The 246254-nt window shown below is 47.6% G+C and overlaps 2 protein-coding genes across 7 annotated transcripts; one reads left to right on the plus strand and one right to left on the minus strand.

Annotated features, from left to right (window-relative positions):
* The first annotated feature begins 58309 nt into the window (after window positions 1-58309).
* ZNF618 (zinc finger protein 618) lies at window positions 58310-220680 on the plus strand. Of its 6 annotated transcripts, XM_037399201.1 has the most exons (18): window positions 59553-59600; window positions 124876-124919; window positions 141539-141795; window positions 145587-145682; window positions 148470-148547; window positions 155331-155369; window positions 169820-169903; window positions 175078-175167; window positions 176554-176589; window positions 177353-177430; window positions 178460-178549; window positions 185980-186168; window positions 189701-189784; window positions 190911-190967; window positions 197936-197980; window positions 205239-205316; window positions 210371-210472; window positions 211556-220680. In XM_037399201.1, the coding sequence occupies exons 3-18, from the start codon at window positions 141627-141629 to the stop codon at window positions 213067-213069; spliced, it is 2829 nt and encodes a 942-aa protein (XP_037255098.1). In that variant the 5' UTR covers window positions 59553-59600; window positions 124876-124919; window positions 141539-141626; the 3' UTR covers window positions 213070-220680. The 6 variants fall into 6 exon arrangements, with proteins under 6 accessions (XP_037255093.1, XP_037255094.1, XP_037255096.1 ...); XM_037399196.1 differs by lacking the exons at window positions 59553-59600; window positions 176554-176589 and adding an exon at window positions 58310-58774; XM_037399197.1 differs by lacking the exons at window positions 59553-59600; window positions 169820-169903 and adding an exon at window positions 58310-58774.
* Window positions 220681-223247: 2567 nt separating this feature from the next.
* LOC119153542 (cholesterol 7-desaturase-like) lies at window positions 223248-237779 on the minus strand (the record flags this gene model as incomplete). Its single annotated transcript, XM_037400138.1, has 8 exons — window positions 223248-224899; window positions 226294-226470; window positions 227881-228000; window positions 228247-228372; window positions 229847-230025; window positions 232578-232766; window positions 236961-237154; window positions 237592-237779. Coding segments are annotated over 8 exons (1335 nt in total), but the record flags the coding sequence as incomplete, so codon positions are not given.
* Window positions 237780-246254: the final 8475 nt, after the last annotated feature.

Genomic DNA, 246254 nt, shown 5'->3' on the forward strand with positions numbered 1-246254 from the left:
TGAAAGTTGAGGAGATGGGTTGGATAATGGCCCTAAGCTGTGCATGAGCTCCAGTGGAGGTGTCCTCACATATGGATCAGTGCCACAGAAACCTGGGCTGCACCAGACAGATCTCCTCCGGTACTGAAGCCCGCGACCCCACCTTGTTAGGCTGATCTCCAAGGATCAGGGAGGGTAATATCCCCCAGGGAAGGAACAGATGTGGAGTGCAAGCACATAGTGTCAAGCAAAGAAACACCAAAGTCTGGGAAAAGCTGTCCAAGCCAGGGCCAGTTTTGGTGTGGGCTGTATGGCTTCAGATTTAGGACTTCTGGGCTGTAGCAAGGTGTTTGCCTCATGTCAGGAGAAGGGTCCTCTCCGTCGTCCCTCTGCTCTGCAGGTTTCTCAGAATTTCTGCTTATGGGTGATCACAACTTTGGGTGTTTCTGGAGTGCCACCTTTCCCTTGAGCTCTGCCCGTCTGCCCTGTTCACTCAGAGAGATGCTGGAGTTTGACGATGGGCAGATGATTCCTGTCTACCCTGATTTGCTTTGGCAGCTTTCACTTAATTAGGTCCTCATTACAGTGTCTTTGTCCAGACAGCACCTTAGCACCATGCACTTCAGAATCCTCTCCTGACTCACAGGTAATGGGTTTTTTAACCTTTAAGTAAACATTTTTCTATATATGAAGAAAAAAGGTAGGGAGGGAAATGACTTTTGAAGCAGAATCGAGGGCGCAGAGTGGGAAGAGGAGCGTGCTAAGCAGATTTTGCCACCAGGCTTTCCAGAAAGTGAAACTTTCCTCTGAGACCATCACTTGGCAGCCAGACTAAACGTGCCGGGAAGCCCAGGAAGGAAGAAATCAAGAGGGAGAAGCATTAACATGGCAAATAAAAAGGTCTCAAAGCAAATTCAGATCCTGCTGATCCTGACTTTTGCCTTGAAGTTTCTACCCTGCTCCCCTCTTCATTGGCATGGGTGCTTCTGATCAAACCTAAGGGTTATGTCTTTGGTGGCTGCTCTGCTCCTCTGGGTTTTTTTTGGCTTGCTAGAAGTAGCAGGGAAGTGACCCCAGCAGCTCCAAACCCCAATGCCCCTCTGCAGCTCTGGCAGCATCTTCTCCCTTCTGCTTCTGGGCTACAGAAGGACATTTTGGCAGCCCAGGGCAAACAGCATAAGTAGGATTCAGGGATGCAGATGGGTTGGATGGGTTGGAAGTATTAAGAGTGAATTAGAAACACAGTCAATTCTAGTTAAAGTGTGTGTCTGTTTTAGATGGGTACCAAAGCTTTTTGAGACCTCAGATACAAAGGGAAATTCAAGAAATTAGAAGCCAGGAATGTGAAGTATGTGCAGTGTCAGGCAGAATGGTATTCCATACCCTGGACACTTGATGATGCAGTTTGAGATGAGGGTGCAATGCGGTGTTTACTCTGGCAAGAGAGAGGAGGGTGGGAGGCAGAATGAAGGATCTCTCGGAGGTGCCAGGGGGGTGGCAGCGTCACTGTTTCCAGACTGCGCTGTAGAAGATGTGCAAACACAGACTACTAGCTGGAAACCCCCATGATGGGAGCTGACCTGCTCCTTGCAGCACAGGGTGTCAGTTCTGTTCATCAGGTGATCCGATGCCTGAGAAGTTGAGCAATTCCCAAAGTTTCCCGTTTCACTGGCTGTGCTAGCCCAGACCTGGCTGTTCGCTGCACCGCACCAGCGATAGCTTTCCCTTCCGCAACCAGCAGCGAGTTTTGATGCTGCTGTCGTGTCAGCATCAGGCTGACAGCAACGTGATAGCTGCCTTCAGAGAAAACTGGCTGCATCAAGTCATTAAAGACTAACCCAGCTGGAATTTGGCTGTTTGTTATTCCTGTATCTTTGCAAGCGTGTGCCCCACTCTGGCAAAGGTCTGTGTGTCCCCCTGTCCCCTCTGCAGGCAGAGCCAGCCGGCACAGCTGAGCACCAGCGCGATTTCTCCTTAACCAGAGCAAAACCGGGCAGCTCTTGGAAAATGACTTATTTCGGAGGGAGAGCGCAGAAGCCCAGTGACTCACCCTGCGATGTTGTGCATGTGAATTGGAACACAAAAGAGCAGATGCTGAGGCACAGCGAGGCCTGGGCATCTGGGAGGGAAGCACGGAATGAGCAGGGTGCCATCCCCCCATGAGCATCCCATCACCCTGACTGTGAATGGGGGGCACCACATCCCTGTGGGTCAGGGGCAAAATCTGGTTACTGCCAGTCCTTCCCATGGGAGCACAAGGAGCAGATCACCCCGGCTGATCTTCCTTTGGGTGCTGCTTGTCCCCAGATCAGGCAAAAAAAAAGGAAGCTAGATCTATTTTGATAAAGTGCAGTTTTGGCACTGTGAAGGACCGGCAGTGCCTTCCACGCCACGTGCTGTCTGTGGTCATCTTCACCTTCACTCTGCTGTGGGCACAACTGAATTGTCCAAACTAACACAGACTTCATGATCACTAATTGCATTGTGGTAATCAGACGTGTTTTGCCTTTCCTACAAACCTGCTATCTCTATTTGCCTGCCTGTTTGCCTTTTTCATATTAAAGTGTTTAGCGTTGTGCTTTCTAATTCTTGCCACTTTCAGAAAATAGATTAATATACAAAACAACATCATAAGCAGCAGGGATCTGATAAACTCAATTGGCTAAATGACTGATGGCAGCATTTGTTCCTAAATCGGAAATCATTATGTATGGTACAGGATTAAATGAGTACTGGCATTCAATGGTATGTTGGCTATGCGTGAGTGCAAACGTACATACGTGTGTGCGTCTGTGTATATAAGCACTTGCGGGTGTTTTTTTAAATCAGCTTGGCATGCAAATATATATTTCTGCTGAAATTATGTTCTGTCAAAGTAGAAACAGATGTATTGAAAATATAAATACAGGGCTCAATAAATATTTTATGATCGAGTATTTCAAAAATGCCATCTTTAAAAACATGAAAATTCAGCCTCAGGAAGACCAAAATATTTAATAACACTCCAGAAATTCTTAAAAGGGAATCTCTTTCTATCAGATTTCTTCTAAATAGAAGAATGAATTTCCAGGTGCTGTGAGCTATATTTATTTTAATCAAAATCAGTCACTCACTTAAAGGAGAGAATAATCAGTGAGGTCATTATTAAGTGAGATAACAACTTCTGAATGAATGCTCTCATTAATCTAATTATAAAATGGAATAGTATCTTACTAATCAGGCTGTTAACTGAATCACTGGAAATGTAAGGCTGTAATCACAGTTATTTGAACCACGCCAGGCTCCCGACACCCATGCTGTGGGAAAAGAGCAGGCAGCGCGCTCGCCACAGCGTGCCGGGACAGCCACCCCCCTTGCACAGGTGCGCACTGGTGATGCACATACCTGCTGGTGGGATATTACCGTTTTCACAGAGCTGAAGGCCATTTACAAATTGCCCCCAAACCCTGTTATTATGAAATCTGCATGCGGCAGCGCTCAGCATGGGGGGCAAGGGCTGTATCTGGGGGACGCACAGCGGATCAGGCTCACGATCCCTTCTGAACCCCTGCCTCCTGCTTTACCTCCACTGCTACCCCATCGCACATGGAGCAAGACCCCGCAATCATTCCCAAGCACCGGGGATCACCGAGACCTCCAGCAAGACCCATGTCTGCTCTGCAGAGGAGGGTTTCTGGCTGGGAGGTTGTTGGAAAAGGCAACATTTTGGGGAAGAAGCATGCTGAGCTGGGCACAGGCGGGTGAGGAGGGCTCCTCTCTGCAAAACCCAGTGCGGGATTTACAGCCAGGGCTCCTGCCACCCGTGCATCTGCTTAACCAGGATGCACCTTTTTAGACGGAAACACCTGGTTTTGATATTAGGACTTCAAAGACCTTGGTGATCTTCATAGCACACACTAGGCACGTTCAGATCCTGCAGCACTCAGCTCCACCTACCCCAGTACCCTTTGCTTTTCTTTTATGTCATCTTCCCATTTTCTGTGTATGTTATGCATTTAGTTAATTTGGGAGGAGTTTGCCATGATGCAGGTGAGCTGTCCCCATGGCCTGCCCTCCCCAGGGACACCCAAACCCACCCTCCTGCACCTTAGCCAGATTCCCCCTGTCCATCATTGTCAGAAACTGGAGAGTCCTGGAGGTGGGGTGGGCTGGGCAGGCAGGCAGCGGGTTCTCAGGGGCTTGGACCCCGTGTCTCCTGCAGGTCACAGGCAGTTTCCTTCACCACCTTTTCTCTGTAAGTTGGTCATTGCTGGTCATTTACCAGTGTCAGCGCTCCTGGTCCACTTCACGAGAGGCTGAGGATGTATCGGTAAGAGCAAGCGTGCACAGGTCAGGTGTTGACCTACCCTTGAGGCACGCTGGTGGGGCACGTTGAGCCTTTCTCAGCCCGAACCGCCAAAAGAACTTGTGTGTCCCACTGTTGAAAGCAGCCTGGTCAATCCTGACCTGGCTGGTGAGTCTTCTTGCAAATTGCTGGCACCTCTGGCTTTTGAGGGTGCAAACAAGTTTCTGTGAAAGTCTTCGTGTTTCAGCTCCAAGCCCTTCATCCAGCAGGCATTGCTCCTCTCCTCAGCTCCTCCCTTTGCTGCTTGCAAGGTAGGAGAGTCTGGAGCAGAAAATGCTGCCAGTGCATCTCACCCTGATCCCAGTCATCCAGTAACTCCAAGGTGGTGGCTCTCCGCGACTGCTCTGCTCACAAGGGAGAGCTAAAAATTCTGCATCTCTAACTGATGCCAGGCGAATGAGGAATGCTTGCTTGTTTTAAAACACAGCCTAACAAATATATACGGTAGAGCCTGATGAAAAGCTAAAATGACATACCCCTGAGTGAGCTTTCCAAACAGCATAACAGGTTTTTAAATAGTTGAGAAGAAAGATAACATTGTACAGATTGTGTAAAATGTATGCGGCTGTACCACTGCACCAGCAAGGAATGCATTTCAAGGGGAAAAAAGGTTTATTTCTTGCCTAGGTGTTTTCATAAATGCCACCTAATATCTTTTTGCATTTTTAGTTCCTAAATTCCTTTAAATTCTGACATAATCACTTATTTCCTTGGAGAAAAAAAAAAAAAAAAAAAAGAGAAAATATTTTCCTGCTACTTATTAACGCCTGCTAAGAATTTTCACAGTTATTAGTAAAAACACTGTACTTTATTTCACTTCAGCAGATACAAGAGCCAAGTGATGTCCTACCAGACATGTTTTGAAATTCCCAGTAAAAATGCTTTGCCACAAACGATATGGAAAGTGCAGTTCATTACAACACTCACTCTGTCTTCTCTTTTCCTTATAAATGTTCTACAGTCAGGTGCATTCAGATTTTGAAAAATGAAATAAATTTAAGTTTAAATTAAGTAAGAAAGGTTACTTGGAACCTGTTTCAGGAAAAGTCTTCCTAAAAAAGGCAGGTCAGGTTCCCTGGGTTATGGGAAGAAGGTCCTTGGAGAAGTGGAGAATGTGAGGAAGGAAGTGCAGGGTTAGGCTGAGGGACCGGGAAGTTGCACTGAGGTACGGCTTGTTTTCTGCTGCAACAATAGATATCATTATTCTATATTTTCTTAGATGAATAGTAAAAATCACTCGAGTGGTTCAAAATAAGTTCTTGGTTTTGAGACCAACCAGGACCAGACACACCAGAGGAAAGTAAAAGATGCCTTTGCTGGAGGATACACGTTAGCAGATGGAAGATGCATGATGGAGCAGCAGACCTGGTCCTGTCCTTAGAGCCCATCCTGTCTCAGGTCCCTGTACCACTCCCAAGCTCTTGTCCGAACTTTCCATTAAGGGGAAATTTTCAACTCTTCATGGTAGCTCCGCGTTCCAAATTTCATGCATCACACCATACTTGAACAACATCTTGATTATGACTTCAATGGAGGATGAATTTGCTGAGTGACTTAGGGAATTTTCATGAGCACTTGGAAAGTCGTATGCCTGAGTTGAGAAAGTGAGCATCTAGTGTCACGCTCCTGTGGTACTGCATCAATGTACATCACTCTCTAATGTTGAAGTCACTGTCCTCCAGGCATTTCTACAGGAGATCAAAACTACAGCTCAGGAACACTGGGTGAAGTTTGGGAACACTGAAATTCAAGATATGAAACTATGACAGGGGAGCATTAGCCAAGATGTAAGCCTGATTGCCCAAATCAGTGCTAATACATATCTAGAGATTTCTAAGTGCAGGTTTCTCTTGCCAAACTATGCCCCAGAGCCGGCTGCAAACTCGAATGTTTCCATGGAAAATATCCAGAGGCAATGGTCCAAAACCCAGACTGATTTCATTTGGCTTGTTGAGGGAATGGACTTCCAGGCTGCGGTGGTTTCCTACTTGCAATAGCTGGAGATGGTTTTAGTCTTATTACAGTCATTTGCCACAATCGCCTCTGCTCTTTGGGAATCAGTTCCATTTGTGGATTAATGCATAACACAGTATCTGAGGGTAGAAATGTCATCACCTGTAATGAGTTGGAAGGTTTCACTCGAAGCAACCTGACATGAATCGTCATCAAGGTGCCTTACGAATATTCCCCTCCATATGATGGTGAGGCTGAACAGATCATACAAAAGTTGAAGATGCCTCAGAAGGGATTGCTGAGGCTTGGTGGGCTCTCTGTCGCTCATCAGGCCAGTCTTTTTCTGGCTATTGGAGTGAATCGAGTTCATCTGCTCATAGGTTGATAGCTGCAGTGTCACAACTCTCGTCTATCTCAGTCCTGACACAAATAGGATGCTTTTTAGTGTATTTGTCACTGTGTCCTTTGTGTTCCCCGGCACTGGAGCACTCATGTTTGAAGGAAACTATGGATTTAGGATCAAGTAGATTCCTTCACCAGCTAGCATTGCCTCCACGGCTGTTTTGTTAAGGTCTAAACTGAGGAAGGCAAACCCCAAAGCTGTTACACTGGTCAGGGGAGAGCATCCTCGGTCAGCACTGCTCTGGAGGAGCATCCAGCTGTGCTCTTTGAGGACATACTCTGAGGACACCACACAAAACAGCCCTTCCTACAATATTTTAGTGAGTGCTTTGTAAGCAGAGGGACGGCATATGATACTAACTCCCTTGGTACCACTGAAGAAGCTTAGCTCCCGCGTGACACCACACAGAACTACCATTCCCCTTGGACATGGAGGCACCGTCCATGTCCCAGTCCCTGAAGCGGATTGCTCCAGTGCCAAGGAGTGTCCCCCAGTAACATCAGCACCCGGCCACCCAGCCCTCTGTACCCTCAGCCCTGTGACCAATGGCTCTGGCCCCACTGAAGAGCCCCATCCTGCACCTTAGCTTATGCCCCTTCACTACACCTCTCCCCTGCCCCAAACCACCTCCACCTATGGACACCACCCCCCACCCCCCCTGATCAGTGCTCCTGGCCTTCCTCTCTCCCCTCATCTCTAGTGCATGCCTCGTGCCCCAGACCCCCACAGAGATGCCCCCTGCCTGTCCTGCCCACCCTGCCACCCTTGCAGCAGCACCTGCATATGCATCACCCTTCTCCCACCCCACGTCCCCCTGCCGCAGCCCTCCCCACTGCAGCAATGCCCTGGCTCCTGCTCTGCGGGGTGTGTGGGTGTGTGTCTGTGGGTGTGTGTGCACCCAGCAGTGGGCTGCACCACAGGGACTGAGGGAAACCATGATGGGGCTGGGAGCCTGCATCCCCAGGCAGGGATGCTCCATCTGCAATGGGCAGGCATTGCAGCACTGCTACCATAGAAAAAGTTCTGCAGAAGGCACCAAAAAGGCACTCAGGGCCAAATCCTGCCGTGTTTGCTGCCACCGGCTCAGCTGCCTGACTGGGGTGGGTGCATGTCTGCCAGATGAAAGGTGAAGCACTTAAGATAAAGAAGAAAATCCACCATTATTAAACATTCCCTTCCACCATTTACCAAATCACATAATACTGATACTCTCACTATTTCGCCTCAGGAAAGGTACGGTGGGTTAAAATTAACAGTGATTCTATATTCGTCGCAAGCTCCTAATTAACCAGGCTGGGCCGTACTGCTCCAGTCAGATAATTCCCCAATATTTAGCCATTAGTTCTTTCCAATTTGGCCTGCTGCTGCTTCTGGCAAGTTTTGTCTCATAAACAATTACACTGAATGCCAGATGTCCCAGTAGACTGCTCGACTTTCACTGGCGGCTGTCTCATCAGGCCAGTTCTGTTGGAGCTGGGGAGACAGTTTGACATTTGACATCCGTGTGTGTATAAAGCTAAGGGTCAGCCAGAATCCCAGCAAGGACTTTTAATTACAGCAGCCTCACGGGCTGAACACACACATTGTATCACAGCGATTTTCTGACAAGCTAGTGCCCACGTTTCGTGCTCTGAGGAGACCCACTGCTCATCCAAGCTCCCCCCATCCTTTCTTCAGCTTGAGTTTGATGGGCACAGGAGAAGGATGTGGAGGCCGTGACCTGGATAGGGGGGCACAGGGCAGAGCATGTATCAGTATAAAGCTGATATTTTACTCTGCAGAGAAAAATGAAATAAAAATGCAGAAAACAGAGGCTCAGGCAGACTTTTCAGCTATCCTATGTGCAAGAGCCCTTGAGGAGCTGCAGGTCTTTTCCCTGCAGACCCCCAGCAGAACCATGCAGAGGGTCATCTTGTGGGCAAGATTTCCACCTTTAGCACAGGATGTCCCCGGTCCAGCTCCATGTGCAGTGGGGCTGAAACCAGAGCTCTGGAGACTCCCGTGTGGGGTCACCTGAGTGGGGGACAATAGTGGTGGATGACACCTTCCAAATTTCATGACACTGCCCCAGACAGGTGGATTTTGCTAAGAGTCTGGGACTTGTCCCATGGCCAGCTCACCCCACAGTGGGGATGCAAAGAGGCACTGGGGTTGGTGGGATCCTCCTCTTTGCCCTCCCCCAGGAATGCCCACCCTCCTTTGGGCTCTGTCTGGGTTCAGGGATCTCCATCAGCGCAGGGCTGGGATGCTGTGCTTGGCCACATTTCTCCAGACCTGCCTTGGTGGACCAGGGTATGCAGCTGAAGGTTTTACCACAGCAACACAGGAGATGGTGGGCCAAATAACTGCTGGATTGTTTATTTTAAGGCAAACTTCACTAAAGCGTTGTGTATTACATGAAGAAACTTTTATAGCTGAAAAGGCTTGATTCACATTAATGCAGAGGAGAACAGTTGCCAGCTGAAATTCCCTGGAAGAGTGTCTCTTGAGATTCAGAAGAGAAGCAAAGAAATGTGCATTTTAATATAATATTCTTTCAGATTCCCACATAAAATGCTGCATGTTTTTACGCTCAATGTGGCAGCTTACTTTTATTTTAAAATAAACAAGTGCAGGTTTAATGGAAGGGCACTTGTTGACAGACACATTAATTTCTCACCGGAGAAACAGAGAAGAAGCACGGGTAAATTCCTGAGACGAGTGTATTTTGAGATAAAAGGCTAATGATGTTCTGTATTCCTGAATTGCTGAGATGAATTGATTAAGGTGGAATAGTTCAAGCTGGCTCTAGGCAAGTAGTGTGGTGGCACCGATAGGTACCAGCTGTGGAGATGCAGGGGTGGCACACAGAAGAATCAAATTCTTATGAGACAGGGTTTGACTGTGATACTTTGCTGCGATTTTTAAGCAAGTTGAGAAACAGAGGAGCTTTTCTGCTCTGTTGTCATTGCTAAAATACTCCACCGGTGTCCAACCCTGTCCTGGATCATTCTCCCAGCAAACAGAAGTAACTAACACTGGGTCCTAATCACGAGCATCTCATAATTTAGGTCTTATTCTCACTCTTTGTTATTTGCAGAAAAACAGCGAGCCCCTTGAAATGGCGTCAAATGCACTTCTGAGAAAAGTTAGGTACACCTCTGTGGTCCTTCCGAGTGACTGTCCTTTTTCTGCTTCTTAAATCAGGTTCTTCTTGGAAAGCACCGAAGGGAAATGATGTTTCTTGCTCCTGGTGCTGGAGCTGTTCCAGTACAAGCAGAGAGGTTGGGCACCCTCCATCAGAGCCCGCGTCGCTCTCTGGCAGGTGAGGTGCAGCTTACAACACACTGCTTCAGGCTGGAGCACCCCAGGGGTTCCTGCCCATGACAGGCAACACAACTTCTCCACAACTCTTTTATCAACAGGGACTGATACAGCCTTGCATTTCGATTTTACTAGCAGTGACAGTCACTAATAAATCACTTTATTTTGAATTATTTTAGTTCAAACAAATGGGGAGCTCACTTTATTATCTGCAAATAAAGCTTTTGATTTCACAGGACAGAGGATAATAAGCCAAATGAACTAAGATGACTGTCCTGAGCAGCTCAGGGACACAAATGAGGAAGCAGTGGGAATGTGTTGAAATCAAATATGCAAAAGTGTCTGGCATGAGCTTCCAAAGCAATTGGAAAAACCCTGGAGGACTGGGCTTCAGGTTTAACACAATTAATAACTTCATCCAAAAGTCTGTTAGGACCAAACAGAGAGGCCACAAGGGCAGGAAGAAAGAACTGAGCAGCAAATAAACCCACGTCTTGCATCTCAGAAAGTGTAGAAAAGAAGTGAGAATTGGTAAAAGTCAAGCTGAGTTAAAACTGAATTGAAGCACATTGTAAAGGACCCATTCGTGTTATGAATGAAAAGAGAAAAAAGATGGGGGGTTGCTGATCAGTAACAGTGAAGATTAAAGACCTTCTGGATATAGCCCCAAAGCTACATCTACATTTTGTGTCAGTCCTCACTAATGAAGAAGGCGCTGAATGCAGCCGCAGCAGCGGGATGCTGCAGAGAACCCGGGTTTGGAGACGGAGCCCAGCGCATCCGCGGAGGAGCGACTCAATGCATCAGGGACAGGGGGCCTGATAACCTCAGCCTCAGACATCTAAAAATAACCAGAACGTCAAATTGCAGGTCCAGTAATGATTATTTCAAATAAATCTACTAAGTTGAGAGTGGCACTGGAGGAACAAAGAGGAGGCAGGGGAGTTCCCAGGGCAAAGGGAAAGAGAGACCTGGCACCTACCAGCCGGCTCGTTTGATCCCTGCGGTATCTCAGCTGTTAGAGCCAATTTGGACAGAGAAGAATTAAAGATGTGGGATAAATGAAAAGAGGTTAGAGCTCAACATGGTTTTATTAAGCTAGATGGTGCAAGACTAACCTGATAACTTTGAATAAAAAAGTGGGTTTCTCAGTAAAGAGATGTGGTACCTCTGACCACTCACACCAGAGGAAAGCTTTTGATCCTACACCGTATCGGAAAAGATAATCTAAACTGCAGTAAGGGACAACCAGGACCAGTCTGAAGAGGTACTTGGGAGACACGTTAGGGCAAAGCTGCAAGGGCTGGCTGGAAGGAAGCCACTAGGGAAATTATTTCCAATTAAAATGTATTTATTATCTTTGTTAACAAATAGCACAAGAACCGGCATTGATGTGACTGTGCTAAAGGCAAATGTGAGGGTGGGATGGTTCCAAGAGAAGCCAGCTGGTTTATCTAATTTTTTCACTGGAGGATAATGTTTTTGCTTGCACTAACTCTGTTTTTCTGTTCTTTCTCATAAAAAATGCTTTGTACATCCTTACTAGACTATTCAGCACGTTCCTAGGCCAGATCCTGCTCTTTCTGTGTTGTCTTCAGCTCTTCCCTGAAGAGTCATGGTAGGACCTCTTCAAAAAGATCCAAAGCCTTTACATACGTATCCCGCCTGGGCAGTCTTCCATACACTCGTTTTGAGACCACCTTGACACAGTCATCACAGCAGCTGCGTTTTGTGAATCTCCTTACGTGAGGCTGATGCATTTGTTTAGCAAACCAAATGCAGTATTTATTAATAGTACCATGAGAAAAAGTTGAGCACACCTTTTAGTGCTTGTCTCCGTGTGAAAAATCACATTGCTGCAGAAGTTGCCTTCTCACTGAAAATTCACCTGGATGGAAAAATAAAGTTGGCCAGTTCTATTTCCGAGTCTGTCATGTTCAGCCTCTGGATATCAGCTGCAAATATTTTGACTTCTAAATATCTCCCTTGATAGCTCAGCCAGCTGCAGTGCAGTTAAACAACCACCTCCCTTGATATATCAAGGGTGCTGGGTTTTTTCAAGCTGGGCAGAATCCATCCCACATTCATTGCTCATTGCTTGGTTTCATGGCCCTGATGTTATGGCAGAGTCCTGGTGGTGGAATTTCTTATGAACACCTCTCTAGCTCACCCGCTCTGGCTGCTGGAGCATTAATTTCTGCAAAGGGGTGAGTTAATCAAATCCCTGGACATCCTTGTGCCCAGTACAGGGGCCAAATTCAGCACTGCCCTTGGTAGCTGTTGCTGCATCCCTTGGAGGGGGGGGTCACCCAGGGCACTTACTGCCTACCAGGGGTAGATCTCTCCCTGGGCATCACTGGTTTCTTTACTTCAACATTTTCACCAGGAATCCTGGCTGCTTGCAGGTTTTTGAGAAAAAAAAAATAATAAAAATGTCATTCTGTTTTACCCTAGGATCGTTATATCCCAAACTTTCTGTTAGTGCTGGCCCTCTGAAAACCTTTGCCCAATCCAGGAGCAGCTCCCATTGCTCAGGTACCAGCTCCTTCATGCAGTGGCAGGATTAAGGAGAGGGCACCTGGAAAAAAGCCTCTGATGTCAAGGGCACAGACGGCAGGGCAGCCACCAGCAATGAGGACTGGCACCGCAGCGGTGAACTGGCCGCAGTACCTATCTTTGCCCCTGTTTTGTCTCTGTGAATATTCTCTTCTTATTAAAACAGGGAGAAATAATTAATTAACCAATTAATTAAACTTTCTTTGCTTTTATTCCAGTTCAACTTGCAATTCAAAACTGGCATAGTAGCTAAGATAACAGTAATTAGGAAGGCAGTCAGGTATATACTGGGATTTCCAGATGAACTTTGTGACTTAGGGAAAAAAATGAAAACTTTATCTGAGCTGTTTCATTCTTCTTATGGCTTAAGCAGCACGGAAGTACCTGGCTCGCTGGAGGAGGCAGAACAGAGCGGGGACCGTAGCTACCCCTCTGCAGAGAGGCTCGGCAGAGCATGGATGGTCAGGAAAACATCTGATACAGCTGATAGACACGTCTGTATTCCTGCCTGGTTTAACCCAGTGGGCAGCTAAAGACCCCCCAGCCGCTTGTCCCCCCCGCAGCAGGTACCCAGAGCATCCCAGCAGCAGACCCGTGCATCACCCGCACCCTCTCAGTGTCCTGTCAGTCTCAGCTGGGCTACGTGAGGCTGAATTTTACCCTCAACATTTTTCTTTGACACTTAATGGGTTCCATAAACAAATTTCAATGACTGTTGCTGCCATGTGCATTTTAAACATTGTTGATGTCTCTATAGCTGGAGCAATGAAGGATTCTTCCCTGCCCCCCCCAACAGTTCCATGGTAGGTGAAAGTTCCTGCCATGTCTGGTGATAATGATCTTACGTCTGTCACAACTCTGATATGCTCAGAGCCTACTCGCTGACTAATGTCAAAATATCCATTTCTGTGCTTTTCGCATGCTTGAAAACTTTCCAGAATGCTATCATCAGTAATTATTTTTTTTACCTTTATATTTATGCAACATGTTATAGTGACTTTAAAATTGAAATGAAGATGGAGTTAAGCACATCGGACACTGTATAATGTATTCACTCATCTGCATTTTAGAATTCAGAAAGCAACAAATGAGCATTTATTTTTACTACAAGAGGAGCTGGCAGAGCTGCTTTACCCTTTGGGTTGCCTGACAGCTCAGTTTTAAAACAACGTTTTGAATTGCTTCAAACCTTGCCAGATCTTGAGCTTTTTGTCTGAAAAGTTCCAAGTTGAGTTCCTGTCTCAGACTGATGCTTTTATATATACTTTTCTGGAAACTGGATCTCAAACAGGTCAATTATTTCTTTGGATGCAATTAAGGGAAATATATTGCTAGGCTAATGTTTAAAAGCTCTTAAAGTTGTTTTGTTGAATAGCTCTAATACCTTCCTGGTCTGGAGCAATGTTTGGAGGTTGGGAGGGATGGCAGTCTGGCTAGGTATGTGTTTCATTGTTCCTGTGGACAAGAGCCAGATTTATATGTATTATGGACCACCGGAAAGAAAAAAAATCTTATTTTTAATAAGCTGATGAAGGTGCTGCTAAACTGCAAGTCCACCTGCACCGTACGTGCTGTCTGCAGAGCTGCGGTGGAGGTCTGTGGCTGCAAATCTTGTCTCCAGGTGCAGTGGTGAGCACAGACATCCCCCCCCTGCATCCCTGTGGTCCCCATCAGAGGGTGGGACCACAGGGATGCAGAGGCTTGAGGCAGCGGGGACACAGCCGGGATGTGAACCCGCAGGGAGGACAAACGCATGTGGCTCCTCCATGAGGCTCACTGTGTTCCCAGGGTACACAGGACAGGAGTGCCCTGAAAAATAAAAGTGAATGATCACATAATAGGGGTCTCCTGCAAATGGATGGGGAAGACCAGCAGGTTTTCACTCCTGTTGCCCCAAAATACTCTTTGCTAGGGATTTTTGAATGGGAGCACTATTCACCAATCCCCAGTACCTCCAGGGCTCTGGTCCAGGAATAAAGGAGAGGATTTTTTGCTGGAAGCTGCTGGTTTTGCTGCTAAAGCTCCATCCTATTCTTTTCTTGTTGTCATGCAGTGATGGCTTGGCCTTCCCTGGTTGAGGCCAGTTGGGCTGGGCAATCACAGGTGCCCCCCCAGCTCCTCGAGCCAGGAGGCAGGAGCAGACACAAGCTGGAGGGTGCAGCCGGTGGCTCGGGTGCTTGCTGCCACCGTGCTGCCACCTTGCAGGGTAGGCACAGAGACCCTCAGAGACCACCTGCTGGGTCCTCACTGACCTCCCTGCGAAGGGGGAAACCTTCCTTAGCAAGGCAAAGCTGATTGAAACAGTGAAGGGCTTCCTTAGGGTGAGGAGAGGGGGTACAGGGGGGGGATGGCTGGGCTGGAGAGTGGTGTGCTGTGGAAGTTGTGGGAATTGCTGGGGTCACTGCCAAAAAGTGTGGATTCCTCTTCCCAGGATCCTGCAGGCGAGCAGGGAGCTGCTGGCAGGGCAGGGAGCGGGGACAGTGCCGGGGCTGTGGCAGGGCATGAAGGCTGCCCTTGATGGCTTTGCTTGGGGGTGAAATGCAACTCCCACGTGTTTCCTGCAACGGCGTTCATTTTTATTTAAAACCGACAAAACCACTAATTAGAATTTTCTTTCTGCATTTGGCTTTGGAAAAAAAAATTAAAAATGTATAAGCCCCTCTGTACTGCGTATGTATATTTTATTGCTATATAATTGGGATCTTCATTAGTTCCCTGGGTGGTGAAGTGACAGGCTTTTCATGTGATACAGACACTAATGCATTGCGATACAGTTCTTTTTTGGGGTTTTTTTTCCAAGATGCTTCTTCCTAAACACATGCAACACTCCCTAATAAGGACTTATGTACCTTTTGGGGGAGTGCTATCCACTGTAGCATCACTGAAAGACAAGACTCTGATTGCAGCAGAAGTGAGGGCGGGGGGGGGGGGCGACATTTGGAGATGGAGAAAGTATTAATTATGTTAATCCCAAACCCCAGGGTATAATTGCTGCTGCTCTCAAACAAAATGTTACTTTTATCTAAATTACTAAAGTGGGAAAAGTGCAATCCGGTTTAATTTAGCACTGCTGCTCCCGAGCAGGCGTGCAGAGCCGGGCTGCAGCGGGGAGGGCGCAGCGGGGGCTCTCAGCATGATGCTCCCCTTGCTCCAGGAACGGAGATTTTCCCCAGCCCGGAGATGCTGAGCCAGCTCTACCAGAGACAGGAGTAAACTCTTAGGAGGAATGGCACTGACCCTCTGGGGGAGAGTCCCAGCCCTCTTCTTTTTCCCTTTTTTGCCAGAATTCAAGACCCTTGTTCCCTGAGGAAGGTTTTCCCCTGCAAGGTGCTGAGACCAGCTTTCAACCAGGCAGGTTCCATGTTTCTCCCGGTGGCTCATGTCTTTTAGAGGCTGGACACTGACTGATGATTTCCCTGTTCTGAGGCAAAGAAAAAGTATATATATGCGGCCCAGAAGCGCATATTTTTAGGCAGAGGGCAGCCAAAATTTCACATCACCCCCACAGGGACCTTGACAGGCTGTCCAGCCCAGACTCGGGGCGTCAAGTCCCTGGATGCCGCAGCACCTCCCTGCTTGGGGTGTGCTGGTCATCCCACTTCATCTCCCCTCTCCACTTCTTCCTTCAGCCCAGCTCACCAGGCTGTTGCCTCTCCACCCTCCTGGCCCAGGTCTGGTCCTAATGGAGCTGAGATCCAGTTCTAACAGACTGCTGGGAATGTCAGAGACTGTTCACTGGGTGCCATTTAGATGCTGCCAAGAGCCACAGATGACTAATTCACCATGCAAGAATCTGACCATTTATTTATTATTTCAAGTGGGTTTCAGTTTGGCAGGTTTCTGGTGTCCTAACACATCACATTTTTTCCAATTCGTTGTGACAAGCTCTTATAAGACACAATATGCTTGTGCAAGACACACCGCTTTCCTGAGCGGACCTGACTTTGTGCTCACCAGGGTGAAACAGCCCAGTAGAAGGAGTTTCCAATGCAACAAACAGCGTGAGGGATGGAGAAGAAAGCCAAGTGACTGTGCAGGCACTGCCAAGGGCTGGTCCTATCCTCAAAGCACGTGTCAGTGACGCTTGTTTAGCGATTCATGATAAGCTCATTAGAACGTGGAGTTACTGGAAAAAAAAAAAACTCCACACCAAGAAGTACGCTCATGTCACCGTTGAATTTGATGTGACACCACATATACATTTTAAAAAGTGCATTTTTTAATTTTAAAAAATTGTTGACAAATACGTGTCCCAGTTTTTCAAAAGACTGATCGTCTCTTTAGTTCTCTAAACAGAATAAATATCAGCTTTTTCCTTTGTTGTCAGAAATTCTAGTTCACCGCTGTCCACTACTGTAATTAGTGCTTCTGTTAAAATACCTGGTTGAGAACCCCCACGCTGTGGAAGTCACCAAACTCCCATCAGGATGTAACAAGGATGGAAGAAGGGACATCCTGGGACAGATCCATCCCCCTCATTACCCATCCCTGCCAATGGCCACCACAGGATGCTCAGAAAAAACAGGACAAACACGGAGCTGCGCTTCCCTGGTGAGCATCCCAGCTTCCAGCCAAGCGTAGCTCAGGGATTTTTTGCTGAACCTTGTTCTGCATCACTGTTTCAGCCAACATCCTTCTCGTCCATAAATCGGGTTCCCTGTTTCCTGAACCTATTTGTACATAAGCCATCGTGTTATGAAGTGTTATGCATTGTCAGGGGATCTTGCCTTTGCTGGTTTTAAACTTCTTTCCTGATAACTTGAGATGCTGATTGCAGTGCTTTGTGTTTGGGAAAATAGGCAATAACTGTTCTTTACTCACTGTTGCTATGTCCTTCATGATTTTGTAGGGCTTTGTCCCCCACAGTCTCTCTCTTCCCTATGCTACCATCCAAGCTGAGGTGCACCAGTCTTCTAATATCTTCTGCTACGAGAGTTATTCTAAATCTCTAGTTATCCTTCTTGCCCATCTCTAAAGCTCTTCTAGTTTGCCAAAAAAATTTCGGGGCAGTTGCAATAGGAATATACATCACATTAAAAACATGATCATTCCATGGATTTATATATGCAGTAAGTCGTTTTCTGCTTATTCCCAATGTTTTCTTTGTTTCCTAACATTTCCTTTATGAGCACTACCAGGGATTGTGCTGACGTTCTCAAGAACTCTCTATAAAGATTAAATCTTTATACATCTTTGTACTGCATTTTTATGCATCTTTCTTGGCATGACACGTGCACATACCTTGTATTACTATTTCCCTACCCTCCCGAAAAGGCTGGTCATACCCACACTGACCATTGCAAATTATCCTGGGCTGCCCCAAACGCCCTGTAGTGCCTCTGCAAATTGCTCCGTACGGCGTGAGTTGGCTGGGAAAAACCAAGCCAGAGGCCAGGCTAAAAGCTTAGCTGTATAATGCTGTTAATTAGTGACTACCACAACCCAGGAAGGTTCCCTGGCGCTGTTTCATCTACTGTTGTAGGCAGATTCCCCCAGCTCCAGCGTTACTCTCTTGAGACATAAAAGTTTTATTCCTGCATTTTTTCCATGTCATTGAAGTGGCCATTATACACATAAGGACCTTTCCTTTTATCTCATGACTGGGGAAACTTTATTGAAAAGCTTTTTGGAAATCCAAGGCTACATCTGTTCTCGCCTCCAGGATCTAGAAGCGCTCTGTTGGTCAGTTTTGGAATACGTTTTGTTCTGCATCATATGCCTGCTTATTTTGCTCTTTATTCAGTGTCTTCCAGCTTTCCTTGTGAAAAATCAGGCTTCCCATTTCACAGCTTTCCATATTTCTCCTTCAACTCTTTTGAATAAATTGGCAAGAAATTATCCACCTTCTAATTTCTGGTGCCTAGGTAGACAGAAGTGACAGATTTCCCAGCACAGATATTAGACCAGAATTTCATTTTTTTCATTCCTTCACAGCTCTTTGGAAAACAGCATCTGGTCTTAATGAATTTTTATTATTCAATTCTAAATTTCAAGCCTCAAATATAAACTAGTTCTTTATACTCATCCCTTGTAATGAAAATTTCCCATGTATGAACATTACTAAATTCCTCTGTTTATTTAACTTTCCTGCTGTGCCCTTTCTTCCACGGTTTTCCCACTGATTTCTGACCTTCCATGAGCTGTACTAGCTCTGTAGTATATACTTACCTTCTAATGCTTGGAAAAAAATAATTATCATTAATTTCTTTGTCTTTAGCAAGTTCTTTCCTAAACACATTTTTGGCCCATGTTAATATGGTTTTACTTTAAGTAGCCAGAGTTTATTTTCCTCATTTGAAAGATATCCTTTTAGTTCTAGTTGCTTCTTTTATGCTGCTGGATAACCACGGCCAGAATTATTTCTGGCCATTTAAAGATTTCTAATAATGTTCCAGAGCTTCTAATACAATGCCCTTTGAAAGTATCCCCACAACTTTCAATCATTTTCCCCTTGTAGCCATTCCCTTTAAATTCCCTTTTAACTAGTCTCCTCATTTTTTTTGTAGTTTCCCTTTAAACGTTATCAGAGTGATTTCTGGTCGTGTCCCCCCCGCCTCCTGTAGAGCATTGAGCTTCAGTCTATTATGGCCCGTCGCACGGAGCCACCGTTTGATGGTGAGACCTTGAACCAGGTCTCCTGGACTGCTCCACACTAAATCAAATGTTGCTTCTCCTCTTTCCTATTCTCCAAAGAAACAGTCCCTTACGCTGCCTGAAAATGTAGTCTCAGCACCACACCTCTTTGTAGCAATCACTGATCACCATGGGGGTGATGGAACTCTACTCTCATTTTTGTGTTTTCAGCCCTCAGAGACCAACACTACTCAGTGCCTGATGACCCCAGGCACCATGGTGGAGTTGTTGCCTACCCTTAGAGTAAAGCGTACGGCACCGTGCCGTTCCTTCCCATGTACGCTTGAAGTTTCAGACCATGGGAATTGCGTGCTACTTATTGATACAGTGAACTTCTTTACCTTATCAACCTTTAAGATCTCCCTAGTGTCTCTTCTCCACCGATGCCAGTTACTCTGTTGTTACTACATAAATTACACCCTAGTATGAACATCCCACCGATTACTATCACTCTGCCAGGTAGCTAGAAGGCCTGTTAAGTCAATACCTTCCTTTAGAATTGACTCCTCAGTTCACCTATCTTAATTTTTAAAATTCTAGTATTCAAATAGATACATGTAATTATTTGGTATTGGTTCAGATGATGGTTTTTTTTAACCATAGTCTTAAACACCATCTCCAACCAAGGTCTGTTTTGGCTGTGTGGGAACATGCTTCTCCTGGGCATGTTCCATTAATATAAAACATATATAAAAAAAAAAATACCAAAAATGTATCCACTTTCTAGCAGGTCCAGGTCCTGATCCCATACACATTTTTTTCATATATGCCTTGAGACTTCTACTCCATCTGCTGCATACTTGGTTCTGAGAGCATCTCGGAAATTATACTGTTGAGATCTTGGTACATAATATACTCATTAGCAAATTAAGGTTTGTGTCTAAAACTTATCTCCCGTTCCCCCTTGGGATGATGGTGCTCACACAGACCAGACTTCAGTCAGCACCTGGAGCCGAACTAGACACTTTATGAGGTCCACACCTTCGTGGCTCGCCCTGTGGTTCTCCCAGAGCAGCCATCCAAACATCCAACACTGGTATCTTCCCCACTGCATCCTCCTTCTGGGACATGACATCCTACAGCCAACGTTTTGTGGCATCCATTGGGCAGATGTCCCTCATCTTTTGGATGTGCATGTCTCTCAGATAGTACAGAACAGCCTCTCACAGGCAGAACACAATACGGTCTCCCAGACAGGACAGAAATCCAAATCTAACTGGAAAAGGGAAAATGTGTGGTCTGCTTGGGCTGGATTTGTTAAAAGTTATCCGGAAGGAATGTGACAAACCAAAGCTAACCCCCCTGAACCACTAGCTGCAGCTTTCTCCAAAGCACTGGGTGAGATTGCTTGACAATTTGGGTGTCCTGCCAATGTTTTCTTCCAGCAAAAGATCATTTAGAAACTGAGCCTAACCACTACAGAAAACTGCTATTTCTAACAGTTTTGTGAAGATCAGAACCCTAGCCAGTCTCACTAGGGAAAATATCCTTTTCTTGTATCTCCATTTTCAATATTAGGAAGTGAACTATTGGGTTACCTGTACCAAACCACCAAGGAGTGGAAGAAATCAAGTCTGGAGACCAAGTACCAGAAACTGGTCTGTATACAACAGCTGACTGACTCCTGATACTGGGACCACAGGAGAATTGGATGCAATGGTGATGGTGGAGGAATTAGATTCCCAGGGAGGTGGAAAAGTAGGAAATTATGCCCTCATGTGATAAAACACTAAGATTTAAAGAGAAAATTTTCATGAGTGAGGATATATACATACAAAATGCTTGCTCGAGCATGCCGTCAGGAATGTAAATGGTCAAAAACCTGAGCAGGTGGGAGGTTGCCTCTGAAAATGTCTGGCTTGGTTAAAGCAATCTAATACACGTGCTGCCCTGACCTTCCTGCTGCCACCCGCGGTCCATCGCAATAGCTGGGTCTGGTGGTTAAACACCACGATGCATTACAGGCTTGCCACAGAAATGGGCAAAGCTTGTGGTAGCTCCCTAAAGCAGCTGGAGCGACACACGATTAGCCACTTATTCCATTACTGCTGGGTTTCTTTTTCTCTCAGAAATTAACTCTGAACAGTTTGTTTTGTATAATGTGCTCTGTTGTTACAAACGTACCAATCACAGGAATGCATCTCTACCCATTGATGGCTTTTGAACTATCCACAGTGGTATTTTTCTTCTGCTCATTATTTATGGTGAATAAGCCATCACGTTAAGTCACCTGGTATTTTTTTGGCTCTGTGAGAGGGCAACTGAGATGTTTATAGGTACGTTGAGGGATAGCAGAGTATTTTCAAGCTGGCCAAGCCACCACGTGCAGAATAAATACCAGCACATGTGTACTGCAAAGGGAGTCACAACAGCATTGCTGCTTGTTGCTAAAGAAATTGGAAATACACTGAATATCTCGCAGCACAACAACAAAGAGAGCATCCTGCATACAGCTTCAGCAATAAAAGCCTTTTTTTTTTTTTTTTTTTTTAATAGCAGACAATTTTAACATTAACTAGTGTGGAATTCAAAGGGGTCACCAAAGGGAAATATGAATGGGATTGAGGCTGGATCTCCAGTTTGTGTGAATAAGCATGGTTCAGTCCGTGGCTGCACCACTGGATGGAGGATGGTTTATGTACCTGGGACTTGGCCTTGGGAGGGGACATTTCATCTTCCTGCAGAGTTCAGGGAGACATTCAACATCAGAGGACCACCAAATGCTTCTGGGTGGAAGAGGATGAGCCCCTGCAGGCCTGACAGCAACATCTGTCAGTGCAGAGGGAAGGTCTGATCCAGAGAAAGAACGAAAAATGAGGTACCAGCGGCAGGGAGAGCATCCGTGCTACACAATTTGTCTCAGATGCTGAACTGCATTACTCCAAGTGAGACCCTGGGCTGGCAGCTCTTCAGCCACCCCCATAAGCCCTGTGGACTCAAATGTGATATTAAGACATCCTTCATTAGAAGCAGTCCCTTTACCCTTGGCACATCCAGGTGGCAAAGCAATTTTCCACAGCAGTTTTTGGCCAGGAGGTCCCATGGCCTTGTGGAGACCCATCCTCCACTATGGGAAAGGGCTTCACCCCTGCAAAAAGGCAAATCCTTGATGCTTGGGTAGAGCACACCTTCCAAAAAAAAGAAGCCCGAGCCTGAACAGAAGCTCTCAGGAGACACAGAACACTCACCCCTCTCAGGACTTTGTGCCAGTGTTTAATCACCTCCATTGTTAAAACCTGGTGGCTTATTTAGTCTGAATTTCTCCAGCTTCAGCTCTCAGCCATTAGCTCTTATTATCCCTTTCTCCATTAAATTAAAGAGCCCTTTAGTACCTGGTATTTTCTCCCCATGAAGGTACTTACACGCTAATCAAGTCACCTCTCGCTCTTCCTTTCTACAATCTAAACAGAATGTGCTTTTTAAAAATCATTCACTGTAGGGCACATTCTCCCATCCTCAAATTATTTTTATGGCTCTTTTCTGAACCTTCTCCAGTTCCTGTATCCTTTTACAAGCACGCACATCAGATCGGTGCCTCATAATCCAGGTTTGATGCAAGCACTTGCACGGGGGGGGGGGGGGAGGGAGGAATCTCTCCCTGCTCTTACTCACCCCTGTGTTAACACACACCAGGCTACATTAAATCTTCAAGCACTAGCAACTTACCTTTGCTGACTTGCCCACAGGAGCCTTCAATCCGTTTCTAGAGCCACTCTTTTCCAGAAGGACCTATTTTACCTTTAGATAGGTCACCCTGCACTTGGCTTCACATTAATACCTGTGAATGGGCCCAGGGGATCCCAATCACTCAATTAGCAGCCTTGTCAGGAGCATTGCAAACATCTGCTGCATCCAGGCAAAGTGCCTCTCAAACCAGCTTCCAGTTCCAGCAAAAGAGGAAATCGGGCTTGTTTGATGGGATCTAATTGCTATAAACCCATGTGGACCAACATTTGTCGATTTTCTAGGTGTTCAGTCTGTAGTGGAAACAATATTTTGCCCAGGACCCCTGCCAGGCTCACTTGCTTTGAAATAACTCGTTAGCCTGCTGCCCCAGCTTGAATATCAGCTCATCACTACTGCAACAGCGATTAAAAATCAGCATCAGAGCAAAAGAAATCTCATTCAAGCTGCTATTTTAGGATGCTGAAGTATAAAGTGAGAGATACACCAATGTTAAAATGTTCAGATCTAAGAGGTTGCTTATATTAATTAATTATTAATTAATAGTATTAATGCTGCTTAATACTACCCTGACACACTAAGGGACAGAAAAACCCATCTGTGTGCCTTAACGTGCACTTGTGCAGGGGGATTCCGTGCCCACTCATGCCATCTAAGTGCCATTTCGCCATTCAAATGCAGATTCAGTTTGGGTGTCTGGGAAGGAAAACTGCCAACTGGAATCTTTCTGTATTTCATTTAGTAATTCTTAATTATAAAACAAGGCTGACGTGACCAAGTGCATGATAGAGTGTGTCAGAGGCTCACATGAAGGTGATGATGGTGGGGCTGAGACTATGAAATGAGTTGCTGGTTCTCAGCTGAGCAGCTCCAGGAGAACAGGGTTTTCATGCAGCGCTACCTGCTCGGAGTCTCTTCAGGCTTCTCTCTCTCTTCAAAAGAAAAAAAAAAAAAGGTGTATGTATGAAAAGCATTTGTAATTATCATACAGTGCAGCACATTAGCACAGATATAGCTACAGTCCTGTCACTTTGTAGTGATAATAGTATATTGTTGGTATTGTGTTTCTCCTACAGTGACAGCACTGAAGGAACACTAACGCTTGGCAGCCCAGATGCAAAGACACAGCATTATTTTACTACAAGTATGGGGGTAAATACAACAGATTTATGGCATGTACAATGTACACTGTTGGATTAGAGCACAACATAGCCCTTCCTCATGCCACAAGTAAGGCTGGGGGAAGTAAAGTGAATATTTCATGTATTACAGATCCCAGTTACTGCAGAATTACACAGCAGGGTGAGGTCTGTATTGACTGTGCACTCAAATCACAAAATAAATGTGTGTCGTGCGGCAGTGCTGACATGAAAGACCCATGGAGGTGGCTGGACAGGAGAAAGGACTGTCACTGTGGGGAAGGAGAATAAACCCAGACTGACAAAATCTCAGCCCCAGGTGCCAAGCAGACCCCACCGGCTCTGAGCTCCTCTTGGGTTGGGAGGGTGTGAAGACACCCCAGGTTCCCTTTTCCCTCTGCTCTGCCCTTCACTGGACCCTCTCCGTGCTTCTCTGCCTCTGCCTGTCCTTCTGCAGTTGCTGTTGCTGGGTCATCCATCAGAAAGTGGAGAGGACCCCGCTGCCAGCCTGGGAGCTTCCCAGGCTCAGAAAGGAGCCTTCAGGGATCTTCCAGGGCAGCCAGTTTGGGATGCTGAGTTCCCATCCCAGTGCTTACCTTTAAACAGGCTCTGAGGTCTTTACAGGCTGGTGACAGCACCATCTGTGCAAAGCGTCTGCCTTAACTCCTGCTTTTACTGAAATGGCCTATACTGAAGGCAAAGCAGCTCCACACGAATGTGTGTAAGGCTGCAATAATACAACTCTAATGAGTTACCTGCTGTGCCCACCAGACAACAGGAGAGCCCACGGGCAGCGCCTTATCTTGCAGCAGTGCTGGATATACCATGCTGTCTTACCACCTGCATCCTCAGGACTGACAGCAATCACGGGCTGAAGGAGAGAATCAAAAGACTGACCCCTTGCAAAGTGGGAACATGGCTGCTGGAAAGAGCAAGCCCCAGCATGGCTCAGCATCGCTCACTGGTCCCCAGCCCCAGGCTGGGCAAGCACCTGCAAGAGCATTGCTAACGAGTTACCCCCTGGAGCAGCTCAGGAGGCAGAACCCTGACATGAACAGCCGGCAAAGGAACCTCAGTTTGCATTTTCCCAGGCTTTCCTTGCTTCTGTTAGCAACCAGGTAAAATCCCAACAGTCCTGAGGAAACTCCTCATGCCTACCTGGATCCATCCAGACATTTGCAAGGCTGTGGCTGCCATGCCCCATCCGCCCGTTCTGCCAAGTAACTGAGAAACACCAACCACATGTTTTTACAACAGTTTCTAGAGACTTACAGGGAGGTTCAGCTGTATCTGACACAAATTTTCTGTAGCACACAGACCTGGATCTTCAGCCTAGCGTTCAACTTTCCACCTCCTTCAGCCTATTTCTACACTTTCAGCTGCAGGCAAGGTCACCAGGACTTGTTTCATGGGCAGGGAATCACTATTTTCTCCTGACACTTGATGCCATTGGCACTATTTTTGTAACACTCCCAGAGGAAACCCACCTGGGAGCAGAGACAGAGCCCAGAAAATATCAGTCCAAGAGGTTTTCGGCTGTGTCCAGCTACAAGGCTTGGTAATAGGAGGTTGGAAATGCAAGGTGTCGGTGGCCTGGTTGCACTCGGCGATGGTCTTGCTTTCTCTGTACTCCATGGACTCTAATACCTATGTTTTGCTGATGTAGGGTGACACAAAAGCTACAGCATGTCTAAGAAGAGCAGAAAGAGTTGAAGAAATGTCAGACAGCTGCTCTGGCCAGCTTTTACTCAGTCTCTGATGCCTCTAAGAAAAACCTCACATAAGCATCACTGATGACACTTGGGTCTTCACTCTGCTGACTGTGCATTTCCCTTCAGCCTTGCCTGGTACCTCCAGCTGCCTGACAGCTCCATGGGCCATTGGCTACAGCAAAGGAAGGGAGCACAAGACATTTGTAAATTATATGGCTCTTTGAGATTAGGTGAACTCTGTCCTCCTGTTCCCTCCGAGCCAGGATCATCTCTCTGCACCTCACCTGCAAGGTGCACCATAAGCTCCTCTGAATTGCTTTTTCACACGAGTTTTCCTTCCCCGAGGAGCACGTGAGGATGCCTTTTTAAGATCTAGGTAAAATAAGGTGGCTTGGCATCCTCACCATCCCATTGTAAGCACTGCATTTTTCAGCGGCAAATTAAGAAGATTGATTGATCAAGTTCTGGCATTTTCCAGCTGCTTTGTCACACAGGGTCACTTCTTTGGCACCCTCGTGCTAAGCCTTCCTGAGACACAGCTGCCAGGAAATTCATTATTTAACAAGGGAGTTTCAAAGCAAGGTCCGGGGTTCCCTGCACCATGGCCTCCGACAGATTTTCCAGCCAGCTGGTGACATTTTCCTCCTGCAGCTCCTGCAGCTCGGCTCAGGAGAGCTGCAAAGGGAAAAATACCAGGCAGCTTTCCTGGCGTGGGCTGCCTGAACCACCACAACCTGCTCCAGGTTTAAAGATTTGGGGAGGACTGAAGAAATGGAGAAATGGAGGTGCTCCACGCTGGCCTTGCAGGTGTCCATCCTTCACAGTGACACAGAAGAGCACCGCAGTTCCTTCACTACTTCTTTCAGCCGGAGCCTGGTGACCTCTGCATATGTTAAGGGTAAACATTAAGCAAAGAAGGCTCAGATGTACCTACTCAGTGGTCTAGAGCTGCTTGACACTGTTCTAGGTACCAGGGCAGGAGGGGGGGACATGACACAACAAACAGATTTTCTATTGCTATCGCCATCAGACGATGGACTCGCACATTTGGGGGATGTCCCACAGACCTTGCCCACCAGTGTCACCCCTTGCTGTTGGAAACTCTGGTGTCTTTTGAAGGATGCACCCACTGACTCACTTTGCCAGGCTGAGGGAGATCAGGTCTGCACGTGTGCCACATCAGCGTGCAGTGCAGGTGAAACCAGCACGTTCCCAGCACATGTGGGTGTACGAGTTATGAAGGTGGCCAAGCACCCCTGGGCCATCCTGACCCATTCCAGATGTGTCCTAGCAGCTCTTGCAAGCTTGATGTCCCCCAGCTGTTTCATGGCTCCCCCTAATCATCGTCAACGCAGCATCTCATTTCTCCCTGCCAAGCCGTGGCACCATAGTTCTGCGTGGCCAAGGAGACCCCAACTCAAATTAACATCTGGTTCAGAATGACAGCTCTTTGATGCTTCCCTCCATGTTTCCTTGCAACTTTTCCCTCCAGAAAGCTGAGGCAATTGCAGCTGAGCTGTTCCAGGCTACGTTTTCCCTAGCCCTAGACTGCTGGCATGGGTGTTAATTGGCCCATATTCGGTCTAACTGCTTGGTGCCTTTGTGGAGGGGGAAGTCAATGGAGGTGCACAGCCTTCTGAGGTCAGCCCCTCACCCCCAAGTCTCCCTGTGGAATTTGGGGATCCTGAACACACAAATCTGAGGAGCACATTTCCTCCCACCCAGGCTTCAGCGCCGGCGATGCTCTTGGCTGCTCCATCCTCCTCTCCACGGGTCGTCGGGTGAATGTCCCCTTTGGGGCTTGTCTGTGCTTGGACTTGTGCCCATCTAGCATGAGGTGTCATGTCAAAGTGACTCAGTCAACCCAAGGAAGGGTGCAGCATGCACTCTCTTTTCTGGATCAGCCAGGTCTCTTTCAGCTTGCCTAAGATAATGAGGAAGGAGCTTAAGCTCATTTGAAACAGATCACTGCAATCACACTAACCATGCCTTCGCATTGCTTGAATACGTGTAACTGGACTGGTTTAACTGTACATGGTGGCAGCCACCTAAAACCTCCTAAGTGAGAATTTTTTTCTCCAAATGTTCCAAAGCAGAGAAAAATGAGGAAAGCAACACATCTCGGTGACCTTCAGGCAGATGTATACCCTGTAAGTAGTCTGTAGTCCAGAAGAGACTGTATACTGAGCCATAGAATTATGGTGTCACATGTTGTGCCCCTATAATTAAAGTGTTTCCATTGTAAACTCAATTTTTAGGGGTTTATAACTTTTCTTAAGAGAGTGAACAGCAATGACCTGTTTCTGCATTCTAAGCAGGTTTTAAGGTCATTATGTGAGTGTTAACGTTCCATTACAGTATATTGTAATGAAATGAGTCTTTCAGAGTAAAAGCATTTCACAGTATTGGCAAAAATGAGCATATTCATCTTAATTTTCGCATCTACTTAATTTCAGGAGCTTTTATAATTAAATGTTTGGTTGCATTGGCAAATAGAGGAAGCAAATCCTTGTCATCATGAAAACAATCCTATTCCATCTGCATGCTCTGCTGGGGAGGAATGAAAATGGCTTTACATGGAACTTCTCCTTAAAAAGCCAAATGATGATTTTTCCATACCAGAGGGCGTTATTTTCTCAGTGTAGTCAAAGGCACTGGATCCTGTTCCCCACCTGGTCTCCAGAGATCACCTGCTTGAGAACGAGCACTTTCCAAGGTAATCGCACATTTCCCTGCACTGCTGGATAGAGTTCTACTCCAGCACCGAGAGTGGCCAAACACTGCCAGGACACTGCAGTTTTAAGAAGTTAAAACAGCTGTAAGGAGGTGGTGGGTGAGCAACAGAGTGGTGGTCATGGGGGTCAAGCAGTGTCCTGCTCTTTACAGCCACACAGGGGAACCAGGGCACACAAAATCTTCTGCTTCACATGGGAAGTGTGTATGAGCCACCACACACACACCACCCTTCCCACAGGCAGGTGACCACCTTCTCTAGGCAAGAAAGCTGCCCAAGTGACCACAAAATACATTGAGAAGGGTTTGGTTCACAGTCATTACTCGTTACCTTTTGGAGGATTCCCACTGGGATCATGGCTCAGGTGCATGGCTGCAGGCCAATTCGGAACAGTGCTCAAGAAGTTTAGCTTCTCTTAGATGTATGATCCTACCTGCACTCATAGTCACAACTTTCCTTTAGGAAACCACCACTCCAGAGTGAGAAAAGTGGACTGTTCCCAGAGATACAGGTCCTGCAACATGGTCACCCACCTGCGACTGGTGAGCCCACAAGTGGAAATGATATCCCACTGGGGTGCTCCTCTGTCCAAAAGTTGTTCTCATGTTGGACAGGTGAGAGACAATGAGAATGATTCAAAGGCTGGAAAATAGTGTTACAATTAGAGATAACCACTCAACCTTTTTTATCAGTCTGAAAGATGCAACTCAGATTTCAAGTTCTTCCACAAGGAGAGGAGCTCAAATGGTGGGTGATTCTTGGGCAGAGTAGGAAAGGCAGACTGACAGTAGAAACTGAAGGTAAGACGTGTTCAGGCCAGAAATAAAGTGCGATTTTTAATAATGAGGTAACTGATCATGGAAACAGCATTCCTGGGGACACTGGATTTTTCATCACTTGGAGCCCTTAAATCAAGTCTTGCCGTCTTTTCAGAGGCATTAAATAGAAGTTATGGGTTTGAAGTACAAATCTTTGGCCTCTGCTAAGCAAAAGGTCCAACCAGCAGTTGCAATGAGCCTTTATGGCCTGAAGTTCATGAATCCCTGCCTTTCAGCAGCTTTTTCAGTCCCATGATGAGAATAGTCACATCTTTCAAATCAGACATCTGAGAGAAGCTAAACTTCTTAGGCACTGTCCTGCATGGCTCTGCTAATAATTAGGGATGGAAGTAGCTGAACTGAAGGATTTGTAGGCACAGATCCAGTTCACGAGAGCACTGCAGCATGGGTTTCTTCAGAAAAATGTCCCTGAATGTGCTACAGCAAGCTCCAGTCCCCACCTACAACAGAGAATACACGCTCCCGGGTGCTCCCTGGGGAAGGGATGGAATGTGAGCTGCCCTCATCCTCCTGCTGCAGTGGGGCCAACACTCAGGGTAGTGGAGATGGCTTAAAAATCATGGATAGGGAATGAGGAACACGAGAGAAAGTGACAGAAAAAAAGGTTTGAGTGGTGTCGGATCTGGGCTGTAGTTTGTTGAACTGGATGATGAGTTCTCCTTGCCCATGTTCAAGAACCTGCACCCACAGCCTCCAAGGAACGGGGAGCCTTTCATACAGGAATGAGCTGAAAACCTGGGTCCAAGGAGGCTTTTAGTGTTGGTAAATCTGCCTGGGAAACATCAGGGAGGGAGAGGAGTCTTTTGAACTGTGAGTCCACGGTGGCACAAGAACAGATGCATTGGCCACAGGTTAGTGGAGGCTGTAACCCAGAAGGGTTCAAGTCCCCAGAGAACTGGGGTTTGGGTGGGACAGGCAAGAAGCAAAACCCAACTGATTTCCAGATGGGAAGGAAAACATTTATGAGCAGGACTGTCATGAACATGATACAGCACTCACGCTGAGGGACACATGCTTAAGATCATTCTATTTTGTATTCTTCATTCCTAAATTTCCCAGTCCCCATCCACAGAGAGAAATACCCCACAAAGCAAAGGATTTCCAACTTCAATACAGCACAACAGCAGAACAGGTCTACCAGCAAGGGAGAATCAAGAGACACAGCTCTTCAAAACCTAATGGTGTTAAGAGTTGGGTGGGGGGTGGGAAGAAAAAAGAGGAAACTGTACCTGAAGCCAGCTATTTTCACACTTCTGCCAAAAAAACAACTGGTACGCACCGTCAGAGCCAGGTCCAGGAGGTACCTGCTCCTGACAGAGCTGCCACCAACCTGCCCTTCCAGGGTGGTCACCCTGCAGCAATGCTCCCCTTGCAACCTGAACCTAGGGACCTGCTGTCAATGCTACTCATTTGTTTGATGCCACCATCCCAGCTCTGTCTCTGTTTCTCATACACACCTATACGGGCACATGGGAAATGTAAGGGAGATGATGACAGGACATGCATTCCGACATCTTTAGAGTAGCCAGTTTTACTTGTTTCACCAAGAAAAGCTTAGAATATTTTGACATGTCTTCAAGATAGAGCACTTCCTGAAAAATGAAGCAGTTTATTGACAGAGATCAGCTGGAAGCAGGGAGAGAAATGCTGTTTTGCCAGTGAGTAAGAAAAAAATGCGTTAGGCTGGGATGAAATCACTGAACAAATCTTCTTTTCACCTCCCATTCTACAGCCCCCGTGTTTGTGCCACTGAGGTCACAGCAAGGATTTGCAGGACAAGGGTTAGCAAGTAGCTTGAGGGAATTAGGATTTTTTCCGAAGAAAGTGAAGGGAAAGCTATTCCTGAGCCCCCTGCCCCACTGCCTGCCATGGCCCCACACTCCCCCCTTGGGCACCTTTGCTCTCAGCTGGGGGCCAGCTGGGTGCTATTGCAACCAGGTGGGAACACATCTCCCCCCTTGGGAAGGGACCCCCTTGTTCCCTGGGCAAAGAGCAGAGAAAGAAGGGTTTGTAGTGGAACGCAGGGGACTCGTGGGTGCCGGGGGGCTGTCTCAGGGTACAGTCCCGCCTGGTTCTGTAACAGCTCCCACCAGTGCCCTGGGTTCGGATGGGGAGCGGTGAGGACCACAGTCTCCTTTCAGGCCCTTATCAGAGTTCACATGGTTAACTGAAATATTTCTGCTCCTACCGCTTTAATTCATTCAGTGTAGTTCAGAAGCGTCTGATAATAAGACCTAATTTATAATTAGGCTTTATCAGTAATCAGTTAATTTATAGAACCCTAATTCTCACGAAGGTATTTCAGAAGCTTTGCTTATTACATTGTGGAGCTAATGCCCATAGACAACCAAATCACAACGATAGGATGGAAACAAATTTCAGGGTAATCCTGCTCCATAACTGCTTTAGTTATTTACTTCAAATTTCATGCAGTGGGTGTAATACTGTGTATCATTTATGCAAGCAGCCAGGGACAAGGCTACTTCATTCAAACATGCCGGGAATAACGTATCCATAACAGGTAACCTTCCCGGTGCGTTTAGCCAGCTGCTATCTCCTGGGGATTTCCAGAGGCCTGACACGTTCTGAGAAGCAAGTCCCACACAAGGGAAGGGAAGATGCTTGTGGGGAGGGATGCAGCCAGGGCTGGATAGTGAAAGACATCACCTCCAAGTCTGAATAGACAGCCCATGAAGACCACAAAAAGCTTCTCGTAGGCTTGAGGTCTGATGGCTCCAGTGCTGCCAGTCAGGATCAGAGTCAGTTCCCAAGAATTCCCAACTGCTGGGATATTTCTAGTGGAGCTGATTCCCTAGATGGTTATTTCTCCATTCTGGCTCTTTAGGATGCATCCCCAAATTGTTCCAGCCTTTCCTGCAAACCCATCTTCACCCATCAGGTCTCTCCATGCTTTCGGACCTTTCCACAACTCTGACTCCTGGTTTCTCACCCGGGCACCACGTTGCTCTCACATTGTTCCCACCAAAGCACTGAGAAAAAAGCAAGATGAACCCCTCTCTCTCTCCCTCTCTAGGCCCTTTCCGATCATGTTGCTTGTTTCTCTTGCAAATGAAGCGCAATCCACTAACATTCTTGCCATGCTTGCTTTCAGAGAATTGATAACTATTTTAAGACCAAGGCCAGACCATAATAAGCCCAGGTTGTTGCCTTGCAGTGCAACGCTCTCCTCAGCTGACTGTCATTTCTCCAGCACTTAAGCCTTCTGAGAGCTCCCAGCCAACCAGTTTCAATTAAATTTCAATTAACATATCTGAGCAAAACGTTATACGCTATGAAGTTGCCAGGAGGTCTGGATTAAAGTACAAACACGAGCATCTCACCCCTGAGGCATCCGCTCCTGGGACTGTGTGGCCATACGACAGTCTCACTTTACTCTAAAAGACGTGGCTGTTCCCCAGGGCGGCCAGTGCCATGGCTGGGAGGGCAGAGCTGGTGGGATCCAAAAGGAGCCACCATCCCACCAGGGACCTCCTGGCCTGCAGAAGTCCTGGGCCACTGTGTTGGGTGATGCTGCCCATGATGCACAGCACGGCTGTTGCAGAGCCCTGTGTGGACGGCGAGCCGTGGTCCGCATTTTCCAATACATCCGTTTAGCTCCTGACTTCCCTTTGGTTTCGCCTTGTGAGTGCCTCACTCATCATTTGTCTTTGTTTTACTGAAACTCCCTATGGGAAGAGAGATTTTATGAAGTCGTTCAGGGTCTCAGCTCCAGCAGCTGTGAGTCACCATCCCTTTCACCTTTGTTCCGTGGGGGCTGCTTTCCCTGGTGCCCTTCTCCTGCCCCATCGGCTCATGGGACATTGCTATTCCCCATACATGTGATGGCAGCGCAGTTGGCTGGGTTTTTCCTCCCAGTCCCTACCTTCTCCCTCAGAACTCCACCATCCCTTGCTCAGATCCCTCCCCAGTCCCCTTCTAGGACATGTTTTCTTTTACCCTCAAACCTCTGAGCCACCTTTCCTGATGCCACATCAGCCAATCCTCCTTCCTTGTAATTGCAGAGGAGCTGCAGTCTGTTGTGCTTTAATTAAAGTGTATTAGTAGTGGCATGTTATTGATTTACTATACATTTGCATTAGCTGAGTACTTTACACTCTTATCTGATGGGCAGAGGATTGATACGGTGCACTGAGCCTCCCTCGGTGAATTACAAACGGAGATGCATAAAGCCCACCTGGGTAGATCTGCAGAGTGCCGACTGTTTGGCAGTAGCTCCTGTTATTGCCAGCCACAAACCCAGACGTAAAGGCATGAAGCTTGAAAAACAGTTTTATTTAGACTGGCAGCACTTTGCAATCAAAATCTTTCACATTTCACGCTTCTGTCTTTATTTCCCTGCTTGCAGCAAAGAAAAATGCTTTGGCTCGTGCCCCTTCACACTGGGTGGGAGCTGCCCGGCACAGTAAAACACACAGAAAATCTCAGCAAGTTCATCCCTTCAGAGCAGGCTCACGGTGTAGAAGCTGCGCTATCAAGGTTCATGCCTTGTGGTTTTGTGACTAAGGATACTCTCCAGGTCTGCAGGGAGACCTGGTTTTGTCCCCACCAGGATGAAAAGGCATCTCCTGTGGTCCGGTGTGTCGCTCCACCAGCAGCACAGCTGAGCCGCAGCTGTCCTGGTGCCATGAGAACCTTTGCCGAGCTGGGGGTGTTTCAGGTAATATCTCTTCTTGCCTGGTGGATGTCTCCTCTCTTCTCCATCACATGCCACACTCGGCAGCCAATTTATGTTGCAAAGACAGGAAGGGGCCGTGGCACATCGCAGTGAGCCCAGTGCACCGCACCCCACACAGATGAGACAAATTTGGCAAGAGAAAGTGTAGAAGCTGGTCATTCTGCTGGGATTTCAGCTCACAGATGGGCGAGGGCATGCCACTGTGGGTGGGGGTCAGGGTACCAGAAGGGCTCTGTAAAGCTGCACTTCACAACTTCTCCTTGGTGTCATGGTCACCTGCAGTACTGAGCCACGTAGAATATCCTGGCCACCAAGGGATGCGTCTGTTGTGCTGGTATGCACAGCCTCAGGGGAAGGCATGGTGGGGAGGCAGTTGGCCGCCTGGCTGGGGGGGCTGGCTGCTCCAGAGGGGCAGGAGATGCCCTGGCTGCCACAGGTTCCACCAGCACCTCAGTGGCTCTGGTTTCCAGAGCTGGCCAAGCTGGACTTTACTCCCAAAGGGTCTGCACCAGGTTTCCAGTCCCACATGCCCTGAGCATGCGGCAGCAGAGGGGAATCATGCTGACACCCACCCCAGAAAGGCCCTTCTGCCCCATAGCAGGGTCTTCTTGACATCTGTAACATCCTGACCTCTGCACAGGCACTACCAGCTCCTGTGTGCCAGGTTCTGCCCGGCACTTACACATCACCTGCTCCAGGTTGAGTCTTTCCCCTCAGTCTCTGCCCATGGCATCTTGGTGACAGCTTTCAGGAGAATTGAGCAGGGATCTGAGCCAAGCAGCATCACACGGTCATGGTCACACACAGGTCTTGCAGCCCAGCAGAGCCGTTTCTCGGGTCTCTGACTGCTTTGCTGCAGAGGTTGCGTATTTTGCAGGAGCTGCAGCTACAAGAGGTGCGCTGGCTCCTCTGCCACGTCTAACACACCGGCTCAGCCGAGCTGTTGCTCAGACCCAGCAACACTATGAGGATGTCTGCAAGCACCAACGGTGAAACCACATCTTGCATGTGCAGAGCCTGGAATTCCCCGTACTCAGGCTAGCAAAGGTGCTTCCCCGAAAAGTACCCTTACCCAGAGTGATGACCTCTCTTGTTAATGTTAGAACTGGTTTAAATTTGTGTCCTTAAAAGCACATTTACCAAGATCCAAAAGTGTCATAGAGATGTATAATTTCAATAGATATTTGAGGTTTAATTTGCTGAAATACTTGAAGAAAGGCATAACTTATTTTTCTGTACAAATTTACTACTAAGAATCCCTGCACAAGATTTTTTCATCCATTGGAAAGTTCTTTCTTCATTTTCTTTTTAGAAGGACTACTCGTTTACGGGTTTATTTTATACAAGATGCAATGCAGCATTCATTCATAAAATACACCTTATGAAACAGAGCATTGACTAAATAAAAAGCTAAAGTAACAATACTCAAGAAATGTGCTAAATTTCTTTTTGCCAGACATTTTTGTACTTTTAAAATATTGAAAGGCACACTGCAGGGGAGATTTATTTTTCTGTCCTGTTCTAGTTACCATGCTTCCCCATACACTGAAGCACTCACATTTCATCTTAGATGGTATGCTTCAATTTTAAGAAATAAAATTTCTTAAATTTTATTTAAGAGAGGAAATGCAATGATTTGCTCTGCACCTGAGCACTGCTAGGAGCTCTCACCTGATGCTTGTGAACCAGTGTAGCCACGTCCCTCCCGGGGCCACCTGCGAGCTGTTGGGGTTTCTGCATGGAGCAGCCTTCCATCAGGTCTGTACGTCCTGCCCCCAGCTGGTCTGGGACCACTTTTCCGCTCTGAGGGTCAAAATCTTGGCATCAATTCTTCCAGTGACAGCAACCAATTCTTGCTGCTCCGGCATGACTGGCATTGGTAGGAATTGCAAAGCCTCTGAGCTCCCCATCAGACCCGGCTCACCCCCCGGTGTATCTTTTTTGCAGTGTGACACACACACACACACCCCCCGAGGTGGTCCAGGGGGGCTGGGGCAGGCACAGGGGATGTGTGCCACATCATCCCAGCCCTGTGCCAACATACCACCCCAGATTTCAATGCCATTTCACTATGCCAGAGCTGAACAGAAGAGGAGCTGGTGATGCTCATTGTACCATTCATTACCAAGGATTTTTTTATTCCTCGTTAGATGGTCAGGGAGAGCATTAGGACAAAATACAAAACAGCAACAGCGAAGCCAGCCGCAGGACACATCCCCGCATCAGTGTCTCCAGCAAGTCCCAATAAGAATTTTGTCTCACAGGAAGGTCTGCACCTCCCAGCCCAGTGCAAAGGACAAACTCCTGGGGAAGGACCGTGCCAGTGGGCTGCAGCTGTGTACGTTGCCTGAGAGTAGCCTGGAAAAGGAGCCAAACACTCAGCCCGTGTCTACACGAGCTCACAGCCCAGTACAGGGCTGGACCCTACACTGGCTGAATGATGTCTGATGCCCTGGTCCCAGCTGACCTTGCAAGCGTGGAGAACGACCGTCTATTAAGCTCCTTACCCATGGATGGCACGGCCATGATTGACATGCCTCACAGCACAGGACACTTGACCTCAGACCCAAGGAGGGCTCCCAAAACCAGTGTGGGAACAACCTCAGCTTGTCTAGATTCAAGGCACAGAGGGTTTGTGGCTGGTCTGGAGGCAAACACCAGCTCTCCAGCTAGCACTCTGTGCACCGGCACAGCGCTCCTGCTTCTGGCCAGGTTGCTCTGAGCGTGCTGTTCCCTTCGAGGGAGAAGCTGAACATTCGACAGCTTTAAAACACCAGGGTTTCAGAGGCACCTTCTGCCTTGGGGGAACAATTTAGCAGCAGAAGCGAACCCCACCCCACTGGAAAATCCCAACACACATTGGGAAGTCCCATATAACAGGTTATCTGCAAAAAAAGCTTGTGGATCTGCCCGTGCAATGGCACGGTGGAGAGTCCGCTCTGCTCCCTGGCCCAGCGGGCACCCTGCCCACCGCAGGGCAGCCTCCTGCCCGCACACAGCCACGGCATTTCCACGCTCACCCTCTGCCAGTGCAGCCTCCTGAGCTGCTGCCTGCTCCCTGTGACATGGCTGAAGTCCTGGCTAGCTCCGTTTTCCCAGTAGGAAGGAGACAAGAGATGGTGCCCAGCCAATACCACTCCATGATCGGTCCCACAGCCTCTCCTGCCACATGAGCTTCAGGACTAAATACTTTCTGCCACCCACAAACATGTCCTGCTGCACTCAGGTAGACCTTTGAGATCTGTAATATCTCCTGCTTGCCCAGCTAGGGCTTGCTCGCATCCCTTGGGCATCTCATCTCCATCCAGCTTGGGCATCTCATCCTTGCAGTCCCCTCTTGCTGCCCCAGCCAACTGCACTCCTCACTCTTACTCCAAGGTTTGTCAGTGCAGGGTCTGACTCCACCTAGTTTGCAGCGGTATCAATTGAGTGACAATCTTCAAATGCTCAGACAGTTGTAAATAAACAAATCTTCAGGGTAATTCAAAAGAAAACTGAAATGAGAGAGAGTTGGCCTATATTAATCTCAACTAGTTCTCAGCAAAAATGTATGCAAAAAGCACATTTCCATACGGAGGCTGTTTCATTAGTTGACAAAGATGAGCTGAATAACTCTGTCACTGTTCTTCACTATGGATGTGGCAGCTATTTTAAGTGCCTGGGAGTTCAGAGTTGCCTGCTCCTGCACCTTTGTTTAAATTGATTTGCAATGGTGCTTTGTTGACTTCACTGCATAAAGAAGCTCAAAGAAAATAAACATGTTAGACTCTCTTTAGAAGATCCAAAACAAGCATCAGCCAAACTGTGAGCATTATCCGTCCTACCACCTGGAGAAAACTTCAGCCTGGGTTTGCATCTAACTCATATTCTCATTTCACTCATGTTCATTGTCGCAGAAGCCCCGTCAGCTCTGTGGGTGCAGACACCACACACCACTGCCCCCAGTGAAGCCCAGTCTGCGGAGCGTCATGCCCAGAAAATACATCACTTGGGCTTTCAAGGGACACAAAAACAGGCTTGGAAAAGCACCCAGGTGGAAACTCTGCTGGAATACCGGCTTGCTCTGACATGTCAGCCCACACTTACCTTTCTGGTTGTCATTGCACTGCTGAGATTTCTGCCTCGCGCTGCTTTATAAGGTGCTGATCTGCCCAGTAAACCCTCTGATCTGATCACTGCCCTCTACTCTGTGATCCCATTCAGAGCTACTCCCTGCCTTAGTTTTAATCCCTGCCTTTCACAGGCCATGTGCCACAAATGTTCTAGCTAAAGCAACTATTTCAGCCTCCATGAGAACATTCCGTCTTCACAAACTTCTCCTCTTGGAATGAATCTGTTTTATGGAAAGTTGGAGGGAAATCAATCTGGCCACATTTGCATCAGGAGAGAAGGGGAAAAGCATACTGTTTTCCTACCTTGGGGAAAAAAAAAAACCAACCCAACCAAAAAACCCCCCAAACTAAATTTTTCGCACGACGCAAACAGCTCTAAAATCCTGAAAGTCTGCATTCTGCCTAACTCACCGCAGCAGGGGGTGCCAGCCAGCGCAGGACAGCAAAGGAGCAGAGATCTACAGGAGGAAGAAGAAACATGAGGCTGAGTTGTTTTGACATCATTTGTTGGCCGTTGATGTGATAAATCACAAAAAGAAAAGAAGACACTGTTGAACAGACAAAGAAACCTTTACAGGTTCCACTTTCCTTCCAGTTCCATAGTTTCTACAGTTAATTCATCCATGTACATCCCTATCTACCTTTATTCCAAATGGTTTAACGGATTGGTTGTTCTACCTGGATGCAAGTAAGCCTTCTCCCAGCAAACCAAATAAAAATACGATACTCCCAGTCCCTTCTCCAGTGTCAGAGGGAAGAAAGCAGGGAGGGATTCGGAGAAGGCTCCCCTGGGGTACGACCATTCGGAGGCATGCCAGGGAAGCTCTTGTTGTACAACATCTGGCTGGACCAGCAGACCAGGACTGGGAGGAGATGGAAGATCTGCGCAAGGGTCTTTCTCACTTCCTTGCTCTTTGTGTGCTTTTCCCACGTGTTTTCACTGCAACCAGCAGTCTCGTATTCCAGGCGTCCCACAAAACCCATGTATCCTCGTGACTTATTGCAGCAGAGACAAGCTTGTGACAAGCCAACATCAAGCTTTCTTCAAGAAGGTGCTTCTCTGAAGAGATGTTTTATTCCAACTTAATAATATCCACTGAAGTCACGGGGAACAACATTTTTCTTGATGGTTTAAGATGAAGACTCACTCCCTCCATATTTTCTGTTCTGTTTTCCCGTGGTTATTAAATACAGCTATTCTCCTCTCACTGCCTCCAGGATGCTGGTGGTGTTTTGCCAACACAATTAGATCTGAGTAGGAAATGAAGGAAGACTTCAAGACTTCACAAATTTTCCCACCCTAATCAGGCCAACCCAACACTTTATAGTGTGTTGTGTGAAGTCCTGCAAAAATCCCTCACCTCTCCCGTGTCTGCTAAACGCTCCATTTCAACCAGGCGGAACAAGGGCAACCTGTCAAGGGATGCAAAGGGGCACAATTATGTCTCTGGCCACGAGGTTTGTCCAAACTACGAGCTGATTCTTGGTGTGACTCAGGGCTTGGAGAGCTGAGTGGAGGCCTCCCCTGCAGCACAGATTGTGCAAACCAAAGGCAAGGTGGATGTGGTCACGGCGAGCTGCCCCGCCACACCATCGTACCCTGGGAGCCATGGGATCATCCCCTCTCAGATGGGATCAATCTGGTTGACAATCCCTTGCATGAGATCTTCCGCTGGGAAAGGAGGCTGTGATCTACACCAGAATCAAAACCAGAAAAGAGTTTCTGCCTTAGATCCTACACATCCTAGTTTCTCCCTGTTTCCATTGGGCTGGTACCAGTGAGCTGTTGGACTAACATTTCCAGAAATGAGCCCGTCTTGAGCAAAAAGGACCAAGAAAGAGAGAGCTCAACCCCTTTCTTAAACAGTTTGTTCCAGTGATTCATTGCCCTCATTGCTAAAATTTGTGCCCAGTTTCTAATGCAAATTTAACTGACTTCAGCTGTTGGTGATGGTTCTTTTCATGCACATCTCTATTAAACTGAACATCTCTTTAACACCTGATATTACCCACATGCACACACCGATACAGAAGGTCTGGACACACTATAAATGACGCAGCTCAATTTTCCTTTTGATAAATCCCAAATGGCTACAACCAAGGTCAAATACTTGACTTACCTCACAGAACAGACTTAGAGCACACCAAATGGTGCCCTGTTAAATGAAATTAAACCAGAAGACGTGCCCCAGAAACACTTGGTGCTCTCCAGCCACTGACGTGCACAGGACCATGCTAGAGACAGTCTGAACCACCCCCACCAAACACACCCAGCATAGATGCTGGCTGCTCCGTGCCACCATTTCACTCTACACACCTGCTCACACTGAGCTGCACAAGTTGTTGGTGTCACAGTGCACCACTCTCCAGACAGAGAGAAAATAGCTCCAGTTTGTTCGGGCAGAGTCTCTTACAGAATGGTTTAAAAGGTTGGCAAACATGGAGTGTGCCACAGGGAGAGAGGAGATGGAAAACCTCTAGGTAGGACTTTCTGGCTGGTGGATAGATGGCTGAAAATGGCAGTGTCTTCAAGTGGCTTTTTCAAGTTTTACCTTCTGGAGAGGGTGAAGGTCCTGTCTATGTGGCCATGACAAGATTGTAAGACTTCTGGAAAAACAGTCTTCCTCTGGTCTTTTCCCTTTTCAAATGGTGTGTTCCTATAGGCATCATCTTCTTCATCAGGTGTTTCCTGGCCACCCCATCAGCAGCCATGGGAGAGGTTGCTACAGAAGGGACTGAGGGACTGTCCCTGTCTGTGGGTAAGCACTGATGTGGTTTCCTGCAAGCAAGCGCAGATGATGATGGAAAGGGTGCTGTGGTGTGTGGAGGTGGAGAGGGATTCAGGGGAACCACCAAGGGGACAAAGCTTCAGCTGTCCCAAATCACGAGACCGGTGACTTGGGATACAAGCTAACATCGGTGTGCCCACACGGCAGTGTCTGTCTAGCTCATCTTTGTCACAAAAAGGTACGATTTTGATTTTGCTTGGACCAGTTTCTAATTGGCTAAAAATAAACAGAGGAAACTTGGTCCGTATTTAAAGAAAGTATCTGCAGGCAGACTTTTACCATTTAAAGATGTCGTCTCTAAACCACGCAACGGTCTATGTGACTGGGTTTCATCAGCCTGGCACAGTTCAAAACCTTTTGGTATGTGCTCTGTTTGGAAAAAAATAAATGGTTCATGAAATGTGGTGCTCCAGCTGAGATATAAGTAAACACAGACCTGCCAAATTACTGCAGCTTAATGTGTTACTGCTCATCAGCCGAGCTACGGGAGCTGGCCTCGTGTGTACCTGCTTTGAAGTGTAATGTACTCACGTAAGCCACCCTCAGAGGCTTTAGGTGGGGATTCTTGTTTGGGCAAAGCTTCACAATGGCTGGTGCCGGAATTGTCAAGAATTAGGTGGTTGCTTTGCTAATATTTTCCTCCTGTCCTTGCCTCCAGTTGAGCCTCTACTTCATAGACTAGCTCTAAACAACATCCCTGAGCTTTTATCTGCAGGTGACAAACAGAGGCATACAAACTGGATTGGCAGGAACACAAAGAAGGCTTTCATCTCATCATTGCACGAGGCACTTACAGTAACTTCTCAAGGAAAAAAGAGATTATGCATCAACATTGTGAGCATAAAGACAATTTAAAAGGGATGTTAAGAAACTTCATGTCAGGAAAATATAGAACATCTGCAAACAGACGAGCATTCAGTAATAAGCTACGTCAACAATCTTGGAGGAAAGAGACCGTTTTCGTGCAGTGACAAGCCCATAGAATATCCCGAAGGGGATTTTAACAGGCTAAAGTGCTCCTTGTGGTCAGAAAAATCAGTTGGCTGCATGCCACGGTTAGGGTTGTTTGGCAGGGTTTGTTTCACCTGCTCCAAGCTCTTTGCTGCCTGTCTCTGCCACGTCTCGCAGCTAGATTCGCTCCGGCTGCAAGGTGGGGTGAAGGTCTGGCCCGAGACTGGGAGAGACAACTGTCCCAGAAGATTTTGGGACTTGACATCTGCACTATCAGTTGGTTCCGTTTCTGGTATTTTGCCACCATGCTTGGCAGGTCCGGGGTGTCAGCGAGGGGTGAAAGAAGCGGCAGGATGGCTGCAGGCTGTACGATGCTCTCTTCTGGGTGATGCTGTGACCAGTGGTGCTGTGCAGGAACACACAGAGTAAGTGTTATTATTGCAACAATCCAGGATGACAGGTAAGACTCAACCACTAAATAACAAGCTGGCTTAACTTGTTATTAGTCTATGAATTAATGGATAACTCATGGTAATACATGTTTATTCCCAGTCGTCAGTAAACACTACTTACACTTCTGCAGCTGATGCTTTGGAGGTGCTTCCATCCACCAGGAAAGCATTGAGCTGAATTCATGTGCCAGCACAAACACTGCCAGACCTGCCAGGGGACATGGTGCCTGGCTTTCCCCGCCTGTCTTTACCTCTTCAGGGCTCTGTGCTCTTGCCTCTGCCAGCTGGATACAGCACGTGTACCAGCTGGTGGGATTTCTAACTTCTCTGAGATGTGCCTCCACCTAAACTTGTCTTCTGCTGCGTTAACAGTCAACAGAGAGCTGGCTCGGAGGTTCACTGTGGTCCAGGCTGTCATCACTCGGCCTCCTGAGACATCCCGAGGTGAGCCATGCCCCATGACAACCATGTGCAAGTTGAAAGTGGTCCCTTGGGTGGAGTCAGCCAAAGAGCTGTTGCTTTTGCAATGTCACCTGTTCGTGATGCACTTTTTCAAACACCTCCCTACTACTGTGCTGTGCCGGGATGCCAGCCAGGGCAGGCTGCCCTGCGCTTTCTCCAGCTGCGCTTTTAATACAGGGCAGAAAAATGTCCTGACAAATGAGAACCTGGGGAATCTGGTGGATTTTCACCTGTGCTATGTACAGTGTTTTACCTCTAAAGCTTGAAGCCAGCACGTGGGCACTGTCACTGCTCCTTTGGTTTTAAGATGAAACAATGTGATATTTGGGTCTCAGCACCATCTGGAGCCTGTCCCACCCAAGTGCCTGCCTGCAGCCCTGAGGAAGGTAGTTAATTCCAAGGTATATCCTGCTCTTTGACATTCCCGTTGAATGAGGCAGTCAGGGTGCTCCTGCCACTCACAGCCCCGGCGTTCTGTGGAGTGGGCACCTACCACAGCATCGCGAAATCCGCTCTGAAGCCCAGGTGATAAATTTCAAGCGCTGGTTGTTGTGAGAGCTTTTGAGTAGTACGTGCCTTTATTTCTGCAGAAGAAACTGAGCTACTCCAAGTGCAGACCCTGCCACCTCCAGCCACTTGTTGTTCCCTGTTTGTTCCTCCCAGTGGATTTGGGAGTGCTCCCACTGCCCCTGCATCCGCTCCATGGGCAGGAGAAGTAGCTGGGGAAGTGGCCACATCTTTCACCACTTCAGCCGTTTGGAAGTGAGCTCGTACCTTGCAAGGAGGACAGGGAGAGCTGGAGGAGCAGGGGGGGAGTACGACTACACAAGCCATCTGAGCACAAGCTGCTTCCCGCGTGAGTTGGCTCAGCAGAAAGCAATATTTCGACTGCAATGTTTTAAACTGCAGTGGGCATGAAGGGTGTGAATTATCTGACTCGCAGCAGATGCCTGGTGCTGTTTTAAGCACCTAGATGTTTGGCAGTGATTCCTCTCGGCTACCCCAAACACCAGCAAGATGTTGCTTCTGTGAGTGACTGCGTTTAGCACACTCTGCGCAGAAAGATGTCTACGCCGTCTGCCACGGGCTGGCTCACCGCATACAGCCCAGGGTGAGACTGGCTGAGATTCACCTCCTCAAGATGTTTTCCAGTCCCTGCTGACTTTCCAGCCACCTACAGCTATTTGTCAAAATAGCTGTTTCTCCCCGGATCTGTTTTTCAACTTAAGGGGTGCCTTTCTATGAGCTCAGGCTGCCAAAAAGCGATCTGCTCCCTGGACCAGGCAGGCTTGTGTCTTCCCAAGGATGCCCAGCTCACCAAGAAGGCAGGAGCCATGCTTGTGCCCTCTGCGGTGTGAGACACCAGCCGATCACCCCCATCCAGCCCCAGCTGTGGCACGGAGCTGGGCTGTGGCAAGGAGGTATGCTCGGCTCACAGTGACAGCAAAGCTGGACGTTTGATTTTGGCACGCTCTGATGATGAGGCCACCTTCCTGCCATGGTACCTGCTGCTGCTGGCCTGGGGCTTGTCTTGTGCGGGAGCCCTGGAAGATGCATCAAAGGTCTTCTGGCAGGAATGGCTTATGGCAGGCACAAGGGAGGAGGAGGAGTGCATACACAACAGGAGACTGCATTTTCTTGTGTCTGTGAAGAGATTTACTGACTTTTGACCACCCTGTGGGCATCTTTTACATGTAAATGGCTGCTGGTGCCCCCATGAAGCCCTGTTTGGTCTACATGGGAACCTAGGCATCTGAAAGCCTTTTGTGGAGCAGCTGGTCGATACATCTGGACCACAAACAGGCATCTAGTTTGGAAAAGTCACCTCTATCTACTTGGAGAAATTCCACCCAATGTAGTTACATACATGGGCACTGAAACATGGATGTTTAAACTTCTTCCCCTATCTCAATTGTCTGCGGTTCTTCCTTTCTAGGCTGAAATGAAACAGATGAATCACAGAGTCATAGAGTCATAGAAATATTTAGGTTGGAAAAGACCTTTAAGATCACCACGCCCAACTGTTAACCCAGCACTGCTCAGCCCACCACTAAAGCACCGCATCTATGTATCTTTTAAACACCTCCAGGGATGGTGACTCCATCACCTCCCTGGACAGCCTATTGCAATGCTTGGCAACCCTTTCAGTGAAGAATTTTTTCCTAATACCCGATCTAAACCTCCCCTGGTACAACTTGAGGCTGTTCCCTCTTGTCCTGTCGCTTGTTACCTGGGGGAAGAGACCGACCCCCCCTGCCTACAGCCCCTGTCAGGGAGCTGCAGAGAGCCAGAAGGTCTCCCTTGAGCATCCTTTATTCCAGACTAAACAACACCAGTTCCCTCAGCTGCTCCTCATAAGACTTAAGTACATGGTCCTTCCTCCCATCAATTGCCTTTTCCAAGTTTTGACTGAATTTCTACTTAATGAATCCAGCTTTGTCATTTAGGGGATGTTCCGGCAATAAGATATGACAAGGTGTGAATTATAGTACAATAATTCATGCCTGGAGCATTGTCAGGCACAAGGCTGAAAGCTGAGTGCCATCCATGCAACTCAGCGTGAATTATTGCACCATAATTCAAGCCCTGAGGAAACAATAAGGGACTAGCCAGAGACTATCAATATGAAGAAGAAAAAAAAAGGTTTAAATCTAATAATTTTATTTGGGTTGCTGGATTAAAAGGAAAAATTATGCTCTTTGCAACGTTCCTTTCTGTCCATCCCCATGTCTTCTTTGCAGAGAAGTCAAACTCAAAAAAAAAAAAAAAAAAAAGCCCAGCTTAATGTGCAATGGGAGGGAGGACCGTCAGGGCTCCTCGAGGGGAGAGCAGCTGGCAGCTGGCAGCTACCTGCTCATTTTTCCCCCTTCCCTGCTTTAAATATTCAACACCTGTCAGTGGATCCTAAAGCACTTTACAAACTTAGCACCAAGTATGAACACGGATGGCTTCGCCTGCCAGGGCAACCAGGCAGAGCTCAAAGGAGGCTTCGGCGGGCACCAGGGGCAGCGTGTTATACCGGGTGGGACCTGAAGCAGAGGGGTGGTCACACATGACAGCATGTCCACTGCTGAACCTGCAGATGAGCTTCCCCTTCACCCAGGCAGAAAAACCCACAGCAGAAAGTGGGCTAACAATTTGCAGCAGCAAAAGGGATGCCACAACACAGCCTCTACCTTACATCAACCGTTGGGCCTTTTCCATATTTTTACTGCTTTTGATGCCCAGTATGCTATGCAGCAGGGACTAGAAAAGGTTAGCTGAGCATTTTAAAGGCTGGTTTTGCAGTTTTCATGTAGTCAGTCCTACAGAAGGTCACATTTGTGAAATATATATCTATTTTTTTTTTAATCAGAGAGCAGCCCTCAGCTTTATTCAGCCCTTCCTAGAAACATGCTGCAGTTCAAAAATAAACTAGCTGATCTTCCAGGGCTCTGTGAGAAGTGGTATGCCTCCAGGAGTCCCAAAAACCAACTCTGTTTTGCAGTAGACATGATCCAGCTTGCCCCTGTTTTGGGGCTACAAATCCAAATGCCCTAAGATTTCCTCCAAGGGTTTCTTCTGTTGAACAAAGAGTCAAGTCCTCACCCTGCACGATGTGCTTCTCTCCATATATCTCTTGATTTCTTTGCAGGGGTGCCTTCAATCCATCCTCTGCAACGACAGCCCTGGGGCAGCCCCCTACAAGAGGAACCCCCTTCTTCCCAGAGCTGGCCACCTCTGAAACCAGGGCACCTGGGGATTCAGGGTTGGCTGCTGGTGGAGGTGGACCTAAGGTGAAAGACAAGTTAAGGTTATCCAGGGCAAATTTTAGGACATTATTTGTACCTCAGTTGCCCACTCAGTATAGATCTCATTTTGAACTGTCTCCAGGTTAATTGATTGCTGTTTCAGACAGTTATTGATTTTCATATAATTATTCTAATTCTTTTTTCATCTAGCTATCTTTCTGTCCCTCTGCTCAGGCAGTTTGACACCGTCTTGAAAATATTTCCTTGCAGACTCCCACACAAGAGGCTGATCTTTAGTGTTTCCATTCGACAGCGAGACACCGAGAGCAAGGCTGGAGGAGACACTCGCTGCTTACTGTGCCCCGGGAAGGGACATGGGACACACCGTGATGTCTACCAGCAACGGAGCGGGGGATGACCCCACACCCCCTGCCACAGGGCTGCTGAGGCAAAACACGGCGTTTGCCATGAGTGGAAGTGGGTGACATGCTCACACCAGCTCTTTGGGTGCCCAGGACTGATACTCTGTGTGTTGGTTTCCACTGGCCTGGGGAGGAGGCACCTTCTGGGAGCTGGAGAGCCTGGATGAGCTCGGCTGCTCCTCACCAATTTTCCTGCGTGTGTCCCTGTCCACAGCAGCATGGAAAACTTCAACAGATTCACCCCAGCCTTCCAGACTGCAGGAGATGCCAGCTCTGCTCCAGCCCTGGTTCTGCTGGTAACAAAGGACTCCCTGTGAAACTGAGTATTACTCTTACAGATTTATTTACCATTTCACTTACAACACCATTAAATACACCAAATGGGAACAGGGCTTCTTTCCCAAGATGTACACAGATATAAGATGCAAGTCTATATCTGTATCTATATCTATATCTGTATCTATATCTATATCAGATATAAGATGCAAGACTAAAGACAGCCAGTCTTTTTTCCATCTAAAACTAACCAAGAGGAAATAATAATGGATGGGAATACAATGACAATGTTGATTTAAAAGTCAGTTGTATTCAATAAGCTTAATTTTTTAAATCGCCAGTTTTCACTACACTTCTCAAAATTTTGAATTACCTTAATTGATCAAAATTGTTTCAAGACATTTTTATGACTTAATACATTATGGGTGGGCTGGATGGGATTATTCAGGTGGGAACACAGTTTTGAAGCTCTTCCATTCATGCCCACATATCTGTGCTTGCCCGGCATTGCATGACGAGGCGGATGGATGTGTTGGAGGTTTTTGTGAAGGGATGGAGGATCTTCTCCATAAGAAGAAATTCCAGGGGTCATGAGTGTATTGAAGCAAGATAGGAAAAAATATAAACAGAAGAATTAGTTATGGTATCTTCACTGGCCATAAATTGGAGAAAATGGCAATTCTGACCCTTTTGATAAGCAGTACCATGTGCGCGGTGCGATGTCTTAGCTAACATCCCGGGAAAAGGCTGGTTGTGGGCTGGTACGTGCCATCCTACCCCATCCCAGGTGCACCTATCTGGAGGGTATCAAAAGAAAACTTGCCCTTTCCTGCAGGATGTTACTGTGGGAGGTGAATGCTGGAGACCTCCTGCAGGCAGTAATAAAACAACAGTGGCATCTCTAAAAATTATATATGATAATTTTCTAACACAAAAGGGATGGCACCTAACATGAGGTAATTCTATTTTAGATCTTATTATGATGGATAAAGATGAATTGATCACTGAACTAGAAATCGGTGGTTGCCTAGAGACCGGTGATCATGACCTGATTACATTAATTATGGGATAATAAAAGACAGTCCCAACCAGTAATATATACCTGGTGCTTCTCCCTGGATCTGTGAAGCTGAATAAAGAGACGAGTGAAACTCGCTGGGAAGAAAAATACAAGTGTAAGTAAATGAGTGAAAAATTAAAAGTTCCCACTAAGAGTTCACAACCTGGCTAAAAAGTTATATTTCCACTATAATTTTAAAAGAACGGTGTTTGAATTTTAGGTTTTTCTATGTGAAAATGAAAGCAGCAATTAGAAAAAGAAACAGAATATGAAGAATGGGGAAAAAGGAAAAACTAGTAATCAAGATAATTCAACATTTCTGAGTGGTAGAAAATTGGCAAGGGAAGCCAAATGCATTAAAGAAAAATCTAGCTGATGAGTTATAGATAATAGGAACTGTTATTATCAACAAGAAAAAGACCCTTAATTGTAAAAAAGATGATAAAATGATAAAATTAGATGATAAAATTAATAACAGTGACACTGAGAAGATCCAAAAAATGTCAGAGTGTCATTATCTTGGTCAAGCAGCTCATAAGCTCCTCCGGGCATTGGAAGAGGCTTAAATTTAGAGAGTCTGTAAAAGACCTTTTCCTCGGAGGGCTTTAGGGCAGCGTTGTAAATGGTACATAGCATCCTGCACGGACCGTCTGAAATGTGGTATTTCCCACCCTTTGGTCATGGTTGTGAACCATGCCACAGATTCCCGTTTTTCCTGAGCTTGTCCTCTGCCATTGTACTTCCAGTATTTAAAAACCGCGTCTTTAAAAAATCATGGCAAATTGCCCCCTCTTACTTTGTATAAATTTTATCTGGGGACAGCTGCTGGCTTGTGGCCTGCTGTTGCAGAACGTTTTCTAAAAAGCAGACAAAATCGTGATTATTTTTAATCTAAACCCGAGGTTATTTGTATAACCACCACTATCAGACTAGCTGAACCCCTGGCAGTCTCTGATATATTTATCCTTGCAAGGAGCAATGAAGTAGAGAACACGATTAGTGTAGGGGTCTGCTACAGTTACACGCACAAACCGCGGGTTTCCCCACGAGCAGGGTGGGTCCCACTCCCAGGGAAGCCACCACCGTGTCACCACCAGCACTTTGCCCGTGCTGAAGCATCAACCTGAGCGTGTAAGCAGGTTTTCCACCCTGTACTCACCCCCCTGTGCTACTACAGCCATGGACAGCTGCGTCCCTGAGCTACACCAGCTCCCACGCCCCAGTACTACAGGTAGGGATGGAGGGAGGTGGGGTACAGGGCCTTTACAGGTGCTTGTAATGGTGTTCCTACACAGACCCAGCATGAGACAGCAGCCCCATGGCACACAGGGAGCTTGCAAACTGGTTGGAACTGGATCCAATCCATTAGCAAACATGTTGCTGTTCCCTGATGTTGATGGTACCCTTGTCCTGCTGCAAAATGAGTGCAGAGAAGGTGGATCCTGCATCAACAGAGAGCCGCAAAACTCCTTTGGATTTAAAATTTTACTACTGTCTTATTTATTATTTGCATTTCTGCAGGATCAGGAGGTCCCCCTTGGGAGCAAGGCTTCCTTGCCAGCCTTTTGCAAATGTCAGATAAGATGCTCCCTGTCTCTAAGACCCCCAGTCTCTCCAGCAAGTGGCAAAGGAGAAAAGAAAACTGCTTCAGAAAGCAGTTGCATTTAGTAAAATCTAAAGTTGCTCATTTTTGCCGAGCTGTTCAGCGCTCTGGATAATCCAAATTAATCCAAAGCATTTCAGAGCACGTTCCAATTCCACTTGCTGCAGGTGGAGCTGGTAGCAATGCTGCAGATGGGGCTCCTGCTCCTGCTTGGAAGGAGGTTTTTCAAACCAGCACCTTTGGGACCTTCATGCTCTTGGTGCTTCCCCAAAGACATCAGATATGGCCCTGGCTTTTCAGCAAGCACCGAGACATGCTGGTTCCCACTTGAGCACACGGATCTGATGCTCGCCATGTGGAGTCGGACCTTTCACAGAATCATGGAATCATTTAAGTTGGAAAAAAATGTTAAGAACTTCAAGTCCAACTGTAGCACCCTCCACTGCCGAGCCCACCACTAATACATGTCCCTAAAAGCCTTAGTCAGTCTTTTACAGACCCCTGGCAGGGGACCCAGTACAGGTGGGGGGGCAGAGATGCTGAGACCGAAGCTTCCTGGCCACGAGCCAGCATGCTCCCTGCAAACACGCTATGCTGGCATGTCATCCTCGGCGGGCTAAGCCAGGCATGGAGGCTTGTAAATATATATAGATATATTTTAAAAATATAAATATATGTATATATAAGTAGAAAAAAAAAATATATATGAAAATATATAAATATTTAAACATAGAGTTTCGGAACTAGGGTTCATAGGAGAGCCCACACCCCTTGGGTACCGCAGACCCGCAGACCCTTAAGGGATGCAAACTCAGCATCCCAAGGCCAAGGTCCCGCTTCGGCTGGGAGGCTGCAGCTGGGTGCCAGCCCTCGATTCGTACCGCAGCCCCTACGGAGGGCCCAGAGCCACTGCCCACCACCCCACCTGCGGCTGCCAACCCCCAGCACCCTCCCCTGGGCAGTGCCTGCCTGGCTCTGCGATGGAAAGTACAGGTTTCCAGAATGCCAGAAAGGTAATTTAAATGTTAAAACATTTGTGATTGCATAAATTGCATGTATTATTCCATTTGAATTGTAGTGGGATTAATCTGACCTTAATAGAATACTGCTAATAATTTATATTATTATCTTTAATAATATTAATTCTACTTAATTTTTTTTCCATTTACTTTGTTCATTTAAGGGCAGCTCCATTGAGCTCTGGAGCATTTAGCTCTTGGTGTGCGGCAGTCACTTATCATTTGCACAAGTGGGGATTCCACTAGGCAATTTTCAGAGAAATAAAGATCATCTTTCAGTGAAAGGAACTTAAAAAAAATTATAGTATTAAATGAGTAGGTATTAATGTGTCATATTTAGAATATAAAACAACCCATAATCTGTTCTGAGGCCTCTTCCACCTAAACATATACTTTTTCCCTTCTGGAGGGATCTTTTATTCGGCTGTTTAACTTATTAGGCACCACCATTCTAACTGTTAAAATAAAATTGTTAAGATCATAATGTCAGGGAAATAAAAACCTTGGCAGTGTGATAGTGCCTTCTGAGCAGAGCATCACAGTTTGTTGGTGATGAATCGGAATTGCGCATTTCATTAGAATTTATATCACAAGCCAAGGGATGAAGCATTATTTCATTAAGTATCTTGAAATTTCACCAACCTAATGAAGCTGTCAAAATTCTATTAATAAAGCACTGGAAATATTTATTTGTTTGTTTGTTAGTATGCATTTGCCATTATTTAATGGCGTATTTGCAATTTGTTAATTTACGAGCAGAGGCTCAGCGGTGCAGCAGGAGGGCGAGTGCCGAGGGCTGGGAGAGGGGCTGGCGGAGAGGGGCTCCTGGCTCGGCGGGGGGACTGGGGGGTCCCTTATGGCCGAGGACATCCCGAGGATGGGGCTGCCAGCCCTGCTGCATGGGGAGGGACGACAATCCCTAACTGCGACAGAGTGCCAGAGCGCAGGCGCTCAGGGAAGGGATGGGACTTGCTTTATTGACACCGATGCTGCTGGGGCACCCAGCGCGGTGTGGTGAAACACACGGCACGGCACTGCTGTGTTTCTAAAAAGCATTTTTAAATGTGTCCTTTTCTGACTCAGTCGATTTTACCATTTTTTGTTCCTCATTCACCTCTGAGGGGTAGAAAACTTCAGCGAGAACTGAGCGACATTAGTGATAATTACCATTAAAGAAATCTCAAGTTTTACTGAGTGCCACCCGGCGAGGATCTGCAATTTTCTGCCAGTTGCACAACAGGACTGGGCACAGCCCTGACTTAGCCCAGGTGGGTCAGCAGCTGTGGCAGGATTATGAATGACAGTGTGTTACATTTGGGTCAGGCTTTTTGTCTTAACTAAGCCCATGGAAGTTTACGGGCGGTTTTTGGAAGTGATGCTGTCTGCAGCGGTGCAGCACAAAGGGTTTTACTGGCGTGCGTCTGGGATGGACACATTACTCACACGTGGTGAAGCTGTGAGTGGATGGTTTGAAGCACCCCCAGTGAGTGCTAATAAAACTAATTATACCAGTTCAGTCATGTATTTAGCATAGTCTATTTATGAGGGTAAAAAATAAGTCAGAAAATCTTCCACTTCTTCGGCCTCTCATCCCATGGACCATGTGCAATGTACTGAAGGTGTTGTGATGAATTTAAAGGACAGCTTATGTTTGTTATTCAAATGAACACTTATGGCCTGACTCTCCCATGTGTCTGGCTGCTTCATGTTGCTCCAGAGCAGCTGCAAAGCTCCAGAGCTCACTGCTCCACGGAGCTTCACGCCGGTGGAGCAGCACAAGCACCCCAGCAAACACCCCAGGGTTGGGCTGGCACTTGTGACCCTGCTATCGGGGACCACGGGAGCTGGAAGGGAGGTGAATCCTTATGGGAAATGGAAGGAAAACCTTGCAAACCAACCTCGCTTAATAAACTTTCAGTTAAGAAGCACAATCTCGTAAGAGACCATTCATTGTAAAATAGATTGTCCAAGTGAAATTTATATATAAGATTTCAGTGAGTATTAATTATGCAGGAAGGTTGCAGGGTTTGCATTATTCTGTTAATAGGATCTTCAGAAAAAAAAAAAAAAAGACAGGTCTGACACAATGCATTAGATTTGTTAGAGGACCGATTTTTAATTAGTTTTAACTGATAAGTTAATTAATGTATTTGCAAATACATACCCAGGACATATATTCCATACTCAAAAAGTAGACGCTGGGATTTTGCAGGGCATACTCTCTAACAAGGAGATTGTGCGCCTGCCTGAAGTGCAAAATTCAACATAGCCATAACCATGGATCCCTAAATAGTGATTTCCATAATTACACAATTAAAGCAGAAAGGCTCAGTTTAAGGCATGCAAATATTCTTAATTCCGCTCTGCCGTGGCACTGTAAGGAAGAGACAGACGAATCTGATTATGGGCCCAGCAAGCTACAATTCCTCTCTAATACGCAGACGAGTGTTGCGTGCTATGGCAGCGCAGAGTTAGGATTTCCTCCGTGAACCGCCTGCGCTCCTCTTAAGTGCAACTTTAACTTTCTATTTCTTCCATTTATACTACTTAGCATGGGGATAACTACAAATCACTTTAATCTAATTTACCCCAAAATAGTGATGATACATCTCTCAGTATAAACTCCTTCTTAACATAACATCTCTCTAGGAATATCAATACCACATACGATTTTTCAATTAAAGCAGAAACTCAACCTTTTCTGTCTGAGGAACGTTTTGTTATCTTTTTCTAAGCTTACAGCACCTGATGTGTGGATAAAAAATCCGTCTTCTGGGGATTTTCAGCTAAATCTATTATTTAAATCCCATTTATTAAGGGTCTTTGCCTCAGTGTCTGAATTTTCTTGGACACCTTTTTCCTGCCAAATGCAATCCTTGGCATAACGCACACCCTGAGCCAATATCCCCCCCATCCCAAGCCCTGCTGGGCGTGTGGTCGGCATGCACGTGCCAACCCCGAGCATCTCCTGGGGTTATCAGCCAGGCTGACAGCATCTAGGGGCTGCATCCATGCAACGCTCTCCTCCAGCCCAGCATCTACTTCCCGGACCAGGCAGAGTTGCCCAAGCTGTGCTCGCAGCCTGAGCACCCAGATGTTGCCTCCGGTGCAGCCACCGGGGGGGCAGGGGGGGCTTCAAGCATCCTCCTCTTCCTCCCACGAAGGCAGGTGGCCAAGCGCGTTCAGCTGCCACCTCATCTGATGGACCCACAAGTGGCACCTCTGCTCTAGCGACCAAGGCAGGGCAGATTCCCACACTGGGAGGAGACTGTTGTGTTATTTGTTGGAGGCAGAAGAAAGCTCTTCGTTGTAGCAATAAACCTCTCACCGTCAGCAGAAACATGTTGGATGGTCATTAAAGAGTGGGTAAGAGGTGTTCCATGGCTTGGGATTTTACTGCTTTGCATTTTGCTCTGGAGAGTGTCGTGCTTATACAATCTTAATGCTATTCAATCCAAAGGTTTGTCTTTATATAGGTAAAATACGCGCTCATATGCTTATAAATGCTCCCACACCCTTGCATTTGCTCCTGAAATTCTGCCGCATCCTGAGACGCGCACGGCTCTGACCTCTTCACAAAACCAGCCAGAACAGGGGCAGCAAAGCACCGCACGCAGCCAAAATCACGCTGGCGGCTCTGCACTCACAGGCTGTGGCTTTCAGCAGTGTTTCCCCAGAAGAAGGGTTTATCATCATCCCCCAGCAGAGCTCACCCTAACGACCCATCCGCTACAGATTCTGAAGAAGCTTAGATGCAAAGGAAGAACTTGTTAAACATCCTGCAGGGAAAAGTATTGTACCTAAACCCGTACGGTTTGGGCGCTCCTGTTCCACACAGGTGGTTATTCCTTGCATTGTCGGTATCAATGTCAGCAGCACCAGCGTGCGTCAGACACAAAATCACTGTAGATCCTTTGGTGGGACCTGTAGGCACTGCCAGCGAGCGCTCAGAGCGCAGGGACAAAATGGGATCGCAGCTAGGAAAGGAAGGAGCAGTTCAGTGGTGACAAGGACAAACACAGCCCAATGCTTCCTTTGATGTAACTGTGGGCAAACATTTCTGATGAGCTTTAATGCCTCAGAGAGAAGCAAATAGACAGTGCCAGGGTCAGGAAAAGTGAAGTGGGGATATTTTTTTCCCCGCCATGGTTTCACAAATATCTCTATCTTTGCAGATCGTGGTGATTACAAATAGTCCTTTTGCCATTTCCTGACTGTGGTTTGCTGCCTGCCTTATTTATGGCAGTGCATGAGAAGCGTGCAGCACTTCACCCCGGCACGGGGCTCAGCTTCCGCGGCTCGGACCCAGAGTCCAAACTGCAGAGCAGGCACTGAAACAGGGGGATCCCCCACACCCCATCAGGATAACCTTTGGCGCAGATGAGCGAGCACTGTGATGGGATTAAGGGGGTCGTGAGCTCTAGATTGACTTGAGCAGACCACTATCAATAATTTCCTCCAGCAGACTATCGAGCACGTACCCCGCAAAGAGGCTCCTCGCTGGAAACAGCGCAAGTGCCTTACACACAGCCCTCATCACCCCGCCGGACTTCGTCTCCAGCAATTCTGCTGCACTTTTGTGAAATGGAGTTGCAGTTATGGGCTGTAACACCTCTTCCAGGGGCTAAGTGGCATCTCCTCCAGCATGTTCACCCCACAGCCTGCTCCTGTTACCGATACCCTTAACGCAATAGCTCACACCCAAGTCCACGCCGCAGCATGCGAGCTCCCAGGGTGGGTGCTCCATTGCTTCACGAGAGATGCTGTGCGGGCTGTGACACTTGTACAGAATAGAAACTGTGCCGCCTGCCTGAAAAACACACTAACTCCTGCAAACACACCAGAAGATCAAGCTGGCAGAACCAGCCCTTGTGTCTATGTGCGTTATGACAACCTTTCATCATATTATCACATCGTTCTGTTGCAGCTGGGACCCTACCTCCTGCAGCCCACGGGAGGTGGGTTCCTACCAGGAAACTACTCCTGGTTCCTACTGGGATAGCGTTCCTGGTCTGCAATGATTGCAGCGCTTCTTCCCTGGGAACGGGGAGGCATCGCTGCTGCCCCTTTATACACGTAGGGAAAAAGAGAGAAGTCACGGCGTCACCTGCGGCAAGGCCAGTGCCACGCAGACGTCGAGGTCCCGGGAAGAATTCACAGCACCACCGTGCCCTCTGCCCGCAGGCACTGGGAACCAGGCTAAGAAAAGAGATCGATCTTTTTCTGGGAAGTCAGTTTTGAAATGCAGCGGGGAGAGCTCCTGGCTCGAACGGGCCCGTCAGTAGTTGTCACTCAATGCAGGTCTGAGGGCACTAAGAAGGTAAGGGTGTGGGTTTTCAGGCTCTGGTCACCGATTGTGGGGAAGTCTTAGTGAAACAAAGCTAAAACTGGGTGCTGGTCAGGACAGGAGAGCCCATGGAATGCTACCGGAGTGGTGGGCTGGCACGGCCGAAACTGTGCCTAACGCACTCAAGAAAAGGCCACCTCATCAGGAGGGGCTTCACCCAAGTGATGCGACAGAGACCTCATCCTGCCAGGATTAAAACATCCTTGGAATTCCTTAGACCTAATCAACAGAGATGTCCTAACCCCAAATGACTTGTAGAAATGTGGCATTACACCTTGCCCTGACGAGGAGAGCTGGCTGTCCTTCAGGCAGAAGGGACCACCACACGATGGAATTTGTTCTGCATCAACGGCATGAAGCCCGTTCAGCAGAAACACACGCTGGTTTTGGAGGGCTGGTTTCCCAAAGCCGAGACTCACCAGCAGCCAAATCCCCCAGGAGGTGGGTCTGACTGCAAACTGGCGAGTTTCTCCCCAGGGCGCCCAGCCCACCACCCAGCACAACGGCTCTGGCAGCCGCACAGCTGGAGTAGATGGCAGGGCTGGTTTCAAAATACATGTGGAAAAGAAGCCCCAAGTTGGGGTTCCTTGGCAGTTTCTCGGCGGCTGCTTGATTCTTGCATCCATTCTGGGCCCATGGTCAGGAGAAATGGGAGGTTTGGGCTGAGGAAGCTTGGAGAGCTCAAATCTGAAGACCCCAGAGGAGGGCAGAGGGATGTTTGCCCACGCGAATGTGGATGTGGGATGGCAGGAGGCTCTCCCACAGTACGGGCATTCCGACCGGGACCAAAGTCGGGTTAGGCTGGAAGCCAGTCCCGGTTTCACTTCCCAGCAGTGGAGGTGACGAAGGGTTGGCCAAGCCACCATGAGCTGCGATGGATGAAGACGCTTAGAAGTACGCCATGATGCTCGAGACGGGCCCCAAGACAGCGCGGCACACGGCATGGTGAGCTCTTCCCTGAGGACGGAGGGCAGGCAGCAGGCTTCCCGAGGGCTGCTGAGGAGATCTCCACACACCTCCTCAACCTGCAAACTCCATGTCAAAATAATGGGGTTTTTTTTCCCCAAAACCCTTCCTCAACCTGTACGGTTTGTTAACCACGCTGCTTTGCTTTAGGCTGCTCCACAGGGATTCCTCCTTGACGCCGACACTGGGTGGGAGAAAAGCCTCCGGGGTGGTTTTTGCCTCCTGACATCCCATGTCCCTCCCAAGCCCATTGGGAAAATGTCTTCCCTTGCCCAACATCTCCAGCGATTCCCCTGCCCCTTTGTTTTTATTTAGCTCCGTAATTACGTTATCTGGCTGTACAGCATTTTGCAATGAAATCTGCACGAAAGATATAGAGAAAAATAAATTTGTGCTATCTTTGAAGCTATCTTTCGTCTGGGCAAGGAGAACAAAATCAGCACTTGACTGACTCTGGGCGAATTTCTACCTTCGTGGAGCTCTTGGGAAAGAGGATTTTCATGGGCCGGGGCAGGGAAATCCACGAGTTCAGATGATTTTATTAATACTATTAATAACTACTTTTGGCAGCGCTTCACAAGGGAGAGGAGCACCAGGTACGCACGAGATGTAATTATGTTTATAGTTAACGCCGTGTGTTTTCCAGGGGAAGAAAAGTGCTGCTTTTTGACGGTTGTTTTTTTTTTTTAATTCTTTTTGGAAGGAAAAAGTTTGCCGGGTGGCAGCGAGCGGGGCGGCCGAGGTGCAGCCCTTTGCGGAGGGGGTCGGTGTAGGGGTCCCCCGCGTTTTGCACGGTGCTGAAACGGCCCCAGACACGGGGGGGGGGGGGGGGCGCACTCGGGACCCCAACACCGGCAGCTGCGGGGCGACGGGCAGCGGCGACACGGCCAGGCCCTTCTACCGGTGCCCGGTGCCGGCCGCCCCCCAGCGCGGGGCTGGGGGCACTCGGGGGGACGCACCCCCCACACACACCGCGGGGGGCAGGCGGGGGGCGCGCCCCCCCCCCCTCAGCTCCGCGCCGCCCGCGCAGGGCCACCCCACGGGGGGCGCGGCGGCCCCACGGCGCGGAGCAGCGGCCCCGCGGCCGGCGGGCGGCGGTGGCCGGCGCGGGGCCGGGCCGGGCCGGGCCGGGCGGGGGCGGAGGGCAGCGGGGCCGGCGCGGCTCCCGCGCTGGGCCAGACTCAGCCCCTTTCTCCCGCCGCCGCTGGCTGCGAGCGCGCTGCGGCTGGAGCTGCCCCCAGAGCGGCTCGTGATGGCGGCGGCGGCGGCGCGGGCTCGGCAGCGGGAGGCGCCCGCCCAGCCCTGCGCGCCGCGCCGCTAGCGGCAGCGCCCGTGCCCGCGGCGGCCGCCCCGGCCCATGCCCCCGGGGGGAAGGGGGGCTGCAGCAGCCCGGCGAGCCGCCCACCCGCGCAGCGGGGGCATCGCCCCCACTCGCCGCTCCTGGGAGGGCGGAAAGGAGGCAGCGGCGGCGGCGGCGGCGGCATTGTGCGCGGCGGATCGCAGGCCCCGGCGGCGCGGGGCTCGCCTGCCTCCTGCCCCAGCCTCATGAACCAGCCGGACGGCTCCGCTCCGGCGGCGGCGGCGGCGGCGGCGGCGACGGGAGCGCAGGTACGCGGCGGCCGGGCGGCGTGTCCCCCGGGGGGAGGCGGAGGGAGCGGGGAGGCAGGAGGGAGGGCGGCAGCCGCCCCGTCGCGGAGCCCCGCCGGCGGCGCTTTGGCGCAGTGCGCGGGGGGCGCCGCCGGGACGCGGCTCTTCCCCCCCCACCCCCCCCGGCCCGGCCCGCCGCGGCCCGCTCCGGCCCCGCCGCCCGCCGCGCACCGGGGCGGAAAACAAAGCGGCGCCCAGCAGCCATGTCGGCGGGGACGAGCTGCCGCCCGCGGCCCGGCCCGGCCCGGCGCCCGCACCCCGGCCCGCCCGCTGCCCCCGGCCCGGCCGCGCGGGCCCGCCGCGCTGCCTCCCGCCCGCGCCCCTCCTCGGGGCTTTTCCCTTTTTTTTTTTTTTCCCCTTAATTTTTTTTCCTCTTCCCTTCTCTTAATTTTCCTCCCGAACGGTAGGGTGGTTTTTTTTTTTTTTTTTCCATTAAAACGACGCCACCTAGAGGAGACTATTTCGTAAATAAAAAAAAAAAAATTAAAATTGAGGGGAAAAAAAAAAAAAGAGGAAATATTCTGCTATTTCTTATTTTTCCACAAAGTTGGGGCGGGCCGGGCCGGGTCCGTCCCCCCCCCGTCCCCCCCCCCCTCGGGCGCGCCCGGCTCGCCCCTTAAATCTCATTTTTATCCCTGTGGAGGCAAATCCTGGCTGATATGTAAATGAAAATTAAGCTGGAATTTGAATGAATTCAGGTTCCCCCCCCCCCCGCCCCCCTTTTTCTGGAGGAGCAGGAGCCTGGGAGCCGCCGAGTGCTGGGGGATGAAAGTAACGCAAGTTTGAGGTGGGCACCGCGGGATGAGCCGCAATAAGTGATTAGTTGGGGAAAGTGGGAGAATTGCTGTTCCGGAGCAATTAGGAATTGTACTTCATTGTAATTTTGAACTTGTGCAGCACGCCGTGCCAAAACTGATTTTTTTTTTTTTTATTAATGCTGCAGTGCTTAAAGTTATTTGTTTCCAATGAGGAGTTTTGCAGGAAAAATTAGAGCGCAAGAAAATTTGCTGTGGACACACCCAAATTTTTTTTTTTTTTGGTGATTTTTGGATTTCATGCAAAACTGCTCTTAAACAATGAGGTTCTAAACACGGTCCAGGAAAACACGAGGACAAGCAAAATTCAGTCGAATGTCAGTTTTATTTTTGAATTTCTTGGCTTTTCTGATGGTTTCTCCTGGCATAGTTAAAACATAGTTTCCAGCATTTAATTTCCTACTTCTTTTGTAAAGAGAAAAATTTCCATAGTAGGGCTGTTAGTTTTTTTTTTTTTTCCTCTCCTTCTTTTTTTAAACACACACAGGCTGTAGCAACTCCAGCTACTGTGGATCATGTAAATCTAGTATTTACACAGGTTTATTATAAGGTCCGCCATGATATTATGAATATGCATAATTAACAATATTGGGAAAAATAATTGCAAATTTAGTGATTTTGATTTTTATTTTTTTGGTAACCAGTAAACCTAAAGTGCCTTTAAAGGGCTCAGCCATGATCTTTTTCACAATTTCAAAATCCTTTTTCTCCTTGACTCTTGCTCGAAAGCCTTCCTGGAGTTGGAATTGAAAATCTTATTTTTCCTAATTTTTTAAATTTTTATTTTTAACTATGCTGTGACATGCCTATTATTTTGCTGTTACGGGGTGCCTGGGAGTTCTGGACTGTGCACACACTGGTTTATTATTGTAGGGTTGCCCTTGAATACTGGGGGCTTGGTATTGATCTTTTAAAAAAATAAATAACAAAAGAGCACTGAAACATGCATTGTTTCAAGAAAAAAGCAATATAGGAGGGATGCGTGGCCTTTCCACCCAAAATGGGGGAGGGAGAGGAAGGGAAAGATTAGGTCAACATTGAGTTTTACCAACCTTGACACAGTCTCTCTAAAATGGGGACAAAATAGCAAGATGGCTGGCTCCACAGCTGCAGCAGGTTTTTTTTTTTTTTTTTTTTTTTTTAAAAAAAAAAAAAGGCATTTTTAAATTTTGAACTCAGAAGTGACTTTTCTGGTGCTGCTGGGCACCCAGCCGCAAATGGTGAAATCCAAGCGCTTTAAAAAAAAATAATAAAAAAATTTCAATCCAGAATGAATTTTTAAATCTGAATCTCAAACCCCCTGAAAAGTTTTTTTTCTTTCTTTTTTTTTTTTTTTTTCCTTTCCCTATTTTAATTTTTATTTCACTGTAACTTGATATTTGCTGGCAATTAGGCAGGAGGGGCTGGTGAATTTGGGCTATTTTTTGCTGTCTTCCCCTTTATTTGTTTCACATTTCGGGTTGTTCGGGGGGGGGGGGGGGGGGGGGGGGCGGTGGAAAAAATTTGCAAAGCAGGACAACTCTTGGTGGAGGAAAAAATCTTCCGAAATGTCAACTTCGTATATTTTATTTTTGCATTTATTCCCCCCCCCTCCCCAAAAAGGACCCACCCTCTTCCTGAATCTCTTTTTTAGCAAATAATGAAGCAAGTACCCGGGGGACAGAGCAGCAGTGGTGCAGCTAGAGCGGGGTGGCACATATGGGTAAAAATTATGCACAATGCTCTAAATTGGATTAAACAATCCCGGAGAATATTTTATTCATGGTTTCATCCAGGAAGCTTTAACGTGGTGGCTTTTCCATATTCTTAGACTCCAAGAATTCCCTTCCTTGAGCTGCACCCCATAACTTTCACTTACTCTGTGATTATACCCAAAGAAACTGTTTAGCTGCAATTTTTTTTTTTTTTAAGGTTCCATTCATTTTTTTCCAAAAGGAGATCTTTTGATGCTGTTTTTTCTCTGCCCAGCCCCACACCCTCACCTCGGGATCTGGGGAGCAGCGCTGAGTCTGTGCTTTGGGATTTGGGGTGGGGGTTTAACATTGGTGGGTGCTGCATTTTAATTACGAATAATGGCATATATTCCATTTTGGGTCACGATGACAACATTTTTACAGTTATATCTTTAAAGTTTATCACGCTATCCTGAAACAGAGGAATTGTAACTTGAAAGGCACCTAGTTATATATCTTTTTTTAACCTCTTTTCAGCTGTTGTGGGAATAAGTGGATTTTCTGTCGGCATTTGAAACGGGTTTGTGTGTTGCACATCTCCTCTGCAGAGAGGAAAATGCAATGCCATAGTACTGGGCTGCAACTTGTGGGGATGCTGTCATACCGTAGGTGTGCGCGTACCGCAACCTTTACAATCTTTTAACTCTGTGTATATCAGTTTCTTTTAAACAACGGCTTCCATTATACGTTCCGCCGGTGATGAAAAGCTACGCTTGAGGTTATAATGGATTTCTGAATCTAACCTTTCTGTGTGCTGGTGTCCTTCCAGCAGAAACCTCCTCCTGCTTGAAAAATTTTTTGTAATTTTTCATTGCGGTCTGCTTTCAGGGAGGATTTTTTATTTTTTATTTTTTTTTCCTTCCTCTGGAAAGTTGATCAATATTTATCATTTTTAAAATTGCTGTTTGGCAGCCTGGAAGGGGGAGGGGGAGGAAGGGAGCCCAGCAGAGCAATACCAACAGATTTCTTGTGACATAACTGAAATGTATTTTTAAAAAAAGAAAAATTTTGAGTACCTCATTCTCAGTGAGGATGAAAATATGTCTGTTTTCATCCCTGGATGAAAATAGACATAATATTATTAAAGTAGTAGATAATATTTACACAAGCGCCATATAAAACCGTACGATGCTATTCGCATAACTCTGGAATAATTTAAATATATATCACTGCCATAATGCAATGCCGTGAATAGTTCAGTTCACGGGTGCGGTCACGTGGCCCTGGTGATGCACAGTCAAGTTTGCAATTATGCAAGTGCGGTAGTGAAATTGGTGTTCTAAACATTAGATTATTTTTTTTTATTTTATTTTATGGGGGTGGGGTTTGAAACCTGCTGTAAGGCTCATGGTGATACGGATTTGTGCCCACTTTGGATGCTGAGCTTGTTGAAGGATTCAGACCTTCCCCACCGTGATGTGGTGGGGCTCAGTGCCTGGTGCTGGTCCTGGTGGCTCCCCACGGCACAGCTCCCCACAGCACAGCCCCCCGGGGGCCACGCTGGCTCCGGGTGGGTGAGCGGTGTGGGCAGTCACACCTTCCGTGGTGCCCGGCGTTGCAAGTCAAGCCACCAGTGGTCTCATCTTGAGCGTCATGGGCATCAGTGGGATTTTGGGACCGGTGTGGAGCAGGTGTTACCCCGTTACCCACATAGGGCAGCGCGTGGTCGCCCTGCCCGGCAGTGTCGGTGGGATCACACATGTGCACAAAGCGCGTTGCACGTGCAGAAGGGCGTGCGGAGCTGCTGGTGCTGCGCAGGGCGCTGTGGGTTGCTCCCGTTTGCGCTCAGAGCCACCTGGGCGATTAGTCACGAGCTGATCACGCTGCAGGCTGGAAAACGGACAGGGTTAGTCCCACAGCCGTGGGGAGCAGCCCACGGATGTAAATTTTGTCTGAGGTGCTGTTTGGCAGGATTAGGCCCTATTTGTGCATAATGTGCCAAGTGGAGGCTGGAAGGGGAGGGCAGGGGGAAGAGGTGCCTGGGCAGGGGTTGCGAGCGTGGCCGGAGGTTGCGGTTGCTGTTTGGGAAGGGACAGGAGTCCATGGCACCAGGAGGTAATTATTTCTTGTCATTTTTAAGTTTATGAGCATCTAGCGTTATGTATATTTAGAATTTTGCATTTGTGGCTTCAATTTGGCTATACCGTGTTTTCTGGGGAAGAAGTTTCTAATTTTTAAAGGTTTCTTTATGGATTAATTGCTAGTCATCTGCCTCCTTTCTGCTTTTGTTTGGTTCCTTGAATGTCTCTTGATTATTTTGTACTGTGTGATGCCAATTTAGTGGTTAACTAGTATGCAAACTACATCTGGACGTGTTGACTTTGCATTAACAATCATTGATTTGTCTGGAGCAAGGGAATAGAAATGAATGATGCTGTTTACCATGGATAGTATATGAAAAATAACCATTTGCGATGTGTCTTTCATCAGTGGCACATGGCTCTGGTGCGACTTGTCACAGCAGCTCTGCCTTGTTGGTGGTTGTGTGAGAGCTGAAATTTTGAGCTGCGGCAGCGGGAAGAGGCACCCGGGAAGGCAGCGGCATGTGGTGTACGTTGAAGGGGTTGACTGCGTGCCTGGCGTGGGAGAGGCATGGCACGCGGCTCCCAGTTATCTTGGTTAGCTCTGGTGGCACTGGGAGCGGAGTAAAGCTTGTGGCTGAGAAAGAGAGTGGAAAGAAATTAATATCTGTAATATATATAACAAATATGTAATACACAACACATGTAATATATATGGAGAGAGAGCTTTTCACTTGGGAACCTAAGAGGATGCAAAATCTGATACTTGTAAATAGTAAGTAGCAGGATGAGTTGCTGGGTGGCCTCGGCAACGTGCAGTGGCACGGTCGGCTCTGGATGGAGCAGGGTCTGGTGCCTCCTGTCCCCGCCTGGTCTTAGGGGGCTGCACAAGCAGATGCTGCATATTCAGGTGGGTCATGGGATGCAGAAATTGCCACGTGCTTACGTCTTTGGAGGAAGGGAGAGGCTGGCGGAGATGCTCTTTCAGTGGAGCAGGTCCCTTCCCAAGCCATGTGCCTGCTGGAGACATCAAAGCTGCCATGCTTCAACCCTTGGACACGGTGCTTGCAAAGACAGGGTTGATTTCCTTTGGTTGACATTGGGTATTTTAGACCTTGAATCTATGTCCCCATCGGCCAGGGCCTTATTTGCTGTCCTCTGCTGAGTGCTCTCATTGCTGTTGGCAGGACTTTGGTGGCAGGTGAAGTTGAGCGTGACTGTTGGTCTTCCTTTGGGGCTGGGGTTAGCAGTCGGGGCTCTTCCCACACAGAAAGGGCTTTGCTGGCTAAAGCGATGGACACGGGTGGTCTCCTGTAAGGTGGGTTTTGTACACCAAAGCTACTGAGTGTGTAAATTGCACATGGAGGTGCTGGGCAAGCTGCATGATGGCTTTTCGGAGTTGCTTGGGTTTTATTTATTTGAGTGTTTGTTGCTCCCAAAGTGAGCAATGCAAGATGTAGCAGAAAAGAGAGGTTAAGTAGAAAAAGTCCTCCTCCGTACTCTTTCAAAGTGCAACTGTGAAGAGGTTTCTTGTCCAGGGAGGTGAATTTGGGGAAGGACACAGCACAGAGGGTGCACGTTGTGTAGAAGAGATGTTAGCAGATGAGACTGTGTACCTTTCCTCAAGCCACCTCAGTACTCCTGTAGAAGAGTTTTTGTGCCCTACTTTTTTTTTTTTTTTTTCTTTTTTTTTTTTGACAGTTGGATGGCAGTTAGCTCAGGGTCATTGCCTGGTCTGTGGGTGCCTGTGCCAGCATGCTGGCAGCCTTTGCTCAGGCTGGGATGCTGCTGCGTGAGGCAGCTTGGGGAGCGGAGGCGGTGTAGGGGGGGCACAGGGCGCGTTGTGCCTCCTCTGGGGAGCTGGAACCAGTGTAGCCCCCCGTGTTTGTGCCGCCGTGGGTGTGGATGGGCCCAGGTGACTCTTGGACGAGCTCAGGGCAGAGCTGCAGGCTCGTGCCAGGTGGTGAGGCTTGGGGCTGATGGAGTGGTGCTGCCTCCGGGGGGGCTGGAGACCCTGCGGCTGGTTTGGGGTGAAATTACAGAGCTCTGGGTCAGCCTGGCAGGGCTGTCCCCATGCCAAGGGCCAGTGACATGGCTGTGCGTGATGCTTTTTGGTGGTGGGACCGGCATCACCATACCAATTCCTCTGCTGGGATGGCTTTTCTTGGGAGTCCTTCTCCTCTGCCTTTGTTTCTCTCACCTGTATTGCCAAGGCACTCTCCAGCGTGCACTTGGAAAGGTGTAGCTGGCGTACTCTATACCTGCAAAGATCTAATTATATAGGCAAGGCCTTCCTTGCTTGTAATTTGCAGCACTGCTGTCCGTTTCGCCTCTATATTTGGCTGGCATAATGTGGAGAACAAGGCTGGAAGTGGAAAAGTGGCGACTGGAGATGCTGCCTGCGCTGGTAATGGGCTGATGTGGGGAGGCTGGGGGCTGCTGGGGCTGCTGTTATATGTGAGGGATCAACATATGTGTATGTATTTATGCATATGGATGTGCCTGAGAGACTCATCGATGGAGAGCGTGGATCTCTGGCGAGTCTGGGATGCTGCCTGGGCTGTTGGGGCCACGCCGGCGAGGCGCTTGGCAGCACTTAGGTCAGGGAACATGGGGCTCACTGAGCCACCAGTATCCTTGGTACTGGTTTAGAAATCAGGGATGTTATCATGCATGGTTCAACATCTCCGCAGCTGATAGAAATGGAAAGCGCCGTGTTTGTCAGAGTGGTCCATCAGTGGCCACGTGTGGTCACGCCCCGGCACCACTGTGTCTCCAGGGTCTTCAGGTTTTAATACTCGTTATCATTTCATTTTACTAGATACACTTAGGCAACAATTTTGAAAGTTAATTTTTTACTTTGAGTGGGTGTAGGTATCCTTCCCTGCCTGGAAATAGCAGCAGGAGTGAGTTTTCAGAAGTTGGGTGTGCTTGTGTTGAAGGCCCGTCATTTAGGTTCTGCTTCCAGTATGCCGAGAACAATTTTAGTACAAGTATTTAATTGCTTTAGACCTATTTTTAGAAGTATTTAGAAGTATTAAACCTCAGTTTTCAAAATTGTGACCAAAGCTGACAGCTCTGCCAGTGCGGGAGAGCCGGGAGGGGAACCTGGAGGAAAACCCAATGTGACGTGGGTTGACCCCAGTGGGAGCAGAGCGTGGTCGTGGTCCCTGGTCAGGGCTCGGGGGGCTGCGTACCCCTTGGGGTCCACGCTTGGAGGTGAGCTGTCTGCACGGTGGTGAGTTTTTATTGCTGTTCTAATGACGTGGCTACATGGGGGGAGAATGAATGAAACCCTCTTTCAGCAGATCTGTACAGGTCCATGTATTAAGCCTGCAGAGTGTTGGATCTAGTTTGGAAACAGCTGAGAGCATCCTGGTGGACAGCGTGCAGGTGGCAGTAGGTCCCTAGCTTGAAACTCAAGAACAGCTACTGCTTTCTGGGTGTAAATTTGTCACTTGAGGTCTGATGTGCTTTAGTCCATGGGCTGCAGATCCTGAGCCTTTACCTGCATTTGTCATATTGGTAATTTTTAAGGTGGGAAGGGAAGGCTGTAAGGGCACAAGGTAATTATTTGCTGGAAACAAAATACATTTTTGGATTTCTCTATGCATTTTTGAAACCTGTGCAGGGAGACACAGCTAGATTTGGATCGGTCTGGTAGCAGATGGCATCTGAAAATCCCCCTGGGAATCAGCAGGATTTCTCTTTGCAGTCAGGTGATGCTGTCGACAGGGATCTCGAGATGCTCAGGTGCATCCTTGGGACGACAGCGGTGGCAGCAACACGGGGGGACGGGGTGGGACCCCCAGTCAGTGGCCCTGGGGTTGCCAGGTTGGTGGTGGGCTGGAGCTGGTGGGACTGGTGTGGGCTGGCAGGGCTGGAGATGAACTTTGCCAGCGAAGGAATTAATAACTGAACACCAGGATGGACTGTTCCTGGGTGTGTTTTGGCTCTGTCATGCTTCGGCTGCTTCGGGGCATGTGGCTTCGGCTATCTGGTTATGGGTAATACCGCTGAGGCATACTACATACTAACTCCGAGGGAGGGATATTTTTACCTTCTTATCTGTCTTGTTTTAGAGGCCTATAAATTTGGCTGGTTGGTGATAACAGCAGTTCGAATTAGCGTTTGTCCTTAATCAGGTTTGTTAGGATGCTGCCAGCGAGACAGCCTTGGAGGGGGACCCGCTCTGCCACGAGCTGGGGAGGACACTGCGCAAGAAATAAAAAATGTAAATGTATCCAAATAAATTGCAGTAGGTGGAGAGAGAATGAATATATCCGGAAGCAAGTTTGCAAGGTCCAGGTTGCCTCGCATGTGGTCTGACAGCAGTGATGCAGTTCTGGCTTGTGGAAGCAGCTCACAGGCGTCAGAGGGACGTAGGCGTGAGCCCACTGGAGCATCCTCCGTGGAAACAGGGATGCCATTCATAAATGAGAGCAAACACCCCAAACCCGAGAAAAATAAGAGGCCCTTTTCTGGAACCTTGCATGTCTTTAATTTTTTAATTTTTATTTTTTTTTTACACCTGTACTCTTTAATTGGTTTAGTTGCTAAAAAGTAGATTGGCTGAATACTCCATTTGCTTTTGGTTTCTGATAACGTGGAGGAGATGGCAGTCACGTTGTGAGTGTTTGCCTGACGCGTACATGTTTGTGCTTCCCTCATTTCTTGGAGAGTTCTTTGGCCTTCCTACTCCAGTATAAACAGCGTTTGTGATTGTAGTTCATTATGTGATATTTTAAATGTATAAAATGAAATGTTCCTGTCTACTCCAAGCAGACATATGTCTACGTTTTACAAATTAACCTAATTAAATATATATGTAGAAATTCATGATACTCAGCTCCTAGCATAAGGTATGCAATTAGCATCCATGAAACCAGGAAGGAATTTTCCATTTGTATCTTAACTTTTCCTCATAGGATGTGTGGTTTGGTTTATTTTATTTATTTTTTCTATCTTCAGTGCTTTAATTTTTGTTCTGCTTAGGAATTCACTTAGGGACCAGTCCTGCAGGGATTTAGGCTTGTGGTTGAATTTCCCCACGAGTAGCTTTGACTGAAGTCAGTAAATTGGTACCTAATTCCTGTGCTTCAGCCTATCCCTCCGACTCTGCAGGACAGGAGGATTTAATTTTGTTAAGAGAATATCATCATGAGCAAAATATCATTCTGGAGGAAAAATGGCATTAGAATATTTACATTTTTCAAGCCTCTTCCTTCCTCTCACCCAAAAATAGCAAAAAAAAATTATCTGTCTGTCCTCTGGATTTATGTATTTTCAAGTGTTTGGCCAATGTTGTTTCCAAAACACACCTTCCTCTACCTTTAACTCTCTCTATGGCAAGAGAGCCCTTGCGCAACAAATAAAGGAATATATTCCTTGTAGTACTTGCTTTCATTTAGAAATATTCTGGCACCAGGAATAACACGTTTTAGTTTCATTTCTGCCAAAGTGTTGGGTTTTTTTTCCCCCTAATATTTAAAGTTTGATCACGTTGTCATAGTTTGTTACATAAATAATTATTTGGCCTGTTTTGCATATCAATAGTTGAACCCATTTTATTCACAAAAAGCCTTTTTTCCCCCCATAAACATCCCCACTGTTCCATCCCAGAAGGTACTTTCTTAGCAAAACCAACGAAATAAATGACGTTCCCAGCTCAGCTATTTTAATGATCCCACAAACCCAAAAAAGCAGTAGGAAATTTTTCAAAAGCAAACTGCAGAAACATTTTTTTTTGGGATGTCATAACTTTTAAACTTTTGATCTAATTATTTTTGTTAGATTTTTTCCGAGTAGATGCCACGGCGAGCTGTAAATTTGAAGAATTTGGGGCTGCTTTTTCTTTCTGGAGATAGTTCAGGGCTTTCAGAGGTGGCCCAAGGCTGACTCAAAGAGCATCCCCCAGCGAAGCTGAGGACCCAGCAAACACGCTGGCTCCGTTACTAATTTCTGCATAAGAACTATTAATAATTCTGTGTGGGGAAGGCGAGATGTTGGATGGTAACCATTTTTCCCCTCTTGGACACCTCTGCAAATCCATCTTCCAGTATTTTCCTTTGACTTTCTGCATTGCTGTGTTTCCCCATCTCTGTATTCCAGGGCAGAGGAAATTTTGCTCTAAGCCACTTCTCCCAGCCTGTCCCTTTGCACGAGCTCTGTGCTGTCTCGGGGTGAGTCCTTGGCTTCTCCTACCCTCCCTGGATGCCTCTGTGCCCTCTTCCTTATGGGAAACACCTTTTTACATGAGGTGCTCAAGCCGTCAGCAGCTTGGATTCCCAGTTCTCCGTCACCACGTGTTGAGTGGTGACCAACTACATAAATGAAAAGAAAACGGTGTTGCAGACGCTTTTTCTGGGTTTCCTTGCGAGCCTGCAGCCTTTACAGCAAGCTCTGCAGGGCAAGAACTGCCTTATCCCCCCTGTCCTCTATAATTCCAGGTATGGGACAGACAATTTACTAATAATAGCTTTATTTGCCACTCTGGCAGGTATAGCATCCAGCTGTTTATTTCTCACCTCTGCTTCACAGTGCTGTGCCCACCCTTTGGAGGCTCCTCGTATCTTGTCCCCAGGACGTGCTGCAGCGCCTCGTGGTGTGGGTTTTCAGTAGCCTGGCGTTGCGGACCGTCGAGGCAATGATTCGGATAATTGCAGCGTCTGCAATTTATTTAGGCAAATAGTGTGAAAAAATATTTGCTTTGCCTTGCTTGTTGGGTTTATATTTGGGGTTTAGCTTTGTGCTTTGGGAGGCAGCGACCCGCCGTCCTGCGTGCCCCTTCTCCCTGCCCATCCTTGGGGTGCTGCTCCTTGGGGCTGTTTGTGGACACCCTGTACACGCCACAGGAATGTCTCTCGCTGGATTGCCCTGGCTGCCCTCCCTTGCTGCCTTTCTTCCCATTTTATTTCTGCAGTCGCTTTCAAGGTGGGATCACCAGAACAATGCATGGAGCTATGGATGCAGCTTTATGCACTGGCATATTTTCTGTTTCTTTACTCATAATTAGTTGTTGCCTTGCTGGCTACCATCGAACACGCGCTTGCGCTGCTGGAGAAGTGCCCTCAGTGTCTCCTCGATTGCTTTTGTGAATGCTAATGTCTAATTTAGATACCTTGATTTTGTGTTATGCCGTCATTTTTCCTCCGGTGTATTACTTTCTCCAAATCTTAACTTAGTGCACAGAGCAGATGTCTGCGGGACCCCACTGTGATAACGAACTATTTCTGCCCTTTATTTTCCATCTTTTAATCAGTTGTTAATCAATGAGATGACTTCTTGGTTCATCCTGTGCATATGAAAGTATTGTGAGTGTACTTGCTGTAAGAGCCTTCGCAGAGGAAACTTGGCTATGGGATTTTGGGAGTGTGGGTGTGTGACACCCTCTTCTGCTTGCACCTTGGCTCTGGCCGATGGTCCTCGGGGCTTGGTGAGTTGGGACCGTCTACAGAAGCTGTATTGATTCCTTTTGTGGTTCTTTTATCTGTGTGAACCCTGGTTTTATTTTTGTGGCTTTAATTACTGTTTATACTATTTTTTTTCTGCTAGGAAAATGAAGTTCTGCAGTTCGTAGTTCTTTGGGTCTTTTCTGTAGCTCTTCTGAAACAGTAGGATCCCATGTGTTACTTTCTGGTTCTCAGGTACAGAGGTGGATCCTGGTGTTTTTGTGGCAGCTAGGTAATTCTAATAGCTTAATGCCTTTCAGTTTTGGATGGATACTGTCTGGCCCTGTAGTTGGTTGGGTTGTTGGTTTTTTTTTTCCTGTTAATTTTGCTAGGCTGATACACATCTTTTTCTGGTGACCCTGCAGTTTGAGGCAGATGCTCAGCTCATTCCTGATGAAGGAAGACTCCAGGAGGGGAATTGCTGAGCCCTGTCACAAGTGAACGCTGGTGCAAAGAAGTTGGATTTTTATCCTGTGGTTTTATTTTTCTTCAGTGCTTGATTTATACTACAGTCTGGCAGACTTGTGTCTCAAAATCCTTTTCTGGATTGGCTTTTTACGGCTTAAGCCTAGCTTCCTTGGGTTTACATTCTTGTAATTTTGATTTCTTTCTGAGGATGTCTTTTTCTTTCTAATGGCCTTTTTCACTCTGCTGTTAAACTGTGCTTATTTGTTTAACAAGTCCCCTTTGGTAGGTGATAACCATCTTCTCCAAGTTCTGCTCCTCACCTGCAAGCCCTTTTAGCTGCTCCATTAACACTCTCTTTCAGCACATTTTCCCATTTAAGTGCCCTGTTCTTCAGTTAAGTATTATTGTAATGAGTCTTTCCTGTGTGGCTTTTTGTGTTCTGGAGACTTTTGGGTTTAGCTGCGAGGTGAGGGGCCTCAGATGGGTCCAGCCCCAGAAGCTGGAGGAGCAGCAGGGCTGAGGTGGGTTGAGGGGCTCCATCGCTGGCAGCGCTGGGTTTGCTCCTGCTTGTGCCAAGGCTGGGTGTCCACGGGGAGCGGAGCAGGACACTGGGACAGCTGCACAACCCGATGTGCCTTGGCTGGGGACAGGGTGCAGGGAGGGCTCCTGGGGGGACCTAGAGCATCATGTCTGCACTGAACTTTCTCATTTGCCAGTCTGTCTGGGATTAATTGAATTCTCCTGTCACTGGAGTTGTGTTTTCAGCCTTGGCAGAGATATGCAGCCTCTCTGGTATTCCTTGACGTTTCAAGCATCCTTCTGTGCTCACCGATGCTGTAGCTCTTACTCTGCCTTTCTCAGATGGGCTTCCAGTCCATGAAGGTTCTCTGCTACCTACTGACCTAAAATCACCTCCAATTTGTTGGGCTGCACTTTGGTTCTCTGTCAACACAGCTCCATCAGTCCTGTGTAATTTGGAGTGGACTGTAATGCCTTGAGTCTTTTGTTTCCTACCTGTATTTTTACAGAGTTTTTCAGGGATACAGTACATTTGTGACCGCGGCAATAAAAAATGCTTCACTTAAACTGAATGTTCTCCTACCCTTGTTTTATTTTTCTTGGGCTTTAGTTTCAACTGGCCTGTATACACTGACATCTGTTTTCATTTTGGTTTTGGCGGCGTCTGGCTTTCTTCTAGGGGCTCTGCCTGCTTTGGTGGAAGCCCCCCTCAGCTTACACCTTGCAGCCCCTCTGAACCTGCCCGGTCCTCGTGGGATTTCACAGAAGGGCGTCATCTGGCCTTTGAGTTTTACTTTTTCATCATCCGCTGTTCTCTATGTCATTCACAGGTGCTTTTTAGGAAAGGATGGTCTCTGCCATGAAATGAGAACCATTGTCTGGGTTTAAAATCACCTTGTGCTAGGACCCTGAGCTGCCCTCTCCTGCCTCCTCTTCTGCTGGTATCCTCCTGCGCGGGCAGCGCTGTGCTGGGGAGAATTAAAAAAGAAGAAAAGGAGAAAAAAAAAAAAAAAGGGAGGGGAATAATAGAAGGAAGAGATGACAGTTATCCTTGAGTTAAAGTTATCAAGTGCAGAAAATTGATAAAGGAAGTTAAAAACACAAGGGAAAAAATCTCTGGCTGTCAGTGCAAGGAACAGTAAGAAAGTATTTGTATTAGGAACAAAAGAAATTCTAATAATGGTTTGTGTAGACTTATCACGGCTGAGGAGAGGTAAAATGCATAATAAAGCAGAAAAACTAGACATGTTTAATAAATATTGCTGTTCCCTGTTTGAAAGGAAGAGGTGCGATACACTTACAGCCCATGTGCCGACAGGCTTCCCGGTCCAGCAGTTGCTGGGGTGGGTGTTGAGCAGAGGCTGAGCTGGTTTTCCAGCCAGCACGTGCGGATGATGTTCACTGGGGACACCCACAAGGTCTCCCTATTGGGTTTCCATCTTTTTTTTTTTTTTTTCTCTCCTGGAAGACTTGGATATAGTGAGAATATTCCAGAAAAATTGGCGAGTGCTGCTGTTGTACTGTTGGAGCCTGACATCAGTCTGGCTGCAAACCGGTGCACAAAACCTAGGGGAGGAGATGATGGGAATATCAAACAGAATTTGGTCTTTAGCAGGAGTGCTAGAGGATGTGCTGTTTGCTGAGCTGGCAAAATGGCTCTTTTGGTGTCGTGCGCCTTCTGGTAGCATCAAGCTGGTGTGAAACAGGTTGTGAATGGGGTCTTGGGTGGCCACCTGCATTGGCAGTGGTACCTGGGGTCTAGCTTCGCAGTGCTGGGGGCTCATGGTTGTGCTTGCAGGTGGCCAAAAGGTTGGTGGGAATGGGGAAATGGGGGAGTGTAGCTGTTCGAAGGGGTTTATATTATTGGTTAATCTCCATCGGATGAACTTTATTTGATATGGTGAATCATAGGATTCATGCATCCGGAGGTGGGAGTGCTTTTGGGATGGGGAGACCAGAGGAGGAGCAGAGGTACCAGGCCAGGCTTTGGGGTGAGAAAGGGATGGCTGCTGCAGCATCAGCGGTGGTGCTGGGCCTGTGGGAATGGGGCAGTGCAAACTGTTGGTGTGCAGAGCAAGAGGGCTGTGTGAGAACAGCTATTCTGTCTTCTCCTGTTGCTTATGCTTTACTGCAATATCCCCATTTTCAGTTCTCTCATTTTTTTAAGAGATTTTGAAAAGTTGGAGAAGACACAGGCCATGTGAGCGGAATGAAGCGGTTTGAGGAGTCAAAGGAAATACTCATTGCTGTTTGTTCCTGAGCATCTGGGGACATGCACCGTATTTTGGGAAGCTCTCCCTGACAATAAGTCTGGGGGAGGAAAAAAAACCCCACTAACTTGTTGGTTTTTATCTTCATGGAGCCAATTCTCCATGGGTTTAAAAGAAAGAAGTTTAAAAAAAAAAAGAGCAGGTACCAGAGCCCTTCATTTTAGCAAACTGCATAGCAAGAAACAATACCTGGAAGCTGGATCCAAACATTCAGATGACAAAATGAAGACACAAAAATATTTTTAAGAGTAGGAGGTGGAAATTTTGAACAGCAGGGGAGATTAGCTATTAGAACAAGCTACCAAGGGAAACTGTGGACGCTGCATATCTTGATGCTGTTTCTTATTCTCTGCATCTATGGAATATGTGTTTCAGAGTTTTCTGGCACAGCTTAGCCATTAGATGGGAGAATTGCTGTTATGTTATAAAGAATGGCTATTCTGTGGTCTAAACAAAAGATCTCACTTTCTGTCTGTCTCTTTTGGTATCCTGTTTCCCAGTGTCCAGTAGCAGATGGTTGGGGAAGGATTATAAGGAACAGAGGAAATATTGAGTGAGCCTCCCTTTAATATACTCTCCCCCTCCTGCCGAATGGACCCTAAATTACTCTCACTTCCAAACCCTAAGGGATGCTCCAAAACGTCCTCCGCCAACATCGGACCATTGCACATGTGCACACACCCTGGCATAAGCCCTTCTATGAAGCCAAAGTACTTGCAACTGGTTTTTTTCTCCCCCTAGTAGAGATATAACTAATGAAATTCATAGGTAATCTCCTGTAACATTGAGCACAAAAGGCTATTTGTTTACTTTTTCAGGCAGGAAATGATAACGAATAAGGTAGTTAGGGAACACATGGGACGCAGTCATTAATAATCTGCTTAATATTCCTAATGCAAAAGCGACAGGCAAAGCAGTGGAGTGTCCTTAAAGCAATATATAGGAATATGGAGTTTTCTCGGGGTGCTTCGTGGTCTAGAGGAGACTTTGTTCCCTCTCACAGATGCAAGGGAAACATATTGTAGAAAAAATGGGAGGTATTTACAGGCTGCTGTAGAGATCAGAGAGGAAATTTCCCCTGGTTAACTCTGAAATCAGGCAAAAAGCAGCAACTGAGCTGAGGTGGCTAAGTGAAGATGTAAACAGTATTAGAAGCAGTAAGCAGCAGGCTTTTAAAAAGTATAAACAGTCTGGTAAGGAGGAGGATAGGAAGATCTATTAAAATAAGCAGAAGGCAGTTAAAAGGATAATTAGGAAGGCAAAAAGAAATAGAGAAGATCTAATTGCTAAGAATATTTTGACTTCAAAGGGTTCTTTAGATATATTCTGAGCAGACAGAAGCTAGCAGAGGAAGCTTGTCCACTGAAGATGATGATAGCAATTGGAGGCAGGAGATACGGGAATAGCAGATTTGGAAATGAGCTATTTAATGCCTCTTGTAGGTGTTTTATGCCTCTGGTAGGTGCTAGGCATACCTGCGTCCAGGACCCAGTTTGCGTCATGTGCTGGGGAGCTCCATGATCAGCAGAGGGAGTTGCAAAACACTTGGGCACGTTCATTTTGTGCGGCTATTGTTTTTAAAGTAAGAGGTATGTGCAGCTTGCCAAGAAGCTTGAAGTCTTCTCGTCACACAGTGAAAATGCCTTCTTGCTGCACTCACCTGCTAAGTGCAGAGGTGACCTCATGCTGCAGACAGTCGTGAAGGATTAGCTTCTTCTTACAGCCTTCAAGACTGTCAGGTACATACATATACACATATGTGTGTGTGTATGCATATATTTGTATAATGTTGTGTGAGTGTGTACGTAGAAGTATTTTGCACGGAAACACAAAGCTTGTCATCTGGAAGCGGATTTTACTGGTAAAAATGAGTATTTTGGTGTATGGGTGTTTGCTGTGTGCTTCTCCTCAAAAATCCCCCTCCCCGTAAGTTCAACAGGCATGTAAATCGGAAAAGAAGGTAATGCTACAAATTCTGGCTAGAAATTCATGGGTCTTGTGCATAAAAACCTGGGGACAATTTATGCACTTACTCGGTTAGCTCACTAGACTTAGATTTTCTAGCTTTGATCAGAGTTGCTTTTCTCAGCACGCTGCCCTTGCAGTGGAGCTGGAGTGTTACGAACTCCTTTGTATATGTAATTAAAAGCCATCTTCTATCTTGGTATCACACTGGTTAATGTTTCATTTAGGAGAATGCGTAGAGTTTAACAGGCTGGGAAAGTCAATGATTCTTCTGGTGGCTGATGCAGGGGCAGATGGGTCTGTGGGCTCCTCATCACCTGCGTACCCTGAGTAGGATTAGCAATGCCAGAAGATCCTGTGTTGTTCTGGGTTGTGTGTTTATGAAGGTGGATTCCATGTGTTATAATGCTAGATAAGTTGTCACAGCCTGTGGTAGGGAGGCTGTCCCAGCGGTGGACACCTCCTGTTCGGTCCACCAACATGTCCCATCACTAGCTGGTCAAAGACATTTATGGTGTCCAGGGTTGGAATTCCTGCTTTTCACCCAGCTGCCACCATAATCTGAATTTCAACAAATTTGGGAGGAAATTAGTGATGTTTCAAGCAGCTGCAGCGTGTGGCTCTTCGGTTATATTCCTGGGGTGCTGTGGTTGCACGGGCAGTGCCTCGCCAATAGACTTGAGTTTCCATGTCAGCGAGTGCCGGATGCCTGGTGTCACATCTTGACTGGAGGGTGGAATTCGCCTTGTCGGGAATGTGACCAGATCTATTGTTTGTAGATTATGGCTTGTCCCTTAAAACATTACAACATTTACGCAGAGCATTGCAGACTCGCAGCCTTGCCTATGTCTGTTTAGCTTGGGGTTGCCAACTCCATCTGCTTCAATGAGGTGTCCAGCTGTGCACGGCGTTGATGCTGCTCTCTGCACAGCTCATGCTCCGTGTCCTTGTCCCAGAGAGGCCCTCGGGCCTCCTGGTTGCTGTTCCCTTGCACAACCCTTCCTTTTGTTGCAGGCATGGAGTAGCAAGACCCTTCCTCGGCATAAATGAGCTGGTGGGGTGGGAGAGCGGCAGCAGCACCCTGGATTCGCTCGGGTGTAACCAGCAGATAAATAGTTAGTGCGTTTTGTGACGGCAGCAGGACGGTATCCTTTACACTGTTAAGTTTCTAATGGAGTGGAGAAATGTCCTAAATTTTGAATATTTAAGTTTTCAAATAGGATTTGAGAGGTTTCATATTGAACGTTATTAGCCCAGATAAGGAATTATAGTCTTCTGAGTGAAAGAATTCCTCGTATAGGGCAGGAGCTTGGCATTCATATTGGGCAAGTTCCAACAGGTCCCGGAGTGGATGTTTTCCATGTGCCCACACGGATTTAATATTAAACCCCTTTATTTTCACCTGCATTAAGTGCTAATGAGAGCAGGGTGTCTTCTGGGCTGAATGGGAAATAAAGCAAGGCAGGAGCGCGCCACATCTGTGGTTCTGCTCTGCTTTCCTCTTTTCCTTAAATCTGATATCCTTCAAATTTATATTTCATTCGACCAAATTATGATCAGAGGAAAATGGTAATTTGATTCAAGGGGAGAAAAGTTAAATTAAAGTCAAAAACCAATATGTGGGAGATATTTGTGCAAAAGTAATGTAGATCTTGAGGAAAAGCTTTTGTAAATCAGCAGATGTAATCAGTGGTGAAGGAAGTTGTGTGTTGTACTGGAAAAGAAAAGGAATGCTACAGAATCCTGGAGCCACCAGCCCAGACAAAGAGATGAAAGCAAGAGATCCTGGTGGAGGGAATGGTTTGATAATGAGACGTGATTTCGGCACCAAGCTTTTCTTGTGCTGGAGCTGGTGCTGGCACCGCTGCTGTTTTCAAATCCCAGCCCACTTTGGAGAGTAAAGTGAATATATTGCTTGTGAGCGTGCCTGCAGCGGAGGACCTGCTCTGGTTCCAGCTTCTTTGAGTGTGTTCACGTGGTGCAAACTCAGTATCGGTAACTTGTGTGGATGGAGGAAGAGAAGACCTTGCGGTTAGGGTTCAGATGTGAGAGGACATGCAAGTACCCAACCTCAAGTTCCAGTGTCTCATGTAGGTTGTTAGACCTAGGTTGCGCTGCAGGAAAATCGGAAATACATCCTGTGAGTACTGAAAACTTGCAATTTTGGCAGACCTGGTCTTGAATTCCTTGTTGGCCCTGCAGTGATCCTGGGGATAGCTTGCTGTCTCCACCCAGGGCTGACTCCTGCAGCTATCAAACTGATGGTGCCCAGTCATCACATTATTTTCTGAGAACAGAAAGAGTGGCCAGGAGGTGATGGTTATAATTTACGCACTGGCTTAGGCTGGTACAAGAGCAAACCAGAAGATGCATCCCTGGAGCTCAGGTCCTGGCTGAGCAGAGGTAGTTGCGTAGACCTTCTGCCTGTAGGAGTAGTCACGGTGGCTGAGTCCAAGATGTTGCCTAAGGTGCCCTCCATGAATTGTTCCGTCTCTTTTGTTGGTGAGAGATTTTCCAACAGTCCTGTCCTTCAGAGACATTTGCATTTTGAGGTCTTGCTGGTTTTGATCCACCTCAGTTACTGGATTTGTAGTGATATCTTAGTCATAAAAATAAGAAATTCTGTTCTCTCCATTTCTAGAGAGTAATCCTTTTTTTTTTTTTTTCTTTCACCAGTTCTTCCATGAAAGGATTGTTGGGAGCCTTTAAAGGCTGGATAATGTAATTTTCAGTAAAATTTTTACTCCAGTGAGCTTTCACTAATTGACCTGTTCACATCAACTCCGACAAACCCAAGTGCCAGACTAACTGCCCACAGTCTCGTGCATTGCTCGGTGCGGCAAGCACTGCGTGGTAGCAGCCATCAGCACCGCGCTGTGCTGCGTTCGCGATTTCTGACCTCCAGCGAACAGCTGATGCGTCCTCTGGAGATCCTCCTGCCATGCCTCTGGCTACGCTCTTGTGTCTTTTGGCATCCATCGGCAGGACCGTGGCTTTGGCCGGTGCTTCAGCCTCGTTCCCTGCTTGGCCGCTGCTGCCGGAGCAGTGCGATGACATGGTGTCGGACTCCCAGCTCCAACCCCTTGACTCGTTGGCTTGACGTACCTTTGCGGCTGCCTGCTGCATGCATGTTCAGAAGCAGCCAGGATTTCCTTTAAAAATAGCTATGCACTTTTTATGAGGAGTGTTTTCCAAGTGCAGTCTGAAGGCAGAGCAGCACGTTGTAGTCTCCTGAAGTTTGCCGGCAGCGTTGCTGAACAACTCGAAGTGTGAGCTCCCTTAGCCCTCGTTTGTCGGATGTTAATGACACCGCTAGTCATCCTGTGGAGGGGAGGAGTGGGTAGCAAGCGGAGCCTGCAGGATGGGGAAGGGAGCCTGGCCAAGAGCATGCTGTTGCCAAAAGACGGAGGTGCTGGTCCGCTGCCTTCTGTCCACGCTCTTCTGCTGCCTGTCTCGTGGGCTAGTGTTTGCTGGAGCCTTCTGTGAGTTGATTTATCTCCCTAATGCAGGAAAAGCACATTAAAAAAAAAAAAAAAAAAGCTATGGAGGGGGGAGAAAGGCAAGGCTTTCTGCCAGGTTGGTGAGTAAACTGGCTTATGGAGTGGATCAGGGAATGGGGAGCATGCACAGGGAGAGGAGGAGGATGGGTGGGAGGAGGAAGGCACCACACTGTACCATTAGACCAGCTACAGAAGGTCTTGCCTCTGGTGTGGTGTTAAGGGGCTGAGGACTGTGACATTAAAAATAAGGAGAGGACTGAAGTTCAGCAGTGGTGTGGATGTGAAGGGAGAAGTCCCCTTCAGCAGCTCCCTTTCAGCAGCTCACGTGGACGTGGGTGAACCTGCTGTAACGCAGCTGGCGGGCTTGCAGTGACCTGGGTGGAGATGTCACCGCAGCGTTGTTCAGCCAAAAGCCAATGGTTTGTGTCTTAATTACCTACTTTTTTGGCTGCTTCTGCTGTCCTTGGACTCGCTGTCTCTCTAGGTGTGGAGCTGCTGGTGCCTGCTGCCATTAGGGGATGGCTGCCCTGCCTGCAGCCTGTCCCAGCCACCACGGCCATGGTGCAGAGCAGAGGGCTCAGCTCCATCCCTGCCACGTGCTTTAAGGCATGGCATGGTTCAGGCTTGGCACTGGCTCTGGAGTTGTCATCCCTCCATGGTCACAACATCAGTGTCTGACACTGTTTTCTGGCACAACTCGATAGCCGTGGGTCTTTGGCTTGTGTGGCATCAGCTCCTCAGCATCGCTGGCTTAGGTTAGGTCTCCTGGAGCCGAGCGCTGTAGAGTCACACAGTGTCTAGTCTGGTTACAAATGGTTGAAGAATAAGCCGTTCCCAAGGTTGCCAGAGCGACGGGCAGGAGCAGGACCTGGTTTATGAGCCCTGGAGCAGTGCCACATCCCTGGGTCGCGGTGCCACCCTGCTGGACCCCGCCTCCACGGGGCTTGGACCAGGCTCCGTGCAAGTTCCCGTCACGCCACAGGGTCCAGGGGCAAAAACACCTCCAAGCAACACAGTCACCCTTCCAGCTGCTGCTAGGCTTCCACTGGAATTTTACTGCATTCACTGTATTTTATGCCTGCAGGCTTCACTGCAGAGTCTGGTAAGCTGCTGTGTTGCAGTCAGCCAGCTGTAACCATGCCGTGGTGGTTGGAGTCCTTGTTTTCCAAGAAGATGGCGGAAGTCGAATGAAGAATTTTGTTTTAGCTTGTGCTATATAAAAATATACGTGTCTCAGTATCTTCCTTCTCCCTGCTGTCATTGATGTGCCAGGTCTTGCCCTGAGCTCCTTTGAAGCCCCAGGGCAGTACTAGAAGACTCTGAGAAGGCACATGGAAACCCTTGGGCTCGCTTCCCATCGCCCTTCCCAGCCCTCTGCCCTCTCCAGGAATTTTGCAGCCCTACTGCACCCTTCAGACCTCGGCTTTGAGCAATGGCACTCGCTCACAGAAGCGGTTCTTGAGCAGGTTCCTTCAGATGCACCAGCCAGTTGGGCTCACAGAGCAGAGCTGTTGGGTTCGGGGATAAGGGTGGTGACTCCGGCCAGGCAGCTCGCCCCTGTGAGCAGGAACCCAGCACCCTTGTCCTCTGGCAGTGGGTGCTTCTTCTGCAGGGCTGCCACCCACTAATTCGGAGCCTGTGGGATGAGGGGGACCTTCATGTCCTGTGGTCTGATGTGCCCCCCCCCAAGGGGCTGGGAAACAAGGTGTGCTCTGGACAGCTCTTTCTTCCAAAATTTGCAGTGACTTCCCAAACTGTAGCTCGCCAGGGTGTATAAAACATTGATGGCAAGAAATGAGATTAAAAGCACCTTCTGTTCCCGACTTCGGAGGCAGTTGGTGTGCTGGAGCCTGCTTTTGGTCAGCACCATATCTCAGGAAAATGTGATAAAATCCTAGAATCAGGGAAATCTGGCAGTTTTCCTGAGAAGCTGTTTCTCTTTATGCAAAACCTCTTTATCAGGAGAGTGTCAACGGAGGGCAGCACCTAATTTCATCAGGGACCAAACTCATTTCTGAACAAACTCTGCTCTGTTTGCTAGTGATACCGCAGGGATGGACGTGAATAAACCAGCTGGGTTTTTCTGTTACGGTGAGAATATATTATGGTGTTGTACTTGGCCTCGCTTGCAGCATCAGTATCTGCCTTCCCTTTCCCTGTAATTCTGGCTGGGCTGTGAGGTTGGGGAGTGCTGGTCCCCAAGTGCTAGAGATGATGGAGGTAAAGGGCCTTTTGCCTTCTGAATTTTAAAATAACACTCTACTTTTATATTTCATGGGTTTTTTTCCCCATAAAATGCGGGTGGCCGGAGCTGCATGTCACTACCCTAAGCATATGGTTCCTTAAGTATTGTGTCTGATGGTTTATCTAGGCATATGCTGCTTAAATTTACATTAAGATTCCACCCTGTTATTTGGATTCTTCTGAGCTAAGCTGAAGAATGTGAGAATAGGTATTACAGGTTTAAAGTGCTAGTATGTAAAGAATTGTCTTTTTTAGAAGTTCATTGAATATTTAGGAATATTCAAGAAAATGTATTTTGAATATTTATGAGAATGTGTTTTGTACTTCTTTATTCCATTTCCCAAGTAACAAATACTTAAAGCTTCTGCCTGAAATGCATTGCTGTGTCCTCCCCTGCCTCTGCACCAGTCCCAGCAGAAATCTTGGCACCGCGGCCAGCAGCACCGGAGTGATGAAGTAGTGAAACTCGATGGATTTCCGTTCCTGAGGTCAAACAACGCATAATTCATTCCCCGCTTCCTTTCCCTCTAATGCAAAAGACGTTCCCCAGTGAGCCGTAATGGGACCGAGTGGTACAAAATACTGCACCTCTCTCCAAGTGAAACGGCTGCGTGCTGCACGGGGAGGGGACGGCTGTGTGGTGCGGTCTGCACCAGCGCCGCGGTGCCGGTGCTGCCATGGGCTCTGCTCTTCCCCGCCTTGGCAGGAGGCTGCTGTGGGCATCGTCGTGCACACCAGTTCAGATTTTGCTATCTTGGTGTCCAGGCTGGAGCACGAGAGCAGTGCAAACCCTGACCCTCCCGTGCTCACACCTGCAGTGCTGGAGGATGCATTCAAGCATCTTTCCCCCATTTGAGGGGTCCCTTATCCTTTCCCCCATTGCCGCCTCTCAGCTGAAAGATTTTTGTTCATTTTGGTTCTGCTGCTGATTGTCTTGTTCTCTGCCTTCCCCAGAGGTAGTTTCTTTTGGGACAGGATGGCCAAACCTGTAGGCTGTGTTCAAAATGCAGGTGTGGTAGGGACATGTCCGCACAAGTGCCTTTTCTGTTTATTTTACCTTATTTAACAATTCCTTACCTTCTCTTCTTCTCTTTGACTGCTAACGAGCACTGAGCTGATGTTTTCCCTGCGCATCTAAGACATAAAGGCCAACTGAGATCAGGTTCGACACTTCCCTGACATAAAGCACAGATCTATTGGTTTTTTTGTAATTCTACTCTGATTGGAGCAGTTTGCTTGATTTTAGTGCTTTCTGCATGTTCTTCCACTGGCAGTCTTCATTCCCCTGCATCTCCACGTGCAGAGTGGTGAGGAGGTCCTTGCGTGGGGTTTGCACCTCCCACCCCCCCGTCAGAGCATGGTTAGTGCAGGGGCTGCTTCAGCTAGTTCATCTTCGCTTTTCCCAAGAGCTTTTGTTCAGTCCATCTGGATTTGGCAATTTCTTACCGCTTGTTTTTTCCAGTTTATGCTTGAAACCTTCTTGGCCATGTCGTGAAGATCTTTGCTGGTATTTTCATGGGCAAATGTGGTTAATTGTATGTGGGGTTGAGGGGGTGGATGAGGAGTGAGCCAGGGGAGCATAAGCCCCAAAGAGGCGCAGACCATCACTTCATGGGGTGGTTGGGAGGCTGGTTTGGTTATGCCAAGGAGAGGTTTGGTGTTCAGACTGTGAAGATGGCCATGCCGGTGTGGGGAGGAAGCATTTCACACCTTTTAATGCAGTAATTAGAAATGCCTTTCAGGGGTTGAAGTCTGCGTCATGAACCTGGTCTCCATCCACAGTGGCAGTGGCGTGGGAGATGCTCGGTACCCACTGGGTGCCCCTTGTCACTGCCAGCCAGGAGAGGAGCAGCTGGGTGCGTGTCCTGGGTGCTGCTGGAGGTCCTGCTGCTCGCTGCGGCTGTGTGGGGGCTGCAGGGGACCTGTGTGGTGTGTTGGAGCCTGTCCCATCGCTGGCTTCTGGGCTGGTTGTGACAAGATCTTGTTGATCAGGCAGCACACATGGCTGCACATGGTGACAGCTACTTCATCAGCTGAAAAACTTTTTTGGGGGGGACAAGATGGGCCTTTTCTGCAGTACTGGGAGACTAGAGAAAACCCTCTGTTGCTGTTTGTGCTCATCCCAGCATGGGTCAACAAGCTCTAGCTGCAGCCTTCAAAGCTGGTTGCTCTCCAGTAACGTGCTGGCCTTGCTCCGGTTGCAGACAAGGTCACGGGTAAGGACATGGACATGGTGGTTTCCATGCCTGTTGGGGGATTGGTGTAGATCATCAGCTTATTGAAAACGATGTGAGTCCTGGAGTTCTTACTTGGGTTTTTTAATTGTTTCTCTTTGAGCAAGCCAGAGGTGATGTCGGTGTCCTGCTGCTTGGGGGTGCTCGGTGGGGTGTCCTGCAGGTGTTGCCTGTTGGACTTTTCCCACCTTCAGCACCTTTGGAGTGGGTTTTGAAGCAGCATCTCACGTAAGGCAGGGGCTGAAAGCTGGCTTTGTCTGCTGCCTTCATGGCTAGCTGAAGCCACTGAAGCTGTGGATGGAGAGCTTTCTGGAAGCAGCAGTGCTGGTGGAAGAGCTTCCTTCACTTGATTTGAGCAAAGTCACCTGGGTTCACATTTATGTTTGCTTTCTGGTCTGAGCAGTTGTGTGTGCTGCTGTGGCCGTGCTTGGGGTTCGGTGTGACAGTCACCCCCTGCCTGTGCGTGCCTTGAGGACCTTGGGAAGGCACTGCTGGAGGGGGATATGTTGCTTGTGTCATGTTGCAGCCTTGTGGGGCTGAGCTGGCAGGATCGGTGTTGGCAGAGCACAGCGGAGCAGGAGCTGACAGCTTCTCCTGTGTGAAATGGGGTGAGCATCCAAAGGAGAGAGACCTCACACCAGGTCATCAAACTGCTTCCCCCAGAAGCCCCCCTGTCCTCTTCCCCGGGCGCTTCTGCTGGGTGCTGAGCTCCGGGAGGAGGCAGCGAGTGAGCCTGGCTGCATCCCCGACCCAGAAGGGGCTTGTTTGCACCGTGATGGTCCCACTGCATCCAGAGCTGCCGGCAGCTGTCCAGGCGTGCTCGGCGGACATGGTGGTATGCAAAACTGCCTTCACATTAAGCATTCATTAACAGAAAGGCAGCCTTGCTCCCAACTACAGGGGTGAGGCAGCGTGAGGTTATTTCTCTTTTCTTGGAAGAGCGGATGCCTGTGCCCGCTCCCCCGTGCTGCCCGTGGTCGTGTTGCTGCTTGTGGTCTCATGTTTGCCAAGGCTAGGATGCAGCTTGTGCTGTTTGTAGCTGAATCCACCTCTGGTTGCACTCTCCTGTAATGGAGAAGGAGGCTCCTTTGGTCATAGACATCCCCCAGCTAAAGGGAGTGATGCTCTGTCCCATTCGCCAGGGCTGGACACCTGGCTGCAGCCGTCTCCGTGTGGGACCACACACAACCCTCACCTGAGACTTCGGAGTCTCAGCCCTGGTGCCGGTGCAGGCAAGGGGATGCTGGCATCTTTCCTGGTAGGAACCAGGCACCCATCTTCAGTTGTGCATGGACTTTGCAACACACCCTTCAGCCGTGAGCTCACGGAGGGCTTTTTCCTATCTCCTCCTTGCATGGAGGGGTGATTAATCAGAATTGTGTGGTGGCTGCCCATAGGAACCGGCTTGGATAGCGTCTGAACAGCAACGAATGTGCAGGGGATGCAGGCAGGGAGAGGAGGCATCTGGCTTCGAGTGGCTGCTGCTTATCTAGGAAGGGAAATGCTCCAAATCTGGTTAGACCTTTTCAGAGTGCATCCCTGTACGGGTGAAGGAAACTGGTTGAAAGGTTGGATTTTTCTGGATTGCGCTGCAAGTGGTTTGAAACTGTTGGAAGTTTTATATGACTGGAAAGCATTTAGGAAGTGATTTTGAATCCATTTGGTTGATACACTGCTATTCCTGCAGTAGGATGCAGAGCAGTGATTCTGTAATTAATTTAATTACATGCTTATTCAATCTTTCCTAAACTAGTACAATTTTCAGAATGCCTTTGAATTCAATGAAATGTGATTTTTCGGGGATGGGAGCAAGGGAAGGCAGGGAAATTTCAAGTTATATTTTTTTTTCCCTTTGGTTGGTGTGCCAGCGCTCCCTCCCTGGCATCGCTGCAGCCCACGGACCCACAGTGCCCGCTGTGGTCATCTCCGTCTCCCGCGGTGATGGGCACCCGTAGCCCAATTTTGGTCCTTTGCCGAATTCCTGCCTCTGCTCGGTGCTTCCCTGCTGAAGGGAAACCTTTGGAAGAAGCTTTAAAATCATGAAAAACCTTTCCTTTTTCTCCTGCCCCCCACTTCTTCCATCTCTGCTGTTAACTAATGTTCGCTTCTCTCGCTGCTTGTATTGCCTTCAAATTTGGCCAAAACAATTTATTATGTAATTGGGCTAATGAGTTCCAACCCACTCTCCATCTTCCCATCGTGGCACAGCAAGCAGCTAATCTCTTCCTCATTTACCTTTTCCCCCTTTTTGGTTGTTAATTTAAAAGTATAGTTTCCAAATCTGCTGCTCTTCCTCACTAAGGCTCATTTTTATTATTTATTTATTTTTATACTCTGCAGAAGGCCTTGAATGAGTAACTGAGTATCTCCTGGGCTCTGGAATTTAACAGTCTTTGCCCTTTGTTCAGCTGGGTCAATGCATGAATTCACAAGTTACTAAATTAAAAAGTAGAAAAAAAGGCAAATGTCTGATTGTGGATTGGGTTTGTATTTTTTTTCCCCCGGAAGAAATGAAATACAAAGAGGGACTAGTATTTTCAAATCGTTTAAAAAATAGCAATTTATTTTAAAACTTAGTTGTACTAAGGCCAATTTTTAATACAGAACTAAGCATTGAACTGTTTTCTAGAGGGAAAGTAGTAAAATCCATCTTTCTAAATTTAAGAAGTTAGAAAATGTAAATCTGCTTACAGCATAAACACGGGTAGACTGGGTGAAGGTTTGATGGGCAGAGGTTATAGGTGGTGCGTAAAATTACCATGATGTCAAGATGGTTTCCTTAATTTTTCCTGTTTGAAGAAGAAAATCATGTCAGGCATGCTGCATAAAAAGTCAGTGTAAAGCATCAGAGCACGGAGTGCGCACGGGTCCTGTTTGCAAGGATGGGCTGCGACAGCCGGAGCAGCCTTCTGCCTTGTAAGCCTGAACAGACCTCCATTCAATCTCTTTATGAGTGTGTCTTTATTAAAAAAAAAAAAATAAAAATAGTGATGCTTCCATTAAAAAAAGAATCGAGGGCAGCAGCTCTGGCTGGCGTGAATGGGTCTGGTTTAGACCAGCTGAGGGTTTGGCCTTGGCTGTAGCTTTATTCCTGAATTGGGAGCCATCCCCATGTGGGAAGTGGCCTGGGCTGGTGACGACGGCAGGAAAGTGGGTGTTGGGATTGCTCCTCTTGCTTGCTGCTCTTTATAAACGTGAAGATGCTTTTCTATACGTTTTGATGAAGAGCTGCTGAGCAGAGCTTCCTTGGGAGGGACAGGAGGAGCTTCAAGCTTTACGTAGGGATCCTGCAGTTGCACGAGGTGGGCTTTACAGTGCTGTAAATCTCTGCAGGTGACTAACTTGCAAATAACAGGACTTGTAAATCAAGTTGGTCACTGGGTTTTGTGTTTTTTCGGGAGGGATGGCTTGAACTTTGCTCATGTTCCCTCTGCTGTGTGGCAAGGTGAGGCGGCTGAGCTTGGTGGCTGGGCCATCACGCTGGCCATTGGGGCTCCAGCCGTGCCTTTGAGGGCTGGTTCGTGCTTTGCGGCTTTGCAATATTTTCCATGTTTGTGGGAGATGCATCCCACCCTCCTGCTGGTGGCCTTTGAGTCAATTCCAAAACATGCCTTCCTCTGCTCCAGCTGCTCAAGAGGATGACTTCCATGCTGCTGCCGCCTCCTCTTCCTCCTCCTCATCTCTCGGTGTTTTTAAGCTCCGAGTGGAGGATTTCCAGGCGTTGAGCCGGCTGGTGGAGGTAGGCGGAGCTGGCGGTGTTAGTGCCCGGTGTCAGCATGAGTCTATATGAGTAGCAGCATGACTTGAGGACTCTTGGTTGGGTCTGCCATGGGAGATGGTTCAGCCCCAAATTTTAGTTTGTCTCTGTATCGTGAAACAACAGCAGTTGATGTCTGGCAACATGCAACAAGAAGATACTTGAAGCCTGAGTTCTTTTAAACAGAAATGCATTTAGTGTGTTAGAATTGGCAGCCGTCCCCAATTTCGGTGACTTTGGCTGTTGGCTCCCTCAGCTTTGCCATTACCTTTGAGAAGTTTTTGCATTCAAAATGATAAATGCAACTAGAGACCTTAAGTGACCTTAATTTCTCCAAATTGGATGCCTCATGCCCAATGTGACAGCCTCAGAGTTAAAATTAATATAAATTTTGTAAATCAGTAGACTGACCTTTTGGTGAACTGGAAAGAAATGTCAGATTTCTGTTCCCCGCCCCCCCCCCCCGTAATCAGCAGTCTGTAATGAATGAATTATTCCTAATTTCAAGATTGTAGCTCAAAAGGGCACTCAAATGGCTGAAATCCCATAAGAAAGGCTGACCTTTTCGTTGTGTCTGATGAAAATTCAAGATTTTCCCCAAACTTAGCAGTATGTAATGGACTGCACAAGATGCTACTGTAGCTCAGGCAGGAGCAGCTCCCCATTTCTTTTCTTAATATATTTATAGTTGCACTGGTCCCCCAAAGTGCCTTCAGAGCCTCGTAGGAGCATTCAAGGCGTAGGTAAGACTTGGTGCCAAGATTTCTCTCTAGGTACAAAGCAACTGTGAAATAAATGATTCCCCTCCTACCTCATGAAGAATTGATTATTTGTCAACCCCTGCGCTGGACACAATGATTGCGTTTTCCCTGTCTGCTCCCACTCCTTACTGCAGGTTTTAGTGATGCTGGGTCCATGCCGGAGGGTCTTTCAGTTTTCTCTTGCTTCATGTAACAAGACTTTGAGGTCTACAAGGAGTGATAAATCTGCGTTCCCCACAAGATACTGCCAGTGGCCGTAGATCTGCTTTTGCTCAGAAACTGCTGGAGAGAGTTGTGTGTTGGGAAAACGCATTTATCTGCTGGTAACATCATGTACTAGCAGGACCGTGTGCTGGAGAGCGTGCATTTGGATGCTTCTTGCCAGAGGGATTTTTCCTTTTGGGCATTAGGTAGGAAACATCCCTGGAGCTGGGTGATAAATTGTGTCCATCTGTAGTATGTCCTGTGTGTGGTACCTGCATGCGCTCCCGGTTGAGGTTAGTTACTGGACTTTCTGGCTTCTGGGTGCCCGTCAGGTTTATGGATGATGGGTAGAAGAGGAATCACATGTGCTTTGCCTTCGTAGTTGTTCCCACTGCTTCCCTTTAGCTACAGAAATGTGTTTTGCAATAGAAAACAACTGAGTTTAATCTACGGAGAGCAGAAGTTTCATAAAACTCAGCCGTGTTGTGAAACGCTGAGCCATGCGGGGCTGGAGGAGCTGGCTGGCTTCGCTGGCATTGTCCCTGTGGCGGCAGCCCTGCTGCAGCGTTTCATCACCCCCCGGCACCGCGTTGGCGTGGCCGTGCTGCCTGGTCCTGGTCCCTTCCCGGGGGCTCGGAGCCCTTCCCGCGGGATGCGGGGGGCAGCAGGCAGTGGGGAGCTGGGGCTGTTGCAGTGGGGCATCACTCAGCACTGAAAACACAGGGATCCAATGTTGTCTGGGAGAAAGTCAGTGCTAAAGTGCTCTGGATAAGTCCTTCCTTACGTTGCTGGGAGAGGCAAAAGTTCCTAGAACCGAATGAATCAACACATCCATCCTAGAAAACTCTGGTATCGCTTTCAGAGACGAAAGCAGGCTGAAATCACTTTTGCTTTTCATTTTCTGGTTCTCCTCCACAACTACAGCCCAGTAAAATTTTGGAGGCAGTGATGTGAAAGCAATATTTAAACTTAATGCCCGGTTTTCATTTTAATTTTATTAAATCATGAAAATATTTCTAGTAGAAATAGATTTTGAAATAGATTTTGTAAATTGTACTGCCAGCAGCTTTAAAAGAATAAATGTCAAGTGCTAAATTATTTGGCACTGTTTCTGAAGTGTCCAAATGCTGGATGACAGTTTAAAACCTGGGCTTCTGTTGGCATTTGCAGCCCTTCTCTCAGATAATCAAGGCCATGAGCTGTTCAGCAAAATCTTTTGCTCAGTGAAATGCTGTCACAATGGGCCTTCAAAAATAATCGTAAAAAAAAAGATCAGAAGGTTTGATGTCCTTAAGTTGGTATAGTTCATTTTAAAATTAAAAATAACAAAAGTAAGTCCTGATTTTTAATTTTTTTAAATTTTTTTGAGCCTCTTGGAAATTGCAGGTACTAATAGCATGCGGATGGGACTGGGACTGCTCAGCGCCTTCGCTTGCACTAAGGGCTGCCAGCCAGTTTGTAATAGTCTCTCGGATCTGAACATTTGGTTCAGAAATGTTGCTTAGCCCACCTTCTCACACATCGGAAGCGGCTGGTAAGAATCAAGCGTGCCACAAAGTTTTCCTTTTTGTTTTTCAAAATATGTGCCCCTCTTACGCAGCCACAAAACCCAACCCCCAGACTCAAACATGTCCCCCCCCCATGCAGCGATCTGGCAGTGCAGTCTGCGGCTTGGGAGGAGAATAAATAAGCACACAAGGATGTGGCTGGAGCCTGGTTCTGGTGCTGAGTGTGAATGTAACTGGCGCAGGTCGAGCATCCACCCCACAGCATCACTGCCAGGCGGTTCTGTGTGCCCGCAGAGCAGCACCACTGGTACCCGGCTGGACTCGCTGCTGTGGCTGCTCACCCTGCACCCACTGTGCTACTGCTTAAAAATTAGTTATTGTGTCTAATTATTCTCCCAGCCAGGGGTGAAGGGTTCATGTGTTGGAGTGGGATTTGTTGAGTCAAAAAGTGGATCTTGATGGTTCTGCTCTCTCCAAGTCACCTTTCAGTAGCTCCTTCTCTGTTTCTTTTATGCATGTGATATGTTGACGCTTCAACAAGCAAGGAGTTTTAAATGGTTTTTATGGGAATGCTTCAAGCTTCTTCCATCCTGTTTCTGAGAGCCTGGTGTTATGTTTTATATTTATAAAATAGTAAAAAGCAGCAACTGGATAAATTAATGAAAGAAATTACTGCCAACAGCGGCCAAACACAAAAGTAACACCTCTTGCCTATGAAGCCCTGAGCTGCAGCTCGCTGGAGGATGGCAGGTTATTCTGGAGATGTCCCGTTTAGACTTCTCCTGATTTTATATGCTTTCCTAACCCAGCCACTGCTGGGGACAGAAATAGTGTCTTGTGTGCACCCATGGTCTGAGGCTGCTTAGTCTTCCTCACATAGGGACTCTGACACAAGAGTGGTTCAGCTGCTTTTCAGACATTTTTCCAAGAGCTTGATCCTGCGCAAAGCCAAGTGAGAAACAGAGGATACAGGAGCCAGAGCAGGTTTCACACTTGGCACGTGAAGACTGGCAGGTCTGGAGCAAGGCCAGGACTGCAGGCATCTTGCACAGTCACCCCCTGAACCAGGGTGTCTACCTGCACGGTGTAAGCACCGTAATGATGCTTTCCTTTCTGAGAAGGGCTCTTTTCTTCGAAGAAAGGCGAGAACAGCCTGAGAGTGTTTTCCATTCAGGTGTGCTGGGATGTGCAGCTCCGGTTGCTTTCACTTGCTCTGTTCACAGCACTTGGAGAGCATTGGTGGAACAAGGTGAAGAGCCTGAGCCTTCATCTGTATCCAGGAGAGTGTAATGGTGGGACTGATGTTGTGTCCACAGCCTCAGCGGTGCCCAGCAGCTTTCATTTTGGTGGTGCAGGATGTCCCTGTTCATTGCAGTCATGAGATGAAGGTTGGTTATGGCTTCAATCCATATGCAAAACACTTTGGTGTTGGCTGGCTGGAAGGTTGTATCTTCCTGGAAGTGTAGGTGTGGTATAGGGGGTGAGATGTGCTCAGAGCTGAGGAGGTGGGTGCTGTGCAGGTGGATGGAGCTCTGAGCAGAGGCGGTGGCCTCCGTGCACGTTTGGGATGCAGTGTGGCATTCCCCTTCCCCGAGATCCTGCCTGCTACACAAGTAGGAGTTTTGAAAATGGTTTGAAGTTGCCTTTATTTTTTCGTTCAGTATTGGATGTCACGTTTATTCATAGATTCAGAATTTGTGTTTCCTTTTTCCTGCGCCTTGTCGGGCACTGGGAAGCACATGTCAGGAAGCTGCTGTTGCTGGCAGCTTTCAGACCGATAGCGTAACTTTGCAAAGGGAAAATATTCTGTTACCACCCCTACTTCTGCAGGCTCGGCATGGGTTTGCACGGAAACGTTATTCCGAGCCATGACCCTCTCTGGGATGTCGCTCTCAGGTTTCACCAGGCGCTGAAAGCATCTGAGCCCATGGCAATGAGCATGAAAATGCAGGATGAGCTCTGGGCTCTGGTTCCCAGCTTCCAGGGCTGAGTTAAGGGCAAAAAGTCCTAAGAGTCTTACTGGTCTTAATGGGTAACTGGTCCGTCTGAGCCAGCAGTGGTATGGATGGACCTTTGGCTGTTTCTCAGTTTGTAGCCCAGCAGCCTGGATCATCCTGCTTTAAACAATGATACTTGTGCTCTGAGTCCACCTGCATCCGATGGGGAGGAGGTGTAGTGGCAGCACTGGTTGTCACTGGGATGGGTGTAAGCACCCCTGTGGGCTGTACATGGCTGGAAGAACGCTGCTGGAAAAGCAAGCTTGTAGGAGGGCACACACTTCCAAAATGTTTGAGAAGACTGAAAAAACCCAAAGGTTAAAACTTGGTCAGTTGGAGCAAAGCGTTGAGGTTGAGCAGAGCAGCCTGTGGTGGTTCTGGGAGATGCTCTGTGGGAAGAAGCAGTCTTGATTCAGCACCTCCTCCCCTGCCACCCAGCAGCTTTCTGCACCTGCCTCTTTCGGCACTTCTGTTGGTGTAGGTCTCTCCCGTGCATCAGGAGCTCTCTGTTGGTTTCAGTGGGGACGGTCCAGACGGACCCCCTTGCTATATTACAGTCTGTTTCTGCAGAATTGGAGTTGCTAAAAGCTCTGTTCCCTCCCCTCTGCCTCACCTCTAGTGTAAGATGCAACCTGTGTGTCTTGAACTTCTCAGCTGTGCCCGAGAGTGATGAGGAGCACCTTCCAGGGGTACCTGGAGACCTGGCACTGAAGCTCTTCCCATGGGATTACTTGGTGCAATCAGACAGTGCTGCGCTTTGCTTGGAGGCTTTCCTTTTCTGCAAAGGAGGGACCGTGTCTGGGAAAGCATGGGTCCATGTGAGAGTAGGACTTTCCTCTAAGCACTGTGTAAGGTGAAGGTGCTCCCACATCACACTTGTATTGTCTGTTCCATAAATGAAAGAAAAGTAAAATGCCATTATTTGGTGCTTCCAAATGTATCTCCTCATATGATTAAAAGCTTTTGCTCTCCAGCACTTGTGCATAACTGCTCTGACATAGGCAGCATCCAGTTTTCAAGAAGGCAAAGAACTTTGGCTGGATGAGGGCTCTTTCTGTTAGCTGTGCAGCTCACCTGCGTGCCCGTGCAAGGGATGTCTGAGCAGCGGCAGGGTTCCTGGCAGGAGAGCAAGGACCACCATTGCCCAGCAGTCCGGGTTCCTGATGGTGGCTGCAGGGTCATAGTCATTTGAATGTCAGAGCCAATAAAGGCAAAAGACCTTTGAACCGAAGTGTGTAATTCTGAAAACACCTTCTGGCTACAGAGGCTAGGTTGGTGTTTGTAGGGAACCTCCTCGTAGAGTTCCTGGCAGTCTTCATCTGTCTGCTGGGACGGATCGTTTCTCAGCTACACGGCTAACGTGCCATCAGAAGAAGGATTTTCTCATCTGGTATTCGGAAGCTTTAAAGATAGCAGCTGTGTAGTGCTTCAAGTTAAATACAGAGAAATAAAACATAGAATAAGTATTTGGCTCTGAAAATAAGTAAGATGTTGAAGAGTGCAGGTCTGTGTGGCATGTGTAATTGCCCTTTCCATCAGCTTACTTTGGTTGATAAGTTCCACAGGTCATTAAAAAATGAGTTAGTGCTTGTTCAGCCTGACATGAAGAAGCGACACCGAGAGCTGTAGGCCCTCAAAGCGGGAACTGTTTATGGTCTTCAGCAGTGTTTGCCGGTTACCTCAAAGCTATGGAAGGTGGTCAGAGAAAAATAAATCTTGTATCCACCAAACACAAGTGGGTTGGGATTTCACAGAATCACCCAGCGGTGGGGGGTTGGAAGGGACCTCTGGAGGTCCCCCAGTCCAGCCCCCTGCTGAAGCAGGTTCTCCTAGAGTGGGTCACACAGGGTCGCATCCAGGCAGGTGAATCCATGATGACTATTCCCGATAATCCACTTTTCCTCCACATTTATGCTCTGTGCTCAGATTTTATGTTTTCATACACGTCGCTGGAGGAAGGCAGTAGTTGCATTGGCTTTGCAAGGGCGTGGATTAGAGCCTTAAGAGCAGGAGTAGTTGAGCTGGCAGTTGCGTGCCAAGCCACATGTGTTGGCCAACACTGTTTGATGCCTGGCCAACACGTTTGGAAGCCCAACCACCTCTGCAGGTGTCACTGCCTGCTGCTCTTGTAGGAGGACCATCACTGCTGGGCATCAAAGCTCTGCAGCTGCATCGTGTGGCTCAGCAGGAATTGAGGATACCTCCAGCTGCCTGAAGAGCAAATCCACTTGATTGACTTCAGAATGGGATGGGAGGTGTCATTCTGTCCCAAGAAAGTGCCAGGGGTTGACTTGGAGCCCGGGCTCTGGCTGTTTGAAGAGTGGAGCTCAGTGGAGAGCCAGAGACTGCTCGGTGGGTGGCTTGGGGGGGCAGCCTGAGGTCTGGGCTCTTGTGTGATGGTTAACAAGGGGAGGCCGAGACAGGCTTTTGGGTCTCAGGCAGTCACGTATTTTTGCCCCATCCAAATGTCATGTTTGGTAGAAGCAAGAAGCTGTGGCAACTCTGATACCAGTTTCTGTTTGCTGAGTTTGTGTTTCTGCTCAGCAGCTGAACACAGTCTCTGACTGTGTTACTGCCACAGGGGAACACTTCAGGAACCCCCCCCCCTTTTTTTTTTTCTTTTTTTTTTTGTTTCTGAGAGAAAGCAATGAACACCCTGAAGAGCAGTACCCAGCTAGGTATCACAGTTGCTTGTGTGTCAGTCTGCATAAACGCTCTTTGGAGAGTGTTTCCCCGTCATGGAGTTCACCACCTGGATCCCTCCATCCTGGAACACACTTCTTAGCTTTGGAAAGCAGTCAGATGACCTTGTTTTCGTTTAATAATAATTGCAGTAGCCACAAGCTGTTTGGAGTGCTCTTAATATTTTTCCTTTTTACTGGCCAGGTTGTGTCTGTTGGCTTTTTGATGTTTTAACTACCCAAAAAGTCTGAGGATGACCCTGGGTGCTTAGATAACCTCTCCAAAACGAAGGAATGATTTTGTGAATAAAATGCAGCACTGAAATTCAAGAGATAAGTGTCTGGTTCTCACAAGTTCTTTTTCTGTGGCTCTGAGCAAGCTGTATAATCTTAGGTTTCAGAGCACAACAACTGAAGAGCAATTACTTCATCAGCCCACATCGAAATTGTCGATATTACCTTGTGTTGGGAGACATCAGGCTGTTAAAGATATTTTAGTTGGTGTTTCTCATAGCTTTGAATGGTTAGAGGGATTGAGTGAGGTTTACTGGAGCCCTCTTTCCATAGAAGCTATCTTCATTTGCTTTCTCCCTGTCTTCTTTAGAGGTAGAAAAAAAATACCATCTCCTAGCTTCAAGGTGGCTTTTTCCTGGTAGACTTGGCCAAATTTTTTGTGGGCTGTAGCTAAACAACCAGTTGAGCATCAGTCAGACTGAGCAGATGTGCTGGAGATTTTGGTATACAAGGAGATCAGTTTCTGTGTTCTAATAAACGTGGTTATTTCTAGGTCACAGGTGAGGTACCCCAACAATAAACTCTCAGCACCTTGAGTATATTATGCTGAGTCTGTGGATAAACTACTTCTTTATTGCTGCCAGTGTGCCGTCTTTCAGTGGCGTTGAATTTTCTTCTAAAGTAGCAATCAATAATAATAATAATAATAAAGTTGCTTTTTTTGGCCTTTTTTTTTTTTTTTTTTTTTTTCAGTGCTGACAATAGCCTTTGGAAAAGTCCGGTTTTCCTTTCTGAGAAGGTCGCCATGGCTACTCTCCGTGCTGCGTTTAACAGCCGTGCTGGCTAATGCAGCAGAAACAGATTTGGCTTTTCCTTTTGGACGTAATGAATAGCAAACTGCTGCGTATTCATTAAGAGAAGCAACTTGCAGAGGTTAAGTGTTTCATTTCTGGAGCTGCCGTCTAGGGCAGTAATAAAAAATAAATTGGACAGCCAAGGAGGGAAAGGGGTTTATAAAACATAAAGTGGGGAGAAAATAATTGCTACCTCATTCCTTGTTTCTTTCCTTGGATTCTGCAAGTGCAAGTCAGGATCTCTGAGTCCAGGCTATGCAGATTTTTGTTAGACGCGATCAAATTTGCTGGAGAATTAGCTTTGTTTTTGACAGGAACCCATCTGACTAATTCAGCAAAAATAAACAGGCTCTTGGACTGCAGTCACCCAGTCCAGGAAAGATTGAGGGAAACGGGGCTGGCTTTAACGTCTGAACAGCACTAGCATGAGGCCAGACGATGCTCTGTCCTCTCTCCACCTTCTGTGGACTTGTGGCTTTCGGGGCTGGAAAGGCTCATGGTCATCCAGCCGCAAGCTCCTGCACTGCCCAGGGCAGCAACTCCAGGGTCAAACCCAGGGGTTTTGTTTGGCATGAGGCTTTATCTTTAGAAAAGGGTCTGTAACGTGCATTTCAAGGCTCTGGAAATGGTATTGATCTCTCCTAGATGTCCGTGTCCTTAGTCAAGAAGGAGGGATGGGCCCGTTTCAGATACCTGCTGTAGGATAGGAGGAGCTGGGTGGTGGATGTACCTCCTTCTCTCCCATTTCGTTTGTGATCATTGCACGGGAATTGGGAGCAGCACAAAATAACGGTGTCGCTGGTGGTGTCTGTACATCACCCTCTCTGAACACCCCTGACCTCCTTCTCCACGGCCTGACGTGGGCAGCAGGGCTCCCTCTGGTCTCTGCCACGACAACTAAGTGGTTTCCAGCCGTTCCTCCAGGACACCGTCCATCTGCTGCATGTTGGTCTGTTGGTTGCTGGGGTTTTTTTCCTACTTGTACAATCTTGTGTTTGGCAGCTTAAAAATGCGTCTTGTTTAAATGAGTCCAGCACACCCATCGATCCAGATGGCATTGTATTAGTGACCTGTCCTCTTTAATTACGTGCAACTAATTTTTAATTTTATGTTCTCTGCAAACATGACTGGGAGTGATTTTCTGGCTGATTGTAAATCACCGATAGATATTGAATCCTTTCAGGGATTGCTTTCTCTTGGAAGAAATGAGGATTCCCTCATTACAGTTAGTTTTCAGAATTTATCAAATAGCTATTTTTTTAATCCACTTAGTATGTGTTTACATTGATTTCTATTCTAGGGCTGATTTTTTTTTCACTTTAATCAACATCTTGTGCAGTAGTAAGCTCTGCAAAAATCTTAAGTCTCTTATGCTAAAATAGTTGTCTTTTTCAACCAGATCTTATTGGGAAGTAATGCCAAGTCTGTTTGGCAAGGCTGGTTTTCTTTCCCCTTTCCCATATGAAGACATACAGGCTGAGTGTCTTGCTAAGACGTTTTTAGCTAGGTTGGCACAGGGTGTTCACACCTGCAGAAAAATTATTTCAAATCATTTCTCTATGTTTTTCTGTCTGAGGTGGTTCGTTGTATCTGCTGTGGGTATGGGACTCTCTTTGGCCTGCCAACATCACACAGTAACTACCATTCATTCACAATTATATTTTTTCCACCTTTATTTTTAGGGAGGATGGTGTTGTGTGATACTTATAGAAACAGACGGAACTGTGAGGTGTGGGAAGCTCCATCTGTGTTAAAAGTCCACGTTGCTGTGCCTTTGTGACCTGCCCTGGTGACATTTAGTGTGGTAGGACGTGGTAGGGGTGTCCATCAAAAACCCACTCCTTGCTTGGGGGTCTCAGAGGAGTCTGAGGAGGAGGACCTGAACCTAGGAATAGTCCAAGAGGAATGAAGGGATGGATGTCCCTCCATCTGCTCATGGTCTTGGCTGTGCTTTCACAGGTGGATCAGCCCCAGCTGTTTCATGCCCATGAAATGCCTGGGCATGGGGGTGGCATGGCTGTCCCCAGGGCTCATGGCAGCAGGGACAACCAGGGCAGTCATCTACAGCTCCTGATTTGGGTTGGGTTGAAAGTGGTGTGGCAAGTTTTAGGTGTCTTTATAGCTCCTGCCTAGATCCGTGGTTTAAAGACCTCTGTTTATAACTCATCCAAAACACTGCTGCCAGCATCGCGTAGGGGTCAGCTCTGTGCATCCCCCAGCTGCGACCGGGGTGGTCGCTGGCCGGGAATGAGCTACCTCCCTCCAGCCGTGCTGGCAGCACCCTTTGGTTAGATGACTGTGAAAGTCATTAAATCTCCCTCTCTAATGAACTTTCCCCTGTTGGTGCAGGTGTTTAGGATTCAGTTGCATCTCTAGACGGACTTTGTGGTGTCTTCCTGGGGAAGGACGTGGTGGGTGTTGTTGGGTGACACCTGACCTGTGCAGGCAGGGTGTTGGGTCCCCTGTGCGAGCCTGCAGCGGAGCAGGCTTTGGGCAGAGCTGCCCTGCTGTCACACCAGCGTGCTGCCCACAGAACTGGTGTTAGGTGGGAGCTACGTGTGCTGTGGAGCATCATTCCAAGGCTCTGCACACCCTTCCAAAGGCCGTTGAAGTCAAATGAAAGACTTGATAAGCTGAAGAGCCTTGAGATGAGACTTTTTTGGGGGAGTCAGCGTTTTTGAGCATGTCCCTGTGGGTTTGTGGGTTGGGGAGTGCAGGAGTTAGAGACTTCCCCGAGCTCTGGGGCAGGGGGCTGTGAACACAGAGGGGGAAAGGGCGGGCAGTGAGGATCCCACAGATGTGCTTGAGAGGAAGATGGGAAGCTGGAGAGTGGAAGGACCATATCTACACTGCCTCTTCTGCATCAGGATCCTTATTTAACCTGTTTCAAGTGTTTCTCCAGTGGTGTTACGAGCAGGTGCTGTCTTGTTCCTGCCCTTGGCAAGTACGCAACTGTAGAAGGGATGGAGCACTTGGGTCTGCTGGGTGTTTGCAAAGTGAGATGTGAGTTTCATGTGCTGAACCAGGGGTCCGGGTCCTGCCACATGTCTGTGTCCTTGTAGGTCCCACAGTGAGCAGCTGATCCTGACTGCACCGCAAACACACCATACAGTGCCAAGAATCAGCCTTAGGACCTGATTTCTAGATTTAAGTAGGACCCTAAGGCAAGAAGGAGCTTGGCAGCAGGGTGCCAAGCCCAAGCGCAAGCCAGTTTGTGTGAAGGCCTTTGAATAAGCATTTGTTTTTCATGCACTGGGCTGAAATGTTTTGTTGCCTTTATGGGTAAAGTGAAGCCTGGTGGTGAATCGGTCCCTTTAAAATGACAGATAGTGCCGTAGATACGGAGCCAACTGCTAGAAATCAGTGATGGTGAGAGCTTCAGAATTTTGAAACATCTTTATTTGGATGCTGAAAGCCTCTGGTTAATACAGCTTGGGTTATAAAAGGTTTTATTGGAGAGAGAAACCCCTGTAGTTTAGGGTAAAAGCCAGCCACCGGCTGATCAAATTAAGCAGAAGCATAGCATCCTCATGCACGGGATGGTCTATAATTGCTCACTTTTCTTCGCCTCATTCTGCCTTTCAGCTGATGATGGCACTGCCACAGTCAGGGCATTGCTTCCGCTGCTGCGATTCATCCCAACGGTCGGTTTGTGCTAAGGGGACAAAGCCTTGGGAGGTGAATTCTGGTGATGCTTTAAAGGAGAAGGTAATTGCCTCGTGGGCTGGAGAGACATGACAAAAGAGGGAAGTTTGGGTCTGCGAAGACAAAAGCGATGCTTGGTTTATGAAGAGGTGCTCTAGGCACCCTGAACGAGCTAATACAAAACCCTAATTAGACAAAACTTTTGTGTGATTCTCAAGAAGGACCAACAGATCAGAGAGCAGATCCACGCAGAGCAGCGCACTGTCAGCGTAGGAGTTATTGTGGTACTCCTTGGGGCATTGCCAGAGAGACGATGACGACATCGTCTCTAGACGATGAGAAGCTGGGAGAAAGGCTGGAGAAGGCTTTAAAACCAGTCTTTGAGCATTTTTTCGATGAATCAGAGGGAGAAATGCAAAATAATTTAGGAAAGGGGGAGTTGCAAAATCAGCATGGCGTGGTGTGACACAGGCGAGGGACAGTGGCCTCTTGTGGGAGGTGCTTGGGAAGGTGCCGATGCTCAGTGGTTTCCAAACTTACAGTTGACATCAGCGATGACAGAGCCCGGGAGTCATCTGAACTGTCCCAACTCCTACCCAGGCGCGATGGAGATCTGTGCGGATGCCAGCAGTGGTACTCTTATCTGAGTCACGAACAACACTTTGCCCTATTCAATTTTTACTTTACTAAAATGAATATCATGGGCTTCTTAATAGTCATAGGAGCATAAAAATCTCAGTGTATCACAATTCATCATCCTTTAAAAATTGAATTTCTGTTGAATTATGCCTTGCCGCTGTAGTGCTGTGGAAAAGCTCTTATTATTCATAACTATAAATACAATGATGTCAAGATTTAACTGGTGCCTTGAAGGCTTTATGCTGTACTTTCGTATTGACAAAGCAAACAGTCTTATGGATCGGTTTAAGTTTATGGGACTGGAGGCGGCTGAGCTCTTCCCCACCATTGGAAGCAGCAGTCCTTATCTCCGGTCCTGAGCTGTCTCTGAGTAGGCAGGAGGGTTGGGGATCATTTTGGCTCTTCAAAACTGAGATGAATGGCCACCAAAAAAAAAAAATGATGAAAAAAGTAATAAAATTCCTGTTGGGTGGGTGCTTTTCTTCTTGGGTACCAACTCGGTCAGGCTGCTGGAGGACATGTTTCAGGAGCAGCAGCAGCGTGGAGGGAGTGCTTGGATTTGTGAGAGCAGAGAGCAGGTTGCAAGGGCTGAAGGACAAGGAGGAGCTGGAGAATGAGATGAGATGGATCCCCAGACGCTGTCTGGATTGCCCGGGTCTTCATCTTCATCAGCGCAGAGGAGCCATTGGACTTGAATTAAAGAGATCTTTCCATAGGAAGGTTCTCACATGCTCTCCTTGGTGTGCATCAGTAAGTACTTTCATGTTCCTCCTTGTCCCAGTTGAACATTTAAGCAGACATTGGCCCAGTCGTGTAATTGCTGTTCAGAACAGACCTGGCTGGATAGAAGTTTGCTTGGGTTCACGTTTTGCTTTGCAAGCATCTATTTTGGGTCTGAAATGTGGAAAAGTCCCGTAATTTGGTGCTTAGCTGAGAATTCGAGGCCTTTGCATGGATTTTACTGTAACACAAAAGAGAAGTGAGCTAATCTTTTACAGGAAATAATTAACATATGGAAATAATTTTTAAAACTCTGATTGGGTAAATTTGGTCCCTGGGGACAAGGTGGGAAAGATTCTGATTGGATTTGGAGAGAGGTTTTTTTTTTGGTGTGGTTATAATTAGAAATTTACACATAGCAAAAGAAGTATTGCTGTTGGATGTTGGTTATCGTGGCCCGTAGGTTGTTTGGAGTTTTGTTTGTTTTATGATCTCTTTTCTTAATATAGCAATTGGGCCTTGCAGAAGTTTGGCAGTGGCATGTTTTAACTTTTGACTTAGTTTGGACATTCAATATTTTCATTACAAAATAACTCTTCTGCGTTGCTTTTTTTAAAAAACAAAACAAAAATTAATAATCCCTTGGGAACTGAAATTCTGTATTTGAGAAATCACAAAGCCTCCATTTTGGGCTTTCTTCCACTGAAAGCACGGCAACAAAATCGGTGATTTCATGGTAGTTGTGTTCTCTAATGCATTTCAAAACTAGTTTTCATGTAGGCATACGGGGACAGAAGGGTGTTAAAAATCCGATGCCTTTGTGTTTTGACCTGTGACAGGTTGAAGCAGTGGGCTGGTTATTAGGTAGCCGTTGACATGCTGAGCCCCTAGAACTGAAGGTGCTCAGCACCATTTGTTTGCCTTGGAATTATTTAAAAATCTTGCTGAGCGTGCTTGGAGGATTGCTGCTGTCGCAGGACCCATGAGGTAGGGCATAGGGCTCGTCTCTCCACGCAGCTGTGATGTCCCGGGCTCGCTCCCTGCATGGATCAGGGCTGTTGGGATGTGTTTGGAGGAGGATGAGGATGGTGCCATTGGCTGGGCAGGAATTCCTCCCTTCGTTTTGGCAGGAACATTGGATTTTTGCATAGAAATGACTGGTACCTGAACAGGAATAATGACCATGGAAGAGTTTCTTTCCTAGCGGAGACCTTGAACCTGCTGGGTGGTGACTCCTGAAGCAGGAGCAAGGGGGGGGTCTGTGCTGCTGTAATTGTGTTTAATGTGATGCTGCTTGAACAGGAGCAGACTTGTGCACATGGAAACCTGGCATAACAGCTCACTGGGCTGGACCAGACCACCCCCACCCCCCACCCCCCCCCTCCTCCTCCTCCTCCTCGTCCTCGTCCTCCTCCTCCTCCTCCTCCTCCTCCTCATCCTCTTCCTCCTCCTCCTTGCAGCTACTTGCAGCACTGCCAGGGAACAGCACCGACCTCCTGTCCAGGGGAACCCTGGGGGGGCTGCAGACCCCGGTGTGTGGGGACCACAAGCACTTCCTCAGGGAGGTGGGACACTGGGGCTCCTGGAAGCCACCCACGTTGGCGCAGGGACTTGAGGGGTGGCGGTGGCTGGTGCCGGTGGCCGGTGCCAGTGGCCGGTTCAGTGTGCCCGCTGCGTGGAGAGGGGTGGAGGTGCTGGTGCAGGTGTTGCCATTTGGCATCCAGTGCTCCCAAAGGGCTATTCCGGCAGCAATTCCTGGCGCCAGCACCCAGGAGATGCTACACCATGTGGCTGGCATGCTGCTTTCCCTTCTGTGGTGACCATTAATTTGAAAGAAAACAGGAAAAACTGGTTCAAGGCATTTGGGAAACTTGAAAACGAGAGGATGAATGTACCTGTGCCACTAGCAGTGGATGAGGCAGGGGGTCCCCACGCCAGGTGGGGGGCCTGGACCTTCCCCATTACCCCTGCATTTGCACCCAGCATAATTCAGGCAGTATTTGCACAGGCTGTGTGCTTCACCCCGGGCTTGCCTGCTGCTGTGCAGACGCTGCTGAAAGTGGGGCTCCACCTGCTCCCGAAACCTCATTCAGACTTTTTAAGATTTTTTTTTTTTTCCCCAGTAAAAGACTTGGGGTTTCCGACTTGCCAGCCTTGGAGCACCCCGGAGCTGCAGGGTGCAAGTACCAGCGTGGGGGAGCAGCGAGCTGATGAATTGAACCCCTAATGGAAGGGGAGATGCAGCTGGTGCGGTGAGCCCGGCTGGGGAGCGGGGGAAACTCTAGTACCCACAGGCAGGACATGACACAGGGGATGTGGCTGCTGAGGCAGGGACGTCTTGGTCACGGCACTTCTCGCTTCTTGCTTCCAGTGTCTTTCAAGTTCAGGAAAAGGCAATGGATTTGTGTTTTGCATGTGCCAATTGGTGTTTTTCCATGGGAACGGGCACTTTATCACTAAACCAGAGCCTCCCTGGGATGGCGAGCGGTGCTGGCCCTTAAGGGTGTTATTTCACCTGATTTTCCACTGCAAGGCAGGTGTGTGGACTTGGCGCTGCTGGTCTCCCTGGTTAATGATTGCCCTGTGACTGCTCAGACCGTGACTTGGTAACTGCCTGGAGCGAGCACAGAGCTGAACCTGGAGTGAGCACAGAGCTGAACCTGGGCAAGGGGACCACGTCCTGGTGCTCATCCTGCATCCTGGCACTGAGCCCGCTCGGGCAGGACTGGCACGTTTGGGTTGTAGCCGGCTTCCTTCCCAAATTGGTGTCGCAGGCTCCAGTGCTCTGCTCACATTCAGAGAGTCTGAACGTGAAAGGAATTAGGGAAACGTTACCCACTTCGCAGAGCTGAGTCTCGGGTGGTGGCACCCGTGATGCCATCCTGGCCCCTGGTGCATCGGCAGACGGATGGAGGAAGGTGCATGTATGTTTTACCTTGCAATATTTAATTTAAAGACAGATTTTACTTGTTGCAGGCCTTGTTTCTTGCAAGAGGGAGGAACTCCAGCTTGGAGGGCCAGGCCTCCAAATTGGTTAAATAAATAAATTTTATTTTCTAAATAGAATGGTTATCGCTAAAGATGTGCTTGTAATTGCATTTGATGTATCTGCATCTGTCTTGAAGGCTCTCGGAGGGTGCAAAGGCGTGCGGTGGGGACCGGGAGCAGCTCAGCCCCCCTCCCGTGCTGGGACCCGGCGCATGGCAGGGCTGAACCCAAACCCGAGAGCACCCAGCACTGCCTTCCAATTACAGTCACCAAAGGCCGTTTTATTTTTATCGATTTACCAACAAACCGGTTATTTCAGAAATGACTGGCTGCTGCTGTTGGTCATTTTGGGATGACCAGTTGGCTCTGTGTCGCATGGTTTAATGATTGCATACTTTGTGCTGGTTAAATAGTGCTCAACAAGGAAACAGGAGAAAAACCACACTGGGATAATCTAAGAAAAACAAGGATTATAAAAATGGCTCTGAGGCGCTGACTGCTGGAAGCGAAACCTATTTTGTGGGTTTGTTGCTGCACCTTTGCTTGAAAAAAAAAATAAATTGGAGCAGTTGTTCCACTTGTTTTCTCAGCAGATGGGCTACTCCATTGCCGGCACGTTCACCCGTCTGGAAAGTAATTATGTCGCTTGGCCTGGTCTTGATTTGCACTTCTATTAATGTGTGCTTAACTATTACTGCCTTCAGAAGAAGACTTGATAGATTAGTTCCCCCTTAAAACCAAAAAAAACCCCAAAACCAAAAGCAAGCCCATGATGCTACTACAGAAACATTTCTTACAAAAAAAAAAAAAAGAAAAAGAAAAAAAAGCCATTTTGAATCAAGATGTTTCAAATGCTGTTTGTAAGGTGACCTTAAAATTCAGGTTATTGGTGCCACTGCAAGAGGAAATTTAAAATAATATCACTGATTGCTGGGTGCTATCTTCAGTGCCTTTTTTACAGCATCGTTGGCCACGGGAAATTCTCCTTGTGTAGGTCAAGAAATTCACTGTTAATGTTTTATGTTCAATTCTTCTCTCATTACAAGGAAGGGCACGATTCATGATATTGGCATTCCCATGCTGCCAGCAAGAGCTGTTTTAAAAAGCTTCACTCTTGGCACATTTGGGGGTCTCCAAAACTGACCGGGACCGGGACTGGGACCTCTCCTCTCCCCATCGGGCAGAGCATGCTTTTCTCCCCCAAAGAGCCCAGCACTTTCACCTCTGGTGTCAGCCAGTACACCAAAATCTGGGTTGGCTCCACAGATGGGTGTACCGTGGGGGTGAAGCTCCCGGTCACTTCTTTTAATAAATTTGCTACAAATTTCATAGGAACTACAAAAAAAACTCCCCTATAAAACCCTCAGTGTTTTTTTAAATTTTTTTTTTTTTTGAGTGCAAGACTTTGTGAGCTTGAGGTATTAAAGGCTTTCACAAAATTCAAATGTGCTGGCATGTGGGATGGGATTTGCAAAGCACCTGTGTGGCGGCTGCCTGCAAGCAGAGCCAGTGCCTCTGGGCACGGCACGGTGGGGCGGGCGCCTACGAGGGCGTGGGTTTGCACTGGGGCTGTTGGTTTAAATTCTTCCCAACTTCCTTATCGCCCAAATGTCTTTTTTTTTTTTTTTTATTTACTTTTTTTCCTTTCTTTTTTTTCTTCCTTCTTTTTCTTTTTTTTCTTTTTTTTTTTTTCTTTCTTGTTCTCACAGCAGCATATAGAAGGACATGGGCTGGTGATGCTTTTATATTTATTTCTTAGTTCTGTTTGAAAAATAAATGAGCGGGAGTTACTGGTGACTCCGCAAGGTCACCGAGCACGTGATGTGTTCATGATTCATTAGTGTTATTTTTTCTTGACTTCATCAAAAAAGGAAAAAAAAAACCCCAAAACCCAAAACCAAAACAGCCCTGAAATGTCCCGTTTGGACTTGGTTTGCAGGATCCGTGCCACCAGCAGTTTCATCCTCTCACCCTGGTGTTGCCCGTGCTGCTGCAGATAGTTAAAGCGATTTGAAGGAACCGTCGACGTGCGCAGCCCCATTTTGGCTTTAGCTTTATGTCCCCGGCTGAAGTCAAGGCCAGGGGGTGGCGTGTGCTGGGTGTGCTGGAGGGTCTGTCCCAGCACGGGGTGCTGCCACCGTGGGCTGCCCGGAGCCCCGGGCTGCTGCTGGGAAGGCCCCTCTATTTTTGTGTATAATAAAAATACTACTTTGTTCGTTACCCGGGGAATATAGGTCGTGACTGACAGCCATTTTGCTCGTCATTAATAGCTCTACTTAATCTTGAAACAAGACTTTTCCTGTGATATATCTGTAAAACAAAGCAAAACAAAACAACCTTTCTTCCCGCAGTATCTCTAACACCACCCCCCCCCTACAAACAAAAAAAAAAACCCAATTCCTCCTCTTCTTTAACGAACAATGACTCATTCAGCTGCTTTTTTTTTTTTATTTTTTTTTTTTTTTTTTTTTTTTTTTAAATTTTTCATTTTGGCCTTTGCTTCTCTTGGGTGGCTGCGTTACAGGCAGGGCTGGCAGCGGTGCCGCCGGTGAAGATTGCCCAACTCCGACGAGCCCCTGCCTTGGACTCTTTATAACTCTGCCAAAACTTTTTAAGTGTTTGAGCTGAAATTTTCCAAGCCAGGTGTCTGCCTAAGGGGGAATTTGCTTGGAGAAGTTGCAGCAAATCTGCCCTGGCTGATGAATGGGGTTCAGAGGGAGACAGGTTTGCCCACGGTGAGCCCAAAAAATTGCTGTTGGTGTGGGGCAGAGCGTGTCGCGGTGGCCGGGTCCTTGCCCCTCGCGGGGTCTTCTGTTTTTTGCCGATCTTGAGGAATTTTGGGGTTTTTTGAGACCTTCTCTCCTAAATGTGGTTAAGTGACCTGCTGGGCTGGGGCTGGCGCAGTCACCGAGCTCTTTGCTCTGGGGAAGGAGGCAGAAACCGCCATTGAGCATTGAGTGGAAAGGGGAGAGAACTTTTGGTATTTCAGGGATGTGGCACGGTGGAAAATGCCCTGATCCAGCTGGATTATTAACCTTGGAAAGGACTCGGGGTGCAAATGCTCAGCCAAGCCTTGAGAGGAAGGGGCAGTGGGGGTGGCACGCAGCGGGGCTGAGCAGAGCATCCCTGCTGCATCCTTGGTGTCCCTGTGTTGCCCAAACCCGAGCATGGAGGAAAGCACAAACACAGGAGGGAAAAGCAACAACAACAAAATTCTAATTATTTTTAGGAAAAAAAAAATTAAATAAAAAATATTTTGCACAAACGCTGTAGAATCAATGACCTGATCATCCAGTAGCAGCCCTGGTCAGGTCAGTCTGGCTGCTAGAAATTTTATTTTTCTCCCTTTATTTTTATTTTTTTCTAAATCAGACTGAGCGCTGGAGGAGTTGCGGGTTCTGTGGAAGAAGCAGCATGTGTTCACGCAGCTCAGGGCTGTGTCAGTGCAGGGTGGGCTGGCGGCACATCGCACAGCGGGGATTCCACCAAAATTTTGGCATTTTCTGACTTGCGATTTTGCAACGGTGTTGTTTTTCAATGTGGTTTCAATAGAATCCCTGCATGGGGTTAAGTTTTCAGTATGGGCTTTTAAACCTGGATTTTTTTTGATGGTACCGTTGTTTGCTGCTTGGTGACTGTGGTGGGTCAGATTTGTCGTTGGACCCCCCTGGATTTACAAGCCTGTTGGTTGATGCGTCCTCTTATTTACTTTTGTTCACTTGATCTGCTATTTCCAAATTCTTTCACATTTTTCCTTTCAACCTAATGTCTTAATTCTGGTGCTTTATTAATCTATCTAATTACGTTGAGTTCAAGTTGTTTGAAATCCACTTGTGTTGGTATAGGAAGTACTTACCACATTAATCAAACGATCCAAGGTGGCTTCTTCTCTGAAGTCCTTAATTTGTGCTATACATATTCCTGCTAATGATATCAAACTTTATAACAATGCAGGTTTCCTCTGTGTTCCCAAGGAGACACTGAAATACATTAATTCTGTGAATTTTTTGGAGTACATCGATAATTCATCCAGGAGTGTGATGTTCCCTGGCACGGAACACATCTAACGCCATCAGCCTCGGTGCCTTTGCGGGACCTGCAAAAGGCTGTAGGGAAACAGCTGCTTATAACATAAAATTGTTTTCTTAAAGGTTTCAAATATAATAATATTTGAAATAACATATTAAGTATTTAATATTTGAATAACATAATAAATAAGATGTTTCCTGAAAGTTTTCAAAATTGTATTTAAATAAGCTTTTAGGAAGGACAGCCTAGGCGAGGGAGTGGACCCTGGGATTTTGGATCTCTTTTTGGGTAGAAAGCATCTCTTTTGCAATCACCATTTTGTTTCTGTTTTGGGGAAAACAAGAAGATGGTGGCGCTGGGTTTTGCTCAGCGTGTGTTTCTGAGCAAACGCTGTGGATGAGCATTTGCTCTGTCTCTGCAAGAGTAGAATGGTGTTTCCCATGTGTATTACTGCATTTTCATGAACGTTTTCCCTTGCTGGGTCATACGGGCAGTGAAACCTCGTAAAGGTGGCGGAGGGGTTTTCCCCCAAATTTTGTGTCCCATGCGTGCCCCAGCTCCGTGGTGAATGCTGGACAGGGGGAAGGTCATCAAAACCTGCAGAAACCGAGTTTCTGAGTCAAAACTGGAAGTGGAGAGCGGGGGATTTAGCCGTATTTTAAATAAAGTAGTCCAGCCGAGGCAGGGGAGGCGGCACGGAGGAGTGCTGAGCTTAATTCTAGGTCTGACTCTTCTCCGGTGGCAGAGGAGCTAAATCTGTAGGGTTGAGTTAGAGGAGCCCAGAAGTGCTCAAGAAGCAGCTTCTCAGTTGCCGAGACGGTGGAGACACCACCAGCCGTGGTGACTCTCCATGGGAAGAGAGGAGAAATGTAGATATTGGAGGCACTTAGGACCATGAATGAAAAGAGAAAACCCAACTGTTCTTGCTGCTGCTTTTGAAGTCTCTCCCATCCGGAGCCGCACGGTGCCGTTGGGGACGCTGGGGAGAGGTGGGACCCTCGGTGGGCGCAGCTTCCCGAGGGGTGAGCTGCTCCCGCTTCCCAAAGCACCACGCTCTGCTCTGCTCCTCAGCAGGCTTTGCCCTGTACTTATTTTGGGGTCTGGCATAAAATTAGTTGAAGGAGGCAGTGTAAACATGGAAAGCTTTGACGATTTAGTTTGGCGTTTCTAAATAAATACAAAAGCCGGCCGATGTGTGCGCGTGTGTGGGAGAGGGTGGGTTGGCTCATAGGGATGATGAACATCCTTCTCCCTTTGCATATTGTCGCAGGTGACTTTTGTATTTTGGACTGCAGCTATGAGAATAAGGGCTGGGTGCCAGTTTTTTCTCCCCTTGTCCTGTTTGTGCTCCTCTGTCTGCGATTGTTTGTCCACTGGGTGATTTGGGAGCAAGAGTTTTCCCAGCCGGACTGGTCCTTGCAGCATCAGGCGCGTACCAGATACCAGCCCCTATCCTGAGCTTAAGTGTGTCACGCCAATAATAGCATTAAGGTTTCAAACTGTGGGAGGGATACATTTTTTTTGTGTGTGTATGTGTGGTGGTTAACGATTAATTAGGTCAAATTCTCCAAAATTAGACTGCCGGAGAAGGAATGGGCCAACAATTTGCGTTTTGACAAAAACCTTGCGACAGAAACGGATGGGCCTGATTCTACCTCCTCCCCTGGCCCGCTCTGTCCCATGCCCTAAACTCTCTTTTCCCCAGAAGAGGTTCATTTTTAAAATTGTATCCATTAATATCCCAATTTCCTTCCCCCCCTCCCTTTCAAATCTTGCATTAAACCCCTGTAGATTCTGCTTTAAGTAGGCAATTAAGCTAACAACATAATTATATCCCTTAATGCTCATTTTAACCGGTTTAGAGAAGAAACAAAAGGGGAAAGCAGCTTCAAATATATGGAAATAAAAGCTCAGTTGTAAAGATATTTTTGATACTCGCGATAATTTGTGCGAAGTGCAGAGTTTGCCCGTTAGTGGCTGCAGGGAAGCCTGGAAGTCACATTTAAGAGCCTTAGAGCACTGTGGGGTTTTACCTTCTGAATGTCCTTTTTCTGAACCCTCTCCCGGCTGCAAATTTCAGGGAATCCCAGGAGACTTGAGAGTATGTCCACTTCATATTGCAATATAGTGGCTGCATAGCTGTGGCGTGATAGGTTTTTCTTTTTTTTTTTTATTATTTTTTTTTTATTACCTAGGCAATTAGTCACCAGAGACCAATACACTGTGTGTGCAAGCTGCCGTCTTACCATATGTATGAGCGGAAAATGGAGTGCTGCAAAGGAACACTGATGGAGAATTATTGTAGGGGACCTGTGCCGACGTCGTGAAGCTCCTTTGCCTGTGCAGAGGCAGACCTGAAGGGTAGCCGTGCCCTCGGGGTAGCAAGCAGAATAACTTCTGTGGTTTTCTGCAGAGCACACAATGTCCGCAAAACCCTGTTGGTGAGGCACAGAGTTTTGTGAAGGCTGTCGGAGCTCAGAGCCAGAGGCTGCTTTGGTGTCTCAGATCTTGCTGGGGAACCCAAGTGCTTGGCTGGAGCCTGACTTTCGGAGGTAGCTGGTGACTCTGGAAGACAACGTTGCAGTCCAGGCATGGTTAACTGTAGGTACTGCTGTCCTTTGCAGAAGTGTGTGTTCCTCTTCACTCTCCTTTGCCCACTCCCGGTGGAGGTGCCAACGTTCGAGCACTTTGGCCTGTGTTTGTGCATCCTGGGCCGAGCATCTCAGAGCTGCTGTTCCTGTCTCAGTGTGCGAGTGGCAGTGATCATCTAGATCTGGTGAGAGGCACCAGCTTGATCATCTTTTCTGGATCATTCAGGTGGACATAAGCCAATTAATACTCATCTTTCTTAAGAAAAAAGAGCTAGGGATAACCTGAGCTAAAGCAGGTGGGATCCTTGAGCAGAGCTGTGTGCATGGTTGTGTTGCATGTCTGCTCATGTTGGCCCTGATGTGTAGGCACCTGGGTTTCTGGGGGCAGGGAGCTCAGACAATCACTTATTTGGGAGCTTTGATTAGACTTACAATATGCTGGCTCACATGTTCACTGGTCACTGGGGAACATTGAGGGGTTTTTCAGCAGATATTCCCCTGGACAGCCCACTCTCTGGCTTCTCTGCAACCATTGCCGACCAGGAATGCAAGTGAGCATCTCTTGGAGCTGTGGCTTCACAGACTGGAGCTTCTGTTAGCTTAGAGGGGAAGGCGGCTTATAGTTAATTTTTCTTTACAACAACAAACAACCATTAGTTAACAAGAATTCTCCATTTTTGCTAAGGTGGTCTGGTTTGAAACCACCAACGCTGGAATTAGAAGCTGTCTGTATCATCCGCAGGGTGGAGGGAGATGGTCTCCCTTGGGCAGAGGGTTCTTTTGGGGTTGTGGCTGGCAAAGGAGTACAGTTAATTAACTGGATATTGGCCCTTTGTCTTTAAAATAAATGCTGGATAAAGACTTGGAGGAATTGGATGGAAGGATGGGTGTTCCTCTGGTTTGATAACAACTACCTCATGACTTGCTGATGTGAGAGGAGGGAGTGTTTTCAGTGTCACCTCCTAGGTCATCTCCAGTCCCAGCTCAGCCACCATCCTGGCAGGTGTTCAGCTTCCCTGGGCAGGACAGAGCTTGGCTGTGGGATGCTGGGCTCTTGAGCTTGTGCCCTAACAGGCTGGAGTGATCTGACCTTGGTTTTTCTCTGAGCCTGGGCATGGGTTATCTGTCTCTTTCCTCTTCACGGAGAACACGCTATCACGGCTGGTTGCCAGGTGGCTGCCAGCCCAGAACAGATCTGTGACCTGCTGTAGCTTTAGCAAACATTGTCTGTAGCTCCGACCTGGGGGGTCTGCTCAGCCCTTCAGGGGTGCCTTGCAGTGGGTGAGGAGATGCATGGTATTTTTGAAGAATCGGAGACCCCCCCAATGAAGTTGCCAACTTCACAAAGCAGGAAAAGGCTGGAATGAATATTTGTCATGGTGAAGCTCTCTGCAAGGCGCTCTGCACCCTGTCCTGCCTGTGCCCAGCGGCATGCATCTCCTGTGTGCGATTCTCCCCAGCCAACCTTCTCCTGGACTCAAGAATCGCCTGTGTCCTCCTTTGTATTTAGGACAGCGTGGAGGCAAAGTGCCTCAAGGCAGAGGTCCCTCACCTAGGATGGAGTTTGGGGATTCCAGGACAGTCCCCAGTATTCACTGGGCTTTTGTACAGCTGCCCTGAATTCTCACAGCTGCCCATACTTTTAATCCCACACTTGGAGTGTTATGTGCAGTAAACAATTCTCAGGCTGAAGAAATTTTCCAGATGTTGAGTAGAATAACTTATTAGTGATGACATGCTTTAAGACAATCCCACAATTCATGGTATACCATGTTCCTTGGGTACAGAACAGTTCATATAGAAAATATCCATGGCTGCTGCTGAGATTATATATGAGCTGAGTGGAAGACAAGGTGCCCAAGGTGAATAATTGTCTCTGGGGCTGCCTTAGCGTGAAGTGTAGGTGAGCATAATCTTTTCTATTTTGAAGGAAGAGCTTGGGGAAGCTGGTGCACGTGAGCCCAGCATCTTCTGCAGTGGTTACTCACGGGGGACTGGAGCAGGCTGGTGGCCGGAGGATCTCTGGTGACACATCTGGAGGAGCAGACAGCCCTTGGCCTAATGTTTTTCTCGTGCAGAGGAGCACAGACTCATTTCAGTGGGTTCATTGCTCCTTTCTGCACGTGGAGGCAGAACCAGCCCTCTCTGGCTCTGGCAGCAGCAGCCCGTGTGGCAGGGAAGCCCAGGCTGCCTTTGGAAATTCGGTTTTGATGCTTGGGCTCGGGGATTGCTCTCCAGCTCTTCCACACGACCCGGGGCTGTGTCTGAATTCGGGGCAGGCGATCACACCTGCTGGCTTGCCTTTCACAAGGCTTTAGAGCAGCTGCTGGCCTGCAGATGGGCAGAGCACTAATGATGCTGCCTGCAAAATTCACCCCAAAATGGATCCTGTAAGAACATTTGTACCTTTTTCACATGACGGTGGCAGTTCTCCCACTGTCCCCTGACAAATCTGTCTGGTGGCAGGGCTATGCAAAAAAATTTTGTTGTTGTTTTCTTGAAGCTCTGACAGATTGAGAAATTCCTTTTCAGGTTGAGCCAGAATAAAAATATATTGATTTTAATTTTTGTTGTTGACCAGAAAATAAAGACTATCTTTTAAGGTTGCATGGTTTCGAGCTGAGCAGAATCTGGGGCTTCCATGTGCTTCGTTTAGATTTTGAGCGTATCTTCCAGTTCTTGCTTTAAAAAATATTTTGCCTGTACTAATCATAAAATTTTAAATGTCAGACTGTGTCACTTCCACTTTTTGAAAATGAGTGTTATACTGTACTGTATGAATGGTTCAGCAAAAATGACACTAATCCATGCAGTGGCCAGTCTTGCTATAGCTACGCTTTTGGCTGAAAATAATTTCCCTGCAGCTCTATGGCCTCATTTTTTCAGCTGCGTGAACTATAGAGAATTGAAGGTCACACGGGTCAGGTCCCGGTGATGTTTGTCCCATGTAAACCACTTGAAAAACAGTTTCTTTAGCCCAACCGACGGCTTGGAGATGTCGATGTGGGAGTGATGGAAGTGAAGGTCAGTGGTACGGGGTGACAGTCCTGCTCTTCCCAACGCTGTGCCGGGTTTGAGGACTTCTGGGTGAGGGTTGTGGGGTCACCATTCCCTCTGCCCTTGGGCAATGTTTGGGTTATCTCGAGGAGAGAAGCAGTGTCTCAGCAGGATCGCTGCTGCAGCCTTAACAGGCTTAAATGTACCCAGGAAAAGTTGTTTTTCCTCTTCCCTTATTTTCCAAATTGCCATCGTTCTCGGGAAGCTGGCAAACCCTCCCACCCTTGCTGAGAGCAGCTAGGCTGTTTTGCTTTTTGGTCCTTTTTTATTTTGGTTTCTTTTCTTTTTCTCCATTTTTTTTTTTTTTAATCTTGGAGGTTTGTTTGTTTGTTTATTGATTTATATCTGCTCGGGGAGTCGATCTGATGATATTTATAGGATTTGTGGTTGGCTAATGGGAGTTATTTTGCAAGCAGAATTTCTAAGATTTCTACTTTAAGCCTGCTTCTTCTCCAGCTTCCTTCATTTCCACCCCTTCCTCCTCTTTTCACTTTTTTCTCTTTTCACTATTTTTTCTTTCCTTTTTTTTTTTATTTTTGAGGGAGCCAGGCAGACTAAATCCTTTCTGAATTCCCCCCTGTAATTACTGCTCTTTTTTAAGTTTGAAAAAATTACTCAGCTTTGTGTGCCTTCCCCCCTTCTTACTTTTAGATGGATGTGGTTTGACTTTTTTTTCCTCCCTTTCCAAAGTAAAATTACCACCATTTCATGCTATTAAAAAAAGCCAATCATGCAAAACTGGGAGAGAAGGTGATGTCCCGTAGTTAACCTTCCAATGGTAAATGTTTTAGTTTCAACCTCACAGCCTCTGAATGCTACAAAGGATTTTGTTTATAAGGATAAAATATGTATTTTGTAAATGGGACAGCCTTCCCCACTAGCACTAGGAAGGGGTCTCGGGTGCCAGCCTTGCAGGGGACCCTTGGCCAACACTGGACTGCCCTATGGTTGTGTTCCTAACACTATCTCACTGTGATATCTATCCAATTATGCATTTTTTTAATTCTAGATAGTAATTTTCTGCGTTGTTGTGTATTTGACAAACATTTCATTTTTCATTACATCTCTCAGATTGAAGCTGAACATTATCAGTACCTTGCATCTGGGCAGTGCTGTTAATGATGGAGGGACCCAAAGCATTCTCCAGGATTTACAAAAAAAAGAAAAAAGAAGTAAAACCAACTCCAAAACGTACAGTTCTGCCCAGGGATATTGCATTACTCCCACTGAAACACAGCTGACTTAACCATGAGCTGGAGCAGCTCCTCTGGGACATGCTTCACAGCCTCGGCAGGTTTGAAGGGCAGAGTTTCAGTCTTAGGAAAAGCTGCTTCCAAGAAGTGCTTCATCGCAGGGCTCCTGCTCAGCGCCGCGACCCGTGGTGCTGTGGCCGGTGGGTGCCCCAGCAGAGCGAGCGGTCCTCTGAGAATTTTCTTGACCTGAGTCAGTTTTGGTTTTCTCTTTCATTTTTCTTCATGTGTTGGGTCAGGGCTTCTGGAAGGTCACAGACTCTTGTAAGAGACCAGCAGGGTGATCCATGGGAGCCTCCGTCCTTTGTGTGCTGGGAAGCAGCAACGGGACTTTGTGGTTTCATGGGCAGATGGGAAGTACCTGGTTTGTCCTCTGGATACAGGCTTGGTATCTCTTTCCCAACATCCTTTTTAATGCTCAGAGAGCAGGATTTGAGCATCTCCAACAGCTTGTGATGGAGGTGAGCCCATGGCTGATGGGCCATCCTGCTATCCAACACCTTGGAGTGTCTCCTGGCTGGTCTTTGTGTTGGCCAAACCGTGCCGAGCTCCATGACCGGGACCACCTGGGAGGCTGTGCTCCCCGCCACGGCTCCAGGCACTGCGACCCCCCCTCTCACTGTCATCGCACAGGCTTATTTTGGGGTAGACGAAACTCTGTTCCCCTTCAGCTGCTGCTGAGCTCCTCCACGTGTGGTGGAGATGGAACAGTTCCTCCGGCTGCCTCCCATCAGTGGAGTGGCGGTGAGAGCCCCAGGCGCTCCCATCCTGCTCCGCTTGGGACCTGCTTCAGCTTCAACTCAACTTTCAGGTCTTTCCCACCACATTGCAGCAGCCGGGCAGGGCTGGACCTCTGCAGGTGGATGGTTCCTGGCGGTTCCTGCTGGGGGGGACCCGTGTGGTGGGATGCCGTCCCAGCATCCGACGCAGCCATCAAAGCCAAGCCTGCCTACGCCAGCCAGGAGATGTGCCGGCTCACAAACACCCAAACAAAACGTGTCTGACGGCACTTCTGTAGTAGAACGGGTGGGATTCCATGTATAAATCAGTCCTATTGTAAATTCTTTTTCCCTGCGTGCACTCATAGCTTGTTAGATATGTTTGTTTTATCAACTTGGAAAAATGCCTGTAATAGGATTTTTTTAAAAATCGATTTCCTGAGAGTTTCCTGTGAAACTGGAAACCTGGAAAGATGGGTGGATTTCTGAAATGCTATCGCATGGCTGCTTCTCCCTGCTTTCACCCCCCACCCCCACCCCCCCCCCCCCAAGTAAAAAATAATAATCCCTTCTCTCCCCCAAGGTTTCATTCCATATACATTTATTCTTTAAAAATATTTCCAGCTGTTTCTTTTGCTGGGAAACTCATACCATCTGTAAACAACTGCTTGATGCAGATAATTCTGTTGTTTTGCCCGGTCACTCTTTTTTTCCAGGTTTTATAATATGAGAGTTCAGAAGTAATCAGTAATGCCTTTTCTTCTCTTCACCCTCAATTTGGTTATTTTTCTCCTAAAGAGGGGAGTAAGGAGAGCACTGAGCAACAGGAGATGGAAAAAATATTTTGATTACTTTTCAGTTGCTTATAATCAACCAGTAACTCTTTAAATCCAGACCAATTTGCTGCACTGATTTAATTCATAATTTTAATTTCGTGATGCTTTGAGGGAAAAAAAAAAAAAAAGAAAAGGTATGTCAGGTTGAAGCTTTTTAATACTTGTTTGAACATTTGCAGTTTTAGGTTAAAATTTATCTAATGTTCCCTTTCTTCGGTCTGCTTCTGCTAGCATGTGCTTCTTGAATTTCCCTGGACTGTCACGGGAGAAAAATTTGAAATTCAAAGCACAGATTCTGCCAGTACTTTCAGCAAGTTAATAAAATTACTCATATGAATATTCCCTTGACTCAGGCAACTGCTTACAGCCCTTAAACATGTCTGCGGCCGTCTGAAGTATTGGGAGCCGGAGCGTGTGGTCGGTGGGTCGCAGACCCGGGGTCCCTCAGAGGCAATTTTTTTTTCCATTTCAAGACGTGGTTCAGCCCCTGGCCAGGCTGGTGGTGAGGTTGTGATGGGGTTTTTCATTGTCTTGCTGGTTTTGGTGTTTGCACAGCTCTCCTGGTTAGCAAAACTGCATGTGCACCTTTTCCAGCAGGAATTTGACCTTTTTGGTTTGCAACTTTTGTAGAACTTAGGAGTTACTGAGGCAACTCAGAAATTGGGTGGATGCAGGCAACGCACCCAAGTTACTACATTAGGATCACAACATGGGACGATAATAAATGGTAGGCAAGAGGTAAATACAATGAAACTGTGAGAATAATTTCTAGGCTTCAATCATGATTTTTTATTATTATTTTTTGCCTACTGACAGTTTTTACCTCCCTGCTGCAACTTTTTCTGCCCAGGTAAGAGTTTGGGCAGAATTTCGAGCAAACCCAGTCCCACTGTTTGCAAGACTAAGCAAAAAAACCCCAACAAACCCAAGGAAAAAAAAAAAAAGAAGTTACAAGAAAAATAATTCTCCTGCCAATACAAAGAGAATTGAAATCAGCGTAGAGAGGGCCCCCGGGTAAGTCAGAAGTGAAACTTGTGAGCAGAGGGGATCATTCCCGACTGGGCTTTTCCAGTGAAATCCTGTGCTCACACCAGGTCTTTGTGTTGTGCTGATCAACCTCCTAGCTGGTTTTGTCATTAGTGTTTGTTACTAATTAGTATTTGGGAAGCACCTAGTGAATTCCCGGCGACTGGGAACCTGTGGGAAGGTGAGTGGTGAGAAATACCGTCAGCTGTTAATTGTCCCTGGTACTGCGGGGATGGGCACCAGCAAAGGGGGGGGTCACTGCACCCCTCCGTGGGGACTGGGGGAGCCCCCTGGTTTCACCTGAGATGGGGGGAGAGCATCCTCTCTGCAACTGCAATGCTCTCGGGGGGGCGGTCCTGGGGGTTTTTGACTGAGCACTCTGATCCTGTGGTACCATTGCCCCCAGTGATGGTGTTTGCTGGCTTAAGGTCTTCTTGACGTGTCTTCTGGGATGTTGGCCACGACCAAGAAGGGGATGTAGCCAGGGGCCCAGCCAAGCTTGGGTGATTCTGTATTCCCATATGGCATCCCTTCCGATTTCTTCTTAGGCTAAGCAACCATCTCCAGCAGATGTGCTCATGTGGGTGAGGTGGTTGCTCAATAAATCTCATCAATTTGGGTACGCTAAAACACGCTCCAGACATGGGGCAGCTGCGTGGGGAGTGATGTCCCCCAGCCTCGAGCATCGGGATGCTCCATCTGCCCAACATGGGAGCACTGGGGACACGTTGTGTCCCTGCAGGTCACAGTCAACTTGGCACCTTCCCATGAGCCAGCCTGGGAAATCATGGTGTTAAAATACATCTTTCTAAAGCTTGGTTTGCCTAATGCATATGGCCGGGAGCGAGGAGTACCCTGCTGGCACACGCTGGAGGCATTTCTGCGTGCTGCCTTTGAGCCCAAATGAGCTCATCGGTCTTCACACCCCTGGGTGGTCCATGGGTGTTTGGTACTACTGCATCTCGGATGTCCTGCTCCAGCAGCAGCAGTGTGGAGCATCACCAGCGGTGTGGAGCATCACCAGTGCATGTCCCCACCAGGTTTGGGTTCCACCCATTGTCAGCATCTGTCATCCCCCTCGCCTGCTGGAAAGCTCATCCCTGCCTTGGCAGGAGCTGCACATGCTTCTGCGGCCAGCATGGGAGTCGCTGCCTTTTTCTTCTGATGACCTCAAGTCAAAAACACTCCCGCTGTTCTCCGAGGGTTCAAAAATCTCAGATATTTTTTTTTTTTGCTGTCGGGTTTTCCCCCTTACCGCAGGAAGAAGCACTGACCTCAGCCCATCCGCGCGCTGTTTTTTCCCCGCGGCCAGGCTACAGCTGAGTAAAAGGGCAAAATTCCCCCGGATGCTCATGAATAATTTTGACACTACTATTTTTTAAAGCTGCTGCTGGCATCTGTGACTCATGTCTTGGCAGTGTTGCCTCACGGTCAGGACGAGGGATGTTTGCAGACCCTGTGATGGGCATGGGAGGACGGGGGACCCTCGCTCCAGGGACTCTGGACTTCTCAGAGAAGATGCCTTGGGTAGAGCTCAGATTTCCTCCTTGCAGATATTTTTTATTATCATTATTATTATTATTATTTTGGTTGTTTCTTGAGGGGAACCTGCAGCTGAGGAAACAGGCAGCGCATTCCTCTGGCCCAAGGAACTTAGTCGTTCCCTGGTGGAAAATCCATCCCTTTTGGAGGCTGCTCTTGCGGATCTGCAAAAGGTGCAGACAGGATGGGGCAGAGCAGCCTGGAGCAGCCCAGATTGTTTTCCTTTGTGCAGAGGATGCTCAGGCTCTGGGAAGCACCTGGGCACGGGACCTGCTCAGCTCCTGCATCAGCTGAGCATTGCTCCCTGTTCTTAATAAACTTTGGGGGACGTGGCTGAGCTGGGGGTGGCGGGGTGAGAAGGACAACATAGGGGTTTACGTAGGAGGTGCAGTGCCATGCAAAACCAGGGGGTTCCCTTAGCATCCGCTGCTTTGGCAGGAGGAAGCAAAGATCAAAAAAAAAAGGGGGGGGGGGGACGACGACGACATGGGTGTGTTTATGGGTCCTTGTGCTCTGCAGATGTTTCAGTGTGATGCAGGGTTTTTTTGTTGCCTTTGCTATTTAATGAAAATTAAATAGGAAACTGCCAATGTCTTGCCCTTTGTGGGGAAAAAAAAAAGGCACTTCCTGCATTTTCTGTTGCTCTGAAGTTAATAATAACAGACAGTGCAGGTAGGCAGGCCTGCAGTTATTTTTATGGCGCATTCCTTTGTGAGACCTGTTTTCAGTTGCTTCTCCCATTGCCAAATTTTAATTGTTTGGGGTGAAATTCTCTGCGCTGGGTGCTGCTGCCTTGTTTCTGAACTGTACGTGTGTTTTGTGTTTAACCGAAAATTGTTCAGCTGTCTTTGGGAAGGCGTTGGGGAAAGGAGGTGGTGGGTTTGGGTTGTGGGTTGCTTTTTTTTTCTTAAGTAAAACTAAAAACTGCCCTTTTATAAGGGATCTGGAGAGGAAAGCTGGCTTGTCCTGCCCTGGGAGAGGAGCTGGGGTGAGCAGCTTCTGCTCCTCCTGGGCAAAATTAGGGGCATCTCACCTCGGGAGAGCCAGGGTGAAGTTCAGCAGTAAATCATGGAGAGTGGCTGTGTACAAGTAAATAAATGGATTTAAAACCTTTTAGCCCCTGGGGAAGGCTCTGGCAGTGGCGGATGGGGGGGGGTCTTGGCACCCCTGTCCCACAGTGGGCGTCACTCACGCTCATGGGAACAGATCTGAGCGTGGTGTATGTGGATGCAAATCGAAGTGATTTGAATAATTGTTTTTAATCATAATTTAAGTGATCAGGCAGAAAGCCCGTGCTTAATTCTTCTGAAAATCTCATTTAACATTTTTAGGGTTTTTAGGGTTTTTTGTGTGTGTTTTGCAGTAATTGTTAAAACGTTGGGTTTTTTTCTCAATATAGTGTAGCCCTTTCTATAAACTTGGATTTCTCAGGTCAGTTATACATCTGCTTGGACTTCTAATTTTTGACACTTTATCCTGTTAGGAGATGTTTACTGATACATTTCTTATTTATCACATGATTTACTTTTCACTTACAACTTGAGTTGAGGAACATATGGCCAGAAACCACATTCTGCTTTCATGCATTTTAATTTAAAAGATATTTATTAGCATTAGTTAAACAAAACTACCTTAAACGTACCCGATACGTAGAAAAGCAGCTTTAGGGAATCATATTTTGCATTGTAAATTATTTTATGTGAGAGATTGTATGACTAATTATCCAACCTGTGTTTCAGAGCTCTGTGTCCGTCCTCCCCTGCTCGCCGACCGACAGGCAGATGCAAACTCTGCTCCTCTGCTTTTTCAATCATAAATGAAGAAGTCACCAAATTAAATTACCTGGGTAAACTGGTGTGCAGGAGATTTCGCTTTGCCCTTCCCAAAGACGCTCCTTTGTTGAAAGCTGCTCTGACCCATTTCGGCACGTTCTGGTTGCTGGCAGTTAAATGGTGATTTCCAGCAGTTCACCGCTTTGATTTCCTTACAATATTTGTACTTTTTAAATACCGTTTTTTAGAATTCAAATGTTATATTTTAAATGGATTAATAGCGTGGCCTGCAAAAGGCAGCATCCCTTCACATTTGATTCCAAATGGGCTTACTGCAAAATAAAAGGAAAAAAAGCTTATTTCAGCCCAATTTTTAAAAATAGGTCTTCCCAAATTTTCAAAATAGGTAGGTAAAAATCTGCCGTTTTTTTCCCTGTGCCAAAGGTGAGCCCCAAGCAAGGCAGAGAGGAGGGTGTCACCATTCAGGTGGGTGGTGGGCTGGAGCCCCCCCAAGGGGTGATGTGCCTGTGGACCTGCGGGTGTTCTTTGGGCAGCACAGTGGGTGCTGCCACCCAGCCCCGCGCTGGGGGCGCCTCCACGGATGGGAGCCCGTAGGTCTGTGGCGTGGAGGTTATTTTTGAGATTTGTGCTGTGCTTGCTGAGGGTTGGAGCTGCCGACCAGGGTTAGAGCACTGTGCCGCGTCGCCCTGCCTATCGCCCTGCTGAGGGGCATCCATGCTGCACCTAGGCCAACTTCCATAAACTTTGCTGGTGTATCTCCTTTTTTTATTAAGCTTGTAATCATGTTTATTTGGCCAAGTTTGAGGAGAAAACGGTGGTACTGCTTTATTATGCTTTTTCACCTTCGCATGCTGTGTGTGATTAGAGGAAATTACTTTCCTGCGCCTTGGCTGGCCACGCTGCAGCGCAGGTGCCGGTGACTGACGACTGAATCATCCTGCAGCCCCAGGATGGCCTGGGGGTCAGCATGCTTGGTGCTGCACAAGGGCTGGAAAGAGTTTGTAAGCAGGGCAAATTACTGGCACAGAAAAATTTCCAGTTAATTGCATGTTTGGAAGCTGGAGCAGTGTGTGAAGGTGTCTCCCGGTGGCACCTTTGGCGAGAGTGGGCTTATTTAAGCATCCAGAAATCAGCTAGATCTGATTTTTTTCAGACTTGACTTGCTGTTTAAGTCTAGTGGATCCAAGCTAACAGTCAGCTGTGGACTTGTGGCAGCCCAGAAATACCCGTGCCAGTTCTGCCCGTGTCCATACGTGGGTTTTGGTTCCCCCACGGGAGGTGCCAAGGAGATGCCTCCTCTCCAAGAGCATCTTGGCTGCGTGAAACCATCTAGATTGAGAGCTCTCACCTCTGGTGGTTCCTTTTTTTTTGGTCTTTTTTTCTTTTAAAATAAACAAACTCCCTAGCACTGGTGGGGTCACACCATTACACCGCCCTGTCTGTGCTCTTTGTGCATGTCTTGCCATCTGTACTGGTATGTGCTGTGTCCGGAGAGAGGAGAGTCCGTGAATTGCTCGTGGAAAGAGGTCAAAAAGCAAAAAAAGACATTTTTAAGAAAAAAAAAAAAGAGAGAGAGAAAAGGGAAATCAGGCAGGGCAGACACACAGAGAATGAGGAAGGTAAGAAAACCCAGAATTAAATAATAAAATTGCGTATTGGCCCCAGAAGGTGCCGTGCAGTTGGTCAGTGATGGTTGGGAATCGCAGCGGCTGCAGTCACCGCGTCAGTTATTTCCAGGAATTCATTCGCTCAACTCCAAATACAGATACGAAAAGGAACGTAAAATGAATTACATGCATGATCCTTCACAGAGTAATACTTGCATTAGGTTGGGCGGTAAATCACACCGGAGGCACCAGCTAACACTTGTGTATAACCAGGAATAAAATACGGCGTCGGGACATTGATACGCTTTGTGTTGGGAGCACGATCCCTGCACAACGTGTTCTCAAAATGAATTTTACGTAAAGAAATTCTTGATTACATGGAGGATGAATAACTTTGCAATCTGAGAGAGTTTTCCAGTTGGCTACGTGCTTCCCAAACCGAAGTATTTTCAATTTTGGTAACATTTCGGTAACACTTGGTGTTACGGCTGGACACAGGTGATGTGACGGTGGAGCCGAGGTTGTGCCTTTAGCTTTGGTGTCTGTATTTTGTGGCTTTCAGGAGCACTTGTCCAGGCGACCTTTATGCTCAGCGGGTGTTTTTCATGTGGAATTATATTGCAGGAGCCTGGGCAATTTCTGGGGAGCATGGCTTGCAGGGCGGCTGGCGAGGTTGGGATGTGCAGAAAGCCCTGTCAATGGATGGGAATTGTAGCGTGCTCCATCTCTAGGGGATTTTGGATTGCGCCGATGCCCCAGCACCCCACAGGGTTTGTGCCCTGGCTGTATGTTAAGCCTCCCTTTTCCCTATTTTTTTTAATTTTTTTTTTTTTTTGGTTGCGCATACAGATCTAACCTTCTAGAAAATGCCCCGAAGGCTTGAGCAATCTACCAGTTGCAGGAACCCATAAAGCCTTTTTTTTTTTTTTCCCCCATTGTGTAAGCATGACAAATCATTAATTTTTGATTGATTGCTTTGAATTATGGGTGCTCTGACATCCTTTCTGTAGCTGAACAGCTGTATAACAAATGAACATATCAGTGCTCACAAAAGATTGGAGATCTAACAGAAGCAATTACATTGTCAGCTCCTCCCTTCTGGCTTTTCCCAGGCAATGGAGGGAGGAAATTTTTTAACAGAAATTCCTCAAGTGGCTAACAATAATAATAATAATAATTTAAAAAATACCTTTTTGTAATTGAGTTAGATTTTTATCTCTTCATTTCCAGTGGATTTCTTAAACCTTCAGAAGCCAGGATGTGTTTCTGCTTTGTGTAACTTGGAGAATCCCTTTGAAGAAAATTTCACATGAAGAATTAAAAAAATAAAATCAAATTGCAATTTTTGGTTGCTATTCCTTTAAGATTTCAGAATTGCACCAGTGCACTAAATGTGACCTCCATAACTTTTAAATTAAGAATTTATGCTGGCTTGAAATTTATGAAATATTTCAGCATGAAAGAAAGCCTTTTTCCCTCAGGAAAATTGAGCAATAAATCACAGCACTCTCGATTTACTGCCCTACAGCCAGCCAAAGATAGGATTTTTTTCCTTCCCCCCTTCATTCTGAAAAAAAAAAAAAAAAAAAAAAAAGTAATCATATAAGACAGCTTAGCTGCTATCCTCCCACTCTCTAGAATTTTTAATTTCAGCTGTTTCTGCTTGGATTTATTTCCAATATTCCTGCTCAGCTTTTCAATTTCCTCAGTTATTAAATTTTAATTCAGTGCATTAGCATTTAAATTAAAAAAGGGTTTATTTTATCGAAATCGTTGGCTAGCCCCCATCCTGCTGCACATGAATTGCCTGTTTCTGCCATTTGCACAAAATGTGAAATGCAGCTAATATCTTTTAACTTGTATTTGCACAAATTCAGAAATAAAATTTCTGGGTTTGGAATAATATTGTCTTTCCAAAGAAGCCCCTCATCAGCGAGCCGGGGGAAGGAGGCGAAAAGGAGGAGACACTGGTTACTCCTTGCTCAGCCCTTTCTAGGGGCCCAGAGGGTCTCAATTAGGAAATTCATCATTAATGAAGGGAGGTGCGCCGGACCTGCCCCTCTAATTCAGGAGTGGGGCCATCTCCGCTCGGACAGAGCATTGGATTTGGCGATACCTGCCTTATTTCCCTCCTGCAGATTGCTTATTTTTGCATAGGAGGGATAGTTCCTTGAAACTTGGGTAAAGCGCAATAAGTAACTGCATGGGAGCAGCCGGGAGGACCGACTGGGGACCTTGCCTCCGTGGTGGGACCGTGTCCGAAACCCGTCCTGGGCTTCTGCAGAGCTGGGTTTGGTGCACGCCGTGTCCTGCCGGTGCTGGGCGCGGGGCGGGTGCGTAGCTCGGAATGGAAAAACCCCAGGTATTTTGGGTGCAGTGTGCTAGCAGGAAGAGTTTGGCGGGCAGTCTTGCCTTTCTTAACCTAAACAGCCTTTTATTTTTTTGATGTCTTTTGTCCCCTTAGGCCAACGAGAGCAACAGCAGTGGGCGGAGGAGCTCTTCCAGCAGGTAGGTAGATGGTTTCTGTGCTGGGTGGGATGTGGTGGGCAGATGGGGCTCTGCTGGGATGTGGCACTCCATCTCGGGGATGGGTGACAAAGCGTGACCGCATGAGAGGGGTGAGCTGGGAGATCTTACAGCACAGCATCCATACGCCCACTTTTGGATTTTGCTAAAAGGAGGGATGCGGGAAGGATCGTTACAGGCTTGGGGGCTGCAGGAAGGCACGGTTTGCATGTGGTAAGGGGTGGTACAGCTGAGCCCCCCCAGCCCCCTGCTCATGCTGGGGTGCAGACACCGGGCTGAGGCTCTTGGATGGAGACCTTGGGCCATGCTGTGGTGGTTGGGTGCTGCTCTCACGCAGGAGGAGAGGAGGGGTGTCCACCACCCAAGCCCCCTCTGATCCTGCTGAGGAATGTCTTCGCCGCTCCCACCCAGGTGGGTGCAGGACCTGTCAGGTCCCACCTCGGGGACTCTGGTTTGCTGCCACCCCAGTGTGTGTGATGGCGAGCAGGGCGCCCGGGCGTGTGGCATGTCCCCAGCCGGCATGTTGCAGCAGCCTTGCGCGGTGTGGGACGGAGGCGTGCAAGCCCAGCACAAAGGAGAGGGATGTGCTGAGGTTGGGGCTGCCCTGTACTTTAGCCTTTCTACCTCCTGCTGATGCTGTAGGCTGGCTGGGCTTGCTGGGATGCACTCAAGGATGTGCTTCTTGGTCCCTCTCCATCTCTTGTCCAGTGGAGTCAGTCTGGAGCTGTGAAAGCATGGGGGAAGGGGCAGCTTTCCTTCCTTGGCCAGACACACGTTCTCTCCAGCTGGGTGTCCTCTGATGTGCCAGGCAGCGCTGGGGAGGTGGTGGGAGCCGAGAGCAACACGTGGCTTTGGTGACAGTAGGGTTTACCTGGTCCTGTGCACACTGGAAGCTGATTCCTGGATGTCTGCCATCCACAAGCAAAGTGGCAAACTCACCTCCCAGGTTTAAAAGGTTTTGTGGAAAAAATAGGTGGAGGTGTAGGAGATTAGAAATGCCAGAGTGGAAACAGGAGCGATGCTGAAGGTGCACCGGGGAGGGGAGTATGTGGCCTGGGAAGGGGAACAGGCTGCAGCAGAGCATGGAGACATCCATGACAGCTGGAGAAGATGATGGGAAAGTGAGGAAGGTGCCATCACATGGTGGGACAATGCACAGCTTGTTGGGGGAACTGCCGAGCACCTGAGGTGTGTTTGTGGGTTCCGTCAGCGCGAATGGGTGGTGGCGGACAGCAGAAAACCAGAGCCAGTTTGGCTGCTGTGGGAAAAAGCCAACAGGTATGGAGGGCTGCAGCCCGTCCTGGCATCATCTCCGTCAGCATCACCTGCCCCTTCCTCAGCAAGGGGCGCAGCAACGAGGGCAGCCCCCAAATGCCAGTGTGACCCAGACAGTGGAGCTGTGATGGTGTGGCAGTAGCATCACGCATCGGCGTGACCGGTGCGGAACAAGGCCACCATCGGTGTGCCCAGCCAAGGTTTGCTGGTCGCTCTGCAGGGCTCAGCACTGTTCCCCTGCCTGGGGCAGGTCACCGGTGCTGCGTGGAGCCAACCCTGGTGGGACACGAGGCTCTTCTGCAGGCACCCACAGCCCTTGGCAGCGAAGCAGGGAGCACCAGCGCTCCCCTCAGCACTGCCCTCCTGCTCCGCAGCGGGAGCTGCCCTCCACGGCCTCCCCTCTGCACTGCCAGTGATACCGTCTCTCCACTAGCTGTGTGCCAGAGCATCCTCCTGTTCCCTCTGGAGACTTGAAGGCACTGCTGAAGTTTTATCCCTCAGCTGAAATCATCCTTCCATGTTAAAATGTCTGTTCTTCTGATCTCCAAAACACTGAGATGTGGGTCCCCCCCACACCTCCCACTGCTGGACACGCACCGAGTGCTCCCTGCCACGACAGCCCTGGTCCCTGCCTGGTGCCCCGGCTGCTCCGCTGCTCGGCATTTCAGGATGAAACACCCTCGTTACCAGCAGCTTTTTGGTGCGGTGACGCTGCCCGGCACAGAACGCCTTGGGTGCCTGCTGGATTGGGCTCGGCAGCGGGGAGCAGCACCAGCATCGGGTGTCGTATGTGGAGGAGGGCTGCTCTGCTCCCAGCATTGGGGTGGCTCATCAGTGTGGTCCAGCGGTGCTCGCTCCTGGGATGCTGGGCATTAGCGTGGATGAAGCACTGGAAGGAAAACTGGGTGTAGGCTGAAGAGCGAGGGAAAAGAGCCAGGCATCGCTTCCTTCCCCTAAATTCTTTGTGTTGACTTTCCACTCAGTTTTGTAGCTCTCGCCCGAGGGTTTTGCAGAGCAGGTGGGTGGGTGCATTTGCCATGTGGGAAGTGACCCTTCAGGGTGTCCCCTATGGGCATCCTCCCTTCCCGGCTGTGCGGGAGGTGCCCTCGGGGCCCAGCACCTGAGCATCCTCCTGTGGGGGACCGATGGCCTTCCCAAAGGTGGGTCCCTGAGCTCCCACCGGCCCCGCAGAACTTCCTCCTGTTACCACCGTTACTTTCTACATGCACAGAGAAGGAGTGCAAGGCTGGCCGTCACTTTTTTCTTTTAGAGAAGTAGAAACAAAATCCCCTTCAGCATCTACCTGACTGAACAAAAGATGGTCAAAAAAAGGAAAATTGCCAAGTCTGGTTTAAAATAAAATAAAAGAAAAAATGAATATGTCAAGAAAGCTCTTTATTAGCGACGAAGGTTGAAATGGGGCTTTGATGAAATCCGTCGGGTCTTTAGCAGCTGGAGGTACAAGGCAGATGTTTTTTAAAGTTGTTGCTGCTTGAAACTCTTAACTACTTGCAAACTATTGAGGACAGTTTTAACGATTAATTTATATGAGAAAAAATATAAGCAAAATAAGGTTGCCAGGACAACTTTCTCTTTCTGCAACTTTTTTTTTTCCTTTTTTTTTTTTTTTGACTATAGCACGCTTGATCTTAACATGGTGACTGTAGACTTGGGTTGATCCTATTTTTATTTATTTATTGTATTGAATTGACTTTATTCTGTTTCAAGTAAACATTTAAAGCTCTGAAGGCGCAGGATTTTTATGATCTTCTCACCCCCACAGCTCTGACTGGGCCTGTCTGCTGCTTTTGAAATAACACGGTTCAGCGTGTGCAGCTGTTTGCAGCTAAGAATTGGTGGTAGCAGAAAGCGCTTACTACTCGCCTCCCTTATTAACTTGTGTGTGGTTCCCCTACCTCACTGAATGCTTATTAATGGGGGGGGGGTAAAGTGAAGAGAATTATTAGGAGCATAGAAAAAACCCTTCCTTTAAGGGAGCTAGAAGAGAGATGGCTGTTTGCCTTGGAGAAGATGACAACTAAGAGACAACGTGACAAAGCTGTGCATGTTTCTGAACGCTCCGGAGAAGGTAGATCAGAGGCTTCTTTCTTCCTTTTGCAAGGAAAAAAGAGCAGTTGACAAAATTAAAAGGCAGCAAATTAAAAGCCAATAAAAGCCAGGATTTTTTTCTTGCAGTGATGGGCAGTTAGCTGGTGGAGCGTGTTGCCAAGAGCTGGGGCTCGAGCGGGGCTCGGAGGGGGCTCAGGTGAAAGATGGCATCCGTAGGTGCCGTGGGCTCTGGGGGACGAGGCATGTTGCCTGGGGATCAGTTATCTTGCTGGTGCCTACTGGAAAGTTTGTTGAAGCTTCTTCTAGAGCCACTTCTGCACGTGGTGGACCAGGTTCGGTGTGAGTCTGGGTGAGAGTTCTGGGGGGCTTGGAGGGACCAGAGGGTGGTGCGGGAACAGCGCTGGGAGCTGCGGACCTCCGGGGAATCATTGGGAGTCTCCATAACGCTATTGTAAAACTAACTGCTTACCAATAATTAATGTCAGCATTCAGATGGTGGGCTCTGGATCTTGACAAGGAATAATTGAAAAACCAAATGTGCAATTATGTCTGACAAGCAGCGTGTGCTTTTCTTGGTCACCAGAGCCTTGTGTAGTCATGTGTTAGACACGGTTTTATATAATTATTATTGTTTATATGGTGGGTGTCAGAGGAAGGAAGAATTTTAGTTTCAAGTCCTCTGTTGGCTATTTATTTTAAAATCATTAGATTTGTTTTCAGACTTAACTACACTTAATGTGCGAGACTCCTGCTGAATAAATCAGACCCTGATATAGGAGCTGCATCTGTTTGCGGAGGGAACGGAGCCAGCTGGAAGCTCAGCCCCCGTCTGCACCAGGGCTGTCACCAGCCAGGGAACCCGCTCACAGCACAGATGTAGCTGTGCAGAAAAGCATGCTGTGCTCCGAACGGAGCGAAAATCCCAGACCTTCTGGGGTTAGGAGCTCACTGTGAGGGCACGGGTGGCTCCCGGCATTATTGCAGCGTTAACAGCACCGTGGTAGAGGTCCTGAAAGGGGTGGGAAGGTCTCTTGGGGCTGGAGGTGCAGCAGAAGGGCTCCGTGGTGCTGGCCTGGAGGGAGGTCAAGTGCTATGCAGGCAGGAGGGTTTCCAGCGGGTGCTCTAGGCTGGCGCGTGGAGCTCTGCCAGCTCTGGCACGGTGCAGTTTCCCCCCGGTATGCCAGACCGAGCTGTGCTGCTCAGGTAGTCTGGTCCTTTCGGTCTCTTGTCTTAGGAGATGTGACTTTCCAGCTGGAGCAGAAGGTAATGAGAAGTGGTTGCACTACTCTGCTTCTTCTCAGTTCGCCCTTCAGCCTCGCTGGTGGCATCTTTCCCTCTCCTCGCCACGTTGCTTGCTCTGTCCCTGCAGACACGTTGTCCCTAGCACTCCTGTCACCCAGGGGAGGGTCTGCCCTGGGATGGCACTAGCTCTGCGGGCTCCTTTTCCAGCCGTCCATCCTCACCAGGTCCCCCGCGTTTGGGGAAGACAACCTCTGTGTGTGCCCCAGCTGAAAGCTGTGGTCCTCCCAACTTCAGGAGAGGGCTCCATGGGCTGAGCGTTTCCAAGAAGCAAAATTATTTCAATTGTTTCCTCTTTCTTTAAAAGGCCACCTGTGGGATTTTCAGTCCCAGAGCGTGAAGAGCTTCAGACTCATCCTGCATCAGAGAGACAGAGAAAACTATTAATCATTAGGCGAGGTATTTAATAAGCCCTGGTGCTCTCTGAAGGGTTCTCACCAGCCATCTTCAAAAAGAACCAAACAAACCAGCCAGCTGAAGCCCCCCCCAAGCCCCCTCTGGCCAATTTAAAGAAGCAGGTAGTTCAGTTCTGTACTGCGACCAGCGCAGCAGCTGTGGGAAACCAGGCAGGTTTCCTTGAAAGACGAAAGTCAGACGGGTGTACCCATACGGAGAGGCAGTGGCACTCGGACACATCCCATGGACAGGTACATTTTCTATGTAACCCGCACCAGTTTGCCAAACGCCAGAGCTTCGGAGGGCTTCGGTTGGTGTGAGGTGGGTAAACGTTCCTTTGTGGAGCTCTAAGTACCAAGATGCCGTAGCTATCGGGTCTTCAGCAAAGCAGAGTTACCAGGAAATTGTTTTCCTTGGGTCACCCCCTCTCCTGGGCAGCTTGGGGTTGTTCTGATAATGGCGTAGAGCCTCACAGCTTGTTTACGTTAAATGCATGTCTATCTCCAGCAGCAGGACATCTGCCACCTCATTTGTATCGCTCTCCAGCTGGGGAGTTTTCCCAGTCCCAAGGTCCTGGCTCCTTTTCTGTCTCTCTTTTTCCCCTTGCTCATTTGATCCCATTCATCTTGTGGTGGTGCCGTGCCACGCTGCCGCCGGCGCGTCGGTGGCATGGGCCGGCACAGGCTGCCTGTGGCCGTGCTGGGGGACCTGTGGACATTTGCAGGCAGTTGTCACCCCCTCAGTCAATTTTCAGTCAAGCAACATAGAGCTTTCACTGATATAAATAAACCCTTAATCTATTCTCTTTGTTTTTCCCTGAATTTCTTTGTCTCTGTTGACATTTCCACGCTTGAAATTTTAAAGATGCTGGCAGCTATTCTATTATCAGCTTTAAATTTAGTTTTTAACCTGCATCAGTTGTATGTTGCGTTTTTTATCTGACTGAATTCTTTTGCTTTTGGCAAACAGTGCGCGTTTGTTTTTTGTTGGATAAGCCAAATTTTTTTTATATTTGGTTAGACTTTCCTCTTCAAACCATCCTCAAGATATTCCTAATAAGGACTGGAGGGAATTTGTTTTGCTAATATCTTAGGAATTCTTCATGGCTCTTGACTATTGTTCTGGTTTGTATTTTAATGTTTAATTTTTAGAGGAGAGGCAGCCTGATTTGGTCCTGTAATTTACCTTTTCTGAAGGATTTGGAGCTGCCGAGCATCCCTTGAGGAACAAACACACAATTAAATTCTTCTTATGCTTACTGAAGCAGTGTTTGTTGTCGGGAAGGGTTGTGTGTTTTAGCAGACCAAGATAGTTGGAAAAATTAAGTATGCTACGTTGTTTGTTTTCCCTGGATTTTAGCACTGACACCACCCCGCACTATACCACCAACTATTGCATTAGTTATTTTGGGGTTTTTGAAAGCTGTGGCTTCTGGTTTTAGGAGGTGGCTGCCCTTAGAGGCAGGTAGTGATCCTACTTGAGGCATCTCTCTTCTAAAAAGCATTTAGGCCCTTCTAAATTTATGAACTCCATAATAATACTGGTATTTATTGAGCACATTTTTTCCAGGAAAACCTAAATGGCAGTTACTGTTACACTTCTGCCTGCAGAAGGATGTGGTCTCATACTCTGATTTCAGTTTATTTTGGGGGCAGAAAGCAGAAAACCTAAGTGTCCCAGATAAGGACAGGGTGTTGGGCTGCTTCCCTTGCCTCAGGTTGGTTTTTTTTTTGCATGCCCAATTAGTGTGATGTCCTCAAGTCTTGATAGCTTAATTTATAGCATGAGCCTCATGGCCTTTGAGAGTTGCACGTTCATCCTGGTTAGCTTCAGTTTATTCTGGTCAGTTGGTAAGTGATCAGTGTGTTCAAGAAAGTCATGTATGGCAAAGAGTGGATGCACCAGCCTTGTGAAGAAACCCAGCCAACCACCCAAGGGTCCAGCCTGTAGGACCACAGACAAAAGCAGTATAGAAGTTTGAAGCAACACTTGCAATGTAGCAGTAGCCTTGAAGTCCTTAAGTCATGAGGTTCACAAGAGCATGTTGCACATGGAAGATGCCCTGAAGCTCCGACCAGCATTTTCTTTTTTCCTGTTCTTTAGCAAGTTTTCACTTCTCTACCACTGATGGAGGAAGACATTCCCATTCCCTAAAACAACTTCAGAAGATGAGTGAACAGGTTTTTCTTACAACACTTGTCCGCAGAGGTTAAACCCACACTTTGAGAATACGCAATGGCATCTTAGAAGGTGGTGATTGTGAAGAGAACTGAAATCTCCTGGTGGAACATGAGTGACTGTGAACTCCTTGTACAGCTCTGTGACCAAGATTGGGGCTTCAGACACGTGCTGCCACCACGTGTGTTATTACGAGTGCTGGTGGCACACTTTGTCCTGCTCCGGTATCCGCGCTTTGAAATGCAGACAGGTTCCCAAATGTTCATGGAATGAGTAAGGAATTAGAAGGCATATTTTAGTGTGTGTACAGTATACATTGAAAAAGTGTGTTTGCTTTGCTTCGTTCAAGAGGCAGCACAAGAGGTTGTTCTCTCCTGTGGAAGGGGCATTCCCAGTAGCAGGATCTCTTTTCCAGCAAAGAATGGCCAGAGGCAGCAATCCACACTGGAAGTAGAGTGCCTGTTTTTGAAAAGGATTACTCCGAGGAGGGATACAGAAATGTGATGGTTACTCCAGCACTTTACACATCAAAATCAAGACATTCTCTGTAGAAGAGGTGCTGGCTGGAGCTGCAGATGCAGCTCTGACGGAGGAGCAGCTCCACGAGCTGTGGCACGGGGTGGGGGTTGGATCTGGAGGTTGGTCTCTTTGGCTTTCAGGTCTGCGAGGGAATATCTGAAAGCCGAAGCAGGAGGCATGAAGTCTTCATGAGTAAAGTGCTCAGCTGTAACATGGGAAAAATAGCTCCAGATTTTTCTCTTTTAACCCTGAATTTGAAAGTGGGTTTTTTTTTTTTTTTTTGCCTAGTAATGTCTGCAAAAGAGATGTCCCTGATTAAGACACCAGGCTGTTCCTCTGCTTCTTGACCCGCTTTCCCTCCCTCCTCCTGGTGTAAGGCAGGGCTGGGCTGCCCCAGGGAGCAAGTAAGAGCTGTGGGGAGGGGAGGGGATGGGAAGGCCACCACAACTAAGTTACCAGACAAGCAGATTTTCAATTTACAGCTTTCTTTTTCTGTCTCGGCTTCCATCATCTCCATGTAAAACAGGAGCCCATTCATATCTGGTCTGTCCCTTCTTTCCCATAGCTCCAGTCGTGGCAGGAACTTCCTGGTTCTTTTAAAACCGTAGCAGACATCTGTAAATTGAGCCCAGTTTCAGCTTTGCCCATTTTTTGCTTCCTTTCCTTTCTGACAGCTGAGGCCTTTTGATTTGGCGTGGGATGAGCCAGCTGCACATGGGTTTCAAGAAGATGAGTTGTAACGTTGTACTGATGATATTGTCCTGGTGGGCTCTGCAAAGTATGTTCCTTCAGGTGCCCACTACACAGTCCTCGGTACTGTGCTCTTCTGAACCTCTTTGGTCCTGCAGACCAGAGGAGCGTACCAGGGATGGTACAAGAGTGCTTCAGCAGCATAAATGGGCACGCAGCATGCTGTGCCAGGGGGGAGTTGGGTATCACCATCATTAGTATCATCGAGGCATCAGTGATGTGTCTTTGGTTCTTCCAGATTGAGTGGTGTCCAGCAAAAAACTGAAGATGCTCCACGTTTGCTGCCGGGGCAGAAGAGTTTTGTTTGTAGGTGTTGATTCAGAGCGGTATGTCCTCCTCCACGTTTGCTTCCTTTTCCTCTCCTTTTGAGGAGAAAATACACAGGAGCTGACGTTGAAGACTCGTTCTCCACTGATCTCACTTTGCTCCTCCCCAAAAGCTCAGCAGGATGTGTGCTATAAAAATAGCCTCATTAGAAGCCATCTGAGTACATATGCAATCACAGATCACTCAAAAGGGAGCACAGAGCATGCATGTTTCTGTTGCTGTCTTCAGAGAATTACATGACAAATTATTCCTAGCTGGAAGAAATGTCCCTTTATAATTGGTTTTTTTTCTCATTCTTTCATAAGGGAGGAGTGTGTGTTTTTTAAGTAGCTTTTAGTCACTTTCATTATTTATGAGAATGCTACTCCAGATCAGAAAAAGCAAACTACAAATGCGAGTTTCTTCTGGCTGCAGCAACTGACGGGCCCCATTTGCTTTCAGTCATTGCCGGTTCCGCTTACCACAGCCAGAAAGAAATGTTCTCCAAAGACGAAAATGGCACCCTACTGCAGCTCTCCAGTTTGCACCCCCTTCTCCTCCTCTCCTTGCACAGGAGACCAGCTGGAAGGGGGCCACTGCCTTCATGGGTGGCGTGTTCCTCTGCAGAGGAGCCCGGTGTGGGCGCTCGGCCGTTCCCTTCCTGTCTTCCATCTGGAAGAGCTCCTTGCATTGCCCTTGCATTGATGCTGGTGAGGCATCGTCAGGGCTACTCCGCTTTATAATCGAAATTGTGCTTCTGGCAGGGTCATTTGTCCATATTATCTTGCTGCATCATCTGTCTGTGCTCAAGCCTTGGGCAATTGATGAACTATCGTGGGTGCAGGACCAAGGGAGAGTTGTACCTAAATGGGCCCAGGAACCCATTTTTCCCCCTTACCTTTCCAGTTCCCCATGATGAGTCTTCATCAAGGCCTCCTTAAATCTCTTCTGCCTTCACATGCTTGTGTTTGACATGAAAGTGGCTGTAACGTCATCGGAAGATGAAAGTCTGATGATCAAAGCGGGCAGCGATGTTGAAATGAGCATTGTGAGATGGCAGAGCTGGTAATACAGTAATTGGCTATGTGGCCTACTTAGTCGGAGGAGTGATACATGCAAGTGCAATGTTTGTTTGCCTCTTTAATGTTTAAAATCCATAGAGCCTTATTCTGGAAAGTGAAACAGTACCACACCTGCAGGAGCATCCAGGCACACCATGGAGTGGCGGTGTGAGCGGTGTGTGTGATCCCAAGGGTTCTGCCTCATCTCCTGGGCAAGGAAGAGCTTCTTGGGTTGTGAAGCCCCACAATTTAGTAAAGGCAAGACACAAAACAGTAAAGAAGGGTGGTATTCCCCAGGAAAGCTCAAAGGCATGGAGAAGTTAGATGCACTCTGTGGAAGGAGGGAGGGTTGAAGCCAGATGTGCCTGGGCACTCTGCTAATCTCTGGTCTGATTTCTCTTGAGTTGTTTTTGTCCTGTATTGGAGAATGTCCTCTTCCCATGGAACATCACGCATTGGATGTTAAACACAGGTTGGACCTGCAGAGGGGACTGCAGCTGATCCCTGGAAGGGCACTTGAAAACTGTAAAATTGCATTGTTTCATGCAGAAAAGCGGTGGCATGGGCCGGGGACCATGTTCAGAGCCACCATGAGAGGGATGGCTGCAGGTACCCGGGACTGGGAGCTGACTCGTGGTAGGTTCTCCCTTAGTTCATGTGCGCTGCTGTCTCCACCAAGTGGAGGCTGTGACCACATCTCCGGTACCAGTGTGTGACCCAGCAGTGCCCCGCAGGAATTCAGGAGTTGGCTGATCCCTGTGTTAGCACAATGTGAGCTCTGTGCCTCGAGTGCTCGGAGACGTGGTCACCTCCTGGTTTGTGTTGGGGAGTGCTTTTCCAGGTCCGAGTACTGATATTTGACTTAGCTGATGTCCCAGAAGCTGCGTAGTCCCCTTCCCTCTGTGTGTCCCTGCCCCAAACCAGTAAGACTTGCTTCCAGCCTTGGGATCTGCAGAACTGAAAATTCATTCCTGTTCTTACTCGTCTTTTGGACGCCTTTCTGGCAGTTGTGTATCAGCTCCGGCGGTGCTGCGAGAGGAATGGCAGAACCAGGTCTGGATACGATGGCACTGGGGCCTGATTTCTTCTCTCCACCAGGCAGCATGTTCTCTGTAACTGGGCCTCTCAGGGAATTTCTGGAGAAGAAATACATTCTGGATTTGCTGCTGTTTTATCCTCATCTTTAATTGGAGGCTCTCTGTGCTGCTAGGAAACAGGGGAGGCAAAATTTGGTACAACACCAAACAACTGCAGCCTCATGGGCTTGCAAAGGATGCAACATCCAAGGACCAAAGAGCTGGTAAAGAAATTACGCTTTTTACTGGGTCATCTCTCTTGGGTCAGCAGGTGTTCCCTCCTGGTTTGATGCCATCCTTGATGGAGACTGGTCAGTGCTGTCTTCAAGTGCAACCTGGTTCTGCTGTGGCTGTGCATGTACCCCTCTCCACCCTGTCTGAAGTTCTCTGGTGTCAGGAATTTCTTTCCCGTTCTGCTTCATGATGCTCATAGTGTTTCCCAGCCAAACCAGGATGCTTCAAACCCTCCTGTCCCATGAGGATTGTTCCTTCAGCCTGCCTTCCCCTGGCACCCTGGGGAGAGTTATACCTAGGTCAGCACAGCCTCATCTCAGCAAATTGTGTAACTGAGCTTCAGACACAAGAAGCCTGGATGGATCCTAGTTTTGTGCTAGCCACAGGAGCACTCAGTGGGTTTCACGTGGGACCAGAAGAAACTGATGCTAGTTCTTGCTGGGAGAGCTGTCTTCCATCATTGCCACCGCCTTCTTCGCTCCAAAGCTCTGCAGCCCCCAGCAGAGGCACCGAGTGAGCGTTTTGAAGGCTCAGACATGCTCCCAGGGGTTTCAGTGCTGTTCCGTTGGGGCCATCTGCAGCAGCAGCTCTTCGTCAGCCTTGCACCTCCTGGCCTGGAAGGGGACCCATCTTCACACTTGGGGAGCTTGATTGCAGTCCAAGCAGAACGAGCTGGACAGCAGACAGCTGCCATGTGAGTGATGATCCCCATGATGTTGTGCTGTTGGGGACTGCTCGGTCACTGCTAGCAAGAGGCCAATAAGAGTCGATCCCATGGCCTGTCAGGATCTGGTTTTGTGGTCTTCAGACAAGTTCTTCTGTGTAGTCTGTCCACCAGACCATTGGAGGCTGTAAGGGTGGAGGGTGAAGAAGATGTTCTCCATGTGCAGGGAGGGTGGAAGGGGTCCGTTGCCTTCACCTGCTGTTATCAGCAGCTGGTGATGCTCCTCGTGCATCATGTGAAGCAGTCAGAGAGTTAATGGTCCCCTGTGTAGCACATCCAGAGGAGACGGAGGGCTGGGACTGTGTTGCTCTGATATGTTTATTTTAAGGTATTCTGCAAAGCCATAGTGTTCCTCTGGACATTGAGCTGGAGGGAGTTTCCCACTGAAGTTCGGCTGAAGCTTAACATCAGCCAGTGGCTAGAAAATCTCTGTGAGATACTAAATAATAAGAGCAATGTGAGAACACAGCTCTTTCTTAGGTAAAACAGCAGCAGCCATGAAGAAGGTAGCTAAAACTGCTCTCAGGTGGCATGGGACTGATTCCAGCCTGGTGCAGGTCAACAGCAAAGCTTGCATTCCAGGATGGTGATTCTTGCATTTCAGCTTGCACAGCCCAGACGCTGGGGCCCTCGGTGCTGTGAAACAAGATCTAGCTCATGCAATAAAATGCCGGCACCTCAGGGTGTCAGCAGAGAATGTGTCCTGGGGCTGCCGTGGCAGGAGGGCATGAGCTGGTGCGACAAGGGGATGCCGCCTCAGATGCAAGTATCAGCCCTTCTCATATGTATACATGTGTATATACCTGTGTGTCGGTATACAAACACACGGGTTTACATAGATGTATTTTTATAGGTACGTATCATCTGAAAAAATAAGCTGGATGCTGGTAATTTTTTCCTTTTTCCCCACCTTGGAGCTCTTTCCCTGGGATGTGAGTGGGACGTGGGTCTGTGCAGATCTCCCTGCTGGGTTGCCGCGGTGGCTGACCTTGCGTGCGATGCCGGGGGGCTCGATGGGGAGTGTTGTGGGTTCCCCTCCCTGACACACGTGGTGGGTAGTCTGTACCCGTTCTGTGACCTGGGTATACCTGCTGGCTGCTGCCTTCCTCTCTCCTAGAAAGCGTCCAAAGACAGAGAAGTCTCTGTCTGTCATAAAATTGTTCTAAGGTTGTTGTAATAATCCAGGTGTGCTGTGTTTTTTTATAGTTTTGCTGTTTGTTTTTTTTTTTCCTGAGAGGCTTCTTTCAGGGCTTCTGTACTATGAAGTCATGCAGAAGACAGTTGCTAAAATACGTGGGGCTGGTGTCCTTCTGTACAGCAAGTACCTGCTCAGGCTTGTAACATATGGGGCAATATCAGAGGAATAGTATTGCTGTCAATTAATATTTGCAGGTTTAGGTGCCACCCAGGAGCAGACGGCCCAGCTGGTAAGTTACTTTCTTGGCAGAGGTGGATCCAGAAAGCCATTGTGTGTGAAGAGCAAAGTTTTTGAGGGTCCATTGCTCTGATCTAATAATTTATATATTCCTGCAGCTTCAGGCCACCAGTCAGGCCAGTGCCCATCTGTACTGAGCTCTGTAACCCAGGGCCAGCCAGATACGGATACTCTGGGTTTGAAGACTTGGAGGGATTTGTTCTCCCTGAGCACATCCTTTGGAACATGGATGTTCCAGTGGACCACCATCCGTGCTAGTATTTTATGCCTCATTTCAACTGGTTCCAGCTTCCAGCGATAAGCTCGTACTCTGCTCTTCCCTGCCAAATTAAGGAAAGACAGTATTTTCTCCCCATGAAGACGATAATAGGCTGCAATCAAATCATCTCTGTCTTCCTTTTGGCATGAGAAACGGATTGAGGTTGTTCGGTCTTGCAAAGTCATAAAGCATGTTTTTCCCAGTCCTGAACCATTTTGTTGCCTCTTTTTCGAGCCTTTTTTTTTTTTTTTTGAGTCTCCAGCTTTTCTAATCACCTTTTAAAAATGAAGGTGCTCAATCTGTCTTCAGCATGCTGGGAATGGCTTCACCACAGCTTCATACAGGGAAAAAATTACCTCCTTGTTTGATCTCAGGCACGTGTATCCCAAAATTGCATTGGTCCTTTGGGTCAGAGTGTGGCTCTGTGTGGCTGCAGCGTCCTGCCTGCTGGCATCATGGCTGAGCGCCGTGGGTGCATCCACGTTCCTGGATGTGTCTGACTATATGCAACTGCTCCTCTTGGGCAGAGCCAGCGTATGAAGTGATGGATCCACTGGTGCTGGTGTCCCTTTCATAGTCGTTGCTCTCCACCCCTTCATGGGTCACCCATACTTTTTGTCAACTGTGATGTTAAAGTTTAATTCCGGAGCATTAATAAACCTATTCCACATCAACCACTTCAGGAGCCCTGTGGAAATAAGTCCACCCAGGAGCAGTACACAGCAAGGACAGCGTTTTGCCTTGTAGCACGTGGCCCTTTGCATCGTGTACTGCAGATTTGTTTCATGTCTGAAGGTGACGTGATGCAAAGCTGAGTGCCATCAGAAGGTCTCTTGTATTCTTAGTCTTATAATCTCCTCGGAAAGCCATATCCTTAGCCTCACTGATAGTTATATTAGCTTTTAATTCCACATCACTTGGCTCCTGCATTGATTTTTCTGTTTTGTCCAGGCAAGTACAGGTTGCTGTACTGTCTATAACGGGCATTTTGCCTTCACTTCAGGTTCAAAGCTGGCTTTTGCTAGCTGCTTTCACCTTTCTGCCTACCGGTGGGAATTGTACTGCTTTGATTTTGATCCTGCTCCACAGTCCCCACCAAGGGAGAGATGTTCCCCCCACCTCCATACTCCCATTGCTTTTGCTGCCTTTATCAGTGTTTTGCATTCCACACCACCTTGGTTTGATTGATTTGCTATTAATCCCACCTTTTCCTGATTGCTGACGTTCTGTACTTGCACTCCTGGCTACTGCCTTTCCCTTGGCTTTAGAATGGGTGCTGAGCCACAGCACTATTGGGTGAGATTGATGGATCTTTTGGACATCCAATAATATTACCATTAAGATTGTTCACTTTTCAACCACATTTTCTCTGTCTTAATTCATCTTTCCTACTTGTAAAAGCCTTGTACAGTTTTGGGAGCATGGCAGGGGGGAGTATGTGTGAGGAGGATGGGAATGAGTAGGGAGGCAGGTCAAGGCTAATTTTCTCTGTTTAGAGACTATTAATTGTACATTTCATTCCATAATGAGAATGAAGGGATGAATAATAAAATATCTGGTGATACGATGTGACTGACCCATTTTGAAACAGCAACTATGTGTCCATGTAGGAGGCTGTGCAGTAATTACTGCAGAAGATTGTTCTCTTCGTTTGTCTGCTCCTCTCATCTCCATCCTCCCAGGATTACCCACTGGGCACTTTTGCCTGCAGTTGCATTTTGATTTCTTTACCAGCTCCATAACCAGTATCAGAAACCATTGCATGTGTTAGTTTTCTAACATTTTAAGTCATGCTTTGTTCTGACTTTGTGTGATGTTCCAAGCAATGGGATTTTCTTCACTTTAGCTATTGCATGGTCTAATGATGCTTATCCGTAAGTTCAGCCTGGTTTTCACTTTATTTTGCCTATTACTTCTGCTTAAAATGTTTTCAAACACTTTAGCTGTTCCCGGTATTTACATGAGTCTAAATATGTCATAATCTCTAAAATGTCTGTTTCTGGGTCATCTTAAGCTATTATGTATTTAGTTCTTCTGATTCCTGCACAGACTGAACCAGCAATTATTTTATCTTTGCATTGCATGTTGGAATTTCTTAATAACCAGTATTAAAAACAGGGAGCCCCTAAGGAGTGGTGGGATGATGTGTTTGGAAAAGGAGCTACAGTGGCTTATTACCTGGTCCTCATCTGTTGTGCTCAAACTCTGCCTTTTGCCACCATAGCACGTGTTGATGTTGGTTTACAGCTTTGAGGTGTCTAGTTCCCTTCCTTTTCTTAAGAGGTTTTGAATAATTATTAATTTAGATTGATTTCTCCCATGAATTTCCAGCTTTCTCTTTACAAGATGGAAATACCTACTGTTTCCTTGATCAGTTTCTAAATAACACTGGAGCTTTCCTTTCTTCCCTCTGCCTTTCCCCATCCATCGTGCTTTCTTTGTCATCTTTGATACTTGTATCTGTCCATAATGTATTAGTCTCCCTAAATACCATTATGCTACAGATGGTCCCTTTCCATCATCACCATATATGTCGAATAAGGCCATACTAGTACCATGGGATGTTAGATTGCCTTGGAGGGTTATAGTAGAGGATGTGATGGTAGATTAACACGTGGAGGAGTACGGAAGGGTGGAGATAGCTCCAAATTAAAAATGCCAGGAGTGTATGGCTTTTCCTTTGAATGTATGGACTAGTCTTGGCATAATACTTGTTGTCAGGACGGCTGGAGTTACGCTCCTGGCCTGCTAGGAACCAGGGGAAATTTTGTGCTCATGTTGAGTGATCCAGTCTGTTTATTTGTGATGATGAAGGTTATTTTCAGTACTAGCAAATGGCTTTATTACTTTTGTCTGGTTAAATTTTAATTACTTGTCATATATGACAGACACGTGCCTACCCATACTTATTTTAAATAAACTGCATTAAGCAAAAGTACCTTTAATTAGGTCCTAGTGATGAGAAAGCGAGCGCTTGACAATGAAGATTCATGTTTTCTCCTCTTCTCCCCCCATTCAGGGAGTGTGTGAAGAGGAGCCCGCGCAGCCCAAAGGCGGAGGGCTCCGACTCGGTGACATCTCAGTCCTCACCCAGTGAAGAGGCTGGAATGATGACTGAGGTGAAAGTGAAAACAGAAGTACCAGATGACTATATCGAAGAGGTGATCTGGCAGGATGACACCAAAGATTCCAAGAAGAACATAAAAGATGGGCCGGGAGATGTGCCGGCGGAGATCTGCGTGGTCATAGGTGGGGTCCGCAACCAGCAGACACTCGGTAAGCTGTGGGATAACACCCCACATCAGTCGGTTCCCTGAGTCTGTGGTGTGGGGAGAGGAAGGAGGCTCTGGAGAGCTGTTCCTGGAAGCTCAGCTCTGCTGGAGGGACCAGAGCCAAGGTGCACAGCAGTCTTAGGGATTATTGACTTTCTTTGACTTTTGCTATCCGTTTGCATCTGGTTACCCCTAAAGACTCAACCAAGATGAGGGTAACTGTCAGAAAAAGCTCGTTATCTTCGTTTGATGTGTTGAATGAGTTGCCCATCAGTCAGGTGCACAATTCATGGTGACCCCAGAGCTGGTGGTAGGTACGTTGGGTGTAGATGAGGCAATCAGGAGGAAAGCCTGAGAAACGGTGGAGATGTTTTGAGGTAAGTTGCTTTGAGGAAAGTGGATGCTTTCTGTAAATAATTAGATTTAGCTCAAAAACAGGTTTTACAGGTTGCTGTTTGTTTGTTTTTCTGATCGCTGGTAACATTGTGGGCATAATTTTGACTTTTGGCTGGCTGTGGTGTGCCACTTCCAAAACAGTACTTCCTATCCCCACCCCAACTCACGTGGTGACGAGATGAAGCTTGCTTTTTTTTTTTTCTGTGAGCATCAGACTGCCTTCTCCTGCTCCGGGGGCTAAAGGGACTCTTCTGTTGGCTCCGACATGGAGCAGGTCCCCGCCAGTGACTCTGAGAGCCAAAGGCAGATGCTGATAAAAAGAAGAAAGAAGAGCTGGACCGTGTTTCCTTCAAGGAACCCAGGAGAAAGCTAATTTGAGCTGCCCAGTGTTGCTGTTGGGGTTGGTTTGTCTTGCAGGGAGAGAGATAAGAGGTATTGGTGTTAGATTTTCTCCTGGTTTTTGCTTGATCATTGTCCGTGCTGTTGGAAGGCAACCCTGGAGGTGTCATGAGCTGGTGAGAGCATCATTGTCCTTCCTGTTCTTTCCCCAGTAGGACAGTCACTAAGAACAGCAGGGTGGGAGGTCACTGCTGTTTCTGCAGGCTCAGAACATCTAGGGAAAGCCGAAGAAGTCTGTAACTGTTTCTGACTTTAAAGATCTTAGAATTTAGAGGAAATACTCTGTGTATATTCAGAGTTTTTGTGCCACTACGCTTCTTGAGAGGTCGATCGTGGGCAACCCTGATATGCAGAGATGTACCTGATGCCCTGGGAGGGAAAGGTGGAGATTTGACCACTGATGGGAAGCAGTAGGAGCTTCTTCAGCCAATGGTCACCAGCCCTTGATGTAAGCATCTGCAGATTGGGTGTCTGCCATGTAAGGCCCCCTTCTCCCCAGGGCTTCTGGCTGGGAGCAGCAGCTGCTGTGTGCGTGAGCTCCCTTGAAAACAGTGGTTTCTAGCTAAAGCTGACCGTGTTGTTGTGCAAAGTGGGGAGTGGGCTTTTGCTGGTGGCTGACCTGGATTGTTAGCAGGTACCAACAGGTTGTACCTATGGAGAGCACTGGGGACAGGCAGGGGTGAGGGAGGACATGGTTCAACATATAGGTGCTGTGGGGAGAGGGGCAGAGTTATTTACTAGGTAGCAAGCGGTGGGTGAAAGCCGTCAAAAGTAAACTGGAGAGCTTCTATCTGGAAGGGCCTTTTCCAATGAAATGTGCATCGTATTTGTTATTTTATAGATGTGCGCTGGGTTTCTTTAAAGGCAACTTGGTCCTGAGGTGATTGGCAGTTGGTGGCCGATTCTTTTGTGAAAAGAGCCCTCTAAGCGCCCCCTTTTATCCCCCATTCACATAACTCGCGTTTGTTGGGGAGATGCCTCTGAATAACTGTTCTGTTTGTCAACCGAATACTGTACTCCGTGTGGACCAACCGTGGTGCCCAGATATCAGTTCCTTGTGGTTTCTTGAACTGGCTGCCAGTCAATTCTTCTGGTCCCCTCCGTCCCCCCTGCAGAAACCACGGACAGGCACTGTTTCCATCACTGCAGACATCTGTGTAACTTACACAAGAACCATCCCGTGCCTGCTGCTTCGCTGGCGATTTCGGCTGCTGCTCTGGAACAGCCAAAGATTGCGAACAGCTGAGGATGCTGATGCCTCCTCCCTCTGGAGCAAAGGTGTTGTGCTCTCTGCTGCTGCTCACCGGTACCTCCTGGAGTTTTTCCTTCCTGAAAGCTTTCTCGTGATGTGATCTGGTAGCCCTGTCTCTTAATCACCTTGGCCGTGCAGAAAGGCGAGGCTTTGGTAGGATTTTATTTGCCTTCATCAAGGAAGCTGAGATCAGAGGTGTTGAAAAAGGTTATAATAATTCATGATGCAGGTTGAAATGGTGAATCCGGAGTAGAATTCTTCTCCTTCGTGTGGAAATGCAGACTGTGAGATTGTCTCGTTTCATAGGGCGCAGGTGCTGGTCAGTTAAATGGGGGATGTGTTGCCTTGAGCCAGGGCCACAGTGCTTGCTGAAGGCTTCAGGGCATACATGGCTCCAAGTGACAGACAGCTTTCCAGGGGGCTCAGCTTCGGGACTTGGCTGAAATACGCGTTAGAAGATTTATGTTTCTTTTCTGAGTCACACATCTCCTGCAGGAGTGTGCTATATTTATATTTTTAGTTGTTACTTGCAGCAATTTATAACAGGGTTTCCCAGCTGAGTTGCTGCTATTCACTTGTAGTGTTTTCATCAAATTAGGCCTCCTGTTTGGTTGCATGTTCATGTTTCTCTCCTTGCACTTTGGACTACTCCACGCTCTGTTTCCATCTGTTTGGAGCAGCCCAAACGCTGCGGTAGCTGGAAGAGGATGCAGTGAGGCGGGATGGGTGGTGACAGTGGCTGCAGTCCCCCAGCTGAAGAGCGGGTGCTGGTGTTTGTGGGTTTGGACCATTTCCCTTTCATCTGCTTTTCCACAGAAGTCTTGCAAGCCCCGTGGGGTACCCCCTCGAGCATCCCAGGCAAAGAAAGCCAACGGAGAGGTTGGCTCTAAGGCTGGGTCCAGTCAGCAACAGACCGGTACTGCCGCTGCGGATCCGGCTCTCCCCCCCATCCACCAACCTGTACTCCCCGCGGTACCGCTGGGTCTCCCTGCCTCACAGGTGGTGCATTTCTTGCCCTGCACAGCTTAGAGATGCAATATTTCCTCTTTGTTTCTTCTTTTTTTTCTTACTAGTTTCATGTGCTGGCCTTGGGCCAGGGGCATTTGAAGAGCTCCACCACATCAGCGTTTCGCAGGGCAGGGGTGTGGGGGCAGGAAGGCAGAGAAGTTCTAGGAAAGAGAGGAAGAGAGAATGGCACTTGTGTTGTAAATCAAGAGAAAAGAGGAGAGACTGTTTGGCTGATGTGAATCATTTTCTAATGTTTGGAATTCTGTCAGGTCAGTATATGTGTTTTGGAGGACTGAGTTATCTGTGAGTCGATCAGGAGGAGTTTTATACAAGACTATTTAAGCTCTCAGTCTGGCCCGTGCTTTACAGGAAACATTTTGCAGAGGATTTTTCAAGTAATGCATTAAATCAGAAATGTTTCTGAGACAAAGTGAAGAGTGAATCCTTCTGCTTTGAGACTGTCAGTCTTACATGCACATGCTTGATTCTTGCCGTGATGCTGCTGTTGCAACGTTGCTGAGCAGCACATGTAATTCAAGATCACTTTGGATTCTCCCTAGTTACACCAAGTAAAATAGTGCTGCAGAAGCCTTAAGAAACTGTGTGACCTCTGACATCTTGTTAGCAAGCCACAGGGACAGATGGGTCTTAGAAATTTTTAATAGGCTTCAGCCATCATTATTCTTTGGAAATGCATCCACTTTAAGGGCTTTTCTCTGATTTCTTTTTGCACAATTTAGATGGAAAAGCAGTGGAACGTGGCTCTCCCGTTGGATATACACGAAATCGATATTCAGGGACCTGGATTTTTGACCATGCATTGAGATACACGTCTGGTATGTGATGGAAGGGTGTGGAAGTCTAACCAGGGATCAGGGAGCAAGGGAAAGCTCTGGATGCAATGGGTGTCTTGCCCAAATTCCAGCTATGAGGCTCAGGAAAAGCCTGGCAAAACTGAATGCACCAACTAACCAAAAACCTTCCCCATCTCCCCTCCTGCTACAAACAGCTTTAACCTGCATGACACATCCAGATGTGGACAAAGTCCCAAGATAAACCATGACCACAGTGGCAGTGTTCGAGGCAACACAGGCATGTTCTTTGTAAGGTCTTAACACATAGCGATGTCTTTTTTATTTTCCACTTCATCTTTCTTCCACTCTAGTAACACATTTATTGTGGCAAGTCATCCCTCCTTTCTCTAATATGAGGATCTGTGCCATTGCCCCCCCAAACTGTGGTGTACTGAGTACACAGTTGTGGCTGTTGAGTTGTCCCTCAGTGCGTGCAGGACTTCAGATCTATAATGCACCCCCCTCACACCCTCCACAAACTCACGGTCCTCCTGGGGCAGTGCTCTACTGTCTGTGTGTAGGAGGTGGGTAGAGGTACCATCATCGAAGAAGATGACTCCAGGCTTTCCCAGGTTGCACTTGAGACTTGGGGGCTTCAGGACATCAGTTTCTCCTGGCAGATATCCCGTGCTTCAGGACATCCACACGAAAGCACTGGCCATGGGATGTGACAATCGTTCTCCTGCCTTCAGCTCCTGCCCTTGCTTTCCAGGCACAGCCCCTTGCCTGAGGGCTGCAGCACCAGTTCCGTTTTGTATTGGAAGAGGGAAGGCGTTACACTGTTAATTGTACAGGTTATACTCTTCTTGAAGAATTTCTGCACAACCAAATGCATTTATGTGCCGCTTGTGCCATAGACTGTCTCCAGAGGAAGGGGGAACTGTAAGAAAAATGGGGAAGAAAATTCAACCTAGATCTGCTCACGTTTTTTATGTTTTTCCCTGTGCTCCATGTGTGCACAGCACTGTTTCGGGGGATGAATGGGCATCAGTCACGTTTTGCTGTTGGTACGGCTGAACTGCAGCTGTTGCACAGGGTTACTGGTTGGTAGGGTGCTCACTGGTGGGATGGTGAGTGCGCTCATCTTCTGGTGGTGCTGCTTTTGGTGCTCCAGCTGGAATAGTTTTCAGGAAAGAATTTTGGCAGTTGGTGATGAATATAATTAGTCCTTGAGCATGGAAAATGAGGGCTGGCAGATGATGCCGACTTGCTGATATCCAGGATTTTACTTAGCAAAGCCTGTGTGGAGTGACCACGGCTGATGACTGTCCCATGTATGTGTATATATATATATAAAATACAACTAGCTATGATAATTAAAAGTCTGTGGAGCAGATCAGACATAGTCAACTGACTACAATATCAGTATTTTCGAGTATTTTTTCAGATGTGTACTCCTGTGTTTTGGACTGTAGCGAATTGCCTCTTTCAGCATCAATGACAAAGTAGCATCCCAAGCTCAAAAGGCAGTCCCAAGTGATGCTAACAGTGACAGATAGGGAATTCAGCACTGTTATGCGCTGGAAGGAGAGCTGTTTTCTTCCCAAGCTGTAAGCAATAGGGCATGGGAAAGGGAAAAAAATAACCTGGGTATATTGTGTTCAAAAAATTGGTTGGTTTTGTTCCCGGAAAGAGCACACTTGGAGTAGCGCTGGGTGAGTATCACTGTAAAATGATGTTTTGGAATATGTATTTGGATGTGCATATGAATGTTGTGTTCTTGTTTGTGGCTTATCCCTGAGTTCTGCTGCTTTGCATGGTCAGGAAGAGATTGTTTCACGGTTGCGTGAGGAAGCGTTAATAGAAGTGAAATGCTGTGTTCACACAGAATAATATCCAGCCCTTCTTTCTCCCACTTCCCCTTCCAGTAAGTGCTGCTCTCACCCTACCGAAGAGCACAGATAGGACTGCAGTTATTTAGCTGCTGGTGAACAGCTAAGAACTGCAATGCATTTTACAAGTGAGAGCTTGAAAGGTGAGTTCATAGCCTGTTCACCAAGTTGGAGTGGGGGAAAAAAGGTTGAATCAACTTAAGTAACAAATCTAAGGAAATTTCTGTCTGCTTCTCCAATAAACATAAGAGGCTAAATTCATTGCATAATTTCATCATTACAAATGATTCTCCCAGCTCTTGTTTCTCTGGTTTCATTTCAAATGACTGTTTGCAGATGTGTGTTTTCTGGAATTAGAGACGCAAATTGAGAAGAGAGACTACTGTGGTCATGTGCTTTTCCTTAAAAAGGTCAAAAGTTCTATTTGTATCTATTTGGTTTCCTCTGGGTGAATATTTACCAAATCTCTGTGGGTTTCTTGAGAAATTTGTACATTGTGCATTTCTTGAGAAATTTTGAAAACTCCTTGCCTCAAGATAACAGATTGCCTTCTTTTTTCAGTTGAAAAAGCTTTTTTTCCCATATACTAAGAACTTACTGAAAAGTAATTCAAGGTTATTTCTGTCCATAGGAAATATTAGTTGTTATTATACAGTTATAAGTCAGGCTATTTTGAGAGTGGCCCTTTCATGTTAGCAAAGTTAAAAAGATATACTGAAAACGTAAGTTCAGGGTAATATGCCAAGGAATCTTAAATAAGGCTGAAAAAAGAATTGAGTCTGGGATAGTGATTTCCTGCATTTATCTCCATGAACCTTCCAAAAATTACTTTGCTGCAAACTGCATTCTTTTGTCCCCAGTTTATGGATAAGTATGTGGCAAGGCTGTTTTTCCTGATCTAAGATGGTGACGTATACTTTTCTGTCTTGTTTTTCAGGGTCTTACGAATGTGGAATATGTGGGAAGAAATACAAGTATTACAACTGTTTCCAGACCCATGTGCGAGCACACAGAGGTATCTCACTCCTGCTCAAATCTTGGGGAATCCTGGGGTAACATTCAGGTTCAGGGACTGTTTTCAGGAAGGTCTTCAAGAGTCTCTGCTGCTTTTCTCTTCATCGGTAATGCTTCTTTCGATCGGCCCATTCGTGGGGTAAACTTTGGGGCTGCCTGAGCTTTGTGGCTCTGCTCCAGCAATATTTCTTCTGAGGTCAGGAGCAGCTCTTGCGTTCAGTGCAGTATTTACTGCACAGGGCTGTCTGGGGGCATCGCTGTGTCTTGGGAGAGCTGCAAATCAAACCATTTCTCCCGGCAGATACCCCATGCCAGCACCACAGGGGTAGGCATCTCCCTGAGGTGCTCTACCTCCTGCCCAGCTGGGTGTTTTAGTCCATCCCCATTAAGTCAGGATGGGAGCATATAAAGTCAGACACTGGCATTGCTAGACTGATGTATTTTTATGTTAAAATCAAAATGATGCTTGAACTCACCCCTCTACCCTTGCTGTCAACTGAGGTCACTTCCTAAATGTATAGTTTGTGTGACATATCTTGTGCTGAGGGGTGACTTCATTTGAATTTTCTGTAAGAGTGGCTGGTGTGATGTTGCTTAATTGGAGAAATGTGGAAGTTTTGCTCCGTGTTCTGTACTTAGCATAGCTTGTATTATTTGGAGAAATACATATCTGAAATAACAGAACAACAGGGACTTGAAACTAGCTGATGAGCCTTTGAGTGGTTTTATTTTCTTTCGCCTGAGCTGAGCGCTGAAGTCTGTGCGTTGGGCTTGTCGGAGCCTCAGCTTTAGCTCGTCAGTTGCAACCAGCAGTATCTGCATGCATGGTCGTCAATGGAACGATTGGCTGGAATGTCTAAAGGAACGTAAAGGAAGCTCCCAGGGAAAAGTTTGAAAATCCGGGAATAATGAAGGCTAATACAATATTAAATTTCAAATGTGTCAACTCTCAGAATTCAGCAAATGCAGAGCTAAAAAGTGAACAAGTGCGTCCTTAACTCGTCAGAGTTTTTCACAGTCTCATAATACATTGTTTAATTGCAAAGTTGCATATTTCCCGTGTGCTGTTGAACATCACAGAGCTTCTTCTGTATCCTTAGATACATGCAGAATTGTTTTTCAATGCTGGTGTTCCTTTCTAAATGCCAACAAAGTTCCTAAAAGTTCTTTAAATATAATTACAAAGTAGTTTCACCCTCCAGTTTAAGAAAAAAAAAATCCCTAAAATAATAGTCAGCAGCAGTTATTTGCTGACATGCAGAATGCTTTACTGTTGCATCACAGCGTTGCAATAATTTTGCAATAATAATTGCAGTATTTAGGTTTGGGACAAAGATTGCTTTTATTTTACTTTTCATCCCCAAGCACTATGGGATCCTTAATTCAGCTGGAATTTTAAGAGCTATATTAGTATGAGGACACGTCCTTGTGTGTGATCCAGTTGATTTGTATTTATACATTTATACATTTACTTACATTTTGATCATGGAATGAAGCTATATATTAAATGGTCTGGATGCATCAACTTACTCCTGCACAGTTGATATCCGTAGTTTTGTCATGAACTCATGACTTTTGCTTCCAAAGCCTTTTTAGTGTAGCTGTAGAAGATGGAAATTTCAAAATTTTGAATGTGGAAATTTTTAAGTAATTTTCACATCAGTGGTGGAGAAGAACAGTTTGTCTACATGAAACAGAGAATGTTTTATGTTGCTGTAAATAGGTGCATGTAGTAGTAATATTTAAAGTGCATTTGAATTACCTTAAGACAGTAAAAATCAAAGTGACATATTTATTCATGTACACTCTTCAGCAAGAAATCAAACTGAAAACTTGATGCAGCTCTAAATGCGATTCCCTCAGAAACAGAACCTGAGCTGGGGGTTAAAGCAGTCAGGAGGTGTACCTCTCTGCAGAGAAATAACGTGCCATTGAATGTGCATGTCATGTACAGTCAGGAAAAAAGAAGAAAGGATTATATGGAGGGAAAGCCCTGTGTGCTGTTATCCAGTGAGAGCTGTACGTGGAACCGTACCAGTAACAACGCTGGAAATAGCACTTAGGACTGAAAGACATTTTTGTGAAAGATGCTTTTATTGCCACGTGTATCTGAGGTTTCATAGAGGAGTGGCTGGTACTGCACTGTCATAAGAAATGTGAGATAACTTGGTGGTTACACGTACACCGAGGATGTGATCCTGGACTTGTGTGTTCTCCCTGTGTATCTTCAGTCCGTGTATCAGATAAAACCCCAAGGCACTGGCAGGCCAGCTCTCCTAGGTCTGCTTGTTCTCAAAGTACTGAAAATTGAGCTCCCTTGGCGTATCACGCACAATTATCAGCTGCCAGAAACTCGGATCCTGAATCTTTTAAGCCATTCCTTTTTGGCTGGGTGAGGAAGGAGCCATATGTCAGTGGCAGGACCTGGCATTCCCTCTTTGCCTGAGCATCAGCCGTGGTGTCACCAAGCTCTGGGCCACCCATCAGTCACATTGCATCTGCCTTTCTCTGAAGGTCTGGCTGATCCTGGGTAAACTCAACAGCTCAGTGTCAGAGTAGAGCTAGAGCAAACTCAGGCCCCTTTTTGTTCTCTTCAGGTGTTTCTTCCAGGGCTTTTGGGGCATTCAAGCAGAAACACCTGCTATTTGTGATCTGCTGGAGGATGTGCTCCTTCCCTTTGAACAGCCCCGTTTTTTGCATTCCTGTGCAGTTCCTGTGTCACTCATGGTCCTTGGCTAGCTGATGGGTTGGTCCTGTGGATCGACAGAGCTGGTGATGCAGCAGGTTCTGCCCACGGCAGGGCAGGTAGTAATTGTGTTGATCTGGTCTGGACCTTTGGGGCAGAACAACTGAACAAACCCATGTGTCCAGCCAGCCCCACTGTTACATTCAGTGACGCTGTCTCAGTCCCCAGGGTGGGAGGTTTGGAGGACTCGAGCTGTCCTTGCTTTGAACTGGGTTATTTCTAAGCTGGTTTTTGTACGTCTTGGTGGCCAGTTTAGAGCTGGGGAGCCTGGGGCTTGTGGCTTGAGGCCAGCGGGGGTAGGAGGTCAGTCACCCTCTCCACTCTTGCAGCCGGTCCTTACTTGTCAGCGGCTTGGTTTGCCCTGTGCAAAACTTAAATTTTTCTTCTTACCCTTTGAGGTGTTCAGTTCCGTATTGACGACATCATGTTTTTCTTTATAATGATCATTTCTGGGAGAAATTTCCTAGATGGTTCTTTTTATAACTGCACCTGCCTCCTCTCTAGATCTCCATGGTAGAGAAGCTGTGTTGGAAGTGACCTGTGTTCTTTCCTTGTGTGCCTTCAGGAATGGGTGGTTTTTTATTAGAAAACAGGGCATTTTCTTAGTTTCTTGAGCTTTCCCTGTGGTGCTCAGCATTGGCTGGAGAATTTCAAGGAGCGGTTGATCTGGAAAGATCTGTAAGAGCGAAGGGTTGAGGCAGGTCTTGTTCAAGACGTGCTGGCTCACAGGGGAAAGCTCCCTCTCTGTTTTGCTCTGAAAGCCAAGAGGCAGGCATGGAAAACCCCACATAAAGGGTTCTGCAAAGAGTCAGCAACGTAGGTAAGAAATTTACTCACTACGTTTTATCAAGGAAGAAATGAAAAGGTTGCGTTCCTTCCCCTTCGCCTCCCTGAAAGGCACAAATAAAATAAAAAAGAAACCCAACAAAAAACGTTATGTTGCTGAGCTGAAAGGCTCTTTTGTGAGCTGTTGTGCAGCCCTGCAGGATCGTGGCTCCTTCCTCCTGCAGAGCTGCTGGAGTTCAGCTGGAGCAGAAAGGCTGCACATTCCTGGTGGCGATGGAAGGCTCTGTCCCAGTGATCGGCGCTGACAAACGTTACCGCTTCGCCTACATGCAACCCAGGCCTTAAAAATGTTTTGCTTACAGTGCTTTTTGTTTAGCTGTGTGGGGTTTTTCAAGTCATTAAAAGGTTTGGATTGCCTTCAGGAGTTAGTCAGCTAGAAAGTTTTGTTTTGTACGATGGGTCGTATTTGAGCAACATGAGCAGCAAAACATCTGCATGCTGATGCATCAGGAAAATTATTTCACTTTTAGATAACTCAAAAAAAATGGCTGAAATTGCTGTATTAGACTTTCAAACAGTAAATTTAAAAACCTCTGGGCTGAGGCCAAGCAAGGGAGAATTTTACCCAAAGGAGAATTCTTCAGAAAGCAAATGAAAGAAAATAGCAAGGTTCAAGTTTAACCCTCACAGGATATATCACCTCTGTCCTAATAATTGGTGGAAGTTCTCTGTTTCCAGATAAGCTTTTCTGGGCTGAATGATGATTTTGCTCAAGTTGTTTTTTTCTTTATTATTTATTTACATTATTTGGTTGCTGCATCGCCTCCCTCTGAACTGATCAGCTCTCTGTTACCTTCCCGCAGGGGTGTGCCAGCCAAGGGGCTGAGCTGCCATCATCGGAATAGATGCTGGAGGCACTAGAGCAGAGGGGTTTTCTTCAGGCGAAGTTTCTAGTTTAACCAATTGTTAAAAAACATTTCAAAGCTTTTGAAGTTTCTGATCAATACTTTCCAAGAATGGGTTCTGCTCGATTCCAAAAATACGAAAAGGAAGATGACTTGTTCAAATTGTGAATATGGAAAAATGCATTTTTCCAAAGTGCACATTTTTGGAGTCTGAGTCAGAGCAGTGCTGTGAGTGAAACGATTTTGAGGTGAGAACTTGAAAATTAATCACAAAATAACCATTCCTGAGGAGAGATGGTGTTTCTGAGCTGAAAAAAGTTGGGTTTCATTTGTATGATTATCTGCTACCGAAAAATCATAAGATTTGGGGGGGGTCCTTTGCCCTCTGTGCTCCATCCCAAGCACCCATTTTTTTTACTGTGTACATTTCCCAGTCTGCAGCAGATTTTTATAGGAGATGCAGAAAGTTACTTGAGAAAGGCAAGGAGTTAACTTGCCTATTTCCCAGCCTTCCTGCCGACCTCCCTACTCTGACTTACTTTTGCAACTTTCTCAGAAATTGGTCTTTTGTTTTAAAGCTGTAATTACTTGGTCTCAGCCCAAAGGTGATTTCAAGTGGGCTGTTAGGGGATTTTTAGGTGGCTTTTTTTAAATTATTTTAAATTCCTAAAGACTTTAGTCTGTCTTACGACTAAGAGTAACAACATTTCTTAACACAATTTGGAAAAATGGCTGCTCCTTAAACACTTGTGTGTTGCTTGATTCTTGTTAAGTTTGTCTAAAGTACTTTTTAAAGCTGTTTAAATGACAGAAAGGACCTGGTGCATGCATAGTACGTATCTTTTATGGTTTATTTATGCCGTTGTCTGTGAACACCAGGACAGCATTCTGCAGAACTCCATTGTGCCATAGCTAGCTTTTTCGTTGAGTGATAGGTGGTAATTCAAACAAGTAGCAGCTGTGGAAAAATACAGGGCTTTGACTGTCGAGCTTTTGCATATGATACTGAGGGTTTCTGATCTGGCCCCTCAGTTTATGAAGTTGTGCCAAATTAATATTGTTGCCTAGAAAAGTGATCTAATCAGGCAGGTTAATCAAGTAGAAATATACAAATTCACAAACCCACAATCATTTGTTTTTATTATTTTTAAGAAATAAGGAAATTAAATGCAAACAGTGTTCATTACTTAAGGTTGCAAATTTTAAATTCAGAAACGCTGTGACATTCTGCAGCTGTGGTTTTCAGAGCAATGCAAGCATGATTCCAAGAGACATACGGAATATTTTGAAACGTAGTTATGTTATTAGATAATGTGACATACAGTGTATGCAATTTAGGATGAATATGAAACACTTCAAAACGGCTTGGAAATCCTAATCATTTATGATCCTTGACTTGTAACACTGGGTTTTATTTTCCAGCTTGCAGCTTTGCCCATTGCAGTCATTTAGGGCTTGAACATGATCTTTGCCGTGTGCTTCTTGTGGTCCCACGTGTCACAGCGGAGGGAGCTTTTTCTCCCATCTTTTCATGTGTGCCTTCAGGAAGACCAGGATAGAACAGCCCCCTGGGGAGGGGGGATTCTCATGACCCATCTCTTGGAGAGGCTTTGCTCACCCTGCGGAGGGGAGGCACGGCAGCGGGGCAGGCTGTGCCCTCTCCCATGGGAGGCAGAGCCGGGCATGCTGTTCGCTGCATGCATTCCTGGCTTGGCGGCACTTGCCCAAGGAATGAAGCACATGAGGGATTTCAACCAGCCTTCCGTAGAAATCATGGAACTCCTTGGCGTGGCAGCTGCTGGGACGTGTCGGCCCAGCCCGTGCCCCTGCAGCTGGGGGGACACGGGGCAGCTGGAGGCCAGAGGGCTGGAGGCCGGGGCTTGGCCCGGGCAGAGCTGCAGGGGGACAGCGGGGAGGCGGCTGCTCCCAGCCCCGCTGGTGGGCCGACCCATGCCCCCCGTGCCTCTCCGAAGCCCTCGGCGGTCCCTGCAGCTCCTCAGCTTGGGCTCCCGGTGTGCAGGGGCAGGGCCGGCCCTTCCAGCCGGCCTGTTTGGGAGCCAGGCCCCTGTGACAGCTTGGGGAACCAGCCCCGCTTGTGGAGGCTCTTCAAGCCTCGGAGGTGCCGTGTTGGGCCCCACCGCCATCAAGGGCCTCAGGCCTTTCGCAGCCCGCTCCGGGCAGCTGCCGTCCAGCCGAGGTGCTGCGGGGAGGCGATGGTGGGGTGCCATGGTGGAGAAGAGCTGCGGATGGAGGAGAGCGAGGGAGCGAGGCGCCGGGGACAGCCAAGCGCAGCGGACACGGGGCAGAGTCGGCCGTCGGATCTAAGTGCAGCTCTTTCTCTTTGCAGACACTGAAGCTGCCTCAGGTGAAGGAGCCTCACAAGGCAGTAAGTACTCATGGCGCTGGGGGGGCGTAAGGGGGGCCTGGGGCCTGTGGCGTGTGCGAGCAGCGGGGCGCAGGGTGCTCCCCTCGGGGGCACGGCCAGCTTGCCCACCGCAGCCCCCCGGCATCCCTCGCCCCCCGGCGGGGGCTGGGTGGCCGAAGCGCCGGGGAGGCGGCGGGTGGCGGGCGGCTGCAGGAGGCCGAGGAGCCGCCGGGGCCTTTCCCCGCGGGCCGGGCGGCGGCGCGGCCGGCAGAGGGCGGCCCGAGCCGCGGAGATGGCGGCGGTGGCGGGCGGGAGCCGCCGCACAGCGCGGCCTCGGCGGGGAGAGGCGCCCGTCGGCCCCCGGGAGGGGAGCGCGGTGCCCGGGCTGGGCGGGCGCGGGGGCCTGAGGAGACGGAGGGCGGCCATGAGCAGGGCTCGTCCGCCCTGCTGCCTCAGCCCCGCAGGGAAGGCGCTGGCTGCTGGCGGCTTCTCTAGCATGATAAGTCTCAGGAAAATTTTTAAACCTTAAACATACAATCGGCGGGGGGGGAGCTCTGCCCTGATCAGGGACACTGAGTAACCTGCTGGTTCAGCACAGGCCCCTGGGCTGCCAGGGCAAGGAGGCCAAGGCGCGGGGCCTGTGCAACAGGGGGTGAGGTGGCCACAGGGGGACTTGGTGGCACCAACGGCCCCTGTGAGGGGGTGGTTGGGAGGACAGAGCTGGACAGTTGGCAGTGGCGTGAGAATGAGAGATATAGGGCACAAAGTGCAAGAGAGGTTGAGGCTGTGTTGGAGGAAAAGCCTTTCCCTGTGCTGTAGAGCAGGTTGTCCAGAGAGGTGGGCTTTGCATCCTTGGAGGTTTGCAACGCCGGCCTGGATAAAGTCCTGAGGAACCAGATCTGAGCTCAGAGCAGACCCTGCTTTGAGAAGGAGGTCAGACCAGAGACCTCCTCAGGTCTCTGCCAACCTGGTTTTTGCTGTGATCATTTTAGGTGAGAGCCACGGTTTCTGTTGGAAAGGTAAGTTACATACCATGGTGGTTTACAGAGGGCAGCTTGGAAGCACCAAACTTAGCCTGGATGGGTATAAAAATGTTAGATAAATAGAAAAGAAAAGTAATAATGAAGTACAATCATGCCACCTTTTGAAACTGCTGTTTCTTCAGTGCCATTCTGTGATAGGTAAAAAGTTGTGGTTAGCCTGGGGGAGCCTTGGCTTTCTGTCTGTAGAAGGAAGCAGGACTGACTTCACTGCAGGTGGGGGATGAAGATCCTCAGCCCTGAGCCAAAACATCTCAGTAGCAACCAGCCATCACACGGTGTATACCCACTCCTGGTGCTCACTAGAGGGGAGACAGGCTCTGCAGCTGGGCACTTTCGCATTCCGTTGACCCAGTGACATGTGGTAACCACCTCCATGCAGCGGATGCAGACTGCTTCCCAGGCTCTGCTGCCCGTCGGTGTTTCACTTATCCTGAGTCTTCCCAGGCTCATCTCGCCCTCTTGCTCTGAATTTTGACACTGGACCCTGCTGGGTTCTGGGCTGGGCGGCGAGCATCCTGGGCTTGTTATTCGGGTATTGGGGCTTGTTATTGGGGTATTGGACATAGTATCCTCTTTGCCAGAGCTTGGGAACCACCTTGTGCAAAAAAAATACTTTTTTCTGTAAGTCAGCTTCTCCTTCTTACCTGTCATGGGAGGTTTTTTGGCTGAGAAGGACAGGGCAGAGTGAGGTATGAAGAGTAAGAGGGGATGAGGGTTCATGCCTCTGCTATGTAGGCAAACCCCATGAGGTTTGAGCCACAGGATTTCTGTGGATGTAACTGCCTCTTCTCTGGTGGCTGGATCTTGGGGAGTGGGGGAGAATGGAAAGTCACAGGCAGAAGAAGTCTGGGAGAGAACAGCAACAAGCAGCTGCTCTCTGCACCAGGCTTCAGAGGAGCTGTGGTGGCGACAATGGAGATGGAGCAGGGAGCAGCAGGAGAGGCAGGGACTCCTTCCATCTTCATGCAGGGCTGTACAAATCTGGCCCCCTCCCTAGCGCAGGAACCCCTTTTTTACCTGCTACACTCATTGCTATACCGAAATAGTCTCATTTAGCTGAAAGAGCTGGAGGCAAGACCAAATCACCAAAGCAATGGAGCAGTGAAGCAGTGAGTGGTGAGCTAGGGGATGGGTAAGAAGGACCCACGGCAGCCATCCACCCCGGTGGAAGAACAAGCCAGGCATGTCACCTGTCTTACAGAGTGAATGTGAAACTGCTGGGCTGGTGCTGCTGTTTCTAATTGCAGATGGTTGTAATTTCCTCACAAAGTCATCGTCCCCTTCTCCTCCTTGCTGCTGCAATGAAATAGTTCAGCTGTCTTCTTTCCTCCCTATGCCGTCCCCTCTGGGGCTGGATTACATCCCCAGCCTACCCTGCTTGCCTCTGCGTGGCTCTTGTCCTTTTTCCACTCAATGGCTCTCTTGTTTCCCTGTCAGTCTGTTTGCTCCTCATATATTTTAGGAATTTTTTATTTATCTTTCCTTTCCTGCTATTTTTGTTTTGCTTGCTGCTCCACTGCTATTCCTCTGTGACCCGATTTGGCTGTTTACACCCTTTCTATTACAGACATCTGTATTGTTCAGATCTTCCTCTGCTATTTCTATCTCATTGGGAACCTCTAGATTCGCGGTCTCTGCAGGCATGGTTTGCTGCCTTCTTCCAAAATTTCTCAGTGTTTGAGGGATACAGCAAGATCTTTTTTCTCTCATGTGTTCCCTCTGGGGCATAGGTTGCATCCATGCTAAACTGACGTGGATGAGGAGCTCCCTTGACCAGCAGTGAGTCCTTGGCATTATTTCAAATAACTAGAACTGCAGGTTTACAAAACCTGTTCAAGTTTTCTCCATGGTGACTTTTTGGAGACGGCTGTTACTCATGGCCCCAGCGGTCACCTAAGAAGTTCTGGTGAAAGCAACCTTGTATGTCAAGTGAGGAGACATCTCAGGTGCTGCCTCTGCAGAGCACAGTGAGGGCGCCTTGGCTCGGTCCCAGGAGTAATCGAGCTTTGGTGGCAGTTCGCTGGGTTGTGCTCCCAAGGCTTGCCCTGAGAGCAGTGAGTCGTGTTTATTCTTGGGAGGCAAAGCCTGCATCTTGCCGTACTGGGTCTGAGAGCAAGTCATGCTTGGCCTGTTGGGAGGATGGGTTACTGACATGGCGCGTAAAGCTGTGTCATAACGTGTCCTTGCCTTCGGGGCTGAAGGGCTGTGGCAAGAAGAGGCTGCTGCGGGAAGAGCTGGCCTGGCGTTTTTTTTCCTGGGAAGAAGGGAGCCATGGGGCAAGCTGGGATGCAGCTGAGGCCAGTTTGCTGCCCGCTTAAAGAGGAGACAGTGGTGTTTAGACTTTCCAGCTGGGAAGACACTTTGAAGACTCCCTTGAGGAAAAACTGTTGTACTTAGTTATTTTCAGCATTTGGGGTTTTTAGTCTATAGATTGTATCCCTGGGACTCCCCCCCCCCCCCCCCCCCCCCCTTTTTTTTTTTTACCCATCCTTGAAGGGACACATCTGTGGTATTGAGAAGAGGATGTACTCATGGGGACATAGTTGCATGGCTTTGGGAGCTACTTTCGTAGCCTTGGCTCAGGGTCCAAGACCAGAATTCCCACATGTAGAGAGAAGAAAACAATGCAACCCACAGTGCTAATGTGTTAATAAAAAGGCTTGTCTAACTGCTACCAACTTTGACTGGCAGGGAGGAGGAAGGGGGAGAGAGAGGTTCTGAAAAAAACTTTCTGTTAGATATTTTTTCCTAGGCAGGGGTGGCCAGTTTGACATCTAGGTCACTGACTGTTCCTATAGAAGAGTCTGGCAGTCTTTTCTGAGGTGCTTGTATGCCTCTGTGGTTTGCTCCAGACTTTTGGAAGTCCTCGGGAAGAAGGTGTTTGGGCTAGATCTGCACCATCATTCTCCATGGAAATTCCAGTCATGTTTAGGGGAGTTAAATACTTTGCAAAACAGTCTCCCTCCTGCTGCTCACATACCACAGGAAATTCTTGGCAGCCTGACAGATAGCTAAATAAAACCACTGGCAAGCAGGGGCCCACAAGCCCTGCACCAGCAGGGACAGCATGCCAGAGACCCGGCTGTGGGAAGCATCACCTCTGATGTGAACAGGTATTGTGCTGGGTCACGAAGCAGGTTGCGTTCAGTGGGTTACATTCAGTGCACATGTCACAATTTGTGGACAGTAGTTGTAAGAGCTAGGCTGGCACCAGTGTCGGATCAGCACTACACATGGAAGTGCCTATACTTCGGAGGTATGGTTGCGTTAGGACGAAAACCCAGGATGGTCTCGGTGCTGACAGCTTGTTGCTGGGCTCAGCCCCGGGAGGTAGGGTATGAGGCTCCAGCAGCATAGCCCTGGTCTCCAGAGCGTGGTAGCCTTTGTGGTTTCCAGGTCTGTAATTCTGCTACAGATCAGGGCTTGTAATATTCAGGCTGTTGGATTTTAGTATTATTCTTTTCTGTGGGAAAGGGAATCTTCTGTACAAGAACATCTCCAAAATAACCGTAACTGACTTGAAGAGCTCGAAGTCAGACTGTGAGTTTTATGGTTGCCCATGAAATCTTAATTGATCTGGGAGTGCATAAGCACCTAAGCTTTTGTCTACATGCTCACTACTGCTTTTTCTAACAGTGTCTCTCTACCTCTTTGGACCAACCTAGGACAAAATTAAGGTTGCTCTGGCAACTGTTAATATGGCACTTGCCTAATTTCAGCATACCAGTGGCCTTCTAATACCTGTTTTCAAAATACCAAATGTTAACTAATACAGTCAATAGTGCTACGAGTCTAGAGCACTTGTAAGCCTTTTGCCTGGATGAGCCTCGGATCATTTTACAGGGGAGTTTGGTATTCTGCAGGCAGGCAGGGAAGCAGCAGGACAGAAAGAAAGTGACTTGCCAGAGGCAACCGGCGGGCGAGTGGCAAAGGAAGAAAGCGCAAGTCTCTGGGCTTGCAGCCCAGTCGCTGTCTGCAGGGCACAGCCGTAATGCTGTTGGATTGCATTTCTGTGCCCTGTGAAAGACAGCAGAAAACAAATGCACAGAGAAATGGGAAGGGAAGAACTGCTAAAAGCTGAGGGTTTCTTAAAAGTATATCTGGTGTTAATGTCACATATGTCTGGTTAGCTATTTGAGACTTAATAGGTGTTCCTCTTCTCAGGGGGCAAGTCGTGAGCCTGATGGAGCCGTGCTAATAAATATTGTGGGGAAGAGTCTTACCATTTCTAGAATCTTTAAATAAAATTCTGTTAAAAGTGGGAGGAATTAGGAAGAAGATGTTTTGGGAGCCTTGAATTCTACTCCAGTGTGTCAGTGAGGTTGGCTGAGTTCAGAGGAGCTTGCTGATAGTGTGGTTTGCTCTGTTCTTTTGCCCTGGTAGCAGGTTTTTTGAGGACCACGGCAAACAAGTTGTAGTTTAAAGGCAGGTAGTGCTCACAGGTAGTACTAGCCATGAATGAATGAAGTTTACTCTGTTAGACTGTTAGCCTGCCACCAGCCAGTTATTCTGCGATGTGCAGGAAGACAACATGGAAAAACAGTTCCATAAAACAAGCCAGTTCAAATGCTCCGCTTGCTTTCATTCCTAGCGGTGTTGCAGTTTGTTACTATGGCAATTCAGTGACATTCGCTGGAGGTTGGAAGATTACTAGTGGCTGTTTTCTGGTAGATCCCATTCTTTCTGTCTCCATCTCATGCTTTTGGGTATACGTAATTCTGTTCAAGAGGCAAAGCTGGATTTTGTGCTGTTTCTCAAAAGCAGATCCCTGTGCTCCTGCTACCAGCAGGTTACTCCTACACAACTCTTCAGCGGACTCCACTATTTGGGAGCCCAGCACACAAATCCAGTTTGTAAGCCCAGTCCATCCTTTGCCCAGCAGCACCTGACAGCGTCCTTCACTCATGCCTTAAATTCTATCATAAATGGGAGCAGCTTTCATAATACATTCACGCTTGCTGTGGCCAGCCCCAAAGATTGAGAGCTCCTAGGCCAGATCCTAAAAAATCCCAAGACTGATCCCAATTAATTGCAACCTGGTTTTATTTTGTGTCTGTTGGCCTTTCTGTTGTGTCGCAACCCGTTTTTCCTGTTTGCAAATAATTTTTGAAATTTAGTATTACCATCTCATGGGTGATGATATTTACCAGGTATTTCAGACCACCCTGTTGTGTATCAGGTTGCAGGAGGGGCAAAAAGCGGTCGTTGGATATTGTGCGATTAATGCTATGTCACCCACACACACTCCAATGAGCAGCTCTTCACAGATTGTCATAGTGTGAAGTTTTTCCAGAGTGGGTGGGAAGTTCTGGTACTAAAGAGAGTGTGTCCTACCTGAATCTCTTCTGGAAGGAGGCAGAAGTCTCTCCATGTTGTCCTTTGAAGGGGACAGACTAGTGACAGTATTTACTGGGAAAAAATGGATTTCCAGAGACCTTAATGGTTTTGTGACAGGACATTGGGGAGTAAGGTACATGGGAACTGGCAGAACCAAGGACAAGCAGCAGCCCCGCTGTGCCTGAGGCCAGCAGCAGTACAGGTGGGAGTGAGGCTACATCCAAGCTGTGGTCATCAGCATCATAGCCCTACCCAGGCTGGAGCCCCCTGCCTCCCCCCAGTCAGGAGCACCCCATGGAGCAGGAGTCAGCGGCTGCTGGCAGAGCACAGCTGTGGCAGGAGCAGCCGTGGAATTGAGCCAAGGGACAGTGACTCTCCTGCCCTGCGCGGTGGCAGCAGAAGGCAAGCCTGTAGCCTCCTTCTTGTCTCCCACAGAGGAGGTGGTTTTCAGCTGTGCTTTAGTGAGGGAAGAAAAACTGCTTCCCTGTGGTCAGGTAAATGTGGTGTGTGCTGGGGTCAGGAGTGGGTCTTCCTGGAGGAGCTGCCTGAGTTAGGGGCCCTGCTGTGAGAAGTGTTGGAAGGACTGTGCAAGAGAGTGGCTCACAGCCTGCTGCGGGGTGCTGCCCTGAGTTAACTGGAATTCATCAGACTGTATGTGAGGGTAGCAAGTGTCTGTTCATAAGGAGTAGCTGCAGATTGCCCCTGAAACTAGAGTTCATGACTTCGAACTGAGGTTTGAATGCACTTCCCCTTCTAGTCATCTCAAGAGAACTCCTTCCCCTTGCACAAGGGCAAGGTAAAAATTACTGGATTAAATTGGTGATTATCCCTGACAAAAATTTGGGCTGGCATTGATAGCTGTGAGCTTGCAAGAATTTTAAGAGTACATGTGGGCTCCAAAAAGTTAAATTGCTTCATAGATAGAACATCCTCAACGTTGTTTTTCTAATGCGTCCTTCAGGAATTTACTGTGCAGACTGTTCCTCAGCCTCTCAGACGTGAGGTCTTTCCTAGTGCTTTCCCTGCTAGCCCCAGGTGGGACGTTCTGCCTGTAGCCAATCTTAATTCCTCTTTGCTGCAATTAAACTGAAGTCCTTTCTTTCCCTCTATGCCCAGGCTTGATCACCCTTCCCAGTTTATATCAACTTTTTAATGTATTATATGTTGCTTCCCCTTGTTGAAGTGAGTTGTGTTACTGCATTGGGTGTACAAAGTTTGTGTCATTGAAGGTTTACATAGCTACTTCTTACAAGGGCCTGTAGTGATAGGACAAGGGGGAATGGCTTTAAACTGAAAGAGGTCGGATTTAGGTTAGATACAAGGAAGAAAATCTTTACTATGAAGGTGGTGAGACACTGGCACAGGGGGATGCCCCATCCCTGGAAGTGTTCAGGGCCAGGTTGGATGGAGCTTGGATTAACCTGGTGTAGTGGAAGGTGTCCCTGCCCATGGAAGGGGAGGTGGAACTAGATGATCTTTAAGGCCCCTTCCAACCCAAACCATTCTGTGGTTCTATGATACTGGTATCCTACACAGATATGTCTTCCAGGAAAGATGGGGCGCAGCTGGTGATACAAAGAGTTCTTGAGCTCTTTTAATACAGTCCAGGCTTTAGCATCCTCTCTGGCTCAAAACTGGCCTTCAGGAAGAGACTGAGAAATGGATGGACTGTGCTGTCCTCTTGAGTGACAGATTGCTGTAGTACAGACAAAAATCATACTGCAAATTACAGTTATAAAATGCTGACAAGCGTTTCAACTCTGAGGCTACCAGTTCTACCATTGCAGTGTAGGGAAGGAAAAACCAGCTGGCATGTTTTCCTTGTGCTTTGTCACACAGGAGCAAATACCAAGGAAGGCAGTGTCACAGAGTTAAAAATATCTGCTTTTAAGGATAGATATTCTTCTAATACAAGGGTTACCATAATGATCTTCAGAAGAGGTGCTGCAGTCCCAACTTCTGTGTTACTAGCTGAGTGTCATCACCATCCCTGGTTCAGAGCTTGACTCCAGGCTTGGGCTTTGCCATAGCCTAGGGGGGAAGCACATGTCTCTGGTACAGCAGAGCTGGCTGCCAGTGGATGTTGTCTACCTTGACCTTGGGAGGCTTTTGGTGCTCTGTCCCATAACGCCCTCACAGGTAAGCTCGGGCAGTGGGTTAGGTGAGCGGCAGCGAGGCGGGCTGAGAGCTGGCTGAAGGGCAGAGCTCGGAGGGCTGTGAGCGGCGGCGCAGAGCCTGGCTGGAGGCCTGCAGCTCGCGGGGTTCCCAGCGGTCAGTGCTGGGTCCTGTCCTGTTCGGCTCATTCATCAGTGACCTGGGTGAAGGGACAGCGCGCGGCCTCGGCAAGTTCGCTGATGAAACAGAACTGGGAGGAGCGGCTGGTCCCCCCGAGGCTGCGCTGCCGTTCAGCCAGACCTGGACAGGCTGGAGGGTCGGCGCAGGGAACCTAATGCGGTTCAGCGAAGGCAAGTGCAGGGTCCTGCCCCTGGGGAGGGGCAGCCCCACACCCCAGCACAGCCTGGGGCTGGTCTGCTGGGGGGCAGCTCTGCGGGGAAGGACCCGGGAGCGCCGGTGCAGCACGTTGCCCGTGGGCCAGCAGTGTGCCCTCGTGGCCGAGAAGGCCAGTGGGATCCTGGTGCATGAGGAGGAGCGGGGCCAGCAGGTGGAGGGAGGTGATCTCTCCCTCTGCTCAGCCCTGGTGGGGCTGCATCTGGAGTGCTGGGTCCGGTTCTGGGCTCCCCAGGTCAAGAGAGACAGGGAGCTACTGGGGGGGTCCAGCGGAGGCTACGAGGATGATGAGGGGACTGGAGCATCTCCCTGACGAGGAAGGGCTGAGAGCGCTGGCCTGTTTAGCCTGGAGGAGGGAAGGCTGAGAGGGATCTTATCCATGTCTACAAGCATCTTAAGGGCAAGTGTCCAGAGGACGGGACCAGGCTCTTTTCAGCGGTGCCCAGCGACAGGACAGGGGGCAACAGGCACAAACTGCAACACAGGGATTTCCATCTGAGGAAAAAATTCTTTATATTGAGGGTGACCGAGCACTGGCACAGGCTGCCCAGAGGCTGTGGGGTCTCCTTCTCTGGGGACATTCAGACCCCACCTGGATGTGACTCTGTGCAGCCTGCTCGAGGAGAACCTGCTTCAGCGGGGGGTTGGACTAGGTGGCCTCCAGAGGTCCCTTCCAGCCCTGACATTTCTGTGATTCTGTGACATTGCCAACCTGTTCAGCTCTCTCATGATGAAGCTTTCACATTGGGGCATAGTTTTTTAGTGGGGACCTTACGATGTCTGAGACATTTCTCTTTGCCAGATCTTCAGTCTGTCTTACTAAGTACCTAAATGTAGCAAAGCATTTATGTGTCAATGCAAGATATGTTTTAGTTTGTGATTACACCCTGACTTCTGGTAGCTGTTTGAAATTCTCATCAGAGGCACATCTTTTAAAAATTAAATGTAACTGTGCTGTCATCTGTGAGCCTTTATTTTCTCCTTCCTCATCCATAGTAGTATCATACTTGCTTATTGTTTGCTAGATTACGTGTGCATGCTGGCCTAAGACAGGACAGTTGGTGGTAGGGGGGGCACTAACTTTCATCTGGGTCTGAGGATGTTACAGGCTGCAAACAGAATTACTTTTTTTCCAGTTTCTTAGCCACGTGCATTCAAGCCCATCACCTGTGTACAGGACAGCATCCATGAGGAGTGTGTGTCCACTGTGTGACATTATTTAGTTCCAAGGAGAAAAAAATAAAATTGCAGTATTTTTTTTCCAAAATGGAATACATAGTAAATATTTCACAACCCCATAAATAAAAAATGATTGGCCTGATCTTTTAAAAACATATTTCCCTTTGGGCTCTGACTAAGCATGAGAAAGTTCAGCCTAAGAGGGAATTTATTTGAAAAAGCAGTGAAAGGTTAGAAGCAAGGATGTGGGCTGGAATATGCCTTGCAAACGTTGACTGTGGAGGCATAGTGCTAATGTCTTGCATGTGCAAAAACATTTTGAGGGTTGTGAATTTAAACCATGAAATTAATATGTTCAAAATTAAGGTTTTCTTGCCCAGACCTTACGCATACAGGATATGGTGATTTTAATGTTCTGACTAGTGATGGGAAGATACGTAAGTGGTTTGCTGGTGTTAATTTAAGGTTAAGGAAGAACCGTTAGCATCTCCATTTCTTGATTAACTTTAAATATTCAAATTTGCAACCTTAATGTTTCCTTAAAGTAAATTTTAGCTTTTGATTTCCTTTTACTTCTTGGGGGGTACCAGAGCAAAAAATGGAAAGTTCCACTGTTGTGCTTGGTAAAACTTATTAATGCCTTGCACAATTAAAAGCCTCATGTAAATGATGCATGTATGCGTGCACACCCACGTACACATGCCAAAGTGAACAGTTAGTCATTTACAACTTTGTGATTAATTTTTCCAATGTTCTTATTTAATAATTCTCCTGCTCCTTGGGGAGAGCTATAAAAATGGATTTTATTTTTCTAATGTGCTTGCATTTTAAGTAGGTAAAGTCTCTTTAGATTCCCATTTGCCTAACAAGGAGATGAATATGTTCATCTTCAAATTTAAATGACCAGTGGGCTGAGACCAAGAATGATAAATTTCAGTGCAGGAAGAAGACATTAAGAAAATAATAAGGAATTTAGTTCTGGGATCTACAGTGTGAAGAAATTTTGACCTTAAAGCCTGAGACGTGTTCGTTCAGTCCTGTAGTTGTTGCCTTTCACAAAAGCGTATTTCTTCGCAGCTCTGGGGCTGGGATCATTCATTCCTCCCTGGAACGAGAGTTTTTCAGCAAGGTGCAGTACTGTCCATTGCACCTTAGCACAGGTTACTCCTGTCTTGCTCCTACGTCCTCCTTTTCTGAGTACATTGCAGGACTGGAATGGGAGAGAGTTTATCACTGCAGTTTCTCAGGTTTTCTGTAACATGGGAGGCTCACTTCCCTTTGCCTTTCTCTGCTGCTGTCTGCTAGTTCTGAACCAGTGCCTTCACATTACAGTACCCAGCATCTTTTTTGAGGATGGATGAAACAAGTAGCAATTGGATCTGTTTCTTAACAGGGTAAATTTGAAGTTGCTCTTCTGACATAACTGTCATACTAAGGATTCTTTTTGGATGTTCTCACTTTGGGTATCCTATTGGGTATCTTGCCTTATAACCACATAAGATGAACTCAGGAGCATGACACACATGCAGTCATGCTGGAGTTTTTGATGTTTGTGCAAGTCCTGCAGTTTGTAGCTCTGAAGAGAACCAATTTCTCTGTATGTAGTTTTAATCTAAGGTTTTAGAAAAGTAGGCTTTCAGGTTGTCTAGAAATCTATGATCTTCACATGACCTTGTACAGAAAATGGCTGATACACTCATAAAAATTAAATTTCTGCCCCTTTCCCAGATACTGACCAAATAGACCCTATTTACAGAAATCTGGATGTTAATACTTCACAACAAATCTCTTACAGAGTTCCTAGGCAGCAAAATTGATGGAGAAATACATTTATTCTAATAAAAAAAGAATAAGAATGTTAGTAACCCCAGACTATTCTGATCATCTGTCAGTATGTTGTGAAAATGCCAGGAGGGCTTTACTGAAGATAGAAATACATCCCTCCGACATTCATTAAGAAGGGGTACACTTTCCATCTTGCAACACGGTTTGAAATTCATCAACAGAAAAGGTGTACAAACAGCAATGCCATTAACTATTCCAAATTCTTCTTTCAGCCCAAACTGTTGTCTGTTGAGCTGCTTGTTGGCATTTCAACAATGTTGAACCTCAACAGCACGCAAAAACCCAAAACATTTTAAGTATTTAAGTTCTCAGTATTTTCACTTCTAAGGATATTCATAACCGGGAAAGGCAGAGCAATGCAAGGATTACCTTCTTAAGAACTCTTCCTTTCAACCTAAGCGAAAAGGTTGGAGTTCTTGATTATCTTGGGTGACTGTAGAGAGAAGGGTTCTGCATTCTTCCTAGCTTATTTTAATTTGATTTGTTCTTTACAACGTTTTATGGAGCTAGGATCTCTTCTTCAGTGCTGCTCAGCCATTTAACTATCACTTTTCCTTTCAACTTTGGAAATGAGGCAGTGATACTCCATGTGAATTCCCATCTGGAAATCACAGTAAGAACAAAATTTCTAGTCATGGACAAATGAGTAGGAAAAAGTCAAGATGAGGTTTGCTTTTCCTTTATGAACCTCTTAGTGCTACATCATTTAATCTAAACAGTTGTAAAGTAGATAAGTAGTCTGTTCCCAGCCAAACCGTTTTGATTCCAAAAGGAGGTTAAAATAAAACGGCCTTTATTGTGTGTTGTGCATAACTCCACAGTGTAGGCTGAATTGAATTTTTTACTTAAGGTGGAGATTCAGCATTCTTATTGATTCTATAGATAAATCTTCCTGCATCAGCAAGTTAGGTATGTACAAGTACACCTGGGCTTTTTTCATTATGCAGTGTTAAGACTGTTCATTGGCAAATTGCTGGTAGTAGCACCCTAACACACTCTTCTCAACATTCTCTATCTTACACTTAGTTACAATTTGAATAAAAAAAAATCCAACACTGCCCTGTAGTGACACCAGAATGAAGAAGTATGAAACTAGATCTGCTGTTGTTAATTGTATTGTCTGGTGCGTCTGAATTCTCTCATGGAGTCTGAATAGACTGGTTCATAATACTGATTTTGGGGGTAATTGTAAAACGCTATAATATTTTTGCTTTGAATTGCTGATACTTGCTGTCTGTTTGGATTCAACTTTGACATACTTTTAACTGTGGGAGAAGGAAATCCATTCATGTGTAACATCCTGAGAACGCCTGGGAAGTCTTTTCTCTCTCAATATCCAGTGAGTAGTACCCAAAACACCTTTTCGTGAAAATGTTTTTAAAAAACCTTACAGTATGAGACCATCGGTCTATTACGAACAAGGGGGCTGTCTTTCAGAAATTAGTTCAGGATATTCCCCTCTGTATGGAAGTTCCTGCTAGTCTGGCATCAGGTTTCTGAACCTGGAGGGATTACATACAGCCCTGGATGGTCTGCATTTCTATCTCCATTGTGCTGATGCATTCAGCTGACACATGGTTTGGATGAAGTATCACAGAATTCATAGAATTCACTGGCTGCCTACTTTGAAAGCAGCTTAAAAAAATGCAGTAAGGTGAAATCAGTCCTGTAGCTACTGAATGCATCTGTAACAGCTCTTCTCAGGAGCTGGAACTAAGCTTTGAAATGCTTCAGCAAGAAACCAGACACAAGCCTGTGGCTCCATGCCCTCTCACCTGTCGTTTAGCCCCTTGGCAGCTTGAAGGTGAGCTAACATCTTGCACCATTTTGGGGGAATTTCAAGGGATTTGGCCCTTCTGCGTGAGGGTTTTGGATTACCTTTTTCTTGGCTTGGTAGTTTGCAGCCTGAGGGACCCCGCTTTGCGGAGCATGGGAAGCACCGTGCTAGGTTAAGCCAGCGTGTTCCTAGATGTCTCCTGTGTTCCTGACAAAGGCCAAATGTTTGTGGGAAGGAAGTAAATGATCATGAAATGAGTGATCTTGGAATAGTTTGCCCACAGGGAAAGTTTTTTCCTTAGGAGCTGGCTTGTGCCTTTGTGTGTGAGGGTTTCTGTCCTTTCCAAATTTCTGGATTTTATTATTATTTAATCCTTGCTAATGTAACTCTGGATACTTTAATCCTCTTAAGGGGTTGCTGCTGACTTTGGGCTCAGTCCTGCTCCCTTTTCAAGGAATTTTGCTATTAGGCACCTTGAAGTTGAGCTCTGAAGTAGATTGCAACTGATTTTACTGGCAACTTTATACTTGGCTGTAAAATGCAGTTGTAAAGCTCCTAACTTCTGTGCAAGAACACAGTTTGAGTGAGGAGTAGATGAAGGTCTACAGGCACTGAGCTCTGTGTCTGCAAACTTGCATTCTGCCTCTCCCCACTGTCAGTCCAGAATCTAGAAGGAAGCGCTGAAAGATGCCAAAGGGTTAGGTCAAAGGAATTGTCCGTGAACCTGCGCGGGGAATATCCTGCTAGCTTAGGAAGCCATAAATATGTTCCTTTCCATCTAGGTGCCCCTCTGTCTGCGGAAAGGGAGAAGAAGCCTCTCTCCAGAGCTGTCTTTGTGCTGCCCTGGGTGGAATCCACAGAAACAAGTGAGGGTTCCAGATGTTTTTTCTCCCTGCTGTGTTGTAAAAAGCAGTAGCTGCACTTTGGGTCTTCTTCTGGGGAGGCTGCTCAGGTAGTCTGCGCTCAGGGCACAAACTGGGAAGGTTTTTCCCAGTGGCAAGCATGCAGCACAGATCTCAGAAAATGCCAGCCTTTCCTGTTTCTTTGCATCAGGTGGTTTAGTCGTGGTGGCTTTGGCTCTTACTGAAGAATATTTGAGTTGCTCATGGTTCCTTTCAGTGAGGCAGACATCCCAGGAAAGCCGATGCTTTTTCCAACCATTCACCAGCTCCGGCCCTCTGTGTTTATCACCAGCAGGACTTGTAATGAACGAATCCAGCATCTGCCAGCAGATTCTCAGGAAACAGTTAAGGAATGTGAAACTGAGCATCAGAGCATCTCGTGGACTCTCCTGTGATCCACTGGCTGTGACTGCAAGGACAATGCTGATATGTTGTCACATAAGCCTCACCCAGAAAGCCTGTTTAGGGGGAGAAACATCACAACCTCAAATAGTGCAATGACAGATAAATGTATTGCAGAGGGCTTAACTGTAAGAAATCCAGCCCCCCTCCCCTTTCAGAGATGCTGCTGGACTTTATGAACTGTTTGAGAAACCTTGTTTCCCAAGGTAAGCCAGGAATGTGGGATTCCTGGAGTTTGGTGCTTCCTTTGCCATTTTCAAACCTTCTGGTGTAAAGGTGCCACCCTTGCCATGGAGCAGGACAAGTAGCGCTGTCCAGACTGCCTTCTCTTCTTTTTTAATTTTGCTGCTTTTTTTCTTGACTGGGACCTGGAACATTGCTTTATTTTAGAATAATTCAGGCTGTTGCAATCTATTTACATTCAGCAGTTTTGCCCTTCCAGGTATGGAAGCTGTCCCTACTAGACAGCTGTTTCTGCAGTACTCTGTAAGAGTAGGATCACTTAGGATTCAAGAGTATCTGCAAAGTGCCTTGTTGCCGTGAGAGCTCCTCTTCTATCAAGTAGCTTTTGTAGCTTCTTCCATTTGAAAGGTCAGTATGAATTCTGGGTCAGGTGAAAATCAGTCTTCGCCTTGGAGAAGTCCTTAAGGAGCTCCTGCAGCCTGCTATGTGGAGACCCCATCATTCTGGACCCTTAACAGGATGTGCTGTCGTCATTGCAGGGTTGTCATCTGGATGTTGTATGTAACTGTTTCCAGTTTGGGTTTCTGTGATGCTGTGCAGAGCTCTTAGAGCCCAGTGGAAACGAGTTTGCACACAGTTTTTGTGGTCTTGGATTCCTGCACTGAGGAGGGTGGGTTAAGTGATCTGTATTTTTAGCTTGTGATACAGAAGTTCTGACCTTTCAACAAATTTCTGATTGCTGTCATTCCCTTCCTGTGTTCCTAGAGCAAAATCCACCGAGGCCCTGGGCCAAGTGCCCTAAGGAGAGAAGCCTCTTCTTCTGCCTGCCACTGTTGGGCATGTGCTCTCTGCCCTCCCTCTTTCCTGCCAAAATGAAATACCTAATTTATTCTCTGCTGAATATTTGAAACGAAGCAACAAAAAAAAAATTCTCAACATATTTAATACAACATCTGGGAAGAAAGATGACCTGGCTGATCATCCCTAGGGCAGGGTATTTAAGCAGCCACGAGTCATTGCTGAACACAGGCCGCACGACAGGAGCCAGCTGGCAGCAGCCCCTGGAGACAGGCAGAAAAGAGCAGCACGTTCCCTGTCTTTTACTAGAGGTGCACTTGCGAGAAGAGTGGTCAAAAATGCTTTCATGTCCCATGGAGTTATTGCTTGGGGTACTTGAAAAACCTGCCTGTTTGACATATCTCAGTATATCCGTCCTTTATACCTGAGGAACTGCCTTGTAACAAGGCTGTTGCTTGCCTGTTTTTCTAGTAAGATGTGATGCTGTATTGTGGTACATGTATTTCACAAGGTTAAATGTGGGCTGACAAAGTATATAAAGCCATTACTCCTTAGACCCCTTTCTGGAATCACTACTTGCCTTGGAAAGACTCAAGAGCACGAAGGAGGCATGATAGTTGCTGGAGTTCAGTTGTTAACTATGAAACTCTAGGTTTGCAGCAGTGTAATATGGTGATTGCTCAGCTTGCAGCAAGGATGCCTTCTGCAGGACTGTTGCCTGAACACCAGAAAGGGTCAGCACTGTACCTCTGTGCTGGCGGGCTAATTAGTATCTTTCCCTGTATTTTTCCTAAAGTCCTGATAGTGCCTGTTGGTATGATTTTGCTTTTGGTGGAGCTGCACTGCATCGATGTCTACCTGGTGACAGGAGAGAGCTTGAATCTGAGCAAACTTGCTTAAGTAGCGTTTCTTTGGCTATGTCTGGTACCATCTCTTCAGAGGTTTAGGTGTGGGGGTTTCAGTATGGGCTTGCAGGCACACCTGAGCACTTGGAGTCTTTTTGTAGCTCTTCCCATTGAAAGCTCTGTTACGCATATTGGGTGCAGTGCCCCAGCTGGAGTCTACGTTGGTATAGTAGTTACAACCCCAAACAGGAAAAGTAGTAGTCTACAGGCTAATTTTGCTCAGTGAACTTCTTGCTAAGAAAGCTTTCACTGCTGGGAACAGCACTGCAAGTATTTGGTGGCTGTCAGCAAAGACAGCTTTATTGGGTAAGAAGGAAGAAGTCTGGCACTCGGGTGCAGCCGTGGAAGAGTGACCGCTGTTCACAGAGGGTGAAGCTTAGCTGCACATGGGCGGTCTTCTGAATTCTCTCTAAACCTCCTTGTCTCTGAGACCTAGTACCATTTGCTGGGTGTTATTTAAAGAGTTGAGGAAGAGATTGGTACCAATACTAGCTGGAACAAATTCTTACTTCTCATAATGGCTTGTTTTGCTATAATCTCTGGAGGTCATTCTTCCTTAGGGAAAGCAGTCCCCTAACAAAACAAGCAAACCCCTATTCTCTTGGGGTGTGCTGTTGTACTTCTTAGCGTGTTTTTATTTTCCCCCCACCACCTAGGGAAGGAAGCGGTTATACCCAGCGTGTGCTACTCAGGTCTCCTGTTGACAGTGAGATCCCCACAATCTTTCCTAAGTTACAGTGACTACAACTAGCTGTGGCTGATTGAGTCTGTGAAATGGTGTGCCTCTAGCATCTAGTTTTATTCTGTTCTAACAAGTCTTACTTATTTTGCACTTTTCTTCCCAACTAAGGCCATAATAGTTTTCTTCCTCCAAATGGAGGTATTGGAAGTGCTTGGCATTTGGTACTCCTTTGAAGAATTAGTCTTCAGTTCATCTACTGCATGGCTCATTACACTTCAAAAAGGAGGTTGATTTCTTGTCTTGGGGACTCCAGCAATGTGGGACTGATTACTGATGACATGTTATGATTTTTTTCTGCCAATAATTGACTTATTTTTTTTGCAACAGATACAGAGATATTTCATAGCAATCATTAGATTCTCTTTGTTGTTGGAAAGAGTCTAGGGTAGGTTGAGATCCTCAGCGCTGTTGTCTGACCACAGGAGACTGCATAAGATTATATAATGGGACATAGCTAAATGTGACCTACCAGTACTTTTATCACTTGAATGTTCTTGCAGTCCTGTTTTGCTTCTCCTCCTCCTCTTCCTTAAGCAGTGCACTGTTTGAAGCAGTGAATCCTTTTCATCTCTGTATATATACCTGAGCTCTGTCTCACTTTTTCAGCCTAGACTTTTAAAAATCCTTTAGGTCTAGCTTAGCATTACTGTGCTCTGATTAAGATACAAATATTTTTTGGTAGCAGGGATAAATTTCCAGTGCCCAGCTGTTTAACATCTTTTATATTTGGCATTTTTCTCTTATAGATCACCATAGCTTCTACTTTCATTCTGCCAAACAGAATAAAAGGCGGAAAGTGATTCTTCATTTAGTGTTGAAACCCCATGTGCTGATGGACTGCAGTAGTGAACCCAAGTGAGCGATTAGACTGTACCAATGCATACTAGCTTAAAATATTTATTTAAAAAATAAAATTATTAAGAAGTAAAAGAACAGCTTACTTAATATGCATACTCTGGTGTGTTTGAACACTGTATGGAAGAGGTAAAAACAAGGCTTTACCTTTGCTAATTGTATGGATTCATGAAAACAAACAACTGAGCTACCGCAGGGGAGCTTACTGAGTGGCAGCTCATCTGTGGAGCCACAGTAGCTGGTGTGTACACTCCTAGCTTGGTTCTGTTGTGAAGTAAAACACATCAGTTTCAAGACCCTTTGTGGCTACACTAGCTGGTGTGTTTTACTTCATTTGCAGTGGGCTAGTAGCATGCAACCCATCAGCTACTGTGGTCGGCTGACAAGTACAGCAGCGCTGCAAGTTGCAGTGGGGTGACTAAGGATGTCAGTCTGTACCCCAAGGGGTATGTCAGACATCAGAAGATGGAAAAACCTCACCAAGGTGACGAGTGAAGTTTTCCTCTTACACTGATGTGATAGCTGAGCCAAACACATTCATTGTCACCAGTCAGACCAAAATTAATTTATACGCATCTTGAGCTTTTTTGCATGTCTGTCTTCCCCACACGGCTGTGGTGAAGGGGGTCTGTTGTTGCTGGGATGATGGGAGGGGGTCTAGGGTACAAATGTATATGAAACAGTCCTCCTGTTCATTGAGCACCTTCCTGTCCTGTGTGTTTTGGATTGTTGGTTCTCTTTGGTTTTGTTTGTTGTAATGTGCCCATACAGGATCTTGAATGCAGTTAGTAATCAGTTAGCAGCCACAGTGAGAACCATGAGCTTGTAGGCACGTCCAGTCCATGTTGTGGTTGGCATATTAAGACTTTGACTTCTGACAGCTCGTATGTTGACTCTGCATTTAGCTCTGCCAGTTTGTCCCCATTCTGACCAGTACTTACCTACCGTAGCCCTGAACTTCCAAAGGAGATTTCAGCAGGGCTGAAGCTGCTCTGCATCTTCATTGCTGTGAGATCTTCCGGAGAGCAGAGCTGCCTGAATAGGAAATAACAGATCAGAGTGCGCCCCAAGCCATATAGCACGGGGCACAGGGGGGACATTATGAAGCAGTGGCTGTCTGTGTGCCTTAGAGATTTGACAGAGCATGTGGGATGAGTGTCTCTGCATGGGGGAGTCTGATTGAGCAGCGTTGTCTGGAGTGTTTGCCTTTTACCTCAAAGTTTCTAAAGTGGCCTGTTTTCTTCTTCCTACAGACAATTTTAGGTACACGTGTGACATTTGTGGGAAAAAATATAAATATTATAGCTGCTTCCAAGAGCACAGAGATCTACATGCCGTGGATGGTGAGTACTGTTTTGGCACTCAGACACCCAAACTAGCAGGAGAAGTCGTTGGGGAAGGCAAAACGTGGTTCTGCAGGACCGTGTGGCCCGTGACGTACAGGGCATTGTACAGCATGGCTTGCTTGCCTTTGTCAGTGGAGGCAGAGTCCACAGGCACTGCAGGAAGAACTTTGCTTGATTCTTTTTGCGTGCATCAGAGTAACACCCTCTGGTGGGACCTCTGGTCCTTGCAGTCCTGTCTGTCTGCAGGTTTATGGTTAGGATGGATATGCTAGAACTGAGTGCCTCAAGGTAAATTTTCGGCCTGGCTACTTGCTGGGCAAGAGTGAGTTGCCTTTTGGTTTCTGACTGCCCAGGTTTGTTCCCAACATGCTCTGCTGTGAGAAACCACATTTCAGAGTTGAGAAATGTTTTGTCCTTGGTAATCACTGTGGTAGTGAATTGATGCAGTTGTCAGTGAACCTCACAGGCCAATTTCTCCTCTGTGAGTGTAGATGCGGCCTAGGCTGGTGACACTCAGGCAGAAGCAGACATCCTTCTCCAGAAGCAGTGTTTCTTTTTTCTCTACTGGGGGAAACAGAAGCAACAATATAATGTCTTTGGCTTACCCCTGCTTATTGAGCATCTAAAGCCCCTTGACTCGGAGCCCACAGATACTCCAGGTCCTCGCTGTGTATGCTAAAACCTGTCGGTACTGCTCCTCACTTGTCCAAGGAGGGAGCCCTGAGAGTTTTTGAAAGAGGCTGCTTGGAAAGAAGAAGTGGCTGAACCGTCTCTAGAGAAGCAAGTGGTTTTCCACAATATGTGCTGTCCATAAAAATTTCTGGTTTTAACTGAAACGTGTGACCATCTGAATATGCTCTACAAACAGCCAGTGTTCTCTTGCAGTGCACCACTGCAAACTCCCTCCCATGGGGAGCCAAAATTAAATTACTGGGACCAAAGTCACTGTGAGACGGATGTGTCTGCTTCTGTCAGAAATGTATCTTCTTAGCTATGGACCAGGGAGCTCTGCCTAGGGTTACAAGAGGGCTGTGGTAACCGCTTCCACTTGTGTTTTGCAAGGACACTTTGTCTCAGTTCCACCAAAGGGCTGGTTGTGTTGTAGCAAACACAAGGGTGAGGCAGCTGTGCATCTGAACTTCAGGTGGGGCTGTGTCAGTGTCAGAACAAAGGCCTTGAGAATCATATTAGGGCTGGGCATGCTCAAATAGTTCCTGTGTGGATGCTACTGGGAAGAGGAGGGACTGGGGCACAAAGCCTGGTTTATTCTGTGGGGCTGAAATATGCTGAAGTGGTGCGTGAAATACAGGAGGAATATAAGGCCATTTAAGAGGATTTAATTTCTGTTTTGTTTCTTCCCCTCCTTCTTCTATTCTGTGTTAGTTTTTAGTGTGGAAGGGGCCCCAGAAAACCGGGCAGGTAAGCTGAGATCCTTCGTGTGCTTTATTTCACAAACCTTTTCAAGCATTCAGTAGTTCAGGCACAGCAGGTCTGATTCTACACTTGTGAGAGTCAAGGGAATTTTGTCACTGATTGCAGCGGGAGAGGGAGCATCCTCTCTCCCTCCCCCAGTGTCTACAGCCTTTAGGTTGATGCCCAGCCCTAGTAGCTACCAGGCTTTTGTTGTACATACAATTGATCAGGCTTCTGGAAATCAAAGAAGCAGGTGTTTCATGTCTTTGGTGATTTAGTGAATTGTTCAAGGCATAAATTAAATTATTTTATAAAATGGGTTGGGTTCTGATTTGTTTCTAGCTGTGCTCTTAGATGGTAGAAAGTCACTGGTCAATATTCGTTAGCTGACTTGCTTGCAGACTGCATTATCATGCCCACTTTCAGACAGTATAACATCATTAGATAGGAGATGCACTGGAAGAAAATCAGAAAATATGGATCAGGCTTTGCAGTGTGTTTGTTCAGTCTTTCTCTGTATTTTTTAAACATTACGTACCTACAAGGCATGTGACTGGGCTGGAAGTGAGGGTGATCCTGGGGTACCTGAGGAGGGGGAGGAGGAGGGACAAATCAGACAGAGAGGTCATTGGGTTTATAATTCCTGTCTTGAAATCTTGTTACAGATCAAAATGTCATTACAGATGCAGGAGCATTCGGTGCCCATGCAGCTGTAGAAGGAAAACCTGAGGGTGTTGTCAGCTCTCTTGCTGGTTCTGTTCTCTTGCAGACCCCTATGACCAGGCTGTCATAGCAGCAGATGAAGTGAAGGAGGAGGAGCCGGAACCGTTCCAGAAGATTGGTCCAAGTATGAGTTATTATACAGCTTCACATGTGAAAGAGAAAGCGCAAGGGCTTCAATCTGGCATTAGCTGGAGTACCTCTAGGAAAACCAGAAAGCACTACATTACACAGAGGTGTTGGGACCTTAGGGGTGCTGAAAGATGTATTTAGGTTCAAACAAACATTGAACACCAACAGCCCTGGCCCTATGAAATGCAGCTTTGTGGTGTTTTCTGCTCAAGAGTTCTGCAAAGAAAAGAGGAAAAAGGTTGAGGAGAAAAGCAAGCTGGTAGCGATTACAGAAGATCTTAAGGTGTATTGGCAGAGTTGGCAGGTGATCACATTCCTACTGCCTTTGTGATGGGTTCATCAAACAAATGAGAGTTAAACAAGCAGAGGACCAGACTTTGCTGAAGCATTTCTCTGAATTCTCCATTTTGGAAAAAGTTGATTAACCCTGGATTTTCCTTTGGCTTGCAGCTTGCTGTCAGTTCTGTACTTCCTGGCACTGACAAGAGCGGGAGGTGTCAGTGTGTGGTTACACTTCCTCATTATTTCAAGTACCTCCAAAGCAGGAATTAGCAGTTATCACAGAAAAAACCCTCCTCCTGCAAGAGAAATCTACAATCCCAATATGAAAGTTCTTTCTTAAACTTGACAGTTTGTTTCTTAGTTTGACCGTTCCTGTTGTCCACACATCACAGTCTGTAAACAGAAGACAAAACTGTGTCAACTGTAATACAGACTTTAGAAATGGATTCTCTCCTTTGTTTTGCAAGCTTACTTGCTGTAATTTTGGGATAGTCTTCTGCAGCTTTTTCAGTTCTACTGGACTTTTTATGCACGGTCCATCACTGGACACTGGCTTTAAATGTTTCCTTTGCTGGGGAAAAGGATGTGTGAATTACAGGGCAGATAAGTTCCACGTGCATGAGGGTTATGCTCTAGTTTTTGTCTCCTGGCTAGTTTCTATGTAAAAAAGTCAGGAGCTTGGTGATTGTGTAAGAGGGTTCTGCACTCCTTTCTGATCTTTGTGTTTGTTTCATCTTCACAGAAACTGGCAATTACACCTGTGAATTCTGCGGCAAGCAGTACAAATACTACACTCCCTACCAAGAACATGTGGCGCTGCATGCACCTATTAGTGAGTATCCTGGAGATCTGTTTCATTACAGACTGTGACTTACAGTGGTTGGTGGTAAACACGAGGGTTGCAGGAGAGAGTATAATTCTTGTGGATCCTTCCACTGGGCCTGTGGGATTGCAGCTGGCAGGACATAGATCATGTGCTGACCAGGGCACTGTAAAGCTGAGCTGGAATCTCCTCTCAGAGGGACACTGTTGCTGTTAGGTCTGTAATGTCACTGAACTTTTACTAAAGTCATGCAAATCTATGTATGTTCCTTGGGGGGTTGATATTTTATTTTGTTGTTTAACTGAAGTGATGCACAAAATTTCTAGACTCCCCTAAATAATAACTGGACATACATGCTAGGGAAGAAGCATCTTTCTTACGAGCTTCTGAGAAATTATTTCAGACAGTGAGTTAAAGCTGGTTTTCAAAATCATGTAAATTACCTTGGCAGCTTGCTACTAAATCACAGGCAATAAAATATTTATTTCAGGGAGCTCGGGAAAAGGCAGTTCTCAGCATACTACACGACACTACGATCTGCACTCTGGAGGGACACTACGGTCTGCACTCCCCAGACAAAGGGGAGGTTTTAATGAGCAATTAAGTGTAATTCAGTGCAAAATTTTAGTCTAACAGTTGAAAGAAATTCCTGATACATGCTGGTTTGGGATGCTTTAAAAGTATGCAGAGAAGTTCTTTACACCTGAACTTCATGCTTCTTTCATAGCATTGCCCTGGGCTTTATTGCGATTTTAATGCTGTGAGCCAGCACGGTTGCCCTTCGCCCATGTCTGTGCACTGCCAGTGTTTTGGCTGATGATGAGGATGGGTGTAGTGGATTTCTTCAGCTGTGATGTGCAGCCAGCAGAGGGAGTGCACATGCCTTCCTCACCAAGTTCAGCTTCAGCTTAGGGTTTAAAGTTATTATAATGAGGCAGCTTTGGTTTTAGACATACAGAAAATAAATGTGGAACATAGTCCACCAGACCAGGACTTCTAAAGTGGATCAAGGCTTGGTGGCTCTTGACAGCTCTCGTGCAGGTTCTCTGAGGCACGGAGATGGACCAAGATTGTGGTAGAAGGTGTAGGGCATAAAATACCTCTGCTGCCATCATCACAAAGTTAGTCTTTTTATCTCCCATCTGCCTGAAGAAACTAACGCGGTGCTTATGATTGCACATGTAGCAGTTATTCCTAAACATCCCTGCATCCCCAAACTCCACCTCTTAATTGAGGTAGTTTTAGGTCCTCAGAAAAGCCATTGGTGGTGATCAGCAGTAGGTCAATCTCCTAGTATAAATGGGCCCTCAGACACCAAGGGTTTGGTGTCTCTAGTCCACCCCTGTACAGATAGCTCAGGAGCAGTGTGCTGTAAGGACTGTGCACTGAGTCTCTGCTCAACAGTAGCAGATTCTTATTTTCCCAGTACTTCCCATGTCAAGGGGCTTTATCACTATGGATATCTCTCCGTCCTCCCAACTATCTGTAGTAATAGGATGCAGCTGCTGGTTCCAGTCCAGGCTCTCCAGCATAAAAGAAAAACACAGCTGGTTTTCTGAGAGGTATTTGCTTGAAGTGGGCCCTGCAGGTCTGACTGCAGATAGGAATGGTCCACACAGATGGTCCCCACGGCCCTTTTCCCTGTGCAGAGTGCAGCTGCAGGGTCCTGATGCTCGCGTTTTGACTCCTGGAAGCCAGTTTCAGAGGAGGAGGCACATTCATTTGAATGCTGGGGTTGAAGCCATCCTTGCACCATGGTTTCTGCAGTAACCTTTGTGAAAGCCAAAGAAGCTGCCCTTGCTGCAGACTAGGCCAGCAGTCACAGAGGTGTGCAGATGGGTTTCCAGTCTTTTCAGCAAATATCTTTTAACTGTGAGGACACTTAAGATCAGATCAGGATGGTGTTTTCACAAGGTTTAACACCCTCCCCATAAACTTTTCTTTTTCCTTTTTTTTTTTAACCTTTTTTTTTTTTTCCTTTCCTAGTTCCCATGACCAGCAAGGTTTATAATTTTCAGTGACAAAATATTAACCCTGATGAGCTTTACTGGAGAGGGCATGATTAGCTCCCAAAGCGGGCTGGCCAGTACATCCTTCCACCTTTCTACTGCTCAGACTCTGCTTTTTCTATAAACCAAGGTCCTGTGAGGCAGCTGTAAACCCATGACTTTTGAAAAGCACAGCTAGCTTTTCTTGGGCCCTAGCAATCAGAAGAAGTAAAGCTGAGACTGTGTCTTTACCCTGGTCTTGATCTTTTTATATAAGGCAAATGCTGAGAAACTAGCCTTAGTGGGACCGGGTAAGGAAAACACTTCAGCATTACCAGTTCAAACTTTCTGGGTCTCTCTGCTTGAGTGCAAGCTTCCCTTCCGGAGCCTGTCTTTCTGGTTTTCTTTGATAATGGATAAAAATCATCGAAAATGGGCTAAAACAAGGACTCATACCCTGCAGGGTCAATAGGACCTTGCAGGATAATTTTTGGTCAGCGCTGCTGGATACCTGCTGTCTGGAAAAGAGCTCTGCTGTGGGGTTCCCTGGAATTGTTAATGCCAAATGTCTCCTTTTAATTTTCCCTTTTGTTGGTGAGGAGTAGGGGCTTTTTCATGTGCTTAGAACTGGGCTATTACTCTTTTTAAATACATATTTTTATACTGTTTCTGTCAGCCTGTTCGCTCTTTCAGAAGGGTGTCAGAGGCTCTTCCCAAAAAAAGTGGATTGTAGGCACATTCGTTGTCCCCATTTTAGAATTGTTTCTGAATGGAGGTGCACAGAGGGAGGGTTCAGAGATTTTTCTCTGTCCTCCTCCAGGCTCTGTCTGCTCTGTAAGATGGAACTGATGTAACTGTATTTGCAGGTGGCTGGCATATTGTGATTGCTTATAGATCATGTATTTACAGCACAGAGAAAACCTAGTCTGATTGGGATGTGGACTGGCTAGAAAAGTCATCAGGAGTGGGTTTTAGCTTGGTAAATACAGGTTCAGGACTGTGCCCTCACCACATCCTTTTCTGGTAACTGCAGATAAAGCAACAGATTTGCTGGTCATGGAGGTGTGTGGTGAGAGCACTCAAATCGGCACAGCTAACCATGTTTGTTCCTTCCAGGATGAAAATCTAAAGTGATGGCAGGGCCCTGAGTGCACTAGTAGTTCTTACTCAGCCTGTCCAGCCTCACACAGGGCCTCTGCCCACATTCAGATCCCTATTTCAGCCCAGCTTTGGGCCACCAGTCCCTGCCTGAGCCACACTGTTGGCTGTTGGTCTCCAGCTCAGTTGTAGACATGCCCATGCCATGGATCCCATTGCTCAGTACCCCAACCTGTAGACTGACTTCCCAACTTGATGTCAACCATGTCTCATCACTCTGGATCTCCGTGATAACTGGTATGTGTCTGGCCCTGGTTGTTTTCATCAGGGCTGATCCTGCTGCTGACCTGTGGATTAACTTCTCAGCTTGAATCGTGATGATCTGGACTCTTGGTTGAACCTGGCTGTCATCTCTGGTCCTGCCTTGCTCACTTCTCTCACCTCTCTCAGGGGCTGTAGGATGGGTCCCAGCTGCTGAAGACCCTGCCCTGCCAGCCCCATGGTCATACTTGGCTCCGTAGGGGACAGACAGACCTACATCCACCCTGTCACCTGAGATGCTCAAGGAAGTTCATCAAGCCTCTCTGCTCAATTACTCTTCTTACTGTGAAGGGCACTGGATACAATTTGTTCATCAAAAATGCTTAAATGCAGTGTTTCTTAAAGGCAGCTGCCACTGTGGCTTTTTCTTTTAGGGAGAGGGATCCTTTTTGGTAGCCCATCTAGTTTCCACACAGGTCCAGCCTAACCAAGAAGAAAACAGATCCAGATTTCAGTTGGATGGTGTGTCTTTGCTTTCTCCATCTCAGTGAGTGAAATCTGTGAGTTCAGATGTTTTTCCTACTCTCTGATCCCACAGTGCCTTAGCAACAGGTTCCCCTGGCAGTATTTCTTTGTATGTATAAAGAAGCACATTAAGAATTTGATATGTTTGAGCACAGGGTTTTTCCTGTTCCCAATAGCAGAGGTTTCTGCTGAGCTTATTGAATTTCAGGCCATTGTTAAGGAATCTGTTCCCATCATACTCACTAAACATAGGTTTTTCTCCAGAGGTGATGGCATAATTCCATCTGAACCATCCAAATGGTTCCTTACCCATCCTGACAAAAATTTCTGAAAAAAATTATCTTTCTGACAAAATGTGGTACACAAATCAATAGCCAGAATTTTTAGCTGGAAAAAGCGAAGTTACTGGGATAATCTGATCTCTGTTCTGTTGTGGTGGTGCATTGTGGTAGTGTGTGGATTTATGTTTTTTTCAAGGAGACCTGTTGAAATACCTGCCACATTTTCTACTTAGTGCTACAGCTTTCTAGGGCTTGAAGGTCTTACCAAAGACAGGCAAGCCAGGAAGCACCACTGTGATCTCTGGACTGACCGGAATGACACATGCTACAGGATTGCCTTGATTTAATTGGTCATGTATATGTTTTAGAGAGACATCTAATCTTGCTGTTAAGAGCGACAGAAAATACAGCAACCTCTTAAGGTAATTATTTTGATGAATTATTACCCTCACCAAATTAAGACTAAAAATATCCAGCTGTAGCTTTCAGACACTGGATCCTATTTATAATTTTGTCTGCTAGATGAAGGAGGACTGAGTTACGAAGTTTCTGTCCTTTCTAGACCTTTGTATAGCCTGCTGTCAGGTCACTTTGTAGTAACTAACCTCCCGGTTAAGCTAAAGGAGTGACTTTGTGTTTCCATTGTAAGGTGTGCTGTTCTTGTCCTTCGTTTATTCTCTTGCCTTCTCATCTGAATATTCTCAAGTCTGTTAACCACCTTCATGAAGGGCAGGCACCAGCACTGGGTCTAGTGAGGGAACTGAGAGCTAACAAGTCTTCCTGATCCCCTTTAAAAGTGCCCTGATTGCATACCCAAAGAGTACCTCAGACTTTTTAGCTACATCATTGCCCTGGGAGCAACTCTGCAGCCATCATGACTGAGCACGGCGATGAGCAAGTTCTTTTTCCTGCTGCCCAGGCAGAGTCCCCCATCTTTCACATATCACCTGTATTGTCTGTGTTCTTTAGCACACTGTGTGCCAGTCTGTGCAGCTGTAGCACAGGGCACACAGTTTACCGAGTGACTAGGGGGCATTCAGTGAGAGTTACTCTCCACACTACTCCTCTCCTGCCCTCCCTTCCTCACTATGTCAGCTTCAACTGGGACATCTCTCAGATGCTTTCGGAGAAAGTTTAAAAAACTTAATAGCAGCAATTATGGGATCATCTGTTCACAGTGCTGTCTTCAGTCTTGCTGTCTAGCTGCAGATTTTGAGGCAGGAGGTTTTTGTAAGCATTCAGCAACTCAGTATTTTCACTTTTGGAAATACCTTGAACTTTGGAAATACCTTGCCTTTTCATCAGCCTGAGGCAGTGAGTTGCACAGTGAAGGTGACCTTTTAAGAGCAGAACAGAGGAGCTACATTAATGTCTCTACCTGTGTTGCTTAGTCTTCAGAGGGAATTTGTCATCTGATGAACTAAAGACTAAAACTTTTTTTACCAATGAATTATTAGCATCCTTCATACTGTTAGAATACTCTTTTGTCTGTCTTGCATTGCTGGCCCAAACTCTGTCTCTGCCTAGTGTCAGATGGAGCAGCCTTCGCTCTGCGGTCTGAGTGTGAAGACATACTTGTTTAAGTTGGAAGAGAAAAGAAATAATTTTGGAGGCCTTCATAGCACTGGGGCTTTTTTATTTGGCTCTCAAGAGAGCAGTGCCTGGACTGCAGAGAATTTGCAATGATGCTCTTTGTTTCTGACACCAAGTTGGCTGGTTGCAACTTCTCTTGGTATGGAGGGGGAATAAAGCAGCAGTTGGTGGGAATATGCCTGGTGGGAAACTAGATGACACATAAGCAGGAAACTGTCGTATCTGACTACGTTTTTGCTGGCGGTTTGGCAGCAACTGGAGGAGGATTGTCCATGGAGATTGAAAGGAAGTATAGGAAGCGAAAGCAAGCCTCCTGCCTATTCAGCTGGCCAGAGACCAAGCAGAGAAGTATCTTGACCTAAACTATGAGGAAACCTAGTACATAATCTCCTGCAGAAGTTCACTAACGTTAACAATAAGTGTCATTTTGGATCTGTGTATCAGATCAGTTGAAACAAAAACCTGTTTACTTTGAGTATCTTTTTGCAAGCCGCTTTGAATGTACACATCCTCCCTCTCCAGTGCTGCTGACTGCTGACAGGGAAGATAAGAACAGTTCGCATTTGAGGTCTGCATCTCATGGGATTTGGGAAATAAGGATCTAGTCCCAGTCTAAGTGACTTTTCTCCTCACCTGTTTCAGAGTCAGGCTGTTGAGCTGCCATGGCAGTCCATGAGAGAACTGCTCAATATGGATAACTATTTCCATATAAGATGAATAAGTCCTAGTGTTGCCCACCCAGCTTTAGGCATCCTGAAATATCACTCTATAAAAATTACTGGCAGTGAGCTTGGGATGTGGGTTATGTGAACCTTGTTTCTTAGTGATTCTTCAGGGCAGATGGTTGTAGTGAGACTTGGGCTTCAGGAACTGCACCAAATTTCCATGGAAGAAGCCACTGAGGAATGAAAGAAGGTTAGGTTTCTTCTCTATTTTTGTAATTATTTTTTTTTAGTCCATATGGCCTAGACAAAGGGCTGTCCTCCTGAAGATTTTTCGTATGACTTTTGGCATTGAAAATTCCTGGTGATCCTCACTGTGCATTGCAGAGACCAAACTATAGATACATACAAAGAGCATATCCCAGTAACACTGAGAATTTCTCCACATGTCACCAGTACTCTTCTGAAGATAAGGGCCAAAAGGCCTTTCCTGACTTGCAGGATGAGAACTCTGCCTCCTAATTGCATTCGATTACCAGCAGCCCCCTTTCCTTTGTTTTTGGTTAATGAGACAAGGAATAGCTGGAGATCTCTAGGATTTATGCAAAGCTCAGCTAACAAAGTTGTAAACTTCTCCCTATTCAGAGCTCTGGGTATTAGATTAGAAACCTGCTCTCAAAAATCAAACTCTTACTTACATAGAGATGAAGGACAATGATGCAGGTACACCCAGCCAGGCCATGGCAATCAAATAGTGCTCCTGGATGGATGGGGTGATTCCTGCTGGAGGAGGAATGGGTTGGTCACGTGGCAGTTAAAGGTGTGGAAGGGAACTAACAAGCTTCAATAATCTGTCCCCTCGGGTGAGCGGGGAAAAGTTTTGTTACATGGGATCGGTGGATCCACAGTTGCTGCAGGTCCCCACGCAAGGGTTTTGTGAGCATTGCTGTTAGAAAGCAACCCTCCCAGAAGGCACACGGTCTGGGAGCTGACTGACTGTCCAGGCACTAGTTCTGAGTGTTCATATCCAGAGTTCTCTCGATCTCCACTCTTCGTGGCAGTGAAGACACAGGCGAGCCAATCCAGCAAAAAAACACCGGCTTCAATAAACCGATGTTCTACCCTCCTGCACCGCACCCCCTCCGGTGTCCCACCGGCATCCCAATCCCAGATGTTCCGCGCTCCAAATTCTGGATCCCCAGGAAGCAAGGCCATCACAGGTACCAATTGCCTTTCTACCATCAACTTTCTTAACTGCTTAGTGTCCAGTCCAGCCCTGGGTTGGCTTTTGACCCTTCCTGGACTCAGTCTGATCCATCCATGACTGTCCCAGATAAGCTACTCCCAGAAGCAGTTGAGGGGATCAGATCCTTTGGCACATTATATATAAAAATTTACATGAGCCATAGGTCTTTATAACTTCTTCCCAGAGACAAGGTGGGGTTTTTGAAGCATCATGCTAACCACAAGGTACAGAAGACCCTGTTTCAAATCCTGGTGTCACAAACTGAGGAGAGCTTCCTGACAAGGGACTGGCATAATGGCTTGTCAGGTGTGGGGATTTTTGTTTGGTTTTCAGCTTTGTTTGGCATTTAGTGTTTGTTTCCCTCAAGGCGATATTTTCAGGGATAGGCCTGTGCCTGAGGAAATGAAATGGAGTACAGGTGTTTTCACAGTGCTTCACTCCCCACAGGAACCACCAAGAAATAAGGTGGGCTCTGGCAATAAAATTAATGGTACAGAACCATTACAGAGATGTTAGGACACTCAAGTTAAGATTGGTCCTTCCATAGTCCCTGTTTCCTGCTTCCAAGCAATATCAAAACTTAAAAAAAGGGATAAAAAAAATAGAAAGCAAAGAGCACAGAAAGATAACTATTAATAAATAGGATGTGAGACACAGCATTCACATGTCCAGGCAGCAGGGAAACACTCTCTTAAATCTGTCAGGTTGGTAGATACATATTCCATCTTGGTACAAAAGAAGGGCTGGTTAATCAGCTGGTGTTTAAATGCCCCTGAAATGTCTGGCATGGACAGATGCTGAGTAGCAGAGGTGGCTGTGGTGGGAGAGACCACAGGATGTTCAACACGGGTGCTTGTTAGATAGCACACACTCCCACAGGTACCAGATGTTGCAGTGAGTGACCTGTCTTCTTACAGCTTGTGGGTCCTGAGATTTCATATTGTTACTGCACCTCTTAAACATTTGTATGATTTTATTACTAATTTGATGTCCATCCAATCCAACCCATGTCAGAGTTAAAGCTGAGAAACCTTTTTCATTATTTATTTAAACCTGCAACAACGTCTTCCAGTTTCATGTCTCTCACAAAAATGGAAAAACTGGGAGCCTTCCTGGGGCAGAGGCCAGATTCATCTGAGCAGTAGCTGGGAGGTGTTTTTTGTAAAGGCACTTTTTCCCCCCCACTTCTCTAACCTAAAAGTGTATCAGTACACTGGGTAAAAACTTTTGAGCTGTTCTCTTCCTGTATGGAGGAAGGAATCGCATGATGCTTGGGCCTAGTAGATCAATCTTCAAGAAACTAATACTAGTCTGGGGGTCCTACCCTATCTTATCTGGTGGCGTCATTTCTGTGGTGTCTTTCAAGGCAGTGTCTTGTACAAAGGCAGTCTGAGCAGTTTCTTGAATTTCTGGTACGAATGCATTGACCATAACACCTATAGGAAAACAGTCTCCAGAAGGGATACCTTCCCAGCACTGCGGTTAGAGACATTACACTGGGCCTGGATAATACCAGAGATGATAGAGTACCACTCCACTGACAGCATCTCCACAGGCGCTTAGTAGAGTGGCACTTAATTTGTCTGTACAGATAATTTTGCTTTGCATGCCAAAGGTTCAGTTTGAGGAGAGAGAGAGAACTTGTGTCAGCTGCCCTTTGCTGTGTGGGAGGGATACAGTAAGATCAAGGAGGTGCACTAAACCAGCTTTTTCTTAATGCCAGATTTGGAGAAAAAAAAAGGAGAGGAGGACAAAACTACCATGCAATTTTTTTCTGAACAATTTTGGAGACCTGCAACTCACTTCCACTTGTGACATAAGCCGGGATTTGAACCTGGGTCTCTTGGGGGGTGGGTTGGCCTCATCCATTTTGTCGTGGTCTCTTTTTCCCACTGTGCCATCTGATTTTCTAGTTATTTCAGGCCTCTCATTCCTGTTATTTATCTGTCGGGGGGGTGGACTAGATAATCTCTCCAGTTCGTTTTCAGCCCTGTTTTGTGTGATTCTGTTTTAACTGATTTGATTACCCAGTTTTCTTGTTCTACATTTTAGAAAGAGTCAGGATTGTAGTAGATTGAGAATTTAAGAAGCCTGCTTAGGACTCAAAGGGTCCACTAAGGACTGGCTGGACCAAAATTCATGAGCTGGGAGCTTGATGCAGTTCAGGTCTTTTCTAGCCGCATCAGACATAAAGCCCATGTGTCTGAGCCACACTTCAGCTTCAGCACAGGGAGGCTGTGAGGCTGCGGGGAGCTGGGGCCTCTTTACGGAAGTAATAACAGCAGTTCTGACCACTCCAGCGATCTACAGAAATACGTAGCGAAATGATGATCTGATATCAATTGTCAACAGTCCCTGTCATTCCTGAATGAGACTTCTGTCCCTCAGCTCCCTCCCTATACAATTTGTGTGCTGCTGATCCCAGCAGAGCCTTGCAGAGCCATGTTCAGATGAACCCATTGGGTGACAGTGAGCTCCATGGGTGAGTCCACATACAGAAGAGTCTATACAGCATAGACCATACACATTAGTTTGGCCAGTTCACCTTTTATTGTATTTATTTGTAGTTTATCCTTTGAGTCAGTACAGTAAAGACATTTTCCCAGACATTGCGATCCTAGTTGAAGTGAGATGAGACCTCACAGTATTTGTACTGTTGAACTTGTGCTAAGGAACATCAGCGTGAGAAGGATGGGATGCACCTCAGCTGTGCTGTACGGTGATGTTTCAGGACACGGCAGCCAGGGTCAGGAACCACCTCTGCACACTGGAGGAGTCCTCCCATTACAGTTCCTGGAAAACAGCCCTGCACTGCTGCTGAAGCGTGCGAAGCGAGTGAACTGCTAAGAGCACTGGCTGGCAGCATGCAGCAGAGGAGCAGGGCCTGCTTGCTTGGTCTTGGGGAGGGGTGAAGCACCAAGTTCAGTGTGGGAAAGTAGAGGGCCAGGGGATCTGCCGTAGCTTTTCCAGACATTGTGGGCAGGCTGTCAGACAGCCTGTCAGTCCTCCATTCGAATGTTTCTGAGGGAGTGCTTAGGAAGCAAATGCAGATTGCTGGGAAGCATGGGGAGAGCTGGCGTAGTGCTTTGGTAGGTGACTCTCTTGCATGTTGTGGTGAAGACATGGAGTTCAGTCTGCAGACCTGGTGGTCACCTGTGCCCGAGACTTTAAGGGCTGCTTATTGCCTTAAGGAGGAGTAAGATAAGAGTTGGGTTTTTTTGCAGGGGAGGAAGCCATGACCCTTCTGGTTCAGTCAGGACTGGTGTTCATGGGCTCCCTAAGAGCCAATCCAGGCCACCTCAGCCAGAAGGCATTCAAGAAAAATACCTACCTGTTACCCCTTCAATGAATCTGGCCCATTTGCCTCCAAAACGAGGTATTTGACCTTTCTGATGTATTCAGGGTATGCGATTATGTGGCACAGGAGCATGTTGTCTTGCCTCCTGTCGGTGTGGTTCTGCAACCAGTATTGACCAGTCACCATCCCTGCTTTGTTCTCCACCCAGCAGAAAGTGCTTTCAGCAGGAGAGTGGAAGGCAAAGCGCAAAACAACTTTGAAGAAACAAACAGCAATTCTCAGAACTCCAGCGGTAAGTGTGTTCACTCCCTCCTGCTGTTGCTTACCACATCCCTCTCGAGAGCAGGATTCAGCTGTGATCGGTGATTGTTTATATATTTGGGGTATATATTTAAGCTTGCAGGCAGCTAGCATTCCGGGGGTAGTGCCCTCTTCTCACTCCTCCCAGGTTCCTGGCACTCCAAGCCTGTAAAAAAGGTGATGCGGAGATCCTGCTCCCAAGGTCCAGATATTTTAGCATAGATTTTTCAGTGGGGAGCAAAGATCTAGAGAAAGGGGAATATGGATGGACATAAAGTGTACTTGTTCTTTGTCTGTGTATCAGTGAAGTCCTTGTGAAGCAAAGCCATTTGCAGCAAGCAAGAGAAATTTGAAGACTAAATAGAACAGCAGTTTGCATATTGCAGTGATGCCTAATGTGTCAGTTTATTTGCACATCACTGTAACCAGAGTCCAGGTGTTTGTGAGTTCGCTACCTGAAGGTTACAGCATACCAGATGTGTAGATGTGGGACCAAAATACATGTGCTAGAAGGAATTAAAATTTACTCCACTTCTGGAGTTTTCTTTTGAGTTTTAAGTCCAAGTGGTAGTAACTAAACATAACCACGGGCCTAGACAATTTTGTTTAGGTACACTGTTTATGGAGTTTTCTTTACAAGTAGAGTTTTATCCTGCCAATGTACCTCCCTCCGTTCAAGTGGGACACTGCCATTCTTTTATGCTCCTTAATTGGAGCATAACAGACAGACCAGATGAAATGTTAATTTTGGCATCTTGGTGCAGAGATAAATAACAATCCAGCAGAAAAGGCTGGCCTCCCTCCTCTCCCCATTCAATAATACCAAAACATGTGGTGTTCGCAACGCTGCTAGCTGGAATGGACAGGTAAGGGGAGGGATTTGTCTCTGGAGCAGGTTACACAGGATCTGTTGTAGGGCTTTATGTCTGCCTCTGAAGCAAATAAGGGGCTTTTTGGAACCACGTTGGAAAAAAAGGAATGAAGTGGTGCTGCAAACCCGCATGTGATAGCAGAGTGGATATTAGTGAATGGGGGAAAAGTTGTGTGTTACTAAAATACTGCATGTTATGTGTTGGGGAACAATCCTGTACTAATCCAAGCATTCACCACAATTACAGCTGTTCATTCGGGGACAGAAAAACCTAAAGAAAAGAGGTGTAAGCAGAACCCATCAGGTGAGCTTGTCTCTGTGTTTCAGGCCCTTGTACTCTGTAGTCCCGTTCCGCATGAGCAGCAGCAGTCAGGAGTCCTTAGAGGCTGGCCAAGTCTGTCTTCAGTCAGCCCCACCAGGCTGGTAGACATGACACGCGACAGCGTAGTTCACCGACGGCCAAGAGTTACTAGCCTGACTTGCTGCTCTGAAAGTGGCCACTTGCCTCTCAGCAGGTCTGCTCCTCATATCTTGTCTTCTGTGGGTAGTACGAGTGGTTTATCTGAAGGGTTTCAAAGCCTTTAAGTGCTTGGCTTTACATGCCAATGTATCGTTGGGTTCCTGACTCCTCTGGGGCCCTTTGAAAGCAGCAGCCTTAGATTGTTCCTTTTTTATTCCTGTCAAACCCTGTATAGCCTACAGAGGAAGGATAGAATTATCTTCCTTCATATCAAACAGCTTGTCCCTAAAGTGAAGAAAGCTGCTTTGTAAAACCTTCTGGCTGCAAACCTCCTTTTGTTAAGTTATGCAGGAGGAGAAATGAAACTGTAGCGTGGGAGGGGGGTCCAGGAACCACTGACAAAAAGCAGACACAGAGAAAGAGTGGCTGTATTGAATAGTCCAAGACTTCAGTTCTGTCTGAACTATTAAATACTGACCTGTTGTTGCTGTGACACATCTCACAGATTCTCCCTGCCATCTTCTTGTACCAGCTCACATCACACCCATCCTTCCGAATCTGTTTCTGTCTGAACTGCAACATTTAAATCACATGAATAAAAATCTCACAGTAAAACTCAAAGTCAGAAATTTTTACAAACTGAGTAGTGAGTTTCATACGATTTGCCTCGTCTTACTTCATTGTAAGAAGTGTTTCTGTCTGCACCACATGTATTGGCAGTTTATTTTATGGCTTAGTCTAGGGCCTGGCAGGCTGCAGGGGAGTTGCAAGGTGCTCATCTGAAATTTTATTTGAGCTGGGAAACCTGAGGTACTTGAGCGAGTTGCTCAGGACTGGTTTGAGAGGAGTTTGGCTCTGGTTGGAAGTACTTTTCTGCATTAAGCAGCTGACACACTCCTCAAAGCCAGAGTGGTGCATGGAGATGTATAAACTTCTTCCCTTTTCCCCCTTTCTTTGTCTATCCTGCATCCTCTTTTCTTCCCCAGCCCTGTGTTCCCCCCTTGACCCCATCTTTGTGCTGCTTCCTGTGTGTCCCATTCAGTGCTCTCTTCCAGCCTCTGCACCAAGCCATTTCTTCTCTTTTATTTCATGTTCTCAGGAGTCGGTCTAAATGTTCTCATTGATAGCAGCCTGATGAACATCACCATGTCACACTGTGAATGGCACTGGTGATTAGAGAAGGCTATGGAGAGCCCTGCAGGTATCTGCGTGCTTGGGTGACCAAGCAGAGCTCTCAGTAACTTCCTTTTCAAAGAGCTGGCATGTCCTTACCTCCCCGTTTTCCTTATTTCCATAGCTGTGTTTCAGTAGGTGGGACAAACTCTCTGTGGCTTAGTGTTCACATGTGTCATGTGAACTCTTGGGAGTAATTCTGGCATTGTTGGCTTGCCCTCTCTTGAGCTCCAGCCAGCGGATTTTGCACAGGCAGGAAGGCAGCTGATGATAATGTGGTTGTCTGGTTGTCTGGAGTGAGGGGGAGGACAAGCAGAGAGGGAAGATCAGCAACAAAAGCCACCTGAAATGGATTTGGATGCATTGCCGTAAGGAGTCCTGTAAGTGGGAGTAAGACAACTAGCATGGAAAATGTTGAATTTCAGATGTCTCTTCCCTAGGCATAGCCCCAGTCATTGCCATAGTGAATGCAGGTACCTGGTATCCTTATCTGAGTAAGCTGGCATCTTCTTGCCTATAAAACAGCTCCTGTTCTGCATCACAAACTGCTTTGTGGGTGTGTTTGAGTCTCACTGACTAGCAGAAGGTCTGTCTCCCACTCTGTGGCTCCATCATGTCCTGCTGGATGGAGGATTGTTTAGCTGCCCATCCACCTCGTGAGTGGGAGAGTGTCCTTTGTATTAATGGGATAGTCTCCACAGTCCCTTAAACTTGCTTTTTGATGAAACCTGGAAGTTTCACAGTGCTTTAAAAATATTATCTGCTAAAATGCGCAGATTGCTTCCTTGTTCTTCCTCTGGAGCAACAGGCAGCCAATGCAGTGGTCCCAAGTCGCGTGAAACTTGTGATGATTCACTGCTGAACTAAGCAGAGTCCAGAAAACAATGACATAACCTGATCCTGAAAGATAGAGTTGCTCATTGCAGTGCGTGAGATGTTACTCATCTAAGGTGCTGTAAAGCTGCTTTCAAGAAAGCACTCCTTGGTGGTGGTTATCCTGCTGAGTCTTGACACGTGCAGGGATTTTCTGTACTAAATTCGCAGGAGGCCAAACAATATTTGAAGGCCAGCTTGTGAAATACTCTTCTTGCAAAAGTTAGTGATTGTCAGCCTGAGCATGGGAAGGAAAAAGGCCCAGAAAGGGGCAAATACATGTATTGTGTTCAGTAGTAAAGGCTTGCTGCCTTCCTCTTCCACCATGTGCAGGTGGAGTGGGTAGAGCAGCATTTGAGTGGAAGTCTGCGGGCTTGGCCCTGGCGTGATGTAGTTGTGGTAACCACAACTACACTTGATACTCCCCAAGCTTTTGGATCTCTTTGTTGTTGCACTTTTCATCAGACATCAGAAAGCCTTAGGGGCAACAACCGTCTCTGACTTGGTGTTTACAGCGTAATCCAGCTGTGATCTATTGTTGTCACGCTATGGGTGACTCTTTAGTAAAATGAAGAATTTGTGGTTACACCACCTGTAGGCCAAGAGGAATGAAAGAAATTGTGAGGCTTCAAGAAGAAAAAAACCCCAAAACATAAAGGAAAAAAAAAGCTCTTTAGATACCTTAAAATACAGCCGTCAAAAGGAGAAAACTAATTGAAATTGACAATATTTGTTGATGTCTAAACTTGCTAGACATTACCAATGCGAAAGAGAGAACATTTAAAATTATGTAGGGAATTGGGAAATACTTTTAACTTTCAAAGTTGATTTAAGCTGTGTAAGTATGTCTCAATTTCATCTGCTGCATTAGGTAACTATTACTGTTGTAAGTTCCAGTGGAACAAATTTTAGCATTTACAGTTTTTAAAATGTCAGTGCTTTTCATTCATGTTTACCTAAGGAAGCTTTTCTTTCCAGCAGTGTTTATTTCAGACTGCGTAGAGGGGCAAGGGAAATATCTTCTTTTCTGAATCAGTTCATGCCAAGCTGAGGTGAGACTGAGACCAAAAAACAGTTAACTTCCTCCTTTCGATTTAGAAGTAAAAATGTTTGGAAAAGGCTGAGAAGTGCCAGTTCTCAAAATCGGTAGGGCATAGGACCAAACTTTAAACATGAGTTCAGTGGGATTTTCAGAAATGACAAATCTGTTAGTCTGTCATTTCCTGATCTTATATGCTATATTCTTTTTAGTGAATCAGTTCTAAGTGCAAAATATTTTTAAGTAATGCACTTTATTTTCCTATGTATGCAGCACGCTTGAGATAGTTCCATGCTACAACTGGATGGGAATTAAGAACCATAGTATATTGTAGGATGCGGCTTATGTACATTTTCACTAGCTAAATATAACTATCTCAAGCAGAAGGATAATTAGAAATGTCTCGTTCACCACTTGCCACATAAACCCAGTATTTTTAGCTTATGTTAAACAGGGTAGTCTCTTAAACAGAAATAGATTGTATGTCTTTCTTGCTTAGCAACTAGCCAGAACTAACCTTTAGTTTTATGGAAAGCAGCAAAAAGGCAGAGTGCAAATCAGTGTTAAACTCATGATTTAAATCTCTTCTGAAGCTTTGGTGGTGCTGGGAGCAGACATGATGTCTGCTTGAGTGTCCCGTGCAACTTCTGTTGCAGTAACAGGAGTTACTCTTGCCCTGACAATGCCAGGTCCCCATGTGCACCCAAATGGAAGGCCAGACTTAAGAGCAGTGGCTACTGCCATACTTTTTGTTTTGCCAAGCTGTTTTGCACTGAAAGTGCAGGTGGTCATGGTGCACATATGGGGGGAGTCAGCTAGGTGTGTTACAAACACTGGGATCTTCCTCCTTCTCTGTTGTTGGCCATGCATCCTCCTCTGCTCTTTCTATGCAGTCCAGTGATCATACAGCCCACCTGGTTGGATTTCTTCTGGGAAGAAATGACTAGGATTTTTGGTGGGTGAGTGCAGCTTTAATACTTGGGGCATAATAATTCTTGATTATTGATTACAATCTGATGTGTAGCACAGCCCAGCCAGCCTCCTGCGCCTCTGCTTCCTGAGATGCACCCAACTGTCTTACAGGTTGTGTCAGCTGGACCGAAGCACAAAGTACAAATCCCATTCAAGTGGTTCATCTGTTGGTAAATCTTTCTCATCTGTTGCTTGGTTTGCGAATGGTACAAGCCTTCTACTGCTGTCTTTCCATTGAGATGGGAAGTCCAAGCCTGCTAATGATCCAGTTTGAGGAGTGAGGAAAAGTGGGGGGAGTTATGTGAGTACCCACATTTTTGTAACTAAGCTGTGCAGAGCACAGGTGATGCTGATCATGGGGCAGCACAATTGCACATGCGTAGAGCTGCATTTTTCAAAGCAGCATAAAAATGATGTGCCCAGAAGAGGGATTACTATCTGAGTGCAGTTCTCACCATTAGAATAAAGAGTAATATAGGGAGAGACTTCAGTTAAGCAAGTGTCGCTTGCTCAGTCACATAAATGAGAGTCTCTGTGTCCACTGGGCTTTTGCATGGAATTGAGGTTTCTGGGAACGAACTGTTAATTTCTGGTGCCACGTTCATTTAAGTTATTCCAGACTTGTTACGTTGAACAGGCAACATGCAGACAGGCAGAAGGATGCTTGGGTTGAAATAACCACTCAGCAGCAAGTCTCTGTGGGTGATACCCTGCCAATTGCTCAAGAGCCCTGGGACACCAGGAGGGACGTTGAGACAATATGTATGAAAGACATTGAGGCAAGAGGTGAGCAGTCAGCAAAATTGGAACAAACAGCCAGTGGTACAAGCTGTGGATTGCAGTCTTCAAGCACAGATATGCTGGGCTGGGGCTGGACAGAACATGGCAAAAAGAGTCACTGATAGACCAATGTATGGGCAGAAAAACATGAGCTCCTGTTTCAGTTTTGCCTGGAGAATCTAATATTAGCATATCCCCAGACCAAGCCACATTATCATTAGTCATTTAAACTGATACTTCTGCGACTGTTCTTTGAGCAGGTGGCTTTAGTTGAACTGACTGTGCTGAGGCAGGGACATTGCAGTGCATGGGTAACGAAGTGGCCCATAACACAAAGACAAGAAAAATCCCAACAGTCTTTCTTCGCTTAAAATACGTAGTAGCAATGCTTGGCAATGGCCGGAACTCCTGCTGCAGACTGACAGCGAGTTTCCTGTGCGTACGAAGTCAAGCATAACGAGGAGCCTCTGTTGGCACTTCTGGCTGGAAAGTGGCTAAAGAGTATGTTGAGAACTCATTGCAGTGTATTACGTGGTGTAGCCACTGCTGTGTGCTGGGTGCCTCTTCCAGATGAGGTTCACTTCTGGGGGAATGGTAAAATGTTGGGGTTTGGCCCTCAAAAACTTCACTTGCCTCTGGGGTGCTGAAAGAGCCCTTTAAAGCCTGAAGCCATGGGACGGTCAGTGAGCATCCGTGTGTTCACTGAATACAACACGTCCCAAAGCAGAGGCAGAGAGCACAAGTAGTGAAAGAACGGTACCTAGAGGAGCCTGCCCTGTTCAGCTGCTGTGTTGAACCGGATTGGAACCTGTTCCGTTGAAGATCTTCCTCCAGATACAGACCTCATCAGCTGCAAATAGCACTGTTAGTGCAACATGGAGTAACAGAAATGTGTTGAGTGATCAGCAGTGTTCTGTATCTAGCTGGTGCCTTCCATACATACCCTTCCCATAGCACTGTCTATTCACGTCTTTGCCAAGCATCATCCATGCCTTCATCTTCATTCGTTACTGGCTGGCCCTGCCAGCTGAAGCCCTCTTCAACAGCCCAGGTCCTCACCATGTTGAAATATTTAGCATGAAGGCTCACTGTTGACCTGTGCAGTTAATGAGTTAAGTTTTCCTTCCAAGCAAACCAGTCCAAGTCTGTCAGTCCTGAGAGCCTCCTTCATCAATGCAATTCGTAACTTTGGACCTGGGACCATTCTGTAAATGCATTGAATGGATGATTGAATATTTAACACTAATGGTTTCTTCCCCTCTGCAGGGGTTTGACACTAAAGGACCTCACCTGCAAACTGTAGGAAACTGCACAGAGTCTGAGGTGCTGAGAATCACTGCTTCTGCTCCAGCACACCATGGAGTGGATGCAGACAGCCCCTGGTTGACCAAGGGCTCGTTGAGCAGCCAGGGTTTCCATTTCTTTCAGTCACACCTTAAAGAGAGGCAATCTGCAAGATGTGCTGGGCAGAAAATGGGTATTCTCAGCCTGAAGTAGTGTGCACTGCTTAGAACTCTTTCCTTTAGCATACCATCCAGTGAGGCCAAAACGCCTTTTTTTCCTCCCAGCTTCAGTCTGAGGAAGCTGCATGGTGAATCTGGGAATTTGCATCTGGGGCCCCCAAAAAAGCATTTGTAAATGATTTCTTGCTCCCTTAGCTGTTCTGCTGCTGCCCCTCCTCACTTGTCTGTTTCCATTACTGTAGCATAGGGTGTATGTTAAAATCTCTGGAGATTTCAAAATAGGAAGGAAAGGCACAGATTCTTAACCATGAGAAACTTAGCAAGACACCAAGAGAGAAAATTCACAGCTGGACATGTCGTAATTTGCGGTAAATTAAGACCCCCCATCCTGCCACATTTAAATCTGAAGTGCGGAGTGAGGATAAGGATCGGTGAGCAGATAGGCAGAGCCTGTGTGGCATGCAGCAAGGTCTCTGCCAGTCTCAATATTTAAATCTCTTTCTTTTTTGCAGAAACCGCAAGTCCCCTGATTTCAAATCCTTTCCCGCTTTTACAAAGTAAGTGTAATGGATGTCTGTGGTGCTCAAAGGCGGGGACTTCCACCCTGCAGCCATGCTGGCCTGCCCTCTTAGCATTTTTTATGAATAAATGGGGTTTTTTTATTGTGAGTCTAGGTGTCAAAGAACAAAATGCCTCACTTCTGTAGCTCTGGTTTCAGATTTAAATGCAACAGAAATCCTTCAAGGTGTTTCTGTGCAGTATGTGGCTGCTAGACCATTTAGACTCATTTACAGCCTTTGGGAGTTAAGTTTTGTGAAATACATCAATAATACGTATTCTGAGAGACCAAGGGTTGAAGACTGAAAATGAACCCATGTTTAAGTTACATTTACTCACAGGAAAACTTCTTTTTGTGGCTCTGCTCAGTAAACACCTTTGCAGAGACAGTTCCCTTTGGCCTGAGAGCACAGGTGAGAAATGGGAGCCCAGGGCGCAGCGGTGAGCATGCAGGAGTGGAAGGAGAGCAGGTTTGGGGTGGGTGGATGCAGGTGGTCTCTGCTTGAGGTTCTGCCCTGTGTGCTTGATGCTTTCAACAGGCGGAGCTTCGTCCTTTGCCTTACAGTGTGTTTGGTTACTGCTTGGCTTGCATCTGGATATTAGGGGTGATACTGTGCCAGCCTGGTATCCAGGACTGCTGTCTCTTAGTGCAGGAGAGCCCTGTGTGCTGCACCCTGACCGTGGCCACAGTGGTGGTGGACACTTAAAGAAGTGAGAGTTTTATTTAGAACATGAGAGTTCACATTGGAAGAGAAATCGAATCAGTGCAAACAAATTTAACAACCATGATGCATTCGGGACTTCAGTTTTTAAAGCACACGTCATTGCACCTTTTTATGTAGCCCCTGGTTTGTTGTCTGAGATGGGTGGAAGCGATAGAAGTTCTGTTTTCAAGAAACTTCTGCTTATTTTGGTGTGTGATGGCGTTTTTCTAGGAGACTGCTGCTGATTCACATGTGGCGTTTAATCAGTTTGTATCAAAGGTACGGGAAGATGCAGTTACACTGTTGTGAAGGTTAAAACCAATGGAAACATTGGGTGAAAACACTGCGAAGTTTCCCTTACAGTTCTTCTGCATTTGTTTTTCGTCAAAATGTGGACAGAAGTGTTGAAATGTGGGTCCTTTCTGTTGAGAGAGCTGCCTGGGGGTCTGCTCCCTGTGCTGCCATCAGTCATTGAGCTGGCTGCTGGGTTTCACTTGTGCACAAGCAGCTCAGGGTGGTTTGTGTTGAAATTTTCTGTTAAAAGCTCTCGACTCATGTTCAGTCCTGGCCTCAAACCAGGCTCTGCTATTTTCTCTGGCTTAGATGTGGCAATGAGAGTTAACATGGGAATTAGAGTGATTTATTTAACCTAAGCACAAATGATGTTTTTTCTCTGTCTTGGCTTATATAGCTTGCTGCCTTACTCTAGAGCCTTGTTCACTGGGTATATATAAAAAGCACTAATAAAAGTGTCTAATAATAGCCTTGGGGAAAGATGTTTTAACTTGTGCAACCAACTGTGAGTGTTAGTTCTGTGTGGCTCAAGGGACTGAAGAGGCTTCAGCAGCTGATGGTGCTTCAGGTTTCTGTAAAGGTGTTTTCAGAGAGTACCTGGGCAACCAGTAAGGGTGATGTGACAGCATGTCTTGTTCAGAGTGGAGAGGGACCTGGCTCACAACAGAGGTCAGTTTTTCTGGGGAAGGACGCTTTTGGGGGAGAAGGAGTACTTTTTGTGCTCAGCAGCCCACATCCCAGTACAACACAGACAAATGTCTCTTCTTTTTGGGGAGGAAAGCTCTTTGGTGCTTGATAGGAGAATGAAATGCCATTGCTTGGGGATGCCAAATGCTTGAGTTTCAGACAGCTTGCAAGACGCTGTTAGAAGCGCCCTGGGATGGGTGTTTGCAGTTCTAACAGCACAGCACTGCTTGCTTGTAGCAGATTTTCTTGTGCTTTCCACTGTGCAGCCCTTGCTACGTTGTGGGAAAACTTGGGAATGAAAGTCAGACTCTACTGAGATCAGTTGGCTGTAGAGCAGCCCTTTTCTGCTGGCAGACAGGACATGTTCAGAGAGCGATTTCCTCCTCCTCCCAAATTTTCAAATATTTTGCCTCAGAAGAGCTGTTCAGAGTCAGGATCCTGGCTCAGCCCAGTGCGATCCTCAAGTTGCTGGGGAGAGGATAGCACTGCTGCTTCAGAGGCAGCCATCTCCAGGCACCGGGGACTGCTGCTTTGCATGGCAGGCGGTGGAAGGAGCCGGGGGGCACAGCGACAGCTAGCATGGCTTGAGGAAAACCTGCTGGCTCTGTGCCACGGGCGCCGAGTGGAAGGGGACAGGCAGCAACGAAGGAGGGATCAGAGGAGGGAGGAGATGGGAGAAGATGGTGAGTGGCAGATAGCAGGGGAGCAGTGTAGGTGCTGTGCAGCCAGTCGCTTGTCACATACTCAACGTTGTACCCTCTCCTGTTCTTCTCTGATGCTGTGCGGACAGGTCTGGCCCACACAACATGCCATTTCATGCACGGACTTTCTGCTGCCAAATTAAGTCTACAGGATTGCAGAAGGCTTCTGGACATGCAGCAACAACACAGAGCCAGAAAGATAGAGGGGTTAATGTGGTAGCGTAAACTCTCTGGGCATCCAGTTCATGATTTCTTACCCTTCTGTGAAGACTTGGAGCCTGTTTCCACCCTTTTTGCAACAAAGCCTCTTATGTGCAGCTCAGCCATGGTGGCAGAACCTGGAGAATAGGCGATGCTCAGAGATGCTCATGCTCCTTGCGCAGCCACATGTGTCAGGCGTCAGGCAGAGCCATTTCCATGTTGCTGCACAGGCTCTGCAGCTTTTCGTACTACCGCAGGAAAGTGCATCCTAGCTGTGGCTGAATATGAAGCCATGGGAGAGCTCGAGAAGTATCCCAGGGCTTGCAGAAAATGCAGCATCCCTGACTGGTTCCCCAACTTCGTGGCTCTGGTCTTGGCTGTGTGAAGAGCTTGCTTTGTGAAGAGCTTGCTTTCTGGAGGTGTGTAGAGGAGCGATAGCAGCCTGGCATTCCATCTTCTGAGGCGTTTAGTGAAGTGTGAGAGTGCTGGGCTACAGGTTTAGAGTTGAATGTTGCAGGTTTTTAATGGCTCATTTGTTACTCTGCAGTTTTTGTAGGATGCACTAGTGGCAGTCAGTAGTAGAGAGGATACATGCAAACTGCAGGACCTTGTGCCCAGGTCACAGCCTGGCTGACAAAGCAAGAGCAACCAAAGCTCGGGATTTCAGACTGTAAAGGAGGAGTACTCTGAAGGCAGCCTCAGTGAGCTCTCTGCCTGTCTCCTTCCACCTTTCAAAGCTGTTTGGGCTGTTTTCACCCTCCCCTCTCATCACCCAGGTGCTTTAGGTGGAGCAGTGGTTACTAGGAGTGAGTAGTGGAAACAAGGAGAGGAAGGGAGAGCTTCTCATGCAGCCTGGTGAATTTATGCTCCAGTCCCTTGTGTGAAGGAAGGTTATGTGAATGCGGCAACCCTGCATGCACACTGGCAATTGGTGGGGTTTCGGGATGATGTAGCCCACATCCTGGACCAGCCTGCGGGTGCTCAGGCCTCCAGGAGCTGTGGTTAATAGGTGTGGAGTCCCAACTCACAACCTGAGCAAGCCAAGTACGCAGCAAGAGACCAGCTGGCACCAGCGTGAGTTTAGCATCTGCCCAGGGGAATGCAAATAGAGGGAGCTTGGAGAAAGCGGAGCACCATTCTCCCCAACCCATGCCAAGGGATCAGAGCTAAGCAGGTCCTGCAGTGGTGCGAAGGGGGCTGTGCTCCCAGGAAGGAGAATGGGGCACAAGTGTGGCTCACAGGGATGTTCAGAGCAGTTCTGACGGCTGTTCCAGTTAACTCTACCTTTAGGTTGCAAGCAGAAATCAAAGGGAGGGGGAATTTATTGGCTGTGTGTACCAGCCCAGGTGGGCAGTTCTTTTCCAGCAGTGGCTTTTGCCTGGTTTCAGAGACAGATTGCCTATTTCTTCTCTCCCCCTTCCAGATCCCTCTCCCTCTTCTAGCACTGACACATCCCACCCTCCTTTCAGCCAGCCTGACTATTGCCAGCTCTTTGCATTGTGGAGCGTAAGGGGCTTAGAAGCTGTTATCTCAGAAGTGTGAGTGTTGAGAAAGCCCTGGGAAGTAAAACGAGTCCATACACTTCCACAGGGATTCTGCACATCCTCCCAAGTATCCCTTCCCTCCTCCCTGGGAAAGACTTTTGAATTGTTGGATGAATTTAAAATTTATCCCTAGTTTTAACTTCCATCATTTTCATTTGTGGCAAACTGTAGACTCTTTGTCTCAAAAGTATTTAGAAAATGTTCTGGCATTTTCAGAATTAAGAAATGATTTTTTGAAACCAGACAGGGGTTTTGTTTACAGAGGTGGACACATCTGTAGTAGAATAGAAGGGGAGGCTTTGGAAATGGGCTGAAAATCAACAGGATTTTTCTGTGAAGATTTACAAATGAGAGACCTTTCAGAGGCGCTGAGTGCACCAAATATACTGAGTACACAGTATGTTGTAGTGACAGAGGGAGGAGCTTGAGGTAAAGAACTGAGGAGACCTCGATGGTCACTGCATGATAGATGGGGATGGGGAGAACCCAGAAAAGACTGGTCAGGAGTCAGGCAAAGGGAGGGCTAGAAGAAAGCACAGACTTATGGTGATAAAACAGCTGAGACTGTAACCAGGAGGAAGGTAAAGCAGCTCAGGCAAAATAAGATGAGAGGGAAATGTGAGGATGTAGAGAAACAGGAGAGAAAAATGAATGTGAGAAACGTGCTGCTTGGAGAGTGCTGGCTGTGATTTGCTTCCCAGTGAGGTGCCCTGTAACTGAGCTTAGAGGAAGAGTTGTTCTGGTGGCTACTTGGAAACCTGCTTCTAGGGGAATTGTGGCGTTTGTGTACTTGTCTGGGAGCAGAGAAGGGTCCTTGGACTGCAGCAGTGAAGGATGGATTGCTCCGCCACCAATTCCTCTGGCCAAGGTTACTACAGGCAGAGATGACAGAAGGAAATGCATGTGCCTGCTGATGTTTATAAATGGCACATGGAGACCTGAAAGTGTCCCAGGGAACCATGGTGTGACACCTCTAAATTTCAGAGTTTCTGAAGCACCTGAGATGTACAGCATGTTCTGTTCTCCCAGTTCTTGTAGCGGAAGGGTCTCCAGCACAGCACTGGGGCAAAGAACAGGGGTGGTGGCCTTGTAAGCTGCCGTGGTGTCAGCACTGCAGCTCTTCTGATCCTGTCGGGAACCTGCCAGCAACATTCAGCAGGCTTTTTGAAATGTGACTTCTTTCATTAGATTAATCAAATGTTAATTTTGACACTTGAAGGCGGAATCAACCCACTTACTTTGAGACACTTCCATCTGAGCAGTATAAGCTTCATAAGCAACAGGGTCAGATAGGTGCATCTATCAAACAGGCCATTCGACATCGAAATGTATATCTGAGAGGGATGGTTTGCACCCATGTGGGGTCTTCTCCTCTCCTATAATTACAGAAAAGGTCTGAACACTTAGATTACATTGCACCTCTTGTGGCATTTCACCACAACTGGCTATTTCACTACTGATGATTCCAGCAGAAACAGCCAGTCTGTGTTAATTGCCCAGTCCTGAAATTCCAAAGTGTGCCACCCAGGGGCCAAAGTCTTCCCTTTTTTTCACAAGCACGTTTAAGTACAGTATTAATGAACTTCCTCACTACAGCAAAACACAGGAGTAGCATCACAAGAAAATACAGTAAGTTAAATAAAGCACTGAGCACAGCTTCTCCAGGTGGAGCTGGCTCCATTGTTTCAGAGGGCTGTAGGTTCTGTGGGAAAGTCACAGCAGGGTGTTTAACCTAACAGCATTTAAGTATAGCTTATACGAACTGCTCATGGTCTCTTCTATGTTTTCCCTCGCAGCTTCCTGTAGCCATCTGATGAATTCTGGGTTTTGCTACCTGAGATAGACTTCTTACAGATTGTAGCCAAGTCAGGCTTGTGCTTTCCTGTATTTTGGTTCTTCCGTCCCAGATGCCGGTGCTTTTGCTTATTCATTGATACAGAATGTGTTTTTCCCTTTGAACATAGGTACAGATTTCTGGTATATTGTAGCAATAGGCATTGCTCTGTGCGTGTGCCAGGCGTTTATATGCTGAGTTGTTTATATATCAAATGCTTGCATTTGTCCATTCTTCTGTTACGAAACAAAATGCCACAGCCTAAGTGGTGGCAGTGTGCTGGTGTATTTGGAGGTATAGAAGCAAACTGCAATGTTAATGTATTTCAGCCACTGTAGTTTGATATTACGTCTGTCAACTAATGCACTCAACTAACACTGTTTAAACGAGCAACTGCAAACATTTGCTGTTAGGTTAATTCAGTGGAAAAACTGCACTTTCAACATACTTGTTAGAACAGAACTAAACGTATCTTTCAGCTCATGAGGGAGCTCTGCGCTCAGCTCTTACCTGACTCCAGCTCATCCGTATTACTCTGGCAACATGGCTCTCCTGCTCTGCTCTCAGCCTTCTGGCACAGCTCTGATTTCTGTGCTTCTTCCCCTCCGCCTCTGCTTACCCCAGCGACTTGCTGCCACCGAGCCCAGTGGCACTCACCATTCCCCAGTCTCGCTGCACTTGTTGACAGCCACAAAAAAACCTAAGCTGAGTCCCCCTGTGGCACTTCTCCATGCCCCAACTTCTGAGCAACAGGATTTTTCACAACCCAGTGCTCCTTGTCTTACTCAGGAAAGGCAGCAGAGGCTGGAATTTGACAGATTGGATGTAAAATGAATTCACCATGCTTTGCTTTCAGGCTTAAAAAGAACAAGGATATGCTTAAAACAGCCTGCAGCAGGCATGAGCTAGTAAACCCCGGTCAGTGTGTAGCCTCTCAAATCTTTGTGCAGATTCACTGAGATCCCACACACACACACTGGCAGGTGCATCACTTTAGTGCACGAGCAGTCCCTCTGCCATCCTGGGCCTTCTCGTGGCAGTAAAGTGAAGTACATTGAAAAACGCCTGACCCCAGCCCAGGAAGCAGTGACGTGCCCATGTGCTTTCCCAAATCACAGCCCGAGCCCTGTGGGTTCGGTTCTAAGGAGCTGCTGTGACATGCTCACGTGGGCTGAGGTGACAAGGACCGGGCCTTAAGGCACTGCCCTGCTACTGTACAAACTGAAGTATGCACGTGTGCTGCTTCCCTGCATACTCTGTATAATTCTTCTGAACTGATTTCTCCCAAACAGAGCCTTACACCTGTGGAGCTTGTGGAATCCAGTTCCAGTTTTATAACAATCTCCTGGAGCACATGCAGTCCCATGCAGGTAAGCTGGGCACTTCGACTTGCTTAAAGCGGAGAATTAAATTCTGCGCTGATGCCTGATGTTGACCCCGTTGTGTGTCAATAGAGCTTTCTGTGCTCACGGTTTCCAAAGCCCCAGTAATTTCACCTGCAGCAAAAAAGATACTCAAAGACTGGAGCACGTAGCAGTGGCTGCAACAGTGCAAGGCTCAGGGTATATCATAAATATTACTCCTTTCCATAGGAAGAGAGGAACCGTGCCGTGCTGCCATGCTCGCACAGAGCACATCCAACTACTCATCCCCTTTATCCAAAGGTATCTAGGGAATACTCATTGCATAAGCGTTAATGGGTCACTCCTACAGCAGATTAAATCCCTCCTCCTGCAAAAAGGGTAGTTCTCATGGAAGCAGATAAAGCAAAAACACTTGCAGGGCAGCAGAGCCTTTGCCCACACAAGTCCTTTTCTGTACTTGTGTCTCCTGGAGTTCTGCAAAGGACTGAAATGTGTTCTCAGAAGAATTTGCCATTTCAGCAGTTGTGTTCATTTCCTTTTCAGCTATCTACAAAAGAAAATTCTAAGGAGTGGTTCCACTACTTTGTTTCTAAGCCACCTTTTTTGTTTTGTGTCTCAATAGAGGCGATTGTAAAATTTCAGAGCCAAAGCACTTTCAAAGACAGCGTTCAGAATATTCTAAAATGTAGCAAAGGATTTTTTTAACATATTGGCATAATTTTTTCTTTTTTTCCCCCTCTTGAATGAAAATTCAAGTGAATTAACACAGGTTTAGAAATTAATTCACCTTTGACAGACTGGTGTTTTCCAACAGACAGCTGCTCTGTTGAGATACACATTCAGTGCTTGCATTTGCCCTCACTTTACAGGTAAGACCTGAGTAGAATGGCACAGAAGGACAAGTGCCTTGAGGAAAAGATATTTTCCATTCTGTAAGAATGATTCTAATCAAAGTTCTTATCTTGTTCTATATTTTAGTTTTAGTCCTAATTTTAATAGTGCCCCTTGGGTTCTTCATCCAAGCAGTTCCTTGGTGCCAGTTCAGTTCTCATTGGCAAATCTCAGTGCAGGCTTTGTGTGTTGTTCAGTGTCTGCTTTATTTATCATCTTTTCAAGGTTATGAAGAGACATTTAGATTTGTTACAAGATGGTGTGAGTTCTTTGGACATTACTTTCTGTTTAGAACATAAGCTGGTTAATGTGGAGTGATTGGATTTCCTGTTACACCGAGGAGCAGCGAAGCTCCGCACAGGGTAGTGGCTGCCACCTCCACGGTGCTGGGGACTGTTCTTGCTGTTTGTCAAGAGCACTTTCTGCTTACCTCCAAGCCGCATCCTGAGCATCCTTTTCCTTGTTCTGGTCTCTGGTACTGAAATGCAGCATTTTAAGTTACAGCTCTTGGTGACACTGAGTAAAGGAGCTGCAAAGGAGGGCCCAAGCTAAGGTGTCAAAAGGGAGAATGGCAGTTCGTGGCAAGGCGTGAGCTGTTGAAAATTTTAAGCTAATACTGTCTGCAGCTTCTTCCTCCTCTCTTCCTTGCAAATGAGTCATGGATGCTGGGCTTTTTCAACCTGGGTTACTTCGGACACAGAACAGGGCTAGAGGGAGCAGGTACCTGTGATCTGACTCATGTAATGTCAGCAGAGATACATTAATGGGTAAATCCCTCTCCCCAACTCAGGATTACTCCTGTGAAACTGTATTTTCTCATCTCTCCCTGCTCTTTTTGTAAGTCACTGTCTTCTGCTTGGCTGCTTCCTCCCAAATGTCTCAGTGGCACAGTGACAGCAAGCTTGTCTGTGTCTTCTTTAAGTGCTTTCTCCAGCATCACGGAGGCTGCCCCCTGTGAAAGCAGCCATCCCTTGCTGTGGCATCTCTGTGCATGGTGCTTGCCAGTCCTGTGCTCATGCCTCTTCCTCTGGAGGGAGCGCCAGCCTTTCCTCCAGACCTGTGCAGCTGGGGGCGATTAGCGCGGGGTTTTCTCCTGCGGGACCAGGGCAAAACAAAATGAAGAGGTGTGAAAGCTACAGACAGCTTTGGTGGAAGTCCGGTTTGGGGTATTGTACTTAAGCAGAGCAACGGTAGCGATTACACAGGGCTTGCAGTTACTCTGGTCGCAGTTTGTTGCCTTTCAGCCTGTCAGAGCTCAGGGTTTTCTATATCCAAGAAACACCATTGGCACAACATCTCTGAAGTCTGGGAGTGCAGAGACCTTGCGGTAGTCAGCACTGGTGGCATGGGATCCACACACTGGGGACACTGGCATAGTAGCGGTTTGTACCACTCGCTGTGCCTGGCTCAAGGAATGTTTCATTATGGGGATGCAGAGATACAAGAAGCTTACATGGGTCAAATACTCCCTCAGTTAATGTGTTCAGGAGTCCAGTTTGGCTTGTTGTGTCTGATGCAAAGGGCTAATCTCTTCCAACTAAATGTGATGCATCCACTGAGCCCCCCTCGCAAGTGACTGAAGACAGGGAACAACATGCTGCTGGCCTCAAAGAGCAAAAGCAGGGACATACTGGCTCTTGAGTCATTCAGAGGGCTGAGCCTGGAGGCTAGAAGGTAATAAGGAGAGATTATAGCTCCGTAAAGCAGCTACACAGTGAGAAGAAGCAATTAGAATGTAAATTGGATGCTGAAAGGCAGAAATAGAACAGCAGAACACCAGGCAAAGGAATTTGTTCTGTAATTACACTGTACAATATACAGCTTTTACTCCCTTTAGAGTACTTTGTTCAGGTCGAGTGCTACCATATAATGCCTTTCCTGCAATCTAGAGCTAAAAAAATAAAAGGACGACTAGGCTGAACCTGGATTAAAGGATTGGAGGCATGAAGAGAAATTAAAGAACCATGATCTGTGTAGTTCACAGACTGCCTGATAAGGAAGATGAGGCTGAAATGCACAAATCTCATTAATACCATATTGAATGCCAGCAGATATTTGTACATAATAAATCCTCTATTATTATGAAATAGATAAAGAGTTGGGGGGAGGAAATACAGAGGTTTTCTCTCCCCATCCACCCCTCACCAAGACAAGGAAGGTCTGAAACATGAACAAAGTTAGTAGGCAACATCGAGCATTTTCCTTTGCCTACCCACAGATGTTTGCAGTTGAGGACACTGGTGGCATTAGCTCAAGAGCAGTTAGTCTAGGCAAATGCTGGGGGAAAATTGATATGTCATATGGATCACTGGCATTCACTGGAGCACCTCCTGCTCTTCACGTCTCTTCCACTCCTGCAAAGACTGGCCGCTGGCTGCAGTTCTGAGCATGGCAGCCCTCCCCAGGTGCCAGCCATGACCAGTGAATTCCCTGGGAATGGTCCTCAAGGCAGTCCCAGAGTCTACCCTGGTTCTGTCATACCCTGGATTGCTCTTAGGTATACTTAGGTGCAGTGCCCAGGCCTAAGAATACCTGTGCAGTCTGTGGCTGTTCATCAGCGAGGTTTGTGAGTGCCCCAGCAGTTAACATGCAGAGCTGCTCAGATTTGAGAGGACTTGCTTGTAATTAAGAGGGCACTGGAGTTTCATTGCTTGTCTCTAGATCCGTGGTGGTCTCCCTTCTCTCCCAGGTCATTGCCACTCATGAAGGAGAGCACCTTTGCCCTCTCCTGTTTGTTCTGATGGGCAGCCCCCTGCTCTGCACAGCACCAGATCAGCCTGGGCTGCAGAGCAGCATGCCTGTGTGTGCCTTAATAAGGTGTTCATCTAATTCATGCTCTGCTGTCTGGAGCGCTGGGGGAGGATTCATGTCACTGCATGCCGGTGTGCCTAGGCTGTAGATACTGCCACCTGAACTGGTCAACTTGGACTCCCTTTATAATCAGTGGAGAAGAAGTCATGACTCCAGGTGAGTTCAGAGCATCATGGATCTTATACTACAAGAGGCATCTAGTTCTGCCTGGGTGAACGAATTGCAGTCTTAAGCCTGTTCTGTGCCACTGAGTGTAAAAGGAGCCCTAAGGGGCCAATTTGAAGAGAGGTGTGTCTAACAGGGGTGTCCAAAATTGGGTGAGATGAGTCCAGCTGTGATGCATAAAGGACCTGTTTTGTCTTCTTTGTTTTTAATTCCATCCTTCTGTTCAGTGTGATCATCAGTCTCTCCATCTTTCTCCTTCCTTTTCCACCTCTCTTCATTTTGTGCTTTAATGATGCTTCACAGCCTATTTCAAAGCACAGTTTCACAGTGAAGCGTATTAGGAACTAGAAAATTCCCTGTAGAGGGTGGGGAGAATTTATTGGGGCACAGGAGAGGAAAGAACATGGAAACAATACAGAATTTACAGACCTTGACTGCATTTCCTTGAAAGATCTCATTAGATTGGCAGCCAAAGTGTTTAGCCCACTTATATACACAGAAACAGGAGCATGAACACGAAGACCCCTAGGGCAGTTGGTGTCTTTGCAGCCAGAGTGAGGAACAATTTTTGGTCACACTCCAGAAACTTGGGGTTTTTCTCTTTTCATTTCCAGTCTGAGGCAGCGGTGAGCAGCCCGAGAGGAGGTTGGCCCTCTCTCTACGGTGGGAGGAAACCATATGTGAAGATTATAATAAGAGCCCTGGATACAGAGGACTTGGGCGTAGCTTGAAAGACAAAGTGCTTAACAGTGAAGAACAGGGAAGAAGGATGCAGTAAGGCAAAAGAACGATAAATATTGCACCTCCTGTCATTTAGAAAGCAAGTAGATTGCACAAGTCAGATTGCACAAGGAACATCTATTCTTCCTGGTGTGTGGTTTCAGTTGATTGGGAAACATTTCTCAAGGTGTGCTGATGGCATCAGTGTCGCTGGTGCACAGAAAAGCTATTGTCATTTCAGCCACATTTTGGGAGGTGATAGGTTGCAAGTCCAAAGACAGTTCCAAGGTTTCTGACAGTACTGTGCCATCTCACTGAAAATGCTTAAAAGCTACAGAGAATGGTAGATTGTTGTCGCTTTGGTTAAGGGAACCATAAGTAAGTGCTAAGCAGATGGGTGCTGTTTCCCCTTCTTTGTGCTTTAAGCATTATTATCTTGTGCTTCTAACACCTCCCTGTCTCTTGTCCCACAGCTGACAACGAGAACAATATTGCCTCTAGCCAGCCCAGATCACCTCTAGCTGTTGTTGAAGAAAAGTGGAAACCACAGCTCCAAAGAAATAACGCCAACAATAGTACGTAGCAGTGTTTGCTCTTCTGTCCTGGGCTTACCTGTCCACTTTGAACAAGTGACTGTCAGAGAGGGTGCAGCAGCGATGGGCATTGCACAAGGCCCGTGTCCTTGCCCGACTGCATTTCATTTCATCCCTACCATTACGGGAGTGCTTATATGCAGAAAGTGCTGGGAATCCTGGGGAGACGGTTGGAAAGGTTTGTGAGGAGGATGCATTTGGGAAGTCCTGGAAATAAATAACTTTTAATCAAAGGTCAGAGTTCCCAGCCTGGAGTTAAAAAACTAATCCAGTCGTCACAGTGTGACACATAGGCATAACCTGTCACTCCCTGTGCTGGCAGGCAGCCGCTGTCAGGCTTTATCCCCAGCTCGTCCTGTGAGCTTTTGCTTCACCACGGGAAAAGGTAAAATTCAGCCCTGTAGAAAATCAGTTCCAAAGCACTTGAGCTGAGCAGCCTGGGGGAAGGATGATACGAAATCGTGGTGCTTTTGTGTTCTGGTGTAGCCAAAACTGACACTTTTTGCCCAAAATCTGCCACAGAAAGTGGGGTTGGTGGAGTTCAGAGGAAGAAATGGAAATTGGGGCTTCGGCACTGTTTGAGATGGTGGAGGAAGCTGTGTGCTTCACTGGAGCAACTCCTCTTAAAATAACTGTCTTAAAAAAAAAAGGTCAAATCACAAAAACGAAAAGGCTAAGCTATGACCACCAGCCCATAGACATGGATAGTAAACAACACACGTGATTATTATAACTTAACTAGGTATTACTGAACACCACAGATAGGCCATTGGTTTAAGGCACCGGACTGTGAGTAGATAGTGTGTGCTCTGTCTCAGCCCCCACCCGAGGGAAAGCATGCAGATAAGCTCCCTGCTGCTCTAAGCAAAAGAAGGCCTGTCCCTGGAGGTTCCTCTGTCCAGAAGGGGGAAGGAATCCAGGGTTGGAGACGTTTCTTCCATCATCTGGGCATGTTCCACCTCTTCGGGTCTCTCTGAGAACTGTTTTGCGACTTCCTCCTCTCTCCTGTTGCAGAGGGCCAATGCTCATACGGTGCTTTCTCTCCCTCCTTGTATTTCACTGCAGCATCTGCAAGCGGTTCAGTAGGGAACAGCGCGATCCCAGAGAAGGAGCGGCAGAACATTGCTGAGAGGCTCCTGAGGGTGATGTGCACTGACCTTGGGGCTCTGAGTGTGGTGAGCGGGAAGGAATTCATCAAGCTAGCACAGACCCTGGTGGATAGCGGAGCTCGCTATGGTGCCTTCTCTGTCACCGAAATCCTTGGCAATTTCAACACACTGGCTTTGAAGCATTTGCCTCGGATGTACAACCAAGTGAAGGTGAAAGTCACCTGTGCCCTGGGCAGCAACGCGTGCCTTGGCATCGGTGTCACTTGCCACTCACAGAGTATTGGTCCCGATTCTTGCTACATCCTGACAGCTTATCAGGTGGAAGGCAACCACATCAAGAGTTACGTCCTGGGAATTAAGGGCGTAGACATTCGAGATAATGGTGATTTTATCCACCACTGGGTACAGAACGTGCTCTCGGAGTTTGTGATGTCAGAGATCAGGACGGTGTACGTCACAGACTGCAAAGTCAATTCCTCTGCGTTCTCCAAGGCAGGCATGTGCTTGCGTTGTTCAGCCTGTGCCTTGAACTCGGTAGTGCAGAGTGTGCTGAACAAGCGAACACTACAGGCTCGCAATATGCACGAAGTGATCGAGCTCCTGAATGTCTGTGAAGATCTGGCAGGATCCACGGGCCTCTCGAAGGAGACCTTTGGCTCCCTGGAAGAGACCTCTCCCCCACCCTGCTGGAACTCGGTCACCGACTCCCTCCTGCTCGTCCACGAGCGCTACGAGCAGATCTGCGAGTTCTACAGCAGGGCTAAGAAGATGAACCTCATCCAAAACCTGAACAAACACCTGCTCAGCAACCTGGCAGCCATTCTGGCTCCGGTGAAACAGGCAGTGATTGAGCTGAGCAATGAGAGCCGGCCCACCTTGCAGCTGGTACTGCCCACCTACGTCAAACTGGAGAAACTGTTCACTTCCAAAGCTAACGATGCTGGCGTGGTCAGCAAACTCTGCCACCTCTTCTTGGAGGCACTGAAGGAGAACTTCAAAGTTCATTCGGCACACAAGGTAGCCATGATCTTAGACCCTCAGCAGAAGCTGCGGCCCGTCCCACCATACCAGCACGAAGAGATCATTGGCAAGGTCTGTGAGTTGATCAATGAGGTGAAAGAGTCCTGGGCAGAAGAAACAGAATTTGAACCTTCAACCAAGAAGCCTCGGGCAGCAGGGGAAGCCACAGCAGCTCAGGAAGAAGATTGGTTCGGGAAAAATGAAGTCTATGATTATTTGCAAGAACCTCTCTTCCAGGCCACCCCTGACCTCTTTCAGTACTGGTCGTGTGTTACCCAAAAGCATACAAAACTAGCCAAGCTAGCCTTTTGGCTCTTAGCAGTGCCTGCTGTTGGTGCCAGAAGTGAATGTGTAAATATGTGTGAGCAGGCTCTCTTAATCAAAAGGAGACGGCTACTCAGTCCAGAAGACATGAACAAACTCATGTTTTTGAAGTCCAACATGCTTTAAGACTGTCTTTTAATTAAAACAAAACTTTAAAACACTGTTCCAAACAAAGAAAAAGAATTTTAAGTTCTAAACACTGTGGACCTCATTATGAATGCCCCTGGAAACCAAGTGCTTTTTTATATATATATAAAAATATAAATATATATAAAATTAAGTTTGAAAGGAAAGCTGAGCACGTGAGAGAGACAGCCCTCTGCCAGGAACGTGCTCCTTTCCATAGATAGTGTGTGGACTTGACAGACTTTCTAATGTTTTCAAGTGGGCAGACGAATGGGAGGCTGATGTTCTAAAGTCTTCAGGCAGCTGAGATCTAAAGTGACTTGAAGTTTCTTTTGTTTCTCCTCCACCCCACCTTTCCTCTTGTCCCCTGGGCCATCTTGCCATGGATAATCAGACCACATTGAACAGACCAGTTCTGCACTGGACTTTGCTCCTTTGAATAACTGTACACCTTGAGGGCATTTGTCTGCAGCCTTCTTGACATACGGTGCATGTTATCAGGGCAGCTGTGTTTTTCGAACACCAGTATCTTTAGAAATCAGGAAGGGATACTTTAAGGCGTCTTTTTATTTTATTTTTAACTTTTTCATACACGTTTTTTTCCAAAACACAAAAGTTACTCTTCTTCTCTCTCCCAGTTTTGAGTTTAACACGTTAGCTAGTGATTATAAGTTTGATTTAAAACTAAGAGAAATGGTTCACAGCAGAAAATGTAATTGTTACGCTTCTTGAATTTATTTTTTACAGCATAACTTCTTTTCTGAATTCCCGGTGTTAATTAGCTTCTCTGTGAATTTTGTACATCAGGCGTTCTCAAACTTGTTCTAGCGCAGCCCGTTTGCGATTAAATATCCTTATGGGAACAACAGCAGTTGCTTCTATGGAAAAACTAGAAACCAGGAAAAGCAAGCAAGTGGCGACAGCACAGATGCCTGTGGGCCATCGGCAAGCTTGCTGGGGTCTGCCAGCTGCCATTGAGAACCCTTGTACCTAAACTTTTTGTAAAAGTGTTTCTCGGCACACACACCCAAAATAACCTTTGCAAGGCCAAGGACAAACCAAGGTGTATGATTTTTCAGGGGAACAAAGATCATCAGTTTTGTCAGACTGGGGTTTGAAGGAAGCTTAGAGAAGTGCATGGGCTCAAAGATCCTTCTGAATGTAAGTGCTCCCAATTGAGTGCAAAGAATATCTTCCCATTTTATTTGGAATGGTTTCCTCTAGTAGCACGAATGTCTTTTTAATACCTACAGTGCATTACACTACTTGTTATGTTGCTGAATTGTTCTGGCTAGGAAGGCCACAGGCCCTGAAACATTCACACTTACTGGCTCACCCCAAATGCAATTAGAGATCAGCGTAAGACAAAAACATCTCAGTCACTCTGCTGTCCACCAAGGCCGGTGCTCTGCTGCGGCCAGTGCCTGTAGGCACACAGTTCATGGGCTGCTGGATGGGATCTCTGCAGGCTTTCAGAAAGGTTTGCTGCCTCTTGGACAATTCCCAACTTCTGGTGCCAGACGGTTAATTTTTCATCACTGGGACTCGTATCCCAGAGGCAAATTGAAGCAAATTCTTATTTTTGAAGTAGTCTATCCTGCTTCCAGTAACGTGCTCTGGAGCTGCAGCCACAGTGGCAGCAGGGCAGCATCAGAGGTTCGGGAGGATGGACTCGCTCAGCTCTGAGCCGGCAGGCTGGAGGCTGAAACCCTTTATCAGCACCCTGGTATTTTCTGGTTGCTGACAATGCGGTGGTGAGACTGGGGTCTCTCGTTGAAGTGCTGCTGTTGAACAGATGTTAAGCCAAAATCGCACCTGCCCGTCTCTGGTTGCAATAGGAGTTGCAAGTCCCAAGATGTGAGAAACGGCAAACCCAGTCTCTCAGGCTTTGTGTGCAGATGCCTTGAACCTGACAGGCACTACCTGACAGCTTCACTGCCGTGGGGCTCGGACAGGGGAACAGCTGGCGTGCTAGAGACCTCCCCTAGGTCAAGGTCACTGAGGATAGTTCTTTGCACCCAGCTGTCTTGCCCTTTTTCAGCCTAGAAACAGGCCGTGCTATTAGCTTGAGTCTAGCGTTTGGGTTGACTGCTTGGCACTGTTTGGCATCAGGGCGAACTAGTTGTCTCCTAAATGTAAGTTTTGCATATGGCTATCTTAAACGATACAGTGTGCGACCCCGCTGACAACTGCAAGGGTGGCAGCACTTGAAAACGAGCTGCCAAGGCAGAGGCACTTGGACATCTTATTTTTCTGGCAGTGGCTTTTGCAAATGGAGGTGTTGGTTGTAGGGCCAACTTGCTTCTTGCTGGTTTTACTTGCTCCCAGTCGAATGCTGTCTGCCCAGCCATCAGCTGGGCCCGTGGTAACGCACTGCAATGCAGGAGAAACCTGTAACAAACAGGAACTAAGTCTCAAACAAAAAACCGAAGTGAGATGTGTGCCAGTTTCAAAGTGGTTGTGCTGTGCTCTGTTCCCACTGAAAAGCACAAGGTATCCTGCAGCAAGAAGGCTTGGCTGGAGGATGGATCCAAAGCAAGATTAGCTTTTGAGGCTACAGTGTGTACCAGCAGCTCAGCTGGTGGGCAGAACTGGGGACAGGATTTGTAGTTGTTTTTACTAATGGCACTTAGACCTTTGTGCTTGCTTCACCTGAGACCCTGAGAGCCACTCACAGGCTCTTCAGTGCTCAGGCGAATGTGCAAAACCCTTGCGTTCCTTTGAAAAGAAAGCTCCAAGCCCCAGCACTCCTTTGCTAAGGGACAGGCTGATAACTTCTGTGGAATCTGCCAGCTCAGGCTCATTGTGTTGTCTGTCTGCAAGGCATTCAGGGTGGGGAAGTGGACAAAGCAGAGCGAGCACAGGTTTAAATCCCTGGAATTGAGAATGAGGTAAAATTGCAGTAGATTGCACAACCATTTGCTGCCAGGTTGTGCTCAGCAGTGAGCTGGACCATGTTTGCATGGCCAGGGCATGCAAACAGAAAAGCCGCAGCCACCCTTAACTCCCAGCCCGTCTCCCCCTCCCCTTTGTACAGTGTGATTTTGGCATTCAGATCTGGAGCTTTCTTGCTGTGACGACCAAAGAGAGGGGCTGACTGGCCCTCTCCCCCATTCAAGCAAGTGTCCCCTCCAAGGCAACTTTGGTTGTAGTTGCTCCAACGATGGATGTTAAGCAGCCATGCAGTGATGTCTGGTAGATGAGATTCTCCCAAAGACTTAAAAACTCAACTCGGCAGCTGAAAAAACAAGATGAAACCTAAAGCGCTAAAATGGAGCAGCTTGGAAGGTTGGTGAGAAGAGGAGCTGGTTAGCCAGCCCCCTTCTCCAGTGACTCGGTGAAAGAAGCCACAGCTTTTCATGAGTCTTAAGCGTGGTTACAGGTGTTCAGCTCAGAGGAGCTATTTATTCATGCTGTGTCTGCTCACAGGCTGATTTTTGTCTGGTATGCTTCATTAAAGAGAAGCACATCTGGAGTGCACAGATGTGCTCTAAATGCCAAGCTCTTGCTCCTATTTCTCCTTCCATGTTCAAGACTGGGATTTGCATTCGAGGGAGCATAGTTACCTTACCAAGGTCTGAATTTTGGAAGCTCTTAGTTTAACAGGTTATCGCAACGCTAACTATTCTGTGCTTGGCTCAGTGGTGTGGAGCAGCACTTGGGCTGTAAGCACTGTCCGTCCTGTGGGGGGAGACCGGAGAGGAGAGGGCCTCTTAGTTTGGCCAGAGCAGTCATGAGGTTCTGCTCCTTTGAGCTGGGAGGAGAAGTCCTCAGAATTGGGATCATCCTCTGGTAGGTCACGCTGGGAATTTGCCTTCTGCTTGTTTGTTTCCTTTACTCACACTTGAGAAATGTGTTGGGACACCAAAATGGGGTGTGTGCTGTCCAGGCATTCATTTGTTTCTGCTGCTTACTGTGTGCCTGACCTTGCAGACTTCGTTTTCTGACTACACATTTGCTTTGGGAAGGATTATGGTCTTCAGGTGGGGAGCAAGCACCAACAGAAGATGAACTTTAAAGAAAAAAGGGCCTTCCAATGCTGTCTGAAGATCCTTGTTACTAGAAAACCGAGCAAGTGGGATACAAAGGCAGAGCTCTTCAAAACAGAAGGTTGTTCCTGTGTGAGTATGGCAGCCAGAGAGCCCGAGCAGGATACGGAGCCCAGATTTGTCTCCTGTGTCTGTCTCTTCCTCCCATGCCTCTGGCAGCAGACGGCAGTTGTGTCCTGGCTCGCAAGATGGGCTTGGTGTCTTGCACCGGGGTCGGTTTCAGACAGAAGTAAACTTTCCTTTTTGTCAAAGCTATGTCTGTTCTAAGAAAACTGGTTTGCTTGTATTTGAACTAGTGCAATCTGGAAAACTTTCTGTGAAAACTGACTGTGGGCTCAGGTTTTATCAGATTCAGTTGTTTGTTAGTTGCTGGTTAAACCGGTTTAACTTTGAGTTAAGTTGGTTAAAGCACCCATATAAACCCCCTGCACTGGTTTAACTGCATTTGCTGGGTGTTCTCCCCTGCTGATCAGAGAATATGTCCAGAAGCAGCTCAGGGAGTCATGACCCTTATGTGCATTTTGCAAATGAAGTTGTGGCAGATACTCTCAAAGCTCGGGAATGACTGAAAATAGAGACTGCAAATTGCTTGAGCTCTAAATTGTGGTTTTTGATTTAATACAGTATTCAGTGAGATGTCTCAGGTTGGTTGCTTTGTTTTTTTCCAGCTGCTTGCAATAACATGGAAGGTTTAGCATGAGAAGAAATTACCACGTATGTTTATCCTGGCGGATGCGTCTGCTCAGCCTTACCCGGTCTGAGGGACCATTTCCACTTTCTGGATCCCGCAGTAGGCAAGCCAGGATGTAGTCTTGCACAGGAGCAGGGTGACTGAGACCTTGTGCTACTCGGGAGAATGCTGCGTGCATTTCCAGACAGCACCAAGTTACTGATAAATAAAAAAGACAGTAAAAGAGCAGCCAAAAGGTTATTCAAAGGCTGGGGGTGCTGCTTTGGTACTGAGGAAAGACTCGGATCTCTAATTGCATCTCTCTGGCTAAAGGAGGTGGAGAGGAATTCCCGTGAGCATTCAGAGGGAGCACAGGCAGCAAGGAACAAGTTGTTCCCTATGGAACAGTTAGGAGTGACGGGATGAAAATTAGCAAAAAGACACTAAAGGCAGGTTCTGGGAAACTTTTTCAGGGGGAGAAGTCTGGGAGGAGCCTGTTAAGGGAATGTTTTCTGAGCCCTGTCGTTTAAAACAAGGCTGTACAGCTACATGGAGCACACTCCGTAAGGCACAGGGCTGCTTTGGACCTCGCCGAGAAAAGAGACTGGATGTAGGGGTGGGAAATGCCAGTCCTGTAACTGATGGGTCCAGGAGGGTTCACAGGGCATCTTCCTCCGCATCCTCCCACCCACCACTGGCACCAAACCCTTCCCAGCACCCCAGTACGTACATTAACCGGGTTTCATAAAGGAGGGAGGTAGCTGACTTGCGGGAGGGACAGAGGAGAAAACACCGGTTGAGGAGCAAATGTCTTGTCAACCCTTATACTGCCGAGGTGCAAGAATCAGGGTGGGGAGAGCGTTAAACGTTTTGCTGCTTCTGCTGTGCATCTTCTGTGCTACACCTCGATCTTGAATCTGTGGCGCCCACTGGGAATGCCCAGAAATGCTGGCTGAGATGCAGTGTTCCCGTGTCAGGTATTTCTGAAGATGTCGCTCCGTAGCAATAAGAATTGTCACAGTGCATGGGACCTGTCCCTGTGCCGCGGGTTGTCATCTTCCTGGGGCTGCGGGAAATGGCGCTGAACGACAGGAGGAAATGCAGAGAGGGGGGACCCAAGCACAGCTCCAAGTTGAATGCCTCGTTAGTGCTGTGGGATCGTTCGTTTATGCTAGGCCAGAAATGGTAAACCAATGAGAGTGTATTGCCCTGAAATTTAATTTGATATATTGAATGTTTGCGGGATTTCTGTTGAATTTTGGGTTTTGTTTGGCTGGTTAGTTGAGTTTTTTACTACTCCTGTTAGAGTCCTTTGTTTTATAACTTGACAGAAGAGTTTTGCTCACGTTAGACAACGGTGTATCCAGTCGACCCTTTAGGGTTTAATGATCTGTAGGCAGCTGAGTTTGAATTTTTTTAGAATAGCTTCTGAAATGAGTCCTGTAAGTGGCTCATTGTTGCACAACATCAACCACTGACTGAAAGGATTTTCTTCCTTCCCATCGTTCCAGCGTCGGTGACAGTGGTCAGCCTGTCCTGGTACCCGGGTGAGCAGCGCAGCCTTAACAATAGGAATATTTTCCAGTGGAGTTGATGAGTACAGGCATGTCAAACCCTTGCTTTTTACAACCAAAGTTCCTTAAAAAGACACTTCCAGCCTCATCAGCCTTGAATGCTTGTTTTCAGTCTTCTGGGGGTTCTTGTGGCGGTCTCTGCAATGTGTGTGGATAGGATGTTTGGGGTTTTTTTGGGTGGGCTGAGGGGTGGGAGGAGGGATTTTTTTTTTTATTTTTTTTTCTTGCTATCTATGGAGAAGGACCTTTCCACTCAAGGAAGGAGGCATGTATTCTGGAAGGAGTAACAGTCTTAGGAGCTGTTTTCCATGGTCCCTTTAAACTTAGTGGGACTTTAATATTTTTTTTTTCTAAATTATTTAAAAGGAAAACTGATAATGGATGAACTGAAACATAGGTGACTAGCCAAGGCTGTAAGTCCAGGAGGAACGCACATCATCCAGACCATGAGGATTCTGGTCCACGCCGTAGCTAGAAAGTGTCCTGCCGACAAACCAAACCGTCAGGAAATCCTTGTTTGCAGCCAGTCTGAAAAGAGAAGCTGTTCCTCATTCGTATGTTCATTTTTCAAAACCTTCTGCTGGGAGCGGAATTCTTGTTGTTTCATCAAGCAAATGATTAATGTTCTCCTTTCCCTCCTCACCCTCCCTCCCCTCAGTAACTTGTGTGCATTTCCTTCCTTTCTGTAGATGCAGATGTTCTAGGCAATACCACAGATGCACCTGCGTGTGTCTCTACGTGCGAGTGCAAGAATCTCATGTCATCTTAAAAAATACAAAAAAAAATATACAAAAAATATACAAAAAATATCTTTTTTAGGCCAGAGTTTTCTACAGGTATTAATGAATATTTTTCTTAATCCTTATAAGTTTTATGTGTTTAATATTTCTTAATACCGGTAGCATTAATTTATACTTTTGTAGCAACACAATATTTTTATAAACCGCCACCGCTGGCTTTGTCTTCATAATGGGGAAAAGTGCGGGCAGCTGGCCCTGCACTGTACCATGTACTGTATTTAAAAGGTTATCTAATGTCACACTTGCTGTGTTAATAAACAAAACAAAACCTGTTTGAAGTCTCATGTATTGTTGGTGTGGATCGAATGACTCAATAGAGAGCAATATTGCACGGGGTTGAGTTGCTGATTTTCATTGTGATATATGAACGCTTGAGGCCAACTCAAGTTCTGATTTTTTTTTCTTTTTAGGATTTTGGTTTGGTTTGGTTTGGTTTGGTTTTTACAGCTAAATAAATTCAGTGCTGTTTGAAACTTAGACTGACGTCAAATGAAAAGGATTATTAAAGAAAAAAAAAATCAAGGTGTTTAAATGTTGCTGTTTTTACAAGTCTGTTGCTGTCTGAATGGAAATATTCCACAAGAGAGGAGGAATAGTTCCACTTAGCTTCCAAACCAGCTGAGCGCTCCAGGCCAGAGCTCGGTTATTTGGAGATATCTTAGAGACATGTTTCTGCAACATTCTTTTCAGAGTTGATGCCAAGGCAGAAGACAAACTGTAACTGTAAGAAAGCATCCGTTGCTTGAGGATTTTCATGTCAGTGTTGTATTTATGGTTTTACAATAAAACAACCTTTAGGAAAAAAACAAAAATAGTGTCTGGGGTTTTCTATTTTTCAAGCACATGAATGGGATATCAGCCAGTGCCGAGTGTCTCGTGAAGAAGGAAAGCATCCGCTAAAGTGACCTAAAGCTCAGCAGCGGTCTCCCTGATGGACCTCATCAGCCGTGAAACTCTACAGTGGGCTTCTCCCTGCATCCCTTGTGCACCCAGAGCTCCCTAAAGCATTTTCCAGAGCATTTTCTGTCTCACACTTGGTTGGCAGTGCAGTGAACCTGCTCCTCTCTCGCCAGGGAGATTTTTGTACGTATCAGAGAGTGAACTGAGACTGCCGGGCCAGCTGGAGGGGTTTGCTGTGGTGTGACGCGGTCCATGTATTCACACCACCGGGACAGGTTCAGCTCGGCTGGCTTTTGTGCTGCTAGAGCAGTGCGAGCTGGTGCTGGGCAAGATAGTCTTAACTCACAGGTGCCGTGTTTCTGCCCGGTGTGGCCAGAGATTCTCACTTGTACCAGCAGATCCATCTGTCAACTTGCTTTCACCACAGGAGAAAGGCGTTTGGGCATTGAGCGGGCTTGGTCCTTTCCACCAGACCAGGTCCTGTATTTATGTTGATAGCCAGGATATGAAAGGGCACGGAAATCTTTGCTTGGAGGCTTTGCCAGTCTTGACTTACATCCAAAGTGTCTCCCAGGGTCGCAAGGATGCGATGGGGAGTGAGGACCACCGGCGGGTTTGCATGCAGGACTGCAGACTGGCTGATGCTGTCCGGAGCTCCGGGACCCACCTCCAGCTGAACCAGAGCAACCGGGGAGTTGTCCCGAGCGGAACAAATACATGGAGCAGGGTTCAAAGGAGAAGACCAGACCTACCACCGGAAAATCCAAGGTACATTGTCCATCACCCTTCATGCATCCTTTTCTTTGACCTGTCTTGATACCCTCTGGGGTTTTCTAACCCTGCACCCACCCCCACAAAAAAATCCCAAACAAAATTGTTTGGGAATTGGAGTGTTTGTAGTGAATTTGTTAGCTGGGAAAAAACAACGCCCAAAGACACGGGATGATGATAGGTCTGGCAGTCGAATAAATTCCTGTCTAGTGGTCAAGTGTAAAGATAAACCACGGTAATAAACTACCAGAATATAATCGAATGGCTGTAGCTCTGCAGTAGATCTGATGTGAAAGTGGTTTCAGTAAATGGTCAGATAGATGCCCTCACATCCTATCCAGATGGGAGTTATGATTTATTTGAAAATCTATATATTTAAAGTGGATAATGTATCATCAAAAAGGCATAGAAGACTGGAGGACAATGCACCTTGGCATGCTGGCAAGTCTCCTGGCACTAAATTGTCCTTTTTTTGCTAGACCCATTTAAAAGGGTGAATAAGATTGCAAATGGAAACTTAAGCAGCTTAAGCTAATCCTGGTTTATTTCTCGATTCTCTAATTTCTGCCTTAACAGGACACAACTACTTTAGCCTTAGTAGTAAAGGAAATGGTAGCTCAGAATTCAGGCTATGCTGGAGGTGTCCCATAGTTTCCTCTAATTTCAGGAGGACTGGTGAATCTAGCAAAGCTAATTTTAAGTCACCATCTCTAATCTGGTCTTCAACAACTTGCGTGCCTTGGAGTTTTGTTCATCCTGAGATCCTGTATGTGGGATCACAGTGAGGGGTGGGGAGCAGCAGCCCCAGGAGTGTGGCAAGACCTCTGGGGGGGGAGGTGTGTGGCCACATGCCCCCTTGAATGTGTGGGAGAACGCTACACCTTGACCCATGCCATGTAACGTAACGTCTCTGTCCTGCCAGTTGCAGTTTCTGCCTCTTGCTGCTGCTCCATCACGCATCACCATGAGGGCAGCTGCTCCCTAGGGAACGGGGTGCTGGGAGCAGGGGGGGTCCCACCACCTCCAAGTGGGGTGGGCAGGGTTGGCCCAGAGGTCATGGCCAGGCTCAGCTGAGAGTCCAGATCATCAGGTAAGCTCACGGTGGTGAGGCAGGTCAGGGGTCAAGCTGGGAAGTCAGTCTGCAGCTTGGGATTGGGACCTGCTGAGGGTGGCCAGGGTCAGGCACAGCCAGCAGTCACTGGGCTGGCCCATGGTGATGGGACAGGGTGGAGGCCAAGGTGGGAATTGGTCTGTGGTCAGTGTAGATCAGCCAGGCATGGCACGTCTGCAGCTGAGTTGGAGACTTGCTACAGCGTAGCTCAGGACCAGGAGGGAAGGTCCAGAGCTGAGCTGAAATGGGGCTCCTGGGCTATGGGCAGGGAGTGGATGTACACCACAGGTGAGGTGGGTCAGGGCCACTAGAACAGTGTTCTCAGGTCCTTGAGAAGCTCAGCCTGTTGAGTTGGGCAATGCTCCTTGTCCAGGCTCCTGCTATCTCCACAAGTTCCTTGCTGGAGAGTCCCTGTGGCTCCTGAAGCAAGACGGCATGGGCCAGCTACAGAATCCCTTCTCCCGTGCAAAAACACCCCACAAAACAATGAAAACCAAACATGAGATCAGTTTGTAAAAAAATTTAATGGTGAAATATTGACAATGCAATAGCCAGGTGTGAATGGCAGAGGCGGTTTGCACAGTTATGTGGAATGCTGACAGGGTGGGTGATGGACTCAACAATGGCACGTTCCTGGTCCGAGTCCTGCTCTGGGTTAATGGTGAAGGAGGGACCAGAAGCCTCAGCAAAGTGCAGAATTCAAAAGACTGAGGCAAGTGTGCAGTGCAGGAGAACAGGAGCTGCCAGACTCCCAGGAGAGCCCCTGAGCTGAGCCTTCGCTCCTGCTGGCGCTTGGCACAGATAAACTGCCAGAGTCCTGCTAACCACGAGGCAGCTCTGCCTGTGGGGATTCAGGCTTCCCTAGGATGTGCAGCAAGGCAGAATTTAGCCCCTTGTAGCATAGAGCACGTAGGCACAAAGCACAGGAGGATCTAGACTAGTTTTTGTCTGATTTTCTGCCTGGTCTCCATGTGTTAGCTTCATTGCTGATCACCGTGACAGCGATACCTATGGTCTTGCCATGAGGCAAGCTTTTACAGCCAGCCACATACCCAAGGTACCGCTGGAATCCAGGGGCTACCAAGGCAGGATCTTATCCACATCTTTGACCTATAGAGTTGTCGGTCTACGTGATTTGGTCACCAGAATAGTCCCTCTTCTTCCCAACTAGGTGCGATAGCTCCATAAGGAATTGACTCATGCAAGAAAGAGCTCAGTAGGCTTGAGGAAGCCCACAGATATGGTAAGGGCATGGTGGGCACCTAAAACCCACACTGCCCTGCCTGCTGCCAGAGAGAAAGAAGACAGCGTATGTCTGTGGGCTTTGCAATCACACCTCTGATGGCACGTGGACATTGGCCAAGGCTCCCCTGAGAGCTGAAGCCTGCCCCAGCCGAGGTGATGGTGCAGAAGCAACAGCAGGCCTGGCTGGGGAAGGACGCATCAGGCGATAAAAGACCACACGGCAAGCTTTTCATATAACTACCCAAAACAACATCCACAGCAAGGGACAAGGGCACTTGAAGGGCCCTTCTGGCAATCGGAAGTTCATGCTCAGCTCAGGTGTTGCAGCACGGGTACAAGAGCAAGCACGTTACACCCTTTGAGCTTTGATGCCCTGACTGAGCACAGAAGGTAGAAGAGCATCACCAGGGCTCAGGCTCTCCTCCCCCCACCAAGTGCCAATGGTTGTTACATTGATCACGCCTGCCCAGCACCGCTGCCCACCAGCCAGCGTAGGCAGGAGCCCCTGGAGACCCCGTGACCACCTTCTGCAGTGGGTGGCAAGGTCCTCACCAGTCCAGGCCCTCCTTCTGCACCGGGAGCCTCGTGCTCTTCTGGCTGTAGAACTGGGCGTACCAGCGCCGGTGCTTCTGGATGCTGGAGTCCTCTCTGACCAGCAGTGGCTTGGGGAGGTACTGTTTGTTATTCCAGATGGTTATATCCCGCTCAAACTAGGGGGAAGAGGACGGTCTCATTCAGGTGAGGAAGCCGAGGCAGCAGTTTTGTGCCAGCTACCCGCACACTAGCTGTTTTTCAGCATTTCTCCCAAATGACCACTGTGGGACTGCTTGTGCTATTCGTAATCTGTAGTGCTACAGCTGGCAGATGTTTAGCCCATCGTAGCTCCCAAACAAGAAGCCACTTTCAGCTTAGTCTGCCCCTGTCACGGGAGATGCTGGAAAAGAAATGCATGTTGTGGAGGTAGGAGCTGCTCCACCTGAGATTTTTGATCTGTTGGGTAGCTCCAGCCAGCCAGGGCTTTATAAATTTAGCATCCACATCTTAAACTCCGCTCCGACACACATGCAGTAAGATGACGGAGTTTCCCTTTGTGAAGAAGTCTCTGCAGAAATAAGTGCTGCTCGTTCACATCAGTAAGAAGCAAAACACTAAGCCAGCATTTATGGAGTGTGAGCTAGCACAGCTTGGGCTGGTTTGGGGTAGGTTTCTGGCATCTGAAAACCACCTTTTGGCAATTTCTGCTTTGGTACCAGTGAAATTCTCCCTGGCGAGACCAGTTTCCAAGCTTTGACCCATGACAGAAGGGAATGGCATGAACCCTTCTGACTGCTTGAAAGGGAGTTAGAGGGATGACAATCAGACTGACTGTGCCAGCTGATGTAACAAGGAGCAACAGCTACAGAGGGCAGGTTGAGACGTTTAAAATGGACATTGCAAATAAAACCTGATATGGGCAGAGCAATAGTGGGATCGGTCTCCAAAGGAGCTGGAGGGATGGGAGTGTTCTCCAGGGGAGGCCTTCAAGGCTGTGCTTGACCCAAGTTTGGCAATAGGCTTGCCCCAGCTGGGTTGCTGGAGACCTCCAGAGGGACCTGTCACCACTTCCATGAATCCCTGTGGTAAGGGCCTGGACACCCTCTGTCAGGAGGGGTAAGAATTGCCAAACGTCATGATCATTTAACAACAGAAGCATTTCTTGGGCACAGTTGTCACCCAAGGAGATACGATGATCTTAAAGCACCAGCCTGGGATGCAGGAGATCTGGATGCAGCTATTAGTTCCCTCGAAGACTTCCTGCAGCTTGGGAGAGGCTGCCTAATCCTTCTGCCTTAGTGCCCTATCCACAGGAGAGGGGTAGCACCTCCCTGCTACCCTCGACAGATGACCCACTGAAGGGACCCTCTTTACTAAAACTCCAGTTTAGTTCTCTGGGCTACTGAAAACGCAAGATCATAGCAAGCACTGAAAGGCTCTCACCCACGAGTGCTTTGCTCCCCCATATATCTGAGCCCACGTGGGCAACTGCCTTTCCTGCTCACATCTCCGAGCCACCAGGCTCCAGGGAATGACCTGGGGCTGCTCCTCACCAGTACGCACTCCTTACCTGTATGCACTCTGCTCTCAGGATGAACTTGGGGATTATGGCTGGTATGTTCTTCTGGTAGTAGATTTTGTGAACAACATTCTGCAGGAGAGGCTCCAGGGGAGTCACCGTCTGCAGGATGACCCCACGGCCCAGGAAAGCGTGTTCAAAGATCAGGAAAACCAGCCCTGGCCCCACCTGCAGAGCAACAGAGCAGCCTCAGGGAAAAGCCCCGGATGGTTCAGCAACTCCCACAGCTTGAGATGTCACCTAGACCATGCTTAAGCGCCCCTTTGCTCTGTCTTTTCACCAGATCATAGGCACAAAGTCAAGCTGCACCTGGGGGCCATGAGTCACAGGCTCTTTGCTGTGGCCCCATGGGAATTCATGAGGGTTTACAGTGCTTTTCTGCTCCCCAAAAGTTTAAAAGCTAATCTTGTAGGAAACGCTGCAAATTTGCACTTGGTCTTGTTCATCACTGAATTACCTTCAGGTCATGAACAGTCTTATCGGATTGTTGATGCCAGTCCAGGGCTCTGACCTCAGCAGCAGCAATTGCAATACAATACGGAGGTACTACAGCATCCCCACTCCTGCTCTGTCTTTCTCCTTTGCAGCTACCACAGTCACATCAGGTTTTAGCTGAAATCAGGTTCAGCTTTTTATCTTGCATGACATAAAGTACTTGCTCTGTGCCCTTTAACCTGCATCCAGTCAAGCAGATGCATGGTCATACACTTGGTTGTTTGAAGCAGTGCAGGTACTGCTGGATTGTTCAGCTGCTTTATTTACTACTCCTCTAACATTTGGTTGGGTACAAACTCTTTGTAAGGTTATTTTAATGTCTTTTTTCTCCTGTTCATTGATAACTGTGCTAAGTAGCACAGATCTAAAAACTGAACAGAGATACGATCAACAAGCACTTTGTGATAATTCCCTAATTACACTGAGATCTATCCCTTAATGAAAGTTTTGTATCAGGACTTGTTTTGTTTGTTTTTGTCAAAAGAAAAGAACAACTTTTGCTGTTGTTCTGGGTTTGTAATACGGGAGTAGGTCAAATGCCTTCAAAACTCTACTAGAACGAGGTTACTAGTTTTATCAGGCAAACTTAGCATTTCATCAAAAAAAAACCCACAACCAAAAATAAAAGTGAGACGATCTAGTCCCCACTGATGCGTGGCGTTATTTCTGTTTTCCTACAGTTCTTTATGAGTCTGTGTCAGCTATTTTATTATCTCATTCAGGACCAATCTTGGGCTACTAAACACTCTGTTTCCAATTGCCTTTCCCAGGCATTTTCACTGTGGACCGAAAAGGTCCACACTTTATTGCAAAGAGCTGTGACCATGTGGTGGGAAGGTCCCTCAGGATTGTCACCAGTGTCTTCTGAGGTACCAGCTTGTTTTTTTCTAGTTATTCCATGGGCACAGCAGCCCTTACGAACCCCCAGTTTCCCCTGTGCTGCCCGGCTGTGGAGCAGCCCCAGTGCCACTGTGTGGTTTTTGGCCCGTGTGTCTGACGCCCTTGGTAGGAAAGGCAAGGACTCAGCCTTCTGGCTGGCAAAGCCCTTCAGCTCAGGGTGCTGGTCACCAGCATGGGACATACCTGCCGGACTGAAACCGTCAAATCCAGCAAGGAGATGTGCTTCCCGAAGATGGTTGCCTTGTGCTGGAGCAGCAGCCGGGAGCAATGCTCGCTGGGCTCTGGCTCTGCCTGCCACTCCGCCTGCAGGGGTGGAGAAGGATCAGTGGCACTGGGGTGGTGACAAGAGCTGGCTGTGACAACCATCTATAGGTGAGCACAGATGAGGGAACGCAGCTAAAACCCTCACAGATACAGAAGAGACCGGACCTGAGGATGGGGGGATGCAGCAGAGGGGGTGAGGTGGGACTGGTGCTTTGGGGCAGAAAGGGGGCCTGGGTTGAAAGGCTTCGACCCCTGCCTGGTGGCTGAGGGGAGTCAGGCTCTTACCTTCCAGATGTGCTTCATAAAAGCCCACACCTTGGCCCGTATGTATCTCAGATCAGATCCACCCAGAACAGCTGGTCCATGGAGAAAAAACAGGTGAGCCACATCAGCCGCATTCTCGGGGATCTCCTGCCATGGGGGAACAATTTGCCGTCGGCGGGAGCTAATGGGGGTGTGAGCTGCCTGTACATAACAGCAGCATCGCAACGGCACCGGTGTGACTGCAGCAGTGACGGCAGCACAGCCAGGGCACAGCCGTGATGCTCGCAGGGGCCTGACACAGCAAGAGGCAACCAAGTGCATGGGAGAAGAGGCCTCGGCACAGACCGACCCGGGACCAGCTCTTAACTCATGCACAGGAATAATTTAAACATGGCGCTCAGAAAATTCAGAGTTCATTTTAAGCTCGCAGAAGGCCATGCGTGTTAACTCCTGCAGCTGCACAAGCTGCGACACCACATAATTCCCCTCGACCCCGTAATAATTGCAAGGAATAAAGCCTGTTTGTGCTCCTAGACTAGTTTTCACATACTTTAAACCTGTAAACACCACCAGCTTGCCCACAATATGTCACTTTTCGAGAAGTTTTAACTGTGTTCTTACTCAAATACACCAGCTTTCCACCAGCTCAGCAAGCAGCACAGGCTGACCCCAGTATAAACCTATGTACTGTGGCTTGCACTAAAAAGCAGACATGAAATATTACCGTCAGGTCATCAATCTCCCACATTCTCCCCGCTGCTCACAACTCCTCTGCGCACTCCCTGAGCTGTATCTCCCATGTCTCATGCACCTTCTTCATTTCTTCTCCCAATTCTCCAACCCTTTCTAGCCCCATCCATCGCGGTTTTGTCAGTAGGCGGGTGCTGCCTTCTGAGAGAGGTGCACTCTAGATTAAGGGTCATTTTTGTTCGCTGATTTTTATGAACAGAAATGTTCTGCTCAATGGCAAGCCTAGAAAATATCTCCCAAGGACCTCCAGGGACTGCCCAGTCTCCAAACTGCTGCTGTCTCCCATCACTCTCCTGGAGGACCCTCCACCGGCGGCCGCCCCACACCCCTCAAGGTCCACGGCTGTGGCCCCTTCTGTACAGCGCCACAAACTGTTCCCCTTTTCTGGGCTCATTTCTACTGGGAAGCGATGGAGGCAACAGCCGTTTTGTTCTCTGTGGCAAGTCTGTCACCATATGATGGTGATTGTGAAGATGAACAGCAAAATAACTGTGTGTTTCCCTTCCAGTGATTGATGAAAAGCCTCCTGACACTAAGTGCTGCAATTCTTAAAGAATCCTTTTTTTTTAAATTACACCAGTTATGAGTCAAAGCAAATTAACAGGTCCCTTTTAAGTACCCAGAACATCTGTTCTCTACTGGAGAAGCTCATGATCAGTGTTTGGGGAACATATGCCACATTCTGGATACATGGTGCAGGGGGGTATTTCTAGGTCTGGGATCTGCCAGCAGCAGCGATGACACTGAGCACAGGCAGGGCCTGGTCCATTGGGAGGGGATGTCCCTGGGTGGGTTAACTGGGAGGGGATGTCCCTGAACTAGACTACAGGAGAGGACCCAGGCGTGGCTGTGGAGGGACTGGGCTCCCTACCTGGATGTGCGCATCAACAAAGTGCTCCGTCTGCCCACGGAACACCCACTCTCTGGTGGTGATCTCCTGCTGCTCGGGCACTGCCCACGTTGGACCAACTCCTTCACAGTGGTACCAGACCATCAGCATCCCATTCACCTCGCAGGACGGCCAGGTCCGGACCCTCGCAAAATCTGGCACTGCGGAGGGCAGAAAGGAATCTGTTAAAAGTGGCACCTCCAAGGATGACGCTGGCACCAGGGGTTACCTCCTCCTGAACCATGGCTCAGAGATGCCTTCATGGGATAGAGATTCTGGTAGCACAGACTCTCCGGTGACACTTTTCCAGCTTTCAGGCTGCTGAAGGAGGACAACAGCTTCTGAAGATCACAGAAGAGAGTTTTCTTAAATCAGTTGTATTTCACTTGAGTGTTTTGCATGAGGTTTTTAGGGAAAAAACATGGCTGGATGCTTTACAGACTCATTCACTAGGCTTAAAGCTGCTCAAATAAGTGAACGTGTGCTGTATCCATGGACCCTCCTCAAGTTTCAATGAGCTAAAAGGAGATGCTTTTAGTTACAGATGTGCAGAGAGTAGAAGCCATCTCTACATCTCAAGTTCAAATCATTGTCTGTTACAATACTGCACTATCTATCGTGTGTTGCTTTAAGAATAGATCTGTACTCTTTCCAGTGAAACTAATTTTGGCATTTATATTTACCCAATTGTCAGAAAACATAGCTTCTACTGGCCTGGAAGGCTTTTCTCTTCATTACTTTTTTTCTAATTTGCAAACAAGTACAGAGGATAGCACTGCCTTATTATTCAGCCTTGCACAGTCACATGGGAGGTGCAATAACAGGAGGAATTATGTTCCCTTTCAGTCAACGAATATCAGAGGGGGCAGGAGGAAACCATCACTGCAATTCCCAATTGAAAAAATCTGGTGCTTTGGGTGGAATGCATCTCATCAAATTCTAAAGAGGGTTTCACCTACCCCCCACAGAGAATCACAGAATCTTTTAGGCTGAAAAAGACCTTTAAGATCATAGAGTCCAACTGTTAACCCAGGACGGCCGAGCCCACCACTCAACCATGCCCCTAAGCACCACATCTACACATCTTTTAAACACCTCCAGGGATGGTGATTCCACCACCTCCCTAGACAGCCTGTTCCAATGCTCGACAACCCTTTCAGTGCAGAATTTTTTCCTAATATCTGATCTAAACCTCCCCTGGTGCAACTTGAGGCTGTTTCCTCTTGTCCTGTCGCTTGTTACCTGGGGGAAGAGACCGACCCCCCCTGCCTACAGCCCCTGTCAGGGAGCTGCAGAGAGCCAGAAGGTCCCCCCTGAGCCCCCTCCCCTCCAGGCTGAACACACCCAGTTCCCCCAGCCACCCCCCATCAGCCTGGTGCTCCAGCCCCCTCCCCAGCTGCATCAAGCACCACACCGTGTTGGTCCCCTGCAAGCCCAGTGCTGGAGGAGCTGCTCATCCCAGCTCTCCAAAATCCCCCTCTGTCAAAGTGACCTGCACGAGCACAGATGGCTTTTAAATCTGTTTAAATCAACCTGACCCATTTGGGCTGTATGGGAGCAGGGCAGCTGCCTGCAGTTTCGGGTTTTTTAGTAACTACAGATAACAATGCCTCTGAATACAGCCATTTCAGATGAAACAATGCATCTTGGCAAGCATTTGCCTATGTCCAGAATATTCGTTCTGATTTTGTGATGAAACGCATCATCGCTCATTACTTGGAACCAAATTTTCATCTGAATGCAGTTCCTGACTGGGTATGCATGGGGGAAAAAAAAAACAAACCAGTATTAATCTTTTTTTCTGAAAATTGCACACACACAGAAAAGGCATTGTTCTTTGGTGAGATCTATAAGTTGTTTACCTTACCTGTATAGATTGAATGTTTCTGTCACTTTGGGAAGAATAGTCTGTTCAGTAGACTGACTTTTGCTGCTAATCAAAAGCTGTTTCATTGCTATCCCAATCAATCCCAATCAAAGAAAGCTGAACTTCTCAGGAAAATAACTAAGAAGCACAAGCCAAAGCAAAACTTGAGGTAAGTCTGTTTGCTGGTTTCAGCCACATCTAGAATTGGTGATTTAAACTAATCAGTGCAGCCAGATCAAGTAATTGTTACATGTGAACTGTAAGTAGGATATTCTTCCTACACAGTCAACGCAAACCATATCTAAAAGGTAGGTTATGTGAAGAGCTTTCCTGGATTCCAACCAAAAGTTCCCTTCAAGCCTTAGAAGGAGAAAAAATTGCCATTGAGAGACTATTTCATCCTGCTAATGTGACAGATTTAAGCACTGATGTGGTATAAACTGTCACTATGGAGTACAGGATCATTTCTGAAACCCAAGAGCTTCTGAGGATCCACCCCTGCTGGTGCAACACACGACTCAGACTTAAAAAAAAAAAAAAAAAGTATCTTCTTTTACACCCTGCTTGCTGAATGCAGGAGCTGTAGGACTGACAGAACCAAACAGGGTGGTTCTTTAATTAGGCTGAAATCCCAGTTATCATCTCACATAGGAAAGGGCACTGCAGCGTTACGCCCCAACACTGACAACCCAGGAGGAAAATAAGGGTGCTGCATGAAATAGGGGAGCAGAATGGAGGGTGAGTTATTGTAAAGACAACTTTTCCTTAACGAAGTAGCTTTTAACAAGGACACATGGGGCACAACCATTTTGGCAGCTGCTTTCTGCGGGTGTGGGGGATGTTCACCTTTTCCAGCATATGGGATGCTGATGCATTTTCCATCTTCTCCTTGAAACCGCCAGCCGTGGAACGGGCATTCGATGCAATTGCCCACGACGCGCCCGCCGGCAGCGAGGCTGGCCCCGAGGTGAGGGCAGTAAGTGTCGACCACGTAGGCTTGGCCATCCTGGGTGCGAAACACAGCGAGATGTTCTCCTGCAGAAATAGGAGTTCATGGAGCTGTAAAAACAACATCCCCAGGTGATGGGGGTCAGGCGAGACACACAGTGCTCGGCCCCTTCTAAACAGGCGACACTGACTGGTGCTTTTACCCACCGTGGCAGGCATCTGCCTGTGTCAAGACATGCAAAAAGATCTTGCTAAAAATTAATACTGGAGGGTTTCTTCCCTTTCGAGCAGAGTATCAGTGGCAGGACAGGAATAGGGTTGCTCTGGAGAGGTTGTTTAACCACGAGATGGCACCAGGCAGCTGCCAGAGCTGGTGCTGCTGCCCAGGCTGCGGGCAGGGGGGCAAGGCAGGCTGCAGGCAGGAGGCATCTGCTGGCTGCCAAAAGGGCCATGCAAAATCGGCCTGGCAGCTGCTGGAGCAAGAGTCCAGGGTGTGCTGGCTGCCCGGGTTTAAAAGACACCCCAGAGCAGCAAGCCAGTCCATCACACCCTGCGTTTCGTGTTTTTCAGGCAGCACGTTGGCACCCTGCAGAGCCGGGCAGCTGCCCAGTGTCCCAAGGGATCTGCTGTAGCACAGAAAGGTCCATGCTGAAGGACATTGCCTTGCTCCAGGCAGGAGGAGCATAGTTTCTCCTGGCCACCTCTAAACCCTCATGGCTTTGACCCTCAGCCCTGGTTTTTAAGCTCTCAGAGGCCGTTTCAGCCGCAGGATAAAAGGTGCCTTCACAAAAATGTTTAAAGATTTAGGATGCTTCCCCTGCTTAGGGAGAGGTACACAGAGAGCAGCAACCGCTGCATTTAAGGGGAGCTCCATTTCCATCCCTTTGCCCAAGAGGTGTAGAGGAGAGCGCACAGGCTCAAACATTTCAGGAATCTCTGGTAATGATAGCTGGAAGGAGAAGCCCTTTGTCTGTTTGCTCTTGAACTCTGAGCACCCTCCACGCAGCAGCTCAGCAGCAAATCCCTTCCTCAGGCAGCATGGCCTGGTACCAGGACACCTCCTTGGGAAAAGGGAGTTTTCTGGAGAAGCGAGGGGAAGCCCCTGACTCTGCCCTGCTCCATGCAGGGAGCCGAGGCGCTGCTGGGGTGGCTGGGGCTGCATTGCCCTGGCACTCAGGCTTGCTTTCCCCCACTCCTGGGCCTGATTCCTTGTGCTCCCTGAAGCAATGTGAGGTTTTTCCTGCTGGGATCTGTCCCTGCCCAGCTCTAGGATCGCCCTCTCCCTCTCCACCCCCAGGGTGACACCAGGTTAGGTGAGCAAAGACTTATGAAGATGGAGAGAGGCACAATATCTGGGCTATAGCCACATGGCACTGCTCCACCCAGCTGTGCAAGGCAACCACAGCTGGATGGCATGCCACAGCTCTTTTAACTAAATGCTCATCCTGGAGGGATTGAATAGGTTCCAGGTGCTTTCCTGGCCTGGCATAGACTGCTCCAAGGGTGCTGTGGCACTGCAGACCTGCCAGCACCTGCATCCCTGCCAGCACCTCAGAGGAGAGGGGCTGCTCACGGCTGGCCTGAGCTGGAAGTGAAGCCAGACCTGCTCCAGTGTCCCCTCGTCCTGGTTGGAAGGGGCCACAGCTGGTCAGGGAGTGCAGAAGCACTTGAGTGCTGTTAGCACCAATGTGGCCACTGAGTTACAGGCCAGGTCCTCTCTACTATACTGTGCTTCCAGCTATGCGTATCTCTATTCATATTTCATCAGCCTGTGAAATCTGATCATTAATGCAGTTGCTGTAACTTAAAGCTCACCTAGTGAGAAAGAAGACCAAACTAAACTCTGAGAGCCAAGTTCTGTCTGTATTTTCCCAGACAGCCATGCTGATGACAAGTGACACAGCGTGAGTTATCCCACCCAAACCCACTTTCCTTGATCAAAGTCTTGCAGTCTGAGCAAAGAAAAGAAAATCCTACAAACCTGCCCAGCCTTCGAGCCTAGGAAGGATTATTTCTGGTGTCTGGCAGAGATGAGTTGTACTCCAGCACCTGGAGATCCCTCCTCACCCAGGACACCTGGCTGTGTTGTCCCTGCAGTCTTTCTGGAAGGCTCCCACACAGCTGCTGGCAGCAGGTACAGGGGAGTAGAGGCACCAGAGTTGCAGGTCCTTCCCCCTGCCCCAGGTAACAGGGATCCATTCTGAAACATCAGCATTTTCTTCTGCCTCTAACCTGCCTCTCTACCCAACCCGAGGCTCAGGGCAAAAGGGGGAAGGCAGGGAAAGTGTTTCTGCCTGTTGCTGGAGGTGTTGCAAGCTCACCAGGAGCAGCTTCAGTGTAGCAACACAGAGGAGCAACCTCGGATGGGTCACACCAGAGTCTGGAGCCTAGGAGGTCCCAGCCACATGCCCCCGGGAGCAGCCCTGCAGCCTGGTGCTTTGCCCACCAAAGTTTTAAGAGAGTTTTACTCCAAGAAGATCTCACCACTAGGGTTTTCCTTCACACAGGCAGCCTGGAGCAATCCTGCCTTGATGATCTGAAGCAGTGCCCATGGCCAGACCCTTGCTGGACTGTCCAAAAACCTCACTGAGGACTCTTGAGTGAGTTCTGCTTTTGCTTCCAGACTTCGCACTCTGGAGCCTGCAGAACCAGAGGAAAAGCTGATCTTTGCTCTGGCTTGCACATCAAATCTGATGTCTCTCCACCTGGGAGGACAGTACCCTGCCCTAAGACATGCTGAAAAACTGTTGCAGGTGAATACTGGAGCATTAACAGCCACACACTGATGTTTTCCTATTAAATTACCCTATTTCTTTTGTGGAAAACAAGCAGCAGTTGTAGCAAGAATAGCACATGGGACATGAGACCCAAGGCCCCTGTGCAATTCTGGGCACTTGTCTGGGAACACAGAGTCTGGGAGAGAGCAGCTCACAGGACCTGCTCTGGGGCTTCCCTGCAGCAAGCACCCAAACAGCAGTGCCGCCTGGTGCCCCACAGACCACAGCAGCCTCACACCACTTCCGCAATGCGGGACAGAACGTGGCGCTCCTGCGTGCTCAGTGCCGTGTTTTGGAAGGTGTCTTACCCCAAAGGATGAGTCTTGCAGGGACTGAGCCAAGCAATTTTCATCCTTTCGTCTCCTCTGGCTTGCTGCCTCTGGAATAGGGCTGTATTTCCAGGCTATGCTCAGACTCCAAAATAAACTAGACACCCACAAACCTGGAGGCTGCAGGTTGTTTAACTGTCTTCTTCCCTGGTAATCTTCTTGGCACCTATGCACTACTGTTAGTCTGCCACTAGAAGTGATTTTACCTGCTCATTTCAGCCAGACCTAGAGGACTGGGTGCCAGGAACCAGGCTTCAGGCAGGCAACCAAGGGACCTGTAACAGACGGGGGGGGGGGGGGGGGGGGGGGGACGACACACACGGACTCTCCAGGACAGCTATATTGGATTACATAGGTCCCGTTAACCAAAAAACCCCAACAAACCCAAACAACTCAACAGAAGAGGGTGGCTCTGGAAAACAGAAACCCTCACACACCTTCACCACTAAATCGGAGGGTTTTCCATGCAGAAACATCACTTCTGATGAGAAAGGCACCAGCACAAGTCCAAAGCCATCTTCAAGGCAAAAGGACCCTGGGTAAGCACAGCACCCCTCTGGATGTGGTGGTGAGGCCCCATCCCGATCTCCCCAGGGCATGGGGAGCTGCAGGCAGCAATGCCTGGGAGGAGAGCACAGGCAGGGAGATGCTGCGGTGCCGGAGCAAGAAGCCCAGAGAGGGGTGCCCTGCCCACTCCCGGAGAGCCTGTGCCGTGATGTCCCCAGTGCCCCAGAAATGCCTGTGCAAAAGCCCAGCCTGTGACACCCTTGGTGCCCCTATGTGGGTGCTGGCTCAGCTGCCCTGAAAGGGATGCCCAGGCAGAGTTTTCCCGGTGCTGGAGCAGAGCCCCCAGGCAGGGGTGCCATGCGCACTGGCAGGGAGCCCAGACAGGAATACTGCTGGGCCCCCCCATGGGCACCAGCCGGGATGCCCCAGTGCCTCAGCAGGGTACCCAGGCTGAGGTGCTTCAGCGCCCTGGCAAGGATATCCATGTGAATGTCCCAGTGCCTCAATGGGGATGTCTGGGCGGGGATGTGCCTGTGCCCCAGCAAGGATGCCCGGGCAGCGATGTGCCGGTGCACACCTTGATGCCTCAGCAGGGGTGACCGGGCAGGGATGGCCGTGGGGAGGCAGGGATGCCCGGCGGGGGTCGGGGTGCGGCGGCTGGCACTCACCGAGCAGTGCGAGGCTGCGGACGGCGCCGCGGGGCAGCTGCGCGGAGTCGAGCAGGCGGTACCAGCCGTTGGGGTACGGCGGCGGCAGCGCCCCGGGCCGGCGGGGGGGGCGAGCAGCCCGGCCGCGGCTCAGCCGGGGGGCCGGCAGGTAGCCCACCTGCCCGGGGCCGCGCCGCAGCGCCAGCGGCCGGGAGCAGCCCAGCAGCAGCAGCAGGACGAGGAGGAAGAAGATGAAGAGCGGCGCCCCACACCCCAGCGCCCCATGCCCCGGCACCCCCAGCAGCAGTGCCCCGCCGCACCAGCCGCCCTCCATAGCGCGCCCGGCCCCGGCCCCGCCGCTGCCCCTTATAGCGCGGCGGCCCCGCCCGGGGAGGTGCCGGCGGGAGGGATGCAGCAATTAAAACAGGAAAGAACTTGAAAACCAGAGGGTGTTAATCAACACTTGCAAACAGTAAGCGAGACATGGCCTTGGGAGAAGGAATAAACACATTAAATACAGCAAGCTAAGAAATGACAGGCTCAAGGAGAACCAAATGCTTAATAAGACCAAACAAAATTACTTGACCTGTGTGTGAACAGTCCTAATTAGCGCACTAAAAGATCCACCCTCGAGTAAAGTAAAGCCCCTGCTACCAAAGCCCATCCCCACAGAATATGCTGTGATAGATACAGAAGGAAGAAATTATAAGATAGGATGATTTTACCATAAGATAAGGTGATAAGAAGGCGTGCTGTGCCTTTAAATGGAGACGAAGCTTGTAAGAACCAGTGAAAATTAAGTGCGGCTAATGCTAATTGCAAACAAATGTTCAAGGTGTATCAAGTGTTTTGCCATGTGTTGAAAGCTGTGCTGGCTCTGTGGATTTACCACCTCGCACCCACCTCTGTGCAGGACCCAGTAAATAAATATCTGGGCTCTGTGTGTGGCTTGGCTCTCGGGCACTGTCTGGCGAACCCAGAGCTGGGATAACAGGCTGGGGAGGGTGGGACCCCTACCCCGGGGACCCCCTGGGCATCCCTGGCTGCTCCCCAGAGCACAGCGGGTCCCCTCTGCTTGGCCCTGGAGCTGCAACCCAGCACAGCCCCACGCTCAGCAGAGGGGGTCAGGGGGTGAGGGGGGGTTGCTTTGTCTGGGGAGAGGGAGGCAAACTGGGGAGAGGTGGACTGCAGCCTGCTTGGGGTTATGGAGCAGAGGGAGCCAGGGGCTTCTCCAAGATGCACAGCAAAAAGGCACCGAGCCCAAGCTGCAGCAAAGGGAACTCCACTTGCACCTAGACAGAAATAATGATTCCGTGAAAGAGCAGTCTTAAATCCAGTAGGGACATTACTTAGATCCATAAATACCCCAGCACCCTCCTGAGCTGCTATCCTGGGCTTTGGAAAGGGGAGCCTTGTGCTGGGGCTGGCTTTGACATTGGGACCCTGACAGGTCTCTCAAAGTTCAAGAGCAGCTCAGAGAGACGCCAGCACAGAAAACAGGCGTAATGAGGGACTTGGATCCCCTCCACACAGAGAGGATAAATCAGGACAAATCCAGCGCTGGGCTATTTGAACATGAGGCAGAAAGGGAACACTTGATTTAGTCAGAAGAATTGCCCAGGTTGAGGAGGTAACAGTAGTGAAGCCGCCTGTCAGGTAGATACAGTCAGGGGTTTCTAGGAGAAGCAGCAACCCCAAATACCCACCACAGTACTGAAGAACTGGAAAGGGAAAAGTACACAGAAATGGAGCATCTGGCTGTAGCAAATGGAGCAGCTAAAAGGGTGAACTCAGGGGGAATTGCTTGAAGACCTCATGTGAAAGGTTCAGGTAAATATATCTATGACCTATTGGAAACCTGTTCTAGGAGAAGAATGCCAGCATAGTTACACTGAACACCAGAGTTGGAGACAAACAGATATCCCTCAGAGAGGGACAGGCTGCGAGTCCTGTCTGAGCGGGGGAAAGGGAGAAAGCAGCAACTCTGGCAAGTGAAGTATCAAGTCAAAATAAGGCAGGACAAAGGGATTTTCAAAAGCGACTTACTAAGGGCATAAAAGCACATAACAAATACATCCGTCACACAAAACCACAGACTTGACGGGTGGTTCGGGGACGGGCAGACCAATAAGTCTCAGTACTGCACACAGCAAATCCATTAGACACTGCAGTGAAGGGGTTGAGAGGCACAGGAATGAAAGTGCTCTGTTGAGGAAAAGTCAGCACCCCGTTTGCACAGAGAAGTCACATCTCGCAAACAGATCTGAGGAGTCAGCAAACAGGTGAACAAGTTCATGCTTTGTTCACTTGGCTTTTCAAGACACTTCCTCTAAGGTAAGTTGCAAAAGGTCCTTAAATCATCCTGAAGTAACAGGGGGGACCTCACTCCTTTGAGGAGAAAACTGAGCCAAGGAAAAGCAATAGATGCTCAGCTGTTACAACAGAGAGTAGTATGCATTTATTTCTGCAGAACCTGGGAAATGGAATAAACAGGTGTCCAAATCATCTGATTAACGTGATTCTAAATTATTCACTATGGTGAAATGTAAAGTTGACTGTGAACTACTGCAAAAGAATCCTTACAAATCTCTCAGTGACTGGCAGGCAAACAGCAGTGTCTGCCACTGAAATGTAACGCATGTGGCGAAGACCCGCAGGAGACTGTTAGCTGTTAATTGGCACTCAGAAAGACATCTGAGCGTTCCTCGACTTGGTCCATGAATACATCTGCTTACTGGTCCACGCTGCTCAAAAAGACAATTGTAATGTTAGTAATAATTAGTATTAATGCTGTTGTAGGCATGATGATCTAAGCGTATAAAAGAAGCAAGGTCCATAGAGGACAATGATATTTTCTATTAGATGAGCTGATACAGCTGGAAAAAAAGCTGACAAGCTTTCAGGCGTAATAGCTCTCCTTTGAAAATAATTAGGAATGTAACTGGGACCAGAGCAAAAAATGATCTGCACAAGTTTGGTCTACTGCAAGGTGCATGTAATGGTGGCCACCTCACCTTGCATGGAGTAAACCTGGAGAAGAAACAGGGAAAGGAGGATAGTGATCAGACGCGGGGAGTAGCGTGAACAGAATAGACTTGAAGTCTTAAAAATCAGAAGGTGAATTTCCCCCTCTGTTACTAGTCACTGAACTAGGTGGGGCTTTGTTCTAGCACTTTCCTTTTAAGCTCATATTTGACCCCCTTTCCAAGTTTGAAGGAATTTATGGGTGGGCAGAGCTCGGTCAAGCAGGAGGGAAAATGAAAGGACAAATGGGGACAACGGGAGCTTGTATGTAGCTTTGTTACATAAACCCAGCAGCAATAACTACCTCAACGGCGAGGAAGGGCTCAGTCCAAGAACTGGTTGGCCAGAGCTTTTATGAATGCTCACTCCATTGCTCTGCACTTTTTCTGCTGCTACCTTAAACATCTTTCTTCCAAGACATCTTACAGGTGCAAACTACAGGGTGAGGACACCCCCAGCATCAGGGGTGCATCCCCTGATGGAGCGTTCACCACCACTGATGAAGCATCAAGGGTTACTCAGGGCACATCTGGCATGGCACTGCGGGGACCTCTGCTTCTCTGGGCATGGGCTGGGGCAGGGAACAGAAGAGAAACAGCCCTTGATGTACGACGGCTGCCCAGAAGCCCTGGGTGTTAGAGACTGGGTGCAAGAGGCATTTACAGATGGATGTTATGGGTCCAGGACAGGGCGCTGGGAGTTTCCGAGTCAGGTGATGGCAGGAGCACCTGGGAACTTGTTGAGTAATGCAGAACCTCTGCAGAGACACAGGGTGCGTGGCTCTGCCTTGTGTCCTCCTGTTTGCTGGGGTGCCTGGCTCAGGGTGCTGGGGATGGGCAGTGTTGGGGTGAAGCACACCCCATGCGAGAAGGGAAAATCAAGTCCGATGCAGGGATTTCCTTCTCTTCTTAACTTTTCAGGCAAAACTGGGCAATGACCTGTGGGGGACCATCCCAAGGCAGCTGGGAGAGGAAAGGAGGAAGTTGGGACATCTGAGTCCAAGAAGCAGTAAATGTTTCCATAAAATTATGTAAACTCAGTATAATTAAGCATTGGTGAGGTAACTGTGGCATCTGCCAGTTATTGTCTCAGTATTTATTTTTAGGATATACAGAGAGCCTTTTGACTGGTACATAGCAACCTCAGCTACACTAAAGCATTTGTTTGGGGTCTGAAGTAGTGCCGATGGTTACAGATGCTGAATGCCTTTCACCATGTACAAAACCTCAATTTCAAAAGCTGCTGAGTTTGCTGAACTATCCACTTAAGGCTGAAATGAAGGCGTGACACATACGGGAGCAGTGGTCATGGTAGAGAGGATTCATCTGCTTCAAGAGGATGAAAACAGGAAGTTTATAGAAAAACAAGTAAAGGAGAAATGTGGTGTTTAGCTATTATTAGAAGTCCTAAGGTTGGCTGGGACTTTCTAGCACATCTCTGCGTTCAGTCAGGACTGGGACTTGCCATGGTGACCGAAATGGGAAGGAAAGGGTAATTCACGGGACTGAAGGAGGAGGGTGAAGCCTCAGAGAACTGAGTCGCTGACCACAAAGCCTCTCACTGACAGTTCTCAACCAGATAGTCCTACCTGCATGTTTGCCTTTCCAGGAAGCCCACATCAAGACTGTGTGCCTCGCTTTCCAGAGGCAGTGACTTGTAAGTACATTCCAGATACCTTCAGGGAAGGAGATGAGATAAAAACAATGTTGTCTTCAAAACCAGTGCTGTTTAGCCTTGTCTTGTCATGTTTTTATTTGGTTTTAGGCTGGTTTCATAATAGCACTTGTGCAATCAATCTTTCTATCTGACCTTGGCAACAAGGTTTTTGATATTTTAGCAAACACCATTCACACATGACAGGAGGGCACAGCTCTCAGGGGTGCAGGTCGGTTGTCAGATTCTCATGCATTTGAGCTCTAGCCCCCCAGTTATCTGTCCTGGTTTGCACCGGAGCACACCCAGGCTCCACGCTCCAGCCTGCCTGCTGGCTCCTGGGGTGAGGTACATCAAGCGTGGCAGAAAGCCTGGTGCCACTCAGCTCCTGCCCCTACATGCCACATTGACACAACTGGGCCAACTCTGGCTTTGCCTGGCTTCCTCAGCATCCTCCAAAGCTACTCCCCAGGCCCTATGCCTCTCATTTATCATGTTTGGTGTCTTTGAAAGCCACATCTGGCAATTTGGAAAGCAGCCCTCTAATTCTTCTGTTCTCCCAAAGTCAGGAGTTGCACGGGCTGGGGAGCCCCTGGAGCTAGTTAAACATTTGCAAAGACATGAAAAAGATTCCCAGCAGGAGCATGAAGTACTGAGCACTGAGGTGTCCTAGGCATCGTTTGCTACAGATCCACATCTGGCTGGGCCGGGGGTGCAAGGGGAGCCCTGGGCACTGCGGTGGGCTCCCAGGAGGGGGACAGGAGGCTTGGGAGTGCGCACAAAGGGTCTCTGCTGGGGAGATGTTTGCTGCCTCCTCCAAAGGCAGGTTTCAGAGGTGGGAATGCTTGCATGGAGCAGGGCTGCAGATTACGGGCACAACAGCAGGCTCTGGTCCCAGTGTGCTCAGAGAGACCCTGGAGATAAAGAAAGCGAATGTGACAGCCCTGGATGTCAGCTCTACTTCATGAAGCAAGGCAGACACATCCCATCAGCAAGCTTTCCCATGGACACCCAAGCTGTTTGACCGAGCTCCAGGGTGGTGGGATGTGCGTGCTGGGGGGCACTGACTGATGCACAGGGGCTGATGTTCCCCAGCATGCTCCATCTCCAGCCACTCTGCACCAGTGACTGCATCACTGCATCACTTGGGCCCAAGCTCCAGAGTCCTCCGAGGTGTAGATGTGCAGGAGCCCCCCAGGCGGTGACCAGTCTCTCTGAGCTCCTTTCCAGCCTCTGCTGTGCAGCAGTCCCAGGGGGCTGGAAGTCCCTGAGGACAAGTTGTCCCATCTCCTGGGACACAGTGTGTAGGCAGCTGAAGCCCAGCCACCTCTTGGCTGCTTTTCCAGCAGAAAATTGGAATTTTATCAGAATGAAAATTTCCCTACAGAGCATTTCAAACATGTGAATGCTGGTTTTCCCTCAGAAAATTATTCCAGTGGAAATTCCCACCCACTCCTACTGCACAGCTGACTGTGTGTTCCTGTGCATTCAGTTCCTTCAGATTTCACAGAATCTGTTTTGGGGTTTCTCACCATCTTTGCCTCTAGCCATTGATGTTCCATGTCCCATCCTCTGTATCAGTCACCTGAATATCTCCTTGCCTGCTCGGGAACCTCTTGGTATCCAAAAGCCAGACTAGAGGCTTGCATCTTTTTTTAATTCCCCCCCAACCCTGTGAATGCCCGGCTGCCTTGAATGAAGGCAAAGCACTGGTGGGTGGTGGGAATGCTCCTGTGCATGGGTGATGCAGTAACCTGGCAGTGGAGGGGGAGAGATGCCTCAATTCTCATCACTTGTCATAGGATGATGCTGCAGCTTCTTTCTGTGATTCCAGAGGTGACACACACTGTGCTTGGGAGGGTGGCAAAGGCCCTTGGAGCCCTAGATCTCATGCCCTGTGCGGAGAGATGAGTAAAAACAACACGAATGCCCATATCCGGGCAGCTCTGTGCTGCGCTGGCACTGGAACAGGGAGCTGTGCTGCCTGGTGACTCCATCAGCCACATCTGAATTGCAAAGTAGGCTGGGCTGAGTCCCTCTCAGCTGGGAAAGCTTTAGGGAGAGCACAAGACCTGCTTAAGGACTGTGGTCCATCCTGGGTATCATCTGGAAAAGAGGTGGAGGCAGGGCCAGATCATACGACAGCAACAGCTCAGGCCAAATGGCTGCTCAGACATGTTCACCTTGGTCTGCACCCCACTGCTCCCTGCAGCTCCCCCCTCCCCCCCCTCCCCAAGGAATAACGCTTTTGGGCACCTTACTCTCTGCAAACATCAACCATTGCCTGTCAGTCTGGCTGGATGGCTGACACTGTGACAAGGACGTCCTCCTGCTGTGCCCCACGTGCTCACACAAATCGCGTTCCCCAGCGGACTGCCGGCAGGGAACGCACTGCACCAGTCTCCAGGCAGGTGGTGAGGAGCTGCGGGGGGGCCTCTGCACCCCCTTCCTTGTCCATCATCCCTGCCTGCTGCCTGCCACAGCCCGCTGCCCCCCTCGACCTCAGGCTGGGGTTTAGTGCCATTCTTCATCTGCATTTCCACCGCATCTGCGGTCCTAAGGGCAGGACCGACGATACTCGCTTCTACGTACATGGCTGTGCACCGACTGTCTTCAAATACGTTTCGGTACTCTGTTTATCAAACAATCCAAATCATTTGGTGTCATTATTTGCTGTCTCACCGATTTTATCATCACTAATTTCTTCCAGAGCAATGGCAGAAATACTGAAGCATCAACCACATCGCAAATCCTTTCATACCTGTAGGTGTACCTGCATCTCATTGCAGTTCTTCACTAAAAACCACTCTTAGAGGTCTGCCATGGCCGCTCAGCATGTGCTTTACTTAGTTTTTGTACCTTAGATTAACCACTCCCATGTCTCGCAGCTGCACATAAAAAGCATTTCCATAGCCTATGTTACAGCTGTGCAGTTACTACTATCAGTTTAATTTTAACTTTCTCAAAAGAAGAATTTGTTTTCTTTGGCAGCTCCGTGATGACTGGCACAAATCACATATTCCTAATGCTTGATTTCCTCTTTTATGAAATTCCACATTACCTTTTCCACCACCTTACCCCAAGGCAGATGAAATTTCCAGCTGGGTTCAGTGTTGCTCCTCTGAAGCCTCCAGGTTTTACACTGACTTGCTCTGGGCTCGGGAGGAATGACACCATTCACAGGCAATGGGATACCACAAAAACATCAGTCCCATGCCCTTGTCCAACTCCCCTGCATCAAGAAGATGCCAGACATAAAGAGCGGGATCACACTACGCACATGTTAATTGCTAACAGGCAAACTGTGTGAAGTTCCTGCGCCAAACCATGGCTAAGAAGGTTGCCATGGTACGCCAGGAGGCAGTGACAGGAAAAGCAAAGACCATTGCTCGCTGCAGAGTCCTCACAAGGATCAGCTGGTGGATGCAGTTGTACTTGCCATTTACACAGCTTCCACCCTGGGAAAACCCTGCATGCACCCATTGCCTTCCCATGATCAAAGCGCCTGAGGATGCAGCAGGAGTGGAAGTCGTGCGGTGACAGCGTCTGTGCTGGCGGAGCCCGGCTGCTGGAGATTGTGATCTGGGCTGTTCCTGATGCCAGGACAACACGGCCCGGTGGGAGGCATGACCTGAGAGGGAAGCAGGCATTTCTCAGATCTCTGCAATGGTGCCAGGAATAAGAGTATCTGGTAGCAAAAAGCAAACGGAGGCACAGAGGGAAGACCCTGGCTCCTGAGTATGATCATCCTAGCTCCTGGGTGACACAGGAGGGGCTTAGTAACTGCTCTCCTCTTTCTCTTTGCAGGGAACTCCAGATAATGAGAAGGAAAGCCTTTTGCACTCCAGTGTGAGCAAGCCAAATAATATTTCAAATCCCGCCTTTGTCTTCTCTGCTAAGTCCCCTGCTATGGCCAGGTCTTGTCTTTATAATTCTAACTGCCATCGCACCCACCAGTGTCCGGATCTGTACAGCCCACTCCAAAACAGTTTCTTTTCAACATCTGGGATGAAGCCAGACGTGTGTAGTCTCAGGGCATGGATGCAATTCTTTTTAACTTGCACCCTTTGTCCCTTCAAGACAGCATTTAGGCCCCTCAGCTTGGACAGAGCCACACCACCTGAGTACAGCAAGGCCTTCATCTCCAGGCTTGGAGGAGTCGAAATGACACAGTGACACTGGAAAGGGTAAAGCGTGCCTGGAAGTCTGTGTTGAGAGCACAGCAGGATCAGTGTGGAGCTCCACGCAAAGCACTGCAAGAGTTAAGGTGAGGTGGGGCCATTTTCTTTCTTTCGCGGAGTGCATCACAACCTCCATGGGTTTCTTTGCTTTCCCAAGCAATTGTCCACAGCTTCTCTGAGAGGGTCTCCTAGCTGGAGGGGTGCTGCGTAGCACACAAGCCCCTCGTGTGCTGAGACCCTGCAGCATTACACAACGGCCATTTTGCTTCTGCAGCTTCTTCCGAGTGCATGTGGGCAACGTGGGACACAGACAAAATGGTTTCCATGGCAACTTGCACTTCAGAGATGCCAGTGAGAAAATTTGCGTTGGGGGAAAAAAATTCTGCTTCAACTCACGTTGCAAGCAAGCACAGAGGTGGGCTGTGGCAATACCCTAGAAATGGCTGATGTAAAAATA

The sequence above is a fragment of the Falco rusticolus genome, chromosome 9, assembly GCF_015220075.1.
Source record: "Falco rusticolus isolate bFalRus1 chromosome 9, bFalRus1.pri, whole genome shotgun sequence".
Lineage (NCBI taxonomy): Eukaryota > Metazoa > Chordata > Aves > Falconiformes > Falconidae > Falco > Falco rusticolus.

Excerpts from the sequence above, each read along its gene's own strand:
- ZNF618 (XM_037399196.1), top strand. The coding sequence starts at position 58,712 with ATGAACCAGCCGGACGGCTCCGCTCCGGCGGCGGCGGCGGCGGCGGCG. Across the intron at positions 58,775-124,875 it reads CGGCGGCGACGGGAGCGCAG|GCCAACGAGAGCAACAGCAG; the intron begins GTACGCGGCGGC and ends TTGTCCCCTTAG. Across the intron at positions 169,904-175,077 it reads GGTGGAATCCACAGAAACAA|ACAATTTTAGGTACACGTGT; the intron begins GTGAGGGTTCCA and ends TTCTTCCTACAG.